At 40.5% G+C, this 218,037-nt stretch overlaps 18 protein-coding genes, 1 long non-coding RNA gene and 1 pseudogene across 40 annotated transcripts; 9 read left to right on the forward strand and 11 right to left on the reverse strand.

Moving 5' to 3' along the window:
* Positions 1-12,674: 12,674 nt before the first annotated feature.
* On the reverse strand, positions 12,675-19,571 carry surf4l (surfeit 4, like). 2 transcript variants are annotated; one of them, XM_067521558.1, is made up of 6 exons: positions 19,388-19,571; positions 17,497-17,683; positions 16,555-16,631; positions 15,506-15,549; positions 14,977-15,166; positions 12,675-14,161 (listed from the first exon to the last, which is right to left on the reverse strand). In XM_067521558.1, the coding sequence occupies exons 1-6, from the start codon at positions 19,433-19,435 to the stop codon at positions 13,895-13,897; spliced, it is 813 nt and encodes a 270-aa protein (XP_067377659.1). In that variant the 5' UTR covers positions 19,436-19,571; the 3' UTR covers positions 12,675-13,894. The 2 variants fall into 2 exon arrangements, with proteins under 2 accessions (XP_067377659.1, XP_067377660.1); XM_067521559.1 differs by lacking the exon at positions 19,388-19,571 and adding an exon at positions 18,226-19,322.
* Positions 19,572-20,027: 456 nt separating this feature from the next.
* On the reverse strand, positions 20,028-26,338 carry ciz1b (cdkn1a interacting zinc finger protein 1b). The gene is made up of 14 exons (XM_067521557.1): positions 26,258-26,338; positions 25,533-25,607; positions 24,205-24,292; positions 23,972-24,126; positions 23,548-23,612; positions 23,400-23,458; positions 23,135-23,275; positions 22,726-22,820; positions 22,265-22,358; positions 22,078-22,182; positions 21,783-21,938; positions 21,366-21,420; positions 20,931-21,052; positions 20,028-20,523 (listed from the first exon to the last, which is right to left on the reverse strand). The coding sequence occupies exons 2-14, from the start codon at positions 25,559-25,561 to the stop codon at positions 20,497-20,499; spliced, it is 1,191 nt and encodes a 396-aa protein (XP_067377658.1). The 5' UTR covers positions 25,562-25,607; positions 26,258-26,338; the 3' UTR covers positions 20,028-20,496.
* A 1,385-nt stretch (positions 26,339-27,723) lies between these two features.
* LOC137136671 (actin, cytoplasmic 2-like) lies at positions 27,724-35,649 on the reverse strand. Of its 2 annotated transcripts, XM_067522281.1 has the most exons (9): positions 35,510-35,649; positions 34,099-34,232; positions 33,899-34,003; positions 30,699-30,809; positions 30,411-30,495; positions 29,801-29,962; positions 29,459-29,650; positions 28,409-28,590; positions 27,726-28,063 (listed from the first exon to the last, which is right to left on the reverse strand). In XM_067522281.1, exons 2-9 carry the CDS (start codon positions 34,228-34,230, stop codon positions 27,920-27,922), a joined length of 1,113 nt encoding a protein of 370 aa, XP_067378382.1. In that variant the 5' UTR covers positions 34,231-34,232; positions 35,510-35,649; the 3' UTR covers positions 27,726-27,919. The 2 variants fall into 2 exon arrangements, with proteins under 2 accessions (XP_067378383.1, XP_067378382.1); XM_067522282.1 differs by lacking the exon at positions 34,099-34,232 and having other exon boundaries at positions 27,724-28,063; positions 35,510-35,609.
* A 4,188-nt stretch (positions 35,650-39,837) lies between these two features.
* On the reverse strand, positions 39,838-42,071 carry LOC137135775 (actin, cytoskeletal 1-like). The gene is made up of 4 exons (XM_067520337.1): positions 41,534-42,071; positions 41,123-41,335; positions 40,672-40,853; positions 39,838-40,484 (listed from the first exon to the last, which is right to left on the reverse strand). The coding sequence occupies exons 1-4, from the start codon at positions 41,685-41,687 to the stop codon at positions 40,341-40,343; spliced, it is 693 nt and encodes a 230-aa protein (XP_067376438.1). The 5' UTR covers positions 41,688-42,071; the 3' UTR covers positions 39,838-40,340.
* A 1,847-nt stretch (positions 42,072-43,918) lies between these two features.
* LOC137135767 (uncharacterized) lies at positions 43,919-56,045 on the reverse strand. Its single transcript, XM_067520329.1, has 6 exons — positions 55,966-56,045; positions 55,120-55,193; positions 52,455-52,569; positions 52,090-52,122; positions 51,588-51,675; positions 43,919-51,373 (listed from the first exon to the last, which is right to left on the reverse strand). The coding sequence occupies exons 2-6, from the start codon at positions 55,187-55,189 to the stop codon at positions 44,687-44,689; spliced, it is 6,993 nt and encodes a 2,330-aa protein (XP_067376430.1). The 5' UTR covers positions 55,190-55,193; positions 55,966-56,045; the 3' UTR covers positions 43,919-44,686.
* Positions 56,046-59,273: 3,228 nt separating this feature from the next.
* LOC137135769 (protein mono-ADP-ribosyltransferase PARP14-like) lies at positions 59,274-119,167 on the reverse strand. 2 transcript variants are annotated; one of them, XM_067520332.1, is made up of 23 exons: positions 118,939-119,167; positions 117,126-117,208; positions 115,079-115,106; positions 114,660-114,731; positions 113,912-114,079; positions 113,241-113,366; positions 112,376-112,477; positions 109,749-111,894; positions 108,796-108,948; positions 108,165-108,240; positions 106,881-107,117; positions 106,165-106,383; positions 103,326-103,431; positions 102,324-102,473; positions 102,030-102,092; positions 101,478-101,660; positions 100,430-100,633; positions 99,024-99,130; positions 98,567-98,802; positions 98,218-98,489; positions 61,923-62,071; positions 61,363-61,540; positions 59,274-61,035 (listed from the first exon to the last, which is right to left on the reverse strand). In XM_067520332.1, exons 1-23 carry the CDS (start codon positions 119,114-119,116, stop codon positions 60,752-60,754), a joined length of 5,520 nt encoding a protein of 1,839 aa, XP_067376433.1. In that variant the 5' UTR covers positions 119,117-119,167; the 3' UTR covers positions 59,274-60,751. The 2 variants fall into 2 exon arrangements, with proteins under 2 accessions (XP_067376433.1, XP_067376432.1); XM_067520331.1 differs by lacking the exons at positions 59,274-61,035; positions 61,363-61,540; positions 61,923-62,071 and adding exons at positions 93,366-96,336; positions 96,664-96,841; positions 97,521-97,672.
* On the reverse strand, positions 63,100-68,156 carry LOC137135777 (uncharacterized). The gene is made up of 5 exons (XM_067520342.1): positions 67,852-68,156; positions 66,441-66,574; positions 66,241-66,345; positions 63,427-63,533; positions 63,100-63,205 (listed from the first exon to the last, which is right to left on the reverse strand). The coding sequence occupies exons 2-5, from the start codon at positions 66,570-66,572 to the stop codon at positions 63,169-63,171; spliced, it is 381 nt and encodes a 126-aa protein (XP_067376443.1). The 5' UTR covers positions 66,573-66,574; positions 67,852-68,156; the 3' UTR covers positions 63,100-63,168.
* Positions 72,161-78,333, reverse strand: LOC137135773 (actin, cytoplasmic 2-like). Its single transcript, XM_067520335.1, has 9 exons — positions 78,046-78,333; positions 76,603-76,735; positions 76,410-76,514; positions 76,062-76,172; positions 75,751-75,835; positions 73,914-74,075; positions 73,503-73,715; positions 73,052-73,233; positions 72,161-72,864 (listed from the first exon to the last, which is right to left on the reverse strand). The coding sequence occupies exons 2-9, from the start codon at positions 76,732-76,734 to the stop codon at positions 72,721-72,723; spliced, it is 1,134 nt and encodes a 377-aa protein (XP_067376436.1). The 5' UTR covers position 76,735; positions 78,046-78,333; the 3' UTR covers positions 72,161-72,720.
* Positions 84,107-92,686, reverse strand: LOC137135772 (uncharacterized). The gene is made up of 6 exons (XM_067520334.1): positions 92,265-92,686; positions 91,419-91,492; positions 88,716-88,830; positions 88,361-88,393; positions 86,999-87,086; positions 84,107-86,784 (listed from the first exon to the last, which is right to left on the reverse strand). The coding sequence occupies exons 1-6, from the start codon at positions 92,393-92,395 to the stop codon at positions 86,041-86,043; spliced, it is 1,185 nt and encodes a 394-aa protein (XP_067376435.1). The 5' UTR covers positions 92,396-92,686; the 3' UTR covers positions 84,107-86,040.
* Positions 94,253-105,798, forward strand: LOC137135778 (uncharacterized). Of its 6 annotated transcripts, none has more exons than XR_010915496.1 (6): positions 94,253-94,393; positions 98,542-99,151; positions 100,381-100,641; positions 100,963-101,643; positions 104,763-104,841; positions 105,660-105,798. It is a non-coding gene; the product is annotated as an uncharacterized lncRNA (long non-coding RNA). The 6 variants fall into 6 exon arrangements; XR_010915492.1 differs by lacking the exons at positions 104,763-104,841; positions 105,660-105,798 and adding exons at positions 101,972-102,113; positions 102,253-102,391; XR_010915494.1 differs by lacking the exon at positions 105,660-105,798 and having other exon boundaries at positions 104,763-105,009.
* A 2,478-nt stretch (positions 119,168-121,645) lies between the features above and the next one.
* LOC137135768 (protein mono-ADP-ribosyltransferase PARP14-like) lies at positions 121,646-141,899 on the reverse strand. Its single transcript, XM_067520330.1, has 23 exons — positions 141,650-141,899; positions 141,136-141,218; positions 140,141-140,162; positions 139,554-139,622; positions 138,350-138,523; positions 137,938-138,063; positions 137,397-137,498; positions 134,632-136,819; positions 133,935-134,105; positions 132,467-132,542; positions 131,592-131,828; positions 130,632-130,853; positions 130,301-130,409; positions 129,469-129,618; positions 129,100-129,162; positions 128,746-128,928; positions 126,504-126,707; positions 126,290-126,405; positions 125,199-125,434; positions 123,598-123,869; positions 122,998-123,137; positions 122,691-122,865; positions 121,646-122,206 (listed from the first exon to the last, which is right to left on the reverse strand). The coding sequence occupies exons 1-23, from the start codon at positions 141,825-141,827 to the stop codon at positions 121,920-121,922; spliced, it is 5,583 nt and encodes a 1,860-aa protein (XP_067376431.1). The 5' UTR covers positions 141,828-141,899; the 3' UTR covers positions 121,646-121,919.
* A 1,622-nt stretch (positions 141,900-143,521) lies between these two features.
* LOC137135776 (L-rhamnose-binding lectin ELEL-1-like) lies at positions 143,522-153,075 on the reverse strand. Of its 4 annotated transcripts, XM_067520340.1 has the most exons (10): positions 152,935-153,075; positions 152,776-152,827; positions 150,812-150,879; positions 148,446-149,399; positions 147,908-148,109; positions 147,654-147,689; positions 147,369-147,419; positions 146,647-146,788; positions 145,527-145,684; positions 143,522-144,268 (listed from the first exon to the last, which is right to left on the reverse strand). In XM_067520340.1, the coding sequence occupies exons 5-10, from the start codon at positions 147,936-147,938 to the stop codon at positions 144,240-144,242; spliced, it is 447 nt and encodes a 148-aa protein (XP_067376441.1). In that variant the 5' UTR covers positions 147,939-148,109; positions 148,446-149,399; positions 150,812-150,879; positions 152,776-152,827; positions 152,935-153,075; the 3' UTR covers positions 143,522-144,239. The 4 variants fall into 4 exon arrangements, with proteins under 4 accessions (XP_067376441.1, XP_067376439.1, XP_067376440.1 ...); XM_067520338.1 differs by lacking the exons at positions 150,812-150,879; positions 152,776-152,827; positions 152,935-153,075 and adding an exon at positions 150,470-150,604; XM_067520339.1 differs by lacking the exons at positions 150,812-150,879; positions 152,776-152,827; positions 152,935-153,075 and having other exon boundaries at positions 149,229-150,253.
* On the forward strand, positions 150,523-155,998 carry LOC137135770 (GTPase IMAP family member 8-like). The gene is made up of 4 exons (XM_067520333.1): positions 150,523-150,624; positions 151,305-151,343; positions 152,039-152,098; positions 152,339-155,998. Exons 2-4 carry the CDS (start codon positions 151,328-151,330, stop codon positions 154,735-154,737), a joined length of 2,475 nt encoding a protein of 824 aa, XP_067376434.1. The 5' UTR covers positions 150,523-150,624; positions 151,305-151,327; the 3' UTR covers positions 154,738-155,998.
* A 4,292-nt stretch (positions 155,999-160,290) lies between these two features.
* Positions 160,291-161,886, forward strand: LOC137135774 (GTPase IMAP family member 4-like; annotated as a pseudogene).
* Positions 161,887-165,570: 3,684 nt separating this feature from the next.
* LOC137135782 (GTPase IMAP family member 8-like) lies at positions 165,571-172,853 on the forward strand. Of its 7 annotated transcripts, none has more exons than XM_067520353.1 (9): positions 165,571-165,700; positions 167,529-167,601; positions 167,912-167,956; positions 168,504-168,563; positions 168,796-169,431; positions 169,515-169,556; positions 169,645-169,692; positions 169,855-171,045; positions 171,136-172,853. In XM_067520353.1, exons 3-9 carry the CDS (start codon positions 167,938-167,940, stop codon positions 171,975-171,977), a joined length of 2,838 nt encoding a protein of 945 aa, XP_067376454.1. In that variant the 5' UTR covers positions 165,571-165,700; positions 167,529-167,601; positions 167,912-167,937; the 3' UTR covers positions 171,978-172,853. The 7 variants fall into 7 exon arrangements, 6 of the variants coding, with proteins under 6 accessions (XP_067376454.1, XP_067376455.1, XP_067376457.1 ...); XM_067520354.1 differs by having other exon boundaries at positions 165,575-165,700; positions 167,556-167,601; XR_010915498.1 differs by lacking the exon at positions 165,571-165,700 and having other exon boundaries at positions 165,710-167,601; positions 171,136-172,114; positions 172,627-172,853.
* Positions 172,854-176,742: 3,889 nt separating this feature from the next.
* Positions 176,743-187,879, forward strand: LOC137135779 (uncharacterized). 3 transcript variants are annotated; one of them, XM_067520344.1, is made up of 10 exons: positions 176,743-176,868; positions 177,925-177,997; positions 178,308-178,352; positions 179,053-179,112; positions 179,350-179,982; positions 180,770-180,829; positions 180,989-181,639; positions 181,825-181,872; positions 182,055-183,263; positions 185,259-187,879. In XM_067520344.1, exons 3-10 carry the CDS (start codon positions 178,334-178,336, stop codon positions 186,908-186,910), a joined length of 4,332 nt encoding a protein of 1,443 aa, XP_067376445.1. In that variant the 5' UTR covers positions 176,743-176,868; positions 177,925-177,997; positions 178,308-178,333; the 3' UTR covers positions 186,911-187,879. The 3 variants fall into 3 exon arrangements, with proteins under 3 accessions (XP_067376445.1, XP_067376447.1, XP_067376446.1); XM_067520345.1 differs by having other exon boundaries at positions 176,746-176,868; positions 177,952-177,997; XM_067520346.1 differs by lacking the exon at positions 180,770-180,829.
* Positions 187,880-193,227: 5,348 nt separating this feature from the next.
* LOC137135781 (uncharacterized) lies at positions 193,228-201,118 on the forward strand. Of its 3 annotated transcripts, none has more exons than XM_067520349.1 (8): positions 193,228-193,358; positions 195,215-195,260; positions 195,571-195,615; positions 196,189-196,248; positions 196,487-197,122; positions 197,308-197,355; positions 197,517-198,698; positions 198,789-201,118. In XM_067520349.1, the coding sequence occupies exons 3-8, from the start codon at positions 195,597-195,599 to the stop codon at positions 200,327-200,329; spliced, it is 3,486 nt and encodes a 1,161-aa protein (XP_067376450.1). In that variant the 5' UTR covers positions 193,228-193,358; positions 195,215-195,260; positions 195,571-195,596; the 3' UTR covers positions 200,330-201,118. The 3 variants fall into 3 exon arrangements, with proteins under 3 accessions (XP_067376450.1, XP_067376449.1, XP_067376451.1); XM_067520348.1 differs by having other exon boundaries at positions 193,231-193,358; positions 195,188-195,260; XM_067520350.1 differs by lacking the exon at positions 193,228-193,358 and adding an exon at positions 193,370-193,890.
* Positions 201,119-202,023: 905 nt separating this feature from the next.
* On the forward strand, positions 202,024-204,698 carry LOC137135785 (GTPase IMAP family member 8-like). Its single transcript, XM_067520361.1, has 2 exons — positions 202,024-202,589; positions 202,712-204,698. The coding sequence occupies exons 1-2, from the start codon at positions 202,136-202,138 to the stop codon at positions 203,026-203,028; spliced, it is 771 nt and encodes a 256-aa protein (XP_067376462.1). The 5' UTR covers positions 202,024-202,135; the 3' UTR covers positions 203,029-204,698.
* A 1,654-nt stretch (positions 204,699-206,352) lies between these two features.
* Positions 206,353-214,595, forward strand: LOC137135780 (uncharacterized). The gene is made up of 7 exons (XM_067520347.1): positions 206,353-206,572; positions 206,975-207,044; positions 207,216-207,275; positions 210,307-210,945; positions 211,032-211,094; positions 211,323-212,495; positions 212,617-214,595. Exons 2-7 carry the CDS (start codon positions 207,026-207,028, stop codon positions 214,278-214,280), a joined length of 3,618 nt encoding a protein of 1,205 aa, XP_067376448.1. The 5' UTR covers positions 206,353-206,572; positions 206,975-207,025; the 3' UTR covers positions 214,281-214,595.
* Positions 214,596-215,849: 1,254 nt separating this feature from the next.
* Positions 215,850-217,808, forward strand: LOC137135784 (tripartite motif-containing protein 16-like). The gene has a single exon (XM_067520359.1). The coding sequence runs from the start codon at positions 215,884-215,886 to the stop codon at positions 217,558-217,560; it is 1,677 nt and encodes a 558-aa protein (XP_067376460.1). The 5' UTR covers positions 215,850-215,883; the 3' UTR covers positions 217,561-217,808.
* The last annotated feature ends 229 nt before the right edge of the window (positions 217,809-218,037 follow it).

Below are 218,037 nucleotides of genomic sequence, written 5' to 3' on the forward strand. Positions count from 1 at the left end.
TTCAAAATAAAAGTGTAAACCTGTTTGTGTTGTGGTTCTATGTAAAGACAGGATAATGGCTGAGGAAATCAGTGACACTGAGCTGTCAGCCTGCTGTCGATATTCTGGGACTTTGTGCTGCTGTTTGTATGAAGTAATTTAATCCTTCACAGTTTAGGGCTGATCGTCTCCATTATTTGTCTGTCAGCATCCGTCTTGTCTTATTTCCTGATTCCTCTCATCCTTTTCTTCTCTCTCCTGTCTCACATTATAAAGCAGTTAGACACAGTGGGTAGAAACCACTGGATAATTGTACACACAGGTATCCAAATAAAAGCTTTTCAACTGGGAAATCAAAAAAAGGAGGAAGGTGGAAGAAAGTACTGAAGAAATGACAAATCTTTCATGTCTTCAGGTTAAACCTGCTTTGGGGCGACGGACACGGTTCCACGTGTGTGCGACCAAAAGTGAGGGCAGCTCTGGACAGATGATAAGTGAAATATTATGTGTCAACGCTTCATAGGAAAGGAATTATATACACTTATGTGTCCTTGAACGGTTTACCTGTCTGGCACATGTGCAGGGACACTTGGTCAAGGACACTGTAGCCGACAGGCGAGAAGTATGAATTGGTTTTTGTAGAGAATGTGAAGTTGTTAACTGCTGGGGGACTAAAAAGTTGTTTGCATCATTACAATTTAATATAGATGAGAAGAAAAGAGACCAACCCAGGAGAAATGAATTCACTGAGCTCTTTGCACAGCTCCCCCGTTGGGTTAAGCTCTGACTTTCTGTTTTAAGTCATTCTGTGGTACATTTACTTTCAGGTTTTTACTTTTTGTGGCAATTGTGTATTTCTGGATGTATCTTTCATGTTTTTTCATCTTAGTTCTGGTTTTGTGTCTGTTTCTTTGTGCTCATTTTTAATTTTTTCAACGGAGCTCTGATTTGCACACGGGAAATATTAACATTTCACACAAAGCCTTTAGGGGCCCCGTGACCTGGCCCCCGGAGTCTGTGCCCAGTCGGCCAACTCAGTAATCCAGCCAGGACGATGGCAGACGCACAACTGGGATGATGTTTTTATGCTGGTGGTTCTGTAGTGCTGAAAACCTCGTGAAAACAAGATGGCTTCCAATAAAGAATATCCCCCTTTTTGAGTCAGAACCCAGACCTCAGCCCAACAGAGAAACTGTGCAATGATACACATCGTCCCCCAAAACCTAGAGAATCGGAGCAACCAGGAAGAGCAGTCCAATATTCACCCTGAACGTTTTCCAGCAGCACTGCAAATGTTTAATGGCTGTGTTTAATAAAGTCATGACAGATTAGACTAGATGGATGCAAAAAGCAGCGCCCTGACTTGTTTTTGGCTTGTATGTAAGGAAGAAAAAAAAAGAGATGGAACATGGTTGTTCAGGTTTTGTTGAAAAGAAGAAATGAATAAAAAGTCAACAGCAGCCATTAAGGAAAAAGACGAGCATTAAGAGTCAGAGAGAGGGGAAGAGTTGTTCTGACATACAGAGGTTTGCTATTAGGAGCCGCTGACAGTTTGCTCTCTATTATAAAGCAAAGTGACTCTGAAGGACAGGACGACCTGAGTGCGTGTGCCTGAACTAAAAGGACCAGTGTGCATCACAAGGTCGACTCGCGTGGCCTTGCACTAATAATGACGTTCTTCTAATTGAGCTCTTCATTTAGGAAGAAACACACGCACATTTTCTGGGAGCTGGCAGAGACATTCAAATGCAGATAGAGTGAATTAAAAGGATCATTGAGAGCTCTCTCTGGCCTTGTGTTGGAGCCTCAGCAGCAGGTGGATAAATGCAGTCGAGCTTTTATCTTCATCACCGCGACGATTCAGAGGCAGGATGAGCTGCAGGGAACCAGATGCATCCATTCACTCAGGGGCAGGAAACACAGTTTAATGAAGATCTGCAGAGACAATAACACTTAGTGAAAATCCAATCAGGCCATTTAGGAGCAGTTATTTCATCTAAATCGCTCAACAACAACACGTTTTCTCGTTTATCCCAGAGTGGTGTCAAGACGTAGGTTTGGTTTAATCTGCACAAAAAATAAGGTTGACGCTCACAAATCAATGAGACATTACCTTTGATTGTCTCATTCTCACAGACATTTCAGCTCGATGCTGTACATTCACAGAGCTGCGGTGGAGGATGTTCTCTGTGTGAAAGCCACAAACTGGGGACTTTACAGGTAAAAGTCCATCCTGTCCGGGGTCACAGGGGGTGTGAGCATCTTCCAGCTGTCACTGGGTGAGAGACACAAGAAAAAGTCCTGCATTTCAAAACTTTTCTAACCTGGTCCAACTATACAGGAAAATTAGGTTTGTATACTATCACATTATTGTTGTGAAGTTGTTTTCTACAGGACTGTAGGTGATAGATGAATTAGTGATTCATATGATATTTAATTTGTAAAAAAACGAACAGTAAAGTTCTCACCATGCTTGTTTTGCCCACTTGTCAAAAGAGGCACACATTTGGAGTTTTACATGTAAATTTACTTTAGTAATTAGGAAATTATCCGATTTATTATTCAGTATACAAACGGCTTTAGGTTGTATTTGTATTAAATTCGTGTTAACAGCTTGGTATTAGGACGCTGAATACTTCTTCCACCTGTGATGACTGAGCTGCTTTCTGCCAGTCAAACCTGGCAACCCACCAGGTGAACCAGGTGATGATGATTACGCACAGTTACAGTGTGAAGGGGACTTTGTCAGATTCGATGAAACAGTGAATGAACTAAGGAAAAAAATATTCTTCCCATTTTAGATAAACTTAGCAATAAGTGAAAAGAAGCGACTGTTCAGAGACAGTTCTCTTAAAAGCGCTGAAGACGAAGGATTTGAGGTGAGTTTCAGGCTGCGTGTGTCTTTGAATTGTTTCTGTTTGACTTCCACGTGTTACGCAGTCACACTCACGCAGACTCTGTACTAGAAAAAAAAAACCTCATCATCTGTGTCTTTAACCTGGAAGCTTCCCACCCATTAGCTTAATTAGCTAACTTTACGTTCGGGCAGCTAACTGTAGCTAACGTGTTTAGCGCACGTTCCGCCATTCTGCGGATGTGTTCAGGATCCTCGGACATTCTTCAAACTAAATTTGAAGGAAACTTTCTTGTCTACTACTGACTACTACATTTCTTTTTACGTTTGATAAGTTGTGCTTCCATCTTATTTGGTATCTTTGTTTCCGTCTTATTAGTCCGTGGGCTGCCATCAGATTTCCTGCTCAGGAAATAAAACCTTTTTATTTTGTCTCAAAGCTGTGTGAGCTGAAGGTCCGTGAATCTGGCAGCACCAGCAGCATTAGCATTAGCATTAGCTCCGGCGCCAAAACTGTCGGCTGTCCACACATTTCCGTCTTGTAGCCGGCTGGTCGCGGGTCACCGGTGGTCGATATTTAATCTCCTCAGTGAGCTGGAAACAGAAGGACTGTGTATAATCTGTAGGTTATGTCGTGGGGCACAGGTCTTGTTTTTAAGTATATCTGCTGTTTACTGGTTGGAAAATGTAATTGCCTGAATTTAATTAATTCAATTCAATTCAACTTTAACTATATGTCGCCAATTTCCAACCAAGTCATCTCAAGACAAAAACCAACAAATCCCCCTTGAGGAAGCTCTAGGCAACAGTGGACTGACAGCTCTCTGAATTCCGCTGATACTAAAAATGTGATGAGACTGAGAATACAGGCAAGCAGCCATGGTGAGTGTAAAATGATTTGAAAGTTATGTATAATCCCCCCCACCACCACCACGCACACACACAGAGTGGCCTGAGGATGAACCTGCTTGTCGACCCCTGACTTAAATGTAATTTGAAATTTAAAGAGTGTACAATAGAAAAATGATGCAGAGTTGCCTTCTAAAATAAATGTAGGTAAGTCCCTAAAGGCACCATCTCCTCTATCACTGGCTGCTTCCCACCACCTTACAATGTCTCCATGTTCCCTTCACCCACATCACTTCAGGAAAAGATGTAACGAGATGGTTTTAGAGAAAGGAGAAAGGAAATGAGTTCCTGATCTCAGCGGAGCCTCCATGTATCATGTACTGTCCAAATGACTAAAATTGCACCATTACTGGCCACACAGCATGTGAATGAGAAGCCTCTCTGCATGTTTCCCTTATTGAACACTCTAACATCTGCACCTTCACTGAAAACCATCCATCAGTCTGTATATTTTCTGCCCAGACACAGAAATGAGCTACACCAACAACGGCCGTTAATATTCATTATTTGGATCTGTATTTATTAATAAAGTGGCTGTAAAATCAACAATTTGTAAATTAGATTATGTAGAGTTAATCCTAATTTGGCAAAATTATTTATCAGATTTTATGTTTTTAAGCTTTTGTGGAAATAGAAGTCATGTTTATATCTGAAGTTAAAATGTCCTAAGGAGATTTTCCACCTGATATTAAATTATTCTAATGAAACAGTTCAAATGAGAAAATGATAAACTGGAAAGCAGAATCTTTCTGATGGACGATGGGAGGAGTTTTATTATGCAGACCTTCATTTACATCCAAACTCAGACTACAAACTTGATGTTGGAATTTCTGTTTTTATGAGAATTTTGTTTCCCATTTTTGATCATCATTCATTTGAGACTCAGCTGTATTAAGATTAAAAAAAGGTTTGTTCACTTTGAGCAAAATTTAAATAATAAACTGTTGAAGACATTAAATAACAGGTCACAGAACTTCACAGCAGCATTAGTAGTTTAATATTTCTGTATGATGTTCATTTATCAATTCCTTTAAATTCTTGAAACATTTTGCTTTTAATTGTTTTCTTAGTTGTAGTTTGGTTAATTGTGTTAGTTTTTGCCTTTCAGTTTCTCTTCCCTGTTCGTGTGTGTGTTTGTGTGAGAAAATCATGTCATGAAAAAGATTTAAACTGTGTTTGATGATGAATATGCTGCAGTGAACTCTGTGTTAAAACATCAGCTTCTGTCAGCAGAAAACCCCTGTTCATCAGGGCATTTAAAGACCATCTCATCCAAACCTGGATAATTACATAATGAATTGAACAGTAAATTCGTCTTTGCAGGTTTCTGGGTTAGTAAAATTGGTTCAATGGCTCCGTTCACAGTATAAATGCCAAACATGTTTTTATTTTTAGGTCAGGGTTTTTTGAAAATTTTCAGTAATTAAATATATTTTCTTCTATCTCTTGACCAGCACAAAACGTTTTTTAGTTTAAAAAAAATAAAAAAAAAGTTGTAAAAGTCACAGTCTAGTGCTGCATCATTAGCATCAAATTGATTTAAAGCCAAAGCTGAACAATAGACGCCACATGTTTACAATCCATCACCGCTTCATTCTCGATTACCGTCTCATGCTCGGTCTGGATTCTGAGTCTGGATTGTGTTTGTTGCTTTCAGTTTACAGAACCGTTGAAAATGAAAAATCGAAATCTTGAATTGTGCTTATTAAATTTGCATTTTGATTTAACTTGTAGTGTATCATCCCGGGATTACACATAGTTCACATTTCTTAAATTAACATAAAATGTTAGTTGCCTACTGCAGTACTGCAAAGAACACCTAGTGGTACTAGTACCCCAGTTACTCCTTTAGATTAAATCTTTATTTCATCAGGAGCTCTAACATGATTAAATGAAGCCATCCACTCACACACAGTCATATAAAAAGTCCTATTAAAGCTGTTGGTACTGATAAACCGTCTCTCCTGTGATCAGGTGTTTACGATGCACTAAAGTTAAAGCTATAATCTGCAGCTGTTTAGCATCATGCCAACTGTGGCATGAGACTCAATCAGTTCATCAGTCAGAGATACTTTGATCAGCTCCAACATTAAAAACAGGTGTGAATAGGTTCTGATGATCTTGTTACGGTGGCACCTGTCAGTGTGGCAGCTATCAGGCAGCGTGAGGATCTGAGTGACCAACTATGATTGTTAGACAAGGTCAGAACAACGTCTCCTGGTCACAGACAGCGTTGTGGACGCCCACAGCTGACTGATATGTTGGGAGGGGGCCTAGACTTTAGGTCTGATTCCACCTGTTCTGGGCAGTGCCAGAACATACAGAGCATCACAGTTTACTGCAGCTTCAGCTCAGGTGGAAAATGACTCCTGTGATGTCATCATTAGCCTACATTAGCTGTTACGCTACATGGTGATAAATAAAGAGCTCACTCTTATCTGATACACACTCAAGTAACTCTCCAGGTGTGTGTGAGTGAGAGAGAGATGTTATCGACTCTCTCTTTCTCTCACACACACACACACACACACACACACACACACACACACACACACACACACACACACACACACACACACACACACACACACCCAAACCCACACACAAACCCCTCCCAGTTTGTGTTCCTGACCTCACTCCTGACCCCTCCCACCTGTGCCATCATCAGGTAACTCACCTGTGCAACAGCAGGGGTCAAAGGTCAGCCCACTACGCTCCCATGACCCCTGACCCCCTCCCCCCACCCCGTACTTTGGAATCATAACAGTTCCTGTGAGTCTGAGAACAGCGCCACCAGCTGCTGTATCCTGTGTTGGAAACAATATTTTTAGTAAATACTTTTTATTAAAGTAGAACCTGTAAAACTGAACATTTTACCACTAAATAAACACTAAGAATAGAATGAGAAATCCAAATTTATGCTTCTGTTTCCTGTTTGGGTTTTGCTGTATTTTCCATTTGATCCAGGTTCCTGTAATTACATTATTACTAATGTGGTGCAGAGGCTGAAGCTCAACATACATCGAATCACCTGCAGTCTTTTGTTTTCTGTATCAGGCTGAACAGCAGTAGAAAGACTTCTCTCCTGTCTGCTCTTTTCTTCTTCATTCTGCCTCTTCACATTCCTCTTTTTCTCTAAGACAGGAGAGGAGGAGGAGGAGGTCAAGAGGAGTCAACGAAGAGAAAGGAGAGTAAAAGAATGAAGTGAAGGAAGCACTGCAGGTCAGAAATGCTCTGTTTGATCGTTGCTGACAGAGGAAGCTCATGATCATAAGCTTGGAAAACAACAAATCTCTTTTAAATGAATGAAGAAGCAAAGATTTAAGAAAAGTCAGATACATTTTTTCTTCTCTTTTTCTGTTAATCAGCTCATCAAATATTCTGGACATTTTAAAAATGTTTAAAGAGTTAAATCTTATTTGTTTTTCAAACTTGTTCCAGCTTGTTAAATTAGATGCTTTAATTGGGTTTGCTGCCTTCATAACTAACTATTGGTTTTAAAATTCAAATACAGATGGGAGAAAGGCTACAGCACATAATTTATTCCAGAAGATGATGTTTCAAAATCAGCAAACCTGGAAGAAATTGATATCAGAAAATAATTTACTATAGAATCTAGTACATTTCAGTATTGAATGCAACTCTCCAGCTTATTAGTCACAATTCAAAGTGCTTTACAAAATATTAAAACATCAAACATTAAATATATGAAACGCTAACACCCTAAAAACTCAGTGAACATGTGCTGAACGTGTGTAAAAGATATGAAAACGGAGGCTGAGAAACTGACCAACAGTCTCGACATGTGCGGCTGAGCGGAGACACTCTACAGAAGCCATGTAGCAGAACAGACCTCAGCAGGATGAAGATGCAGCCGCCCGTCATGACACGAAGACTGATGATGGGTCAGGGTTAGGGATTCTATTTACTATCCAGATTTTCAGTTGTTTAGTTTTTGACTTTTGAATTTCTACTCTAAAATTGCAGAGTAGTAGTTTTAAATTATCAGACACTGTGTTGTGTCTTGTTTGTAATTCATTCTTTTTGTAATTACCTGGTCAACCTCTCAACCTCAGTCTGTGGGAAATTGAGCTGAGATCATATATTTTGCAGATTGATAGCTACAGTCTATCAGATATTACTGCATTTTGGACAAAACCAAACTTCTAATCTCAAGCTCCAAGAATCAGGGAGCTCTTTCCACTTTTTAATCTAATTCCTAATTAAGGAAGTTGTTAATAGCAGCAATTACAGGGACAGGGTCATGTTTGAAAAGCACCATTTATTTCAAAATGTCATCACAAACTGAGATGGTGATGTGATGCTGCTCACGCTTCACTTCACCTCTAAAAAGCTTCAGCATCATTTATGTTGGTCTGTGGGAGGTTTCATTGTGTCTCCTGTTGGAGAGCAGCAGTGAGAAGCATCAATCAGACTCTACAGATCGATGGGGCTGTCGCTGTGTGTTTAGTGTGGATGAGAGCCGCTCGCGTCCAGTAACGGCAGGATTCTGTCACGATACAAACACATGGACACTGCACTGAACCGACAACATTTCACATCAAGAAACCAGGAAAATCTAATCTTATCGTACATAATATGATAAGATCTTGATTTAAAAACCTAAAAATGCTGTAAATGTGTTACTTAAATAAAACACAAGCTATATGTGAAAACTGGTTGAACCTTTGAGTTGGAAAACCAAATTCTATAAAGTTACTATGATATTAACAGTAATGTCAAGTGTTTAAAAAAAAAAAAATTACCCTTTGTGGAAATGTAAATTACTTCGGACTTGATTTGAAAATTTTTACTGGTATTAATTTTTTTAGTAATTGCACAAATCTAAAACCATGGGCACTAGAAGTAGCAGTAATAACACACACTGTATTTAGTATTTACGGGCACAGCAGACCCCCCCTACCCACAAAAAGTTGTACATTTTTATTTAGGTCTATTTAATTTGTATTTTTTTAAGAAAACAATATTCTTTCATGTTATAGTAAAAGCAGATCTCTATGAAGAAAGTAGCTTTTATATTTTCAGCTTCAACTCAAAGATGAGAAGTTTTAACACACTGGACAGAAAAGGAAAATTTCCACATCTGACAAGTTGAAACCAACACATTGGGTTTGTTAGCTTGAAAAGTAAAAATGAAAATGATATAAAATACAATTTGGGTTAAATTCTGTTGCTGTGGAAAATCCCAGTAATAATACAGAAATATGAAATGTTTTAAACATAAATTTAGTTTTTATTTAAGGATGTGTTTGTTGAAAGATGTGTGAAAAATCAGTTGCACAAACAGTATAAAGCAAAAGTTATTGAAATGTCATTTATTTAAACTGACTCCTTCTCATATTACAGGGCTGTAAAATGTCCAGTGGAATTGGTCCAGGAAGGCTGAGAAATTAATGAAGGTAATTACACAACATATTTTTATGAATGTGATGTGGTTTCCATCTTAGCAGCATGAAAACTGACAGTAACGTGTTGGTAGCATGTCAGTCGAAGCAGTTTGGCTCTGGATTAAATTGGCTTTCAGTCTGGATTCACATCAGTACTTTACTGTCTGTACATTTTGGAGGAAGAAGTACTTGGGGAGCAGTGACACAATGGAAATACTTGATTTTATAGTTTATTTATGTAAAAGTCCAAAAGTATTATCAGCAAAATATACTTGAAAACCATAGTGCTCATTATAGAGAATGACTCCGAATAATGTGTTTATATTACAGGATTATAATAGATGTAATAATGTGTAAAGATCAGTTTCATGTTGTTGCTAGTAAAGGTGGAATTTAATGTTACCGACTTTATGTTAAGGTGGAATTAGTTTTAATTTGTAAACATCTGAGTAGTGTGTGAATTTCCAAAAAAGGAGAAAAAAATAACGCAACGCATTTTTTGATTTATGATTTAGTACAGATTCAGGTGTAGTGAAATTAAAGTACAAATACAAGTAACTTTACAAATAATTAAACTGTAATAAAATGTAATTAATTAAACAAATGACTCAAAATAAACTAGGTGCACTGTGATGTTACTAAGGTTAAAAATACTCATTTGAATGATACAAATTGTTTAAATTCATTAATGTTTAAGTTCCATTAATTGTTGTTTTTACAACTAATTTTTTTCTTTAAAGTATGTTTTCACTTTTGTAGATCAAAGATTCTAAAGTGTGTTTTCTGTCGCACAATAAAGATGAAACAAATATAATCACTGAAGTCAAACAACAAGAGCTCCATCTCCTGGACAAGTTAAAAAAAACCTTTTTCAGCAATATATTTGGTTTAAAATAACATTTAACAGACATGATTATATTTTCATCAATTTCTGAGGGCGAACAAAACTCTACAATGGTATAATTATAAACCAACGAAAGACAAACACAAGCATTAAAACACAGTTTCAACATAAATGCAAAGTTTAAATCCTGAACAACACGTTTAGACTGTGACCTTCATTATGATGGAGAACGTGTAGTTTTCTCATTTCTAATCAGAAATCTGTTGACCGAACACCAACTTTGACATGTAATAAAAACATTCCCACGTTTGCTGCGATTTTCAAGTTAAAGTGGTTTGACTGCAACAGGTCTGCAGCTGTAAAGTTGATGATCCGTTCTGAAGTGGACTCGGGTCGGCTGCACTTCGGTCACTCTCGTCACCTGAAAGACGATTCTTGTGGCCCAACATTTGTGACGTTGTGTTGATGGTAATTCTGCGCTAACTGGTTGTGTTCGTTTTGTAATTACTGACAGAGCCGATGGACTAAAGAGCAGCGTGAGAATGAAACAGCAAAGTCTCTCCAGTTTGTTTAAAAGGCCAAACAGCAGAATGGAAACGGTCAATATTCACTTAGAGCAGCAGCTCAGACCTTCTCTCTCACACACACACGTCTACACTGCACAACAGCCAGTGACTGGTAGTTTGGTACAGGGTCTCTAATAACCTACAGCCAAGGGCAGCACCTGAACACCCCACACACACCAATTATGAGTTATTGATTTCTCCATATTCACCAGCTGGAGTTCAGACTCTGTGTGTGTGTGTGTGTGTGTGTGTGTGTGTGTGTGTCTGTGTGTGTTCGACCCATTTTGGTGTCCAGCTGTACCTGAGGGCCGAGGCTAACGCTAACAGGAGCTACAGGCTTTTTTTACCCTCTTGAGTTTAGTTGAAACGTTGCGTTTGATTTCTCATTATATGCAGCCCGCACGGGGGGGCACAGTCTCTCCAGGTGGCCCCGATCATATATAGTTGAAACCAGATGTTTACATACGCTGTATAAAAAGAGGCCTAACCTTTTTTTTTCTTCAGTGTCTGACATTAAATCAGACTGAACTTAATGAGGGAGAGAATTTTCTATTACTTCAGACGTTTGCACACTCTTCTGTAGTATTTGGTGGCGTTGCCTTTTGAACTGTATGATGTGGGTCAAACAATATCGTTCCACAAGCTTCTCACAATAGCTTGCTGGAATTTTTGTCCATTCCTCTTCGTCTTGCTCCCTCACACCTCACCAGGGCTTTGTGATGGCCGCTCCCACACATTGACTTTGTCGTCCTTAAGCCACATGGTAACTATGTTTGCAGTATGTTTGGGGTCATTGTCCATTTGAAAGACACAGTTTCACCCAGGCCTTTATTTCCTGGCTGATGCCTTGAGATGTTGCTTCAGTATTCTGTATTCAGTCCCTCCTGCAGCAGAACACCCGCATACTTCACTTGGAATAATGGTCTCAGGCTTGCAAGCTTCCCTCTTGTATGTATCTATGGTCGTTATGGCCAAACGGTTTCATCAGTTGTTTTGCTTTTGTATCGACCCCAGAACAAATGTTGGGTCTCCCAGAGACGGGTTCATCTCTGGGACACAGAAGCCGTCTCCTTCCTGAGCGGTATGATGGCTGGACATTCCCACAGTGTTTATACTTGCGTGTAATAGTTTGAACAGATGAACGTAGCATCTTCAGGCATCTGGAGTTTGTAGCCAAGGTTGAACCAGACTTGTGGAGGTCCACAATTCTCTTCCTGATTTCTTGGCTGATTTCTTTTGATTTTGCCATGATGCCACAAAAAGCAGCAGTGTGTTTGAGGTGGCCCTAAGATACGTCCACAGATGAGCCTCCAATTAATCAGAAGCTTCCAAAGCCATGACATCATCATCTTGGCTTTTCCAAATTGTTTAAGGGCAAAGTGATCTTAGTGTATGTGAACGTCTGACTTTGAAGAAAGTGATAAATTCTCTAAAACATTCTCTCTCCTTACTCTGGCATTTGGCAAATAGAAATAATTTTGGTCTAACTGAACTAAAACAGGAAATGTTTAGTCTGATTTAATGTCAGAATGCGAGTGTGGAAGAAAAGTTATGAGCCTTTTATTATACAGTGTATGTAAACATCTGGTTTCATCCAGAGTATTCCCAGCACTTACAGCCTTATTCCAAAACGATCACATTCATTATTAACTATTACCATTTTTATTAGTTAAACCTGAAAACTTTGGATTCATTTGTAAATTACAGTATGGAAATGTTGCAGAAAGTGGCAAAAAAAAAAAAAAATAATAAAAAAAAAAAAAGAAACAACTTATTTTATGATATTTTGTAATGCATTAGTACTTAGATAATTTTACTACAACAATGACCTGAAACAATGACAGGAAATGCTTTTAATGCTGAAGGATTTATTAAACAGCTACAAAAAGACGTCATAGAAAAGGATTTTACTTTGTCACAACGCTAAACAGTGAGCAAACAGCTCCACCTGCTGGACACTGTCATTACACACAATGTCCAGTCAAAAATATTATTCCATTATTAAAGAAGCAGAGAAACACTGAGGGAAGGTGAAATAGGAACCTGACGCTGACGCTAATGTCTGGAAATACAAATGTCAGGACAGCAGCATTGATACGGATTCTAAAAATGTCTTGTAAGGGAGAAGAAAATAAAAACGGCAGGTATGTGAAGTTGAATCTCGATTTTATATCCTGTCTCTGTGGGCAACAACTACAGAAACTTAATGTTTTTAGCTTTGTGGAGTGATGCAGAGCAAGAGGAGAAAACGGTTTTTGCTGTGTTTAGTTCCAGAAACCAGCCCTCTAGCTGCAACAGTCCATGCATTGCTTTTTTCCAACATGATTGTCTCAGACAGGCATCAGTTCTGTTGCTGTAATTGTTCCTCCAGTATTACATGAGTAATGCACGCAGACATTTATCTGCAGGTGGCGTTTAATCATCTGAGAAAATATGATCATGTGGAATGTTTAGTAGAAAATGGTCAGTTGAGCTTTGGAATGTCAGAAACTAAAGAACATGTTCCTCTGAGCTCTGGTTTTAGGTGAGACCAGTCTTAGCTTGTTCCTCACCTTCAAGGCACAGAGCTGAGGAACCTTCAGCTCTGAATTACATTCTTCACCTTTGTCTTTAGACTTGTTCAAACTGTTAAGAATTTAAATGTGACCAATCACAGCAAAGAATAAGTCTCCGTAGTAACGTAATCCCTTATTTTGGTTTGTGCAGTACCTCTCTGGTCCTTAAATACCCCTGCCCCACTAATTTTCCAACCCAGTGACGGCTCAAAAGGACGGGGTTTGAGGACCTCTGCTTATTTATCACTTCACATTCGGTTCAGACAATCTGAGAACCGGCCACTGTTCAGATTTCTTTCACCAGCTGTTTGGGCAGGTTACCTGCACACTGTACCGTCCCTGAACACCTCAAAAGCAGGACATCAAAACTAGTCAGACACGATGGTTCAGTCTTTAAAACGTAAGAACATTGCTGCTATGGATTTACTTTCAGAAATACTGAATTGTTTATTTTTTTTATCCGGGTTCTTGAAAATTCCTGCACAGTTGGGAGCATTGTCAGATGTGTGTGTGTTTTCCTGCTAATCAGAGGAGATTTAGTAACCATTTAAAATCACACTGATGAACTCAGAAGATTCTCTAAAGTACACAAATGATTAGTTGTTGCGAGACATTTTCGGCAAGAAGTTGTGGAATAATTTGTGATAAAATGACAAATATTGAAACATTACAGATTAACATCTGATGCCCATTAAAAAAAAAACACAACTAAAATCTTAAATATTTATTGTCCAGGATAAAATGAATGATACAGTGGCCTGTCAGTCGTTACCTCCTCCTCACCACTCCTTCTTCTTCTCATCCATGGAAACCCCCCCAGGTCCCAGAGCCACCACGAGCAGCAGGCCTCCGATCACCGATGTGGTCTGGAAGAAGTCGTACTTGAGGAAGTCGTGCATTGGTTTGTATGAGGGGATGGACCAGAAAGCGTTGAAGGTGAAGTTGATGCAGAGCAGCCAGGCCACCAGAGTCAGAGCAGCCAGCTTTGTCTTGAAGCCCACGGCCACCAGGACTATGAGGGCTGTGCCCACCAGGTCCTGCAGGATCTACACACAAGGTCTGAAGGTTAAGCTGGGTTTCCACAGGACTGAGAGGGTCTGGTTCAGTGTCATGTGTGAACATGTGAAACATTCTTTTGGTGCTTTGTTTTATTACTGAACAACATTTTCTAGCGTTAGAGCAGAGAAGCATAGATGTCTGAGTTTCCCTGTTTTCTTGTACTGGCAACTAGTGTAAGAAAGAAGAAGCTTGAGTATCTTGTGTGCACCAGTTATCCGCTTTCTGTTTCGGGCAAACATTGATTTATTCACGTCGCTCCACCGACATTTGGGCCAGCAGTGACTGGAAGCTCTGCTCTGCTAAAGTGCTACGATCCAGTCACTAACAGTTGTTCCAGATTATTTTAAACATGTTTAGTCATCAGAGACGACTGAGGTACCTCTCCGGCTTCACATTAAGTTCACTTCAAGTTATCGTATCTCCATAGACCTTCGTAGACTTTGTCTTTTCATTTTCTTTTTGGCTAAAGTTGCGGTGTCTAAGGAAACAGTCTTAGTCTTCAGGTGTGTCCCCATCATCTCATCAACTTTACAGTGCAGTGGGTTAATGAGGATTTTAGTCGTGTGCATTATTGAGCTGAGAACTTTAAGTCCTTAAATTAGTGTGAACACAATCATTTGAGGATTATTATGTAACACTAAGAAACGCAGTTGAACTACAGAGACTGTTTTACACTGTAATTTGGTCTCATTTGTTTCCTGTTTTGTCTGTTGGGTCATTTACGTTTTATTACTGTGGAATATCTAGCACCTGCAGCAGCTGTTGTCTGCTGCACAGTAATCTGTGTGTGGTGCAGACTCACGCTGAAGAGGCCGAGGTCCAAGTGCAGCAGCGTCATGAACATGAGGACGAGCAGGACCCGACCCCCCAGCTGCAGGAGGTGCTTTGGAGAACTCTGATGGCCCAGTGAAGGAACTCCTGCAAACACAGAGCGAGCCTCCCCCCTGCACTCAGCCAGGAGGAGGAGGAGGCCCCCTCCCAGCGCCAGGTTCCTACAGCGAGCAGGAGAGAGGAGCGTTGTCATAAAGTACTCGTGTGGAGACTGTTTAGTAAATCTTCATATAGGGAAAGTTTCTGTTCACCTGCTGTAAGAATCGGTTAAATAAAACCGACTTCGCTTCACTACAGAATTCAGTTTACTCGTTTAAAAACTCCATATAATGAGGTGGTGATTGATACATGTAGTAACTGACACTTATTAACTGACTCTGATGGAAAATCTTCCACTGGACTAAATGAGAAATGGTGTTTGTAGGATCTGACCTGGAAAAACTGCGCTGTTGACAGAATTTGATAAGTCTCTGTCCTGCAGTAAAGTTTTTCTGACCTACCTCATTAGGAACTTGAGGTCCCACAGGATGCTGTAGGCCACCGTCTGCCGGAGAACAAACACTCACATTAAAGCGATGCTAAAAGTCGAGTTTCATCCAGATCCAATAGACACTAGTAAACACACCAGAACTAAAAGAAAACAGTGTTGTAGACTTTTAGCAGCTGCAGGTCAATTAATCAATTTGTGTGAACAAATAAACTCACTGTCAGTTTATTAGGTACAACTTGCTAAGTTGGACCCTGTTTTGCCTTCAGGACTGCTTTAATTCTTCACAGCACTAAGTTCAAAAGTGCTTGAAACATTCCTTAGAGATTTGTCCATTTTTGACATGACAGACACACACTTGCTGCACGTGATGTGAATCTCTTGTTCCACCACGTCCCTGGCGACTGGAGGTCAATTGAGCTTTTTGCAAGTAGCCATCAGATGGGTCCAATGTGGCGGTAACAACACTCAGGGAGGCTGTGGCATTTAAATGAGGCTCGGTAGATGCGGAGGGGCCCAAAGTGCCAAGAAACCAGAGAACTGCTGCTCACTGGATACTTTCAGCAGTTTCTGAGCAGCCCATCATCTGTTTGGACTTCATCTTCACCACGTCTGCAGGCTGGTAGGATATTTGGTTAAGAAGCAGCAGGTGTGCCTAATAAAGTGGCTGGTGAGTGTACATGTGAGTTTTTGTGTTGCCAGAGCTGGAAAATGACGCTGAAACACTGGTCCATGGTGTCAAATCCAAATTCAGACATTGAAGTTGGTCAATCTGACAAAAAGCTCACGTTTAAATTATCAAACCTGTTTTTAGTAGTAAATATTAAGTTAATCACTGTTCAGACACAAAAGCAAAAAAATGTGTCATTCAATCATTACATTCCTGCATCTCTGTAGCATATATCTCTGGCTGTACTTAGAGGCTCGACTCACTTTGTGGCACATCCTTTGATACCATGGTGATCTGCCTGGTTAAATGTTGTGTCAGCTTCTTGGTCCCAGAAGGGATTTAATATTAATATTAAAGGTTAAGACTAAGAGGGAAAGTGATGTGTGTGTTACCTGCAGGGTGATGATGCCGAACAGAGTGAAGCAGGCGTACTGAACGAAGTTCCTGCTCAGGACCAACACGCAGCCTCCTGCAGACACACACAGATATTAACAAATCAAATAGCAGGATGCACCTGAATACCTGATCTCACAACTGTTTAATTCTGCCAGGAATAAAAGTAAAAGTAAACTGGTCCAAAGGTGACAACATTTTTCCCAGCACACGGCACCAAAGCTTCAGAGAGAAACTGTGAGGCACCAGCATATCTACAGAGAAATGAGGTTATTGAGAGAGTTCGTAAAAAGAGCACAGTCTGTCAGTGAAGTGGATCAATCAGCACAAAGCACTGAAAGGACTCAGAGGCTCAGTTGATCCTATTGAATTAACTCACTTCCTCTAAGTGCAAAAATGAATAAATTAGTGTTGACAGTGAGAAACAGTGTCCACATCAGTTTGAATTTGAGCGACTGTAGCTCAGGTCGTCGTCCACGGACTACAGGGTCAGTGGTTGGACTCCCAGGCCCTCCTGTGACACTGAACCCCAGCTAGCTCCCAGTGGGTTGTTACTGCAGCACATGTGGACGCTGTCATTCATTTAAGTCAGTGACCAATGATGTTGGAGACTTTAGCTGGAAACGGTTACAAACAGGAAGCTGCTGATTTCTACTTTTAGCTTCATAAAGTGTCAAAGTCAACACAACTAAAACCTCATCACTACTGTTAGTGGGTAAAGAAAGTAGGACCCCTCCCCCCTCCAACCCAAATAATGCACGTTATACACACAGTTTCTGACCCATTAGTGACGTGCTGCTTCGGTGTTTGGCAGCAGTTTGCTCGCAGGCCACGTACCAATACAGTGAACACGTTTGGTGATGAGCATTGATGAAGGTGAATCTGTTTAACCAGACGCTACAGGAGAGAACATTGTGTGTGTGTGTGTGTGTGTGTGTTACCCAGCTGTCCCAGCAGGTTGAGCAGGACGAAGACGTTGGCGAGGAAGTGTCCACAGCTCCAGGTGGAGTTGATGTACTCGCTCTGCTCCCCCCACTGGAACCACATCCTGACCCCGTCCTCCAGGAAGGTGCTGACCAGACAGAGCCGGGCCACATGGGGCAGGTAGTGCTTAGTGACCCGCAGGAACTGCAGCAGAGGAGATGGGGGTTTTAGTTTTCACAGCTCTAGTGACAGGACAAACCTCACACCAACAGTGTTTTCAGTCACATCTTTGATGTTTTCTTCATGTATGAATTCATCTCATCCTTCCTATTTTTGTTACTGAAACCACCCAACAGTCGTTCTAAAAGTAAACTTCTGTTCTGTCCCTTATCAAGCTGCCTATGATCTGAAGCTCTTTGCAGAACTAATTAGTAAAAATCGGTTATGGAAATTGTTACATTTTAATGAGTTTCTTTTTTCCAGGTCATGGTGATGAGGTTACACATGGATCAGGAAATCAAATGTTGTATTCTAAGGCAAACATGTCCATCAAAGAAGTGAGTGGTGAAGAAAATAACAGTATTAAAACTCTGAGGGAAAAGTGGGGGATAAACACTTTAAATAGATTCATGTTAGTAAGAATACTAGTGATAAATCAATGATTAATATTTAGTTTCTGTTAGTACGTGTTCGTGACCTGGTAGAATCGCAGATTCATGTCAGTGTGTGAAAACTACTTTACTGACCATCTCAGCCACATTGCTCACGTCACACACGAGGCTGCATTCGTCACCATTTCAACCCAAACATCTGTTGTTGTTGTTTTCAATAGTCAGAAAGCAGCTTTGTGAAGTGTTTGTTGGTCAGATTTCTGCAGAAGCTTTACATGACAAACAAATCTGCACTGGACGTGTTCATCAACAGCATCAAGTTCAACAGTGTAGAAAAACTTGTCAGAGTGCAGTACTGATACTCCTATAGTTGACGTACATTTGACATCATTATCGTGTATTTGTACGAGCTCAGTGAATGTGGCTCAGCCTCGGGAAGCTCCCTGCATGAAGCTGCATCAGAGGCTTCACACAAACACACGGAGGCAGATTCACTAAACGAAGTCCAGCAGAATCTAAACGTGTTTCCTGAAGCTGTGGAGACGTTGCCACCTGCTGCACCGACGATGTTCGTGGGTTGTAATCGCCTCCGTTCATCGAAGCGTTTTTGTGGGTCAGCAGTCGTCACACCAGACTCAGAAATCTGTCAACTTAATTAGTGTCAGCTACCAGCAGTAAATAGAACCCAATGCAAAAATCCGGTGCATCCCCCTCCCGGAACACGTAACTGACCGAACCCACTTCACCAATTATGAAGGTGGAACTGACTTGTTTTAGTCCCTGAACTCTCGTTTTACTTTTAACAAAACCAAAAACGAAGCAGAAATTAGTTGTTGGTCAAGGACAAATTATTAGTGTTTTCCTGCAGTTTCTCTCTCATCCACGGGGAAAAATCGGATCGTTTCCTTGTTCCTCTTCCGCGCAGAACCAGACTCCGTCCAGAAATCTAACGGTTTTAAAGCCACTTGCTAAATTGGCCGAAGCTGAGACGTTCGGCACGGAACGAACCGGGGGTTTCTGAAGAACCACGTTGCTTCTTCGTGTCTGTAACCTGACTGCGTCCAGATTCCGCTTCCTGAGCTCCGCTCCGCACTAAGACGTCGTTTGCTGTTAAAAGTTAAAAAGTTTGTCTTTACCGGAACAAACTGCGGCCTGGTGAGAAACCGGAGCGGCCGAATTTACCGACGGACCGCGGTGAAAAATTTCGACCCGTGAACCGTGGACGAAAAAACAGCATTTTTGAACGGAACTCGGAAGGAGCGGAAAATCACTGCCCGAGTCCCGGACAGCAGCTCACCTGATCCGCCACGTCCTCGGCCCGGCTCATCAGGTCTCCGTGTCCCATGTCTGCTCCGCTGTTAAGGCACTTTCAAAGCGGAAAAACGACTCCGAGCTCACGTGAAGTCCGGTAGAAAGAGTCCCGGCCAGTGATGCTGCTGCTTCGCCGCTGCCTCCGACCCACAATCCTCTGCGGGGGGCGGGGCGCCCCCTGCGGCCGCGAGCGGAGCAGCATGCCACGTGGACCAAGACACAATTTTTAATGGTTTTCATTCTCAAATAAAAATGGATCATCAGAATTGTGTTTATCTGTGACTGTTTGTCTTTACAGAGTCTTCCGATAAAACAACATCCAGAGTAAAAAAAATATTTTTTTCTATTTTAAACTTTAATTGAGAAAAAAAAAGAGCTCAAACTATATTCAGATAAAATATATCTAACGAGAATCCAAATGAGAAAGAAATAGTTCAAACTGCTCGTCCAGTGTCTGAATTTATACCATTTTCTGTTTCACACCAAATATACGTCAACCTCTGTCAATTACACATAATCATAAGATTAAATAATGTTCTCTTATGAGTTACAACAAATTCAGAAAATCATCTGCACATTAATGAAAGTGAAAATTGTCTTTATATTATAAACTTGTGCCCAGTAACAATAGTAACAGTTAATAAAAGTACAAGCAATAAAAAGTTGGTTTACATTTATTTTCCTTTCTGAAATGTCTTAAAAGTGCTTCATAATCATTATGTGAAACTGATCAAATGAAAATAAAGGTCAACCATTTTTCTAACCAGTCAAAATGTCGGGATTACTGGATGCTGCAGGACACGTGTAGCGCTGGTTTAAGCTCTTCAGGTGTTTTCAGAAAGTGTTTCTGGTATCAGCCCCTAAGAAACTCACTGAATCCGTTTCTAACAGACATGAACAAGTTCAACACTGATTTATTATACTCTAGTTATTTTCAAGCCTTTGGGCTCAAATGTGATGTGACACTTGTGTGAAATTATGGCACAGTTCTTAAACTTTGTCCTTTGTTCAGGGACATCACAGACAGCAGGATGACATCATCATCAGTGCATCACCTGTGTGCTCAGGTGCGTGGTGGGATACGCTGCGGGCAGGTCAGGTCCTCCTCTGAGCTCTGTGCCGCTACAACACAAAACATTAAAAACACAATCATCGTGTGTGTGGGGGTTGACATGCAGTGTGTTTACATGACCAGGTCAGGGTCAGCTGATGTAAGATGGTGTGATTAACGGTGTGATGCCGCCTCATTTTTAAAACGATGTCAGCATCAAGTCTGACAGAAAATGTAACGAACACAAAGTGTCTCGTAGTTTTCTGTCATTCTACAGTTAAATCTGTGAGCCAGAGGTGGAGGAGAAATCAGGTTTATTTAGTGCAGTGCCCACACTGACAGGTGTGTTTTTTTTAAATTGTGCACGTGGTTTAGGGCACGAACTGAGGACCAGGGTTTGGAATCCCTACGTTAGTTAAGTACTGCTTGACTGAAGTCAATGGACAGTCCCCATGAGGTGTGTGAGTGTGTGTGTTACCTGCAGGTTGAGGTAGTGTGTCCGTGTCCTGCAGTGTGTGTGTCGTGCTGTGTTCTCTTTGTAGAAAAACTTATTGCAGAGTTGACACAGGAAGCCAGACACAGGAACCACGAAGCTACTTCCTGTGAAGAACGAATCAGAGACGTGATAAACATCTGTTAGTGATGCTTTTCTAACAGCAGGCAAACAATACAGATTACACCAGTACAGCAACACAACCACAACACTCAATACAAAAACTGATTGTGTAATTAGAGCATAACAACAATTTTAAATAACTCTTCCACCTGCTAAACTTATGGGAGAACGGTTTGTTGTTAACATGGTGAAAATTCCGATCATAAAGATTTTAGAATCCAAAATAAAATCGGAAGTCAGTGTTTTCTGGTGCAGGTCAGACAGCAGACGCCCTGCTCTCGATGTACAGAGACGTACCGTGTGTGCAGTGGGGATCACGTTGTTTCCTGCTGGTGTCCTCTGGGTGCTCTGTCTGTAACACACAGTGTTCAAATCCGTTTCAGTCCTGCAGCTAAGCATCAGACGTTTTACAATCTTTAGAATAATAATATTAAATACAGATTTATGACACTGATACACAGCAGGGAACTTTGTAAAATTTGGACATTTTCCTAAACATCTCAGCTGTATGCAGAACTAGTTTCAGTGAGTTTCATTAAGTTATGCAGTGCTGAGATTGTGGACTTCATCCACCTCTGAAGTTAACAGTGTCCTGAAGGATGGTCCCACTGTCCCCCCAAATCCTACAGGCCAATCAAACACTCACACTAAAGAACCTGAGGACATCATGTTTCATTCAGGTCCCTGAAAGTCAACACCAGTCTGTACATGTACCTCCACTGCTTTAGCCTCTGCCTCCTCTGTTCCCACATCCTCATCTTCCTCGTCAGCAACGTCAACTTCCTCCTCCTCCTCTTCTCCTTCACCTTCGAAGCAGCCGATGGCGTCCACGGTGATAAGCTCCTCCTCCTGAGCCTCCTCCAGCTGCACCTGGGAGAAGAGAGAGAGGAAATCAAACTAGCTGTCTGCTCTAGTCCAGAACATCCTTCACACTCTCTGCCTGGTTTGTGGATGGTGGATTAGATCAGTAGAATGAACAGAATATAAACTGACCTGAGCCTACACTGACCTGCTGTTTGTGCTCCGGAGACTTCATGTGTTCCACAAACTTCCTGGGAGTCCTGAAGTGACGTTTGCACACAGGACAGAAGGGCCGACACAGCTGCTTACACATCTGGAGCAGAGACACATGGCGAGTCACCAACAAACCTGCAGCTGCCGTGTGGCTGTGTTCACAGAGCAGAGCTGCTGTTCACCTTGTGCTGTTTTGTCCGTCGATGTGCGACCACATCCTCGCTGAACTGGGTCTGACAGGTTTCGCACCAGCGCTGAGAGTCGGCACGACGCCCCCTGCAGGACAACAAAAATAAAGTCTAATTCTTTGTGTGGCGTATGAGCGAGATGCTGTTACTGCCTCTAAGTGTGTGGTCGCCACAGAAACTACGCTGTGCTGAAACATGTATTTTCATAAACACTAAGAGGTGAAAGGCAACAGAAAAGGGACAGAACAGGCTGCACGAGCAGCTCTGCTCAGTCTTTATGCAGGACTTTTAGGCTCTTGTGCTGTTTCATTTTGTGCACCTACAGTGTTAGCAGCTCAGTCTCCCACCCCCCTCAACGTTCTAAAACTGGACACGGCCTATGAATAAACTATGGATAAATAATGAATAACAGGGAAAAGAAAGGCAAACGGTAGTGAGTGTTTGTGTGCTCCTACCTGCCCTGCAGTGCGTGTGCATTAATACAGATAGAGTGGGTGATCTCCTGCAGTTTCCTCAGGTGTTCTGCTCCTGACATGTGCTGCTGAAACACCTACACACACACACACACACACACACAAAAAGGTTTCTCGTAAAGAATTCTGTGAAAATATAAAAACATTTTACTGTAATTTTCAATCCTGAGATTTAAAAATTCACAGCAGAAACATCTGCTTTCTGACTGGTTTACACATCTCACATTACAGCACGTGACAAACCACGAGTCGCCCGACGTCACGGGAAATACTTTACATTTAAACCATTTTTTATTTAAAACTGGTTCGAAAAATTATTAATAACTTTTAAACACATATCACAACATCTTCCAAACTCTTCGTCTCCTTATGTTCTGTGGGTGTTTCTCACCTGCAGAGATCGACAGGTGAGGTTACAGACGTGACAGTGGAGTCCACCTGTCTGCCTGTCTGCCGTTCTGTCTGTTGCTCCAAACTCTCGGCTCTCGCTGCTCTGCTGGATGGTGACTTTCAATGACCCCACACTCTGCAGCTACACACACACACACACACACACACACAACATTAGAAGATATTTACTGATGTTCATGAGTAACCTGGGTAACTACTGAAGACCAGGTAAACAGAGTGAGTGTTCAGGATCACTTCATCATCACCTCGCTGAGCTCCGCAGACCCCTCCTGGTCTGGAGGAGGAACCCTGGACGAAACGTCATCTGATCAAACACACACACAGTTAAAGATAAGTCCACAGTCAACTCATGCAGTCCCATCCATCAGCAGAGGACCATCAGTACCCTCTTACCTGCTGGTTGACCACATGACCCCAGGACTTTGTCTGTATTGGTCAGAGCTGCAGCCTCCTCACATCTGAAAGAAACAGATAAAATGTTTTTGTCTTCATTAGTGATCGCAGTTCCCCTTCATCACTTCAGTCCAGACTGAAACTTGAAAAAAAAAAACCAGCTCTTTTTGACCCACGTGTAGCAGTTCTTCTTTAAACACATTCCTGCCTTTCTTTCTTGTCGCCTCCATAGTGATTGGTTTTTCTTTTCTATTAAATCTCTGAGAACCATGAAAATTCTCCACAGTGACTTTAAACTGAATCTGTGCAAATGACTTTAATCCCACATTTTAAATAAGAAAGAGAAGAACTTCTGTCCCAGCAGCACTGCTGTCTCTGGGTTAAACAATGTAAATGTAAGTTGTAAGTTATGTAAGTTACTCACCCGTCCAACTTGGCTCTCTTTGACTCTGTTTCTCCTGACCCTCCATCAGGTCCCAGGTCTTCTCTCTCTTCTTCTGTGGTGATGGAGGTGGTGCTGCTGCACGGCCGGCTGTCAGCACATCCTGTTCCTTGTCCGACCCGTTTCCTGCCTGACACCTGGTGGAGAGAAACAGAAACCAGGGAAGTGGATTTGATACAGCAGTGGGAGCTGTAGGAGGAGGAGTTTGTTTTTACCTGTTGAGAAGGAGGCAGCCTCCTCTGTATGGGGCCGACTGGAAATTGAACCCGTGTCACAGTGCTACCTGCTGCAGGTAGAAAACACCTGGAGGGACAACAGAGAGGTGAAGACAAACAGCTTGGTATCAGAGTCACATCATCCTAAAAACTGATCGCAGGAAAAACTTCATCACTGACATTGGCTTCAGATCAGACACCTGAAGGTGCAGTGTGTAAGATTTTGTGACATACAGTGGTGAGAATGAAGACTGCATCATCTCACCACCACCACCAGAAAGTGGGGTTTGATTAACATTAGCGCTTTGCTATCAGATAATTAAAATATTATTTTATATATATATAATATAATAATAATCAGTTCACTATGCTGTAAGCAGAAGTGACTGGAGCTTTACTGCAGCGTAGAAACTTTTCATTTGGTAATTTATTCAATTCTTCGTTTTCTGAGGTCGGGCTGCAATCAGCTGGCTCAGTAATAAAGCCCAGATGCTCCTGCGAGCCCACTGACTTTTCTGTGACCAGTGGGATGTTACACTGCACAGAACGGGTGAGCCAACACTGTCAGCCCCAACAAAGCTTATCTCAATGCACAACAACTTATATTTTGGAACAGATGGAGTTTGACATCTAGAACAAGGACACAACTGTCACATGGATAATGCGCTGCACTGGATTTAATGGATGTGTTCGTACAGAAGAAAATGTTGCCTGATGTGGTGAGAGAGCCCAGTTTGGGTGTTTGTGTTCATGTATAAAAATTATCTCAGCGCTTCGTAACTGTGGCTTGTTTCAAATCAAAGTTACACTGAGCAAAGCTATTCCTATTCACATAACCGGATAATTACCTATAAGCAAATGTGCACAGAGCCACAGCATAATAGGAAAAACCTAACTACAAGTGATACAGTGGATTCGCTTATCTGTAATGTCAACGCTGTGTTTCTGCCATTTGCCTCGTTTACAGTTTATAGTCTATAGTTTATAGGCTGATTTGAGGTCGTCATCATTCTTTCACTAGCCTACGTTTACATGGCGTTAAGTGTTTTTAACGTAGACTCTACCTGAAATGTGACCTGTCGGAAGTGTCACTAAATTCAAGCTGCTACATGAAATTTCCTCTAGAGCCAGTTTTTGGTTTGTCCTCTGCAACATGGCAGCTTACATAAACCTGCCGTCTACCTAAATAGATGAGAATCGTTCTAAGTTAAAGAAAATGCGCTTCTTAGTTTTCAGGTGATCCCACACTAATGAAAACAATTATGACACTTTAATCCATTTCTGCATCTTTAATGGAAAAATGAAAGAAAACTGAATGGATTTCATACCTGTCTGTCCTCCGCTGCTGTTTGACCATGACAGCTGCACTTGGTGACCTTTGACCTCTCGGGAGTCAAACAGACCTGCAGTAAAGGATGGAAGACACATCAGGGACCAAAGTAAAAGGAACAACAAAGCGGCAACGTTACAGCTGCTGCTACAGTACATTTAAGGGAAGCAAACACACTTTCCTATGACACAATCTCTTCGTTATTGTTTGCTGTGGTTCCTTTTTATACATAAGCAAAATGTCCTAAACACAACTTTGAGCTTTAAAACCCGTCTTTTACTTTTACATGAACAGTATTTCGTTGGCACTGAACTGCATTCAAATGTTCGGGAGCTTTAAACGCAGTGTTCTCGTCATCTCACTGCTGCTATGAGTTCAGGAATTAAAACAAACACAATTATGTAAAGAATATAACACATATTACTATAAAACACCTAATACGAATTAAACCGTGACTCCTGCCGGTTCCTAAAATGTCTCAAATTCTTTTCTGAGCAAAAGCCTTTCTGGCTGGTGGAAAAGCAAAAGCTTAATTCGCAGGTTTTAAACAGCGGTGTCGCAGTCACCGCGGTTACGGTAACGTTAGACGGATAGACTCATTTCTCCTAACAAACTTAGTCTGGCTGCAGTTTTTATCTCTATTATCTCCTCGGCAGATGTTAACTGTGGAACTCTCAGCGGAGTAAACACGGATTATTTCATATAATTTACAGTTTAACTCACCTGGCAGCTCAGCGGAAGCTAAAGCTAAAGCTAGTCCGGCTGTACGCAAACGCAGACGGTCTCAGCGCACGTCGCCCCCTGCAGGCCGGAGGAAGTACTGCGGTGTTAACGCAGGAAGTGCAGCGTCCACACTGTGAGCTCGATTTGACCACACAGGAAGTTTGACACGTTGTCATTTCTGCTCTTCAATAATCAGGCAGAACTTTGCCTCCCGTTGCCCTAAAAGTAATTCTCTGATACTTTTATAATTTCTTCCCGTTTTGTGCTTATTGCAATCACACTTTTCTGTTGCTTATTACATTTAAACAAAAAGTGTTGTTCTGTGTCTGATTTTTCACACCATCCACATTTGGAACCTGGTGCAGCTAATTTCTGCTTCCCTCCTTATTTTTACCCAGATGCTCCTTCCCCACTTTTGCTGTTTCGTATTTACGTCAGGTCTAAATTACACACTTGTCCCAACAAGTGAAGCTTATGTCCTTTCTCACAGTAACTGAATCCTGATGACTTGTGAAAAGAGGGTCCTAAGAAGACACACGTTTAATCCTGAAATTTTAAACAGAGATCCTGACCCTTCTGCAGCTGAGTTATTACAATCTATAATCTACTTAAAATGGATCTATCCAAGCGCACCAAGCTTTACTTCCTGTTTCACGTTTCATTTTCCCACCGTTTGTATTTTAAGTCTCATTTGTTTCATTGTTTTGGAGTCTGATTTAACATCAGCCCAAAGTCTGACACTGACGTCAGTCATTTACAGTAACACTGCAAAAGATTAGATAGTAAAGCTATGAATGACCTTTACCTTTACATGCTGTAACATCACATCTGTAACAAGACGCCTCTGTATGAAATACATAGATTCTACTAATTCCATCCCCTAACGGAGAGCTGTGATTAGCTGACAAGGTCTGGAAAGGTTTTCAAAGGCTTAAATCTCAAGATTATTCTGCTGTCTATGCAATGCTCTACCACTGAGCCACCAGGCCCCATAGATAAAACAGCATCCAGCTTTCATTTATGTCTGTTGCCCCCCCTCCCCAACATAAAGAAGCACTGGTCCACAGAAATGGAACGGGAAACAAAATAGTTAAATATATATATTTTTTACCTCCAATACTTTAAGTAGAATATAACATGTACTTACTTACTTTTACGTAAGTAGAAATGTCAGTGGGTACTTTTACTAGAGTGAAGTTTGAGTACTTCATCCACCAATGGCCCAGATATAATGGCATGTCTCTTCAGAGCACAAAGAGTGGATCAGACTACCTGCTGGAAGGTGCACAGGTCTCACTGAGAACCACTTGTTTGGAATGAATGCCATGTTAAAGTTGGAGCAACAAAATATTACATGCCCTTCATAAATATTTAAAACATAAATGCTATTGAATCAAAAACCAAAGTCAGATTTGTTTTTTTTTTTAATTAAACATGAAACATGTCGTTTTAGTCAGACTGAAGTTTTTTAAAAGAATATTGTTTTATTGTTCGAAGGGCTCCAAGTCATAAACAGAGTCAGATTCATGTTCAGAATTATTTTACAGTTCAGGTTCAGTAGGTTGCTGAGAACATTAAAATGTAAAGTGGTTTGAATTGTCTGTTCATGGCATGTGTTAGTCTGTTCACATCAGACAAGAGGAGGAGGAGAATGTGGAGCTTTTAAGGACACTTGTGGTGGACGATGTTGGGGCCAGACTCATCGTACTCCTTCTTACTGATACACATCTGTTTGAAAGTGGGCAAAGAGGCCAGCATGGAGCCACCGAGCCAGACTGAGAGCTTCCTATTTGGGGAAGCGATGATCTAGAGGTATAGAAAGAGAAAGGGTGAGGCTATGGGTAATATATCAACAAAGTAAAAATGCTTAATATACACTTTTAATTCTGGATTATTTTAATCACTTGACATACTAGTTATGCTATACCGAGGTTTAGAAATTTAAAGTTACAAATATTGTGGCATGAAAGTGCTCCTAAAAGATTTCAGTTTGTCCACTGGGGGCAGTAGAACCTGATTAAACCAAACTGGATATACACAAGTGAGACCTGCAGGCAAAATGAATAGAAAATATATTTTGCTCAACGTTTTTCAGGGCTCTACAGCACCTTTGTGACACATTAGATGAATACCAATTTAATAAGACTGCACCTTGATTTTCATGCTGGTTGGGGCCAGAGCAGTGATCTCCTTCTGCATGCGCTCAGCAATGTCAGGGAACATGGTATTTCCACCAGACAGCACAGTGTTGGCAAAAAGGTCCTTACGGATGTTCACATCACACTTCATGATGCTGTTGAATGTCATCATATTGACACCATCCGAATTAATTCCTATGCACAATAACAAATGTTATTTTAGGGTTTTACTTCATTATCGTTGTGATGAACGAGCTACCAGCTGATTTTCTCCCAATATTAAAAAAACTGCTGAAAACTGAACTCTTCCGCATCTTCCTATGCACTTAAATCTCTTAAAAAAAATCCTTTGCTCTCTTGCACTTGTAACTCGTGAACTGTGAACACTTTTCTGATAGGACTTTGCTTTGATGTTTTCTCCTTGACTTAGATTTTTGCTGCCTTGTACATCACTTGTAAGTCGCTTTGGATAAAATTGTCTGCTAAATGACTAAATGTAAATGTCCAACAGCTGATTCTTGGAATTGTCCTCCCCTGGCACCCTTCGTATTGTCTTTTTTTTCATTGAAATATTTTATCGCAGTTACAACTTCTGTTCTATCAGGCCATTAATGTTGTTAGTTAGATGTTAATTAGTGTCTTCTTGCCTTATAACATCAGATAAATTACTGAGGTCACACAAATTAACAAGGTCTATGTCAGAGGGGTTATATGCAGAGTATATGGGACCTAAGGATGCTTTGCCAAAAGATGTGGAAGGTGAAGGCAAATGGTTGCTGTGGTAACTTGAAAATTGGGGGCTGTGTCCAGAAGAGTGCAACCTAGATTTACAAGATTCAAAAGGAGGATTTTGAGAAATTTGCCTGATAGGGATTATGTGACTATTGATGTTGACAGTACAAACCACAATTTACTACCAAAAGATACAGTACAATAAAGGCATATAGATAAACCATCCTCCTGTACAGCCAACAAAAAATCCAGGAAACAAAATCTGCAAAATAGAGACCTAAACTAGTCACATTCAGACTGAGTCAAGTCTGAGTTGATGCAGGTAACAAACCGAGGTATGAAGGCTGGAAGAGTGCTTCAGGGCAGCGGAACCTCTCCTGGCCGATGGTGATGACCTTTCCATCAGGAAGCTCGTAGCTCTTCTCCAGGGCTGAGGAGGAAGCAGCTTTGTGCATCTCTTGCTCAAAGTCCACAGCCACGTAGCAGAGCTTCTCCTTGATGTCACGCACAATCTCGTGATCAGCTGGAGTTCAGAGTTAAAATATTTGTTAGAAAATAACCACAAACGTTTCTTTTTGCAAATAATTAGTTACATTAGTTATAAACTAGGTAGTTATAAATTAATCCTGAACAATTTGTTTTAGTCTTAACGGTGAGTGTGAATGTTTTTTACCAGCTGTCCTGAAGCTGCAGCCTCTCTCAGACAGGATCTTCATCAGGTAGTCTGTCAAATCTCTGCCAGCCAGGTTCTGATGGATTATGGCGTTAGGCAGAGCCTGACCCTGCCAGATCGGCACAGCATGGCTCACACCATCCCCAGATTCCATCACAATCCCTGCAAGACAAGTCATCAACCAATTACTTAAGTCAACTAACTTAAGTTCCAGACTGTAACTTTAAGAAAGTAGTGTGATCAGCTGTGTATGGGAGGTGTTCAGGGACAATACAGACCACAGGTCTGTTTTCTTAAGTGCTTAGAGCCTTAATCTGCTCAAATACAAGAACAAAGAACTAAATATGGTTTGTATCTCTTTTGACTTTATTTTGTGGTGATAGTGCAGATACTGATATTTAGAATTAAATTGGGACATCTCAAAAATGTGAAAAAAATTCAACTCCCTCAGGCGTACCAACATAACTTCCATAAAAGACCCTAAATAAAAGACCCATCACTCAAATACATTTATCTGCAGTTCCTCCTAGAAATCTGACGTTTAATCCGGAAGTTTAGTCAATGTTTTTGGATCCACAAATTAGAGAAACATTTGGGGTTGTGTTCTCACCTGAGAGACGACCGCAGGAGTACAATGACAGCACGGCTGGGATGGACATCAACATGGCAGCAGTGTGGAAGGTCTCAAACATGATCTGGAATGCGATGATATCAAGGATGTGAAAGATGACATGTCACTGCAGAACCTTGATAACTGCTGGAAACTTACAAAACAAAGTCCAAACCAATGCAAAGCCTGCAGTGATTGTTACAAATGGAAAAAATGTTGCACTGACACTGTGTTTGCCAGGAGGAGCTTTAAAGCCTTGATCAAATGTCAAATTCCCCACAAACTCACCTGTGCCATCTTCTCCCTGTTGGCTTTGGGGTTGTTTGGAGCTACAGTCAGCAGCACTGGGTGCTTCTCAGGGGCTGCATGGAGCTCATTGTAGAAGGTGTGATGCCAGAGCTGCAGGATGGGAGTTTAACAACCCAGTACAAAAAGTTTTTTGCATTGTTAAATCAACAGGTGGAAATATTTTAAAAATCATGCAGACTTTTCAGATGCGGTTATCATTTTTCTGCAATATATAAGTAAACTAAGTGCAATTTTTACATTACTTGAGCCTCTGATTACTACCACAAATATTGTACATTTTATTATTATAAATAAATCGATTAACCCAGTTAACAACGACCACCACCGGTGCTGCTGAGGAAGGTGTGTTCGTAGGCAGAGAGAGAAGAGGAAACGTAAGAATGTAGGACTGACAGTAGGGACTTTGAATGTTGGGACACTGACAGAGAAGGCTAGAGAGCTGGTTGACATGATGCAGAGAAGGAAGGTGGACATACTGTGTGTCCAGGAGACCAGGTGGAAAGGTAGCAAGGCTAGAAGCTTAGAAGCAGGGTTCAAGTTGTTCTACCATGGGTCAGATAGGAAGAGAAATGGAGTAGGAGTTATATTGAAGGAAGAGTTGGTGAGGAATGTTCTAGAGGTGAAAAGAGAATCAGAAAGGTTGATGAGTCTGAAGCTGGAAGTTGAAGAGGTGATGTTCAATGTTGTGACTGGTTTTGCCCCACAGGTAGGATGTGAGTTAGAAGAGAAAGAGAAATTCTGGATTGAGTTAGATGAAGTGATGCAGAGCATAATGTTTGTGAAGGGAACAGAGGTGATGAGACTGTTATGGGCAGGTTTGGTCTTCAGGACAGAAACACAGAAGGTCAGATGGTGGTTGACTTTGCAAAGAGGATGGAAATGGCTGTAGTGAACACTTTCTTCCAGAAGAGGCAGGAACATAGGGTGATGTGTAAGAGAGGAGGTAGAAGCACTCAGGTGGACGACACCTTGTGTAGACGTTGTAATCTGAAATAGATCAGTGACTGTAAAGTATTGGTACGGGAGAGTGTAGCCAGACAACACAGGATGGTGGTGTGTAAAATGACGCTGGTGGTGAGGAAGATGAAGAGGACAAAGGCAGAGCAGAGGACAAAGTGGTGGAAGTTGAAAAAGGAAGAATGTTGTGTAGTTTTCAGGGAGGAGCTGAGACAGATTAGGGTGGTTTGGAGGTGCTTCCAGATGACTGGACTACTACAGCTAATTTGATCAGGGAGACAGGTAGGAGGGTACTCGGTGTGTCATCTGGAAAGAGGAAAGCGGACAAGGAGACTTGGTGGTGGAACGAGGAAGTTCAGGACTGTATACAGAGAAAGAGGTTAGCTAAGAAGAAGTGGGACACTGAGAGGACTGAAGAGAGTAGACAGGAGTACAGGGAGATACAGCGTAAGGTGAAGATAGAGGTGGCAAAGGCCAAACAAAGAGCATATGAGGACTTGTATGCTAGGTTGGACACTAAAGAGGGAGAGGTGGATTTGTACAGGTTGGCCAGACAAAGAGATAGAGATGGAAAGGATGTGCAGCAGGTTAGGGTGATTAAAGATAAGGATGGAAATGTATTGACAGGTGCCAGGAGTGTGATGGGACTTTGAAGAGTTGATGAATGAGGAAAATGAAAGGGAACGAAGAGTAGAAGAGGTGACTGGTGTTGAGCAGGAAGTAGCAAAGATTAGTAAGAGTGAAGTGAGGAGGACGTTGAAGAGGATGAAGAGTGGAAAGGCAGTTGGTCCTGATGACAAACCTGTGGAGGTATGGAAGTGTCTAGGAGAGGTGGCAGTAGAGTTTCTCACTAGTTTGTTTAACAAAATCTTGGAGAGTGAGAGGATGCCAGAGGACTGGAGGAAAAGTGTACTGGTACCAATTTTTAAGAACAAGGGAGATGTGCAGAGCTGTGGTAACTACAGAGGAAAAAAGCTGATGAGTCACACAATGAAGTTGTGGGAAAGAGTAGTGGAAGCTCAGCTAAGGACAGAGGTGAACATTTGTGAGCAGCAATATGGTTTCATGCCTAGAAAGAGTCCAACAGATGCAGTATTTGCTTTGAGGATGCTGATGGAGAAGTACAGAGAAGGTCATAGGAAGTTGCATTGTGTCTTTGTAGATTTAGAGAAAGCGTATGACAGGGTGCAGAGAGAGGAGCTGTGGTATTGTATGAGGACGTCTGGAGTGGCAGAGAAGTATGTTAGAGTGGTGCAGGACATGTATGAGAGCTGTAAGACAGTGGTGAGGTGCTGTAGGTGTGACAGATGAGTTCAAGGTGGAGGTGGTTCTGCATCAAGGATCGGCTTTGAGCCCCTTCTTGTTTGCTCTGGTGATGAACAGGCTGACAGATGAGGTTAGACAGGAATCTCCATGGACTATGATGTTTGCAGATGACATTGTTATTTGTAGTGAGAGCAGGGAGCAGGTGGAGGAAAATCTAGACATGTTCAGAGGAGAAACTGTGAATATATCGGTAGAAGGTTGAAGGTTGGAGCTGCCAGGCAGGAGGTCTAGAGGAAGATCAAAGAGGAGATTTATGGATGTAGTGAGAGAGGACATGAAGTTAGTTGGTGTGAGAGAAGAGGATGCAGAGGACAGAGTTAGATGGAGGCACATGATTCGCTGTGGCGACTCCTGAAAGGAAACAGCCGAAAGGAAAAGACGGAATAAATCTATCCATTACCATATAGTTAAACATCCTGTATCAAGAGACACTTACGTATCTGGGAATTCAACATTATGCTCTAATGGATCAGTCTGCTTGGCGATTAACTTCTAGTTTTAGTGACCTTTGTGCAGAACTTACTTGCAAGTCGGAAATTTCACACTATGCTATTGTTACTGTAGCTTGAATTAATGTTGATAATTTTTTCCACCACCACTAGATATTTTCCAGTTTGACATGATCATATATTTAAATTCCAAGATGGGTGTCAGTTCGTTCTCATGTGCCCCGTGCTGATGTCTAATGACCTAAAGCTGAATGTTGCATGGAAATTTAAGATCTTTGACCCACATTTTAACAGTAAAACTCTTCAACCATGCAGGACTTGTTCCTAAAAAAGACAGTCCACAGTAACATGACTGAACCACTGAGCCTCACTGTGCAGAGCCTTGGAAACTGTTTCACAGAAGCTACAGAGATTTCAGCTAGTTTCAGGTGTATAAACTGTCCTCACCTTCTCCATATCGTCCCAGTTGGTGATGATACCGTGTTCGACGGGGTAGTTCAGGGTCAGTATGTCTCTGTTGCTCTTGGCTTTATCTCCCACATAGCTGTCGCTCTGTTATGTTCCCACCATCACACACAAATACAACTTTGATGTCATGTATGACACTGCATTTATTGATTAGTTATACATCTACACACAACACGCACGTTTTGTTCATGTTGTCTTGGGTGACCAACAATGGACGAAAAGATTGCACGGGGGTCCTCGTCTCCAACAAACCCGGCTTTGGACATGCTGGAGCCGTTGTCAATAACAATGGCAGGGACCTCTTCATCCATTTCTGAAAGGAAACTTTTAAATTAATTAACTAATTAATTAAACTAATTATTCTCTCCCACTCTCTGGACTGTTTCCACTGCAGGGACTCTTTCTGAGCACCTGGAACCTTTTGAGGAACTTGGTTCAACTGTGAGATGTCCCTGGTCAAAGGATGCAGTCTTCAGTGCTGAAGGTCAAATACTGGTGCATCCAAGGGATTTCAGGAGCGTTGGACTCATGCAGAAGTGTGTATGATGATGTAAAAACTCACTTTTGATCAGTCTGCAGGCTATTTTTGCTTAATCGTCCTGTGGTTCTAGGAAGTCTACTGGTTGTCCCACTGGCCACTCATTGATTGTTACTGTCAGGTACTTGGTGCTCTGTACAAAGCAGGTGAGGTGTGTACGTAGGGAGGCCGCTCTTTAACATGGGCCATACATGCATTGCATCTTTACTCCTGTCTTCTTTGGGTGGAATGACTACAGTGAGAACCTGGGAAAGTTCTAGTGTTACTGTATGTTCAATCACAGACTTTAGTTAAACAGCACTCTGAACCCTAACCTCCATGTCAGAGTGAGAGCAGAGTTGTCTAGTTCACCTATATGGATGCCCCAGCCCTGCGGTTGATGTGGTGGAAGCAGAAAATAAGGATTTACTGTGCCAAGGCCTAATTGTGGTGGCTGGACAACTGAGTGAGAGCAACTCTAAACTGAAGCACTTGTCCTGACCATCTGCAGTGGTCGGGACACCAAAAGTGTTCCAAGAAAGGAAAACCATTGAACGTTAGTCCAAGACAATTTTTTTTGTTGCCAGTTTCTTTAGCCTTTAAATCGATAACTAAAATCTCAGTTTTGTTCTGCTTATGCTGCATGAAAGGTCTGTGACATCCAAACACTAATGTCTAAAACAGATTTTAATAAGGGATCAATAGGACAAACAGCCACATAAAGCTGAGTGTCTTTAACAAAGCTTTGGAATGAGATGCCAAGACTTGTGATCACACCACCAAGAGGTAGCAAACACAAGTTAATATTTGTTGTCCTAAAATGGATCCCTGGGGAACGCCATAAGTTATCTCAAAAGTTGAGATATGTTTTCACTAGTTTAAAAAAACAGCCTGCTAGACATGTAAGATAAACAGTTAATGCTGGTTCTGATAGAAAGGTGTCAATAATTGGTGGCTGGTCATAAAGTTATGGCTGATCAGTGTCTATTCAATAACTATTCAATAACAATAATAAAGATATTTTGAATGAAAAACACAAAACAATTCTAAGAAATTGTTGTGCTGCTTCTTACCTGTGCAGGTGAGTCTTCTCTGTAAGTGAAGTGCAGATGTTCCTCTTCCCCAGCTGTGCTCAGTAGATGCATATCAGGAAAATGCTAAACTGGGCTATAATGCAGACTTTGCCCCTGCAGTCCAACAGACCCCGCCTTTCACCAGCTGTTATGAGAACAATCCAGAATGTTATATGCTGTTATCTGGCCCTGCCTCTGGTTTTGTGGTTCACCATGACTCTGGCTCTTGTCTCTTATCACCTCATAAATTGTGTCTAACTCCATCATACTTTAGATTAAAGCTGCAATTTTTCAGTCTACCTCACGACAACACTGGAGTTTCCCTTTGGGTTTAATGAATAACTAACTACCCTTTAAGCGATAATATGTGATGATAATGATGAATCTGCATCAAGACTTTGGAACAACAAGCACTTTATTAGTCATCTTAAACCTAATACAGTCTTCTTCCTCTTTCCAAATAAAGCCACCAACACCACAAGTACCATGGATTAAAATCTCAAAGTCATGCAAAGGAATAAAAGGTTTTGCTTTGACCAGTTGTCTTAAATGTGTAAAGCTGGATTTGACCACTGATCTAATCTGTGCATGAAGTTTGAGATCACTGTCCAGTCTCACACCCAGATCTGTTACTGTATGTTTCAAATTTTGACTTAAAAAACCCAGGTCAACTTGAACTTTGGAGGCATCACTAGTCCCAAAAAGCAAGACCTTAGTCTTTGTCTCGTTAAAGTGAAAAGATTAATCAACATCAATGCCTTCATTTCTTCCACACTCTCCAGGAGTGATGACAGACTGGCAGATGAGGCAAATGCACTTAGAAAATGTCATAGTGAAACAAAGTCCACCTCCCACTCTGTATGGAAGTGGTAAGTTTTTGAGTTCTTACTTTTTCCAGTTCCCACACTCATTTTTAAACCCTTTCTTAAGTTTAAAAGAAATAAATTGGAGGCTCTCGCTAGCTTGCTAGAGTTTTGCAGCACTTGGCGCCGTTGACCCATGTGTCACAAAAGGTCAGATGTCAGACTGGCTGCCCTGTACGTCAATCAAGTGACAAATTTCATAGTGAGGACGGATGATGGGCTCACGTCTACTTTGTTAATTCCATGCGATCTACCCACAGTGCCTTTGCGATCGACCGGTAGATCGTGATCAACGTATCAAAAACAGCAGAGGATGCGACAGAGATAATAGGGTCATAAAAAGAAGGACTAATCAGAGCCCTGGTGCTCGTGACCTTATCAATAAAAAAGCGCATGAAATTCTCACACACTTCAGCAGAGTTCTCATGATAGCTTGATTGAGGGACATTAAGGACAGAGTTTATGGTTTTAAATAAAACACACGTGTTGTGAGAGTTTGAAACAATAACATCAGAAAAAAAACAAGGCCAATTGTCGCTTAACATCTGCAAAGACACCTTTGACTTTCTTCCTTGGACAAGAAAGACGCATATCAAAAACAACAGGCATATGGTCTGAATATGCAGCATCAGACTTCAAGGATAAAAACTGTAAAGCCGTGTGTTTAGACAAGATCAAGAGTGTGCCCACGTTCTTGTAGGGGATCAGACACAAACTGTATAACATTCAAAGTGCTTCTCAGGGCAACACACGTAAATGTTAAAATCCCCAAGTGTTAAAACGCTGTCAGATTTAGGCGTCTACCTGGGGGGCCGATATATAACAGAGCACAACACAGGGGGACAGAACCCTGCTCAAATGAGTTCATCTCAAAGCTGGAATAAGACGCTGTCAGCGTGACCTGTTTACAAGCATAATTTTCCCTGCAAATAGTTGCTGTTCCTCCTCTACGACCACATGTCCTCAGAGAGTTACAATATGTGCAACCAGGTAGCAAAAGTTCATAAAAAGCACTGAACTCACGACTGTCATCCATGTTTCCGTTAGAAAATCCAACCGACAAGACAGAAACAAATCCTTTAGAATAAAGGTTTTGTTAGGTAGCGATCTAGCATTCACTAGTGTTACGGTTGAGGAAGTTAAGTGCAAGGACCCAAGTAAGGAGACGGCAAGAGGAGGTACAAAGAAAGGGCTATTTATTAGGAGGAATTTGGAGGAGTGAACAAAACTAAAGATCAATCCACAAGGAGGGTAAAGAACTTACAGACAGACTAAGAGAACAAAAGGAAACAAAACTACATAAATCCTAATGTAACAGGAGTCTCCACAGCGAATCATGTGCCTCCATCTAACTCTGTCCTCTGCATCCTCTTCACTCACACCAACTAACTTCATGTCCTCTCTCACTACATCCATAAATCTCCTCTTTGCTCTTCCTCTAGACCTCCTGCCCGGCAGCTCCAACCTCAGCATCCTTCTACTGATATATTCACAGTTTCTCCTCTGAACATGTCCAAACCACCTCAATCTGGCTTCTCTGACTTTATCTCCAAAACATCTAACATGAGCTGTCCCTCTGATGTCCTCATTCCTGATCCTGTCCATCCTCGTCACTCCCAAAGAGAACCTCAACATCTTAAGCTCTGCTACCTCCAGCTCTGCCTCCTGTCTTTTCTTCAGTGCCACTGTCTCTAAGCCGAACAACATCTCTGGTCTCACCACCGTCTTGAACATCTTTCCTTTCATTCTTGCTGATACTCTTTTATCACACAACACACCTGACACTCAGACGGGCTCAGAGCTGATCCTTGATGCAGACCCACCTCCACCTTGAACTCCTCTGTGACACCTACAGCACCTCACCACTGTCTTATAGCTCTCATACATGTCCTGCACCACTCTAACATACTTCTCTGCCACTCCAGACGTCCTCATACAATACCACAGCTCCTCTCTCTGCACCCTGTCATACGCTTTCTCTAAATCTACAAAGACACGATGCAACTCCCTTTGACCTTCTCTGTACTTCTCCATCAGCATCCTCAAAGCAAATACTGCATCTGTTGCTCTCTTTCTAGGCATGAAACCATATTGCTGCTCACAAATGTTCACCTCTGCCCTTAGCCGAGCTTCCACTACTCTTTCCCACAACTTCATTGTTTGGCTCATCAGCTTTATTCCTCTGTAGTTGTCACAGCTCTGCACATCTCCCTTGTTCCCACCAGGAATCCTTGAGAAAAGGAGGAAAGGGTTGTTAAAATAACAGGAAAGATTAAAAGAAAGAGAAATTAAAACATTAATACCATAAATGCTCGACCTGGGAGCGATTGGACACTATGTTTGAGTTGATGGTTGGTTGTAATTTATGGTGGAAATTGTAATGTCAAAACCTGTGAAAACCTGTAATAAAAGCACACAGAACAGAGCTCTGCTTAAGAAAATAAATTCACTATTGAAGGAAATTGGCATTACAGGTGTGTGGAAGGTTATTTTACGCAGCGAGTGAACATTTTGACCCTGAAGTTGATGTGTTGGGAGCAGAAAACATGAACAACATAAGGATTTGATCAACTTTGACAAGGGCCAAATTTTGATGGCTGGATGATGATGGCTGCAAAACTCCTCCTGTTATGGGATGTTCTTGATCTACAGTGGTCAGCAACTACCAAAAGTTGTCTGAGGAAGGAAAAGGCTCATTGATGGATGTGGGGAGAGAAAGCTGGTCCATGTAGTCTCATTCAGTAGAAGAGCTACTGTAGCTCAAATTAGTCAAAAAGGTAATGCTGGTTCTGATAGAAAGATCTCAATATTAGGTGGGTGGTCATAACGTTATGGCGGATCGGTGTAAGTCTAATCAACAATTTTGTGCCACAACTCTCAACTGCAGTGGATTTGTTAAGATATTTTAGATGAAAAACACAAAACATTATCAGAAATTGTAGTGCTGCTTCCGGTTTCCCTGACACAAGCTTTGCCTGGTCCAAACACAGCAATAGATTGGATAAAGTTTAGGCTAAAACAGAGTTTAGGTGGAGATAAAAAAGATCATTGTTCAGGTCACAGTGATGAATTAGTTATTGTCAGGGAACCTGTTGCTCTACAAGATGTTTAAGCTAATTTTGCAAAAGCCAGCTAAGTATTTGTGGGTTCAGTCTGAAATCAGTTGGTGATTAAAAAGTTTGTTTAATTAAAGTGTGTCTGTTGCTGCCAACTTGAGTTGGATAAGGTCCAGGATTAGAAGATTAAGAAAAAACTGGACATTTTGGTGAATTTAAAAAACAAATGCTTATGTAGTAACAGGCTACTAGTTATTGGAGCAGAAAACTTTCATTTTCATACATAACATAGAACATAATAATACAAAATAATAATAATATAACATTTTAAAGTGTTTATTAAATTCTCAGTAATACAATCAGATGTACTAGAACTTGTGTTATACAGTGACATGAAGTCAGTGTGGTAAATAAAATGAAACATCAGTGTGAGGTACATCCACGCTCCATCTACAGGAGTCTGAAAACCACCACCAGGAGGAGACTGACAGCCAGAGGACAGGACCATCTGACTGGAACAGGGTTGGGAGCAGAGACTGCTGTCCATGGTGCTGAACAGCACAGCAACAGCACGGACACACCATGTTTTCATATTTAGCATTTAGCAATTTTATTTTTTAAATATGTTTTTAATTAATGTTTCAGTTCTGTGGTTTTTGTGAATACTGGGCTGAGGGGGCTTGGCCATGATGCCATGATGCTTAGGGGGCTCCTTAAATATGCCCCAAAAAAGGGTGTATGAGTTCATAAAAAGTAAAGTTAAATACTTATTCTGATGTAATTATAATAATAATTGTACACACCAAAAAGCTACAGCATTAACAAAAAGAAAAAGGGAGGGGGTTCACCACGAAGCATGTGCACTTAGGGCACCCACATGGACAGCAGTGGCTCTGTGAGGTAGCCAAGCTTTTAAAAGCACTTGACGTGGACGATGGCGGGGCCGGACTCGTAGTACTCTTGTTTGCTGATCCACGTTTGCTTGAAAGTGGAGAGGGAGGCCAGCATGGAGCCACCAATCCAGACTGAGTTTCTTCTGTCTAAAGGATCAACGATCTGGAGGTGATGAGAGAAAACGGATAAGCCATGAAGGGATGATGCAGGGTTTTAATTATCACGATGAAAGGAAGTTAATTCCATATTGAGGTTTGAGAAAAGGTCAAGTAAGTAATATTGTGGTAAATGAGGAAATGCTCTAAAAGGTTTTAAGATTAGATGCAAAACAAAACAAAAAAGACTGTACATTGGTTTTCAAGGTGGGTGGAGCCAGTGCTTTGATCTCCTTCTGCATGCGGTCAGCCATGCTGGGAAACATGGTGCTGCCTCCAGTCAGAACAGTGTGAGCAAACAGATCTTCACGGATGTCCACGTCGCACATCATGATGCTGTCAAACAGTGTCTTGTGGAGACCAGGCGACTCCATTCCTGAACACAGAAGTGAGACATTTTAGCATCAAATTCATGTTTAATGCAGATTTGCAGCACATATAAGACCAGAAACGCCTCACAACTACAATGATGCTCTAAATGGAGAAGAAGGAGAAAAAGCAATATCTGAGAATTGAGGAAGATCTGCGGGAGCAAAGTTCAGACTGGCTTCTGATATCCCATAAGATTCAAGTTTCCTCAGCACTGGTTACACAGTTTGCTTTGAATTATTTCCTGAAGTGAGACCATCAGCGTTGATAACAAACCAAGAAATGAAGGCTGGAAGAGGGCCTCTGGGCAGCGGAACCTCTCGTCTCCAATGATGACGATCTGTCCATCGGGAAGCTCGTAACTCTTTGATGTGGGAGGAGGCAAGGAAGGAAGGGTGGAGGAGGAGGCTGCCGTGCGCATCTCCTGATCCAAGTCCAGAGCCACGTAGCAGAGCTGCTCCTTGATGTCACGCACGATCTCACGCTCGGCTGGAGGTCATGGTTTAAAGATTTGTTTAACAAAAAGAGCCGAAACACAACTCACAAATCTGAACATAGAAAATCAAAGAGTTAAACAGGCTGCAGACATTCGCAAGCTTCATCTATTGCTCAGATGTTACTTGTTATTAAAAACTATAATATGGGTTCAAATCTTTTCTTCAGTTGTTCAGGAAGGAAGCGTTGTACCAGTGGTGCTGAATAAGTAGCCTCTCTCATTGAGGATCTTCATCAGGTAGTCGGTCAGGTCTCTACCAGCCAGGTCCAGACGGAGGATGGCGTGATGCACGGCGCAGCCCTCATAGACGGGCACAGCGGTGCTCACACCATCACCAGAGTCCATGACAATACCTGCAACATCGCTCAGTCACAGAAGAAACTTGTCTGAATTCCACTGATCCTGTTCTAGGTACATGAATACTACCTCTCCCTGATCTAGACACGTTGCCCTGCTTAGTTTAAAGAGGTCTACTCCCTGGTTCACAAAGAATACGTGAGCCCTTAAACAAAACTGCAAGAGACTTGAACAAATGATCGGCAGCTTTCGGCTTGTCCCCTCGGGGGTCACCACAGCGGAACGTGTTCTGCACGTTGATTTATCTTGACCTGGGGACCAGAATCAACAAAACTGTTTGCAAATGAAACTGGACTCTTCTTACAAGAGTTGTTTTCTGCTAAAACTTTGTTTTATTCCAGCTGGACTTGATTCTTCTGTAATAAATTAAGGATTCCAGATTAACTTTTGGCATTTTTACTCTCCCCATTCCAATAAACTCAGCTGTCCACTGTGTTCTCAGATAGGACCAGCTTGAACTACATTTGACACTACGTCCCCCAATTTTCTTTCAACCTAGTGCTGTCCTCTAAACCCACTACCTGCATTTTTGACCCGCAACCAGTTAATCTTTGGCAAGTTTTAGAACCCACTGTCCCAAATCATTAATCTATTTGCTATATCTGCTACTGTACTATCCACCTTCAAGACTGCTGAAGTAAAAGCTTTATTTTGGATCCAAAGTCTATTACAAAGAAATTGCCAAAATCAAAAATTCCCTTCTTATCTAAAAATTAACACAAACAATCATAATATACTTTTAGATCGACTAAAGCAGAAACTGTGTCTCTGGTTTGGCTCTTCGGTAGGTTGAGTAGTTATATCCTGTTTATCTGTAAGATTTTGATAGATTTTGTTTTCCTTTCAGCTAATCCCATGAGTTCAGGGTCGTCACAGTGGATCATTTGTCCGCATGTTGATTTGACACAGTTTTTAAATCAGTTTTTACACTGGATGCCCTTCCTGACTCGACCCCCTCCAAATTCTACCGGGCTTGGGACTGCACGGCTGGGGATGGGTCAACACTAGTAGTCGGGAAGAGCGGCGGCGAATGGTCGGTAGGCAGCCACTCTACCAACTGAGCCACTGCCTGCTTCTGTCTATCTGTACGAATACGCGCTTCAAATACCAGCAGCTGTCCTGGAGCCAATCATACTCATCTGTCCACAGAACACTACTCCAGTTTCTCTTTCACTTCAGCTGTCATCACAAATATGAGGAATGCTTGTTTGTTTAGCGTGACAACTTAAGCCATCCAATCACATCCACTTCTCATGGTAGCTTCTTGTTCTTTTAGAGCTACGTTGGGGCAATGAAGCTGGATCAGTGGTTGTTTTTTTCATTCCTTGGACCAGGATTAGGTTTTATGGCTGTATCATGGCATAGTAATATAAATCACATAATAAAACCCTTAAAAAGGGAAGTAGTGAAGGAAGAGGATGGAGAAACCGATTCACTGCTCTCACCATCATTCACCTGTAGTTACAGATAGTGATGGAGCAATGAAGGAGCATCAAAACCAGCTAGTGCTCATAATAACTGATAACAGGAAATAGTTTGGTGTATGAGTATAAATAGACTGAAGCAATGCCGTCCATTGTTATGTTTGTACAGGTGGGTGTTGGCTGTGTAGTTTCAAAATGCTGTTTGTTTCCTCATCCTGCTGTGTGTTATGGAACAAATGGATCGAAGCAACTTTGCCCTGAGTTTAGGGCCTAGCGTTAGGGCCTTAAATCTTCTGCTTATCCTGAGTCGGCTCGCGGTGGCAGCAGGTTTAGCAGGGCCTCTGCCTCTGTGGCTCTGGTTGGTCCATGCTTTTATGTTTGAACACAGTCTGAGCCCAAAGAGGATTTTCAGATTTTCACTAGACAATTTATTTCAGGTTTTACCAGTTTTACCTTACCAGTTTTTGCAAGGCCAAGTCAGGTCTGAAGTGTTTGGGGGGGTCAAGCCAAAGTCAAGTCCCAAGTCTCCTTTGTTGTTATGAGCGTTCTTATATTTGTTGCCATCCAAATTGCATCAGAGCAGATACCGCATTATCATGCATTACTTTAAAGGTAATAACTGTATTTAATAAAATACTCAGATACATAGGAAAGTGCTCATTTGCTAGCCTATGTAAAAAAAAAAAAAAAAAAAAAAAAAAGTGGGGCTGAGGTGCTACAAAATAAAGGCTGTGAACAGGAAGTAAAGCTGGTGAAACAAAGAAAAAAAGACTCAATAATAAAGTCAGTCAGATGTTTTTTTTTTTTTATTTAGATTATTTAATAAATGTTATATGATCACTTTTAGAGACTCTACAAATTCTGTGGCACAGTGAGAAGAATGATTCATAACCACTGCAACAGCTTTCTGTCACACTACTTCAACTATGAGGTCAATATCTTGTTGAATGATCTGTTTTGAGTGTAACATTATTACACTTAAAGTCATATCACGTTCTATCATAGTTTCAACAAGCTCATGTCTCTGATCATGTTCAACCTGTCCAGTGTGACAGTGATCTTTGAAGATTGTCTTCACCTTTTTGGGGTCCAAAGATTTCATAATTGACCACAAGGTTAAATTGACTCAAATATTCAACATCTTCCAAATTACTCCAAATTCAGTTTTAAGAAATTAGACACAGAACTGTGCCTGCACAATAGTCTTTGGTGAGAAACTTGCCAGATGGTCGACAAGGTTTGGTGGTTTTGAGGTTGTCAGATGAACTTCTTTTGCCATCTTAGCCTGATCATTCTTTGGTCCATACTTAAATTACTATAAATTGAAATAGTGACACAGTGACTGTGTTGTGACGCTATGGCACTAAATCTAGGACACGAGCAAATTCAGATACAAACTGGAAACTAGGTTTATTCTTTGAGTGACTAAATAGTTTGACCTCTCGTGAACTTTAGCTGTTCCTCTACAACATGCAAAATATGAGTGAAAGTAAAATCAACAACAACTAAAACTGCAAATGATTAAGGACGAATATGATATTTGGAGATAGTGAATGTATTGTTTTACAGAGCATTTCCATCCATGGTACCGTCCATTACATCGACTGACATGGAGAATGACTCTGCATCAACATTAGTTTCAGTTTGTTTCTGTATCTTTTGTTGTCGTGGTTTTCTGTCTAATTTAACACAAAATGGTAAAACGACAGCACAGTGGAAGAAAACAAGACTGATGCAGACAATCCAGTTTATGACAAGTGACCAAACTCTTTCCTTCTGTCTAAACTGAAACTCCTGTAGCAGCCTGTCCACTGACACCACTTTATCTGTGAAAACCAACATCAGGTGGCCACATTCATTATGATCACTGACCCAGTCCTGCAGTGTGATTTTAACAGTAGTTTGATTAATTCCATAGAAAGTCAGGAGAACTGTGTCAGATAAACGTTGGCCATCGAACATTGGTGTTGACTGTGAGTGCAAGTACAAAACATCTGTTGCATTGTCCTTGGCACAGTTGTTGATGGTGACTGAGCCGTGATGGAAGGCCAACATGTAAATGTCACTTCCATCGCCCCCAACCAGGTAATCTCCACCAGTGGACACCAAGATGTCGTTTCCATCTGAGCCTGTGAGAAGGGCACTTTCATAACCCGACACTAAGATATCAGAGTAGATGGTGCCGATAACAGTCTCCACATCCTTCAACACGTCTCCCTCAGCATCAGCATAGCGTCCTTGTCCAGTCAGCAGGTTTACATAAACCCCTTCACCTTTTTCATGATCACCCCGGTACAGAACAGCATCTTTGCCAGGACCTCCATTCACTAGATCGGCCCCTGGTCCAGGAATGAAGACGTCCCTGCCAGAGTTCCCCATCATTGTGTCATTTCCATCCTCACCATAGAGAGTGTCGTCTCCGAAGCCACCAATCAGGAGGTCATCTCCATTTCCTCCGATCAGCGTGTCATCTCCTTCACCTCCTTCCAATGCATCATCCTTCCATCCACCAATGAGAGCGTTGTCTTCATCATTACCTAGTATGGTATTGGACTGGGAGGGACAACCTTGCACAGTATGGACCTTTGACAGATTTCTCACAGAGTTGAGGTCTAGATGACAGTCAACCTGTGACTGTTTCAGAGTCACTTTGAAAGCTTCAATCACAAATACTGGAACTTCTCCAGTTGAATTTAGTGGTACCAGTTTAAAATGCACCCCATCCGAGCTCTGAAACTCTAGGTGCTGGTGTTGGTAACCATTATTGTAGTTGAGCAGACTGAGATGTAATTTTTCCCCTTTTGTTGTGATGATCAGTTTCTGATCTCTTTCTAATGATGAGTCCAGTTCCATCCTCTGCAGCTGGATTTGGCTGCCATCAAGGAAGTCCATATCAACTAACACAGTATCAATCTTCTGATCTTCTGCAAAGTTGTCGATCATTATGTTGTCTCCATATCCGTGTTTAATTATGTAAGTGTCTTTTCCGTTACGTCCACTCATCAGTGCACCCCCTGTGTAGGGATCAAGTAAATTGTCATTGCTGTTTCCAACCATGATGTCAAAACCTGAAGAGCCGTACATTTCTTTGACTGAATCTGTATCATCCATCATCATCACTTTGCCTTGGAGGCCACAAAGGTTTCTGTGCTCTGAATTTTTGTTTGTATATCTGAAACACACGTCACGTCTTGTTAACTGAAATTTAAGAAAGTCTTGTAAAATGGGTGAAACAAGCGGTTCAGGTTCCTGGTTTCTGTAATCTACAGTTAAGGGCAACATTAAAGGCCCCCCACAGCTTCTGAGGTTGGACTTCAGTCCAGCTGTTATTCCATCACTGGTCTTGATCTGCAGGTGCCGATAATTCTCTGAAACAAACCACTTCTCTAAAATAACATTTTTATTACCATTTACCAAGACAATGATGTTCTGTCCTTCACATGTACATGTCAGTTGTTGATATGGTTGTTGGAGAAAAAGAACATCTAAGGCTCCATCTGGTGATTGATTGTTGATGGTCTTTACCCCTTGTCCGGGGGTGATAATGTACCAGTCCACTCCTCCTCTGCCTTGAATAAAATCGTCTCCACTTCCTGAAAAAAAAACATTGTGTTCGTTGTTTCCTCTAATGACATCGTCAAAGTTTGACCCACGGACTTCTGTCACGCTGTTAAGAGCTTCGTCCTCCTGAAGGTCCACAATCAGAGGGGATTGGGACTTGCTGTAGTCAATCCTGTAACTTTTTATGCACTTGTTGAAAGGGTCACTCTGCAGGCAGTCAGTCTTTTTATCTGAGATTGTGAATGTGATCAGATCCTTAGTGACAACAAGCAAGTGTCTGTCTGCTGGTGACCTGAACCAGTTCACTAAAGTCACACTGAAGTCTGGGTTGCTTAGAGTAACATTATCACCTTGTACCCAAACTGTAAACGTGTGAAGATTTGCTTCTATCATGACCAGGTCTGTTTCATTGTCTCTGGAGTAATTTTCAATCCACACTGACGACTGTTTTCTATCATTGACTATGTAAAGGTCTTCTCCTTCACCACCAATCAAAAGATCTCGACCTCCTCCTCCATCTATCAGATTCTTCTCTGTGTTTCCAATGAGCACATCATCGTACGGAGACCCTAAGATGTTTGTAACTGTACGTAAAAGTGGCTGTGATGTGTTCACAGTTTGACCTTGTGTCATAAACATCTTATTAATCCCTCTGGTCACCAGCTGAACAGAAGAAACCACGGTGGAGGAAATCTCAAACAGGACTCCGTCTCCTGACATCATGCTCATATGACGATATGATTCTCCTAAAAACCAGTTTTGCATGATCACAGTATGGCTGCCCTCATAAATGAGCACAACATCATCCCCAGATTTAGACACAGAAATGTGACTGTAATCAACACTGAAATGAAGAGTGTCCATTGATTTTGAAGGGTCGTAGTTGTTAATGATGGTTTTCCCTCCATTTTCAGGAATCATGTATGTGTCTTTCCCACCAGATCCTTCAACATAACTTTGCTGCCGCCCGAGGAAAAATATATCATCACCTGGTTCACCATAAAGCCGATAATAGTAACTTAACATGACTTCAATCATATCTTTGTTCTCTGATTTCTGAACAGCAAAAAAACGATTAGACTCTCTGTTGCCCTTGTAATTCCCATATCTTGAATATGACACAGCTTTATAACCTGAAACCACTTTCACAGAGCCGGCTGGTATGAACATGAGTACTTTTTTCTGTAGAGTCTTATACTCTAATTGATGAGATTCTCCCAGGCCAAGAATTATATCTTTACTTCCTTGTGTGTCAATGTACCAACACTTCTTCCCAAAACTCTCATCACTAGATACAAAATAATCCATGCAGAACTCAGACTGACCCTGATCAGCGAGGCAGAAGTTAATGCCTCCTCCGTTCCAAGATGAATCACTACCACTAAAATCAATGGCACTTGTTCCGTCCTCTTCCTTTGTAACTCTGTAATATTTGTGATAGTCTGATATTTGTTCAACAAGTCTGCGACCCTCCTCAATTTCATCATAACGCCAATCATAAAAGAAACTTGCAACATGAATTCCAAAATGCTGAATCCCTTTCCCAAACCCAACAAAAACAGCTTTCACTTTATCCAGGATACTAGCGTCTTTTGGGAGCCTGTTAAGTTCATCATAGATGCCCATATAAACATCATCAACGCCCATACGGACTGTTGATAGAACCAGGTTTATAGGCATTATAAATGGTGCCAGTTCAGGCTGAGCAATTTCAAAAGAATCCAAACCTACCATAATACTATCTAAGGTAGCATCAATGTATCCCAGTGTGTCACCTCTTTCTAAGTCTTGTACTAAGTTGTAAAACCCAAATCCAATCCCCACTATAGGTATAGCTGTCATAGCACCTTTCATTGCAGGACTTCTCATGATTGTTGCTGCAGCTCTTGCGACCCTGGCCTCTGAGGACAGAGCTTGTTTTGCGATAACAGACGTCGTCATAGCTGTTACTCCATGAGCTGTTTGCAAACTCCCCATCACACCATCTTTAATGTCTCCCTGTTCAAAAGCACGAACAGCTCCTTTCATCCCAAGCATGAGTCCCAGAGTCCCAACAGCCGTTCCAGCATGCTCTGCAAACTTACTGACTGGATGGGAGGATTGTGAAACATAAGTCTCCATGTCATTAACTGCTGTCTCTATGCTCTTCAACATCTTTTCATTGTATTGTTGACTCTCTGGAGATAAGTCGATCCTGAACTCAGCAGGTTCAGAATCAGACACAAGCTGACAAATGAACTGTCCATTTTCTATTCTGGCACTGTCCCCCTGAAGCTGCAGATTTCCACCGTATTTTGACTTCAGCTCATTATGGATTTGTTCATCATATGATGCTCTCACTCTGGAAAAATATGATTCATGTTTGAAGGAATCTTCCCACTTTGAGGCAGATTTTACATCTTGGGATGTTATGTGACCATCATCGTAGCCTCCTAGTGTTCCAGATGCAGGAAGTCCATTGCTATCTCCAGATTCTTTTGAATAACGTTGTAATGTTTCTTTAAAAGCTTTGTATTTGTCAGTAATACTTTTTTGTTGAATTGAATTGCTTTCAGCTATTTTGTACTTATCTGCAGCCTCTAATATCCGAGGCAAAATATTTTCTCTGTCTATTTGAATCCATGACTCAAACTGTTGTACTTCATTTCTTAGGACAATTTCAAGGTGCTCCATTAATTCTTTAGTAGTCCGTTTTATTACATTTTGTAATTTGCTAGAGTCTTTAGGCGTTGCTGAACCACTGAATCCACGCCTGCTTGGGTCAATCCAACTATTTCCTCTTGCCATTGGATGGTCTTCGAAAAAGAAATTGAGTCCTTTTTCTCGAATATTGTTGTCTTGGCTTTCGACCATATCCAGAGCCATAAGAATCAGAGGGAAGGTGCGAAAATTTCTAGCAGACTCAGAAATAACTGATGCAGTGAAATATGTGGTGAACCAGGCCTCAGTAGAAAGTGATGGGCTTCTGGTGGGTTCTCCAAGAAAAATGTCTTTCACATATTGAGGATATTTGTCTTTGTGGTTCCTAATGTGATTTTTCATATCACTGTATTTTTCTCTATTTATCTGATCAGTAATAAACTTCTTAACCTCTTTAATTCTGACCTCATTTCCTCTTTGATTGTTGCCAAGCTTTTTCCCAACTAGATACACATACAAACTTTTAGGATTAACCTCATATATCCAGTCATTGACCATCAGGTATGTGAGTTTATTTTCTCCAGTCTTTGCATAGTGACGAATTATACTTCTAATATCTTTCCCAGATTTAATCTCATAACACTTGGAAAGAATGTCCTTTATGTCCTCCCTATTCTCTGTAAATTCTATGTGATTGCTTGTTTTCCTTCCTATCAAATAATGCCCTTCTATTTCTTGCAAATTTTGAAAGTCAGTTTTTCCTGGAAGAGGCAGGTCTCCATGAAAGAATCCCCAGGTGAGAGCTTCAAGCTCTATAAGCTTGTTATCTTCATTAAATATCTTATAAGCTTCTGAGTCAATAAATCTCTGTGGTTCATCTGGCCAGCTGTCCCTGTAGGTCAGGAAACGATTTCTTGGACGACCGTCCATTAGAAAGTTTCTTTCATTGGTAAAAACAGCTTCTCCTTTACTTCCAGGCTCATCTCTAACAATCACATCTCCGTTCCTATCAAGCATTGCCACCACTTTCTTGCTGTCATCTTTATGTCTCCACCTCAGCCCGTCTGAAAAGATTTCTTGTGTGATTTTCTCTCCTGTGTGTCTGACTTGAAGCAGACTGTTCCTCAGGTGAAGCTCTGTCTCGATGTGGGCAGTGTCATGGAGTTGTCTCACCAGAGTTTCAACAAACACTTTATCTGATCCAACCTCACAGGCCACCACACTTGTTGTTTTGATTTTATTGCTGCTCCTATAGGTATTTTGTACAATTTCAGCAACATCTTGTGCTTTGTGCCCTCCCAGCCTCATTTCTCTTGAGTTGTCTTTTCTCCCATGACCTACCAGCACTAGTCTGCTGTATTCTGACAGAGGGACAGGGTCCCCATGGATCAGTTTGGGTTTTTGGTTTTGATCAAGAACATAGATAGAGCTAACTGATGGGTGTTTTTCGTAAAGATAAGTAGCAGCTTTTCTGACCACAGGGTCATCTTCCATAATGAGGATCTGCTGGTGGTCGTACTGTGTGCTGGGATCAACTGGTCTCTGTGGAATTCGGTAGCTGGAAACTGAGTCAGGTTGATCCATGACCTGATAAATCTGGTGATTCTTCAGGTTGGTTTCTAAGACTGCTTTTATACCACGGACCACAAAAACCCTCATGAAGTTATGTTGGAAGTCTGTGGTTGTGTTTCCATCAAAGGAGAACACTGGTACTGCTTCCAGAGAAGGTTTCATCATCAGCTCTGCAATTGATGAACCAGAGAGGCCAGACACAGTTTGTCCATCTGCTGAAACTCTCCCAAATATTTTCACCACAGTGTAGACGTCTGCGTCAGGGAGACAGGACTCATTATACAGACATTGATCGCTGATTATCACTGAGTAACGAGGATCCATGCTGTATTCATGTTGGACTCGGTCATTTGTTGTTGTCTCGCTGTCTGTCATGATGAGAAGTTTTTGACTGTAGCTGTGAGAGATTTCTGAAGCACTTATCAGCCAATCGTGTGTCTTCTGTTCATCAATAGCTGCTAAGAAGCTGTCAAAATCCTGAAAAAAAGGAAAAATAACTTATAATGACAATAAAATCTGGTCAATCAGGTCTAATGTAGTTTACACATTATATTATGTGTACGCATATTTTTGTAATGTGGTATCTCATGTAATCTGATATACAGACTCTGGAAATCTAGTTCTATTAATTAAACATCAGCTGATATAAGTTTCACTATGTTTGAGTTCAGGTCTCTTAAAATCCACCAACCTTTTCCTTCTGAATGACACAAGTTGTGAAATTCTCACACCCCTGTAAGTCATCCTGCAAGCTCATTGGGTTTTGGTCAATATCCAACCTAAAACAAGATTAATATGCTCATATCACAGAAGGGTTCACAAGAATAAAGACAAAGTTAACCTGCAGTTTCAAAGTAGCATTGATTCAATATTTTGCCAAGCTGTGATGTGTTACTGGACGGGCAATTTTTAAACAGGAGGAGAGTGCAGAAGGACATTTACAATAAGTTTATTTTAATAATGATCATATGAAGTGCTTATGTACTGTCACTAAAATGTTCCTGTTGATCAGGTTACAGAGGAATAAACCGCCCATCACTGGACAAAATTTTCAATTGGATTCAAATGCTTCTGATAATTACAGCTCCAATATCATGCAGATATCAGCTTTTTATTTCACTAGTTTTAGGTGTTTGAATGAAAGTTCACACACAAAAATCTCAATTGTGAAAACAGAATAAATCTCTTCTTACCTGCTACTGGATCTTCCAATTCTGGCTCCATGTCTGGATGTGTTTCAAAAACAAAATATAAGTAATAGAAAGAATTTTCCCCTTAATTAAGAAATACAAAAACAAGTAAATGAAATTATTTAATTATAATTTATCTCTAATAATACAGTATTGAAAATAATATGATAATAATCATCGTCAAGGTGAGAACAGATGAAGCCTGGAAGTAAAATATTTTTCACATAAACGATACAGTACATCGCCCCCTTTAATAGAAAACCTGTAATCATGTGGACAAAACAAGTAGCATCTAGAATCTAAATGAGCTATTTCCTAAAACACATGCATATTATATATGTGCTAATGCCAAACATTTATCCAGATACCTTTGGTCTGAAGGCTCCTTGATGCTTTGATGAAACATGTGTTCAGACAGACCTCGGAGACGGTGCAGGGCTGCGATATCTGGACTGAGCTCCTCCCACTCATCATCTCTCACCTCTGTAAATTCACATCAAACTTTATATTTAACATCCAAAGGATCAGTTAGGTTCCCTACCCTCATGCTGACCTTCTCATTTAAACAGGTTTCTTTGTTTGTCCTCCAAACAGATTCACCAGCTGCTTTTCTGATTTATTTCTGAGAAACACGTGTTTTAAGGAGTGTTTGCAGTATTCATACATCACAATTACTGAGATGCTTCATTGTTGGAGTTCTAAGGTTTCCTTCCTGTTTTGGTCTTTTGGTCTCTGGGAAAATTCACTATTCAGATCATTAAAATTAGTTGTGGTACTGTGAATAGCCTGTAGGGGGATGGTTTGGCCTGTGCCTCAGTCAAGCTAAAGATAGAGGAGCACTTTTCCAACTCTGACCCTCGACGCATGTGGCAGGGCATCCAGGCCATCAGTGACTACAAAACCACCCACTTAACCCCCGCAGCCACTGATGTCCTCTTCTTAAACAAGCTTAATGACTTTTATGCGCGCTTTGAGAGAGACAACACAGTAACTACTATTAAGCTCAAACCCTCATCTGACCACCCTCCAATCACACTCTCCACCACAGACGTCTGCAACACCCTGAGCCAGATCAGTGCGCACAAAGCCGCAGGACCAGACAACATCCCAGGTGGTGTACTCAAGGCATGTGCTGAGCAGCTCGCTGGGGTTTTCACAGACATTTTCAACCTGTCTCTTGCCCAAGCAGCTGTGCCGACATGCTTCAAAAGCACCTCCATCGTGCCTGTGCCAAAACACTCCACCCCAAAGTGTCTGGACGACTACCGCCCTGTAGCTCTGACACCTATTGTCATGAAGTACTTTGAGCGGCTGGTCCTGGCCCACCTGAAGGACTCTCTGCCATCCGCACTGGACTCTCACCAGTTTACCTACCGCAACAATAGGAGCACAGAGGATGCCGTTTCCATGGCACTGCACTCTGTGCTAACACATCTGGACAATAAGAACACTTATGCACGTATGCTGTTTGTTGATTTCAGCTCAGCTTTCAACACCGTCATCCCATCCAAGCTAATAGCTAAACTTGTTGACCTGGGCATCAACACCTCCCTCTGCAACTGGATTATGGACTTCCTGACCAACAGACCACAGCAAGTCCGATCCGACTCCATCTGCTCCAACACCACCACAATCAACTGGTGTACCACAGGGCTGTGTACTGAGCCCCTTCCTCTACTCCCTCTTCACCTCTGACTGCAAGCCTAACACCATCATCAAGTTTGCAGATGACACTACGGTGATTGGTCTCATCAGCAACAATGATGAGACTGCCTACAGGGAGGAGATTCAGCACCTGGCCACATGGTGCAATGACAATAACCTGCTCCTTAACACCTCCAAGACAAAGGAGCTCATTGTGGACTTCAGGAAAGAGTCAGGAAATACACATGACACCATCCACATTAATGGAACGGCTGTTGAGCGTGTCTCCAGTTACAAGTTCCTAGGGATCCACATATCTGAGGACCTTACCTGGACTATAAACACCTCCAGTCTAGTTAAGAAGGCCCACCAGCGCCTCGTCTTCGTGAGAACACTAAAGAAGTATCGGCTGTCTTTGGATATACAGGTGAACTTCTATCGCTGTGCAATAGAAAGTATCCTGACCAACTGTGTCAAAGTCTGGTATGGGAGCTGCACTGTTGCAGAGCGCAAGGCACTGCAGCAGGTGGTGAAAACTGCCCAGCGCATCACAGGGACTACTCTTCCAGCCATGGAGGACGTCCAGAGGAAACGCTGCCTGCGTCGAGCTCGCAGCATCTATAAGGATCCTCTCATCCCGCCCATAGACTGATCACTCTCTTGCCCTCCGGCAGGCGCTTCAGGTGTCTCAAAACCAGGACTAGCAGACTGAAGAACAGCTTTTTCCCTAGAGCTGTCTCTTTACTTAACTCTGCACCCCGCTGATCCCTCTGCCCCTCATGTACTGGCCCCCCCATTATAACCCCCCCCCTTCCCAATGTCATTTGCACTACTGGACTATTTACACATAACCTTTATGTTATGTTAACACAAAACTGCTTATTTGCACTGCAAACTGTTCATTTACAGTCACTACTGCTCCTTACAAAACATGCAATAACTTACACTGCACTACTATCACTTTAAAGCCTCTGTTCATAATTTACTTGCACTATATCCGTTGCACTACTGCCCCCCACAGCCTTATTTATTTATTATTGTTATATTCTTACTTCTGTTTATAGCTCACCACAGTATATATCCATTTTCCTTAAATTTCTACTTATGTACATATCCACTTACAATACTAACTTATTTATTTATGCAATAACTGGATATCCTGCTTTTGCTGCTATTGCACTTCTGTTTAGACCTAAACTGCATTTCGTTGCATTGTACTTGTACATGTGTAATGACAATACAGTTGAATCTAATCTAATCTAATCTAATACATTACTGCACTGAGTTCACAAAAGTCTCCTGCACACATTCAGATTTGTGATATTAATGCAGAAATCACAGGTCACAGAAGTCACAACTAAAGCAGTTAAAATGCAAAGTATTTCTTACCAAATGGCTCAGTGAGGCTGAGGAGACCAACAAGGAGCAGGAGCCTCCAGCTCTGCAGCAAACCTCCCATCACGCTGCAAAATACGATGGTGCCAAATCAGGACTGATGGTGGAAGCATTAAAATAACTGCATGGTGATTGTGATATACAGCACTGTTCAAAAGGTTTAGCTGCTTTAGATTTTCCCCATTGTCTGATTGGTCCTTTGCAGAGTCATCGCAGTTTCAAAGTTTGTTTCACAAAACTTAGTAACGTAGTACCTGAGATTGGTCTTTGTCTCGAGACCGGTCTTAAGACCACTTTTTTAAGGTCTCGTCTCGCTCTTGGCCGCATTTTTACTCGGTCTTGTCTCGCTCTCAGACAGCGTGGACTAGTTTGCGTTTTATAAATATTCTGTTGAACCACAATTCAAAAGCAATGTCTGATTTTCAATAGTTAATTTTTTAAAAATGTCTGATTACGTTTTCAAGTTTCAAGTTATTTCAGTGATCACTGTGGGTTTTTCCTTCTTTAACAGAAGGGAAGCAACACTTTTATCCACGTCTGTACTAAGGACTTGGTCTCGGTTACGTGGTCTTGACTACAACACTGGCTTACAGTCACTAACACTAAACCAATGGCATAGTCACTGTTGTACCTGGATCACTCAGACGCAGCTGGAACAGCCAAAGTTTTCAGATGTAAAAAGATTTTTTAGTTACAGCTCAACTGTTGTTCAACAACGTTTTGTTCACAGCTGGTTTAGGTAGAATACATGAAACTAATCTGGTTTGAATGTTAACAGCGGTTCTGCTGCCTGCTCTGTATAAACACAAATACATTTTAGTTTGCTCTTATTCAACTCACCCAGTTGGGATCCGGGTCCTGCGAATAACTGGAAACTTATTGCAAGAGTGAAAGTAAAGTGCAGAACTGGTGGGAGTTTCCTTCCCCTCAGCATCAGCAGATTCCTGCTGAAACTTCCTTTGACAACAGAAACAGAAACAATACGGGAAGCTTGTGAGAAAAAAGTGTTTTTAGTTGCGGATGAGATCTGTCTTCAGCTGGTGTTTGAATATTGGGAGAAAGACTGTTTACAGTCTAACAAAACTACTTTACTGTACTAATCCACTGTGATAAATCTTCACTTTAAGACTGTTATAATATTGAGTCTTTAACTTTTTCAGACTTTGGTGTTTGAAGCTGTTCAGTTTTGTGATGTTCTGAAAGGATTGAGTTATTTAACTACATATGTATCAATGAAGTTGTTTCAGAAACAGCTCACTGAGTGACACAGCTCTACAGCAGCATTTCCTCAATGATCTTTTCAAACCAAACTGAACATAATCACTGCTGTAAAGGAGGATTTCTTGTTGGATTAGACTGACTTTTACAGTCCCCGTTTTTGGACTTCAGTTTTGTTCAGTTTTACTTCTTGCTGCTGGCTTTTATTTTGTTATCCCTCAGCACTAGTTTCTTTAGCTTCTTGTTTCCCATTAACCCAGATTGTTTTCACTTGTGGACCCTTGTATTAAACCCAGCTCTCCCCACTGCAAGATTGTCTCTCCTCGTCCCTAAACCCTTCCACGGACTGTCAACCCCTGTGGACACTGCGCTCCTGTTTCCCCAGTTTTCCTCTCCCTAGTTTCTTAATTAGTTCCCTTTCTTTCCCAGTGTGTTTGTAATTTAGTCATAACCCATTACTTCATTACTCATAACCCCTTCCCTTGCCGTCTCCTCCTTTTGGGTCCTACCAAAATTAAAGATACACTGGAAAGTGTGACAGAACGATCTGGCCAATCAAGGACCCAGAGACATGCAAGTGGATTTTCTCTTTTGCTTTTCCCCCCATGGATGCCACAGAGGCATTTATGTCCTTCTTTGGATACAGACCCCAGGCTCATAACTGGACTCGGGGGCCCCGGCGCAAGAGAAACCTCAAGCCTCAGACCAAACCTCAGCCCCTATCTACACCTCCGCCCTTCTCCCTTTTTATTTGTAAGTCCTCACCCCATTGTCCTCTACCAGTCCATGTTTCCCCGCCAGTCCAACCAGCAGCTGCCTCCGAGGGGGTCGCCGCCTCCCTTCCAGTTCCTGTTTCCTCCTTTTGGATCCAGATACGCTACAAAGTGTGACCCCTTTTGCCTTTTTCCTAATTTGTTACCTTAGAACCTGGAATTGAAATGGATTTTAATTTATAGTTGATAAAGTAAAATGAAATCAAAAATGTATTTTAAAAAACAAAAAAACATTTAAAATTGTATTTTCCCCTTTTGCCGTGATACTGCCCAAGTATGTTCTGGTTACCTTTTACCTTAAGAAGTCACATAATTAGTTGAATGAAGTCCACCTGTCTCCAGTCTAAGGGTCACATCATCTGAGCTCACACATGTACCTGCTCTGAAAAGCAGGTCTGCAACAGCACTGAGCAAAAGGCAGCAGACAGGCTTTAATTAGAGAAGCATCCAAAAGACCAACAATGAACCTGAAGGAGCCGGAAAGAAGAAAAAAGGAGAGAACGTCTTGAGTTTGCCAATAGGTACGTGGGAGATTCCCCAAACATCTGCAGGAAGGTACAGCGGTCAGATGAGACTAAGATGTATCTTTTTGTCCATCAAAGAAAACAGCCACAAACCCAACACCTCTCACAAACCCCCAGAGCATCATCCCCACCATGAAGCATGATGGTGGCAGGATTATGCTATGGGGATGTTATTCTTCAGCAGGTGCTGGGAAACTGGCCAGAAGTGAAGGAGTCACCGTTAATTGGTTTGGGGAGAAACAAGTAAATGTGTTGCGAGGGCCCAGTCAAAGCCTGAGAAGCTGTGGTTGGACAGTTGTACAGCACATAGATGTGCTAAGCCCATAGGGACCCAAAGAGACTTGCAGCTGTAATTGCTGCAAAAATGGGGTGAAGAGTTATACACACAAGTTCTGTTTTAATTTCTTATTTTTGATTCACAACAAAAAATGTTTTGCATCTCAAAAGTTGTAAATCAAATAGAAATCATTTGTAAATAAATCCATTTGTTATGTTGTGCAACTGGAAAGTTATTTCAAAAGTGAAAGTAAAGCGCAGAACTGGTGGGAGTTTCCTTCCCATCAGCAAGAGCAGATTTCTGCAATGTACTTTAACACAAACAGAAACATGACGGGACACTGGAGAAAAAAAGTCTGGCAGGAAGGAGAAGGAAGAGGAAAGGAGGGAGAAAAAGCTAATTAGCTAAAGTTTCTCTTCACTCTGGTGGCATTTCAAAGTCAGAACACACTGTAGTCTTTCATAACGAATTTTGTTATTCTTTGGTGCATTTCAGGACAAGGACGACATGTTACCTGGAGAATCCTGTCTGATCCCATTTCTTCCTCTCGCTGTTTTTACGTCGCATAACAAACAATTTAAAATTAACAAGTAAAGCGACAAATGTGCTCAACTGAGATGAACATCTGATTAATATTGAAAGTATCTGAAACGTTTTAAGTTATTTAAAATAAACAATTAGCACTGAGCAACTGAATTCAGAATAAATGTATATTTTAAAATGTATTAATTGTCAAGCAGCAACAGAAAGTTGCACATTTACATTTAGTCATTTGGTGCTTTTTTCCAAAGTGACATATACACAAAGCTGCAACAAAATGTGGTCAAGGAGAAAACATTAAAGCAAAGTGTTATGAGAGGAAATGTTTCAGTTTGGTGAGATGTAGGATGGGACAGATAGGAAAAGTTTCTTTAGTTGCGGATGAGTTCTGTCTTCAGCTGATGTTTGAATATTGGGAGAAAGACTGTTTATAATCTAACAAAACTACTTTACTGTACTTTTAAATAAAAAACTACACACACAGCTGAAACTGTTACAATATTGAGTTTTTCACTTTTTCAGACTAAATCCATTTCTAATCCAGACTGTAAGGCAACAAAATAGGAACAAGCTTTTTTAAGACTCTGTAACTGTGAAGAATGAGTGAAAATAATTCATTTCTGTGACACAAAGTAATAGAACAACAGAGACTAAATAGTTCCTTAAATTCCACACGCTTTACATAAATAATGTCGGCCACTGTCAGAACTTCCTCAGCTTTAAGATTTGTAGTAAACGGGGCTGAACGGTTGGTGAACACTATCCTACACACAGTCAGCTTTTCCTTAAACCTGTTCATAGTAATTAACAACGAAATATCATAAAGCAGTTTTATTTTATTTATTACAATACTTATGGTAAAGTTTTACAAAAACACGCTCTAATTTTTATATGTGAGTAAAATGTTGGTGTGTGGGCTGCAGATGTGTCTGTGTTAAATGGGCAGACCACTACACTTAGCCCACTGGTTGTTAGCACGTGGTACAGACTGATACTTCTTACCTCAGACACACAATCTTTGGCACAGACAGTCGTGTTGAAGCCTGTTTCTCCACAAATGTGCAGAGAAGAAACACAGACATGTTTCATGTGTCCTGTCATTAATTACAGTCGTGGGTTTAACCTCCTGACAGGTGATCTGAGCTGCTGTTTGACATTATTAAGTTACAAATTAGTAGTTCACAGGTGTGTTAGAGCGAGAGAAACAGTCCTTTAGATGGACAGATGAAAAAAACGGGTGGACTAATATCCTTCACCATGTGTGGAAAACATTTAAGTCATAATCCTTCTTTAAACTGATTATTGATCTGGGATCAGATTCCACAAATCCTGCTTGTATGTGCACGTACCTGTGTACGGTGCCGACCACTCGTTCAATTACTGAGCTTGTTGTTCTGTTTTTGTATTAAACCACATGGTGACATGATGTTCATTCCAAAGGTTACACTTTAATACACCCAGCTAGGCTGCATGTGAGCGGACATCCTGTGATCTTAAAGCCTGGAATCAGAACAATGTAGTTTATAACATTTGACTGACAGAGAACCTGATGCAGCTGCTGCATGGATTTGCATGATTTTATTATTAGTATCAGCTTTTCTGGTTCTTCTTTCTTCTAGTTCACTAGTTGCTGACTTTTTATATCTAAGCCTGGTTAACAGGACATAGTGCGTTCAGCATTGTTACACAGGAGCCATGTGCTGGACATTGTGCTCATGCACAGTGCAGAAAAGATATCGGAGCAACGTTGATTCTGTAAAGACTAAAACGGGCTGTAGCAGCATTTACTGCTGACAGCAGTAACTACATACAGGAGCAAAGGAGCACGTGATGTTTGTTCGGTAATGTGATCATTTATATCATACTGTTTGTATTATGTTTAGCTGTAAGTCTGTTTACTGTCATTTGCATTTGTCTTGTGTACTGTGGACTTTCTGTTGTAACCTGCTTACTTAAGTCCATGTAAACACACTTTCAATGCATCTGATAAGTCACCAAAAACTAAAATGGCAGCTCAAAAGGTAAAAGAAGCGGATCACGAATGGGATTCGTCCTCTGAGAGACGCAAATGTCTTTACAAAAATGAATGTGAAAAGCTAGCTAACATCGTAAGTTTCAAAACAATGTAGCATAATGTAAAAGACGTCAAAAGGAGCTTATTGGCAGTAAAATATTCATACTCATGGTTTTTATGCTGTTTCTTCATTAGAACGTGAATCTTTAAGGCATTATTAAAGGTATTATAGTTTCTAAGTTAGTTTTTGGATGTTGAATCTATACTGGAACACAGCAGTTCATTTAAACGTGATCAGGTATTCTGGGTACGCCTGGATGTCGTTGAAGATGATGAACATGCTTGGCCTGGCAGTGTTATCAACGACGCTGTCAAAGAGGTCTGCAGCTTTCCCAGTGTTTTTTTGGGGTGGGGTGATAATGCCACCACTGCCGTTGGTGAAGTCCCCAACCAGGACCCTGGCCAGATACATGCGCTTGTGGCCATTGATGTCAGGCTTGGAGTAGCCCTGTGCTGAATACGCCGGGTCCACAGCAAAGTAAGAGCCTTTACCGAACGCTGCACCTACAGAAAAAATAAATCCAGACTTAGCAATGATGCTACTGAACTACTGCAACGGAAACTGGATTAGCTGAACACATGAGTACAGCGGTTAACAGAGCCTGATAACTAAGTCTCCTGTCCCTGCTTTACCTCCAGTTTCTTTGTTTGTAAGTCCACTGACACAGCCAGGAACAGCTGAGGCTGATGGGAATGTTGTTAGTTTTGCAGATATTTGGTCCCTGACTAAAGTAAATGGTAAAAATGTGACCTATTCATATTGGTGAACTATCAACAATGATCGATGATGTAGTTTGTGAAAAACCTTCCAGTGATGGAGGTTCAGTTTACCATGTGCTCCTCCTGCGTAGCTGCGGTTGAAGCCCTTATCATTGATGAGGTCGATGGCGTTTGGGCCGGTGCCGTGAAAGAGCAGCCTTTCATTGTTTGTGTGGTTGTTCTTCTTCTCCAGCTCTTTCTTCTTGATCTGGTAGTTCTGCCACAGTGTCTGATTTTGGACCCTTTCAATCTGCCAACAGTCACAACACAACACGTTTAATTTGCAGTTTTTTTCTTTCCTGAATGTGACTTCTTTCTTTTATAATGTGATTTTTGTTTTGTTTTTTTTCACCTTATCATCACAAGATGACCAGGGCCCAAAAATAAACATAATAATATTAATCATAACTTTTGGAGGATTTGTGGTCGAATCGCCAAACTTGCAGTTGATGTAAATTTCAGCATATAATTTGAAAAATATTGTACATTTATATATAATTATATTTTTGTTATTACTGCGTTTCGACGTCCTCTTCTGGGTTTACACTGATGTAATAGTTCTGAAGAGTGAGGAAGTACAGTGGCAGTAATGATTTGAAAGCTTATAATTTGGATGGATTAAAAACACATACACTGATGATCTGAATACCAAGCCCGTTCTTTTTAACTTCCTTCTCCACATCTTGGTATTCCCGCGATCCTGAAGCCACAGGAAACAGCTTCACGAGGCTGCCTTTCATGTCATCCCAGTGTGCAGGCAGAGCGGGGGCGGCAGCGGCGTCTGCAAAACGAAGTTCAGACAGACATGTGTACGTCTACTTTAATGGTTCAGTCCAAAGTAGCCGGATGGTCTTTAATAGTAATGATTTATCTTTAGTTACTGAACCAAAAGCTGAAATTATTGAAGATGCAGATTGTTGTGTTCAGCTTCATCAACAGTCTGATCTTTTATGTGACTCTTGCCAAAATTCCCCTTCAAACTTCTCTCAGGTTTTTCTGTTTCCATATTTTCAAATACGGAGAATTAGAATTTCATCTAATAAATGTCACAGAACATTTTCTGACAGTCACCAACGTTGAACAATCCTTGTGTAATAGAACACGAACAGGACTTCTGCTTTCAGAATGAGTAAAGCTCTTTGTAACTGGAAATAAGTACATCTGTTACTGCAGCTGGTTTTCCAAGAATCCTATCAAGAAATGTAAGTGCTGCTAAATGTGCCTACACCAGAGAGTTTGGTGACTCCGTTAATCAGATTGGAGAAGGTCTGCCAGCAGAAATAAGCCTGTAGGTGTCGTTTGGAAATGTGCACAAAAACCACTCACCCTTCAGGTCCTTTCTCAGAAGCTCCACCTCTTTACGCCCATTTTCTGAAACAGCTTTTCTCTGCATGACGTCGGCCATGTAGGTTTCATTGTTGATCTCAATCTTCACATTCTTTTTTTTCGTCAGCGCCTCCTCGAGGTGGAGGTTGGTGATCATGTCAAAGGGCACCAGTGACCCGTTGCTGTCTTGAAACTGCCACTCTACCAGCCCCATCACCATTAAAGCCTGGTTCTTCTTGTTGTCTCTCCTCTCCACCTTCCGGATGATGTCCCTGATGGTCAGCACAAAGCAATGTTAATGTACATGTTTTTTTTTTTTTTGCTATAGATTAATTTGGTGGCTGTTTGCTGACCTGACTACACTCTCAGCGGTGAAGACGTCCCTGGTCAGGCCCTCCAGGTAGATGGTGGGCTCCTGGTTCCCCAGCTCTTTCTCCAGATGGATGCTAACCGTCAGTTCCCTCTGCAGGGACCTCAGCTGCTCCATGTCTTCCTGTGACAGCTCACTGATGTACTGGTCTTTGATGATCCTCTTCGCCTGCTCGGCCACGATCAGGTCTGTAATCCTTTTCTTAGCCTGACGTATATCCTGCAGTGGAGGGGGAATGATTTTCAGTTTAGTTACTAACAAGCCCTGCAGCTCTGTACAACACGGGGCCTCGTGAAAGGACATGGAAGGACTGTGTCTTTTCTCCATGGTAGTTCAGCATTTGTGTGCTCAATCAGCAGACGTGTGTCCAGAAAGCAGATTTACTTTTGTTTAGTAAAAATCTAAATCCAAATAAATAAAATCAGGAAATGCATGTTGACCTTGTTGTTGTCAGCACACAGCTGAAACTCTGTGGACTCAAACTCCTCTTTCTCCAGAACCAAGTCCCTGGTGTTGGACCGATCCTCCCAGTTTCCTGTAAAAAAGTCTGAAACAACAAATTAATAATGTTTGTTCATATTACTGTAGGATGTACTATTTTGTGTAAGTGCAGTAGTTTTTCACTGAAAGTTTTGCTGTATTAGGACATTTGAAAGAGAAACAACATATTCTATAGTGTCCTTATAGTTGGCAGGTTTTTAGTTTGAGTCTGAGTTTGAAAGGGGAGAGTGTAGCCAGACAACACAGGATGGTGGTGTGTAAAATGACGCTGGTGGTGAGGAAGATGAAGAGGACAAAGGCAGAGCAGAGGACGAAGTGGGGGAAGTTAAAAAAGGAAGAATGTCGTGTAGTTTTCAGGGAGGAGCTGAGACAGATTAGGGTGGTTTGGAGGTGCTTCCAGATGACTGGACCACTACAGCTAATGTGATCAGGGAGACAGGTAGGAGGGTACTCGGTGTGTCATCTGGAAAGAGGAAAGTGGACAAGGAGATTTGGTGGTGGAACGAGGAAGTTCAGGAGTGTATACAGGGAAAGAGGTTAGCTAAGAAGAAGTGGGACACTGAGAGGACTGAAGAGAGTAGACAGGAGCACAGGGAGATACAGCGTAAGGTAAAGGTAGAGGTGGCAAAGGCCAAACAAAGAGCATATGAGGACTTGTATGTTAGGTTGGACACTAAAGAGGGAGAGGTGGATTTGTACAGGTTGGCCAGACAAAGAGATAGAGATGGGAAGGATGTGCAGCAGGTTAGTGTGATTAAAGATAAGGATGGAAATGTATTGACAGGTGCCAGGAGTGTGATGGGACTTTGAAGAGTTGATGAACGAGGAAAATGAAAGAGAACAAAGAGTAGAAGAGGTGACTGGTGTGGAGCAGGAAGTAGCAAAGATTAGTAAGAGTGAAGTGAGGAGGAGGATGAAGAGTGGAAAGGCAGTTGGTCCTGATGACATACCTGTGGAGGTATGGAAGTGTCTAGGAGAGGTGGCAGTAGAGTTTCTGACTAGTTTGTTTAACAAGATCTTGGAGAGTGAGCGGATGCTGAGGACTGGAGGAGAAGTGTACTGGTGCCAATTTTTAAGAACAAGGGAGATGAGCAGAGCTGTGGCAACTACAGAGGAATAAAGCTGATGAGTCACACAATGAAGTTGTGGGAAAGAGTAGTGGAAGCTCGGCTAAGGGCAGAGGTGAACATTTGTGAGCAGCAATATGGTTTCATGCCTAGAAAGAGAACAACAGATGCAGTATTTGCTTTGAGGATGCTGATGGAGAAGTACAGAGAAGGTCAGAGGGAGTTGCATTGTGTCTTCTTAGATTTAGAGAAAGTGTATGACAGGGTGCCGAGAGAGGAGCTGTGGTATTGTATGAGGACGTCTGGAGCGGCAGAGAAGTTTGTTAGAGTGGTGCAGGACATGTATGAGAGCTGTAAGACAGTGGTGAGGTGCTGTAGGTGTGACAGAGGAGTTCAAGGTGGAGGTGGGTCTGCATCAAAGATCAGCTCTGAGCCCCTTCTTGTTTGCTCTGGTGATGGACAGACTGACAGATGAGGTTAGACAAGAATCTCCATGGACTATGATGTTTGCAGATGACATTGTGATTTGTAGTGAGAGCAGGGAGCAGGTGGAGGAAAATCTAGAGAGGTGGAGGTCTGCTCTGGAAAACAGAGGAATGAAGCTTAGCCGCAGTAAGACAGAATACATGTGTGTGAATGAGAGGGACCCAGGTGGAACAGTGAGGTTACAGGGAGCAGAGGTGAAGAAGGTGCAGGACTTTAAGTACTTAGGGTCAACGATTCAGAGCAATGGAGAGTGTGGAAAAGAGGTGAAGAGACGAGTGCAGGCAGGTTGGAACGGGTGGAGAAAAGTGTCAGGTGTGTTGTGTGATAAAAGAGTATCAGCGAGAATGAAAGGAAAGATTTTCAAGACGGTGGTGAGACCAGAGATGTTGTTCAGCTTAGAGACAGTGGCACTGAAGAAAAGACAGGAGGCAGAGCTGGAGGTAGCAGAGCTTAAGATGTTGAGGTTCTCTTTGGGAGTGACGAGGATGGACAGGATCAGGAATGAGGACATGAATATATCGGTAGAAGGATGCTGAGGTTGGAGCTGCCAGGCAGGAGGTCTAGAGGAAGACCAAAGAGGAGATTTATGGATGTAGCGAGAGAGGACATGAAGTTAGTTGGTGTGAGAGAAGAGGATGCAGAGGACAGAGTTAGATGGAGGCACATGATTCGCTGTGGCGACTCCTGAAAGGAAACAGCCCAAAGGAAAAGACGGAATAAATCTATCCATTACCATATAGTTAAACATCCTGTATCAAGAGACACTTACGTATCTGGGAATTCAACATTATGCTCTAATGGATCAGTCTGCTTGGCGATTAACTTCTAGTTTTAGTGACCTTTGTGCAGAACTTACTTGCAAGTCAGAAATTTCACACTATGCTATTGTTACTGTAGCTTGAATTAATGTTGATAATTTTTTCCACCACCACTAGATATTTTCCAGTTTGACATGATCATATATTTAAATTTCAAGATGGGTGTCAGTTCGTTCTCATGTGCCCCGTGCTGATGTCTAATGACCTAAAGCTGAATGTTGCATGGAAATTTACTCTTCAACCATGCAGGACTTGTTCCTAAAAAAGACAGTCCACAGTAACATGACTGAACCACTGAAGCCTCACTGTGCAGAGCCTTGGAAACTGTTTCACAGAAGCTACAGAGATTTCAGCTTGTTTCAGGTGTATAAACTGTCCTCACCTTCTCCATATCGTCCCAGTTGGTGATGATACCGTGTTCGACGGGGTAGTTCAGGGTCAGTATGTCTCTGTTGCTCTTGGCTTTATCTCCCACGTAGCTGTCGCTCTGTTATGTTCCCACCATCACACACAAATACAACTTTGATGTCACGTATGACACTGCATTTATTGATTAGTTATACATCTACACACAACACGCACGTTTTGTTCATGTTGTCTTGGGTGACCAACAATGGACGAAAAGATGGCACGGGGGTCCTCGTCTCCAACAAACCCGGCTTTGGACATGCTGGAGCCGTTGTCAATAACAATGGCAGGGACCTCTTCATCCATTTCTGAAAGGAAACTTTTAAATTAATTAACTAATTAATTAAACTAATTATTCTCTTCCACTCTCTGGACTGTTTCCACTGCAGGGACTCTTTCTGAGCACCTGGAACCTTTTGAGGAACTTGGTTCAACTGTGAGATGTCCCTGGTCAAAGGATGCAGTCTTCAGTGCTGAAGGTCAAATACTGGTGCATCCAAGGGATTTCAGGAGCGTTGGACTCACGCAGAAGTGTGTATGATGATGTAAAAACTCACTTTTGATCAGTCTGCAGGCTATTTTTGCTTAATCGTCCTGTGGTTCTAGGAAGTCTACTGGTTGTCCCACTGGCCACTCATTGATTGTTACTGTCAGGTACTTGGTGCTCTGTACAAAGCAGGTGAGGTGTGTACGTAGGGAGGCCGCTCTTTAACATGGGCCATACATGCATTGCATCTTTACTCCTGTCTTCTTTGGGTGGAATGACTACAGTGAGAACCTGGGAAAGTTCTAGTGTTACTGTATGTTCAATCACAGACTTTAGTCAAACAGCACTCTGAACCCTAACCTCCATGTCAGAGTGAGAGCAGAGTTGTCTAGTTCACCTATGTGGATGCCCCAGCCCTGAGGTTGATGTGCTGGAAGCAGAAAATAAGGATTTACTGTGCCAAGGCCTAATTGTGGTGGCTGGACAACTGAGTGAGAGCAACTCTAAACTGAAGCACTTGTCCTGACCATCTGCAGTGGTCGGGACACCAAAAGTGTTCCAAGAAAGGAAAACCATTGAACGTTAGTCCAAGACAATTTGTTTTGTTGCCAGTTTCTTTAGCCTTTGAATCAATAACTAAAATGTCAGTTTTGTTCTGCTTATGCTGCATGAAAGGTCTGTGACATCCAAACACTAATGTCTAAAATAGATTTTAATAAGGGATCAATAGGACAAACAGCCACATAAAGCTGAGTGTCTTTAACAAAGCTTTGGAATGAGATGCCAAGTCTTGTGATCACACCACCTAGAGGTAACAAACACAAGTTAATATTTGTCGTCCTAAAATGGATCCCTGGGGAACGCCATAAGTTATCTCAAAAGTTGAGATATGTTTTCACTAGTTTAAAAAAACAGCCTGCTAGACATGTAAGATAAACAGTTAATGCTGGTTCTGATAGAAAGGTGTCAATAATTGGTGGCTGGTCATAAAGTTATGGCTGATCAGTGTCTATTCAATAACTATTCAATAACAATAATAAAGATATTTTGAATGAAAAACACAAAACAATTCTAAGAAATTGTAGTGCTGCTTCTTACCTGTGCAGGTGAGTCTTGTCTGTAAGTGCAGTGCAGATGTTCCTCTTCCCCAGCTGTGCTCAGTAGATGCATATCAGGAAGCTGCTAAACTGGGCTATAATGCAGACTTTGCCCCTGCAGTCCAACAGGCCCCGCCTTTCACCAGCTGTTATGAGAACAATCCAGAATGTTATATGCTGTTATCTGGCCCTGCGTCTGGTTTTGTGGTTCACCATGACTCTGGCTCTTGTCTCTTATCACCTCATAAATTGTTTCTAACTCCATCATACTTTAGATTAAAGCTGCAATTTTTCAGTCTACCTCACGACAACACTGGAGTTTCCCTTTGGGTTTAATGAATAACTAACTACCCTTTAAGCGATAATATGTGATGATAATGATGAATCTGGATCAAGACTTTGGAACAACAAGCATTTTATTAGTCATCTTAAACCTAATGCAGGAAACCGTCTTCTTCCTCTTTCCAAATAAAGCCACAGGAATTATGACTCTTGGTGTTGGACTGCCCCAACACCACAAGTACCATGGATTAAAATCTCAAAGTCATGCAAAGGAATAAAAGGTTTTGCTTTGACCAGTTGTCTTAAATGTATAAAGCTGGATTTGACCACTGATCTAATCTGTGCATGAAGTTTGAGATCACTGTCCAGTCTCACACCCAGATCTGTTACTGTAGGTTTCAAATTTTGACTTAAAAAACCCAGGTCAACTTGAACTTTGGAGGCATCACTAGTCCCAAAAAGCAAGACCTTAGTCTTTTTCTCGTTAAAGTGAAAAGATTAATCAACATCAATGCCTTCATTTCTTCCACACTCTCCAGGAGTGATGACAGACTGGCAGATGAGGCAAATGCACTTAGAAAATGTCATAGTGAAACAAAGTCCACCTCCCACTCTGTATGGAAGTGGTAAGTTTTTGAGTTCTTACTTTTTCCAGTTCCCACACTCATTTTTAAACCCTTTCTTAAGTTTAAAAGAAATAAATTGGAGGCTCTCGCTAGCTTGCTAGAGTTTTGCAGCACTTGGCGCCGTTGACCCATGTGTCACAAAAGGTCAGATGTCAGACTGGCTGCACTGTACGTCAATCAAGTGACAAATTTCATAGTGAGGACGGATGATGGGCTCACGTCTACTTTGTTAATTCCATGCGATCTACCCACAGTGCCTTTGCGATCGACCGGTAGATCGTGATCAACGTATCAAAAACAGCAGAGGATGCGACAGAGATAATAGGGTCATAAAAACAAGGACTAATCAGAGCCCTGGTGCTCGTGACCTTATCAATAAAAAAGCGCATGAAATTCTCACACACTTCAGCAGAGTTCTCATGATAGCTTGATTGAGGGACATTAAGGACAGAGTTTATGGTTTTAAATAAAACACACGTGTTGTGAGAGTTTGAAACAATAACATCAGAAAAAAAACAAGGCCAATTGTCGCTTAACATCTGCAAAGACACCTTTAACTTTCTTCCTTGGACAAGAAAGACGCATATCAAAAACAACAGGCATATGGTCTGAATATGCAGCATCAGACTTCAAGGATAAAAACTGTAAAGCCGTGTGTTTAGACAAGATCAAGAGTGTGCCCACGTTCTTGTAGGGGATCAGACACAAACTGTATAACATTCAAAGTGCTTCTCAGGGCAACACACGTAAATGTTAAAATCCCCAAGTGTTAAAACGCTGTCAGATTTAGGCGTCTACCTGGGGGGCCGATATATAACAGAGCACAACACAGGGGGACAGAACCCTGCTCAAATGAGTTCATCTCAAAGCTGGAATAAGACGCTGTCAGCGTGACCTGTTTACAAGCATAATTTTCCCTGCAAATAGTTGCTGTTCCTCCTCTACGACCACATGTCCTCAGAGAGTTACAATATGTGCAACCAGGTGGCAAAAGTTCATAAAAAGCACTGAGCTCACGACTGTCATCCATGTTTCCGTTAGAAAATCCAACCGACAAGACAGAAACAAATCCTTTAGAATAAAGGTTTTGTTAGGTAGCGATCTAGCATTCACTAGTGTTACGGTTGAGGAAGTTAAGTGCAAGGACCCAAGTAAGGAGACGGCAAGAGGAGGTACAAAGAAAGGGCTATTTATTAGGAGGAATTTGGAGGAGTGAACAAAACTAAAGATCAATCCACAAGGAGGGTAAAGAACTTACAGACAGACTAAGAGAACAAAAGGAAACAAAACTACATAAATCCTAATGTAACAGGAGTCTCCACAGCGAATCATGTGCCTCCATCTAACTCTGTCCTCTGCATCGTCTTCTCTCACACTAACTAACTTCATGTCCTCCCTCACTACATCCATAAATCTCCTCTTTGCTCTTCCTCTAGACCTCCTACCTGGCAGCTCCAACCTCAGCATCCTTCTACCGATATATTCACAGTTTCTCCTCTGAACATGTCCAAACCACCTCAATCTGTCCTCTCTGACTTTATCTCCGAAACATCTAACATGAGCTGTCCCTCTGATGTCCTCATTCCTGATCCTGTCCATCCTCCTCACTCCCAAAGAGAACTTCAACATCTTAAGCTCTGCTACCACCAGCTCTGCCTCCTGTCTTTTCTTCAGTGCCACTGTCTCTAAGCTGAACAACATCTCTGGTCTCACCCCCGTCTTAAACATCTTTCATTTCATTCTCGCTGATACTCTTTTATCACACAACACACCTGACACTCAGACGGGCTCAGAGCTGATCCTTGATGCAGACCCACCTGCACCTTGAACTCCTCTGTCTCACCTACAGCACCTCACCACTGTCTTACAGCTCTCATACATGTCCTGCACCACTCTAACAAACTTCTCTGCCGCTTCAGACGTCCTCATACAATACCACAGCTCCTCTCTCTGCACCCTGTCATACACTTTCTCTAAATCTACAAAGACACAATGCAACTCCCTCTGACCTTCTCTGTACTTCTCCATCAGCATCCTCAAAGCAAATACTGCATCTGTTGTTCTCTTTCTAGCCTTGAAACCATATTGCTGCTCACAAATGTTCACCTCTGCCCTTAGCCGAGCTTCCACTACTCTTTCCCACAACTTCATTGTGTGACTCATCAGCTTTATTCCTCTGTAGTTGCCACAGCTCTGCACATCTCCCTTGTTCCCACCAGGAATCCTTGAGAAAAGGAGGAAAGGGTTGTTAAAATAACAGGAAAGATTAAAAGAAAGAGAAATTAAAACATTAATACCATAAATGCTCGACCTGGGAGCGATTGGACACTATGTTTGAGTTGATGGTTGGTTGTAATTTATGGTGGAAATTGTAATGTCAAAACCTATGAAAACCTGTAATAAAAGCACACAGAACAGAGCTCTGCTTAACAAAATAAATTCACTATTGAAGGAAATTGGCATTACAGGTGTGTGGAAGGTTATTTTACGCAGCAAGTGAACATTTTGACCCTGAAGTTGATGTGTTGGCAGCAGAAAACATGAACAACATAAGGATTTGATCAACTTTGACAAGGGCCAAATTTTGATGGCTGGATGATGATGGCTGCAAAACTCCTCCTGTTATGGGATGTTCTTGATCTACAGTGGTCAGCAACTACCAAAAGTTGTCTGAGGAAGGAAAAGGCTCATTGATGGATGTGGGGAGAGAAAGCTGGTCCATGTAGTCTCATTCAGTAGAAGAGCTACTGTAGCTCAAATTAGTCAAAAAGGTAATGCTGGTTCTGATAGAAAGATCTCAATATTAGGTGGGTGGTCATAACGTTATGACGGATCGGTGTAAGTCTAATCAACAATTTTGTGCCACAACTCTCAACTGCAGTGGATGTGTTAAGATATTTTAGATGAAAAACACAAAACATTATCAGAAATTGTAGTGCTGCTTCCGGTTTCCCTGACACAAGCTTTGCCTGGTCCAAACACAGCAATAGATTGGATAAAGTTTAGGCTAAAACAGAGTTTAGGTGGAGATAAAAAAGATCATTGTTCAGGTCACAGTGATGAATTAGTTATTGTCAGGGAACCTGTTGCTCTACAAGATGTTTAAGCTAATTTTGCAAAAGCCAGCTAAGTATTTGTGGGTTCAGTCTGAAATCAGTTGGTGATTAAAAAGTTTGTTTAATTAAAGTGTGTCTGTTGCTGCCAACTTGAGTTGGATAAGGTCCAGGATTAGAAGATTAAGAAAAAACTGGACATTTTGGTGAATTTAAAAAACAAATGCTTATGTAGTAACAGGCTACTGGTTATTGGAGCAGAAAACTTTCATTTTCATACATAACATAGAACATAATAATACAAAATAATAATAAGATAACATTTTAAAGTGTTTAATAAATTCTCAGTAATACAATCAGATGTACTAGAAGTTGTGTTATACAGTGACATGAAGTCAGTGTGGTAAATAAAATGAAACATCCGTGTGAGGTACATCCACGCTCCATCTACAGGAGTCTGAAAACCACCACCAGGAGGAGACTGACAGCCAGAAGACAGGACCATCTGACTGGAACAGGGTTGGGAGCAGAGACTGCTGTCCATGGTGCTGAACAGCACAGCAACAGCACGGACACACCATGTTTTCATATTTAGCATTTAGCAATTTTATTTTTTAAATATGTTTTTAATTAATGTTTCAGTTCTGTGGTTTTTGTGAATACTGGGCTGAGGGGGCTTGGCCATGATGCCATGATGCTTAGGGGGCTCCTTAAATATGCCCCAAAAAAGGGTGTATGAGTTCATAAAAAGTAAAGTTAAATACTTATTCTGATGTAATTATAATAATAATTGTACACACCAAAAAGCTACAGCATTAACAAAAAGAAAAAGGGAGGGGGTTCACCACGAAGCACGTGCACTTAGGGCACCCACATGGACAGCAGTGGCTCTGTGAGGTAGCCAAGCTTTTAAGAGCACTTGACGTGGACGATGGCGGGGCCGGACTCGTAGTACTCTTGTTTGCTGATCCACGTTTGCTTGAAAGTGGAGAGGGAGGCCAGCATGGAGCCACCAATCCAGACTGAGTTTCTTCTGTCTAAAGGATCAACGATCTGGAGGTGATGAGAGAAAACGGATAAGCCATGAAGGGATGATGCAGGGTTTTAATTATCACGATGAAAGGAAGTTAATTCCATATTGAGGTTTGAGAAAAGGTCAAGTAAGTAATATTGTGGTAAATGAGGAAATGCTCTAAAAGGTTTTAAGATTAGATGCAAAACAAAACAAAAAAGACTGTACATTGGTTTTCAAGGTGGGTGGAGCCAGTGCTTTGATCTCCTTCTGCATGCGGTCAGCCATGCTGGGAAACATGGTGCTGCCTCCAGTCAGAACAGTGTGAGCAAACAGATCTTCACGGATGTCCACGTCGCACATCATGATGCTGTCAAACAGTGTCTTGTGGAGACCAGGCGACTCCATTCCTGAACACAGAAGTGAGACATTTTAGCATCAAATTCATGTTTAATGCAGATTTGCAGCACATATAAGACCAGAAACGCCTCACAACTACAATGATGCTCTAAATGGAGAAGAAGGAGAAAAAGCACTATCTGAGAATTGAGGAAGATCTGCGGGAGCAAAGTTCAGACTGGCTTCTGATATCCCATAAGATTCAAGTTTCCTCAGCACTGGTTACACAGTTTGCTTTGAATTATTTCCTGAAGTGAGACCATCAGCGTTGATAACAAACCAAGAAATGAAGGCTGGAAGAGGGCCTCTGGGCAGCGGAACCTCTCGTCTCCAATGATGACGATCTGTCCATCGGGAAGCTCGTAACTCTTTGATGTGGGAGGAGGCAAGGAAGGAAGGGTGGAGGAGGAGGCTGCCGTGCGCATCTCCTGATCCAAGTCCAGAGCCACGTAGCAGAGCTGCTCCTTGATGTCACGCACGATCTCACGCTCGGCTGGAGGTCATGGTTTAAAGATTTGTTTAACAAAAAGAGCCGAAACACAACTCACAAATCTGAACATAGAAAATCAAACAGTTAAACAGGCTGCAGACATTCGCAAGCTTCATCTATTGCTCAGATGTTACTTGTTATTAAAAACTATAATATGGGTTCAAATCTTTTCTTCAGTTGTTCAGGAAGGAAGCGTTGTACCAGTGGTGCTGAATAAGTAGCCTCTCTCATTGAGGATCTTCATCAGGTAGTCGGTCAGGTCTCTACCAGCCAGGTCCAGACGGAGGATGGCGTGATGCACGGCGCAGCCCTCATAGACGGGCACAGCGGTGCTCACACCATCACCAGAGTCCATGACAATACCTGCAACATCGCTCAGTCACAGAAGAAACTTGTCTGAATTCCACTGATCCTGTTCTAGGTACATGAATACTACCTCTCCCTGATCTAGACACGTTGCCCTGCTTAGTTTAAAGAGGTCTACTCCCTGGTTCACAAAGAATACGTGAGCCCTTAAACAAAACTGCAAGAGACTTGAACAAATGATCGGCAGCTTTCGGCTTGTCCCCTCGGGGGTCACCACAGCGGAACGTGTTCTGCACGTTGATTTATCTTGACCTGGGGACCAGAATCAACAAAACTGTTTGCAAATGAAACTGGACTCTTCTTACAAGAGTTGTTTTCTGCTAAAACTTTGTTTTATTCCAGCTGGACTTGATTCTTCTGTAATAAATTAAGGATTCCAGATTAACTTTTGGCATTTTTACTCTCCCCATTCCAATAAACTCAGCTGTCCACTGTGTTCTCAGATAGGACCAGCTTGAACTATATTTGACACTACGTCCCCCAATTTTCTTTCAACCTAGTGCTGTCCTCTAAACCCACTACCTGCATTTTTGACCCGCAACCAGTTAATCTTTGGCAAGTTTTAGAACCCACTGTCCCAAATCATTAATCTATTTGCTATATCTGCTACTGTACTATCCACCTTCAAGACTGCTGAAGTAAAAGCTTTATTTTGGATCCAAAGTCTATTACAAAGAAATTGCCAAAATCAAAAATTCCCTTCTTATCTAAAAATTAACACAAACAATCATAATATACTTTTAGATCGACTAAAGCAGAAACTGTGTCTCTGGTTTGGCTCTTCGGTAGGTTGAGTAGTTATATCCTATTTATCTGTAAGATTTTGATAGATTTTGTTTTCCTTTCAGCTAATCCCATGAGTTCAGGGTCGTCACAGTGGATCATTTGTCCGCATGTTGATTTGACACAGTTTTTAAATCAGTTTTTACACTGGATGCCCTTCCTGACTCGACCCCCTCCAAATTCTACCGGGCTTGAGACTGCACGGCTGGGGATGGGTCAACACTAGTAGTCGGGAAGAGCGGCGGCGAATGGTCGGTAGGCAGCCACTCTACCAACTGAGCCACTGCCTGCTTCTGTCTATCTGTACGAATACGCGCTTCAAATACCAGCAGCTGTCCTGGAGCCAATCATACTCATCTGTCCACAGAACACTACTCCATTCAGGTATGTTGACATGGTCCTGAACAAGCTACAGACGAAACGCAATGTTCTTCGTCCTGCAGCCCAGCCATGTTCACTATTGTTGTTAGTGGTTCTGATGTTGGACTCATGAATTCTGGTATCAGCGAGTTACCCTAGGGTTCCTGTGACTTTCTGCACGTTTATGCACCTTGCTCCTGCTGTAATCTTGGATGCCTCTCTCTGTTTATCTCTATGTAAGCCAGTCTATAAGCCCTGTTATAGACTGGCAACGTTTTCGGTGTGTGGCCAGCCTTTTTTTGGGCCCTTTAACAGCATGAGCGATGAATGGATATTGGGAAACAATGAGCTCAACAGAAGGCTCTTTGGAGGACACATTTTTTTGCAGGTAATGAAGCCTATTGAGATTAGAGGGGTATGTGTTAGCCCACTCAGTATTATCATGATTCAATCAGGGATAAATCACATGCACATAAAGAGAATAACCAAACTTAGACAAAGATGTTTGTGGTTGTGTTTGTGCTCTGACCTGTGGTACAACCGGTGGTGTGCAGGGACAGGACGGCTGGGATGGCCACATACATGGCCGGGACACCGAAGGTCTCAAACATGGTCTGGAGCACAATTGTAATTATAGAAGAAACTGCAAGAAACTTTAACTCACCAGAAGAAGTGTGAACAAAAAGCTGCAGTGATTTTCGTGTGAATTAAAAATTGTCAGGCTAGAGGAGCTTTACATTTGATCAAATGTTAGCATCAAAGCTGCACCTTTGACTGATTTTTCCACAGCAGTTGGCTTGTGAAAAATCAACAGGTCTTGAGGATTCACCACAAACCCACCTCTGCCAAATGCTCCCTGTTGGGTTTGGGGTTGAGTGGAGCCTCAGTCAGCAGCACTGGGTGCTGTGCAGGGTCCACATTGAGCTCATCGTAGAAGGTGTGATGCCAGATCTGCAGGACGGGAGAGATGTTGGTTTAATGAATTATAAAAGCTGAAGGCATTAATGGACATATAGAATTCTACAAAAATTGGTATTTTCTGGTCACGTGGAAAACGTAAAGCTGAGTTAGAAAGTTTCTGCATGTTGTTATTGAAATAATTAAGATGACTGAACCATGTAGACGTTACTATGCAGAGGACAGAACACTGCATCTTACAGAAGTTACAGAGACTTAAACCGTCCTCACCTTCTCCATATCGTCCCAGCTGGTGACGATACCGTGCTCCATGGGGTACTTCAGGGTCAGGATGCCTCTTCTCCTCTGGGCTTCGTCTCCCACATAGCTGCCCGTCTGTCCCATTCCCACCATCACACACAAACACATCTTTACGGTTACATATTACTCTGCATGTCTTATACATCTGTTGTACGATACCCACATGAGGTCCATGGTGTCTCGGGTGGCCCATGATGGATGGGAAGACAGCACGGGGCTTCTCGTCTCCGGCAAAGCCAACCTTGCTGATGCCAGAGCCGTTGTCAATAATGAGGGTAGCAGCTTCTTTGTCCATGCTTGAAAGGAGACGTTTAGATCGATGAGACGGGTTTAAATATTATTTTTTCCACAGCACCTTAAACCACATCACCTTCCTTCATTTTCTTGACCTGTTTCCTCTGTTATGATTATTTTTAAGAAAAATAATTATCGTTGATGTTATTACCAAAGTCACAATTATGAGCCATTGTCCACATTGTTCTGTGTTTGTGTACTTTATCTGTTAACGGTGACTGAACAAAATCCAGAACTTCCAGAAATGTAAATTTCAGTGTGAATTTCTGTACACATTTAAAACCTCTCTTTGCTTTTAATGTCCAATCAGGATCTCTGACATTTTAAAAGTGTTGCCTGGCTCCACCTGAGCTCATGTCAAAGTAACACCATCTATGTGCAGCTGTCCAGTAACAACTTCCCCATGGGATCAGTTCTAGCAATGATTTATAACTTGCCTAATGACATCGATGTAACACATCATATACTTTTTCTTTAAGATCCCTGTGAGATGAAACAGAAACTAGTTGTGCTTCTTTGAATAGCAGTTATTTGTTGGGTGGGACATTTTAAGTTGTTTGACAAGTTAAAGCTGTTGTGTGCGTCTGTGTTTTTTAAGCTTTAGTGCTTTGGGCTTTTTCTATAAAGGTCGGCCTAAATAAAAGAAAGCACCAGCTGCTCCCTCCAAACATCCTCGACTGACACATCTACTGATTCACACACACAGTGACTCTGCTCCAAACAAAGATATAAAGACAAATAACGGATTGAAGAGAAAGTGAAAATCTATATTTACATTATTGTACTTTTAAAAGGCCTCAATCCTAAATTTTACTGTACTTTTTGATAGTTTTATTCATAAATTAAACAATTTCACCAGAATTCGGATAGAATTAAATGTACAGTAACAAACCCTGCCAGGTGGGTTTTCTGAAGTCTATGCTTGTTTATTTGGTGAGAAAAAGTTTTGGAGCAAAGACATTTCTACATTTGAATCTGCATAAAACACCAACAACACCTTCCCAGAGCACTATGGTTGGAGCATGAAGTTAGAATATTTGTGTACTGACGAGCAGACAGCCTGATATTTCCAGTGTTTTACAGGATAAGTGCAAATATGACAAGTAATTTTCATTAAATAAATAAATCTATTTGTTAATAAAACTTGATTGTAGAAGTTTTGTTTTATAAAACAACACAAAACTGTCAGAAAACAAACCATAGAGCTGCTTCCTACCTGTACAGGTAAGTCCTGAGTGTGTGTGTGTGTATATGTTCCCCACCACACACTAATTTCCTGTTAAACCCATTAATGTACATCATTCTGTCCTACCTGTTTTCCTGTGGTATCTAGCAGTGTGAATAGAACCAACCTGGTTCTGATCTCCCTCTGTCTCAAGACTCTGGACGCTGGATTGTGTTATTTGAGCTGCGACTGTAAATGTGTTCTCTGTAAATTAAAGTAAAGCAATGTACACAACATCCCTGCCTGTCTGTCAGTCTGTCCACATCTGGGAACCAGGTATTTGAAGACTAAGTTCTAAGTAATGTGTGGAATTCACTCCACACATTACAGTTTCTCTTTCACTTCAGCTGTCATCACAAAAATGAGGAATGCTTGTTTGTTTAGCGTGACAACTTAAGCCGTCCAATCACATCCACTTCTCATGGTAGCTTCTCGTTCTTTTAGAGCTATGTTGGGGCAATGAAGCTGGATCAGTGGTTGTTTTTTTCATTCCTTGGACCAGGATTAGGTTTTATGGCTGTATCATGGCAAAGTGATAAAAATCACATAATAAAACCCTTAAAAAGGGAAGTAGTGAAGGAAGAGGATGGAGAAACCGATTCACTGCTCTCACCATCATTCACCTGTAGTTACAGATAGTGATGGAGCAATGAAGGAGCATCAAAACCAGCTAGTGCTCATAATAACTGATAACAGGAAATAGTTTGGTGTATGAGTATAAATAGACTGAAGCAATGCCGTCCATTGTTATGTTTGTACAGGTGGGTGTTGGCTGCGTAGTTTCAAAATGCTGTTTGTTTCTTCATCCTGCTGTGTGTTATGGAACAAATGGATCGAAGCAACTTTGCCCTGAGTTTAGGGCCTAGCGTTAGGGCCTTAAATCTTCTGCTTATCCTGAGTCGGCTCGCGGTGGCAGCAGGTTTAGCAGGGCCTCTGCCTCTGTGGCTCTGGTTGGTCCATGCTTTTATGTTTGAACACAGTCTGAGCCCAAAGAGGATTTTCAGATTTTCACTAGACAATTTATTTCAGGTTTTACCAGTTTTACCTTACCAGTTTTTGCAAGGCCAAGTCAGGTCTGAAGTGTTTGGGGGGTCAAGCCAAAGTCAAGTCCCAAGTCTCCTTTGTTGTTATGAGCGTTCTTATATTTGTTGCCATCCAAACTCCATCAGAGCAGATACCGCATTATCATGCATTACTTTAAAGGTAATAACTGTATTTAATAAAATACTCAGATACATAGGAAAGTGCTCATTTGCTAGCCCATGTAAAAAAAAAACGGAAGTGGGGCTGAGGTGCTACAAAATAAAGGCTGTGAACAGGAAGTAAAGCTGGTGAAACAAAGAAACAAAAGACTCAATAATAAAGTCAGTCAGATGTTTTTTTTTTCTTTATTAGATTATTTAATAAATGTTATATGATCACTTTTAGAGACTCTACAAATTCTGTGGCACAGTGAGAAGAATGATTCATAACCACTGCAACAGCTTTCTGTCACACTACTTCAACTATGAGGTCAATATCTTGTTGAATGATCTGTTTTGAGTGTAACATTATTACACTTAAAGTCATATCACGTTCTATCATAGTTTCAACAAGCTCATGTCTCTGATCATGTTCAACCTGTCCAGTGTGACAGTGATCTTTGAAGATTGTCTTCACCTTTTTGGGGTCCAAAGATTTCATAATTGACCACAAGGTTAAATTGACTCAAATATTCAACATCTTCCAAATTACTCCAAATTCAGTTTTAAGAAATTAGACACAGAACTGTGCCTGCACAATAGTCTTTGGTGAGAAACTTGCCAGATGGTCGACAAGGTTTGGTGGTTTTGAGGTTGTCAGATGAACTTCTTTTGCCATCTTAGCCTGATCATTCTTTGGTCCATACTTAAATTACTATAAATTGAAATAGTGACACAGTGACTGTGTTGTGACGCTATGGCACTAAATCTAGGACACGAGCAAATTCAGATACAAACTGGAAACTAGGTTTATTCTTTGAGTGACTAAATAGTTTGACCTCTCGTGAACTTTAGCTGTTCCTCTACAACATGCAAAATATGAGTGAAAGTAAAATCAACAACAACTAAAACTGCAAATGATTAAGGATGAATATGATATTTGGAGATAGTGAATGTATTGTTTTACAGAGCATTTCCATCCATGGTACCGTCCATTACATCGACTGACATGGAGACTGACTCTGCATCAATATTAGTTTCAGTTTGTTTCTGTATCTTTTGTTGTCATGGTTTTCTGAAAAAAAATGGTAAAACAACAGCACAGTGGAAGAAAACAAAACTGATGCAGACAATCCAGTTTATGACAAGTGATCATAAGAAACTCTTTCCTTCTGTCTAAACTGAAACTCCTGTAGCAGCCTGTCCACTGACACCACTTTATCTTTGAAAACCAACATCAGGTGGCCACATTCATTATGATCACTGACCCAGTCCTGCAGTGTGATTTTAACAGTAGTTTGATTAATTCCATAGAAAGTCAGGAGAACTGTGTCAGATAAACGTTGGCCATCGAACATTGGTGTTGACTGTGAGTGCAAGTACAAAACATCTGTTGCATTGTCCTTGGCACAGTTGTTGATGGTGACTGAGCCGTGATGGAAGGCCAACATGTAAATGTCACTTCCATCGCCCCCAACCAGGTAATCTCCACCAGTGGACACCAAGATGTCGTTTCCATCTGAGCCTGTGAGAAGGGCACTTTCATAACCCGACACTAAGATATCAGAGTAGATGGTGCCGATAACAGTCTCCACATCCTTCAACACGTCTCCCTCAGCATCAGCATAGCGTCCTTGTCCAGTCAGCAGGTTTACATAAACCCCTTCACCTTTTTCATGATCACCCCGGTACAGAACAGCATCTTTGCCAGGACCTCCATTCACTAGATCGGCCCCTGGTCCAGGAATGAAGACGTCCCTGCCAGAGTTCCCCATCATTGTGTCATTTCCATCCTCACCATAGAGAGTGTCGTCTCCGAAGCCACCAATCAGGAGGTCATCTCCATTTCCTCCGATCAGCGTGTCATCTCCTTCACCTCCTTCCAATGCATCATCCTTCCATCCACCAATGAGAGCGTTGTCTTCATCATTACCTAGTATGGTATTGGACTGGGAGGGACAACCTTGCACAGTATGGACCTTTGACAGATTTCTCACAGAGTTGAGGTCTAGATGACAGTCAACCTGTGACTGTTTCAGAGTCACTTTGAAAGCTTCAATCACAAATACTGGAACTTCTCCAGTTGAATTTAGTGGTACCAGTTTAAAATGCACCCCATCCGAGCTCTGAAACTCTAGGTGCTGGTGTTGGTAACCATTATTGTAGTTGAGCAGACTGAGATGTAATTTTTCCCCTTTTGTTGTGATGATCAGTTTCTGATCTCTTTCTAATGATGAGTCCAGTTCCATCCTCTGCAGCTGGATTTGGCTGCCATCAAGGAAGTCCATATCAACTAACACAGTATCAATCTTCTGATCTTCTGCAAAGTTGTCGATCATTATGTTGTCTCCATATCCGTGTTTAATTATGTAAGTGTCTTTTCCGTTACGTCCACTCATCAGTGCACCCCCTGTGTAGGGATCAAGTAAATTGTCATTGCTGTTTCCAACCATGATGTCAAAACCTGAAGAGCCGTACATTTCTTTGACTGAATCTGTATCATCCATCATCATCACTTTGCCTTGGAGGCCACAAAGGTTTCTGTGCTCTGAATTTTTGTTTGTATATCTGAAACACACGTCACGTCTTGTTAACTGAAATTTAAGAAAGTCTTGTAAAATGGGTGAAACAAGCGGTTCAGGTTCCTGGTTTCTGTAATCTACAGTTAAGGGCAACATTAAAGGCCCCCCACAGCTTCTGAGGTTGGACTTCAGTCCAGCTGTTATTCCATCACTGGTCTTGATCTGCAGGTGCCGATAATTCTCTGAAACAAACCACTTCTCTAAAATAACATTTTTATTACCATTTACCAAGACAATGATGTTCTGTCCTTCACATGTACATGTCAGTTGTTGATATGGTTGTTGGAGAAAAAGAACATCTAAGGCTCCATCTGGTGATTGATTGTTGATGGTCTTTACCCCTTGTCCGGGGGTGATAATGTACCAGTCCACTCCTCCTCTGCCTTGAATAAAATCGTCTCCACTTCCTGAAAAAAAAACATTGTGTTCGTTGTTTCCTCTAATGACATCGTCAAAGTTTGACCCACGGACTTCTGTCACGCTGTTAAGAGCTTCGTCCTCCTGAAGGTCCACAATCAGAGGGGATTGGGACTTGCTGTAGTCAATCCTGTAACTTTTTATGCACTTGTTGAAAGGGTCACTCTGCAGGCAGTCAGTCTTTTTATCTGAGATTGTGAATGTGATCAGATCCTTAGTGACAACAAGCAAGTGTCTGTCTGCTGGTGACCTGAACCAGTTCACTAAAGTCACACTGAAGTCTGGGTTGCTTAGAGTAACATTATCACCTTGTACCCAAACTGTAAACGTGTGAAGATTTGCTTCTATCATGACCAGGTCTGTTTCATTGTCTCTGGAGTAATTTTCAATCCACACTGACGACTGTTTTCTATCATTGACTATGTAAAGGTCTTCTCCTTCACCACCAATCAAAAGATCTCGACCTCCTCCTCCATCTATCAGATTCTTCTCTGTGTTTCCAATGAGCACATCATCGTACGGAGACCCTAAGATGTTTGTAACTGTACGTAAAAGTGGCTGTGATGTGTTCACAGTTTGACCTTGTGTCATAAACATCTTATTAATCCCTCTGGTCACCAGCTGAACAGAAGAAACCACGGTGGAGGAAATCTCAAACAGGACTCCGTCTCCTGACATCATGCTCATATGACGATATGATTCTCCTAAAAACCAGTTTTGCATGATCACAGTATGGCTGCCCTCATAAATGAGCACAACATCATCCCCAGATTTAGACACAGAAATGTGACTGTAATCAACACTGAAATGAAGAGTGTCCATTGATTTTGAAGGGTCGTAGTTGTTAATGATGGTTTTCCCTCCATTTTCAGGAATCATGTATGTGTCTTTCCCACCAGATCCTTCAACATAACTTTGCTGCCGCCCGAGGAAAAATATATCATCACCTGGTTCACCATAAAGCCGATAATAGTAACTTAACATGACTTCAATCATATCTTTGTTCTCTGATTTCTGAACAGCAAAAAAACGATTAGACTCTCTGTTGCCCTTGTAATTCCCATATCTTGAATATGACACAGCTTTATAACCTGAAACCACTTTCACAGAGCCGGCTGGTATGAACATGAGTACTTTTTTCTGTAGAGTCTTATACTCTAATTGATGAGATTCTCCCAGGCCAAGAATTATATCTTTACTTCCTTGTGTGTCAATGTACCAACACTTCTTCCCAAAACTCTCATCACTAGATACAAAATAATCCATGCAGAACTCAGACTGACCCTGATCAGCGAGGCAGAAGTTAATGCCTCCTCCGTTCCAAGATGAGTCACTACCACTAAAATCAATGGCACTTGTTCCGTCCTCTTCCTTTGTAACTCTGTAATATTTGTGATAGTCTGATATTTGTTCAACAAGTCTGCGACCCTCCTCAATTTCATCATAACGCCAATCATAAAAGAAACTTGCAACATGAATTCCAAAATGCTGAATCCCTTTCCCAAACCCAACAAAAACAGCTTTCACTTTATCCAGGACACTAGTGTCTTTTGGGAGCCTGTTAAGTTCATCATAGATGCCCATATAAACATCATCAACGCCCATACGGACTGTTGATAGAACCAGGTTTATAGACATTATAACTGGTGCCACTTCAGGCTGAGCAATTTCAAAAGAATCCAAACCTACCATAATACTATCTAAGGTAGCATCAATGTATCCCAGTGTGTCACCTCTTTCTAAGTCTTGTCTTATGTTCCAAAGCCCAAATCCAATCCCCACTATAGGTATAGCTGTCATAGCACCTTTCATTGCAGGACTTCTCATGATTGTTGCTGCAGCTCTTGCGACCCTGGCCTCTGAGGACAGAGCTTGTTTTGCGATAACAGACGTCGTCATAGCTGTTACTCCATGAGCTGTTTGCAAACTCCCCATCACACCATCTTTAATGTCTCCCTGTTCAAAAGCACGAACAGCTCCTTTCATCCCAAGCATGAGTCCCAGAGTCCCAACAGCCGTTCCAGCATGCTCTGCAAACTTACTGACTGGATGGGAGGATTGTGAAACATAAGTCTCCATGTCATTAACTGCTGTCTCTATGCTCTTCAACATCTTTTCATTGTATTGTTGACTCTCTGGAGATAAGTCGATCCTGAACTCAGCAGGTTCAGAATCAGACACAAGCTGACAAATGAACTGTCCATTTTCTATTCTGGCACTGTCCCCCTGAAGCTGCAGATTTCCACCGTATTTTGACTTCAGCTCATTATGGATTTGTTCATCATATGATGCTCTCACTCTGGAAAAATATGATTCATGTTTGAAGGAATCTTCCCACTTTGAGGCAGATTTTACATCTTGGGATGTTATGTGACCATCATCGTAGCCTCCTATTGTTCCAGATGCAGGAAGTTCATTGCTATCTCCAGATTCTTTTGAATAAATTTCTAATGTTTCTTTAAAAGCTTTGTATTTGTCAGTAATACTTTTTTGTTGAATTGAATTGCTTTCAGCTATTTTGTACTTATCTGCAGCCTCTAATATCCGAGGCAAAATATTTTCTCTGTCTATTTGAATCCATGACTCAAACTGTTGTACTTCATTTCTTAGGACAATTTCAAGGTGCTCCATTAATTCTTTAGTAGTCCGTTTTATTACATTTTGTAATTTGCTAGAGTCTTTAGGCGTTGCTGAACCACTGAATCCACGCCTGCTTGGGTCAATCCAACTATTTCCTCTTGCCATTGGATGGTCTTCGAAAAAGAAATTGAGTCCTTTTTCTCGAATATTGTTGTCTTGGCTTTCGACCATATCCAGAGCCATAAGAATCAGAGGGAAGGTGCGAAAATTTCTAGCAGACTCAGAAATAACTGATGCAGTGAAATATGTGGTGAACCAGGCCTCAGTAGAAAGTGATGGGCTTCTGGTGGGTTCTCCAAGAAAAATGTCTTTCACATATTGAGGATATTTGTCTTTGTGGTTCCTAATGTGATTTTTCATATCACTGTATTTTTCTCTATTTATCTGATCAGTAATACACTTCTTAACCTCTTTAATTCTGACCTCATTTCCTCTTTGATTGTTGCCAAGCTTTTTCCCAACTAGATACACATACAAACTTTTAGGATTAACCTCATATATCCAGTCATTGACCATCAGGTATGTGAGTTTATTTTCTCCAGTCTTTGCATAGTGACGAATTATACTTCTAATATCTTTCCCAGATTTAATCTCATAACACTTGGAAAGAATGTCCTTTATGTCCTTCCTATTCTCTGTAAATTCTATGTGATTGCTTGTTTTCCTTCCTATCAAATAATGCCCTTCTATTTCTTGCAAGTTTTGAAAGTCAGTTTTTCCTGGAAGAGGCAGGTCTCCATGAAAGAATCCCCAGGTGAGAGCTTCAAGCTCTATAAGCTTGTTATCTTTATTAAATATCTTATAAGCTTCTGAGTCAATAAATCTCTGTGGTTCATCTGGCCAGCTGTCCCTGTAGGTCAGGAAACGATTTCTTGGACGACCGTCCATTAGAAAGTTTCTTTCATTGGTAAAAACAGCTTCTCCTTTACTTCCAGGCTCATCTCTAACAATCACATCTCCGTTCCTATCAAGCATTGCCACCACTTTCTTGCTGTCATCTTTATGTCTCCACCTCAGCCCGTCTGAAAAGATTTCTTGTGTGATTTTCTCTCTTGTGTGTCTGACCTGAACCAGACTGTTCCTCAGGTGAAGCTCTGTCTCGATGTGGGCAGTGTCATGGAGTTGTCTCACCAGAGTTTCAACAAACACTTTATCTGATCCAACCTCACAGGCCACCACACTTGTTGTTTTGATTTTATTGCTGCTCCTATAGGTCTTTTGAATAATTTCAGCAACATCTTGTGCTTTGTGCCCTCCCAGCCTCATTTCTCCTGAGTTGTCTTTCTCCCATGACCTACCAGCACTAGTCTGCTGTACTCTGACAGAGGGACAGGGTCCCCATGGATCAGTTTGGGTTTTTGGTTTTGATCAAGAACATAGACAGAGCTAACTGATGGGTGTTTTTCGTAAAGATAAGTAGCAGCTTTTCTGACCACAGGGTCATCTTCCATAATGAGGATCTGCTGGTGGTCGTACTGTGTGCTGGGATCAACTGGTCTCTGTGGAATTCGGTAGCTGGAAACTGAGTCAGGTTGATCCATGACCTGATAAATCTGGTGATTCTTCAGGTTGGTTTCTAAGACTGCTTTTATACCACGGACCACAAAAACCCTCATGAAGTTATGTTGGAAGTCTGTGGTTGTGTTTCCATCAAAGGAGAACACTGGTACTGCTTCCAGAGAAGGTTTCATCATCAGCTCTGCAATTGATGAACCAGAGAGGCCAGACACAGTTTGTCCATCTGCTGAAACTCTCCCAAATATTTTCACCACAGTGTAGACGTCTGCGTCAGGGAGACAGGACTCATTATACAGACATTGATCGCTGATTATCACTGAGTAACGAGGATCCATGCTGTATTCATGTTGGACTCGGTCATTTGTTGTTGTCTCGCTGTCTGTCATGATGAGAAGTTTTTGACTGTAGCTGTGAGAGATTTCTGAAGCACTTATCAGCCAATCGTGTGTCTTCTGTTCATCAATAGCTGCTAAGAAGCTGTCAAAATCCTGAAAAAAAGGAAAAATAACTTATAATGACAATAAAATCTGGTCAATCAGGTCTAATGTAGTTTACACATTATATTATGTGTACGCATATTTTTGTAATGTGGTATCTCATGTAATCTGATATACAGACTCTGGAAATCTAGTTCTACTAATTAAACATCAGCTGATATAAATTTCACTATGTTTGAGTTCAGGTCTCTTAAAATCCACCAACCTTTTCCTTCTGAATGACACAAGTTGTGAAATTCTCACACCCCTGTAAGTCATCCTGCAAGCTCATTGGGTTTTGGTCAATATCCAACCTAAAACAAGATTAATATGCTCATATCACAGAAGGGTTCACAAGAATAAAGACAAAGTTAACCTGCAGTTTCAAAGTAGCATTGATTAAATATTTTGCCAAGCTGTGATGTGTTACTGGACGGGCAATTTTTAAACAGGAGGAAAGTGCAGAAGGACATTTACAATAAGTTTATTTTAATAATGATCATATGAAGTGCTTATGTACTGTCACTAAAATGTTCCTGTTGATCAGGTTACAGAGGAATAAACCGCCCATCACTGGACAATTGGATTCAAATGCTTCTGATAATTACAGCTCCAATATCATGCAGAGTTATTGGTGGCTACAGTAATACAAACCTGATTCCAAAAATGTTGGCACACTGTACAAATTGTGAATAAAAAAGGAATTCAATAATTTACAAATCGTCTAAACTTATATTTTATAGATATAGATAACATATGAAATGTTGAAAGTGAGAAATTTTGAAATGTCTTGACAAATATTGGCTCATTTTGGATTTCATGAGAGCTACACATTCCAAAAACGTTGGGACAGGTAGCAGTAAGAAGCCTGCATCTCTGATGGTGTGGGGTTGCATGAGTGCGTGTGCCATGGGCAGCTTACACATCTGGAAATGCACCGTCAATGCTGAAAGGTACATCCAAGTTCTAGAACAACATATGCTCCCATCCAGACATCTTCGCTTTTAGGGAAGACCTTGCATTTTCCAGTCCAGATCTTTCACCCATAGAAAACATTTGGCGCATCATAAAGAGGAAGATGCGTCAAACGACCTAAAGGACCTAAGACAGTGGATCAATTAGAAGCCTGTATTAGACAAGAATGGGGCAACATTCCTATTCCTAAACTTGACGATCTTGTCTCCTCAGTCCCCAGACGTTTGCAGACTGTTATAAAAAGAAGAGGAGATGCCACACAGTGGTAAACATGGACTTGTCCCAACTTTTTTGAGATATGTTGATGCCATGAATTTTAAAATCAACTTATTTTTCTCTTAAAATGATACATTTTCTCAGTTTAAACATTTGATATGTCATCTATGTTGTATTCTGAATAAAATATAAGTTTGTGAGATTTGTAAATTATTGCATTTCTTTTTTATTCACAATTTGTACAGTGTGCCAACTTATTTGGAATCGGGTTTGTAGTTCACTGAAGCACTGTAGGTGATGTCACCCTTCAGCTTTTTATTTCACTAGTTTTAGGTGTTTGAATGAAAGTTCACACACAAAAATCTCAATTGTGAAAACAGAATAAATCTCTTCTTACCTGCTACTGGATCTTTCAATTCTGGCTCCATGTCTGGATGTGTTTCAAAAACAAAATATAAGTAATTTTCCCCTTAATTAAGAAATACAAAAACAAGTAAATGAAATTATTTAATTATAATTTATCTCTAATATTACAGTATTGAAAATAATATGATAATAATCATCGTCAAGGTGAGAACAGATGAAGCCTGGAAGTAAAATATTTTTCACATAAACGATACAGTACATCGCCCCCTTTAATAGAAAACCGCAATCATTTGAATAAAACAAGTAGCATCTAGAATCTAAATGAGCTATTTCCTAAAACACATGCATATTATATATGTGCTAATGCCAAACATTTATCCAGATACCTTTGGTCTGAAGGCTCCTTGATGCTTTGATGAAACATGTGTTCAGACAGACCTCGGAGACGGTGCAGGGCTGCGATATCTGGACTGAGCTCCTCCCACTCATCATCTCTCACCTCTGTAAATTCACATCAAACTTTATATTTAACATCCAAAGGATCAGTTAGGTTCCCTACCCTCATGCTGACCTTCTCATTTAAACAGGTTTCTTTGTTTGTCCTCCAAACAGATTCACCAGCTGCTTTTCTGATTTATTTCTGAGAAACACGTGTTTTAAGGAGTGTTTGCAGTATTCATACATCACAGTTACTGAGATGCTTCATTGTTGGAGTTCTAAGGTTTCCTTCCTGTTTTGGTCTTTTGGTCTCTGGGAAAATTCACTATTCAGATCATTAAAATTAGTTGTGGTACTGTGAATAGCCTGTAGGGGGATGGTTTGTCCTGTGCCTCAGTCAATAACACATACATTACATACATGCACTGCTACAAGCTAAAGATAGAGGAGCACTTTTCCAACTCCGACCCTCGACGCATGTGGCAGGGCATCCAGGCCATCACTGACTACAAAACCACCCACTTAACCCCCGCAGCCACTGATGTCCTCTTCTTAAACAAGCTTAATGACTTTTATGTGCGCTTTGAGAGAGACAACACAGTAACTACTATTAAGCTCAAACCCTCATCTGACCACCCTCCAATCACACTCTCCACCACAGACGTCTGCAACACCCTGAGCCAGATCAGTGCGCACAAAGCCGCAGGACCAGACAACATCCCAGGTGGTGTACTCAAGGCATGTGCTGAGCAGCTCGCTGGGGTTTTCACAGACATTTTCAACCTGTCTCTTGCCCAAGCAGCTGTGCCGACATGCTTCAAAAGCACCTCCATCGTGCCTGTGCCAAAACACTCCACCCCAAAGTGTCTGGACGACTACCGCCCTGTAGCTCTGACACCTATTGTCATGAAGTACTTTGAGCGGCTGGTCCTGGCCCACTTGAAGGACTCTCTGCCATCCGCACTGGACTCTCACCAGTTTACCTACTGCAACAATAGGAGCACAGAGGATGCCGTTTCCATGGCACTGCACTCTGTGCTAACACATCTGGACAATAAGAACACTTATGCACGTATGCTGTTTGTTGATTTCAGCTCAGCTTTCAACACCGTCATCCCATCCAAGCTAATAGCTAATAACGTGTTGACCTGGGCATCAACACCTCCCTCTGCAACTGGATTATGGACTTCCTGACCAACAGACCACAGCAAGTCTGATCAGATTCCATCTGCTCCAACACCACCACAATCAACACTGGTGTACCACAGGGCTGTGTACTGAGCCCCTTCCTCTACTCCCTCTTCACCTCTGACTGCAAGCCTAACACCATCATCAAGTTTGCAGATGACACTACGGTGATTGGTCTCATCAGCAACAATGATGAGACTGCCTACAGGGAGGAGATTCAGCACCTGGCCACATGGTGCAATGACAATAACCTGCTCCTTAACACCTCCAAGACAAAGGAGCTCATTGTGGACTTCAGGAAAGAGTCAGGAAATACACATGACACCATCCACTTTAATGGAACGGCTGTTGAGCGTGTCTCCAGTTACAAGTTCCTAGGGATCCACATATCTGAGGACCTTACCTGGACTATAAACACCTCCAGTCTAGTTAAGAAGGCCCACCAGCGCCTCTTCTTCTTGAGGACACTAAAGAAGTATCGGCTGTCCTTGGATATAAAGGTGAACTTCTATCGCTGTGCAATAGAAAGTATCCTGACCAACTGTGTCAAAGTCTGGTATGGGAGCTGCACTGTTGCAGAGCGCAAGGCACTGCAGCAGGTGGTGAAAACTGCCCAGCGCATCACAGGGACTAGTCTTCCAGCCATGGAGGACGTCCAGAGGAAACGCTGCCTGCGTTGAGCTCGCAACATCTATAAGGATCCTCTCATCCCGCCCATAGACTGATCACTCTCTTGCCCTCTGGCAGGCGCTTCAGGTGCCTCAAAACCAGTACTAGCAGACTGAAGAACAGCTTTTTCCCTAGAGCTGTCTCTTTACTTAACTCTGCACCCCGCTGATCCCTCTGCCCCTCATGTACTGGCCCCCCCATTATAACCCCCCCCCCTTCCCAATGTCATTTGCACTACTGGACTATTTACACATAACCTTTATGTTATGTTAACACAAAACTGCTTATTTGCACTGCAAACTGTTCATTTACAGTCACTACTGCTCCTTACAAAACATGCAATAACTTACACTGCACTACTATCACTTTAAAGCCTCTGTTCATAATTTACTTGCACTATATCCGTTGCACTACTGCCCCCCACAGCCTTATTTATTTATTATTGTTATATTCTTACTTCTGTTTATAGCTCACCACAGTATATATCCATTTTCCTTAAATTTCTACTTATGTACATATCCACTTACAATACTAACTTATTTATTTATGCAATAACTGGATATCCTGCTTTTGCTGCTATTGCACTTCTGGTTAGACCTAAACTGCATTTCGTTGCATTGTACTTGTACATGTGTAATGACAATACAGTTGAATCTAATCTAATCTGATCTAATACATTACTGTACTAAGTTCACAAAAGTCTCCTGCACACATTCAGATTTGTGATATTAATGCAGAAATCACAGGTCACAGAAGTCACAACTAAAGCAGTTAAAATGCAAAGTATTTCTTACCAAATGGCTCAGTGAGGCTGAGGAGACCAACAAGGAGCAGGAGCCTCCAGCTCTGCAGCAAACCTCCCATCACGCTGCAAAATACGATGGTGCCAAATCAGGACTGATGGTGGAAGCATTAAAATAACTGCATGGTGATTGTGATATACAGCACTGTTCAAAAGGTTTAGCTGCTTTAGATTTTTCCCATTGTCTGATTGGTCCTTTGCAGAGTCATCGCAGTTTCAAAGTTTGTTTCACAAAACTTAGTAACGTAGTACCTGAGATTGGTCTTTGTCTCGAGACCGGTCTTAAGACCACTTTTTTAAGGTCTCGTCTCGCTCTTGGCCGCATTTTTACTCGGTCTTGTCTCGCTCTCAGACAGCGTGGACTAGTTTGCGTTTTATAAATATTCTGTTGAACCACAATTCAAAAGCAATGTCTGATTTTCAATAGTTAATTTTTTTAAAATATCTGATTACGTTTTCCAGTTTCAAGTTATTTCAGTGATCACTGTGGGTTTTTCCTTCTTTAACAGAAGGGAAGCAACACTTTTATCCACGTCTGTACTAAGGACTTGGTCTCGGTTACGTGGTCTTGACTACAACACTGGCTTACAGTCACTAACACTAAACCAATGGCATAGTCACTGTTGTACCTGGATCACTCAGACGCAGCTGGAACAGCCAAAGTTTTCAGATGTAAAAAGATTTTTTAGTTACAGCTCAACTGTTGTTCAACAACGTTTTGTTCACAGCTGGTTTAGGTAGAATACATGAAACTAATCTGGTTTGAATGTTAACAGCGGTTCTGCTGCCTGCTCTGTATAAACACAAATACATTTTAGTTTGCTCTTATTCAACTCACCCAGTTGGGATCCGGGTCCTGCGAATAACTGGAAAGTTATTGCAAGAGTGAAGGTAAAGCGCAGAACTGGTGGGAGTTTCCTTCTCATCAGCATCATTCTCAGAAATGTACTTTAATACAAACACAAACATTACGGGAAGCTTGAGAGGAAAACAGCTGGGGGGAAAAGTCTGGCAGGAAGAAGAAGGAGGAGGAATATTTTGTGAAAAAAGAATTTTGTTATTCTTTGGTGCATTTCAGGACAAGGACGACATGTTACCTGGAGAATCCTGTCTGATCCCATTTCTTCCTCTCGCTGTTTTTACGTCGCATAACAAACAATTTAATATTAACAAGTAAAGCGACAAATGTGCTCAACTGAGATGAACATCTGATTAATATTGAAAGTATCTGAAACGTTTTAAGTTATTTAAAATAAACAATTAGCACTGAGCAACTGAATTCAGAATAAATGTATATTTTAAAATGTATTAATTGTCAAGCAGCAACAGAAAGTTGCACATTTACATTTAGTCATTTGGTGCTTTTTTCCAAAGTGACATATACACAAAGCTGCAACAAAATGTGGTCAAGGAGAAAACATTAAAGCAAAGTGTTATGAGAGGAAATGTTTCAATTTGGTGAGATGTAGGATGGGACAGATAGAAAAAGTTTCTTTAGTTGCGGATGAGTTCTGTCTTCAGCTGATGTTTGAATATTGGGAGAAAGACTGTTTATAATCTAACAAAACTACTTTACTGTACTTTTAAATAAAAAACTACACACACAGCTGAAACTGTTACAATATTGAGTTTTTCACTTTTTCAGACTAAATCCATTTCTAATCCAGACTGTAAGGCAACAAAATAGAAACAAGCTTTTTTAAGACTCTGTAACTGTGAAGAATGAGCCAAAATAATTCATTTCTGTGACACAAAGTAATAGAACAACAGAGACTAAATAGTTCCTTAAATTCCACACGCTTTACATAAATAATGTCGGCCACTGTCAGAACTTCCTCAGCTTTAAGATTTGTAGTAAACGGGGCTGAATGGTTGGTGAACACTATCCTACACACAGTCAGCTTTTCCTTAAACCTGTTCATAGTAATTAACAACGAAATATCATAAAGCAGTTTTATTTTATTTATTACAATACTTATGGTAAAGTTTTACAAAAACACGCTCTAATTTTTATATGTGAGTAAAATGTTGGTGTGTGGGCTGCAGATGTGTCTGTGTTAAATGGGCAGACCACTACACTTAGCCCACTGGTTGTTAGCACGTGGTACAGACTGATACTTCTTACCTCAGACACACAATCTTTGGCACAGACAGTCGTGTTGAAGCCTGTTTCTCCACAAATGTGCAGAGAAGAAACACAGACATGTTTCATGTGTCCTGTCATTAATTACAGTCGTGGGTTTAACCTCCTGACAGGTGATCTGAGCTGCTGTTTGACATTATTAAGTTACAAATTAGTAGTTCACAGGTGTGTTAGAGCGAGAGAAACAGTCCTTTAGATGGACAGATGAAAAAAACGGGTGGACTAATATCCTTCACCATGTGTGGAAAACATTTAAGTCATAATCCTTCTTTAAACTGATTATTGATCTGGGATCAGATTCCACAAATCCTGCTTGTATGTGCACGTACCTGTGTACGGTGCCGACCACTCGTTCAATTACTGAGCTTGTTGTTCTGTTTTTGTATTAAACCACATGGTGACATGATGTTCATTCCAAAGGTTACACTTTAATACACCCAGCTAGGCTGCATGTGAGCGGACATCCTGTGATCTTAAAGCCTGGAATCAGAACAATGTAGTTTATAACATTTGACTGACAGAGAACCTGATGCAGCTGCTGCATGGATTTGCATGATTTTATTATTAGTATCAGCTTTTCTGGTTCTTCTTTCTTCTAGTTCACTAGTTGCTGACTTTTTATATCTAAGCCTGGTTAACAGGACATAGTGCGTTCAGCATTGTTACACAGGAGCCATGTGCTGGAGATTATTGTGCTCATGCACAGTGCAGAAAAGATATCGGAGCAACGTTGATTCTGTAAAGACTAAAACGGGCTGTAGCAGCATTTACTGCTGACAGCAGTAACTACATACAGGAGCAAAGGAGCACGTGATGTTTGTTCGGTAATGTGATCATTTATATCATACTGTTTGTATTATGTTTAGCTGTAAGTCTGTTTACTGTCATTTGCATTTGTCTTGTGTACTGTGGACTTTCTGTTGGGCAACACTGATGGTCAAACTTTGAGTCAACTCTGTGTCACTGACCCAACACAGATGTCAGTGAACTTGATTGTATTTAAGCTGTGTCTGGCACAGGAGGTGCTTGTTTTCAATCCACCTCTGACGGATGATGTTGTGAAAGGCAGAGCTGAAGTCTCTGTTCACGTGTTTGCCGTGATGTGCTGGAGGCTGCATCCTCTGTGGATTGATTGGGACAGTGTGTGAATTTGAAGGGTTCCTGTGAGCTGTATTAGTGCTACTGGCTGGTTAGCATCCACACAGACAGACTGATGGTTTCTTTGGAGTCGGGATAATGGTAGCAGACTTGAACACAGATGGGATGGTGGCCTGGCTCAGGGAAATGTTAAAGAGGTCTAGTAGCACATCAGCCGACTGCTTAGTCCAGTCACTGAGCCTAGAAACCTGCTTAGTTTTAAGGAATCCCAAGCTCACAGGAGGCACAAATGTAGTTTTGTTGCATGTTTAGAACACAGTAGTTACAGTATCTCCACTTGCTGTGCAGTTTACTGTAGGTGACTTCAGATGTTTGTGTCCTGTTGCTATATTTTTAAGTGTTGGACCTGATGATGGTGCTACATGTAGATAAAAAAGCAAATCACTTCTATTGATATGAGCCAATATCACAAGCAGCCTTTATAATCTGTAAAGCATAAAACAACCTGTTACTGCCTGTGTTTACATGCACGTAAGCCTACTCAGAGAAATCAGCTTTCTCAGGTAATTTGGGGACAGTGTTTACATGCACGTCAGAAACCTGGTTACTGGAAACCACGTACACATGCAGCAGCAGAGTGACCTGATTTCTCCACCTCGGCCTCACAGACTTTAACTGTGCAGTGACAGAACAAGCTGCTTTTCTGACTTCACAGCACAGTGACAGCCCTGCACACACAGCTGATCCACAACAGGAATTGTCTGAATTTCAACAATTCACAGGGGAAAATGTGACATATTTAGATTTCTATAGGATTTCAGGCAGAGTTGGTGGCATCGCTCCATTAATGATCTCTGCTTTCATTCAGTCTTTTACTCAGCTGTGTGTTCCTGTCTGTAGCCTTTTGTTATGCACACGTTCAGTCGGAGAAAGCCGATTATAAACCTGGTTGCATGTTTACATGGCAAAGAAATGTGCGTTCCCTGACAGAAATCTACGTTTACGTGACACTTTGCCGGGGAAGAAGACTGTAACCTGCTTACTTAAGTCCATGTAAACACACTTTCAATGCATCTGATAAGTCACCAAAAACTAAAATGGCAGCTCAAAAGGTAAAAGAAGCGGATCACGAATGGGATTCGTCCTCTGAGAGACGCAAATGTCTTTACAAAAATGAATGTGAAAAGCTAGCTAACATCGTAAGTTTCAAAACAATGTAGCATAATGTAAAAGACGTCAAAAGGAGCTTATTGGCAGTAAAATATTCATACTCATGGTTTTTATGCTGTTTCTTCATTAGAACGTGAATCTTTAAGGCATTATTAAAGGTATTATAGTTTCTAAGTTAGTTTTTGGATGTTGAATCTATACTGGAACACAGCAGTTCATTTAAACGTGATCAGGTATTCTGGGTACGCCTGGATGTCGTTGAAGATGATGAACATGCTTGGCCTGGCAGTGTTATCAACGACGCTGTCAAAGAGGTCTGCAGCTTTCCCAGTGTTTTTTTGGGGTGGGGTGATAATGCCACCACTGCCGTTGGTGAAGTCCCCAACCAGGACCCTGGCCAGATACATGCGCTTGTGGCCATTGATGTCAGGCTTGGAGTAGCCCTGTGCTGAATACGCCGGGTCCACAGCAAAGTAAGAGCCTTTACCGAACGCTGCACCTACAGAAAAAATAAATCCAGACTTAGCAATGATGCTACTGAACTACTGCAACGGAAACTGGATTAGCTGAACACATCAGTGCAGCGGTTAACAGAACCTGATAACTAAGTCTCCTGTCCCTGCTTTACCTCCAGTTTCTTTGTTTGTAAGTCCACTGACACAGCCAGGAACAGCTGAGGCTGATGGGAATGTTGTTAGTTTTGCAGATATGTGGTCCCTGACTAAAGTAAATGGTAAAAATGTGACCTATTCATATTGGTGAACTATCAACAATGATCGATGATGTAGTTTGTGAAAAACCTTCCTGTGATGGAGGTTCAGTTTACCATGTGCTCCTCCTGCGTAGCTGCGGTTGAAGCCCTTATCATTGATGAGGTCGATGGCGTTTGGGCCAGTGCCGTGAAAGAGCAGCCTTTCATTGTTTGTGTGGTTGTTCTTCTTCTCCAGCTCTTTCTTCTTGATCTGGTAGTTCTGCCACAGTGTCTGATTTTGGACCCTTTCAATCTGCCAACAGTCACAACACAACACGTTTAATTTGCAGTTTTTTTCTTTCCTGAATGTGACTTCTTTCTTTTATAATGTGATTTTTGTTTTGTTTTTTTTCACCTTATCATCACAAGATGACCAGGGCCCAAAAATAAACATAATAATATTAATCATAACTTTTGGAGGATTTGTGGTCGAATCGCCAAACTTGCAGTTGATGTAAATTTCAGCATATAATTTGAAAAATATCGTACATACTGTGGCAAACCGCACAATATTTTAATGTGTGAATAGAGGTGAAACTGTTCCAGTAAAAAAAATCCCACCATTCCGTTCGTTCGTTACAGTTCAGTCCATTTAAGCTGAAACCCGCACAGAATTAAATCTACATTTGCTCCACTGCAGCTCTGCTTTGCCCTCTCTGCTCCACCATGAGCTGCACAGTTCTTCAGGTCTGTGTCGTTCATCACATTAACTTTAATAAGAACATATAACCAAATATATTTCTATGCACATAGCCATGATGGCTATTTAAACAGCCTCTCCGTGCAGGTAAAATTAAAATATATTTTTGTTATTACTGCGTTTCGACGTCCTCTTCTGGGTTTACACTGATGTAATAGTTCTGAAGAGTGAGGAAGTACAGTGGCAGTAATGATTTGAAAGCTTATTATTTGGATGGATTAAAAACACATACACTGATGATCTGAATACCAAGCCCGTTCTTTTTAACTTCCTTCTCCACATCTTGGTATTCCCGCGATCCTGAAGCCACAGGAAACAGCTTCACGAGGCTGCCTTTCATGTCATCCCAGTGTGCAGGCAGAGCGGGGGCCCCGGCAGCGGCGTCTGCAAAACAAAGTTCAGACAGACATGTGTACGTCTACTTTAATGGTTCAGTCCAAAGTAGCCGGATGGTCTTTAATAGTAATGATTTATCTTTAGTTACTGAACCAAAAGCTGAAATTATTGAAGATGCAGATTGTTGTGTTCAGCATCATCAACAGTCTGATCTTTTATGTGACTCTTGCCAAAATTCCCCTTCAAACTTCTCTCAGGTTTTTCTGTTTCCATATTTTCAAATACGGAGAATTAGAATTTCATCTAATAAATGTCACAGAACATTTTCTGACAGTCACCAACGTTGAACAATCCTTGTGTAATAGAACATGAACAGGACTTCTGCTTTCAGAATGAGTAAAGCTCTTTGTAACTGGAAATAAGTACATCTGTTACTGCAGCTGGTTTTCCAAGAATCCTATCAAGAAATGTAAGTGCTGCTAAATGTGCCTACACCAGAGAGTTTGGTGACTCCGTTAATCAGATTGGAGAAGGTCTGCCAGCAGAAATAAGCCTGTAGGTGTCGTTTGGAAATGTGCACAAAAACCACTCACCCTTCAGGTCCTTTCTCAGAAGCTCCACCTTTTTACGCCCATTTTCTGAAACAGCTTTTCTCTGCATGACGTCGGCCATGTAGGTTTCGTTGTTGATCTCAATCTTCACATTCATTTTTTTCGTCAGCGCCTCCTCGAGGTGGAGGTTGGTGATCATGTCAAAGGGCACCAGTGACCCGTTGCTGTCTTGAAACTGCCACTCTACCAGCCCCATCACCATTAAAGCCTGGTTCTTCTTGTTGTCTCTCCTCTCCACCTTCCGGATGATGTCCCTGATGGTCAGCACAAAGCAATGTTAATGTACATGTTTTTTTTTTGCTATAGATTAATTTGGTGGCTGTTTGCTGACCTGACTACGCTCTCAGCGGTGAAGACGTCCCTGGTCAGGCCCTCCAGGTAGATGGTGGGCTCCTGGTTCCCCAGCTCTTTCTCCAGATGGATGCTAACCGTCAGTTCCCTCTGCAGGGACCTCAGCTGCTCCATGTCTTCCTGTGACAGCTCACTGATGTACTGGTCTTTGATGATCCTCTTCGCCTGCTCGGCCACGATCAGGTCTGTAATCCTTTTCTTAGCCTGACGTATATCCTGCAGTGGAGGGGGAATGATTTTCAGTTTAGTTACTAACAAGCCCTGCAGCTCTGTACAACACGGGGCCTCGTGAAAGGACATGGAAGGACTGTGTCTTTTCTCCATGGTAGTTCAGCATTTGTGTGCTCAATCAGCAGACGTGTGTCCAGAAAGCAGATTTACTTTTGTTTAGTAAAAATCTAAATCCAAATAAATAAAATCAGGAAATGCATGTTGACCTTGTTGTTGTCAGCACACAGCTGAAACTCTGTTGACTCAAACTCCTCTTTCTCCAGAACCAAGTCCCTGGTGTTGGACCGATCCTCCCAGTTTCCTGTAAAAAAGTCTGAAACAACAAATTAATAAAGTTTGTTCATATTACTGTAGGATGTACTATTTTGTGTAAGTGCAGTAGTTTTTCACTGAAAGTTTTGCTTTATTAGGACATTTGAAAGAGAAACAACATATTCTATAGTGTCCTTATAGTTGACAGGAGATACAGCGTAAGGTTAGGTTGGACACTAAAGAGGGAGAGGTGGATTTGTACAGGTTGGCCAGACAAAGAGATAGAGATGGGAAGGATGTGCAGCAGGTTAGTGTGATTAAAGATAAGGATGGAATTGTATTGACAGGTGCCAGGAGTGTGATGGGAAGATGGAAGGAGAGTTGATGAATGAGGGAAATGAAAGGGAACGAAGAGTAGAAGAGGTGAAGTAGCAGGGAAGTAGCAAAGATTAGTAAGAGTGAAGTGAGGAGGACGTCGAAGAGGATGAAGAGTGGAAAGGCAGTTGGTCCTGATGACAAACCTGTGGAGGTATGGAAGTGTCTAGGAGAGGTGGCAGTAGAGTTTCTCACTAGTTTGTTTAACAAGATCTTGGAGAGTGAGAGGATGCCAGAGGACTGGAGGAGAAGTGTACTGGTGCCCATTTTTAAGAACAAGGGAGATGTGCAGAGCTGTGGCAACTACAGAGGAATAAAGCAATGGAAGCTCGGCTAAGGGCAGAGGTGAACATTTGTGAGCAGCAATATGGTTTCATGCCTAGAAAGAGAACAACAGATGCAGTATTTGCTTTGAAGATGCTGATGGAGAAGTACAGAGAAGGTCAGAGGGTCCCAGGGACCCAGGTGTAACGGTGAGGTTACAGGGAGCAGAGGTGAAGAAGGTGCAGGACTTTAAGTACTTAGGGTCAACAGTTCAGAGCAACGGAGAGAGTGTGGAAAAGAGGTGAAGAGGCGAGTGCAGGCAGGTTGGAACGGGTGGAGAAAAGTGTCAGGTGTGTTGTGTGATAAAAGATTATGAAACGATGAAAGGAAAGATGTTCAAGACGGTGGTGAGACCAGAGATGTTGTTCAGCTTAGTAGTTGGTGTGAGTGAACAGGATACGGAGGACAGAGTTAGATGGAGGCACATGATTTGCTGTGGTGACTCTTGAAAGGTAACAGATGAAAGCGAAAGAAGAAGATCCACAGAAAGAGCTGTAAAGACAGTCTGTTCATTTATTACAAGAAAATGTGAAACTAGACGCAGGCATTATTGTTTAATCTCTAAGGAATTAGAGATTCATTCGTCTGAGCATTTCTGATTAAATTTAACAGGAAAAAAGATATAAAATAATGATACATCTGGAGCTGGTGGAGTTCATACCTTTGATCTTGGTTAAGAGGGTCTTCTCCTCCACCCCTTGTCCCTCTCTACTCTTCATGCTCTTGTGGAACTCTGTCATCATGACCGTCTGGAAGATCAGGATCTTCACAAAGCGAACAAACTTTGGGTGCTTCTTCCTCACAAAGTCCACAATTGCTCCAACCATGGCATCCGCTACTGCTGAAGGGTTGGCCCCTCCCTGACCTGGACAGGTAGACAGAGGGTGGGTTGGGTGGGTGTCAGATATGTGATGTTTGGAGCTGCAACACTTAGTCCCGCCTTCTTCTCTGACTAATTAAATGTTAAGATTTGCTTTGATCATGATGAACAGAGCGTTTTTTAGTGTTTGTTGGATAAAATGAGGCTTTTGAAGATGTCATCTTAAATCTCTTTTATACAGTAGGGGTTTAATTCAGCTAATTCAGGTTAGGTTAATTTCTGATTTGTTTCGTTTTTCTGACAAAATCTGCTTTTAAACAAAATGAGGTAAATGAATAATACATAAGAAATCATTTTTTGTAAATCCAAACAAGGATACACAGCAGCAAACCAGTGAAGTGATGATAATGACAACAAAAGTGAAACAAAGACAGATCGGACAAGAAGATGAAAAAGGAAGTATTTAAGAGAAACATTTAGAATTTTCTCTAGTTCTGTACTATATGACCTAATGTGATCAGATTTTCATGCGAGTCCTAAAACTGGATAAAGGAAACCATATTAAACAAATGAGACGGTTAAGGTGTTGTAAAAAAATATTAAATCTTAAATATGTTTGTGTCTTCAGTAACTTGTGTGAACCCCACTTTTGCATCGATAAGTTCAATGAAACTGTCACAATCTCCAGTTTTTTGCTACACACAGATATTTAATATGTTATTATTTCTTACAATAAATTAATTTATTTTGTCTCAATTCCTTAGTTTTCTTTTATTTAGGTTTAAGACTCTGATGAAAAACTGATTTCATTTTCAAGCCGAAACACAGAAAATTCTATGGATTCATAAAATTCCATGTGCCGCTGTACACATTTTTGTTTTGGACAGACCTGTTCCCAGAGCAGGGAAAGAGACGGAGTTGAACGTGTGTTCCTCGCAGATGTTCAGCACCGCGGAAACAATCTCCTTAATCTTTGCAGGATCCTTCTGTCCGGCAATGTGGACGATGTTTTTGCTGGGCAGATTCCCGCCTGATGTCACGATTAGTGCAGGCTGGTAAGCCACAGAACTCACTACAGAGAGAAACCATGCAACTGTCACAACAACATATTCTTGTAGAATATTCAGTTTAAAGAAATGACATTACAATAAATATTTTTTTGGGTCAAGGTTTGAAGTCAAAAATCTGATTTTGCGTGGCACAAACTTAATATAATGTGGAAAGACTATTTCCGAAAAGTGGCAAAAAGTTCTTAGTGAATTAACTCTGTGAAAATCTTTGGAGGGATAGTTTATAACTTTCACTCTCTTAATGACCACAAATATATAAATATTCCATAAATGTTCCTTTGTGCAAGGTGTTGAACCCTCGATTGTTTCATAGGATGAGGGCAGATGTTGTGAATTAGATAAGAGCAGACATCGTGTGGATGAATACTTACAGATCTGCGCACACTCCAGCTCAACTGCTGGTCCAGCACTGTCTAAGATCGCTTTGGACACTCCTGAGACAGAGCAAGCAACAGGTTGAAGAAATTATGCTGCAACATTGCAGCAATATTTTGATTGTGAAGGTGTTATAAAACCCTCTACAATTCCACAGCTTTAAAAACTTGTTTTACAGTATGTTAGAGGCAACATTTCTAATTCATCTCAACTTTCAAGCCTAGACCAACAAAAAGAAAAGTGGGCGAAAACCTTGGAAAAAAGATTTTTCCAAGTCACAAGACGATCACCTGATTTAAGGGTAAAGTCTGGATTGGATGAGTTGATGATGGCATCACTGGTCTCCTTGGTGATGTCTCCTGATGAGATCTCAAGGGTGAGCTGACCCATTGGCATCCGGTAAACACCGAGGGCGGGGGACGATACCGGACCAAATGATGCTGCCACACACACACACACACTTTTATAATCAAACCTAAAGATAAACACTGAACTGTCAAAAATACACTATATTGCCAAAAGTATTTGCTCACCTGCCTTTAGACCCATATGAACGTTAGTGACATCCCATTCTTAATCCATAGGGGTTAATATGACCCTTTGCAGCTTTAACAGCTTCAACTCTTCTGGGAAGTGTGTTTATGAAATACATAATACACAGTGCTCACAGTCTTTGCTCTAATTCATCCCAAAGGTTTCTATCGGGTTGAGGTCAGGACTCTGTGCAGGCCAGTCAAGTTCTTCCACACCAAACTCACTCATCCATGTCTGTATGGACGTTGCTTTGTGCACCTGAATTCATTTATTTGGATGGGTGAGCGAATCCTTTTGGCAATATAGACTTTAAAGCTGTAGTCTAAAAATCTAGCCATGTGCCACGAAAGCTAGAAATGCTTCATTATTTCCCAAACACAATCACTTCACAGGTTACCATAAGAGCGATCAATTGTCTTTTGAAATGTTTGCTTGGACCTAAAACCGGAGGGTTTTTTGTTCTCTTTTGCAGTTTCAGTTTAGTCTCTAAAACCACTGGAAGTTAAGGTTAAAATCACTAATGTCTCCAAAGTTATTGAAAGCCACACTCCTTTTTCAGTATCTTTGGCTACTTTCATTTTTTTTTCTTATTGCCACCAATGGTCCTATATTCTGTAAGACACACCATTCAGTCTTCAAAAAGAAACAGTAATCAGTGTACTAGTCTTATGTCCCAGCTGACCTTTAACTCAATAACTACTGAGTTTACTAATCTGATTTCCCATTTTCAGGTAAGGTACAAATGAAAGGCTTCTTACCTGAGGACTGCTGTGATTTGCCCGGAGATTGCAGAACTGGTGGATTGTTAAATTTCTGTGCCTCATGTTGGACGTTTTTCTGACCTTTAAACCCCCTAGTAAAACACTGAAAAACAACACGTTGGCATGTGAAAGTTAATGCAGGTGCTTTCAACAGAAACTACAGTAAATTTCTCCTTGAATTTGTTCAAATGATCAACATCTGTGTTGCAAAACCACGGATTCCAGAGGGGACAGTTTGAGTTAAAGGACCCCAGAAGCACAGAGACTTCAAACTGACTGAACTCAGTGATTGGGCAATTCATAATCACTGTTATACAGGGAGATATGGTTTCTGTTATTATCTTATTACATGTTAGAGTTTCTATTGAAAGACGTATGTTAGGACCCTCTCTTAATGTGAGGCTTTACCCGAGATCTTCCAGTGCAGTCACTTCCTGTTTGGACGTCGATTTTGCTAAGATTTTTGTAGGTTGTTGTTACAGTTCAATTTTTGATTAGGGGTGCTACTGTTTGATTGTCACCTGCAACATTTGCTTGAAAAAATGCTTTAAATCTTTATGAGACAGTAGCCTCTGAAAGCTCAGGAGTCCTAGTGTGCGCTGGGGACTGGAACACAATTCCAAATTATTCTATGGACACAACAAGCAAAAGAAAAGGGAAATCTAAAAGGTCAAACATTCTAAAGAGGCAGGTATGTTTGATGTCTGCAGAAACCTTCACCCATTAGAAAAATACTTTACTGAAACCAGAAAACATTATGGAGATTGAACATGAGTATTGTGAATAACAACTCCATAGTAAAAGAGTTCAAAAAAGAAATTCAGGTAAGACAATGGTCAAGTAGATCCTACTATAGTTTGGGATACAATCAAAGCTATAATTAGAGGGAATCTAATTTCAAGAACATCACACATAGACAAATTAAAGAAGTTCAAACTTGAAGAACTACAGAAAACTCTAAAATCTTGAAAGACAACAACAAAAAAAAGGTGAAGACTAAAAGATAAAGTAAGAAATGAAGTAAGAAAACAAATATTATCTGAAGAACTGGGAAAAGACTTGAGATACTTAAAACAGATCTTTTACAATCAGGACCCAAAGCAACAAAAATACTAGCAAGGTGCCTCAGAACACAACAACTAGTGACCCTTTAACTAAAAAAATAGTTTACAAACCAGAGGAAATAGAAAAAAATCTTTATAGAACATTGCAAAACAATGTACTCTCAAACAATTATTCATGATGATAAGAATATCTAAAGTTACTTGGTAGCATTAGCTCTTCCTTCTATTGGAGAAATACAAAATGATAACTATCCCTAAAAAAGAATTAGATACAGCTATAAGCTAATTGAAAACAAAAGCCCAGGCAGTGATGGTTTTCCAAATGAATGCTATAAAACCTTCAAAGAAGATCTCTCTCCTGTGCTACTAGAATCCTTCAACTGGACACTTAGGAACGCATGGCCCACCATCATGGAAAGAGGCAGTGATAACAGCCATTCCAAAAGAAGGTAAAAAGAAACTGTGAATCATACCGACCGATCTCCATACCTAACACCACAGTCCCTCTCTCCCTCGCCAAGAACTGAAAGAAGTTAAAATAGCAAAAGAGGAACATAAAATGGATCTTTTTGCTGATGATTTTAATATATGTAATATATTAATATGTCCAAAACCAAAGCTCAACATTTCCAAGGCCAAGGTTAAAACTCAGGACACTCCAAATGAACAAGGAAAAGCGAGGCCTTATACTTCCAAAATAGGAACAACAGCCATATGTTCACTCATTAAAGATAATACTTTTAAAGTCTTTGGACAAGTGAAAGACATTTTCAATTAGAAAACACAGGTCTGTGTAGATACTTTCAACTAAGACATTTTTATGACAAACAGGGTCCTCAAGGCCTGATTCAAAACTTTACGCAAGCCTACAAGAAAACGAAGGGAGAAACTCACTATATATTAAATTAAAATGGGAATCAAAACTAAGTGTTAAACTCTGGAAACATGACTGGCATACAGTGCGAAGAACCCAACAAACCTCCACTAGCTCCAGAAGATGGAGACAGTTTGGCTGGAAGAACGCTCTGTTGACACAAGAATGCCAATCAATCACACATTTTGTGGTCATGCAAGAAATTAGAATGATTTTGGGACAAAACTATTCAAACTATGGAGAAAATACTCCAGAGACATCCAGACTGTGTATTTAGGACTTATAATGAAAGATATGTACCTATTCAAAATGTTAATAATTGCAAGTAAAGCCATCACAATTGGTTGAAGTAGAGGAAATACATCTCATGGAAAAACGAACCAATTTTTTCAGAGCTAATGGCGAGATCTGCAAACACAGATGGGAAGAAGAACGACCAAGTCACACCCTCACCCGATTTAACTGAAATGAGCCAGGGAGAATGTTATTCCCTTCCAGGTTCATTGAAAAGTGTGTGGATACCATCTCAAGCCACAGATTTTGTTTCTATTGCAAAGAATGTACACAGCATACTATTGTTGTAGTGTGCCGTATGAAATACGAATAAATAAAAAGTAATTCATAAAAAGCAGTTGGGGGTCTGGGGTGGTATGGTGATAAAAGCTTTCATAACCTTTCATTACCTCATAAAGCCAAGTTAACATTCCAATTTCCTATTTTGTCTGACCACCTGTCAAAAATACAACAATGTTGCATTTAGTGTAATAGAAAAGTGAGGGAAACATTATTATTCACCTCTGATTCATTAGTTTCTGAGACTAGTCACTAAGGACCCCGCAACAAATGTTGCAGGTACATCAAATCAAGCCACTGTCTTCAGTATAAACCATAAACTTACATCCACAGTTTGACTGTCACTGGGGTGGACGACAATGACCACCTCTCTCAGGTGACGAGGACTTCTGCCACTGTAGGAGTGGATCTCCTTCAGAAGGACTCTGCACACCAGGTCTCTGGGGAAGCTTAGGTTTCCAGTGCCAATGGCCGGGAAAGACAATGACTTCATGTTCAGCTTCTCAGCCTCCTCCAGACAACATCTGATGATTTTTATTAAAGCCTGAGACGAGAAGTACAGGAAAAGAGAGCAGGTGTGAATGTAGACAAGCTGCTGTACAGGTATTTAGACATTTGATTTGAAGGTTTCTGGATGAAAACCCCAACATGAAGCCCTGCAGCAGTAAAGAAAAGTAAAATGTATTTACTTCTATTTTACGCCATTTCAGACGAAAGCACCACAAGATTTTTTTGATTAATGGAGTCACTAGTTATTTTCCAGATTAAGACAAATTGAACATGAACATATTTACATTGGCTGTTGATGAGCTCCGAAGTGCTAAATAGTATTGTTTATACTATATATATATATATATATATATATATATATATATATATATATATATATATATATACATACATACAATTATATAGTGTATATACTATATATACACTACTATTTATTTACATATACTACTACAGTGCAGTATTAGTAACTAATACTGCACTAAGTGGAGCTGAAACTAAAAAAGTGAAAAATCACTGAGGAAAACCTCTCACCTTCTCTGCCTGTCCTGCTCCATTGTCCCAGTTTGGACAAACAGCGTGAAAAACTTTCTGACACGAGAGCCCGAAGCCTGTGGTGATGATGACATCACCAGACTGCAGCATGGTGGCTTTGGCCTCAAAGCGAACAGCTGACTGCAGGCGGGGCCCCGCCTTCTCCAGCAGGGCTTTGGAAACAGCTCCCTGGTTCAGGTTCATGTCGTCTGCGATGGTGTTGACAATGACATCAGTCTGTGGAGCAAAATCACAGCAAGGCTAAGACTACAACTGAGTATGAATGTATCACAACAGATTTTAATTCAGATTATTCTTCTCAAGTAAAAACACAAAATGTTGGTCAGAGGAGTTTATGCTGTTCACCAAAATTCCAATGTCCCCAATGTCGAAACATACATGACACATTCCACTATATTTGCTGCGAATATTCTTTGCGTGTCAAAAACGCACCATGTCTGGGCTTGTTAAGTGTACGACTCCTCTTTGGTTGTAAGATTGGTGAGAAGGACAAGGAATGTGATCTATTGATTTATTGATTTATTGATGTCACTGAAGATCCTTTTTCTGCAGCCCCTCTGGACTTATTTCCACAAAACACGTGCCACAATAGAAAAAAACGATACCAGGGCAACTGGAATCTTTGAGCGCTGCCGTACTGCTGTTGGACACTGCACCAGACACTGAGTGCAAATGCAAATCAGCAGCAAAAGACTTTTAATGCTCTTGAACTCTTATGGATTTAAGTTGTGCATCATTCATAACATTATGGATTAAACAAGTTAATGTCATAGTTTCCAACATTTCTACATTAAATGTGTCGATCTGTGTTAACCAATGGGGGCTTGTTTGCTCCAAAACCCGAACAATGTCTGCAGGACACAACTCAGACAGCAAGTCATAAAAAAAGTGAGAAACTACTGAGCTGTATTAAGGATAAAAAAAAATGTAAATGCACACACTGCGGACATTTCATCACGTTTCTGTGATTCAAACTTTTTTTTTGTTGTTGTTGTTTTACAATGTGGGTCTTTTTTTGTAGGACTGTCCTGATCTGTAGTGACAGTTGGTTGCTGAAACAGTACAAAAAAGAATTCAGATGTGTTGAGACAAAAAGAGAAACCATGTGATCAACGTCAGTCGAGGATGGATTCTCCGTTTTGCCTTCACCGACGAGCTCTGGACTAAGACGCACACATAATCCTCTTATGTCTAGTGGTTGCATATCACATGTCAGCAATGTAAAACTCCATAATTGGGGCGATGATGCTTTGAAATACTCACATTCTGGCCCTGAATGTTTCCCTTTTGGAGAACAATCTTCAGTCCCTCAGCTGTGGTTTGCTCCATCCTCTCTGGGCTACAACCGTTTAAAAGTGGTTCATAGATAAAAGAATAACAATGAAAATGAGTCGGCTGTTGCTCAGTTCGACCAATCAATAACAACAAAATAAGCTGGGAAAAGAAGAAAGACGAAATCTTAGGAGTTGGGACACCAGTTGTGTAACTACTGCCTTTGCTGTGACGAGGGAATGGCAAAGAATTCATCACTGATTTAAAGCTGATCTGGTTCTAGATTAGGAGCAAAGAATTTAGAGAAATTATCAAATAACAAGACCACAAAGGATAAATTTCAGGATTTGGAAATTATCTGTGACTTTAATGTTGTTTCTGCAAACTCAAATTCATCACCAAAGGGAGAAGCATCTGGTATATATATATATATATATATATATATATATATATATATATATATATATATATATATATATATATATATATATATTTTTTTTTATTACTCTCTTTTGACTTACTACCCTTCCTAGTTAGTTTTGTGATAATAATGTTGCCTTTTTAACATTTGAGACAAGACAAGTTAAGGTTAAAAAAAAGAAAAGGGAAGGAAAAACCTTACCCTCCTGCTCCTCCAGGTGTGGTGTGGCCTCCTCTGTTGCCCTGCTGGCCTCCCTGAACTCCAGCTCCTCTTCTTCCTCCTCTTCCTCGTCCTCTAAACTGACGACCCACAGGAGACTCGCTCTTTCTACGATCTTGGTCCCACTGGTTTCCGCTGCCAAAGTTAGAGTTGGATGACAGTGTTGACGCCGCTCAGTCTAATCAATCGGACAAATCTAATGCTACAGCTACAGCTAGGAGCCAGTTGCTTATAACAAAAACAGCAAACGGAAGCAGCTGCCCAGGTTCATCTACCTGCTCTGCTAAAGTTCAGGAAAAGTCTCAACAGTTTTACATTACACTTGATGTTTTAGCTGAGAACTGCAAGTCTGTTAAAATAGTCCGACACCTCTTAAAACAGATTAGTAGTTGAACTTAAGAACTAAACATCGACGCAGACCTATGCAGAGAAGGGAATTCTGGGTAACCGTAGATCACAGAGGCCCAGATGTTGGGTTTGATGGAATAATATACTTCACATTGGACACAAACTATTTGGTTGATGAACTCATGAATTGATTGATTGTTTCTTCATTTTTAGCTAATTGAGCTTTGGTTAACGCGATACTGCTCTCTTGTAGACACGAACGTCTGCTGTTCAAGTGTAACAGAAAAACACGTGCCAACGTTTCTAAGTGTAGGTCCACGTTGATGTTTACGTGTATCGTTGAATAAGTATAATTCGGGATTCACTCTCCTTTTCACAGGACGCTCCTCTTTTTTTCCTAATGCGAAGTTAAAGAAACCAGCTGGTGTCTATAGCTTTGTTTCTAGTGTACAGTCATGAAAGTAACTTAAACCTTCACACCTTACTCTGCTAATTTCACACAATGTTACTGTCACTGTTCAAATTTTTACCCATCTCTAATTCCTCAGTATCCTGAACAACAGTAAAGGTATAACAACAAATATTACCCTGACATGGTAGGTCCAAGGTCAAAGAACACTCTATTCACAGCTGCAGCCAGGACGCTGATGGTGTTATCATTGTTGTCCACCAGGTGAATCTCAGTCAACGATCCTGGACCTTGTGGACTGTCACAGTATTCCCGCACTGCTTCAGCTATGGTTCCAGCACAGAGGTGAACAGGAAAACCAAACACACCTGAACTGATCGCTGGCAGGGCGATGGTGGAGCAGTTGTTCACGTCTGCTTGTCTCAGACTTTGATTAACTGCCATTTTCAGACGTGATACAGCTGTTCTTCTATCAGAGTCAGAGAACCGTGGTCCAACTGCATGTACAATGCACTTGCAAGACAGGTTACACGCATCTGTTGTGATGGCGTCGCCAGGACGTAGACGTCCATTTTTGGCAACATAGTCATTGCTGACTTTCTGCAGCTGTGGTCCTGCAGCCTTGAGCAGCGCTAAAGCCAGGCCACCAATGTGCTGCAAATCCTCATTAGCTGCATTAACCACCGCATCAACACGGAACCTACAGATGTCTGCCTTGCTGACTGAAACCAGAACTCCACTTGTAGTCTTTACTTTGCAATAACACAGGCCATTTTCTTCCTCACAGTTCTCTTCTTCCTCCTCGTCTTCTTGATTCTCTGGACGAAGCACAACCACACAGTTTAACTCCGTCATTACTGAAGTCAGGAACAGACTTCCCTGAGACATGAAATACTTCTTAGCTCCAGGCTTGTCCACAGTGAAGGCGTCAGTACAGAAAGTACTAATCAGTTCCTGAAAGCAGGATTTAGCTTTCTGGACATGAAGACGAGCCCCACTGATGCTGATTCTTGGCCTCTGTGAATCAAGATGAACTGTCACATCGTAGGTTTTAGCAATACTGGTGTAATCTTTCAGTTTTTTCTTGTCGATGAACTGAACAACAGCACAGGACTCAACACGAAGGGTTTCTTGAAAGTGTGAATATTTCACAATGAACTCTTTCAGACCGCGGCTGACTTCATTCACTGGATTTACAAAACCAGCCACCGATACTTTGTCTCTTGTCTCTGGGTAGATCTGAACGATCACTGTTCTCTTCTTTGAGGAGTTGTAGGTGTCTAACAGCTGTTGGTTCAGGTCAGCCCAGCTGGGTAGTTTAAGGACATTCTGGTCTTCCACATCCAGAGTCTGCGAAGACAAAACTGTGTTCAGCTTACTCTCTGCATCAGCGAGGACACGATCATAACTCCCTATCAGGAAAACTCCTTTAGGCTCAATGCTGTAGAAGGCACTGATCCCCTGGGAGGAGAACAGGTCTTGTGACATGTCCATGGGATCCACTTTCTTGAGAAAGTCTAGAAGAGACGAGGACAAGTTCAGCTGTTTTTTACTCATATGCATATTCCTCTCCAAGATCCATGATTTAAGTTGGAAAACCTCTCCAGGGAGTCCAGTAATGGTTAACTTCTGGGTGTCTTCACTATAGGAGATGTTCATCTCAGGGGAAATGTCTGATGCTGCTTTCTTCAACCCTTCCTGCTTCAGGATGTAGAACAGTGCAGGGGACAAATCCACTAGCTCAGAGATACCATTTGTCTGTCGTTCAATCTGATTTATGGCTTTAAGAACAATGTTCTCTACAGGAGCCCTGATTCGTTTTATATCGTCAGCTCGGCCGGCCACTGTCAGAGCCCCCCTGGAAGCATCTAGTGCTAGGAAAGCATCTTCCTTGACAACTGAACGGACGTCTGTCTCTGCTGCTTTCCAAGCAGATGCATTAGTTGAACATTCAAAGGCTGAATATTGAGACATTTTCAGGCAAAAGGCATTTTGGGCAGTGCTCTTCCAGCTCTCTACATTTTCAGCAGTCAGATCTTTCTGCCTCAAAAAGCTCGGGAGAGGGCTGAGTTTCACATCAGCGTTATCCATGTTCACACTGCAGAAGTATGGACGCATCTGATCATTGATGGTTTCTAATAGTTTCTTCATCAGGAGGAATTTCCAGACAGCGTGGCTAATGTGCTCAGTGAACGGCTCCGGCATCTTCCATGTTGGTCGATCTTTGCCATACAAGGCTGTTCCCAAGGACTCATAGTACGGATACACTTTGACAGGGATGGACCGCATCACAACGACTTCTTTCCTGCTGATTCTTTCCACAACTGCAACAACAACAACGAAAAAGAAAGCTCAGGTGAGTGGTTCTTATTCTTTTAGCCACAAGTCCTAGTAGTCTTTTCTATTAAAGTTCTCAGTCCTATAGATCTGAAGACACACCTTACACACATCTCACATATTTTAGGCAAGTGTTCTGTCTTTGTTTCACAACTTTGTTTGTCCCTTTCCTGTGACAATAGTATTGTACAGGCAATGTTGCTGTGGAAGTTTCCTGCACGGAGCCGTGACTTTAACCATATCCATCATTTTGAGGATAAAATCAAGTATGAGGCAGATCTTATCATCAACATGAGCTTTGGAGCTCACTGATCACCTGTCCCCGTGTTAGGATGTTCACATTCTTTTGGCCAAAACCTGCATTTCTTGTTTGGTCACAGTATCTCATAAAGTTTAGCTTCATTAGACCAGGTACTCAGATATGTTAGAACATTTTAGAGCAAATAACATCAAGCTAAAATGAAAAACCTGTAGGGCTGCTGAAAGTGACAATGGCAGCCTGTTCCTCTGGTATCATGATGATATTGTCTGGCTGACCCCAGCTCTTCTCAAAATACAGCTCCAAAAAATCTGGAAAGGAACCAGAAACAGGTTCTTATTAACCACGATAGTATCAACGCCGCAAATACGAAAGTTAAAGGACATTTTCAAACTAGGACTATCAAAAGCTGCAATAAGGAATAATGTGACAAATGTAATAAAAAGCACAGGTTGATCATCACCTTGTTGCCCCATAATATTATCACTGCAGACTAACAATAGGTTTTAATGTGAAGACGGCGTTAGATTTCATCAAAATGCTCCAATTGTACATTATGTCTTTAAGATAATGTTCCACTAACCACTGTGGATAATCTACAGACCTCGACTTTAATGACACTGCTCTTTTCATTTATATAAATTCATAGGCTTAGGAGGCGAACCGGTAATCAAACACCATCCACGGCTCTACTGTGGAGGGAGTTCTTCTGAGTGCACAATGAGGACAAACCTCCCACCGTCACCAAATTCTCCAGGGGAGCTACTGAAAGTATTAGAACAAACTGCATCACTGTCTTGTACAGACAACATCTCTGAGCATGTGGCCCCACAGAGCAGGAGAAAACACACAAACTAGGTGGTAAAAGGATAATAATGGAAAAAGGGAAAGTGTCAACACATTAACTATGATTTGATGATTGATAAACAACTAAAACTCTGGGGTGTGAAAAATGAAACAAGAAAACTCAACAAATATGAAACAAAACTCGGAAAAATGCGTTTGTTAAAGATTGAAATAACGAGTGTTTTCCTGTGTTTTATAAGCAGCTCAGTGTTTAAACAGTTCACGTACCTTCACCCGCACTTGGAGGAAGATTCTCTACTCTGATGCTCTTTGTTGCCTCCAGAGGCCGAGCGCCGAGTCCACGTTTCTGGATCTTAGTGCTGGTTTGACTCTTAGTGAGGAATGTCTCCACATCTGCAAAACACTCCAGATTACTTCTTTAAAACCGAAACAGGCTCGTCAGTCGAGGGGAGAGAGGAATTTTACGACACAGAATTACACACATCAGTCAAGCTGAATGGAGGCCAAAGACCAGTGTTTTTTCTACTGGACTGTGAAGACAGAGGACTGGTAACAAGTTAGGTTACTAAAATGCAGCCGGGCATCTTTTGAGCTTCTTTAGTTATATGTAGTTGCAATAAGCAGTTCTGTCGCACAAACACGTTGCTCACTGGAATCAATGACCATAATCAAAAATATGTTGCTTGCATAACTTTGAATCATGTTGGAAACGTACAGACACAAGCTGCTGGTCATTGCTCTTTTAACCTGAGGCAGCAACAGTGGGCGTCACCTTAAACATCCCACTTGTACTGTTGAGGCAGCTGTGTGAGAAGAACACGGCTCTGTTTAGTTGCTTTACTTTAAATGAGCAAAGCTGCCATAGTTTGGCGTCAGTTTCACCGTAATACACTGGGATCTGTGTCTGAAAAGGGACATGGACTCATGTTGTTTCCTACCTGCAGAGTTGTTGAAGGTGATCACAGCTACTTTAGATTCTGGGATCATCTCCAGAGTGTAATCGCTCTCGTCCAACCCTGACATGTTCTCCACCAGCATGCACAGAACATCTCCGGACATGTTGTCCGGCACGTGTTCCAACACTGCTGCGAGTCTTTGAACGGACTCTGAGAGGAGAAATATTAAAAAACGCATTTTAATTCCACGCTGGATGAATCTATTTCTATTTTAAATGACCAATTGTTTAAGAATTGGACCCAAACAACTTGAACATTTGCTAGGAAAATACGGTAACTATATTTTAACTATATTTTATCTGGAAACATCCCTGTAAAGACCAATATTAATTCATAATAAAGAAAGTTCTATTAAAGGCAGCCACATATGTACATATGTGTTCAACATTCATTTATTAACAAACCTTCATTCTGATCTGGTGAACTGCAACTAATAGACAGTGCACGTGGTTCTAGCTGAGATATTAACTTAAATAATAAGAATGTAGCAGCTGAACACTTGATTGTGTAGCAGTTCTCATTCATAAATATGGTCAATAATTCATATCAGTAAATACAGGACTGTGATACCTAAACAGTACAACTGAACTCCATCTGCTGGTGGAAAGTGGAATTTATAATAAGAATGTTTTGATTTTAGAGATTAAAGGATATTAACAAAACCACTTCTGCAGTACAAACTCCCTGTAGTTGTGCTTTGTCTGTACATTTAAAGTTTACTGCTTTTTACCCCCTTTCTGTTCTGCAGCAGCTCCATTTCCAGCTTTAACTTCTGACTCCTTAGTCTCATTTTCCTTTGAATCTAGGAATCAGGAGAATCAGGTTTATCCATTTGAGACTTTTTATCTTCGGATGTGAAACATGTAAAATCTGACGTAACTAAATCATCAACATGCTCATAAAATATTTACCTGCGAAGAAAAACCACACTGTGACGTTCATTGTTTGATAAATGACACAAACCAAACTATGGAACTATTTAAAAAAACTGTTTGCTACACATTCAGAAAACCTATGACAACACACGTTAAGCTCAGTATTAATATAACTATGAGTATTGTGACTCAATCCAACATTCCCCAGTTTAAAGTAGTCCCTAACAAATAAACTACGTCCTCCTTTTGTAAAAAGTACAGAGTGTATTTTTACCTGAGAGGTCGTCATCATTTATTGGTCTCTGAGGAGGAAATACAAAGATTATACTTTAATCCCAGAATAAAATGATGATAGAAGAAAGCTTATGTGTAAAATATGCTTAACATACAGACTGTAAACTGCTCAAGATCAGAAATGAGAGATTTCAGTTCAGCAGTGGTGAAAGAAACATTCAGATTATTTCATATTATATAAGAGAAAAAAAAGAGAACTATTACCCACAAAAAACATCAACAGTAAAAGTACTCGTTCAACAGTATTTTACTGTCACAGCTGAAGTGAAACTGACATGAGTGTATTCATTTCACTAGTTTAGTCTATTGCTTCCCAACCCACAGGAGGGGTCAAGTCCCTCAGAAGGGCCCCCAGACGAGGGTGAAGGTCATCAGACCATAAATGAGAATCTGATGCATAAATCTGTGTCCAGATTTTGTAGTTGGTTTTGTCTACAAACATGAATCTGATCTTTAACATGACATAATATTTCATAAGCTTTTATAAGTCCCATTAAAGGTTGAATTCAGAGGAATCTGTTTGCAGAAATGGAAGATAATATTCAGAATTACGTTTTCATTAGCGAGTAATCAGCTGAAATTAATAAGTTGAAGTTTTGAATTTAGAGCAGCAGCTGCAATAAACATGCTGCAATATGCAAACTCACCACTAAATGTTAAACAATGCACCTTGAAATACTCTGCAGGCGCCTCTGAATTGTTGGTGAGTGAATAAAGTCACTTTCCACTGGTGCAGCTCAGTCAGAAAGACAGATTCATGAAGATGAGGGAAAACTCCAGTGACATGAAGACGAAAAAGAAGAACAGCACTGTGACGTGTTGGTGACACACGACACATTACCAACAACACGTCTGCACAGATCTACAAAGGACACATGAAGAACGACCAAGCATGTTGGAGATTCCCAGCAGCTGGCTGGGATTCAAACCGGGACCTTCTAACTGTGGGGCAGCAGCGATAACCACTGTACCACCGTGCCCATGTCCAGGTTTCTGCAGTTAACATGTAATAAGTATTACACATCAAAATGTTAACTCCTCTGTGTTTTGCAAACCTCGGAATCAAACACTGTCCTCGTTGTTAGATTGTCCTACTGTACATGTGTTCGCAGTCAGTCCGGATGTCAGTGATCCCACTGAGAATCACACCTTGTCTGAATGCAGCCTTCAAAACGACAGACGGAGCTGAGTGTTAAAGTCCAACTTCCTTCTGCCGTCACACAGGAAGGAATTTATCAATGTATGAAGGTCAGAGTGTTTGGCTTTATGGACTTTAAAGCTCTGGAATGGAGACGACTTTTCCATGACAAAATAAAAGATTGTCCACAACTTTAACATTGTACCACAAAGAACATTTAATTCAAATGCTTTCTAAACTTGAAGTACTGGACATTTTTATTAGTCATCAGCAGTAAAAGTACTTGTACTTCATGACAGTGGGAGGGGGGGGGGGGGGGGGGGGGGGGGGGGTCACGTCAACATTATCACATTGTAAATGCGACATTAGGCATTAAATATTTTGATTAGGCTTCTATTTTTGCTGAGACAGAGAAAATAAAACCTCAAAGAGTTTGGACCAGACCCAAACTATCTAATTTAGCTGAGAGGACATTGGTTTGGATGGTCGGGAACAACCCAAGAACCATCATGGCACAGATCAGTCATGAACTAGGAAGCTACAGTCATCACCGTGGACTGAAGGGCTGCTGTCCAAAAAACGAAGCTCCTGCTCCGAAATCAACTAGCTGATCACATGGATCAAGAAAAAGCTTAGTCTGATGAGACAAAGATTGAGTGGCTTCCCCACAGTGAACAGAGACATATGTGCTGTTTATGGATCGCTCACATCTATGATGAGTGTGTGTAAAGTTACAGTACTGCAGTACTAAAAAAACACAGGAAATACTAAATAAATCAGTTTGATTTGAGAGCAGGAGTGAGACCAGTGTGTCGATGAGTTTTTACCTGGACCAGAACCTAAAAAATCAATGTTTACATATTAAAAGCTCATTAGAAACTTCACTTACTGCTGCAGAAGTCAGACGTAACCGGATGGTTTGACCGTCCACGATGATTTCATGGTTTCCACAGGCCAGGACTCGCTCTCTCACTGCAATCACAAACGCCACCACACAGTCAGTTTTGGGCAGTGAACGTTTCACCTGGTGACTGTTTGGCTGCCGGCTGAACCAAACAGGACGCGTTCAGGTTTTGATGTTGGACTGTCTCCGATACAAAGCTTCATCCAACACCTGACAAACTGTTTCTGAAGAACGTCTCCAGATCAGTGACAGAATTCTGCTGAATTAATCTAAAACAGGGAGGTTAAAACTAAAGCAGATCATAGCAGGTAAACATTTCTTCCCTTTGGCTGAAACAGGAGCTCAGTTTATTTAACATCCTTTTATTTTTCCCTTTAAACTAAATGTTCCACCTTCTGGTAAGTTCTGTGGTTGTAGCTTGTAGCCTGAAGCTGTAAACAGTCTGCGTCAGCATGATGTGTTAATAATCATGCTGTAAAAACCTGCACTGACACCTGACACACACCCTGTTTCCTGTAAATGACTCACACACATCATCACTACAAATGCAGGTTTATAATGACCCTCTGTTTTAGGGAGGGAGGGGCCTCACTGAACTTTGATGTAGCTTCTACAATGACAATAAATGATCATCATGAATCGAACGTTTCAGACCTCACATATTCACGTACGCTTCATATAATTTTCACCTCTTTAGTTTTCTCCATTTTTCTGATCATAAGTGCAGAAATATTCCGTAAACCATCTTCACTTGGGAATTATCTTGATATGTTGTTCAGTGTTCATAGAACTAAAAAAAGCTTAATGGCTGCTGACAGAACTTTTCTACAATGTACAATATGTCCACACTGAGCAAGAGGCAGCTTTTCACCCTCCCAGTCCACTTGTCCCACAGCAGGAAACCGTTTGACAGCTGAAAAGACAAAACTATGAAGCATAAACACAACACTGAAGATACTGCAGTGCTGCTTTGCAGCCAACCCAGAATAAAACAGTTTGAGAAGACGTCAGCGGAAACGGCAACATGGAGCATTAAGAGGATAAAGACCTAATGTTAAAAAGAAAACTGGTGAAACCTGTAAGTGTCTGAATTCATTAGCTGCACAAACCTGACTGAGTAAATTGAGACTGTGTTTGTCACGTGTCACTAGGTTTAAATGATGGAAAGAGGATTCTGATCTTTCATTTGAGTGAAAGCAGCAAGAACGTGATTTAAAAATAACTGACACAAAAGTAAAAGTACAGCACTTATTTTCTTAATCAACAACCTAAAGGGGGATTAGTGAACGGGCCTGAGAGGTCAAAATTCTCCTGGACCACAAAGTCCCGGAGCTCAGTGTGGATCCAACATGGTCACAAAGAGACAAAGAAACGACAGTAACTGTACGTCGTTACTTTTAAATGAAGTAATCAGAGGCTAAACTGTCCTCTGTGCCTGTGAATCTCAGCCCAGAACAGGAAGATGGAGACGCGCAGTGCATGCTGGGACATCAGTAAACAGATCAGCTGTTAAACACGCTCACAGTTACAGTAACTGTAGAAACATTTCTAACGTGACACACACAAGCTACAACTTCCCATTTCCTGCAGTTTTTGGAACAAAAACCTGCGGAGACCTGCTCCGTTTCACGTCCGTTTCATCGCGATGGTTTCACTTTGTGGAAACTCTGAAAAAACTCGCTGTTCCTCTGTTTGTTGGACTGTGTGAAACTCTATAATCCACTAAATCAATCTGGTCCAGCAGAAACCTGCCCGGTGGTTCGGCGGTTTGTGGTAAAACCGGCAGACCAAGACTCACCCTCCTCTGATCTGAAGTGAACCGCGGCTCTCGGGGCTCCGTCCTCCACCTCCACCCTGCAGTCTCCTCCGTTTGACTTCTTTCTGCTCTGGAAGTGAAGCTGCAGTTTGTTCTTCACGGTTTTGGTCTGAGCCGGACTCCAGTCCCCCTCCACGGTCAGCGGGGAGCAGTTCTCCATCCTGCAGTTCGGGACAAACTGAGGCTCCGACGAGCGGCGATGACTTCAGCGTTCGGCTGCTTTTACTTTCACTTTACTGAAAAACGGAGAAATGAAACCGAGCTCATCAGAGCAACAAGGAAACAACCCGAGGGTCCTGGTGTGAGTAGAGCAAAACCCGTGTCCTGTAAACCTGCTCCATGTGAGTTCAGCAACATGATCACGAAGGTTCAGAAACATTCTGCAGCCAGTACACTGGTACATTACTACTACTACTACTACTACTACTACACCAGCAATGTTACAGAAATATTTGTATTTATCATTAAATGAACGAGTTATTGTTTAGCTGTTCTTTCTTTTTCCATCACTTTAATCTCACTTATAAGCACCTTAGTTTCACAAACGTTTTATTTGCAATACAACAAATAAAAGTAAAAAAACCGAAATGAACCAGCAGGGGGCGTCTTACTGCTGCTCTATTTTACGCCTCTGACCTCCCAGGTGTGTTAGTGTCGTTCTCTGTTTGTGTGTTTAAACAAAGAGACATTGGATCCATTTTACCTTTAAAACCTCATGTTGTGCAACAGACACTAACATGGTGAATGTTGAGACACAGGTGATGCAGAAACATCAGGGCTGCAGATAATCAACTCAACCCAGCATTTACCTTAACGTGTATTTCTGTTTAGTGAGACTTTACACTTTATCCAAACCAGTATTGATGAAGTAGTTTATTATGGGGCGAAATTAAACGGGAATGGATCAATTCAACAGCAAAATGTGCAGGTCTTGTCTTTAGCACACAGCAGTCTGAACCCTTTATTCACTTTACTGTGAAACTGAAAATCAACACACGGAAAAGCTGCAGCTATGAGCAGCTCAGATCTGTTGATCTGTTGGACTTAAACTCACACTGCAGCTGATAGATCAGGAGCTCGTGTTGTTCGAGTTATTCTGCAGGGAAATCTTTGAAAAAGTCTTTAGTTCTTTAGGTCATTGACTCTGCAGCACATTTCTACATCTGATCAAACATGATGAGCTCCTTTCCTCCTCTTGACCCTCTCTCCTCTCCTCTCACCCCGCAATTGTCACCACTGTATGTCATTAACTCTGTGTGTTCTCTCCCGTAGTTGTCTTTGTCCTTCTCTGTCCCCCTCTCTCTGTCCCTTTCTGCAGGTGTCCCCCGGCTTTGAAGCTGTGTGTCTTCCAGTGTGCAGCTACTGGTCCTACCAACCTGCCCGATGTTTTGTTCTTGCTTTTTGTTGCTCTGTTCTTTTCTCTCTCCCCTTTCCACTCACCCCAACCGGTCGAGGCAGATGGTCGTCCACCCTGAGCCTGGTTCTGCTGGAGGTTTCTTCCGTTAAAGGGAGTTTTTCCTCTCCACTGTTGTCTATGGCTTGTTCCAGGGGGAATTGTTGGGTTCTCTTTATACATCTTTATAATCTTGACTTTATTCTGTAAAGTGCCCTGAGATGACTTTGTTATGAATTGGCGCAATATAAATAAAGTTGAATTGAATTGAATTGAATTGAATTGAATGATGTCATTTTACCTCCTGATTAATAAAGAAAACCAGTACCTTCAAACATGAGGATTTCCACTTTCTGTTACTTTATACTTTGTCAAACTAGAACTCTACATCTCAGATGCAAATGTTGTACTGCATTACATTTACAAGATCTTCTGCATCATCAGCAGCAGAATTGAGAAAGCACCACAGACCCCATGAGGCGGGTTCATGTTGGTGTAAACCCATGAGAGATGAGCAGAACCACCAGGGGGCGCAGTCACACAAAGCAGGACTTTTACTGGATCTAACAACAACACAACAGCAGTGAATTTGTAGAGGACCTGTGGTTTGGACAGGTGCTTAAGGAAAAAAAGGAAAATTCAAAGAGTTATTAAAGGGAAGTGTGCATGAACATGCACTTTGTTTATTAAAAACACTCAAGAACCTGGTTGTGGACAAAGATGGAGGACGGCTGGAAGGTGCTGATGTTTGTCAGAAGTTGTAGACCTGCAGAAGATAGACCTTAAGACAGAGGGGGCGATAAGACCACTTGCAGCAGTCCACCACATTGTCTGAGCTACATGTCTCTCAAAACACTGCAGAGTGCAGCTGTAACACACACTTTCCTGTGGATGTGACTCCTTCTTGACTCTGATTGTAACTTAGAAAAAAGAGGCTCACTTTTCAGTGATTGAGTAAAATTTCTCGATGACCATTAGATGGATTGAACTCAGACTATTTATTTTGTATGTTAAATGTGATTTAAATGTTTTGTTTAAATCCTCAGTCCTCTACTAAATCGTGACACCATGAGGTCCTGATTTTATGACTATATCTCTAAAAATACTTTAAAAAAAGCGAATGTTTCAGTGAAAGAGGTCAGATGGTATAAAAAGGTGTTGATGGTATAAATTAATACAGATTTTAATGAAATCAAACTCATCCATCTGCCAAACACTTGATCTTATTTGGTGAAAACTCTAACAATGTCAACACATCACGCAGAGCTGAAAGATTAAACTGATACACATGAAATGTGTGCTCTAATTAAAATTGTTGCCATATTCCTTTTAATAATCAGTATTTCAAACTAGTGTATATGCATATTGTGTAAGTATATTCCAAATGAATACAATGTAAAACCAGCCAGAAGAAGCATGATAAGGGTTGTTAGAACATTTTCCACCCGACTTGAATCTTAAATTCAGAAACTTCCATTGGTATTATATAATCATTAGTTTCTGTTTTAGGCTGAATTTATACTACAACAAATAAAGGGAATAAACCGAATTACAATGAGATCACAGCAGTTTATGTAAATATGATCAGGTATTCTGGGTACGCCTGGATGTCATTGAAGACAACGAACATGTTTGGGTTGGCAGGGTCATCGGTGACGCTGTCGTACAGATCGGCAGCATTTCCAGTGTTTTTGGAGGGCGGGGTGATCATTTCAGGTTTTCCCTGGATGAAGTCTCCAACCAGGACCCTGGCCTGGTACATTCGTTTGTGCCCTTGGACGTCAGCTGCGGCGAAGCCGTTTGCTGAGTAGACAGGGTCCACAGCAAAGTAAGAGCCTTTGCCAAATTTCGCACCCACTGGGGGAAAAAAAAAAAAAGTTGTCAGTACAGTTTTGTTACTTACTAAACACATAAATACGGTGTTTGCAAGACCTAAACAAGTAAAACATATGAGCAGGGAAATCAGGGGTGTGATAACATCATTTAGGTATTTTATTGATTATCTGCTTGAAAGAACAAAGTAAACACTTAAAGCCTTAAATAAAAGTACCAATCTAGCAAAAAGTGTTATTTTAGTGTGTGGTTAATGGACATCTACTGTGGATTAATATCTTATCTTTATATATTAATAAAGTACACAGATCAGGGCCAAAAAACTTCAGAATATCCCTCTTCAGTAAATGCGTATGAGAAAGTTTACTTGAGAACGTGTTTCCCTCCTCTTTTTGTTGGAATGTTACTTTTTATCATTCAGTATGTAAAAATATATCGTGCTAACATTTTGGCTCTTCATCTGTATTTATAATATTTCTGCCTGACAAACGTGTTGGGCTTTGGTTACCTTCTGTTCCTGCGTAGCTGCGGTTGAAGCCTTGTTTGTTAATGAAGTCAATGGCTTTTGAGGTGGTGCCGTGGAAAAGCAGCTTTTCGTTGTTTGTGTGTTGGTTCTTCTTCTCCAGCTCTTTCTTCATGAGCTGGTAGCTTTTCCACAGTGTCAGATTTTGGACCCGTTCAATCTGCCAACAAAGCCACAAAACAACAGTTATTTCTTTTCTGCTCTCAATTAATCTCATTCTGTTGGCTGAATGTGGACTTTATGACTTTGAGAGAAAAAAGCCCCTGAAATGATCAGTAAAATTACTACATACACTGATGATGTTTGGAGAAAGGCTGGTCTTTGTCATTTCTGTCTCCACAGCTTTATATTCTTCAGATCCTGGAGTCAGAGGAAACAGCTTCAAGAGGTCGCTTTTCATGTCATCCCAGTTTTCAGGCAGAGCAGGATCCTCTGCAAAAATCAGAGGGGACTTGGAAAATGAAATACACTCTGTGCAATGTATATTTTACATTTTCATAGTCCTGGTCATTAATCACATCACTTTTTTGATTAGGGCGATGCTACATACACATCAGACACACTGTGGGGGTTTCAGTGTCTTGTCTAAGGACAAGTCGACATGTGGCCACGTGGAAGCCAGAATCAAACAAACAACCCTGGGGTTTAGTGACAACTGAGCCACGGCCAAAAGTACAGAAACAAACTTTCAAACAAACAAGAAGTTAGGATTTTGTCACACAGTTATTTATTAACAGGTTAAAGGATTATTTTGCTCATTTTCTAAGTGCATCCCCACAGATATCAAAGCCAACATTGACTTTACTTAAAGAGACAAACATTGTTGGTTTCTGTGGGGGGATTGTTACAAAAATGATCCTTTAAATAAGTCTATGTATAAAAATCCACTCACCTTTCAGCTCTTTCCTATACAGCTCCAGCTCCTTATGCCCATTTTCCCGAACAGCTTTTTTAAGCATTACGTTGGCGATGTAAGTCTTGTTGTTGATCTTGATATTCACATCTCGTTTTTTCTCCAGAGCCTCCTCGAGTTGGAGGTTGGTGTATAAATCAAAGGGCACCATTTCCCCTTTGCTGCGCAGATACTGCCATTCTACCAGACCCTTCACATACAAGGCCTTGTTCTTCAAGTTCTCGGACATCATAACCTTCTGGATGATGTCCCTGATGAAAATTAAATTCAAAATTGTAATTAACACCTCACAGTTTAATGCCTCTGCCAAACAGTGAAGTCAAGTGAGATAATATAGATAATATATATCTGAGATAATATAGCATTGACAAGAATGTTACTCACATGAGATCATAGCAAAGGGTACGTTAACCCCCCCCCCCCACACACACTTTTATTTACAGTCATTAGTGAAATTTTAAAATGATGATGAAAAACTGGCCATCATTTGACAAATTAGAACAATAAGGGCGTTTAATTAAAACCTGTGGAGTTGGTGGTGTGTGTATATATATATATATATATATATATATATATATATATATATATATATATATATATATATATATATATATATAGTAATAAAGTAATAATAAGCAGGGGACGCAGAGGGACAGAATAGTGGCTCCAACACAAGAAAACACAAGTGAATATGGTTTTACCCTCATTAATGTTGCAGTAAGGGATGTGGACTGTTGGGATGTAAGTTAAATAACCTAAACTCCTGTCAATCCACAAGCCTGAAAATACAGCATTAAGAATAAAAAAATCTGGGAGTGTTTTATTGGCAATTAATTGGACTGGGGTAAGAACACTGAAGCCCCCCTACAGGAAGGGCCAGAGCAGCCTCTGTTTTCCTTTAACAAACGTCAAACCATGCTGAGGATGTTGGTTGTCAGTGCAGTTCTGTTTGCTTTTATGTGCTGGTGCGGTGGACTGAGACTTGCGGACACCCATAGACTCAGTAACCCGATCAGAAAGGCCAGTGACATTGTGGGGATGGAGGTGGACACTTTAACAGCAGTGTCCAAGATGTAAGGGAAAATGGAGAATGGTTCCTATCCTCTGCATGACATGCTGGTGATGCATAGGATGCTACTGAGTGTCACAGGTAGTTATTCCTTCCTGTGGCCATCAATCTTTATAACTCAGATACTCTGATTACATTTTTAACTTTATATTTAAATTTGATCTTATTCTCTTTCTATGTTTATATGTTATGTTCTTATGTACATTTTCATACTCTGGCATGGAGACACTGGGGCGAAAGCGATTTCCCCTCAGGAATTAATAAAGTGAGTTTGATCCTGATAGCTGGCTAATGGTTCAGCCTGCAAGATGCAGTCATGAAAGTCTATACCACAGTCTGTTGGTCACATTGATTTTTACCTTCAATCCCCATTTAATCTGTTCATCCTTGAGTCCTGGCTGAAGCTTGTGCCAAAGTTAAAGATATGCCTTCAAGGGATCCATGTGATATTGCGTTAACAGGAATGGGAGGGACATTAGGTCATAAATAAATCTGTCCACTGTTTGCTGACCTGATAGAAGACTCCGCGGTGAAGACGTCCCTCGTCAGGCCCTCTAGGTGGATTTTGGGCTCCTGGCCCTCCAGCCCTTTGTCCAGATGGATGCTAACAGTCAGTTCCCTTTGCAGGGACTTCAGCTGCTCCATGTCAACCATTGACAGCTCACTGATGTATGGATCTTTGATGATTCTTGTCACCTGCTCGGCCACAATGAGCTCATCAATCCTTTTTTTTGCCTGACTCAAAGCCTGTAGTGACGAGGAAATGGTTATAAAGTTTGGTTATGAACAAGCCCTGCTACATTTTAATAGTTTCATTAAAAGTCTGTGGGCCTATTGCAGGAACACTTTCATTTTCTTAATGTCACCTGTTTATCTGTAGTATCAGTTTATCTGAGTACAGTAAATCCATCATTAAGAAATGAAAGCAAATAGCACAAATCTGCCCAGAACAGGCCATCCACAAAAACCAAGGGACTGTTCAAGGAGTCTAGTGAGGGAGGGCGCTTGAGGCAGCTGAGATTAGAGGGACTGTACATAGGCCACATGTTTCCTGATTCTGAGCTGTCAAAGCTTTGTTGGAGATTAACAAAGAGAAAAAAAGGTCAAAATAATTCTCAGCTACAATATGTCAATTAAGGCATGTGGGGGAAGGTTCTTTGGTGAAATGGGAACAAAATTGAGCCAAGTGAGAATTTGTGGCTGGACTGTTCACTAATGATCCCCATGGATCTTGACAGTTTTTGAGCAGTTTTAAGAAGATTGATTGGGAAAAATTTGCAGTGTTTAATGTTCAAACCTCATTATGACCTTTTCACACTGTTTCATTTCTGTAACTTTCTGTACTTAATACCTATGCAATTTTCTGTTTATAGTAATTCATTTAAATTACTGAGTAGACACCTGCTTCCTTTGACATGAATAATGTTGATCAGTGTAAGAAAATACATACTAAATTGTAAATGTTTAGAAAGAAATACTTTCCCGTCAGTCACATAAAATAACTCTAACAACTCTAAAGTAGTTGAGTTTCGATTCGTTTTCAGAAAGTAACTTTTGATTCAAAGACGTGATTTACAATGAAGTGAATAAATGTGTGTTAACCTCGTCATTGTCAGCACACAGCTGAAAAACTGCAGGTTCAAACTCCTCCTTCTCCAGAACTAAGACATCAATGTTGGACCGCTCCTCCCCGAGTCCCAAAAAGGAGGTGATTGAGTCTGAAATGACATACAATTCTTGTCAATATTAAAATAGTTTGAAAAATATCTGTATGGCAGTAAATGTGTCTTTTATTGCTCATTTCAAAGACCAATACCTTTGATCTTGGTTAAGAGGGTCTTCTGCTGCACCCCTTGTCCCTCTCTACTCTTCATGCTCTTGTGGAACTCTGTCATCATGGACGTCTGGAAGATCAGGATCTTCACACTGTGAACAAACTTTGGGTGCTTCTTCCTCACAAAGTCCACCACTGCCCCGACCATGGCACCCGCAACCTCTGATGGGTCGACCCCTCCCCGACCTAACAAGCAGAGAAAAACTAGTGACGATGAAGAGGATTAAAGAGGCAGCATAATCTGTAAAACTTGACAACATAAATGAGAGACTCTGAAATGTTGGCTCTTACATCCTGCCATTTTCATTACAACCATGATGAGATGATGACTTCAGGCCGAATTATGCTTCTCTGTTAATACACGTAAAGGTCGATGTAGTGGACCTACACTCGGATATGTTCGCACATTTCTTTTATACTTGCACGGTAGACATACGTGTCCATGAGAGGACAGAGTAACGTGTTCAACAAACCTGATTTGGCTGAAAAAGAAGAAACAATCTGGAAACAGAAAATAAATGTGCGTGTTCTACAAGTCACAGCCTGTGATAGTTAAAAATGATTTCAGCGATAAAATGGACCTGATGAACCTTTTTAATAGACCACAGTAGACCAGTAGACCTTTTTGAGTAGTCTGGTGTGGTCTGCTGAACTGAATTTCACACGAGTAGAGATCACAAAATATCAATGACAAGAGAAACTACAGGTACCGTGTCGTGTCCTATGTTGTTGTTGAATAAAACTGTGAATATTGTGAGAGATAACAGGAGTCTTTGATCATTTCAAAGACCAAATGGTAAATTGTGAAACTAAATAATTTGTGTCCCATGTGAAGTATCAAAGCTTTATTTTCCTTTGTTTTTTAAAATTCCTTTTTGGTAACAAAGTCATAAGTTGAAATACACATCTTGAAACACTCCAGTGACCATGTTGCATCCTAATAAAAGCGCAGCTGAATAAAGCAGCTGTACAACAAATGAATATAATAATAAACCTGTCTTTAGTAATAAATATATAATAAACCACATAAATAAAATGATATATAAAATCAGAACATCTAGACAGTATGAACACTTTCTTCTTCTACTTCTCTTTCTTCCCCGGTTCTGTGCCAACTCCCAACATTATCTAATCAGCTAGTTCAATGCACATCTCCGCACAATGCTCTGTTGAGATTTAGGAGACGTGCATGTTGGGGCCTTCTGGAGTCTCTGCAGCCTACGTTTACCCATAATTCCCTTCTCTGTGATGGTCTTGATCAATGCTTATGTGTATTGATGAAATATAATTCCGCCTTTAGCTTTTATTTTACTTAGTCTTTGTAAATAACCAAATGAAGTTATATTCACTCACTGCAAATACAAAAGATGTTTGATGGTCTCTGATGTATTTTTTTAAATCACTTATTTCTCCAAATTATTAATTAGAATTTTTTACACTAGTAAAAAGTTATACAATATTTAGAGCTGGGTTTTAGCTTTATACTGTAAATATTTGCTGATTGTCTTAATCTGTTATTGTGGTGTTATTGAAGGTTTTAGGACAGCTGCTTAGATAAAACATGGGAAGACTGGACTGTAATGGGTGTTTTTAATTATTTTCTGAAGTTTTAAAGACCAACCAATGGGTCATTAATAATAATATTTATTATCATCAGTTGTGGCCACAGCAATACAGCTTAATTATGTAATATTATGAATCTAGGAATTAAGTTCAAGTTTAAGCAGGAAGACAACTGTCAGCTCTTCTTGTCACCACACCAGGCTGAACATATTCTAGTTACAGTTACAGATTCTCTGTTGTTGTTTTCTGTCACTATAACTGACTTTCTTTTAGTTTTTGGACTGACGGACAAAACAAGACATCTGAATTCTGTGAGGGGCTGGTTCTGGATATTTTCTGGATGAAATTATTGATTTTAAAACTAATTGATATAAAGATTGGTAGAGGCAAAGGGCATCTACCTGTTCTAGCTGATGAATTTTTATGGATAATATATTTTTCTGGATGTGACATTCTAACGTTTGCAGCTTTCTGAGAATTTCTTACTGACAGACAGAAATCAACCATAGAAATCTGTTTGGCTGCAATTACAAACAACGTGGCTAAAGTGAATCCATGAAATTATGAAAATTAAAAAAAAAAAAAACAGAGGATTCAAGGATAAGACTTTATGAGTCATCTGACATGTACAGTATATATAGTTATTTTACTTCTGACAGACCTGTTCCCAGAGCAGGGAAGGAGACAGAGTTGAACTTGTTTTCCTCGCAGATGTTCAGCACTGAGTAGACAACCTCCTTAATCTTTGCAGGGTCGTGACCTCCGATGTGGACGATGTTTTTGCTGGGCAGCTGGCCAGCTGTTGTCACGATCATTGGACGCTGCTGGTAACCTGGAGCACTCACTACAGAAGGAGCCAAACAACACCCAGTACACATTACCACAATGTGGTAAAGCACATCAGTCCTCATTTTCTCTGTAATCTTACGGTTTTTAAAATCATTATTAAAACAAAGTCTGGTTTGGTGGTGCAAACTTTGTCTGGACTAATGAAGGTTGAGTTCCAGCTCCATACCAATCTCTCTACACTCCTGCAGAACTGCCGGTCCAGCGCTGTCTAAGATGGCTTTGGACACTCCTAAAATATGACAGAGAGACAACAGGTTCCAGAAATTATGATACTTATGGTCCATCAGCAAAACGTATTTTCTTCATTAAGTTAAATATAAAGTACAATTGAATGTTTCTATATTTCTAACTCCCAGTCCTCTGTGTATTAACAATGTAAGTCAAGTTTGATACTCAAAAAGTCAGGATGATTTTTTAAAAATATGGTTTGTTTTAAGGGATTTGTAATTTAAAAAACATTTGTAATTTAAAGTAGTTTGTTTACCACTAGACAGAGATGAAAACAAGCAGAAAAACCCAGTTTGAAGATAATAACCTGCTTTAAGGTTAAAGTCCGTATTGGAGGAGTTGACAATGGCATCACTGGTCTCTTTGGTGATGTCTCCTGAGGAGACGTGGAGGATGAGCTGACCCATCTGCATCTGGTACACACCAAGGGAGGGGGACGTTACTGGACCGAAGAAGGCTGACAAAGAAAAACATACTGAGGTTATTTTAAGGTTTAATTCACATTTTTGATCAAACCTAAACTGAATTGCAACAAAAGACGCCCAGATGCTTACGAAAATCTCGTGCTATGTGCCATGAAGAGGGCGCATTCTGCAGGTTTTCAGAAGAGCTAAACCTAAAGCTATAGAATGAATCTTTTTTGTAAAGATCCTTTTGTGACACAGACAGAACAGTTCTGGCAGCAATGCAGAGACCTTCTAAAGGTTTTTGAATGAGGCTCCGCCCTTCTAACCAACTAGAGAAGGCCAAATCGGTAAAGTGCTGATGTGAAAACCTTGCACGTATCTATGAAACACCACAGACTTAGACACACCAGTGACACAGTGGTTGGACTGATTTAGCGCCTCATGCTACAGTGTGGTTCTCATAAGCCTTTGCAGCTTTAAGAGTGATCTATCATTTTTTATAGTTTTTTGGATTGAAATCCTGAATGTTCAGGTCTTGTGGAGCATGCAAAATTTTTGACTTGCCCTACGTTCATGCTCACAAAAGTTGAGTTCTCCATCAGATCTGATCAAACAGCCAAAGGGTTTGTATCAGTCCTGCAGATAAAAGGCTTCACTACCAAGAAAGGCCAAAGTTATACCCTGGATATTGTTCATTACTGAAGGGATTAATGAAAGTTGGAAGCTTCGTACCTGAGGTCTGCTGTGTCTTCCTCGGTTGAACTGGTGATTCGTTGGAATCCTGTTCTTCATAATGGATGTTTTTCTGACCAGTCTGACCTTTAAACTCATTGGTGAAACACTGAAAAACATGTTGTCATATTATATTAATTGAGGTGAAGAGAAAAGATTTACTTCTTATACCATAAACCTTATTTCTCTTTAGATTTGAAGTTAAAACTGAGCCAGATAACTAAAGCAGTCTGATCTCGGACTTAATGATGAATTATCATACTTCACTAAAACCAGTCATGTCTGCTCTGGAGTGCTGGTCGGTTTCAAGAAGATAATCACATAAACTTACGTCCACAGTTTGACCGTCACTGGGGTGGACGACGATGGCCACCTCTCTCAGGTGACGAGGAGTCCTGCTGCGGCTGTAGGAGTGGATCTCCTTCAGAAGGACTCTGCACACCAGGTCTCTGGGGAAGCTTAAGTTTCTAGTGCCGATGGCCGGGAATGACAATGACTTCATCTTCAGCTTCTCAGCCTCCTCCAGACAACATTTGATGATTTTTATTAAAGCCTGAGACAAAGAGTAGAAACAGAAAGATTAATTAGGGCTGCAGGCACAGTCGGTAATATAAACAGTCTCCTGTCCAGGGAGTAAATGTACATTGATTAGGATTAAAAAACACATCAAGATGACATGAGCTCAATTAAGTATTGTGATGAACACATTAAGCATATTTCCGGTCAAAATATTTTAAATAGTTACACACTGTGGCTTTAGGTAAAGGATGTGAATACTTTGTGCTGCCACCAGGTGCAATTAAATAATTCAAATAAATGATTGTTTTGGGCATCTGGGGTTTCTGGTTATTTTCTGTAATTCATCACCAATATGTTTATAAAGTATGAAAATGTTAGTGTCTGCTGCTGCCTGGATGTGCTGCTTTCAGTTCTCTGGTTGCTGTCTGGATCTTTTCCCTTTGATTGAAACTCAAGGTAAACTTTAGGTTTACTTTTAAGATTTGGTGGTTTTGACCTACAATACGTCGCAGACATGTGCTTGTAGCTGTTTCACAGTAAAACTGGAAATTCAGCACAGGTCTTCCACATTTCCGCCCAACATACTGATCTGACTTCCCTAGAAAAACCCTTTTTCATTAGCACAGAATTGCGGGTCACTCTGCTGTTTTGAATGGAATAATATACAGAATACGCAAAATGTCTTTTTGTATTATTTTATTTTAGTTGGATTTTCACCAAAATGAAAAGTCACAATTGTCAAAATTGTTTTAATCTGTGAAGAAAACCTCACCTCCTCTGCCTGTCCTGCGCCATTGTCCCATTTAGGACAAACGGTGTGAAAGACGTTCTGACACCAGAGCTCGAAGCCTTTGGTGATGACGACGTCACCGAACTGCAGCCTGGTCGCTTTGGCTTCAGAGTGAACAGCTGTCTGCAGCCGGGGCCCCGCCGCCTCCAGCAGCGCTTTGGAAACAGCTCCCTGGTCCAGGTTCATGTCGTCTCCGATTGTGTTGACGATGACATCAGTCTGCGGAGCAAATCATAGCATTGCACACAAGGGATCTGTTGTTTAGTCGATTAACTGCGTGTGATAAAGCCTTGGTGCCTGAACTGGCCAAAAAACAGACACACACACGCACAAACCAAGCAAATCATGTGAAATAATACCATATCTCCTAAACTCAGCTGAGATGATCATGTTTGCGATATGTTCTACCTTCATACAAAACCAACAACAATGCAGAGTAGATTGAGAGGTTGATTAAAATATCCACTCAGCAGTAATATTAGCTGTCTTCTGATTTACAGTGACATTATAGAAATGAAGGCAGATGTGTCAAGACAAACACAATTTAAACTCAAAATACAGATTTAGAAAAACTTGGGAAAGTTTGTTTCCAACCTGTCTTTTCTGTTTTTGGTCAATGTTTAGTGACGTCTTTGTGCTCACGGATACGTCAACATATACTTTGATTATATGATGGATCATGACCAGTATTATGGAATTAGGACCTTAATTTATGTAAAGACTTGGCACCAACTGGACAGTAAGCATTTTGGTTATGCCACCACATACACACACACACACACACACACACACACACACATTTCTTGTAAACTATGCTGTATAAATGATTCACAGGACACAGGATGCTCAGTTCTCACAGTCTGGTGCTGAATGTTTCCCTTGCAGAGAAGAATCTTCAGACCCTCGGTAGTGGTCTGCTCCATCCTCCCTGACCTACAACCAATCAAAGAACAGGAGTGGTGTCATTTAATCAGGCAAGGAGCTGGTGTTGGGTTGCTTTCCATTGTGTAACTCAAAATTAAAGGTGGGTGATGTCTCGAACACATGTCTCAATGTATTGCGACTTGTTCTCTGTGGGATGTATTAAATGACTATATCGCAAACATTAAGTATAAACTGTAACTTCATAGTTTTTTAAGCTGCCAGTCTGAGACATGCTTTGTTTCACTTTCGAGAGTGTGTGAAGCAGATGAGATGTGTGTTTGGGATGGAACAGAAAAAACACCCTGTATCACCACTGAAATTTCCCGTGGTTCATCAACATTTACAACAAAATGTGACGTTACACTGATCATAACTCATTTTCTACACGGGTCGTTTCACACAGCTCTGTTTGAACTGTTAAGTATATCGTCCTGTGTCTTTATAGCATCACTTGGCTTCACAGTGAGTCCACAGCTGCTAATCGGGGCCTCACTGCACGTTGGACTGCAGCTTTCACTTTTTCATGTGTATTCCAGAGGGTGAATGAAGGGAGGATGAAACTAAAGGAGGGACAAATTCAGGCTGCTAAATTAGGGGTTTTAAGTAGTCTGAGCTCCTCTGGTGGTCAGTGAAGGCACTGCAGGTGGTCCCCGGCCAGGTCTTCAATAATGCAGTTTAACTGTGGGAAACACTATATTTTTATTTTGATTTTGGAAAACACATTTCCAGGTAATAATTGCTGCTTGTGAATAATCAACTGTATCTAAAGATACAACATTCTAAAAAGCTAAGGTGACAGGAAGTATTGTCCATCTACTGTATCCTTGGTAACATGAGCCTCACACCCAACAACAGTGGTCCTGGGGACTATATAGACTAAATGGTCAAAATGGACAAATAGTATTGTTTTTATTAAGCTGGGTTTCTAATAAATCCAATTCGAGATTGGAACCTGCCATATAATAACTGACACTAAAAACTATGTATCTTTTTCTTTTATTGTACAGCTGATTTGCCTATTTCGAATAAATATCACTTTGTTAATCTCAACTTTGTTGTGATTTCCCCTTTTTACGTGCACGTTTAAAAATGTAGAAACCATTAATGAATATAGTCAGTGTTTTAGGGTTTAATGCAAACTTATGTTGCAGTCATTACTAGAATCATCATACTGGTGAGACTGTACATGAAACGATTTCAGAATGTTGAGCCATATACTGTGTATTGATTTTCCTATTATTTAAAGGCCATATCGCCCTGCTCTACTCAAAATAAAATCCCTTTGACGTTCTGGGAACTTAAGACGACCCCCACTCACTCCAGTAATTTGGTCTGAAACATCCAAAACAAGACAGAACAAATTGAAAATAGAAAAGAGCGATAAAAAGAAAAAGAACTTACCCTCTGGCCTCTTCAGCCACAGTGTGTCCTCTGATACTCTGCAGGTTTCCCTCAAATCCAGCTCTTCTCTCCTCTTCTGCTCTTCCTCTTCCTTCTTTTCCTTCTTCTTTTCCTCCTTGTGCTCCTCGTCCCCAGCCTTTGGGAGTCTTTCTCTGACCCAACTTATGTCCACTATTAGGTGAACAACAAAGTCATTCGAACAAAAAAACCTTCCAACATGATATACAACGTGTACATTGCTGACTGAACAATAGTAATTCAACTGTAGACCTGAGACCAGAGACTATCCAAAAATGGTCTGACAGTTTGATACTTATTCACTTCTTGGGGGAGATAGATGAGAAAGTGGCACCATTACTGTGTCTGTAGTTAGGCCTAATGTAAGGCCAGATCTAGCAGCCAGTCACTTGTAGCTTTAAACAAAGACAGCATCTTGAAAGCTCAGGACGTCAAATCTCATTAGTTTAACCCGTACATAGACAAATATTTAACATTTTACTGGTGTTGAGGTATCAGACATGTTTTTAGCTGAAAGCAGTGAATTCCTATGGTCTCTCTTAGGTGTGGGACAAAAAAACATATAACCCCCAGTTAAACAGCTATGTGGCAGAATGTGTTTTAATCAGACCAAACCAGACAAGGCTACCTGCCAAGTTATTATTTTTAAAAATATAATTCCAAATGTTCCATAACTGACCTTGAATCCCGGGCGCCTTTTAGGCCTTTCTGGGGTGGTTCTGTCATGGTAGGTGAAAGGTCATTGAACTCCTCCTTGACAGCTGTGGCCATGACTCTAATGGTGTTATCATTGTTGTCCACCAGGTGAATCTCAGTCAACGATCCTGTACCTTGTGGACCGTCACAGTATTCCCGCACTGCTTCAGCTATGGTTCCAGCACAGAGGTCGACAGGAAAACCAAACTCTCCTGAACTGATCGCTGGCAGGGCGATGGTGGAGCAGTTTTTCATCTCTGCTTGTTTCAGACTTTCCTTAACAGCAAGTTTCAGACGTGATACAGCTGTTGTTCTATCAGAGTCAGAGAACTGTGGTCCAACTGCATGTACAATGCACTTGCAAGGCAGGTCAAATGCATCGGTTGTGATGGCGTCACCAGGACGTAGACGTCCATTTTTGGCAACATAGTCATCGCTGACTTTCTGCAGCTGTGGTCCTGCAGCCTTGAGCAGCGCTAAAGCCAGGCCACCAATGTGCTGCAAATCCTCATTAGCTGCATTAACCACCGCATCAACACGGAACCTACAGATGTCTGCCTTGCTGACTGAAACCAGAACTCCACTTGTAGTCTTTACTTTGCAATAACACAGGCCATTTTCTTCCTCACAGTTCTCTTCTTCCTCCTCGTCCTCTTGATTCTCTGGACGAAGCACAACCACACAGTTTAACTCCGTCATTACTGAAGTCAGGAACAGACTTCCCTGAGACATGAAATACTTCTTAGCTCCAGGCTTGTCCACAGTGAAGGCGTCAGTACAGAAAGTACTAATCAGTTCCTGAAAGCAGGATTTAGCTTTCTGGACATGAAGACGAGCCCCACTGATGCTGATTCTTGGCCTCTGTGAATCAAGATGAACTGTCACATCGTAGGTTTTAGCAATACTGGTGTAATCTTTCAGTTTTTTCTTGTCGATGAACTGAACAACAGCACAGGACTCAACACGAAGGGTTTCTTGAAAGTGTGAATAGTTCACAATGAACTCTTTCAGACCGCGGCTGACTTCATTCACTGGATTTACAAAACCAGCCACCGATACTTTGTCTCTTGTCTCTGGGTAGATCTGAACGATCACTGTTCTCTTCTTTGAGGAGTTGTAGGTGTCTAACAGCTGTTGTTTCAGGTCAGCCCAGCTGGGTAGTTTAAGGACATTCTGGTCTTCTACATCCAGAGTCTGCGAGGACAAAACTGTCTTCAGCTTACTCTCTGCATCAGCGAGGACACGATCATAACTCCCTATCAGGAAAACTCCTTTAGTCTCAATGCTGTAGAAGGCACTGATCCCCTGGGAGGAGAACAGGTCTTGTGACATGTCCATGGGATCCACTGTCTTGAGAAAGTCTAGAAGAGACGAGGACAAGTTCAGCTGTTTTTTACTCATATGCATATTCCTCTCCAAGATCCATGATTTAAGTTGGAAAACCTCTCCAGGGAGTCCAGTAATGGTCAACTTCTGGGTGTCTTCACTATAGGAGATGTTCATCTCAGGGGAAATGTCTGATGCTGCTTTCTTCAACCCTTCCTGCTTCAGGATGTAGAACAGTGCAGGGGACAAATCCACTAGCTCAGAGATACCATTTGTCTGTCGTTCAATCTGATTTATGGCTTTAAGAACAATGTTCTCTACAGGAGCCCTGATTCGTTTTATATCGTCAGCTCGGCCGGCCACTGTCAGAGCCCCCCTGGAAGCATCTAGTGCTAGGAAAGCATCTTCCTTGACAACTGAACGGACGTCTGTCTCTGCTGCTTTCAATGCGTATTCGTTAGCATTACATTCAAATGTTGAGTACTGAGACATTTGCTGATGAAAGACCTCTTGAGCACTGCTCCTCCAGTTATCTACATGTTCAGCAGTCAGATTTTTCTGCCTCAAAAAGCTCGGGAGAGGATTGACCTTCATCTCAGGGTTATCCACAGATAACTCCACCCTGCAGAAGTGCGAGCTCATCTTATCATTGATGCTTTTCAGTGATTTCTTCATCAGGATGAATTTCCAGACAGCAGGGTGAACTTTTTCTGTGAAGGACTTAGGCATCTTCCACGTTGGACGTTCATTGCCATATAAGGCCGTTCCCAGAGACTCACAGTATGGATACACCTTGATAGCAGTCGAGCTCAACATGTGGTCTTTTATACAAATGTTTTCTACAACTGTGCACATAGGGGAAAAAAAAGAAAGCCCAGGTAAGTGGTCCTTCTACTTGAGGCTGCAGGGAATTTAAATAAAATAGATTTTTTTTGTAGTATATCAATCAACTAGGTCAGATAATCAAGCTTTATTCGCAATACAACACCAGGCAGTATTTAGACCATTTTGTGTTGTTTTTCAACTTGGTGTCAACAGATTGCATTGGCCCCTTTGCTGTGACAATACTCCAATGCTCCATAAACAAATGGTTAGGTTGTCTGGCCTGCAGACCATTGAACTCAACCCAATTTAAGCTGTGCTAAGCTATGATTCACTAATGCTCATTCAAGATCTGGTGGAAAAAATAAAACCAGAAGCTTTAGACCAGTGGATCAAATATGTAATCACATTACAGTGTCACATATGAGTGCAATGTCTGAATGCCCATGTGGCCAATTCTCATTTGATCAAGAAGATCTACCTGAGTTTGTCAGTATGGTAAACTATAGTTTAATTAAGTAATTCTAGACATCTTGTTTTTAGGTCAAAACACAATTTAACAAATACCATGGGGTCAAACATCAGTAATAAAACTAAAACCTTTAGGGTCACTGAAAGTGACAATGGCAGCCTGTTCATCCGGTATCATGATGATATTGTCTGGAAGAGACCAGCTTTTCTCAAAATACAGCTCCAACAAGTCTGGAACGAATTCAGAAACACAGAATTTTAATCATGATAACATAAATGCCAAAAACAGGAAATACTTATTATTATTTTCATAACTTGGACTATTTGAATCAGAGGCTGCACTAAGGAAATAATGTGACAAACATCTTGCTCTTGAAGCAGAATGGGAGCAAATCCCTGGAGCTGGTAACCCGATGTTACCATCTGATGGACATTTTTACTATGGAACAACAAGGTGAGACGACTTTAGAGTGTGATTGTCAAGGCAGTGTCAGATTAGAGCACACTCTTCTCATAAATACCTCAGTTGTACTTTATATGTCTTTTGATTTCATCTGCCCTTTGGAGAAAATCCATAAAAGTCCCACCCAAAGTTAGATACAGAGAGTTTGGTAGATAGATGTTCCTGTTTAAATACTTATTTTAAACAGCATTCAAGCAGTTTCTGTACCTTTAACCGCAGTTGGAGGAAGACTCTCTACTCGGACACTCTTTGGTGCCTCCAGAGCTCGAGCGGTGAGTCCATATTTCTGTATGTTTTTGTTGGTCTGACTCACAGTGAGAAACCTCTCCACATCTGCAAAATATTCCGTAATAAAGACCGTTACATGGACTCAAAATATAATAATTAATACAAGTAACTTGTGGTGAGATTATTTTGTCAGCTGTAGACAAACTATTGGAGTGATTTACACACACGTACCAATATCTATTTGTCTAAAGTAACATATCTAAATGAGTAATGCAAAACATAATGGGATAGGATTAATAATGTTTTACTGAAAATATGACGATTGGCTTGTTTTGTTTTAAACTGCTTAAATGAACTGTTTTAGAGCTTTAACATGGTTTTTTTTTTCTACCTGCAGGGCTGTTGAAAGTGACCACAACTGAGTTGGATTCCAGGATCATCTCCAGAGAGTAGCTGCTCGAGTCCAAACCTGAGATGTTCTCCACCAGCATGGACAGCAGATCGCCAGACATGTCTTCTGGCACGTTCTCCAGCAGGACTGTGGTGCTCTGAACGAACTGTGAGTCTGAGAGGGGAAATATAAAAACCTGCATCACCTGCATAACTGTCTCTATCTTTTTATTTTCATTTGGAATGTAAATGCATTGTTTTGAAAATTACTGAGACGATGCAAAACATCAGGCTCAAAGCTCGACTTTTATTTGATTCTTGCTGCCTTGCACCTCACTTGTAAGTCGCTTTGGATAAAAGCATCTGTTAAATGACTAAATGTAAATGTAAACAATTCAAATATTAACGAGGACAAACTTACAAAACCCGAAACCCCTGAATGTTTCTTAAACTCACCTTAGATCTGTGTGCGAGCTGGCAGACCAGGAGAGAAACACTATTCTGACTGAGGACATGTCTCCATCTATAGCTCCACACTTACATTCAGGTTGTTTTGTGTGTGTTGTGTCTCGACCACTGACAGGTGAGATCAGCTCCAGCTCAACCCAAAAAGTAACTGGACTGATGTGTTTCATTCAGTTTCTGAACAGTATTGCTAGCTAGCAGCTACAAGTAGCTATGAACATAAGGGTTTTCTTTAGCACTGACCTCAGCAGCCCCCCCAAAGTCAGCAGCAGCATTTACCAGTGAACAATGGAAAGTTTTAGATTTGTGTATTAAAAATGACTAATGAGTTGCTGAGATGACTGACATGACAGATTGCTGCTGGCTAGCTGTTAGCCATGGTTGGCCGCCAGCTTGCTAACCTTAGCCGGGGTTAGCTGCTAGCTAGCATTAGCTGGTCTCGCTATGTCAGCAGAGATAAATACAGTAGATGCCTCATAATGGACTGTGAGATGAGACTGGATGTTCTAATGAATGAAATGAAAGCAATGAAATAATATTTCATAGGTATGGAGTTATTACAGAATGTTTTACATATAAAGCGGTAAGTAAATCTTATATTAAGCTAACAAATGCTATAGTCCTGACACTAATTTAGGCTAAATTACATTGTGTCAGGTAATTGAAATGGACATTTATTATGGTTATGTATTAGTAAGATAGAGAAACATTGTCAGTGTTTTGTGTACGTGTGATTTTACCATCATTCTTTGCTGCAGAAGCTCCATTTTCTGGTTTAATGTCTGACTTAGTCTGACTTTCCTTTGAATCTGTCACATATAAGAGAATCCAGGTGAGATTTCAGTTGGAGATTGACAATGAATGACTGTTTGATTCATTATAAACTTAATAAGAGCTCAGTATGTGCAGAGCACATTGTCTTTCATTGTCTCATAACTGACAAAAACTTAAATAAATTAAAAAGATTTAAATAAATTAAAGATATTTAAGCCTTTGTAGAACAATGTAAAATCTAATAATTTGTAAAACCATGATCATCAATTCCTGACTCAAGTGTACTTATTTCCTTCTCTTAGTTAAAAACTGCAGCATCCAAGCTGCAGTAAAAAAAATATATATATACTGTATTTTGAGCTGTTTTCAGTAAGAACCAGTGGCAAAAACAGAGCAGGAAAGTCAAAAAGTGTTAGGAGACATAATATTGGTTTGGGTTTTGAGCAGAAAACTACAGAAAACTACTAGACTGCCCAAGATTAAGACTTTGTTAAAAAAAACAAAAAACTGTGACTATAAAAACCTCAACAAGGGGGCAGAGTTTTAGTTTTACCTGAGATGTTGTTCGTTGAGCTCTGAGGAGAAAATACAAAATGACTCTTTAATCACACAATAAAATGATGGTAAATGAAAATATGTCTCACAAGTTTTACATGCAAACTGTAAAATACAGTGGAGAAAGAAACATTCACATTATTAGTTACAATTTACATCTTTTGGAAATTACCACAGTGGTTAAAGCATGAGACTCAAAATCAATATACAAATGTACAGTCAGCTAGTGTAATCAGGTCAGGAGATGTCAGAAATGTGACCACATATGTAATAAAGGAGGATTTTACAGCAGTTAAATGTGTAAAAGTTTAACCTTTCTTTCAGAAAAGAAAGAAAGCTGAGAAAAATATACAAACATGCCCGAAGAAGGCACAGGGGTTAATCTTCACATAATAATAATGCAAAATCAGTTAGTACAAATTTGATTTTATTATCAGAAGTAACAAAAATGGAAGGAAGGTTATAGTGAATAATGAAATTTATATTAGTGCAAAAGTTTGGATAGATGAATTAGAAATTAACTGATTAATGTCTGATTAAATTAAACCAGCTGAAAGTGCATTAATTATGATTAAGTACATAAACAAAAGAATATTTTATTATGAGTAAATGTCCTTCATTAAAACCTTCTATAAGTCAAAGCACAGAGGTACAGTATTATCAGCAAAAGAAAGTAAAAGTATCAGAAATAGAAGTAATTTTGGCCAAATGTAGCCTCTTGTTTGGGGGTAAAGTCACTTTCATTTTTGTCTTTATGATTTTATTTGTTAAATTTAGATTCATCTGCAGTGACAAATTAATTTGAAGTGCTTTAACATGTCATCAGGTGTGAATGTGAACATAAAGTCATAAAGGTCATAAAGGTCATGGGGGCATTAGGAAGAACGACTGTAACTGTGCAGTGGAATGAGACAAACACATTGTTTGGAGTCACTGTAATGAAGCTACGACGTGTTGATGGTTAAAATGATGCACGTTTAAAACTTTACTTACTGGTTCAGAAATCAGACGTAACTTGACAGTTTGACCGTCCACAACGATTTCATGGTTTTCTTTCTGAAGGACTCGAGCTCTCACTGCAACACAAAACACATCACAATTTGCCCACAGGAAACAGCATTTTGCACAGCAGAAAACCCCCGTCGGGGAATCGAACTACAGATACTGGAGATACTGTTCACTATCGTAACGAGGACTGATCCTAACGAGTTGATGTTAAACAGGCTGAGAGTTACAGTAACGTGACACACAGAAGCCACAACTTCACATTTTGGCCTAACGAACCCGTCAGAAACCTGAAGCGGCTTGTAAGGGTGCAGTAAATCTCTGAGATGGTTTCACTTTTGTTTCATCGCGATGGTTCACTTTGTAGAAAATCTGAAAAAACTCGCTGTTCCTCTGTTGTTGGACTGTGTGAAACTATATAATCCACTAAATCAATCTGGTCCCGCAGAAACCTGCCCGGTGGTTCGGCGGTTTGTGGTAAAACCCGCAGATCGAGACTCACCCTCCTCCGATGTGAAGTGAACCGCGGCTCTCGGGGCTCCGTCCTCCACCTCCACCCTGCAGTCTCCTCCGTTTGACTTCTTTCTGCTCAGGAAGTGAAGCTGCAGTTTGTTCTTCACGGTTTTGGTCTGAGCCGGACTCCAGTCCCCCTCCACGGTCAGCGGGGAGCAGTTCTCCATCCTGCAGTGCGGGACAAACTGAGGCTCCGACGAGCGGCGGTGACTTCAGCGTTCGGCTTTTACTTTCAGTTTACTGAATAACGCAAAAAACGTGGGAGAAGGGGGCAGAACCGTGCAGTTTGCCTGTTCTCCCGGTTCTTGTGTGAGTTTCCTCCCTTTCATGAACCAGAACATGAAAATGACCCGAGGATTTTATACACTACAGTATCAGTATCATGTATTATGATATGTGATATGAAAATAGATTTTTATACAGCTGTAACATTAAGGCCACAGACAGTTGAAGTGAGAAACTGCTATCAGAAAACTGTTTGCAGTTTTTTTTAAATAGATTTATTGCATAGGAAGGTGTGTTACAGCGGCACCTGTGAGTGGGAGCAAGATTTTAGGCAGCACATGAACATTTTGTCTCTGAAGTTGATGTGTGGAAAACAAACCAACAAAAAAGAGCAAAACTGCGACTCTTGTGGGACGTCCTCGGTCTGCAGTGGTTAGGACCCACCAAAACCAGTGAACTTCAAACAGGGTCAGTGATGACCAAGACTCTGATGCACATAGGGAGCAAAGGCCAGTAGAAAAGCAACCGTAGCTCAAATAGCTAAAAGTAATGTTGGTTCCAATAAAAAACACAGTGCACGGCACTTTGTTGCGTGTGTTCTGTGAAGCCACAGACTGGACAGTGTGTCCATTTTGACCCATGTTTGACACGAGAGCCTACGATGCGCAACTGAGCATCAGAACTGGACTGTGGAGCAGTGAAAGACCATGTCCTGGTCTGATGAATGTGGATGGCCAGGTTCATCTGCATCAGTTCCCCGGGTCAGACGTGGCACCAAGATGCACTATGGGAAGGAAGTATGTGTGCAGAGGCCGTGTGTCCTCACATTCATGTGGATGATACTTTGACATGTCTCACCCACCTGAACATTGTTGCTGACCATGTAAACCCCTTCATGGAAACAGGATTCTCTGAGGGCAGACGACTCTCTCAGCAGGAAAATCCACACTGCAAAATAGTTCAAAGATGGTTTGAGGAACGCAACAAACTCCAGACATCTGTGGGTTGTGCTGGAGAAACAAGTCCCATCCATAAAGACCCCCATGTCCCAGCTGACAGCTTGGTGTCACATACCACAGCGACCTTTACAGGTCAAGTGGAGTCCAGCGGGTCAGAGAATGAGTCTCCCTCTACATTTACCCCAAAACACTGTGTGTTTATCCATCCATTCACCGCTTATCCTGTTGAGCCTGTCCAAGCTGTTACAGGGTGAGAGACAGGTGTCCAGTCTGTCTCAGGGCCAACACAGAGAGACATACACAGACAGACAACGTTTCACACTCTCATTCACACCATTAGGCAACTGAGAGTCACTAGTTAACCAACATGCATGTTAGAAAACACACAAGTGTAATTTTTCATGGGGCAATATGACAAAGAATGGAGCCATTCATCTGCAAAATGACCAACTTCATTTACAAGGGTATCAGGTCATAGTGGGTTGTGATGCTTAAAGCAGATCAGCTCTGTGCATTTAAACTCATGCTGCAGCTGAATGTGAATAAATATCATAAACATGTGTTGTTCTGGATTTATTCTTCATGTGAGTTTTACTTTGACTCTGCAGCACATTTCTCCATCTCATCAAACATGTTGTCATTTTACCTCCTGATTAATAAAGAAAACCAGTCTCTCATAAACAGCAGTTTCCAATTTATTCTCTTATATGTGTGTTTCGCTGTGTCTCAGACGGCTGGAGTTACTGTACAGACAAACAACCGGTCACAGATTAAACAGCCAGTTTTATGATGGCAGCAAGGATTAACATATTATTATATTGGTCACGTTGGTAAAGCTGCTCAGTTGAATTTGACGAAAGCTTTTTATGCAGAACAAATACTGTAACTTTAATACATGAAGTACAGTCGTTTGTTAATACCTGTACTTTTAAACTTTGTACTTATCATCTGAGAATTTCAGTGAAACCTGCTCTGTACTTGATGCTTTATGTAACAGAACCCGTCAGGTTTATGTTCAAACTCATTGTGAAATGGTTTTACCCCAAAACTTTTATTTGTAGCTCACACAGAATGTGGCACAACATAGTGTAAGCTGCAATCAGCTGTGACACCTGGACAGGTACATCGTCTTAAATCGCAGTAGGAACTTTAAGAATCCTGATAATTTTTATAAAATCCACTAAACATTTTCTTTTGAGAAAACTAAAAATAAGAAAAGGAAAAACTGAAATCAAACTTGTGTCTGAACTCAATTATACTAAACAACAAGTTGATTCTAAAATCTAAAATCTAATCTAAGGTCTTTGTGTTGGAGACATGTGACACTGTTGATGATGAGGATTTTTATTGTTCACAGTGACCAACAATAAAGTTTGAAGAGCTGAATGTTGAAGATCAGGCTTCACCAGCTGATTTGTCTTTACCTGCAGACAAACATGAAAAGAGACGAGCGTCAGGACCTTCGTCATCAGCAGGAAAGAGAAACCACAGAAACCATTGGACAGATTCAAACTAATGACAGAGCTGAGCTGAGCCACCAGGGGGAGCAGTCGGACAAAGCAGGACTTTTACTGGACAACAACAGCAGCAGCAGAGATCTCTGGTCAAAGCCATGGACATTTATGTGGACTTTAGACGAGGAAAAAGGGAAATTTAAAGAGTTAATGAATGGACCTGTGTGTGAACATACACTTGTTTATTATGTGGTTGTGGACAAAGATGGAGGAGCTGGAAGAAACTGATGTTTGTCAGAAGCTGTTAGAAGATGGACATTAGGACACAGGATATGAGGGTTAGGGAAAGACCTAGGTCTGGGCAATAAGACTTAAAAGCTAGCTTTCCAAAAACTGCTCCCAGTAGTCCACCATTACGTCCAAGTCCATCTCAAACCAGTGCAGAGTTCAGATGTAACACACACATTCCTGCTGACAGCTGCTGATGTTTGACTGAAAAAAAAGTCTAACAGTTATTTGGAGAACAGGTGTGAGGACGTCTGAGAGTTTGACGAGGTGTGAACACTGATTTTTACTGCAGTGGGACAAGTTTATAACATGTCGGGACAGTCTGTTGGTCTAAGCTGCAGCCTGTCCTGTTCGTGGCCTGAGATACATGGTAACATCAGTGGTCATCTTCCAAACAGTGGTTCTGGATCCCACTGATGGATGATCTGGGTCTTTAGACCACAAACCAATCAGAAAACCACAGGTTTGACACAGGTCACTAGAAACGGGGGACATTATGTGCTATTCCGCCATATTTTCCCTAACCATGAAAAGGTCCACACTGTCCTCAAGAGTCAGCTCATTTTAGTGACTTAACCAATCTTCAGAAATTTAAAGTCAGACAGACAATGTTGGACATAGGTTTTCTGATTTCACTCTATTGCTACAATCACTGCACAAAGCAATGGTCTCAAATCTCAATTAAACAGTTTGACACAGACTCTAACCCTGAGACCTGCACAGTGGGACACACTAACTTATACACTTGATGTAGGACAGTCTGAAGACGCCTGTAATGGAGTCAGAGAGAAGAGAGTGAATCCCCATAATACGACACAAACACATCTGTGCTACTTTTACTGTTTGGGGATGAGGTTCGACGTAGAGGATTAGGGGACGAAATGCTTTGTGCAGGATACAGGAGAAAAAGTGTGTGTGTGTGTGTTTACACTGTACGTACAGTCAGGTTTGATTGAAGCTGCTGGAGCTGGTGGAGGTGCAGTAGGTGGTTTGGCACAGGTGTAGGACACCTCCAGGTATCTGGTCTGCTCCTTACAGGGATATTCACCAAACACATGCTCAGTGACTGGGACCTTACAGGACCTTCTGTTAGCACAGCTGGAGACACACACACACAGAAAATACACACAGTGTTAACATGCTGCTGCTGATGATGATGATGATGATGATGATGGGCGTCTACAGAAAAACACTACTTCAGCAAAAAACAGAATTTCCTCCTAATTTAGCTGTAAATTACCAGCAAAGACCCACAGAGTTTGGACACGATTAGAGGAGAAACAGAGAAAGTGACATGTACAGGTTTTTAAAGTTTAGTTTAACTCTATGACATATTCATAATTTCATAACAGGTCACTTTATTTTACAGGCACAGTTTTAAAGCATGTGAGTGTTTTTTCTTCATCATCGGCAGTTTGAAGAGAAAAGTCAAATTATTCCAAATTTTAGTGGTTGAATATTCCCGATTCAACCACTATGAAGCAGAAACATCCATCACATTAACGTTTACAGATTAAAAATGAGCAGTTCAAAGTCAGAAGAATCTCTAGGAAACTCTCTAGAAATGGATATTGACACATTTACGAGCTGTTTTCACTCACAGACTTTACAGTTTGCGTTTTTTCCCTCTAAGCGTTTGAGAATAACGAGCACATACGTCGTGTATAACTAGCATCAAGCTGTGAGGCCTCCTGAAACGTTTCCCAGCGATTTAGAAATAAATTATGAAAACAGTTTCTAGCTGCCAGTCTTGTTAGAAAATACTGGATCTGAAAACGAAAGAAAAACTTACTTTTAATCTTCAATACATCTACTACAATAACCATGAGCCTCAGCTGCTGTTGCTAAGAAGCCGGTGACTCGGGCTCAAACACTTGAACTGATCCATAATCAGAAAACGAGATAAACTGTGACCCTCTGTGACTGGAAGGGTTTGACCAGAGTGCATCATGGGAGCTGTAGTTGCCTTTTCTCTTTCACTTTTCATGTGCACAGACCTGGATTATGTGTCGAAGAATCAGATCTTTTCAAACACAAAAAGTGAACATGAGTTTTCTTACAGATCCTCCACCACCATCTCGGCCCAGGGGAAGCTGCAGTACTGGTTGTGTCCGTCATCCGGGTGGGGTTTTCCCTCCCCACACCTCGTCCCCATGCCGACCTTATACAGGATGTGACCCAGCTTTATCTTAGTGCCCACGTCTGCAGGAGAACAAGAAGTTTCAGGCTTATTCTCACAGAGGAGACGTTCTGATCCCTGATTTATAATTTCCTGATTGTGGTGACGATGACACACACAGCAGATTTACTGAGACAAAGTCTCAGCAGCTCTAATTAAACCTGTGATGTTAAGAGAGATTTTACAGGAAAATAACAAGAACAAGTACTTAAGTACATTTTTTACTTATCTGTACTTTACTGAAGTAGATTTGATTATGGCTACTTTGACGTTTACTCCACTACATCTAAGATCAGATGCAGTAATGTTTCTCTGAAACTGTCTCCACAGATCTGCATTCACTGCTCAGGAGTGAAAACCTGTGGACTAATGATCTGTGTTCAGACATGAAGTTGCTGAATTCATGTTAAACCGTGTCTTTAAATGGGATCAGTGAATGCTGTGTCACAGTCACTCTGTCATGTCAGAGTCCATCAAACGACGTCCCTCTGCTTCAGCAAACTGCACTGAGAGCTGGGACAGAGCTGGTCCCTGCTGATTGTCGTCCTCCTTCTGTGGGACGCAGCCACATTCAGTAGTGCTCAGTGGAATGAAGCTACTTACCACAGGAGATCTCAGCGGTAGCGTTGTGACAGGCGTACACCACTTTACCCTCTGTGAAAACACACACAGGTCAGGCTGCCATCATCTTCCTCCATTTCCCATCAGCCCTCACTCCGTTTGTAGTCAAACATCTTTAGTACCGTCTCCGTGTTTCCTGACTTTTACAACATCCAACTGCAAATTTACACTTTTGTGCAATTCCACAAAACTCTGTTGGTGCATTTACTTCAAACATTAACGCATTAAAATGTTAATTGTAAGTACAAAGTATCCTCAGAAACTCACCACAAGCACAGGGGAAGCACCAAACTGCAGCCAGAACTGGAAACACCAAACACATTTCATCAGTTTAATACTTTAACACATGCAGATGAGTATTTGTATTTCTATTGAAACTATTTATTAGGGTTTTTTTCCCCCCAAGTTAAACAACAGTTTAAACCAGTGTTTGTCTTCTCGTGCATCACTGGGACAACAGTTAAAACTCCGACAAAAAAAAACAACATTTGAATGTTTGAATCAGCAGAGACAATACTCACAGCCGAAGACGAGCAGCCTCAGTGGGACCATGTTGGCGTCTCTCAGCTTCTGTCGTCCACCTGCAGAGGGTCTGACAGTGAAAGCAGCATCTGGACGTCCTGGTATTTATACGTCTGTCCTGACAGGAGACGCGCAGACGCCAGCTGCAGGCATGTGGGGGCCCCTGACCCAGATGTGAGGGACATGTAAAACCCTGCAGAGCTGCAGGAGGGAAAAGATAAAACCACAGGTTTCAGGTCCAGGTGCTCCTCATTCTGCTCCACATTTCTCATTAAGAGGCTGAAAACATCTGGATGTGTTAACTGAAGGGAAACCGTGTTCACTAAGATGCTCAAATGTACTAAATGAGATGTTGTGAAGAAGCCAAAGCTCTGAGTACACTGCACTACACACTGTACATATTAAGTGTGTGAGTTTAAAGTCAGACACTGAATCCATGACCCAGAATTCCCAGCAGACAGGTGATGATTAAAGCTCTCACAGTAACCTGGCTACAGACTTTTGGCAACAATTCAAATAATCTGGTTTTGTTCTCACTGATGCTCATTTGCCAGGTTGGAAAATGACTGATCCAATCGCAGCTTCATGGGCAGGAATAAGAAGGACGGCGTCGTCTCCGTGCACCACAGGGACAAAAAAGACACAATGAGAAGTTTGCAGCTGCTCAGGTTGTTCATCAGGAGAAACAGTAACTCTCACATCAGCATATTTTAACATAGACTGTGTTACCCAGGTACTGTGTAATGCTGCTGCACACATTTGTGCATCAGTAGAAAAATCCCCAAATCCATCAACCCATATTTTATTCACAATAGAACATGAACAACATATCAGATGATTATTTTCTATGTAATTGGCCATTTTCTACACTATGCATTTCCACTTTCAATACTCAATACATTTTCTTTACTTGTTACTGAAATTACCTTGGAAGTCTTTGCTTGTAATGGAGTATTTCTTCACTATAGTACTAATACATTTACTTCAGTAAAGGCTCCACAGGAGCAACAGCCACAAAGTATTGAATTAAAAACAATTGAATAAACTTTTCTCTGGACAAACACAACGTAGTATAAATTACAGGACTTTTTTTATTTGCTGAAAAGTTGGTAAAAGGTTGGTATTTTTGCTCAGTGACAGTATTAGATATTAAATGATAAAGACGGCTTATTTAATTTCATATAATATGGGTTGTTGAATTTCTGAACAGTTCAGAGCAGAGTGACTTTGACACTAACAGAGGACTTAGTGTCAAAGTTTGGTTCTTTTGTTGAAGGAGTAAAAGGCAAAATGAAAACTGATATAAACTGAACAGCTCACAGTGTTTTACTGTAACAGAGAGCTCAGCTTCACAAACAACAAGACTCAGGAAATGTCCCAACATGCATCAGCCGTGTTTTCCAGGTGGCCCCCAGGCTCATAAATCCCTCAGAGCCTGCAGCAGGTTGTAATTCAGACACATCTGATGTAAGGACAGTATGGAGCTGATGTCTGAGGGAAAATGTTAATGACACACAGTTAGTTTCATTAGAAAATCATCAGTTCAAAATATTTAGCTGTCAAATAAAAAAAGTATTTAAGCCAAATTGTGCTCTGTGTGAGTAGTTATTGTATCAGTGTTAATTACAATTAGAATCTTACAATATTCTAAATTAATATTAAGTAATAAAAGCAAACTCATGTAAACTTTGATCCTGAGCTAGTTAAAGTTTTACTAACCCTGGAAATGATGCAGGTGAAAACTTTTACTTTCACCTGCACTTTGAGTTTTTAAGAGGTGAAGTTCCGTTAAATGGAGTTTTTCCTCTCCACTGTTGCCTAGAACTTGCTCCAGGGGGAATTGTTGGGTTCTCTCTATACATCTTTATAATCTAGACTTTATTCTGTAAAGTGCCTTGAGATGACTTTGTTGTGAAATTGCGCTATATAAATAAAGTTGAATTGAATTGAATGTTTCTCTGTAAAAACACATGATCAAACAAATGCACTGAACACTGGTCAAAGCCAAAACTGTTTCTGAAAGGTCCTGTAGTGATGTGGATTTTTTTCATCAAAGTACCACATGATGAGGTTCTGGGTGTGAAAAGCCTCAGATACACTTGATAAAATGTATCTTTAGGTTAGAAGGAGAAAACGTTTAATTCACAGCTGCAAGAAGTTTTTTTTTTTTACAGTTGAAATTCTTATGACAGTGTTATAAAATCCAGGAACAAGGCTGATTATTCATTTTCCTTTTCAGGACCAACTGCAAATCCAGTCATATTCCATATTAATTCCTCTCTGAAAGACAAAGTGGAAGTAAAAATCCCATCATAAAACCACTTCACAGTCATGAATCCTGTAACTTCACTCATAGTGGATTTGAAACCAGTGTTGTCCTGCAAGTTTTACATTCAATCATTCAAAAGTGACTTTTAACTGAGAAACACACACTCAGGGACATTTTGGGGTTTAGTGTCAGTGCTCAAGTCCACGTGACCAGAAGGAACAGGAACGTGTACCTGACCTACAGATATCAGCACGTCCATGTGACGGCCATAATGAAATGAAGGTGAACCCACCCTGATTAGATCTGGGGTCAAAGTCACAGTTATTCCGTCCAATCAGCTTCCTGCTTCTGCTGACACACATTTACCTGCTTCAGCTCTCAGTCATCTCTTACAGTGGAGTGTGTACTTTCCTTTATGAAGGTGAAATGACGCAGAAACTATTTCAGGTGAGTCTTTGAGTCTTTTATCAAAGAAATATGGCAATAAATAGAAATCTGCATTTGTTGTCCAGTATATTAGGAACAGTTCAGCAGTTTGATGCGGTACGATACAAATTGAAGAACCTCAAGGTTCAGTGTTTGATGAGATGGAAAATGTCCTTGTTTATGGGTTGAGATAATTTCATAACTTAACTCTTGGTCCAGTCTGGGTTCTCCGAACACCTGACGTTACAGTGACGTCTCTTAGCCAAACACCACAACCTGCAGCAGGAGAAATGACAAATGAATCTTTACTTAAGGTTTTACACTCTGGGCTGTTCAACTGTTTCTAGTTCTTCATTTCAGTGTATTTAATTTCTAACATGGTACAAATGTTTTCAGCTTGAATATTGTTTTAATGTAATGATATTTATTGCTGCGTAGCATTGAGTAATTCAGGCCTCTATCAGTTTACACATCAGAACCTCTCCCTGTTATTCAGGCCAAAGTCCAACACAATCTTTATCATCAGTGTGTGCAGAAGACTTTACGTGGCATTTAAAGAGCAGCCACTGTCAGTGAGACTCATTAAATGTTAACTTCATCATGTTACATATTATTACAATCATCAGGTCTATTTGAATGTATCTGCATTCACACAGACACGAGCTCTGTTCTGATTTTGTAACGTGTGTTTGTTCCTGCAGTGAAACTCTCACACAGTGACAATATGGCTGCAGCATCTGGTGAGTCCACTCACACTATTACAGACTAACTGTTAATGTGTTTCAAATGATTAGACTTCATTTCACTTCATCCACATGCAGCTGTTTCACAGACGAACACAGCAGGGAAATTAGTTTCTGGTAGGTGGTTAAACTTGTGTTATCTGTGGTTTAAATTACAGTCTCCTGCTCATAAGCCACCTATGTCCACTCATTCCTTAGTCATCCAGCTTTGTTTCTATGGACATTTGGCTTCATTTAAAGAAGCTGTAACATCTAATTAAAATCTAACCACTGACTTTTTTCTGATTGAGATTCACTCAAACTGTCAGTAGATCTCTGCTCTGCTGCCACTGCTTTTCAGTAAGTCCATGTCAAGTCTCCTTTTCTTTTCTGAGTGTAGGAGCCCAATTCTTCATTTTTTTAAATTCTTAAAAATTCTAAAAAAACTTCCATAGAATTTCTCCACAGATTATTTATTTAATTTCCCTCTGCCTTTATTAAGTGGAAATGTACAAAAATATTTTAAGGACTTATGGTCAAAAGTTAAAGCATGTGACAGCTATTCAACTAATCACTTATACTGCAGCAAAAAGTAGGAAAAAAGACAATAATAGAACATTAAACAGCTGTTGACTGTCATCAGCAGGTGTATGACAGAATACACTGTTATAAAAAACTGTGATTGAATAAATAAACTTTCTGTTTCCCTACAGCTACAGATGACGTGCAACCGCTGAAGCGCGAAGGCAGCTTTAGAATCCTGCCACCTAACAGTGAGTTACACTGATCTGTGTCTAAATTATTCTGGTATTTTATTTTTTATTATGATCTAAACTGATGTTAGCAGACAAAAAATATCCCTTTGAAAGAAATACACAAAACTAACCGAGGTCTTGAAAGTTAGTAACACCTGACAGATTTTCTCTAATTTTGACTTTAACCAGCTCTGATTCCCTTCCTGCTGACATTGAGAGTTTTTTACACATGTCTGTCCTTTATATTTTATATTCCAGTGTCTGAGCTGAGGGTTGTTCTGCTGGGGAACAGCTGGTCTAAGAGAAGCTCAGTGGGGAACTTCATACTGGGAGAAGCTAAGTTCAACACTGGGGAAGAACCAGACAACTGTCTGAGAGTCAGAGGACGGTGGAAGGAGAATGAAATTGTTGTCATCAACACCCCGGAACTGCTGCTTCTCAACGTCTCCCAACACAAACTGACAGAGTTTCTAGAAACCTGTGTGAGTCTCTCTGCTCCTGGACCTCATGTGTTCCTGCTGGTTCTACAGCCTGAAGACTTCACTGAGGAACAAAAACTGAGACTCTGCAGAGTCCTTGAACTGTTCAATGATCAATCATTTGATCGTTCACTGGTTCTGATTTCAACACCCAGAGAGGATGAGGAGCAACATCCACCCTTACAAGACCTGATTAGAAGGTGCAGATACAGATACCTGAGACAGAAGAATCTTGAACGTGCAGAGCTGTTAACACGATTGGGTCAAACTGCAAAAGAGAACAATGGAGAACATCTGATCTGTGATGTACTTGAAGAAGAGGATCCAGGTTTAACAATAAGAACAAAGTCTAAACACAACGTCAAGACCACAAACCTGGTTCTGTGTGGGAGAGATGAAGAAATGAAGACCTCAGCAGCCAAGGCCATTTTAGGTCAGACAGAGCTTCATTCAGCCTCCAACTCATCAGAGTGTGTTAAAAATCAGGGAGAGGTGTGTGGACGTTGGGTTTCCCTGGTGGAGCTGCCTGCCTTGTATGGAAAACCTCAGGAGACAGTGATGGAGGAATCATTCAGGTGTATCTCCCTCTGTGATCCTGAGGGGGTCCATGCCTTCATCCTGGTCCTACCTGTGGGTCCCCTTACTGATGAAGACAAGGGAGAGTTACAGACCATCCAGAACACATTCAGCTCTCGAGTCAATGATTTCACCATGATTCTGTTCACTGTGGACTCAGATCCTACAGCTCCAGGTGTTGTTAACTTTCTACAGGGAAACAAGGAGATCCAGGAGCTCTGTCAGAGCTGTGGAGGAAGATCTGTTGTTCTCAACATCTGGGACAAGAAGCAGGTCTCTGAGGTGTTGGATTATGTGGAAAAATCCAGATGTTTCACTAAGGACATGTTCACCAAGGCCCAGATGGAGAAGATTTTAGAGCATGAAAACAGTAATGCAGGACTTAAAGCTGAGCTGCAGGATCTGAAACAGCAAAGTAAGATGGGAGGTGATGAAGATCTGAGCAGAGAACCTCTCAGGATGGTGTTGATTGGTAAGACTGGCAGTGGGAAGAGTTCAACAGGAAACACGATTTTAGGTGCAAAGCATTTCAATCCCAGAATCTCCCCAAAGCCTCCAGTCAAGTTTTGTGAGAGAGCAACAGGACAGATCGATGGACGACCTGTTGTTGTGGTCAACACTCCTTCGTTGTTTGATTCAACTCTGTCTGAGGATGAATTTGAGCACGAGATTAAAAATTGCATCAGCTTGTCGTCTCCTGGACCTCATGTCTTCTTACTGGTGCTGCAGATCAGAAACTTTACACAAGAGGATAAAGACGCTGTGGAACTGATCAAAAAACACTTTGGCAAGAAATCTCAAGATTTCATCATCATTATCTTCACCAGAGGAGATGAACTGGAAGATCAGACGTTTGAGAGTTACATCGAAGACTGTGGTGGCTTCGTCAAACAGCTGATAAAGGACTGTGGAGGAAGATATCAGGTCTTCAATAACAGAGACAAGTCCACACAAGTCCATGAGCTGCTGACAAAGATTGAGAGCATGGTGAAGGACAATGGAGGCTACTATGACATGTTTGCTAACACAGAGGAGTCAGTACGAATACGAGCAGAGAGGATTGTGAAAGAAAAGGAAGAAGAGATGAAGAGAAAAGAGGACGACCTGAGGAGAAAATATGAGAAAGATTTGAAAACACTGGAAGCAGAAACTGAACGAGAGAGAAAACAGAGAGAAAAACAGCTGAAGGAAAAAGATGAAACCATCAACAAGGAGCGAGAGGAGAGAAAGAAAGAACGAGAGGAAGCGGAAAAGAGACGGAAAAAAGTAGAAGAAACTCTGCGACAGGATTGGAGAAGGAAACTAGAAGCTTCTGAGAAAATAGTTCAGTCAGAAAGAGAGCAAAGACAAAATGCTGAGAAGAAGCTGGAGATGTACAGAAAAGAGATGAAGAGAGATCGAGAGGCCTGGGATAAAGAAAAGAAGGACATGTGGGAACAAAAAAATCAGGAGCTAAAACTCAACCTGGAGGAGGAGAAGAGCAGTAAGCAAAAGATTCAGGAGGATTACAACAGGAAGAGGAGGAGGTGGATGTATTCTTTGATTGCATTGTTAATATTTCCTTTAACGTCAGCTTTATTATATATATACATATACAGGTAGTATATCCTCCTCAAGCAGCCACATCACTCAGAATCTCAGTTTGACTGTTTATGGCAGCCATTTTAAAATGTTTTAATTTAATCTTTTCAGTTTTTTACAGTTATAGTTTATATCTGACTGTTTAAATAGCATTGGCCTTCGTAACTTGGTTCTAAATGTACTATAGTTTGTGCAGCTCTGCATTTCCATGGACACAGTACTGTAAAGTGACCATTTCAGGTAATGCACAGAAAAATACACGGAGTTGAGTTTTACTGTGTTTCTGTTGTGTTTAGTCTTAAAACAATTAATTAATTCTATAAATTCTGGGCCAAATAAATTGGTGAAATTGTTTTTTATTTACAATTAGTATGAATATTATTTTGCTTCTATGTGTATTGGATGTGTGCATTTCATAAGTTGTATATTGTTCTTTTGTTTTTTTACAAATAAAAATTGTTACAATAACATTAATATGAGTGGTAGAGCATTGGGTTGAGATGCAGAAGGCTGCAGGTTCGAATCCCACCCCAACAGGTGTGGCCCAGCCCAGCCACCAAGGACGATCTCAGTACGTTGTCCCGAGCCCGGATAAAATGGGAGGGTGGTGGCAGGAAGTGAATCCAGCGAACAAACCGACGCTAAACCAACGTGAAGAACATGTTCCTGTGTGGCAACTCTTGAAGGGACAAACTGAAAGTTGTTGACACAATTACTATGAATAGTAATATTTTGTTTGTTTGTTTTCAGCAAATGGCTGAAAGTTATTTTCTGTGATGAATAACTTTTTACAGATTTTCTCATTGTGAACAATAGCTGAAAGATTACAAAAATTATGTTCTAAAATATAAAATCTGACATCTTCACTTTGCGCCTACTATGTAAGTAATTCTTGATGGGCCTCTTTGCTCCTCATATCTGTTTCATAACCTGTTTTTGCTGGTTTTGTGCAGAGTGCGCATGGAAGAACAAGTAATTGTACATTAAGCTAAAGGAAGTGTGTTTGTAAAACTGTATTTGTACTTAAGGTTTGATCATCCATAAAGATTGTACAAAGAGTTATACACACTAGCATTGTTATGCTAATACTACACGTGTACTACTGTGTGTATAGTTATGTGTGACCGGGCCTCAGCTGACAGCTCTTCTTGTAATGGAAAGACCTGCGTTGTGTTGTGAGTAATGTGGAATGAAGTGAGGACAACCGCTGTCTTGCCAACCAGAAGAGAGTTTATTCTCTCATCAAAGTTCTTTGTAAAATGAAATTAAAAATATATGAGTACAGCATCTTCATTTGACCAGGCTCCTACATGCTTATGAAAAACAGGAGCGGATCCCATGAGAAACCGACTGTTTGCTTTGCTAGACAAACTTTTCTGTCGTATTAATTTGCACAGTCCAGCAAATACACCCATAAATCTGAATGAACGCTAAAACAGCGATCTATTACATTTGAACGATTTTTTCCAAACATTGTTTGAAAAAACTTTTTTTCCCCGTTTAAAACATTCTTTAACATTATAAAAATAAGAGCACTTACACTGAATCACCCTTAATCAGAAAGACCACTGGCCGACTGAGAAAAGCTGCGCGAATCGACAGGAAGTGATGTCATGACTGGTGAAAGGTCACATATAGAAAATAAAATGAATGAAATAAAATGCAGAAAGTATGTATAATGCACAGAGACAATAATGCACATGCTACATATGCATATTAATATCTTGCAACTATAAATCCCTCATATCATAGCAGATATACAGTAGATTGCTTTTTCATTAATATGATTTTAGGATGTTTCTGTTACCAAATGGTCCAAACCGTACCAAACAGTCTCCACTGGATTGTATTTGACAATTTATTAGTAGTATTTATTTGAAGAAGTTATTGGTTATACAGTGCATCCAGAAAGTTTTCCCAGTTCTGAACTTTTTCCACATTTTGTTAGGCTACAGGCTTCCAAAATTAAATTCATTATTTTCATCAAAATTCTATAAACAATACCCATAATGACAATGTGAAGGATGTTTGTTTGAAAGCATATTTATTTGCGAAAAATAATCGCATGAACATAAGTATTCACAGCCTTTGCCATGACACTCAAGCTAGAGCTCTGGTGCATCTTGTTTCCACTGATCAGTGGAAAAACTATCATCACTATCATATATAAGTGGATCACTACAACTTGATTGGAGTCCACCTGGTGGAAATTCAGTTGATTGAACACGATTTGAAAAGCATACACCTGTCTGGATAAGGTCCCACAGTTAACAGTACATGTCAGAGCACAAACCAAGACATGAAGTCCAAGGAATTGTCTGTAGACCTCAGAGACAGGATTGTATCAAGGCACAGATCTGGGGAAGGGTACAGATAAGACTAGTCAGGATCAAGCGAAAGATTAATGCAGCATGTCCTTGATGAAAACCTGTTCCAGAGAACTCTGGAGCTCAGACTGGGGCAAGGATTTATCTTTCAGGACAACAGCCCTAAGCACACAGCCAAGATAACAAAGGAGTGGCTACAACTCTGAATGTCCTTGAGTGGCCCAGCCAGAGCCCAGACTGGAACCCGATTGAACATCTCTGGAGAGATCTGAAAATGGCTGTGCATCGATGCTCCCCATCCAACCTGATGGAGCTTGAGAGGTACTGAAAGAAGAATGGAAGAAACTGCCCATAAATCAGTGTTCCAAGCTTGTAGCATCATACTCCAAAAGACTTGAGGCTGTTATTGGTGCTAAAGGTGCTTCAACAAAGTATTAAGCAAAGGCCACAAATACTTTTTTTTAAAATGTCTAATAAATTTGCAAAGATTTCAAACAAACTTCTTTTTCTGTTGGTTAACATGGAAATCTGCACAAATAATTGATGCATACAGTAAGTTTATTGTATGCAAAATGGTCATAAGTTATTGTATTTACTGTTTTATTTCTTTATTGTAGAGTCTCTATTGTACAATCTACTACCAAATAAAGTGCCTTCTTTCATCTTTAATGAATACCCGTGTTGGCTGTGCAATATTTGAACCAAATTTAGAATTTTCAAAAACTTTATAGCACCAGTGAATTATGTTAATTTAATGTTATCAAGTCTGTATTGTAATTTATACGTAAACCCAATATCAATCTTAATCATCAAGAGATCAATGAACTGGCTGAATACAAATTATACACTGTCCATGTAAACCTAAATATTAGAAGGTTAAACTAAGTGAGTGTACATATTTTATAGAACATAGGTAGTTATATCATGATACATACCGATATAAATTAGGAATGACTCAATTTATTCTAGTAACAATATGGCAAAAGCTTAAACATTCATTACACGGAGACATCGACTTGCACTGCAAGAAATCTTCCTTAGATATGAATTTTCAAAAGCTGTAATATTTTACAAGCAGCTTTTAGGTGTTCTTGGTATGTGGAGTTGGGAAAACCCAACTAATGTATAAATAAAAATACCATAAATAATTTCTGACATAAATAATATTAGAAGTTCAGATAATTTTATTTAAGTCCAAGTTAGCAATACGACAGTTTAGATCTAAAGAATTAAAACCAAACACAGGTAAAAAGTCAGGTCAACAACAGCCATGTTGAACTGTGTATGCCAGAGTAACGTGTTCGTTTGAGTCCTTCTAGATTTTTTAAACTGCTGAGACTAAGGATGTACATCAGGCTGAGTCAAATGTAGTGTAACTATGCCCCTGCTGCCACACAGTCTACTTATATGTCAGTATATGTCAGTTGCTTTCTAAATTTACATTTGGTAATTTAGTACATAAAACAGATTTTATTGTACAGATTATCAAATAAGGAGTCATTTCATTTTTAGAAATAGAAAATAGAAATAGTAAATTAGATTCTATTTGTGGTTAACTTCTGTACAATCACACTTTCTTTTTTTTTGCTTGAGTTAATTATGTCTTAAGTTACCATTGCAGGTGGAGCTGCTGTGGGCTTCAGCTGTTAGAGGGTCTTCTTGTTCAGCTAAACAAAAGGATGCACCCCAGGAAGCAGCACTGCATTAAAAACAGACATGATTCTCTACCGGACATCACTGCGTAGGCTCAGGGACACTTCTAGAAATTAAGTTCACTGTGCAATCCACAAATGTAAGTTAAAGCTGTATCATCCTAAGAAGAAGCTGGAACTGGCCTGTCTGCAGTCCAGACCTTTCACCAATAGAAAACATTTGCTGTATCATAAAACTAAAAATCTGGCAGATAAGGCCCAGAACTGTGGAGCAGCTAGAATCCTGCGTCAGACAAAAATGGGACAACATTCCTCTGTAAAACTCCACGAATTGGTCTCCTCACTTCCCAGACGTTTGTTAAAAGAAGACAGGACGCTACACAATGGTAAAAATCACCCTGTTCCAACTTTTGTGAGATGTGTTGCTGCCATCAAATTAAAAATGAGCTAATATTTTCCATGAAATGGTAAAAATGTTCAGTTTGAACATCTGATATGTTGTTTGTGTTCTGTTGTGAATATGAATGTGGGTCGATGAGATCTTCAAATCGTTACATTTTGGTTTTATTCATGTTTTACACATCTTAACAAGTTCTTTGGAATAGGGGTTGTATTTAAAATTTATAATTGGGAACATGAAAATTCCAGCTTCTGGTCACAAATGGAGTGCACCCTTATTTATACAATTTACTGCTTGCTCCTGTTCATAGCTTTTAAAATGTTATAATGAATAATAAAAGCTGGTGCCAGAGTTGAAAATGACACACGTTACTGCCGTTTACCTGAAGGGAAAGTTGAAATCAAGTTGAATATAAGTGTTTTAACAGATATTACAAAAGTCTGCAGACTCATGATAGTTGATTAAAGACACTGTCAGCCTGTGTACTTGTGGTGTAACTGCAAACAGAGGAAAAGCCCTTGAAAGTAAATACTTCTAGGGGAAAGTTCCCCGGGTGGTGGTCCTGAGAACTAAGTCTCTAGAACTACTTCACTCACTACAGAAATACAGCCCCTGCATCGGCCTGTCAAACTGGTGTCAGTAAGATGAGTTTAGGGGCACTGCAAAGTTTAGGCCATCTGCGTTTCATTGGGAAAAGATGTGTGAGACCTTCAGGGACAGTGCAAATCACTTATTGCCACTGTTTGTCCCTTAAAACTCCAATAAAAAATAAACACATATGTTAATATGTAAACGCATAAATATATATGGCAAAAATAAATGTGTGATAAACCTCTACAATAAAAGGTTTTCATATTAGAAGTAGATTTAAATAAAGATTTAAGTAAAGTAAGTCGACATATAATCTAATTTTTTAAAATCTTGCTACTTTGAGTTGAAAAATACACATTTAAAAATTAGCAAGCCCATAATAATTTGTGGTACCGTAAATCACAATATTGTCCACACTAATCAAAATATGACTTGATGAAATGATGCAGCCCTGGACAGTTTTCCCATGATGTGTTGACCCATTGGTGAATTTCCCTCACCTGTTACCAATTTACCTGCTCATTTTGGAATCAGCCAGAATGGTGTTAATTCAAAATATTATAAATTGGTATTCTGTCCAATCAGTTTGCTTGTTTTTAGGGTTCAGATGGAGACAGTAACAAAACTTATAAATGGTCACTTTCTCCAGTCCAGCAGTAAGTACATGTTTTAATGTCCTTCTCTGTTTTTGTTCCGTTAGTCACTGAAGTAATGATGAAGTAACTTTATTTTCTTTTATGTTTCAGGTGAAGAAGAGAAGCAGAGCTCAGAGTGCCTCAAGATTGTGCTGATAGGGAAAACTGGCTGTGGAAAGAGTTCTTCAGGAAACACCATTCTAGGAAGAAAAGAGTTTACAGCTGAATCAAGTCAAACATCAGTCACCAAATTTTGTCAGAAAGCAAAGAGTGAAGTTGACGGTCGTCCTGTTGTTGTGGTCGATACTCCTGGTCTTTTCGACTCAACCTTGAGCCATGAAGAAGTTAATGAGGAGATGGTGAAATGTATCAGTCTTCTGGCTCCAGGACCACATGTCTTCCTGTTGGTGTTACAGATTGGAAGATTCACACCAGAGGAGAAGGAGACGTTAAAACTCATCAAACAAGTCTTTGGGAAAAATGTGATGATTCCTTTAAGAAGCTGATCTCTGACTGTGGCGACAGATACCATGTGTTTAATAACTATGATAAACACAATCACACACAAGTGACTGAGCTTATAACAAAGATCGACACCATGGTGACAGAAAACAAAGCAAGTTACTACACAACAGAGATGTTTCAAGAGGCTGAGGAAGCGATACAGAAAGAAGTACAGAGGATCCTGAATGAGAAAGAAGAAGAGATGCAGAAAGAGAGAGAACAGATTAAAAGAAAACACGAGGAAGAAATGCAGGAGATGAGAAGAAAAATGGAAGAACAAAGGGCAGATCCAGGTGACAGCAGACCCAGTCCTCTGGGTTTGGCTCTTCTGTATTCTGCCAAATCTATGACTCACCTGTAGTCCTGGACCTCTGAGATGCTCCACCTGTTCACGTCCCTGTTTTATCTGGTCCTCCACCTTCCCTGGCATCCATCTCCTGTTACCAGTTCTCTCCAGTAGAGGGCAGCACTTGCCTGTCTGGTTCTGCACTCTTCCCTGTAAGTCTGCTCACAACATTATCCACAGTGTCTTTCTGCTGCAGAGTCCCAGAATCCCTTTCTGTCACTTCATAGTACTCACATGGAACTGCACCTGGAACTGCAGAGGCAACAGCTAAGGTGGATGTATGGGAAAAGGACAAAGAAATGAAAGGAGGGGGTCAGTATAAATGAAAGCTCCACATAAAATGAACAGAATTTGACCCAATAGGTCGCATGACTTGAAATATGGTTTTCTCATGCTTAAGCCCCAAATGTGTTTCAGTAGTAGTGTTGCCCAAATGTTATGCAGTTCTCAAGTTCTCAGCTTTTTAACAGCAGCCCCTTGTCCTGTTGCCTGCTAGGGGGGTGTATACACTTTAAAGTAACTGCCCCCATTTAAGCCCCTTTCATTCAAATTCAAGGTACCAACAAAAGTTGGGGCTTTGCTCACGTAGACCAGTGCTTGGCCTGTAGATGTCACGACTGTAGACACAGAACATTTGACATTTACATTTAGTCATTTGGCAGATGCTTTCATCAAAGTCAAAGAGAAAACATCTTAGCACAGTCCAATCAGAAGATGTGTTTTCGTTTCATGAGATGCAAGTGCACGAAAGAGCAGAAAGGAACTTAGGTTTTTTTTTTTTCAAGATTTAGGTGCAAAGGAAGATGTTGGAAATGTAAAAAAAAATGTAAAAAAAATGTATTTTGAATTTTCACCTTAAGTAATTTATTTCTTAGTTACAAAAAAGTTGCACTACCTTAAATAGTGAGGCAGCAGTGCAGACTGCTGATGACTTAACACAGGAAGTAAATGCTTCAGTTGTGCATCTAGCAGAAGTAGCTCAGCAGGTAACAGAACATTCAGGTCTACAGCTCTTACTGTACGACTTTAGTCAAGTTTTACAGCAAGAAGAGAGTCTCAGTTTAAATAGCAGCATAATGTTAAAGCTTTGTTTTCTGCTCGTAGTTGCTAAAACTTTATTGTCACATATTAAGTAAACTCTGATTTTCCCCTGAACATGCAGTTCAGATATTTCAGTCAGATGTGTCTCACATTACTGTTTGCTTTTAGGGCTTCACAGGATGAAACTTAGTGGCTGTCTGCACCAGAGTGAACTGTTTGGTGGTGGTCTCTCTCCATTTTTACAGTGAAAGTATTTATACCCCTTAACATTTTCCACATTGTGTCAAGTTACAACCACAAATGTAAATGTATTTTATTGGGATTTTATGTTATAGACCAACACAAAGTGAAAGGAAAATGATCAATGGTTGGGATGTGTGAGGAAGGGGAGGAAGGGGAGGGAGGGGAGGAGGGGGAGGAAGGGGAGGGAGGGGAGGGAGGGGAGGAAGGGGAGGAAGGGGAGGGAGGGGAGGGAGGGGAGGAAGGGGAGGAAGGGGAGGAAGGGGAGGGGAGACTGAAATGGCGGTGAGCTGCTGTCCATCCCATTTATAATAGGGATGGGGAAGTGGGGGAGGGATGTGTCAGGAAGTAAAAACTGTGCCAAATCAACATGTGAACAAAATTATCCACTGTGGCAGCCCTGAACTTATAGGATAAGCTGATCGTAAATTCTTCATTTCATACATGAGATGGTGCCTTTCAAACTGCATTAGTACATCAACACTGCAGTTCACCCTTCTTAAACATGTGGAGCTGTGGTCACATCACAGAGCAGTTACATACATGACCAAGATCATAGATGTGTGGATTCTGCAGATCAGTTTCTCCAGTTTGTGTCTCATGTATTATTTATACTCCAGTAACAAGACTGATATCAGTACATGGTGATGGTCTCAAGATCTGGTTTAACAACACCAACTTAAATTCTTTAATAATTCCAGATTCCTCAAAGACTTTTTTAGTCATCTGCATTAATGAATAACCAGGTTTCTCAGGTTGTAAAACTTCTGAAATTGTTTAAAAAGATCAACAGCTTTCGTCTTGTCCCTTCATGGGTCACTACAGCAGAACATGTTCCTCACCTTGATTTAGCTTGAGTGTAACCCTTCCTGCCACAGCTCTTCCTTGGTGGCTGGGCGGGGCCACACCTGGTGGGTGGTAGGGTGGGACTTGATCCCGCGGCTGTCTGCATCGCATCCTGATGCTATATCCATTGAGCCACCATTGGTTTATTTTCAACATCACTGGCATCACTGTTTTTGTTTATGTGTTTCAACTTAATAGTTTATGGAAACACAAACTTTACCTGAGTGTTTTGTGTTATTGGCATCATTGCGTCCTAGCTGAACCTTTATCTTCTGAATGGGAGTTAGTTTCTATAGTCCACATGTTTTGTCCCATATGCTACATATTGTACATATCGATATACAAACCACTTTAAACATAGTGGTTTATTTCATCAAGATGGATCCAGTCAAAGTAGAGGTGAGAGACTGGTCCATTCATAAGAAACAGGCCTAGAGAGAGAGGCCTGATGGGCCTTGTCTGTTTACCTCTTTTACGTCTTCCTGTCCTACTGTTCCCACTCCAACAATGGCAAGTCTGATGCTTTGGTGCATAATTTTCATCTCCCTGAAGAAGAGGAGACTCCAGAAATGATCTTGCCTCCTACATGTGATAGGAATCGACATTGAGGAGGAAGTTCTCCAGGCTGTCAGTAAAACCCCAGCAGACACTGGTGAGTTTGTGTTTGCTTACCCTACCTGTTCTCAAGCAACCTCCCCCTCCAGAAACCTCTGCGTAAGACATCTGTGTGTGATACAGGGTGGATGAGTTTTTAGCAAGTTTCTTGTTTGTCCTGCTGCTAGCTCAGCTAGGATCAGATACATGTGAGTTAGCAGCTTTAGAGTTTGCTTCATTAACGTTGGCTAAAATAAATCAGTGCTGTCCTGCCATGGGACTAATGTGGCAGTGGATTATTGTAACTCAGCTGAGTTAGTTTCAGTCTCCCTCCCACTGACATTCACCATTTCCTCAGGGGGATTAAACCAAAAGAGGAGAAGTGAAGGGGTCTCCAGAACTTATAAGGGGCACAATAGAAGAAGAATTACAAACACTTGGAGGTCGTGACCTTCAGAAATGACTCATAAGACTCTTTGTGTAATTACAACAAAAATAATAAGAGACCTGGTTACATAGAGATGGAGGATTTATTTTGTTTGAAGGAAAATATTTTTGTAACGTGAGTTAAAATGTTTTTCCTGCAACTGGTAAATCAGAAATATCTTAATATGTAAGACTTTTGTCATAGCTCTTTGCTTTGATGTTTTCTCCTTGACTTAGAGTTTTGCTGCCTTGTATCTCACTTGTAAGTCGCTTTGGAAAAAAGCCTCTAAATGCTAAATGACTAAATGTAAATGTGTGTATTTTCAGAGTTTTCCTGTTCTATCCAGCAGGTGGATTCTAACATTATCTAATTAACTGAAGTCTGATTTAGAGCTTGTCTACTTTTTAAACATTAAAACAATTTAGTAAAAAAAAGAACTAAATACACTGAGGGATCAGTTGGGTTGTAGAGAGATCAAGTTAACATTTTGTTAAATATCTCTTCAAAGAAATCAATTGTTTGAGGTTTGTGATTTTTTGTTTTGCATCAGTTTAATGGATTTAATATGTTATCAATTTCAATAAATGATTCAAAGAATGTGACGGCTTTTGAAAACTTTGACTTGTGGATATGAAAATAAGTTAACCATTTGTTGTAATTTAGTTATTGTTGTTATAGAATAAAATAACTGACTTTTTCAGGTGATGCCTTCGATTTTTTACAAAATTGATTAAGGTCTTATTTATTTCTTTACAAGTATTCTGCTGTACAACGAAAGAGAAAGTAGAATATATAAATGTAGAAATACAATCTGCTCTACTTTTAGGACTTTGGCTATTATCAATTAAAATATGTTTTGTTTTCTGTAGCTTTGAATACTTGTTTCATTTGATACGTTATGTAAATTTAATGTTTCATAATGAGGCGTCAATTTTACCTGAGATCACGTCTAAAGTTAGCTTTATTAATTCATTCATTCATTTGGTCGTGTGGTTCTCTTCAGTGTTTCAGCTGTAAAGTTGTATGTGTACTTCAATTTTTGAGGAAGAATTAAGGTAAAAATGTGAAATATTTAATAATTGTTTTTATTTAATTTTTTGGTAACACAATTACTGTAACAAGTACACAACCTAAACACACAATAATAATATCTACCTTCAGTTTTCCGTTTTTATAGTATGAGAGTTATGAGACTTTGTTCTGTTCTGATCGCTGCGGGCTTCCGCATCTACAAGTTTCTTCTTAAACACTTTCACTTTGATCGTTGCTCTGTGACGCAGCTAGAAATTGAGCTGGAGATTTAACGCGAACAAAACTAGTTAAAGATAAAAAAAAAAAAAAAAAAAAAGCGGATTAAACTATCGGTTCATCGGTGGCTTTGGTAAGTTAACTGTTTAACTGCACAGTAAATGAAAACTCATCGCGATCAGCCTCAGTTTATTCAGTGATTTCAGTAGTGAGTTCACCGATTTGTCTGTGACAGTGTAACGTTACGTTTGGTGGTTTCCGGTGACAAAAGTCAGAGAAATACAGTATTTGCTTTAAGTAGGAATCTGATCCTGTAACAATTTGTTAAGAAACGACTTTGTGTTTTTTCCAACACTTCTGCGTTTTGTACTCAGTAACTTATGTTCATTGCTAAAATAAAACCAGAAGTGTGGTGGGATCCGGAATTGCAGTCAGTCAATGTTAAGGCCTAATTCTCTGAAAGTAGGTGTTGGCAGGTAACACAGGGGGGGGGATTATTATTTTTTTATTATTTTGTCCTTTCGGCTTAGGGTTGGCACAGCGGATCATTGTCCGCATGTTGATTTGGCACAGTTTTTAAGCTGGATGCCCAAACGATTTGAATTTGTGGAATAAAAAGAAATTGTGCTGATTCAACAAAACAACACTTGGAGTCTGAGACAATGGTAAGAAGTGTGTGAGGAACAGCCTGTGTGTTTAGGATTTGAATATTAACGTGAAACATGACGTAACATTCACATTCATTCATTTGCTAGATGCTTATAGCTGAGGAACAAAGCATTAAATCAAAGTGCTGTGAGAGGAAATGTTTCAGTTTCATGACACACAAGTGTAACATGAGGCAGGAACAGACAGGAAAAGTTTTTTAGTTATTTAAGTTCATAGGAACTTTGAGTTAAAGAAGAGTTGAGTTTTTCTTGGAATCTTTTGCTGTGTGGTGAAGGGACCATCAGACAGTCAGAGGGAGACAGGGACTGTGGACCTGGATGAGAAAGTCCAGGTAGGAAGGTGCTGTTGAGTCAACTACTCTGTAGGTGACAGTCAGAGATTTGAATCTGATGAAGCCAGTTTCAAGTCAGCAGGACAAAATACAGAGCAGTGGGTTGTAGTGGTGAATGAAAGGAGAAGTCATTAGAACAGGAGTGATGCTGCCTCGTTTTTAAATCCCCCCAAGGTCTGACTGACACTAACACGTGTGGTCTGCAGAAGCCTACATAACCAAGAACTGTATTATTTATACAATTCTCATTGTGTAGCTCTGCTGTCTCTCTCTGCACTGACACACACAGCACCTGTTGTGCTTCCAACATCAGTCCGAGGTGGAGGAGAAATCCATAACAGTTCATTACCTGCATGTAAAATGATCTGAGAAAGCTGGTTTCTCTGAGTAACCTGGTGACTTATGTCCATGTAAAGAGTCAGTGTGATCTTATCTCAGTATCTGGTTCAGTAAATCCTAATAACTGTTTCTTATACTGCCAATGTGAACAAATCTGTCCTCAGGACAAGTGACAGGAGCCGTTAGTGTTCACCCTGATGATAAAGGGCTTGTTACTCCAACGATGGATATGAGCGGATTAGGTTCATCTTCTCAAATCTTTGGAGAAACAATAATATGCTTTTCCAATATTAGTATAACGCATTGTGAGTCAATACGGGACAGAAGGACAATTCCCTAGAATAAGAGTCTGTGTAAAGTTTTTAACTATGTGAGACATTGTCCAAGGCAGCAGTGTGGTGAAGTGCTTAGCTCTGCAGTCTCACAGCTAGAAGGTCCCTGGTTCAAATCCCAGGCCAGTTACAGCTTTTCTGTGTGCAGTTTGCATGTTGCATGTTTTTTACTAACCAACATTCTCATCTGTTAAAAAAAGGCTGCGTTATGTCAAAATGTGCATTTAGCAAAACAAAAAAACTGACTACACTAAAATAAAGCTTTTATCAGGTAGTTCTTTTTTCTGCAGTGATGACTTGATGACTTTGTCTCTCAGACCCTGGGATCCTCAGATGTGAGAACTGTTGGAACCTTTTTGCCAGGTGAACAGTTTTTATTGAAGTGACCCAGTTACTTGCCACCTAAGTTCTGTATTGGGACTTTAAGTAAGGTTTTCATTGGCTCTAAATAAAAATGTACAGCAAGTTACAGAAGACGTACAGGTCAAACAAGGACTAAACAAATTGTAATTGTTGTAAAAATAAATCAAAGTGCTGCTATGTTATGTTTATGATGATGATCATGATGTAAAACAAATTGCATTTACTACACTGGTTCTGTCTCTGTGTTAAGAATCATCCTGGTGTCACATTAAGGTAATAAATAATATTTTGCACTTTTCTCTTGGACCAGCTGTTGGTCTCCAGTAGAGACACATTATGGCGACTGCAGAACCAGGTGAGTGAAATCTGAGTTTAATAGTCTGGCTCCTGTAACACAGCGTCTCCTTGTACCATTCGAATGATCACAAATTAGCATGTTCTGATAGTGTATGTTAATGTTGGTGGTAAACACCAGAATCAGTGGTTTATTAAAGCCGTCAGGTCCGTCTCTCTACACATTCAAATTATTTTTTGAGGTTAAATAATCAACGCAATAACAGTTGATTACCTGAATACTCATGATGTTAATGGAAAAGTAGATTTTCCCAGTAGTGTTGTCGACTGTCATGGTGGTGTTTGGTCTTTGGCAAACTTCCTTCATGGTGTCCTGCCATCATCACCCCTCTATGAAGAGCAGCAAACACTCCACTGTTTTATAAATCAGGGTAGTTCTAAACCACACGTCCATCCTCATTTGATCCCATTTGATGTTAAATGATGTCAGAAATCTAGAGTTTTCATTACATCACTTTTTCTTGACACTTTATCTTCCAGAAACAGTGTTTTTTAATTACAGATTTCATATGAATATTTGAATGAATCACTGTTCTTTATCGTCACAGAGACAGTTGATACACAACCACTGAAGCACAGCAGCAGCTTTCCCCATCTGCCACCTGATTGTGAGTTAAACCAGATGAAGTCTCTGTATTTTAACATCTAGAATCTCAGTGTTTATATGTGGATGGTATGAAGTCAATCTGTGGAAACTAACTGGTTTCAGGTTTCAAGATGATAACAGCTGATAAACTGACCCTAAAAACTGTGACTTCCTCATTGGCTTTATACACACAAATATTCTGTTTACTTCTAAACATTAAAATGTTTTTATTTAATTCATGGTTTTGATTTTAGTTTCTGAGCTGAGGGTTGTTCTGCTGGGGAACAGCTGGTCTGAGAGGAGCTCAGTGGGGAACTTCATACTGGGAGAGACTGTGTTTGACACTGAGAAAGAACCAGACGACTGTCTGAGAGTCAGTGGACAGCTGAAGGACAAACACATAGTTCTCATCAACACTCCAGATCTGCTGCATCCTGACATTGTTGAACACCAGCAGTCAAAACATATAGAAAAGTGTGTGAGACTCTCTGATCCTGGACCTCATGTGTTCCTGCTGGTTCTACAGCCTGAAGACTTTACTGATGAACACGCTAAGAGGCTACAATCAGTTCTTGAACTCTTTGGTGATGCATCATTTAATCGTTCACTGTTACTGATAACAGCATCCAGAGAGGAAGAGGAGAGTTCAGCTTTTATAGACAAATCTAATGAGAATCCACAGTTCGGAAACTTCATGATAAAATGTAAACACAAGTTGTTGTGGCACAAAAACCTTAAGCATCAGAAACTGTTAACATTCATGGGTCTAATTGCGAAGGAGAATGATGGAGATCATGTGGACTGTGAAGTATCTGATTTACCCAGTGGTGATGGAAGCCTGAAACAAGAGGGAGCAGTTAATGTCAACTTGGATCCAGTCAGAGATGTTGGTAGGTTTAAAACTATGTTTGTGACAACAAGGATGTTTAATGAAGAGTATAAAATTACTTAGGTTCATTCTTATGTTTTACAGGACTGAAATTTCTCATGGATTCTACAAGAACTGGTTTTAACTGTGAGAAAACTTACACATTATTATCTGATGCAGTAAAACACCATGACAGATGTGCAGCTCTGTAATTAATGTTTTTGTCTTCTAATAGGGTTCAGGTCTCAGTTTAGATCAGCAGAGAAGAATACAAATACTCATTGTAAGTAAATTATAGCTGCAACTTTTTATAAAAAAATAAACTATTTGAACAATGGAAAATGATCTTTACCATATGTTTAAATTCTGTGTGTTTTACTCTGTCACATGATCAGTGACATAAATAACCTGTAGTCACCTTCCACATCCTCTTTTTGTGTTGTAGTCTCTAAACTCAGGATTGTGCTGTTGGGGAAAAGTGAAGACAAAAAGACAAAACTTGGTAACATCATCATCGGAGATGAAGTTTTTCATTCATCAAAAAACAGCAGTCAGTTTATGAAACCAGTCAAACACTGTGTTGCTGCCTGTTCAGAGTGGAGAGGGAAACGTCTAACAGTGGTAAAAACCCCAGACATGTTCAGTCTGTCTGAGTTGACCCTGAGACAAGAGGTGGAAACATGCATGAATCTTTGTCCACCAGGACCAAATGTCCTGCTGCTGTTAGTGAAACCATCTGAGTTTAATAAAGAGGACAAAGAAAAACTGCAGTTTATCCTGAGTTTGTTTGGTCAAGATGCCTTTAAATACTCAATGATCATAATAACAGACAAGAAGAAAGGAGCAGATTCCACTGTGAATCAGCTGCTTGAAGAATGTGGAGGAAGAAACTACAACATGTCTGACAGTCACCATGAGCAGTTAATGGAGAAGATTGAGTACATTGTACATGGAAACAAAGGAAAGTTCCTCACCTTTACTGAAGAGACCTTAAATACAAATCCTGAACCCATCAAACCAGCTTTAAACCTGGTTCTGTACGGGAAAACAGAAGCCGTGAAGACCTCAGCAGCCAAGGCCATTTTAGGTCAGACAGAGCTTCATTCAGCCTCCAACTCATCAGAGTGTGTTAAAAATCAGGGAGAGGTGTGTGGACGTTGGGTTTCCCTGGTGGAGCTGCCTGCCTTGTATGGAAAACCTCAGGAGACAGTGATGGAGGAATCATTCAGGTGTATCTCCCTCTGTGATCCTGAGGGGGTCCATGCCTTCATCCTGGTCCTACCTGTGGGTCCCCTCACTGATGAAGACAAGGGAGAGTTACAGACCTTCCAGAACACATTCAGCTCTCGAGTCAATGACTTCACCACAATTCTGTTCACTGTGGACTCAGATCCTACAGCTCCAGCTGTTGTTAACTTTCTACAGGGAAACAAGGAGATCCAGGAGCTCTGTCAGAGCTGTGGAGGAAGATCTGTTGTTCTCAGCATCAGGGACAAACAGCAGGTCTCTAAGGTGTTGGACACTGTGGAAAAGATCAGACTGAAAGGATCCAGATGCTTCACTAAGGACATGTTCACCAGGGTTCAGATGGAGACAGTAACAAAACTTATAAATGGTCACTTTCTCCAGTCCAGCAGTAAGTACATGTTTTAATGTCCTTCTCTGTTTTTGTTCCGTTAGTCACTGAAGTAATGATGAAGTAACTTTATTTTCTTTTATGTTTCAGGTGAAGAAGAGAAGCAGAGCTCAGAGTGCCTCAAGATTGTGCTGATAGGGAAAACTGGCTGTGGAAAGAGTTCTTCAGGAAACACCATTCTAGGAAGAAAAGAGTTTACAGCTGAATCAAGTCAAACATCAGTCACCAAATTTTGTCAGAAAGCAAAGAGTGAAGTTGACGGTCGTCCTGTTGTTGTGGTCAACACTCCTGGTCTTTTCGACTCAACTTTGAGCCATGAAGAGATTAGTGAGGAGATGGTGAAATGTATCAGTCTTCTGGCTCCAGGACCACATGTCTTCCTGTTGGTGTTACAGATTGGAAGATTCACACCAGAGGAGAAGGAGACGTTAAAACTCATCAAACAAGTCTTTGGGAAAAATTCTGAAAAGTTCACCATCATTCTTTTTACAAGAGGAGATTCACTAGAACATGAAGAACTGTCAATCAAGGATTACATCAAAAACAAATGTGATGATTCCTTTAAGAAGCTGATCTCTGACTGTGGAGACAGATACCATGTGTTTAATAACTATGATAAACACAATCACACACAAGTGACTGAGCTGATAACAAAGATCGACACCATGGTGACAGAAAACAAAGCAAGTTACTACACAACAGAGATGTTTCAAGAGGCTGAGAAAGCGATACAGAAAGAAGTACAGAGGATCCTGAATGAGAAAGAAGAAGAGATGCAGAAAGAGAGAGAACAGATTAAAAGAAAACACGAGGAAGAAATGCAGGAGATGAGAAGAAAAATGGAAGAACAAAGGGCAGATCCAGGTGACAGCAGACCCAGTCCTCTGGGTTTGGCTCTTCTGTATTCTGCCAAATCTATGACTCACCTGTAGTCCTGGACCTCTGAGATGCTCCACCTGTTCACCTCCCTGTTTTATCTGGTCCTCCACCTTCCCTGGCATCCATCTCCTGTTACCAGTTCTCTCCAGTAGAGGGCAGCACTTGCCTGTCTGGTTCTGCACTCTTCCCTGTAAGTCTGCTCACAACATTATCCACAGTGTCTTTCTGCTGCAGAGTCCCAGAATCCCTTTCTGTCACTTCATAGTACTCACATGGAACTGGATTCTTCCTCTGGCTTTTTTCACATAATTTAACAACAGAAACCCTTGAAATAAATTGTATTTTGAATTTTCACCTTAAGTAATTTATTTCTTAGTTACAAAGTTACCTTAAATAGTGAGGCAGCAGTGCAGACTGCTGATGACTTAACACAGGAAGTAAATGCTTCAGTTGTGCATCTAGCAGAAGTAGCTCAGCAGGTAACAGAACATTCAGGTCTACAGCTCTTACTGTACGACTTTAGTCAAGTTTTACAGCAAGAAGAGAGTCTCAGTTTAAATAGCAGCATAATGTTAAAGCTTTGTTTTCTGCTCGTAGTTGCTAAAACTTTATTGTCACATATTAAGTAAACTCTGATTTTCCCCTGAACATGCAGTTCAGATATTTCAGTCAGATGTGTCTCACATTACTGTTTGCTTTTAGGGCTTCACAGGATGAAACTTAGTGGCTGTCTGCACCAGAGTGAACTGTTTGGTGGTGGTCTCTCTCCATTTTTACAGTGAAAGTATTTATACCCCTTAACATTTTCCACATTGTGTCAAGTTACAACCACAAATGTAAATGTATTTTATTGGGATTTTATGTTATAGACCAACACAAAGTGAAAGGAAAATTATCAATGGTTTTATCAAATAAATATCTGAAAAGTGTGTTGTGTATTTGTATTCAGCCCCCTTTACTCTGATACCACTAACTAAAATCCAGTGGAAGATTGAGGCCCAACCACTAACCTACCAAAACATGGTCATCCACCTAAACTGACAGGATTTATTGGCTGCAACTGCATGTTATGAAACAGTTTTTTCTATTAGTTTGTCCACCACATTAAGTACATGAGTGAGTACTGGCTACATAACAACATCTCCTGTCTGCACTACAGTTCAACAGCAGAACAAACAGCCTTTAAAACTGAATCAACTCCTCTGAGTCTGATTACAACCTATTTCCTTCATGAAAGAGGATTAACTGCAGGACAGTTGGATTAGACGGACTCATCATATCTACAACAGCAAAGTCCCAACATAGATTCAGTGATGTCTCTTTATTCCTATGGAAACTGGGTGAAGTTTAGGAAGAATGAACGTGAAATCAGTCCCCATCACTGATCCCTGTCCTCCTCTGTCTGCTGATGAAGGAGACTCTCTGCCAGAGTGTGCCTATTGAGGCACATGACAGAGCAAACATATTCCAGGTTTCTGTGATCCATCCAGACCAGAAAAGGCCAATAGTCAGGATGGGGGCAGTGGTAAAGAGTTTCTTGAGATGACCAAATACTCTCTCTGCCTCCTCTGCCCAGATAAATGTCTGTTGGGAGAGGTGAGAGCATGCAAAGGGGCTGCCACCTTGCTATAGTTCTGAATGAATCAGAAGTCAAAGTTAGCAAACCCCAGGAATCGTTGTAATTGTTGAAGGCATCCTGGTAGGCCAGTCCGCAACTGCCCTAACCTTAACGCCATCCCACAAGATCTTAGCTGGGCCAAGCACAAACCCAAGAAATGTAGTTTGAGTGGTGTGGAACTTTGACATAGAGCTGATTCTAACAACTGTAACAGCACAGCCCTGACATGCTGCTGGTCCTCCTCCAAGTTCCTAGAATATATTAAGGGGAGGAAGAGGAGGAAGGGGAGGAAGGGGAGGGAGGGAGGGGAGGAAGGGGAGGGAGGGAGGGGAGGAAGGGGAGGAAGGGGAGGGAGGGGAGGGGAGACTGAAATGGCGGTGAGCTGCTGTCCATCCCATTTATAATAGGGATGGGGAAGTGGGGGAGGGATGTGTCAGGAAGTAAAAACTGTGCCAAATCAACATGTGAACAAAATTATCCACTGTGGCAGCCCTGAACTTATAGGATAAGCTGATCGTAAATTCTTCATTTCATACATGAGATGGTGCCTTTCAAACTGCATTAGTACATCAACACTGCAGTTCACCCTTCTTAAACATGTGGAGCTGTGGTCACATCACAGAGCAGTTACATACATGACCAAGATCATAGATGTGTGGATTCTGCAGATCAGTTTCTCCAGTTTGTGTCTCATGTATTATTTATACTCCGGTAACAAGACTGATATCAGTACATGGTGATGGTCTCAAGATCTGGTTTAACAACACCAACTTAAATTCTTTAATAATTCCAGATTCCTCAAAGACTTTTTTAGTCATCTGCATTAATGAATAACCAGGTTTCTCAGGTTGTAAAACTTCTGAAATTGTTTAAAAAGATCAACAGCTTTCGTCTTGTCCCTTCATGGGTCACTACAGCAGAACATGTTCCTCACCTTGATTTAGCTTGAGTGTAACCCTTCCTGCCACAGCTCTTCCTTGGTGGCTGGGCGGGGCCACACCTGGTGGGTGGTAGGGTGGGACTTGATCCCGCGGCTGTCTGCATCGCATCCTGATGCTATATCCATTGAGCCACCATTGGTTTATTTTCAACATCACTGGCATCACTGTTTTTGTTTATGTGTTTCAACTTAATAGTTTATGGAAACACAAACTTTACCTGAGTGTTTTGTGTTATTGGCATCATTGCGTCCTAGCTGAACCTTTATCTTCTGAATGGGAGTTAGTTTCTATAGTCCACATGTTTTGTCCCATATGCTACATATTGTACATATCGATATACAAACCACTTTAAACATAGTGGTTTATTTCATCAAGATGGATCCAGTCAAAGTAGAGGTGAGAGACTGGTCCATTCATAAGAAACAGGCCTAGAGAGAGAGGCCTGATGGGCCTTGTCTGTTTACCTCTTTTACGTCTTCCTGTCCTACTGTTCCCACTCCAACAATGGCAAGTCTGATGCTTTGGTGCATAATTTTCATCTCCCTGAAGAAGAGGAGACTCCAGAAATGATCTTGCCTCCTACATGTGATAGGAATCGACATTGAGGAGGAAGTTCTCCAGGCTGTCAGTAAAACCCCAGCAGACACTGGTGAGTTTGTGTTTGCTTACCCTACCTGTTCTCAAGCAACCTCCCCCTCCAGAAACCTCTGCGTAAGACATCTGTGTGTGATACAGGGTGGATGAGTTTTTAGCAAGTTTCTTGTTTGTCCTGCTGCTAGCTCAGCTAGGATCAGATACATGTGAGTTAGCAGCTTTAGAGTTTGCTTCATTAACGTTGGCTAAAATAAATCAGTGCTGTCCTGCCATGGGACTAATGTGGCAGTGGATTATTGTAACTCAGCTGAGTTAGTTTCAGTCTCCCTCCCACTGACATTCACCATTTCCTCAGGGGGATTAAACCAAAAGAGGAGAAGTGAAGGGGTCTCCAGAACTTATAAGGGGCACAATAGAAGAAGAATTACAAACACTTGGAGGTCGTGACCTTCAGAAATGACTCATAAGACTCTTTGTGTAATTACAACAAAAATAATAAGAGACCTGGTTACATAGAGATGGAGGATTTATTTTGTTTGAAGGAAAATATTTTTGTAACGTGAGTTAAAATGTTTTTCCTGCAACTGGTAAATCAGAAATATCTTAATATGTAAGACTTTTGTCATAGCTCTTTGCTTTGATGTTTTCTCCTTGACTTAGAGTTTTGCTGTCTTGTATCTCACTTGTGTGTCGCTTTGGAAAAAAGCCTCTAAATGCTAAATGACTAAATGTAAATGTGTGTATTTTCAGAGTTTTCCTGTTCTATCCAGCAGGTGGATTCTAACATTATCTAATTAACTGAAGTCTGATTTAGAGCTTGTCTACTTTTTAAACATTAAAACAATTTAGTAAAAAAAAGAACTAAATACACTGAGGGATCAGTTGGGTTGTAGAGAGATCAAGTTAACATTTTGTTAAATATCTCTTCAAAGAAATCAATTGTTTGAGGTTTGCGATTTTTTGTTTTGCATCAGTTTAATGGATTTAATATGTTATCAATTTCAATAAATGATTCAAAGAATGTGACGGCTTTTGAAAACTTTGACTTGTGGATATGAAAATAAGTTAAGCATTTGTTGTAATTTAGTTATTGTTGTTATAGAATAAAATAACTGACTTTTTCAGGTGATGCCTTGGATTTTTTACAAAATTGATTAAGGTCTTATTTATTTCTTTACAAGTATTCTGCTGTACAAAGAAAGAGAAAGTAGAATATATAAATGTAGAAATACAATCTGCTCTACTTTTAGGACTTTGGCTATTATCGATTAAAATATGTTTTGTTTTCTGTAGCTTTGAATACTTGTTTCATTTGATACGTTATGTAAATTTAATGTTTCATAATGAGGCGTCAATTTTACCTGAGATCACGTCTAAAGTTAGCTTTATTAATTCATTCATTCATTTGGTCGTGTGGTTCTCTTCAGTGTTTCAGCTGTAAAGTTGTATGTGTACTTCAATTTTTGAGGAAGAACTAAGGTAAAAATGTGAAATATTTAATAATTGTTTTTATTTAATTTTTTGGTAAAACAATTACTGTAACAAGTACACAACCTAAACACACAATAATAATATCTACCTTCAGTTTTCCGTTTTTATAGTATGAGAGTTATGAGACTTTGTTCTGTTCTGATCGCTGCGGGCTTCCGCATCTAGAAGTTTCTTCTTAAACACTTTCACTTTGATCGTTGCCATGTGAAGCAGCAAGAAATTCAGCCGGTGATTTAACGCGAACAAAACTAGTTAAAGACGAAAAAAACTGATTAAACTATCAGTTCATCGGTGGCTTTGGTAAGTTTTTCTTGGAATCTTTTGCTGTGTGGTGAAGGGACCATCAGACAGTCAGAGGGAGACAGGGACTGTGGACCTGGATGAGAAAGTCCAGGTAGGAAGGTGCTGTTGAGTCAACTACTCTGTAGGTGACAGTCAGAGATTTGAATCTGATGAAGCCAGTTTCAAGTCAGCAGGACAAAATACAGAGCAGTGGGTTGTAGTGGTGAATGAAAGGAGAAGTCATTAGAACAGGAGTGATGCTGCCTCGTTTTTAAATCCCCCCAAGGTCTGACTGACACTAACACGTGTGGTCTGCAGAAGCCTACATAACTAAGAACTGTAATATTTATACAATTCTCATTGTGTAGCTCTGCTGTCTCTCTCTGCACTGACACACACAGCACCTGTTGTGCTTCCAACATCAGTCCGAGGTGGAGGAGAAATCCATAACAGTTCATTACCTGCATGTAAAATGATCTGAGAAAGCTGGTTTCTCTGAGTAACCTGGTGACTTATGTCCATGTAAAGAGTCAGTGTGATCTTATCTCAGTATCTGGTTCAGTAAATCCTAATAACTGTTTCTCATACTGCCAATGTGAACAAATCTGTCCTCAGGACAAGTGACAGGAGCCGTTAGTGTTCACCCTGATGATAAAGGGCTTGTTACTCCAACGATGGATATGAGCGGATTAGGTTCATCTTCTCAAATCTTTGGAGAAACAATAATATGCTTTTCCAATATTAGTATAACGCATTGTGAGTCAATACGGGACAGAAGGACAATTCCCTAGAATAAGAGTCTGTGTAAAGTTTTTAACTATGTGAGACATTGTCCAAGGCAGCAGTGTGGTGAAGTGCTTAGCTCTGCCGTCTCACAGCTAGAAAGTCACTGGTTCAAATCCCAGGCCAGTTACAGCTTTTCTGTGTGGAGTTTGCATGTTGCATGTTTTTTACTAACCAACATTCTCATCTGTTAAAAAAAGGCTCCGTTATGTCAAAATGTGCATTTAGCAAAACAAAAAAACTGACTACACTAAAATAAAGCTTTTATCAGGTAGTTCTTTTTTTCTGCAGTGATGACTTGATGACTTTGTCTCTCAGACCCTGGGATCCTCAGATGTGAGAACTGTTGGAACCTTTTTGCCAGGTGAACAGTTTTTATTGAAGTGACCCAGTTACTTGCCACCTAAGTTCTGTATTGGGACTTTAAGTAAGGTTTTCATTGGCTCTAAATAAAAATGTACAGCAAGTTACAGAAGACGTACAGGTCAAACAAGGACTAAACAAATTGTAATTGTTGTAAAAATAAATCAAAGTGCTGCTATGTTATGTTTATGATGTTGATCATGATGTAAAACAAATTGCATTTACTACACTGGTTCTGTCTCTGTGTTAAGAATCATCCTGGTGTCACATTAAGGTAATAAATAATATTTTGCACTTTTCTCTTGGACCAGCTGTTGGTCTCCAGTAGAGACACATTATGGCGACTGCAGAACCAGGTGAGTGAAATCTGAGTTTAATAGTCTGGCTCCTGTAACACAGCGTCTCCTTGTACCATTCGAATGATCACAAATTAGCATGTTCTGATAGTGTATGTTAATGTTGGTGGTAAACACCAGAATCAGTGGTTTATTAAAGCCGTCAGGTCCGTCTCTCTACACATTCAAATTATTTTTTGAGGTTAAATAATCAACGCAATAACAGTTGATTACCTGAATACTCATGATGTTAATGGAAAAGTAGATTTTCCCAGTAGTGTTGTCGACTGTCATGGTGGTGTTTGGTCTTTGGCAAACTTCCTTCATGGTGTCCTGCCATCATCACCCCTCTATGAAGAGCAGCCTCTGTACCAGTCATGTCCATTTCTAGATGATATGTCAAACTGTGGACGGATGAATATTTAAATATTTAATCTCTAACCCTCTGAGATCTTTTTTGTGGTGCATTTCTCACATCAGCTGATGCTGCTTGTGAACAACTGACACTGTTGGAGTGTTTTTATAAATCAGGGTAGTTCTAAACCACACGTCCATCCTCATTTGACCTCATTTGATGTTTAATGATGTCAGAAACCTAAAGTTTTCATTACACACTTTAAAAATACTGAATAGTCAACAGCAACATTATCTTCCAGAAACTGTTTTTTTTATATTAAAGATTTCATATGAATGAATGAATCACTGTTCTTTATCGTCACAGAGACAGTTGATACACAACCACTGAAGCACAGCAGCAGCTTTCCCTATCTGCCACCTGATTGTGAGTTAAACCAGATGAAGTCTCTGTATTTTAACATCTAGAATCTCAGTGTTTATATGTGGATGGTATGAAGTCAATCTGTGGAAACTAACTGGTTTCAGGTTTCAAGATGATAACAGCTGATAAACTGACCCTAAAAACTGTGACTTCCTCATTGGCTTTATACACACAAATATCAATCTGTTCACTTCTAAACATTAAAAAATAATTTTTTTTAATTAATTGTTTTCATTTCAGTTTCTGAGCTGAGGGTTGTTCTGCTGGGGAACAGCTGGTCTGAGAGGAGCTCAGTGGGGAACTTCATACTGGGAGAAGCTAAGTTCAACACTGAGGAAGAACCAGAGGACTGTGTGAGAGTCAGTGGACAGCTGAAGGACAAACACATTGTTCTCATCAACACCCCAGATCTGCTGCATCCTGACATGGTTGAACACCAGCAGTCAAAACATGTGGACAACTGTGTGGGACTCTCTGATCCTGGACCTCATGTGTTCCTGCTGGTTCTACAGCCTGAAGACTTCACTGATGAACACAAACTGAGACTCTGCAGACTCCTTCAACTCTTTAGTGATCGATCATTTGATCATTCACTGGTTCTGGTATCAGCACTCAGAGAGGAGAGTTCAGTCGTTAAGAAAAGAGATGAACCCGTCCAACCCTTAAAACACATGATCACAATGTGTGGATACAGACGCCTGAAAAGGAAAAACCTTGAATATCGAGAGCTGTTAACGCGCTTGGGTCAAATTGCGAAAGAGAACAATGGACATGTGATCTGTGATGTGTTTGAAGATGCAGCAGCTGGTGATGAGGAAAGTCTGAAAAAAGTGGAAGGAGTCAGTTTTCAACTGGATCCTACAGAAGCTGTTGGTAGGTGCAGATCAGTAAGATGAGATTCATATTACAGGGTTTTAATGCTCAGTTCTAATTTTAAAACAAATGAATTCTAATATGACTAATTATTATAAATTGAATGCAGGACCATGAATAACAGTGGTCCACATGAAAACATTTTCTACCCTACACTCTTTTTTTTGTTGTTCTTTATTCTTTCCCAGAATAATAACTCCTCTTCATTTTCATCAGCTGGTTTTCATTGCTTCATTAAACCTGCACTATATTCAACGAGTGACAGTCTGAGTCTTAGAGAGGTCTGTGACTAGAAGTGTCATTGCAAACTTTGTACACAATCAGTAACTTTTGTCAGACATCAAGGACCCCTACTGGCCTCGGGTCCCAAGCAGCTGGCTGCATTGCCTGCTGGCACAGCTCTTCTGGGTGGAATTCTTGATGCAGACTGACACAGTATCTCCGTGCAGTAGAAGGAAGCATTAAAAAACAAATTCAGATTTTAGGTGAAATCCCCTCTGAGGAAGAATAAAGTTCAAAGTTCATTTTGAAAACACAATGTTTCATTTTGGGCAGTGAGCTTCTGTTGCAGCCTGTGTGTTAAAAATGTGACTGTAATACATTTGTTAATATAATTTGAGTTCTAGTCATTTCAGATCTTTTTAAATGTGTCAGTTCTTTAATATTTCTTTTTATTTAATACAGCATCATCTTCAGCAAATTATTATTATAGTTCATCAAATCATAGTTGTTTGTGAAGACATTTTTGCACAGAAACCACTGTAATTCTGTGTGTGTGTCCTTACAGTCACAGAACAACAACAACCCAAGAAACACAGAAGCAGCACTGAAATATTTCCACCTGACAGTGAGTCAAACTGAACACTCAGAATTATTTAGATGATCTGAAATTATTTCTCATAAAGTAGAAGGACCTCACAAAATATAATATTTAGGTTAAAACTATTTTTAAAAATCATATCTTGTATATGTATTTAGCATTAAGCGTATCAATATTATTTTTCAGTGTCTGAGCTGAGGGTTGTTCTGCTGGGAAACAGCTGGTCTGAGAGGAGCTCAGTGGGGAACTTCATCCTGGGAGAAGCTAAGTTCAGCACTGAGGAAGCAGCAGACCACTGTTTGAGTTTTAATGGACAGATTGAGGGGAAAGAACTGTTTCTCATCAACACTCCAGATCTTCTGCATCCTAAAATCTCTGAAGACAAACTGACAGAACTTGTAGAAAACTGTGTAAAACTCTCTGCTCCTGGACCTCATGTGTTCCTGCTGGTTCTACAGCCTGAAGACTTCACTGATGAACACGCAAAGAGGCTACAATCAGTTCTTGTACTTTTTGGTGATCCATCATTTAATCATTCATTGTTACTGATAACAGCTTCCAGAGAGGAAGAGGAGAGTTCAGCTTTTATAGACAAATCTAATGTGCATCCACAGTTAGAAAACTTCATGAGAAAATGTAAACACAAGTTGTTGTGGCACAAAAACCTTAAGCATCAGAAACTGTTAACATTCATGGGTCTAATTGTGAAGGAGAATGATGGAGATCATGTGGACTGTGAAGTATTTAGGGACCCAAAGTCTGATTTACCCAGTGGTGATGGAAGCCTGAAACACGAGGCAGCAGTTAATGTCAACTTGGATCCAGTCAGAGATGTTGGTAGGTTTAAAACTATGTTTGTGACAACAAGGATGTTTAATGAAGAGTTAAAATGTACTTTAATTTCTCATGGATTCTGCAAGAACTGTTGTTAACTGTGAGAAAACGTACACATCATTATCTCATGCAGTAAAACACCATGACAGATGTGCAGCTCTGCAATTAATGTTTTTGTCTTCTAATAGGGTTAAAGTCTCAGTTTACATCAGCAGAGAAGAATACAAATACTCATTGTAAGTAAATTATAGCTGTAAGTTTTTATTAAAAAATTAAACTATTTGAACAATGGAAAATGATCTTTACCATATGTTTAAATTCTGTGTGTTTTACTCTGTCACATGATCAGTAACATAAATAACCTGTAGTCACATCCACAAATAGCAATAATGGGTTTTTCTCTCTTTTTGTGTTGTAGTCTCTGCACTCAGGATTGTGCTGTTGGGGAAAAGTGAAGACAAAAAGACAAAACTTGGTAACTTCATCATTGAAGATCAAGTTTTTCATTCATCAATAATAGGTCAGTTTACGAAACCAGTCAAACACTGTGTTGCTGCCTGTTCAGAGTGGAGAGGGAAACGTCTAACAGTGGTAAAAACCCCAGACATGTTCAGTCTGTCTGAGTTGACCCTGAGACAAGAGGTGGAAACATGCATGAATCTTTGTCCACCAGGACCAAATGTCCTGCTGCTGTTAGTGAAACCATCTGAGTTTAATAAAGAGGACAAAGAAAAACTGCAGTTTATCCTGAGTTTGTTTGGTCAAGATGCCTTTAAATACTCAATGATCATAATAACAGACAAGAAGAAAGGAGCAGATTCCACTGTGAATCAGCTGCTTGAAGAATGTGGAGGAAGAAACTACAACATGTCTGACAGTCACCATGAGCAGTTAATGGAGAAGATTGAGTACATTGTACATGGAAACAAAGGAAAGTTCCTCACCTTTACTGAAGAGACCTTAAATACAAATCCTGAACCCATCAAACCAGCTTTAAACCTGGTTCTGTACGGGAAAACAGAAGCCGTGAAGACCTCAGCAGCCAAGGCCATTTTAGGTCAGACAGAGCTTCATTCAGCCTCCAACTCATCAGAGTGTGTTAAAAATCAGGGAGAGGTGTGTGGACGTTGGGTTTCCCTGGTGGAGCTGCCTGCCTTGTATGGAAAACCTCAGGAGACAGTGATGGAGGAATCATTCAGGTGTATCTCCCTCTGTGATCCTGAGGGGGTCCATGCCTTCATCCTGGTCCTACCTGTGGGTCCCCTCACTGATGAAGACAAGGGAGAGTTACAGACCTTCCAGAACACATTCAGCTCTCGAGTCAATGACTTCACCATGATTCTGTTCACTGTGGACTCAGATCCTACAGCTCCAGCTGTTGTTAACTTTCCACAGGGAAACAAGGAGATCCAGGATCTCTGTCAGAGCTGTGGAGGAAGATCTGTTGTTCTCAACATCAGGGACAAGAAGCAGGTCTCTGAGGTGTTGGATAAAGTAGCTGAAATGAGACTTCAGAAAGACAAACCCTGCAGCTACACAACAGAAACATTTGCATATGGCAAACAGGACAAGATCTTAGAACAACAGGCTGAACTGGAAGGTCTGAAAAAGAAAAGCATGATCACTTGTAAGTATTTAATTTTTCTTTCAATAGTTGCAGTGGGTTTTAGAGGTGGGACAAAAATTGAGATGTTGATGTCATGATTTGTCTGTGAGATGTGCTGCCGCTAAGCATCTGTCTTTTCCTCATACAACAAATCCAAGTGAAACAGTCTTTTCAGTATTTCGGCTTCCTGAAGTGGCACCAACTTTCTTAACTGATTAGAGACAAATCTATCTAATCTAATCTATCGAATGGCAGAAGCAACTAGCAGCAAAGAAAAACTACAAACATGGCACAAAAAACTAATCAGAGATGCAGCAGCTGTTCTACCATCTTTGAACATCTAGACTGAACAATGTTTGCACACTTTTCCTCAAAGAACTGTTCAAGCTCAGTAAAGTAAAAGTAAAAGGCTGCAGCCAGTTTGCAGATTTCAACACGGCATCTTGTAGCTGTGAGGTGGCAGCATTAACCATTGCAACCATCATGCTGTACATGTCTATTATATAAATCAATGTACAACATACAAGTGAAAGTGGGGGAAAAAGCAAGAACTTTGAAAGTTAATGAAGAATAAAAAACAGGAGTAACTTGATTTAGAAAAGGATCTTCCCACTGTCAATACCTTGTGGAACTACTTTTTGCTTTAATTACAGTCTTGAGTCTTTTTGCGTACTGTTCTACCATCTTTGAACATCTAGACTGAACAATGTTTGCACACTTTTCCTCAAAGAACTGTTCAAGCTCAGTAATACTGGATGGTGAGCACTGGTGGACTGCAGTTTTCACATCTCTCCAACAATTTTTAATAGGACAGTGTCTAGAGAAATCAGATCTGGACTTTGGCTGGTGCTGTCATTGTCCATGTCAGAAGCATAGAAAAATGAGGCTGTGGGAAACAGTGTTTTGTTTACAACATCTAAAAAAGAAAGATGCAGTGGCAGTCAACTGAGACACAAGTTGTCAACGTTCCCATTTGCTCTACTTTAAATCGTCCTGATAATTTGGGACAGAGCAGATGCTCCACGCACATAATCTGGACTTTGTACTGGAGGCTCGCAGGATAAACTCTGGGAATCTCTGGAGTGTTTCACTAAGACATTTGTGTTCTTGTGTGTGAATATTTGATACTGTCCCATCTTCAGCTTTCTGACAGAGGGCAGCAGGTTTTCCTGCTACCACCTCAATGCATTACTGTAGGTATGGAGTTCTTTGGATGGTAACTTCTGTTCACACGTACCATTCGACATTGAGGCCAAAGAGATACATTTTCTCATATGACCATAGCACTGTTTTCCATTTAGCCTCAGAATCTTCCAGGTGCCCTTTGGCAATGTTGAATCAAGTCTTAATCTGTCCTGCTGCCTGGCAGCTCCAACCTCAGCATCCTTCTACCGATATATTCACAGTTTCTCCTCTGAACATGTCCAAACCACCTCAATCTGGCCTCTCTGACTTTATCTCCAAAACATCTAACATGATCTGTCCCTCTGATGTCCTCATTCCTGATCCTGTCCATCCTCGTCTCTCCCAAAGAGAACCTCAACATCTTAAGCTCTGCTACCTCCAGCTCTGCCTCTTCAGTGCCACTGTCTCTAAGCCGAACAACATCTCTGGTCTTTTCTTTCATTCTCACATATGACACTTTACTGGGAATAGCTTCTTTTTTCTGAACTAAATCATCACACCTGATCACAGGTGATCCAGAAGAGTTGAATGAATTACTGTTCACCTGCTTGAGATTAGCTGTGCTCCTCTGGGAGTGGGGATGTGGGGTTGATCCTTAACCAAATCAAGTAATTCCAGTTTTTTTTTCTATCAATTTTTAGTACTATTTTTTTGTTTTTCACTTGTTTGTTGTAACCTAAATTGAGGGAATAAATCTGGATTTTTTTTTTTTTCATTTCAGGCCATGAAACAACAAAATTAATGATTATTTTATATACTCACTGTATGTCCCACTGTACATTCTACTGTTAAGGCTACACAGCAACAACAATCTTTCTCTTGATGTTTCAGGTGATGAACAGAAGCAGAGTCCAGAGTGTCTGAGGATTGTCCTGATAGGGAAAACTGGCTGTGGAAAGAGTTCTTCAGGAAACACCATTCTAGGAAGAGATGAGTTTAAAGCCAAATCAAGTCAAACATCAGTCACCAAATTTTGTCAAAAAGCACAGAGTGAAGTTGAAGGTCGTCCTGTTGCTGTGGTCGATACTCCTGGTTTATTCGATACAACTTTGTCCCATGAAGAAGTTAATGAAGAGATGGTGAAATGTATCAGTGTCCTGGCTCCAGGACCACATGTCTTCCTGTTGGTGTTACAGATTGGAAGATTCACACAAGAGGAGAAGGAGACGTTTAAACTCATTAAAGATGGTTTTGGGAAGAATTCAGAAAAATTCACCATCATTCTTTTAACTGGAGGAGATAAACTTAAACGTGATAAACGGTCAATTGAGGATTATATCAAAGAGGACTGTGATGATTCCTTTAAGAAGCTGATCTCTGACTGTGGAGACAGATACCATGTGTTTAATAACTATGATGAAGACAATCACACACAAGTGACTGAGCTGATAACAAAGATCGACACCATGGTGAAGGAAAATGGAGGCAACTGTTACACGAATGAGATGCTGCAAGAGGCTGAAGCAGCAATAAAGAAAGAAGTGGACAGAATCCTGAAGGAGAAAGAAGAAGAGATGAAGAAAGAGAAGGAGGAACTTGAGAAAAAACATGAGGAAGAAAAGGAAGCGATGAAAAGAAGAATGGAAGAACAGACAAGAGAAATTGAAGCAGAGAGAAAACTGAGAGAACAACAACTTGAGGAAAAGGAGGAAAAGATAAAGAAGGAGCGTGAACAGAGAAAGAGAGAACAGGAAGAGAGAGAAGAAGAAGACAAAGTCAGGAAAAAGCAGGAAGAAAATCAGCGACAGGAGTGGGAAAATAAACTTGCAGCTTTGGAGGAAAAGATCAAATCAGAATCAGAGGAAAAGGAAACGATTGATAAAAAGCTGGTGCAGAGTAGAGAAGATATGAGAAAAGACCGAGAGAACTGGGAGAAAACACAAAAAGAGTGGTGGAAAAAACGAGATCAAGAAGATGAAGAGAGACGAGAGGAGGAGAAAACAAAACTGAAAAGACTCCAAGAAGAATATGAGAAGGAGAGAGAACGTTATGAAAAGAAAAGAAAAGTAGAAGATCGTATCAGACGAGAACAAGAGGAAAAAGAGAGAAAAGACATGAAGGAAAAATATGAGAAAGAACTGGAGAAACTGAAGACGACACATGAAGAGGAGGCCAGAAAACAAGCAGAAGAGTTTAATGAATTCAGAGAGAAACACACCAAGGAATTAGCTGCTCAGAAAACAGAGCACGAGAAACTAATGAAAGACAAAGATGAGCAGTACGACATCTTAAAGGCGATGAAAGAAAGCAGAGAAAGATGTATAATAAGCTGCTATAAATCTGTGTCCACAAAGAGTCAAAATCTGAAAGAAATCTGTGATTTATTGGAAGAACAGGAAAAGGAAATGAAGAAGATGAAAAATGAGGAGGAGATAAAAAAACTGGAGGAAAAACATAAAAATCAAATAAGGGGATTGATGAAAAACCTTCCAAACGAATACAGAAGTGTTTGGGAAACTTTGAAGCGTTGGATTTTTGGATGATTCCAAAAGTGAATCTTGTTGGCACATAATTCCATTGACTGACAGGTGTATGTGTAATTTGTTGATGTGGTGGTTTGGATTCTTAGGGAGTTCATATTAATCATAGTCATATTAATCTGAAATAAACTGGGCAGAAAATGTTCATGTAGCTTTAAACTTGTTCTTTTCATTTCAGATCAGTTTTCAGACATTTTTAAATCTCTTTCATCTCTTGTAGTGTTTTTAACATGAGCTCTGTTTCACACTGATTAGACTGAGTCCTGATTCAATAGAGACTGTTTCTGTGGAAAGTAGATCACAGACCATCTTTGAGTCTGTGATCATCCTCTTTTTGCTGTTTTTAATCAGAGTGAACAGTTTTGTTCTTCTTCATTTTACATATATGGTTGATTTGGAAAGTCCACTCTCTTCCTGAAATGTTGCTTATTATTTACATGTTTTTATGTTTTTTGTGACTGTGTGTTTTTATTGTAATGTGCAGTAACCAAGTAAGTTTCCTTCTTGGTATCAATGAAATAAGTCCAGAGGAGTAGATGATATCTGCCTCCACATGGTCCCAAAATATCTTCAGCTTTCAGATAAATGGAAATGTTTCCCTTAACAGAAAATCACTCAGTGAACTGTTGGACTGTAACTGGACTTTTGTGGAGGATTTGATTGAGCCAGTGGATTCACAGCTCCAACCTGCTGTGTTTACTGCCATTACAGTCATCTTGGCTTTGACTTTGGACATGAATTCCACTTTTCTCCACAGGAAATAATTTAACTCTTGAACCTTATGGCCTACAAACATGCAGGTGTAGCATTGAGTGTTATGGGATGTGAACAAACTGTCGGATGTGAGATGTTAACTTCACATGTGGCTTAAAAATCCTGTTTGATGCTAAGTGATGATCATCACATGTTTTGTAATGTAAAAGATGCATTTTATCTGTGGTGAGAGTTGAAATAAAACCCAATAAGAGATCAGTGTTTTTTGTAGTTTATTTCTTAGCAGAGAAACCTGCAGACCAACAGTCACACAGAGCATCAGTGCAGTCTGAAGACTGAAGCACAGATGTTTGTTGTAACAAGAGTCTTTATTCAGTTTTATCCTGAAAAGAAATAAGTGAACTAGTCATAGATTCCTGGCAAACAGGCATCTTCCTGTGATCACTGTCATCAGTATCGTACTGTGAAGGGAATTAATACAGTTCTGGAACCAAGTCAGGACCTTTGTTGCTCCCAGCAGATTTTACTCCGTTTTCTTCTTTGTGTGTCCCACAGTCTGCAAAACAGAAGAAGCAGCATTTGCACCCGATGGCTCGAAATGTCTATGTAGCTAAACCACTGCAGACCAGCCAGAGTCTCTGATTCCTTAAAATGAGCAGTAGTAGTTTGTGAGATGTTTAAAAGTTTGGTGATGACATCAGGAGGATCTGGTGCTAAACAACAACAAGCATCTTTCATTTACCTCCTTCAGCCCTACGCCCAATTTTCCTTTAGTCAGCAGTGTGATTCCCTCTGAATGATGGATGAGTGGAGTTAATCAAACTCTACAGGAGTAAATGTAAGTGGTGCTGTGATTTTTGCTCTTCACTAAATTTGGTAAATTATTTCTTTGTCTATTTATATTTGTAATAGATTTTCTTGTCTTTTGTTTGTATCTCTGACACTGTCACTCTGAATCCAGTCTCTGTGTCCTAATTGGACCTTTGTGGACTCACCTTACACAGCTTTGGACATTACCTGGAGCTAAGCCTCTGTGTTCTACCTAATTATTGCCACTCTGGACTAATTTAATGCTCTTAATGTGACAAATGTCTTAGATAGAAACAGACAAGTACACATCAGATATTAAAGTTCAAGTGGTCTGGACAACGCACAGATCCAGGTGACAGCAGACCCAGTCCTCTGGGTTTGGCTCTTCTGTATTCTGCCAAATCTATGACTCACCTGTAGTCCTGGACCTCTGAGATGCTCCACCTGTTCACCTCCCTGTTTTATCTGGTCCTCCACCTTCCCTGGCATCCATCTCCTGTTACCAGTTCTCTCCAGTAGAGGGCAGCACTTGCCTGTCTGGTTCTGCACTCTTCCCTGTAAGTCTGCTCACAACATTATCCACAGTGTCTTTCTGCTGCAGAGTCCCAGAATCCCTTTCTGTCACTTCATAGTACTCACATGGAACTGCACCTGGAACTGCAGAGGCAACAGCTAAGGTGGATGTATGGGAAAAGGACAAAGAAATGAAAGGAGGGGGTCAGTATAAATGAAAGCTCCACATAAAATGAACAGAATTTGACCCAATAGGTCGCATGACTTGAAATATGGTTTTCTCATGCTTAAGCCCCAAATGTGTTTCAGTAGTAGTGTTGCCCAAATGTTATGCAGTTCTCAAGTTCTCAGCTTTTTAACAGCAGCCCCTTGTCCTGTTGCCTGCTAGGGGGGTGTATACACTTTAAAGTAACTGCCCCCATTTAAGCCCCTTTCATTCAAATTCAAGGTACCAACAAAAGTTGGGGCTTTGCTCACGTAGACCAGTGCTTGGCCTGTAGATGTCACGACTGTAGACACAGAACATTTGACATTTACATTTAGTCATTTGGCAGATGCTTTCATCAAAGTCAAAGAGAAAACATCTTAGCACAGTCCAATCAGAAGATGTGTTTTCGTTTCATGAGATGCAAGTGCACGAAAGAGCAGAAAGGAACTTAGTTTTTTTTTTTTTTTCAAGATTTAGGTGCAAAGGAAGATGTTGGAAATGTAAAAAAAAATGTAAAAAAAATGTATTTTGAATTTTCACCTTAAGTAATTTATTTCTTAGTTACAAAGTTACCTTAAATAGTGAGGCAGCAGTGCAGACTGCTGATGACTTAACACAGGAAGTAAATGCTTCAGTTGTGCATCTAGCAGAAGTAGCTCAGCAGGTAACAGAACATTCAGGTCTACAGCTCTTACTGTACGACTTTAGTCAAGTTTTACAGCAAGAAGAGAGTCTCAGTTTAAATAGCAGCATAATGTTAAAGCTTTGTTTTCTGCTCGTAGTTGCTAAAACTTTATTGTCACATATTAAGTAAACTCTGATTTTCCCCTGAACATGCAGTTCAGATATTTCAGTCAGATGTGTCTCACATTACTGTTTGCTTTTAGGGCTTCACAGGATGAAACTTAGTGGCTGTCTGCACCAGAGTGAACTGTTTGGTGGTGGTCTCTCTCCATTTTTACAGTGAAAGTATTTATACCCCTTAACATTTTCCACATTGTGTCAAGTTACAACCACAAATGTAAATGTATTTTATTGGGATTTTATGTTATAGACCAACACAAAGTGAAAGGAAAATGATCAATGGTTGGGATGTGTGAGGAAGGGGAGGAAGGGGAGGGAGGGGAGGAGGGGGAGGAAGGGGAGGGAGGGGAGGAGGGGGAGGAAGGGGAGGGAGGGGAGGGAGGGGAGGAAGGGGAGGGAGGGGAGGGAGGGGAGGAAGGGGAGGGGAGACTGAAATGGCGGTGAGCTGCTGTCCATCCCATTTATAATAGGGATGGGGAAGTGGGGGAGGGATGTGTCAGGAAGTAAAAACTGTGCCAAATCAACATGTGAACAAAATTATCCACTGTGGCAGCCCTGAACTTATAGGATAAGCTGATCGTAAATTCTTCATTTCATACATGAGATGGTGCCTTTCAAACTGCATTAGTACATCAACACTGCAGTTCACCCTTCTTAAACATGTGGAGCTGTGGTCACATCACAGAGCAGTTACATACATGACCAAGATCATAGATGTGTGGATTCTGCAGATCAGTTTCTCCAGTTTGTGTCTCATGTATTATTTATACTCCGGTAACAAGACTGATATCAGTACATGGTGATGGTCTCAAGATCTGGTTTAACAACACCAACTTAAATTCTTTAATAATTCCAGATTCCTCAAAGACTTTTTTAGTCATCTGCATTAATGAATAACCAGGTTTCTCAGGTTGTAAAACTTCTGAAATTGTTTAAAAAGATCAACAGCTTTCGTCTTGTCCCTTCATGGGTCACTACAGCAGAACATGTTCCTCACCTTGATTTAGCTTGAGTGTAACCCTTCCTGCCACAGCTCTTCCTTGGTGGCTGGGCGGGGCCACACCTGGTGGGTGGTAGGGTGGGACTTGATCCCGCGGCTGTCTGCATCGCATCCTGATGCTATATCCATTGAGCCACCATTGGTTTATTTTCAACATCACTGGCATCACTGTTTTTGTTTATGTGTTTCAACTTAATAGTTTATGGAAACACAAACTTTACCTGAGTGTTTTGTGTTATTGGCATCATTGCGTCCTAGCTGAACCTTTATCTTCTGAATGGGAGTTAGTTTCTATAGTCCACATGTTTTGTCCCATATGCTACATATTGTACATATCGATATACAAACCACTTTAAACATAGTGGTTTATTTCATCAAGATGGATCCAGTCAAAGTAGAGGTGAGAGACTGGTCCATTCATAAGAAACAGGCCTAGAGAGAGAGGCCTGATGGGCCTTGTCTGTTTACCTCTTTTACGTCTTCCTGTCCTACTGTTCCCACTCCAACAATGGCAAGTCTGATGCTTTGGTGCATAATTTTCATCTCCCTGAAGAAGAGGAGACTCCAGAAATGATCTTGCCTCCTACATGTGATAGGAATCGACATTGAGGAGGAAGTTCTCCAGGCTGTCAGTAAAACCCCAGCAGACACTGGTGAGTTTGTGTTTGCTTACCCTACCTGTTCTCAAGCAACCTCCCCCTCCAGAAACCTCTGCGTAAGACATCTGTGTGTGATACAGGGTGGATGAGTTTTTAGCAAGTTTCTTGTTTGTCCTGCTGCTAGCTCAGCTAGGATCAGATACATGTGAGTTAGCAGCTTTAGAGTTTGCTTCATTAACGTTGGCTAAAATAAATCAGTGCTGTCCTGCCATGGGACTAATGTGGCAGTGGATTATTGTAACTCAGCTGAGTTAGTTTCAGTCTCCCTCCCACTGACATTCACCATTTCCTCAGGGGGATTAAACCAAAAGAGGAGAAGTGAAGGGGTCTCCAGAACTTATAAGGGGCACAATAGAAGAAGAATTACAAACACTTGGAGGTCGTGACCTTCAGAAATGACTCATAAGACTCTTTGTGTAATTACAACAAAAATAATAAGAGACCTGGTTACATAGAGATGGAGGATTTATTTTGTTTGAAGGAAAATATTTTTGTAACGTGAGTTAAAATGTTTTTCCTGCAACTGGTAAATCAGAAATATCTTAATATGTAAGACTTTTGTCATAGCTCTTTGCTTTGATGTTTTCTCCTTGACTTAGAGTTTTGCTGTCTTGTATCTCACTTGTGTGTCGCTTTGGAAAAAAGCCTCTAAATGCTAAATGACTAAATGTAAATGTGTGTATTTTCAGAGTTTTCCTGTTCTATCCAGCAGGTGGATTCTAACATTATCTAATTAACTGAAGTCTGATTTAGAGCTTGTCTACTTTTTAAACATTAAAACAATTTAGTAAAAAAAAGAACTAAATACACTGAGGGATCAGTTGGGTTGTAGAGAGATCAAGTTAACATTTTGTTAAATATCTCTTCAAAGAAATCAATTGTTTGAGGTTTGTGATTTTTTGTTTTGCATCAGTTTAATGGATTTAATATGTTATCAATTTCAATAAATGATTCAAAGAATGTGACGGCTTTTGAAAACTTTGACTTGTGGATATGAAAATAAGTTAACCATTTGTTGTAATTTAGTTATTGTTGTTATAGAATAAAATAACTGACTTTTTCAGGTGATGCCTTCGATTTTTTACAAAATTGATTAAGGTCTTATTTATTTCTTTACAAGTATTCTGCTGTACAACGAAAGAGAAAGTAGAATATATAAATGTAGAAATACAATCTGCTCTACTTTTAGGACTTTGGCTATTATCAATTAAAATATGTTTTGTTTTCTGTAGCTTTGAATACTTGTTTCATTTGATACGTTATGTAAATTTAATGTTTCATAATGAGGCGTCAATTTTACCTGAGATCACGTCTAAAGTTAGCTTTATTAATTCATTCATTCATTTGGTCGTGTGGTTCTCTTCAGTGTTTCAGCTGTAAAGTTGTATGTGTACTTCAATTTTTGAGGAAGAATTAAGGTAAAAATGTGAAATATTTAATAATTGTTTTTATTTAATTTTTTGGTAACACAATTACTGTAACAAGTACACAACCTAAACACACAATAATAATATCTACCTTCAGTTTTCCGTGTTTCTAGTATGAGAGTTATGAGACTTTGTTCTGTTCTGATCGCTGCGGGCTTCCGCATCTACAAGTTTCTTCTTAAACACTTTCACTTTGATCGTTGCTCTGTGACGCAGCTAGAAATTGAGCTGGAGATTTAACGCGAACAAAACTAGTTAAAGATAAAAAAAAAAAAAAAAAAAAGCGGATTAAACTATCGGTTCATCGGTGGCTTTGGTAAGTTAACTGTTTAACTGCACAGTAAATGAAAACTCATCGCGATCAGCCTCAGTTTATTCAGTGATTTCAGTAGTGAGTTCACCGATTTGTCTGTGACAGTGTAACGTTACGTTTGGTGGTTTCCGGTGACAAAAGTCAGAGAAATACAGTATTTGCTTTAAGTAGGAATCTGATCCTGTAACAATTTGTTAAGAAACGACTTTGTGTTTTTTCCAACACTTCTGCGTTTTGTACTCAGTAACTTATGTTCATTGCTAAAATAAAACCAGAAGTGTGGTGGGATCCGGAATTGCAGTCAGTCAATGTTAAGGCCTAATTCTCTGAAAGTAGGTGTTGGCAGGTAACACAGGGGGGGGGATTATTATTTTTTTATTATTTTGTCCTTTCGGCTTAGGGTTGGCACAGCGGATCATTGTCCGCATGTTGATTTGGCACAGTTTTTAAGCTGGATGCCCAAACGATTTGAATTTGTGGAATAAAAAGAAATTGTGCTGATTCAACAAAACAACACTTGGAGTCTGAGACAATGGTAAGAAGTGTGTGAGGAACAGCCTGTGTGTTTAGGATTTGAATATTAACGTGAAACATGACGTAACATTCACATTCATTCATTTGCTAGATGCTTATAGCTGAGGAACAAAGCATTAAATCAAAGTGCTGTGAGAGGAAATGTTTCAGTTTCATGACACACAAGTGTAACATGAGGCAGGAACAGATAGGAAAAGTTTTTTAGTTATTTAAGTTCATAGGAACTTTGAGTTAAAGAGGAGTTGAGTTTTTCTTGGAATCTTTTGCTGTGTGGTGAAGGGACCATCAGACAGTCAGAGGGAGACAGGGACTGTGGACCTGGATGAGAAAGTCCAGGTAGGAAGGTGCTGTTGAGTCAACTACTCTGTAGGTGACAGTCAGAGATTTGAATCTGATGAAACCAGTTTCAAGTCAGCAGGACAAAATACAGAGCAGTGGGTTGTAGTGGTGAATGAAAGGAGAAGTCATTAGAACAGGAGTGATGCTGCCTCGTTTTTAAATCCCCCCAAGGTCTGACTGACACTAACACGTGTGGTCTGCAGAAGCCTACATAACCAAGAACTGTATTATTTATACAATTCTCATTGTGTAGCTCTGCTGTCTCTCTCTGCACTGACACACACAGCACCTGTTGTGCTTCCAACATCAGTCCGAGGTGGAGGAGAAATCCATAACAGTTCATTACCTGCATGTAAAATGATCTGAGAAAGCTGGTTTCTCTGAGTAACCTGGTGACTTATGTCCATGTAAAGAGTCAGTGTGATCTTATCTCAGTATCTGGTTCAGTAAATCCTAATAACTGTTTCTCATACTGCCAATGTGAACAAATCTGTCCTCAGGACAAGTGACAGGAGCCGTTAGTGTTCACCCTGATGATAAAGGGCTTGTTACTCCAACGATGGATATGAGCGGATTAGGTTCATCTTCTCAAATCTTTGGAGAAACAATAATATGCTTTTCCAATATTAGTATAACGCATTGTGAGTCAATACGGGACAGAAGGACAATTCCCTAGAATAAGAGTCTGTGTAAAGTTTTTAACTATGTGAGACATTGTCCAAGGCAGCAGTGTGGTGAAGTGCTTAGCTCTGCAGTCTCACAGCTAGAAGGTCCCTGGTTCAAATCCCAGGCCAGCTACAGCTTTTCTGTGTGGAGTTTGCATGTTGCATGTTTTTTACTAACCAACATTCTCATCTGTTAAAAAAAGGCTCCGTTATGTCAAAATGTGCATTTAGCAAAACAAAAAAACTGACTACACTAAAATAAAGCTTTTATCAGGTAGTTCTTTTTTTCTGCAGTGATGACTTGATGACTTTGTCTCTCAGACCCTGGGATCCTCAGATGTGAGAACTGTTGGAACCTTTTTGCCAGGTGAACAGTTTTTATTGAAGTGACCCAGTTACTTGCCACCTAAGTTCTGTATTGGGACTTTAAGTAAGGTTTTCATTGGCTCTAAATAAAAATGTACAGCAAGTTACAGAAGACGTACAGGTCAAACAAGGACTAAACAAATTGTAATTGTTGTAAAAATAAATCAAAGTGCTGCTATGTTATGTTTATGATGATGATCATGATGTAAAACAAATTGCATTTACTACACTGGTTCTGTCTCTGTGTTAAGAATCATCCTGGTGTCACATTAAGGTAATAAATAATATTTTGCACTTTTCTCTTGGACCAGCTGTTGGTCTCCAGTAGAGACACATTATGGCGACTGCAGAACCAGGTGAGTGAAATCTGAGTTTAATAGTCTGGCTCCTGTAACACAGCGTCTCCTTGTACCATTCAAATGATCACAAATTAGCATGTTCTGATAGTGTATGTTAATGTTGGTGGTAAACACCAGAATCAGTGGTTTATTAAAGCAGCCAGGTCCGTCTCTCTACACATTCAAATTATTTTTTGAGGTTAAATAATCAACGCAATAACAGTTGATTACCTGAATACTCATGATGTTAATGGAAAAGTAGATTTTCCCAGTAGTGTTGTCGACTGTCATGGTGGTGTTTGGTCTTTGGCAAACTTCCTTCATGGTGTCCTGCCATCATCACCCCTCTATGAAGAGCAGCAAACACTCCACTGTTTTATAAATCAGGGTAGTTCTAAACCACACGTCCATCCTCATTTGATCCCATTTGATGTTAAATGATGTCAGAAATCTAGAGTTTTCATTACATCACTTTTTCTTGATACTTTAAAAATACAGAATACTCAACAGCATCATTATCTTCCAGAAACTGTTTTTTTTATATTAAAGATTTCATATGAATGAATGAATCACTGTTCTTTATCGTCACAGAGACAGTTGATACACAACCACTGAAGCACAGCAGCAGCTTTCCCCATCTGCCACCTGATTGTGAGTTAAACCAGATGAAGTTTTCTGTATTTTAACATCTAGAATCTCAGTGTTTATATGTGGATGGTATGAAGTCAATCTGTGGAAACTAACTGGTGAAATTTCAGGTTTCAAGATGATAACAGCTGATAAACTGACCCTAAAAACTGTGACTTCCTCATTGGCTTTATACACACAAATATTCTGTTTACTTCTAAACATTAAAATGTTTTTATTTAATTCATGGTTTTGATTTTAGTTTCTGAGCTGAGGGTTGTTCTGCTGGGGAACAGCTGGTCTGAGAGGAGCTCAGTGGGGAACTTCATACTGGGAGAAACTGTGTTTGACACTGAGAAAGAACCAGACGACTGTCTGAGAGTCGGTGGACAGCTGAAGGACAAACACATAGTTCTCATCAACACTCCAGATCTGCTGCATCGTAAAATCCCTGGAAACAAACAAACACAACTTGTAGAAAATTGTGTGAAACTCTCTTCTCCTGGACCTCATGTGTTCCTGCTGGTTCTACAGCCTGAAGACTTTACTGATGAACACGCTAAGAGGCTACAATCAGTTGTTGAACTCTTTGGTGATGCATCATTTAATCGTTCACTGTTACTGATAACAGCATCCAGAGAGGAAGAGGAGAGTTCAGCTTTTACAGACAAATCTAATGAGCATCCACAGTTAGGAGACTTTATAAAAAAATGTAAACACAAGTTGTTGTGGCAGAAGAACCTTGAGCCTCAACAACTGTTAGCAGCCATGGGTCTAATTGTGAAGGAGAATGATGGAGATCATGTGGACTGTGAAGTATCTGATTTACCCAGTGGTGATGGAAGCCTGAAACAAGAGGGAGCAGTTAATGTCAACTTGGATCCAGTCAGAGATGTTGGTAGGTTTAAAACTATGTTTGTGACAACAAGGATGTTTAATGAGTAGTTAAAATGTACTTTAATTTCTCATGGATTCTACAAGAACTGTTGTTAACTGTGAGAAAACGTACACATCATTATCTCATGCAGTAAAACACCATGACAGATGTGCAGGGCTGCAATTAATGTTTTTGTCTTCTAATAGGGGTCAAGTCTCAGTTTACATCAGCAGAGAAGAATACAAATACTCATTGTAAGTAAATTATAGCTGCAACTTTTTATAAAAAAATAAACAATTTGAACAATGGAAAATGATCTTTACCATATGTTTAAATTCTGTGTGTTTTACTCTGTCACATGATCAGTGACATAAATAACCTGTAGTCACATCCACATCCTCTTTTTGTGTTGTAGTCTCTAAACTCAGGATTGTGCTGTTGGGGAAAAGTGAAGACAAAAAGACAAAACTTGGTAACTTCATCATCGGAGATGAAGTTTTTCATTCATCAAAAAAAAGCAGTCAGTTTATGAAACACTGTGTTGCTGCCTGTTCAGAGTGGAGAGGGAAACGTCTAACAGTAGTAAAAACCCCAGACATGTTCCGTCTGTCTGAGTTGACCCTGAGACAAGAGGTGGAAACATGCATGAATCTTTGTCCACCAGGACCAAATGTCCTGATGCTGTTAGTGAAACCATCTGAGTTTAATAAAGAGGACAAAGAAAAACTGCAGTTTATCCTGAGTTTGTTTGGTCAAGATGCCTTTAAATACTCAATGATCATAATAACAGACAAGAAGAAAGGAGCAGATTCCACTGTGAATCAGCTGCTTGAAAAATGTGGAGGAAGAAACTACAACATGTCTGACAGTCACCATGAGCAGTTAATGGAGAAGATTGAGTACATTGTACATGGAAACAAAGGAAAGTTCCTCACCTTTACTGAAGAGACCTTAAATACAAATCCTGAACCCATCAAACCAGCTTTAAACCTGGTTCTGTACGGGAAAACAGAAGCTGTGAAGACCTCAGCAGCCAAGGCCATTTTAGGTCTGACAGAGCTTCATTCAGCCTCCAACTCATCAGAGTGTGTTAAAAATCAGGGAGAGGTGTGTGGACGTTGGGTTTCCCTGGTGGAGCTGCCTGCCTTGTATGGAAAACCTCAGGAGACAGTGATGGAGGAATCATTCAGGTGTATCTCCCTCTGTGATCCTGAGGGGGTCCATGCCTTCATCCTGGTCCTACCTGTGGGTCCCCTCACTGATGAAGACAAGGGAGAGTTAGAGACCATCCAGAACACATTCAGCTCTCGAGTCAATGACTTCACCATGATTCTGTTCACTGTGGACTCAGATCCTACAGCTCCAGCTGTTGTTAACTTTCTACAGGGAAACAAGGAGATCCAGGAGCTCTGTCAGAGCTGTGGAGGAAGATCTGTTGTTCTCAGCATCAGGGACAATAAGCAGGTCTTTAAGGTGTTGGACACTGTGGAAAAGATCAGACTGAAAGGATCCAGATGCTTCACTAAGGACATGTTCACCAGGGTTCAGATGGAGACAGTAACAAAACTTATAAATGGTCACTTTCTCCAGTCCAGCAGTAAGTACATGTTTTAATGCCCTTCTCTTTTTTTGTTCCGTTAGTCACTGAAGTAATGATGAAGTAACTTTATTTTCTTTTATGTTTCAGGTGAAGAAGAGAAGCAGAGCTCAGAGTGCCTCAAGATTGTGCTGATAGGGAAAACTGGCTGTGGAAAGAGTTCTTCAGGAAACACCATTCTAGGAAGAAAAGAGTTTACAGCTGAATCAAGTCAAACATCAGTCACCAAATTTTGTCAGAAAGCAAAGAGTGAAGTTGACGGTCGTCCTGTTGTTGTGGTCGATACTCCTGGTCTTTTCGACTCAACCTTGAGCCATGAAGAAGTTAATGAGGAGATGGTGAAATGTATCAGTCTTCTGGCTCCAGGACCACATGTCTTCCTGTTGGTGTTACAGATTGGAAGATTCACACCAGAGGAGAAGGAGACGTTAAAACTCATCAAACAAGTCTTTGGGAAAAATTCTGAAAAGTTCACCATCATTCTTTTTACAAGAGGAGATTCACTAGAACATGAAGAACAGTCAATCCAAGATTACATCAAAAACAAATGTGATGATTCCTTTAAGAAGCTGATCTCTGACTGTGGAGACAGATACCATGTGTTTAATAACTATGATAAACACAATCACACACAAGTGACTGAGCTGATAACAAAGATCGACATCATGGTGAAGGAAAACAAAGCAGGTTACTACACAACAGAGATGTTTCAAGAGGCTGAGGAAGCGATACAGAAAGAAGTACAGAGGATCCTGAATGAGAAAGAAGAAGAGATGCAGAAAGAGAGAGAACAGATTAAAAGAAAACACGAGGAAGAAATGCAGGACATGAGAAGAAAAATTGAAGAACAAAGGGCAGAAACTGAAGAGGAGAGAAAACACAGAGCCAAAGAACTCATGGAGAAGGAGGAACACATCAACAAGGTACGTGAGGAGAAGAAGAAAGAACAAGAAAAGAGAGAAGAAGAAGAAAGAAAAAGGAAAAAGCAAGAGGAAGTTAAGCAAAAAGAGTGGGAACAAAAACTAGAGAGTCTAGAGGAACAAGTAAAATTGCAATCACAAGAAAAAGAAACAGTTGAAGAAAAGCTAGAGCTGAGTAGAAAACGCATGAGGAAAAAACGAGATGTTTGGGAAAGTGAACGGAAAGAATGGTGGGAAAATCGAAAACAGGAGGATGAACAACGACAACAGGAACTTAGAAAACTCCAAGAAGAATACGAGCAGGAAAAAATGAAATATGAAAACCAAATACAGGAGGAACGAATCAGGAGAGAACAGGAGGAACAAGAATTAGAGGAAATCTACAAGAAAAACCTTGAGAATATGCAGAAAAAGTATGAAGAGGAAGCTAGAAAACACGCTGAAGAATTCAACAATTTCAAAGACGAATACACCAGGAATTTTGAAGGGCTGTTAGAAAAGTATGATGAAGAACTGAAGGATCTGAGGCAGAAGTATAAGAAGGTTTTACTGGAGAAGGAGGAACATCAAACTGACTATGCACTTTTACAGGATCTGTCCAGTCACAAAGAACAACATCTCAAAGACGAAGTCAAAGGACTGAAAGCAAAATATGAACAAGAAATTAAAGACTTACAAAAGAAAAGCAAAACAAAGTGCAACATGCAGTGATATACGTACTGTAAAAATCAAATTATATTCATACGAACCTGAAGTAACATTTAGATGCACCAACATTTGTGGAGGGAACCTTAGAGTGCAGAATGTCAGAGGTTAGGTCTTCTGTGTTTCATTGGAAAAAGACTGTGTGAGACCTTCAAGGACATAAAGGTGCATAAAGAAGGTTTGCGGCTACTGTTAGTCCGTGTAAACTACTTGTCCTTTGTTTCTGGTAAGTTTAAGTTTAACATGGCTGTTTAGTTTTCACTTTATGTTCTTAAGACACACAGAGTTTAGTAGCATGAGATAATTCCTATGTATGGATTCACTCAATTAAAGATATTTCAGTCTGTAAGATTTTGACATTAGAGGTAGATTTAGATCATCTAAATGTTATTAAATAGTGGATAGACATTTATTTAATTATGTAAAAATATTAATTGTAATGAATTGTTTTTGTAGGTTTTTTGCTAGTTTGATTTCAAATCTGTAAGTAATTGGTGCATTTATCTTGACCCATGATATTATGATGCAGCCAGTTCTCTCATGGAGTTTCTGCCTTTGGTAAATGATTCCCTCACCTGTTGCAAATTAACCTGCAAATTTTGGAATCATCGACAATAGTGTTAATTTCATATTTTTTAAACTTTTCTTTTTTTCTTTTTTTTTATCTGAGTCATCTTGTTGGGTCAAAGTCACTGTTACTCTGTGTAATGGCAAAAGATACAATGTCTGGTCTTAGATACCTCCAGTGTAATCAGTAAAGAAGCTTCAACATTAAAGAAGAGAGAAAAACATCAACAGAGTTTCAAGCCTCCATCCTATGCAGATTTAAAATTCACACATCACACATTAGTTTTAGAACTTTCTGTTGATGGGCAGAACATTCTCCACCCTCAGGCTACTGCTTCCAGCCCTTTTCTCCTTTTCTGGAAACCTTTTCCCTTTTCAGCACTTTGATAAGCACCTGTGAGGATGGAGTGACTCTGGGTCACTACAGTGTGGGATGGTCTGCTTTTAGACAATAACTGACCTTGGAGCAGTTCTGCAAACACTATAAGACAAAACATGGATATGAGACAAAGTCTGAACAACATTTCAAAAGTACACAGAGTATAAGTTGCTATTATAACTATGTAAAATGCTAAGAGTAAAATGTAATTATTTAATCAGACTTAATTTTCCATAACACACTGTCCAATCAGGTTCCTTGTTTTTACTGACACACCTTCTCTCTCCTCTCCAAGGTTTAATCATTAGAAGTCACAGCACACAGTGCTGGCAGCAACTAGAAACAATTTGTCTCAACCAGAGTTGGAACAGTCAAACAAATCAAGCAATTAAACTCAGACAACAAAGAATATGCTTTTCGTATAACTAGGGTCTAAGGTCGGAACAGAATAAAAACTAGGTACAAATACAGTATTTAGCTAAATAGGAAGAGAGAATAAAACTTCAAATATACATTCAAGTTTCTTTGACGGAAGTCTGCTGTGAACATGTTTGATATGTAAAGCAGTAGATGTGAAAATGTATTAAGCTAAAGTATAAAAATGTCATATTTATGTTAAATGTTCTGCACTTACACAGCAGTTTTCTACCTATTGGCGCTTTACACTGCTTCTTATTCACCCACTCATACACCGATGGGGGAGCTGCTATGCAGCTGGCCAACACTCACCAGGAGCAACTAAGTTGGGGTTCAGTGTCTTGCTCAAGGACACTTCAACATGTGACTGGAGGAGCCAGGGATTGAGCCAAAAACTGGTTTCCCTGGTGGAGCTGCCTGCCTTGTATGGAAAACCTCAGGAGACAGTGATGGAGGAATCATTCAGGTGTATCTCCCTCTGTGATCCTGAGGGGGTCCATGCCTTCATCCTGGTCCTACCTGTGGGTCCCCTCACTGATGAAGACAAGGGAGAGTTAGAGACCATCCAGAACACATTCAGCTCTCGAGTCAATGACTTCACCACGATTCTGTTCACTGTGGACTCAGATCCTACAGCTCCAGCTGTTGTTAACTTTCTACAGGGAAACAAGGAGATCCAGGAGCTCTGTCAGAGCTGTGGAGGAAGATCTGTTGTTCTCAACATCAGGGACAAGAAGCAGGTCTCTGAGGTGTTGGACATTCTGGGAAAGACAAGAGACAAACCATGTTACACAAGTGAAACCTTTGTGCATGTCCAAATAAAGAAGCTCATGCAACAAGAGAAATGTATCAACACGCTACAGGCTGAATGTAGAGACCTGCAAACAAAGACCATGATCAATGGTAGATACTTAATTGATTATAGTTAAACTAAATTATTTTTTCTATCGTGTCAACTGTTTGTTTTCACAAATAGTTTTTCAACTATTGTCACTAAAGAACTCTTTTCTTTTTTTATTTCACAGGTGATGCAAACGTACAAAGCTCAGAGTGTCTGAGGATTGTCCTGATAGGGAAAACTGGCAGTGGAAAGAGTTCTTCAGGAAACACCATTCTAGGAAGAAGAGAGTTTAAAGCCAAATCAACTCAAACGTCAGTCACCAGACACTGTCATAAAGCAAAGAGTGAAGTCAACGGTCGTCCTGTTGCTGTGGTCGATACTCCTGGTTTGTTTGACTCAACTTTGTCCCATGAAGAGGTTAATGAGGAGATGGTGAAATGTATCAGTCTTCTGGCTCCAGGACAACATTCAATTCAATTCAATTCAACTTTATTTATATAGCGCCAATTCACAACAAAGTCATCTCAGGGCACTTTACAGAATACAGTCAAGATTGTAAAGATATATAAAGAGAACCCAACAGTTCCCACTGGAGCAAGCCATAGGCAACAGTGGAGAGGAAAAACTCCCTTTAACAGAAGAAACCTCCAGCAGAACCAGGCTCAGGGTGGACGACCATCTGCCTCGACCAGTTGGGGTGAGTGGAAAGTGAAGAGAGAAAAGAACAGAGCAACAAAAAGCAACAACAAAACATCGGGCAGATTGGTAGGACCAGTAGCTGCACACTGGAAGACACACAGCTTCAAAGCTGGGGACACCTGCAGAAAGGGACAGAGAGAGGGGGACAGAGAAGACAAAGACAACTACGGGAGAGAACACACAGAGTTAATGACATACAGTGGTGACAATTGCGGGGTGAGAGGAGAGGAGAGATGGTCAATAGGAGGAAAGGAGCTCAGTGCATTGGGGGGTGGGTCCCCCAGCAGTCTAAGCCTATAGCAGCATTACTATAACTAACTATAAGCTTTATTAAAGAGGAAGGTTTTAAGCCGAGACTTAAAAGTAGAGAGGGTGTCTGCTTCCAGAATCTGAACTGGGAGCTTGTTCCACAAGAGAGGAGCTTGATAGCTAAAGGCTTTACCTCCCATTCTACCTTTGGAAATTCTGGGAACCACAAGTAGGCCTGCATTCTGAGAGCGAAGTGGTCTACTGGGATGATATGGTGCTATGAGGTCTTCTATATATGATGGAGCCTGAACATTCAGAGCTTTATAGCAGGGTTTTAAATTCTATTCTAGATTTAATGGGAAGCCAATGGAGAGAAGCTAGTGAAGGTGAAATATGATCTCTCTTGCTAGTTCCAGTCAGCGCTCTTGCTGCAGCATTTTGGATTAATTGCAGGCTCTTTAGTTACTGGGGCATCCTGAAAGTAGGGAATTACAGTAGTCCAACCTAGAGGTAACAAATGCATGGACCAGTTTTTCAGCATCACTTTGAGACAGGATGCTCCTAATTTTGGCAATGTTCCGTAGGTGGAAGAAGGCTGTTATAGAGATTTGTTTTATATTTGAGGTAAAGGGACAAATCCTGGTCCAAAATAACTCCAAGGTTCCTTGCACTAGTACTGGAGGCCAGACTTATGCCATCTAGAGTAACAATATAGTTGGACATCATATCTCTGATATTTTTGGGCCCAAATACTATGACTTCAGTTTTGTCCGAGTTTAGAAGTAAAAAATTGAGGGACATCCAGGCCTTTATGTCTTGTAGGCTTGAAGCCTGATTAACTGATTATTTTCATCTGGTTCCATAGATAAATATAGCTGGGTATCATCAGCATAACAGTGTAAATTTATGGAGTGTTTTCTAATAATGTTGCCTAAAGGAGACATATATAAAGTAAAAAGTATTGGTCCTAACACAGAGCCTTGTGGAACTCCATAGCTAACCTTTGTGTGCATGGAGGATTCATCATTAACATGAACAAATTGAAATCTATCAGACAGATAAGATTTAAACCAACCTAGTGCAAGTACATGTCTTCCTGTTGGTGTTACAGATTGGAAGATTCACACAGGAGGAGAAGGAAACGTTAAAGTTAATCAAGAAAGTCTTTGGAAAGAATTCTGGAATTGAATCCAAACTGCATAATTATTTCTAAGGTTTTAAAAAGAAAATCATTAAAAGTTTTAGTTGTACTGTTTCCAAGGCTTATGAAATAAACCAGTGTTAAGCCATTATCAGTGACCAGTGTAATGTTATCCCCCTGGGGTGTCTCGCACAGGGACACACCTTGTGGGTAGGGTGGGGTTTGAGCTACCAGGCCGATATTCAGAAATCATCAGAAAGTGTGACCCTATATTGGGCCTTTAAATTCAACCAAAATGTCTTAATGCAAAAATACAAACATTTCAATTTCCAGGTGGATTTCTGTGAGTTATAACTGATTGTTCATCAGCAACTAAAAGATCTTACGCAATATCTGTGTTCCACATAATTAATACATTACAATTCATTTTGAATCTGCACAATGGTTTTCAAAGAGATGGACAAAAAAAAGTTTTCTCTTCCTTTCATTTGACAGGTGATTTGGTTCTTCCACATCAAGTCTAGTAACATCAAGTGTCATGTAAATGGGAAAGCTGGTTTCTGAATTTGGGGTGGGGGATTAGGGAAAGCTGGTTTCCCCAGTTAGATTTCTGTCAGCGAACACAGACCACTCTGCCATGTAAACGTGTAACCAGGTTTCTAAACCTCTTTCTACAACTGCACATGTGTGTAACAAGACTGCAGACAGGAACAACTGGGCTTTTAACTCTGTTCAGCAAAACCTTCATCATTTAAAACAAAAGTTATGCTTTTCTCAAACACAAAATCAAAATCAGAGGATCTGCCTTCTATTATCACTTTACAGGGAGCAAAGACTGAATGTGTTTCTAACTATAAATACCTTGAAATTTTAATTGATGAAACTCATTTTCCTTACACAATTAAGAGCTGGTGAAAAGGTTCAAACTCAAAGTGGGTTTTTATTTTAGAATTAAGTGGTGATGTTTTGTACATGCCTGCTTCATCTCAGAGCCTACATGTGATGGATACTGTTACCATGGTGCTCTGAGATCCATCACTAATTTAAAAGCTCTCACACATCATTGAGACACATCACGGTCTCTGCACAGATTGACGCACTGGCATTTTTTGATCTATCATCATTCTAAGTCTGCTCCCTCAGTATCTTTTAGCCTGTTTGGGAGTCTCAGTGCATTTTTGTTGAGTTCGCAAACAAAGCTGAAACTTAAACTGGTTTCATTGGACATGTTTAAAAGATCGTTAACCCTCTTTGTTAACGATCTAGACGCTTTTACAGTTTTATGATTTGAGTCTAATTATCAGCTGCTGGTTCACTTGTTTTTGGATGTTTGTTTTATTGTATGTCGGGAACTAGTTGATTGTGTTGCTGCGCGTCTTGGTCCGGACACTCTTGAAAAAAGAGACTTTAATCTCAACGAGGCTTTTCCTGCTAAAATAAAGGTAAAAAACAGCTGAGCGAAAGAAAGAATGAAAGTACAGATCATTAACGGAGGATGCCGTGTTTTATTCAGCTGCAAGTGTATTTTTTTCTCTCTCCCTGTGCTGTCAGACACACACACACACACACACACACACAGAAAGGTCCGAGAACAGTGTTTGTGTCACTATACACTTCAGTTCGGTGAGCCAGGCTTCAAAATCAGTCAGAGGTGGCGCCTACAAAAACCTAATTCTGATCCGTGTTTTCTTGCTTTGGTTTCGCAGACTACAGGAAACCCTACATAAAGGGGGGGGGGGGGGGGGGGGGGTCTTTTGTACCACTTTCATTTCTTGGACGTCGACACGAAGAAAAAGGTGCAGCCCGTGAGTAAAGTCTGATGAAGAACACAAAGCGACGGATCAGATCATTGAACCGCACAAAGTTACAGGTCTGATTGATTATTAACTGAAGTTCCCTGAGCTCAAACTGATTTCCGGTCACTCACACCATCAGCTCGGGAAATACGCAGTTCAGGTATTTCAAAGCGGAAACTGATCAGTCTGCAAGAAAAAAAAAAGACAATTTTAATGTGAATTTTGATGTTTTAATGTGAATTTTGATGTTTTACTGTGAATCTCAGACTGTTTTTGAGTTTCTGTGAAACCGTAACGGTTCCTGTAGACTAATTGTCTGCGTTTATATTGATTGTAAATCTGCTACTTCTGATTTTTAGGAACTGGACAACGTACAGGCTTTAACAAAGTTACATTAAAAAACTTCTTTAACTTTATTATTCATAAATGTACAGTAATAATTCAGAGATCATTGCAGTTTAACTTGACCACACCCAGTGCACATACATCCTCTGACTACAGTGATAACAGTTGTGTGTACTGTGATTTCTTTTCCTCTGGTTGTTTGTCACACTTCTTGTAGGTTGTTGAACTGAGCAGTTGGTCTCCTGTTAAATTAGTCAAGGAGAGTAACATGGACACAGCAGCATATGGTGAGTCAGAGTTTATCACTGCATTCAACCAGGCAACACACTATATAGTTCATATACATACTAGTGTTTCCAGTGATTTATTTAAAATGTTAGGCTATAATATTTGGCTTGGTTACAGAGTGATTGATGTTACTAATGGTTTTGTATATTTGTCTGACGTTACACACACAGACATGCACCTTCTGAAGTGCAGCAGCAGCAGGAGGAGATGTGAATATCTACCACCTGACAGTGAGTTGAACTGTAGTTAAAGTGTCTGTATTGGTCTGGCTTCCATGTAAGATCACTGTATGTTTATACAAGAGTTAGTTCTGACCAAGCAATTTGAGATCAGATTCAAACAGTACAAAGTCATGAGGAAAATTATTTAGAACATCATAACAATGTACATATTTGTGATGGGGGTGACTGACAAAAAGGAGTTTAAACCTATTGGATAGTGAATGGTGTGTGTGTTTGTGTGTGTGTGTGTGTGTGTGTGTGTGTGTGTGTGTGTGGTGGGTTAACCTTAAGCCAATGTCTGAGACGTACTGCACAAGAAGAATACATCATAAGCAAAACACAAACTTTATGAATAAATCTAATAAAAACACACAATCGATCACCGGTCACTAACAGGCGGACCCGCAGTTCGGGTCCGGACCCAGAAGCCATCCTATACGGACTCGGAACTACAGCCAAAACACTTATGATTTAAAACCAGACGGGGCGCTTGTATTTTCACTGGCGCAGCTTTTGTAGTCTTTACGGTAGTGATTCTTTTTGGCTGAGTGGTATCATGCGGATTCATTCCGCATGATACCACTCAGCCAATCAGGTATGTGCAGTCCAGGCGGTTAACATTGAGATTCTACAGTGCAGACAGATAAGAGTTAGAGGCAGGTTACACATGAAAAGACGGGAGAAAGAAAAAGATAGCGATATATGTAGAAAAGAAAGGGAGAGAAAAATAAGGAACAAATGGGGCTCTCCAAAAAAAGAAAAGTGGACAGCGAAAACAGAAATTTCTGTTCATACTTCCTACTGGGAGCACTAAACCAGTGTGTCATATGTTCAGAAACCGTGGCTCTTATGTGAAACGCCATTATGAGACAAAACATCAAGCTATGAACAAACATACCCACTCAAATCTAAAGTGAGACCACAGAAAATAATTAGTCTCAGAGCCCAGTATCACCAGTCCACCAGGATCCTGAGCCACACATTCACTGCCCAACAACGTGCTCATGAGTTTTCTCTCAGAGCTGCTTGGATTTTGGGTCAACACAAAAAGCCATTTACTGATGGAGGAGTTGGCAAAGAAAGCACGAGTGCAGTAGCTGAAACACTACTTGAGGGAAAACAAAAACGAGCTTTGTGATAAGATAAAGCAAATACACGTCAGCATCATCTGCCACAAAGAAAGGTGAAATATTAACTCATTTTTGATACATTATACATATCTACAGTCATATATACTGTATGTGTCCAGTTCTATGTTACGTGACCATAAATATTGTCAAAATATTTATTTTAATGGAAGGAATTCATTTGATTTGACAGTCAGGTATTGATTACATGCAGACGTGTGTCTCACACTAAACAGTTAAGACATTATGACCTTCCGGACCTTTGCTTCAAGAAATTTTCCTTAACTGGACCTCTTTAAATTTTAGTTGGATACCCATGCAATAGATTATTATAGCTTATAAAACAAGTGTTGCCCCAGTTTGAACATTTTTCTATCATCTAAAACATTAGTGTCAACAGCTGATACGATGGACTTAAAGTGAGGTTCAATTTGCAGGAAATAGTACAACACTGTATGTTTGTTCTGAGGCAGGAATTTGAAGGCTAAACTTCAGGACTTACACGTTTTTACATTTTTTCATTGATACTGAATTATCTGTACGTCCAATGGTACAAAGCAATGATGAACTAACTCAGCTAATTAATAGCTAATTCAGAATATGTAAAGAATAGTCAGGACACAGTAGTCAGCTATTTTTTCTGACCAGTTTATTCAGGATTCAGGAGTTGCCAGACTCTGCATGGGCGGTGGGTGTGTTTGTGTGTGTGTGTTTGGTTAAGTAGCAGTTAAGCCATTGATTAACTGCACACATGAACGGAACAGCAGATTTAAACAACAATGAAAAAATTCTAAACACATTGAAACAAAATACTTACTACTCAGTAAAGATGCAGACAAAGGTGTTGAAACAGGAGGAACTTGGCTCTAAAACTACACTTAACTTGACTGGGCTCATCTTAACTGCTTTACCAGCAGCGTAGGAGTGTTACCTCTTTCGCCCAGCAGGGGGCGGTAATGCCTAATTAACCAATACTTAAAGGGCAACTTCATTACTTTTCAACTTGCTTTCTATGGCTTTAGTTTAGTGTGTAAATGTATGTTAATGTTTTTAAACTTCTCATTGACTTCCCTGTATTATAATATTTCTCTGTTTCTAGCTGAAAGACTCCTCCAGATGACATCACACAGAGTTTATAATCATTAGGAGTTCAGATGATATCAATCTGGAGGAGCTGTGGAAAAGCAGGTTGACATAATTTGAACTGAAGGTTCCTCCAAGTGATGTCATCTGGAGGAGTTTTAGATGTAGAGAGATATTTTAATGTGGGAAATTCAGAGGTAAGTTTAATGGGATTTATGTACATGTACTACTCAGACTAGAACCAAAAGAGCAAGTTCAGTATCAGTAAAGGCTGCGACATAACGATGTGAATGTGGACCATTTTACTGATCACACCTTTGTACCTTTGTGCACTCTATAAATGGGAGTTAAAGACCTACTGAATATGATCTTGAATACGAATTTTTGAAGGTTCCCCCCCTTTTTTTGTGAACAGACCAACTTTTACAACACACACACACAGTGAAAAATGTGATTTTAAACTAGTTTTATCAGGTATTCTTGTTGCTGCTGTACAAATAATATTTTTGAAATAGAAATTTATTCTAATTTGGTTCTGAATTAACTTTTTGTTCACACGTACCTTGAAATAATTGAGATGCTTTCAATATTTATCAAATCTTAATTAAAATGTAGAATAATTTTCTTATTTGCCTAATGAAACTATGTTTTATATGATGCAAAAATGAAATCCATATCAGTCAACTACTAATAATAATTAAACGTGCTGTGTGCCACACTTAATCAGTCCCTGCAGTTCCTAAGAACTAGAAGAACTAATTTCCTGCTGCATATTTTCAACCCATTTTGGGTTGTACACTTTGCTCACATTTTAATTTTTTTTGTTTCAGTGTCTGAGCTGAGGGTTGTTCTGCTGGGCAACAGCTGGTCCCAGAAGTATTTAGTAGGGAACCTCATACTGGGACAGACTGTGTTTTACACCGAGTCCAACTGCTGTATGAGAGTTGGTGGACCACTGGAAGAGAAAAGGATAGTTCTAATCCAGACCCCAGATGTGCTTCATCCAAACATGTCTGACAACAAAGTGACAGAGTTTATAAAAGAATGTGCGAAACAATCAGCTCCAGGACCTCATGTGTTCGTGTTGGCTCTACAGCCTGAAGACTTCACTGAGAAACAACACCTGAGACTCTGCAGAGTCCTTCAGCGCTTCAGTGATCAATCATTCGATCATTCACTGGTTCTGATATCAACACCCAGAGAGGAACCTCCAGGTCTGATGGAAAAACACATGGAAAATCCACCACTGAAAGACATGATCAGGAAATGTAGATACAGATCCTTGAAGCTGAAGAACCTTGAACGTGAAGAGCTGTTAAGACGCTTGGGCCAAATTGTAAAGGAGAACAATGGAGAACATGTTTGCTATGAAGCGTTTGAGGATCCAACAGCTACTTTACCAGATGATCATCAGAACCCCAAACAACAGGAAACACAGACTCCCATCACAGATGCTGTTAAAGCTGCTGGTAAGTAAAGAACAAATTCTGACAAAGTAATTACAGCTTCCAGTTACCACAATAATCTGTGAATCAATGATGTCATGTTTTTACAGGACTGTATGCTACGAAAAAAGTCCCTTCACTCCCACTTCCTAAAGCAAAGCCTTTGGCTCACAGTAAGTTCATTTTTCATAAGCACAATGATCAAATCAGGATTATTTATAAAGTCTAATTCTACCTTTTCAACTATTTACACTAGATAATTAAATTACACCAGAATCCAAATATGATCGAAGAGATTTGCTGTTGTAATGATTTTAATCTCATTTCCATTAATATTTCTGTTTAACATACTGGCCATATGTTAATACTGCAACTATCATAATTATTTTGTATCATTTCAGCATCAGCCTTCAGAATTGTGCTGTTGGGAAAAAGTGAGGATAAAAAGACAAAACTTGGTAACTTAATTATCAACAACCAAGTTTTTCATTATCAGAAATCAATCAGACACTGTGTGGCCACCTGTGGAGTCTGGAAAGGAAAAACATTAACTGTAGTGAAAACAGCAGACATGTTCATCCTGTCTGAGGAGAACCAGAGAAAAGAGGTGATGAGATGTGTCTCTCTTTGTCCTCCTAGACCAAATGTTCTGCTGCTGTTAGTGAAACCATCTGATTTTCATGAAGAGAACAGAAAAACACTGGAGTTCGTCCTGAGTTTGTTTGATCAAGATGCTTTTAAATACTCAATGGTCGTCATCACACATGACCATGAAATGAACGTCTCGGTTAATGAACTCCTTAAAGGCTGTGGAGGAAGACACTACGGCATGCATGAAGATAATTATAACTCATTAATGAAGAAGATTGAAGAAACAGCAAATGAAAACTATAAATTCCCACAGTCTGTGTGTGAACAAACCAAACCGGCATTAAACCTGGTTCTGTGTGGGAGGAGAGGATCAGTGAAGACCTCAGCAGCCAAGGCCATTTTAGGTCAGACAGAGCTTCATTCAGCCTCCAACTCATCAGAGTGTGTTAAAAATCAGGGAGAGGTGTGTGGACGCTGGGTTTCCCTGGTGGAGCTGCCTGCCTTGTATGGAAAACCTCAGGAGACAGTGATGGAGGAATCATTCAGGTGTATCTCCCTCTGTGATCCTGAGGGGGTCCATGCCTTCATCCTGGTCCTACCTGTGGGTCCCCTCACTGATGAAGACAAGGGAGAGTTAGAGACCATCCAGAACACATTCAGCTCTCGAGTCAATGACTTCACCACGATTCTGTTCACTGTGGACTCAGATCCTACAGCTCCAGCTGTTGTTAACTTTCTACAGGGAAACAAGGAGATCCAGGATCTCTGTCAGAGCTGTGGAGGAAGATCTGTTGTTCTCAACATCAGGGACAAGAAGCAGGTCTCTGAGGTGTTGGACATTCTAGGAAATACAGGAGACAAACCATGTTACACAAGTGAAACCTTTGTGCATGTCCAAATAAAGAAGCTCATGCAACAAGAGAAATGTATCAACATGCTACAGGCTGAATGTAGAGACCTGCAAACAAAGACCATGATCAATGGTAGATACTTAATTGATTATAGTTAAACTAAATAATTTTTTCTATCCTGTCAACTGTTTGTTTGCACAAGTAGTTTTTCAACTATTGTCACTAAAGAACTCTTCTCTTTTTTATTTCACAGGTGATGCAAACGTACAAAGCTCAGAGTGTCTGAGGATTGTGCTGATAGGGAAAACTGGCTGTGGAAAGAGTTCTTCAGGAAACACCATTCTAGGAAGAAGAGAGTTTACAGCCAAATTATGTCAAACATCAGTCACCAGACACTGTCATAAAGCAAAGAGTGAAGTTAACGGTCGTCCTGTTGTTGTGGTCGATACTCCTGGTTTGTTTGATACAACTTTGCCCAATGAACAGGTTCAAGAGGAGCTGGTGAAATGTATCAGTCTCCTGGCTCCAGGACCACATGTCTTCCTGTTGGTGTTACAGATTGGAAGATTCACACAAGAGGAGAAGGAGACGTTAAACTTAATCAAGAAAGTCTTTGGAAAGAATTCTGAAAAGTTCACCATCATTCTTTTCACCAGAGGAGACGACCTCGATAAAGAGGAGCTGACCATTGAAGAATACATAGAAAACTCATGTGACAATTCTTTCAAGAAGCTGATCGCTGACTGTGGAGGAAGATACCATGTGTTCAGTAACTATGATAAACAAAAAGATTTGCAGGTCAGTGAGCTGATAAACAAGATCTACGCCATGGTGAAGGAAAATGGAGGCAACAATTACACAAATGAGATGCTGCAAGAGGCTGAAGCAGCAATAAAGAAGGAAGTGGAGAGAATCCTAAAAGAGAAGGAAGAAGAGATGCAGATACAGAAGGAAGAACTTGAAAGAAAACATGAGAAAGAAAAGGAGGCCATGACAAAAAGAATGGAAGAACAGAAAGCTGCAATTGAAGAGGAGAGAAAACTGAGACAGAAACAACTTAAACAAATGGAAGAAAACATCAATCAGGAGCGTGAGCAGAGAAAGAGAGAACAGGATCTGAGAGAAGAAGAAGACAGGAGAAGGAAAGAGCAGGAAGAACATCAACAAAAAGAGTGGGAACAAAAAATGGAAGCTTTGGAGAAACAAATCAAGTCAGAATCAGATGAAAAAGAAACTATTGATAAAGAGTTGGTGCGGAGCAGAGAGGAATTGACAAAAGAACGAGGGGATTGGGTAAAGAAACAGAAAGAGTGGTGGGAGAAACGGAGACAGGAAGATGGACAGAGACGACAGGAAGAGCAAGCAAAACATAAAAATCTACAAGAAGAATATGAGCAGGAAATAGAAAAATATGAAAACAAAAGAAAAGAAGAAGATCGAGTCAGACGAGAGCAGGAAGAGAAGGAAAGAAAAGAGTTAGAGGAGAATTATAAGAAAAACCTGGAAGAAATGAAGAATAAATATGAAGATGAGGCTAGAAAACATGCAGAGCAATTCAATGAGTTCAGAGAGAAATACACCAAAGACTTTGAGGCTTTGATGGACAGACATGATGAGGAGCTCAGTGCTTTGAAACAGCAGCACGTGATAGAAATGCAGCGGACCCAGGAGACACACAGCACACAGTACAGTCTGCTAGAGAACCTGTCAACTCATAAAGAGAAGGAACTAAGAGAAGAACTACAAAGAAAAGAAGAAGAACTACAGGACAACATCCATGAAAAAAACAAACTAAAAGATAAAATGGGGGACAAGAGAACAAAACAACTCGGAGAATTGGAGGACTTAAAGAAAAAGCATCAAAAAGAAATGAATGAGTTGAAAGAAAAATCTAAAACGAAATGCGCCATCTGCTGATGATCCTTTGTAATGTTCATCCTGATTTTAATCACTGAACCTACAGTAGCTTTAGTCATGACATGAGCAAAGGAGACAGTTGGGGTTTTATCCATGAACATTCAACCTTGATTTAATGTTTAGTACTGAAACCATAAGAAAGAGGTTTATTTTATCCCAAACCCTGTAGTTACTTCAAACTAACCATCGTGTTACCAGTGCTCGGATGCTCTTGTGGGTTGTTTTCAAAGACTAACAAAGATTATTGTCATTTACATTTAAAGGACCTGTTAACCTGAATTTTAAGTTGAATTAAAATTGTTTTCAGAAAATGAACCAGCTGTTCTACTGTACATGTTCTTAGCTACATAGAAATACAGTTTATAGTTTATAGTTTATTTTGTTATTGTCCTCATAAAACACTGTCTGCACTTTTACATACACTGACTACAAATGTCCTGAACAGGACAAAACATGAAGCTTGGTAACCTCATCTAGCAGTGGTGCAAGACTCTGAAAGTTCAGTGGTAAAAGGTGACATTTAATTAAGTCCATCCACAGAAGAATGTGCATATTTCACGAGCTGTTGTTGTAGTGACGTGGTGATCAAGAATTGAAGCCCAGCTTCTAAACGAGGTCTGTGATTTTAATACACACAGGTTTTAATGCGGACTAAATAGAATGTGTTAGACTGAGGACACCATTCCTCCCAATACACGGGCATAAATCACAGCAACATGCAGGACGGTTTAAATCTTTTTTCACACTGGAGCCAAATGTCACAAACATGAATGTGAACCATTAACACACAATGACTGAATCGGCCTTTCTGACTTTCCAAACTCCAAAGAAGTATTTCCAAACCTCTCCAGATATTCTAGTTGTAATAAACAGCCACACGACAGTCAGGAACAGCATTCTTTACATATGCGGATTTTAATGGAAAACATCAATTTAACACAGTAAATGCAGCAGGTCACATGTTGCTCAAAGTGTCCTTGAGCAAGACACTACACCCGGGTGAGTGTTGGCCTCAGCCAGCTGACTGTGTTCACCCGGTCATAGCCAGTAACTGAACCTTAACGTGCCCCCATGTCCACTCTCCAAACACGAAACCATCTCACTTCTGACTCTTCTGTTTAATCTTCACTGCCTGCTCTAAATCCACTCCCCCTTTAGGTGAACACAGAGAAACAGAGAGCAACAAGAAGCAGACAAGTCAGCTTCCTTAAAGGCAGGATAAGCACGATTTGACCGTTGCTGTCAGTACCACTCAAAGTTGGCCTGTCCTCCCAAAATGTCTTCAACTGGGAAATCACCTCTTTTGTAAATGAAAAAACTACTTAAACAGTATCTGTAGGAAACTGCTCCTCTTCCTGGAGTGAGTCAAAGCCTGATGACCCTCCCTCTTCTTCCTGCTCTCAAACACAGTGAGCTCCACCCTGTCTACATATTTCCTTGTTCCCTTCAGATCTACAGTTTGAAGATGGGTGTAACCAACATGTGGTGAAGTGTCAGAGCTGACAGGCTCCATTCACTGCACAAACACATGATGTTTCGATCAGAGCTCAAACAACTTTCAGAGAAAGTGAAAGTCAAACAGTCGTTGCTGCTGAGAGGTGAAATGGCGCAGAAAGGAGTTCAGTTGGACAGAGAAACCTTCTCTTGTTCGATCTGTCTGGATCTACTGAAGGATCCGGTGACTATTCCCTGTGGACACAGCTACTGCATGAAGTGTATTAAAAGGCACTGGGATGAAGAGGATGGTAAGAAACTCCACAGCTGCCCTCAGTGTAGACAGACCTTCACACCGAGACCTGTCCTGGTGAAAAACACCATGTTAGCAGTTTTAGTGGAGGAGCTGAAGAAGACTGGACTCCAAGCTGCTCTTGCTGATCACTGCTATGCTGGACCTGAAGATGTGTCCTGTGATGTCTGCACTGGGAGAAAACTGAAAGCTCTCAAGTCCTGTCTGGTGTGTTTCGTGTCTTATTGTCAGAATCACCTTCAGCCTCATTATGAATCCCCAACTTTTCAAAAGCACAAGCTTGTGGAGCCCTGCAAGACGCTGCAGGAGAACATCTGCTCTCGTCATGATAAAATGAGGGAGATTTTCTGCCGCACTGATCAGCAGTGTATCTGTTATCTCTGCTCCATGGATGAACATAAAGGCCACGACACAGTCTCAGCTGCAGCAGAGAGGACTGAGAGGCAGAGAGAGCTCGAGGGGAGTCGACAAAAACTCCAGCAGAAAATTCAGGACAGGGAGAAAGACGTGAAGCTGCTTCAACAGGAGGTGGAGGCCATCAGTCTCTCTGCTGATAAAGCAGTGGAGGACAGTGAGAAGATCTTCACTGAGCTGATCCGTCTCGTGGACAAAAGAAGGTCTGATGTGAAGCAGCAGATCAGATCCCAGCAGGAAACTGAAGTGAGTCGAGTCAAAGAGCTTCAGGAGAAGCTGGAGCAGGAGATCACTGAGCTGAAGAGGAAAGACGCTTCACTGGAGCAGCTCTCACTCACAGAGGATCACATCCAGTTTGTCCACAGCTACCCCTCACTGTCAGCACTCAGTGAACCTACAGACTCATCCAGCATCAACATCCGTCCTCTGAGATACTTTGAGGATGTGACAGCAGCTGTGTCAGAGCTCAGAGATCAACTACAGGACGTCCTGAGAGAGACATGGACAAACGTCTCACTGAGACTGACTGAAGTCCATGTTTCACTGTCACCACCAGAACCCAAGACCAGAGCTGAGTTCTTAAAATATTCATGTGAAATCTCACTGGATCCAAACACAGCAAACACACGTCTGGTATTGTCTGAAGGAAACAGAAAAGTAACAGTAATGTTGGAAAAACAGTCTTATTCTCCTCATCCAGACAGATTCACTAAATGTGTTCAGGTCCTGAGCAGAGAGAGTCTGACTGGACGTTGTTACTGGGAGGTGGAGTGGACAGGGACAGGAGTTTATGTAGCAGTCACATACATGAATATCAGCAGAGCAGGGAACTGGGAGGAAAGTGGATTTGGACGCCATAACAAATCTTGGGCATTACATTGTTTCCAAAGCAAATATGATTTTTATCACAACAACATCCAAACTCCCGTCTCAGGTCCTCAGTCCTCCAGAGTAGGACTGTACCTGGATCACAGAGCAGGTATTCTGTCCTTCTACAGCGTCTCTGAAACCATGACTCTCATCCACAGAGTCCAGACCACATTCACTCAGCCTCTACATGCTGGACTTTGGTTTCATGGGTTACCTGGAGACACTGCTGAGCTGTGTGAACTCGAATAGAAAAAAGTCCTTTAAGGTGCAGTGGATCAAAACCTGATGTATTTTCCTGTTGCTTGTTAAGAGTTAGTGCTGCTGCCTCACAGGTAAAAGCTGTGGCATTTGTGGACTTTTCTCAGTAACCAGTAATCTGGTCACTTCAATGCATATAAACACCCGAGAACATGAAACAATACTGTCAATAAAAACTGGATGTTCAATGGTTAATGTGCATAAAAATGTATGAAATAAAGTCAGAATTCTTAAACCCCCACTGTGTTAATCATTACTGTCATATACCTACAAGGATCCTGTTTGTCAGAACGGGGTGTTGTTTCCTTCCTCTAAAGCGTTTAGCACTGATCCAACCTGTGTTCACACAGTACGAAGCAGCTGTTACCATCTGACCTCTGACTCTGTAGTTCTGTGTCATGTCGAGTATTAATTTCCATCCTCTGCTCCAACTGGACACCTGCTTTCTGGTGGATCAGCAGCAAGTGT

Source organism: Channa argus, chromosome 11, assembly GCF_033026475.1.
Source record: "Channa argus isolate prfri chromosome 11, Channa argus male v1.0, whole genome shotgun sequence".
NCBI classification, from domain to species: Eukaryota; Metazoa; Chordata; class Actinopteri; order Anabantiformes; family Channidae; genus Channa; species Channa argus.

Excerpts from the sequence above, each read along its gene's own strand:
- surf4l (XM_067521558.1), bottom strand. The coding sequence starts at position 19,435 with ATGGGACACGGAGACCTGATGAGCCGGGCCGAGGACGTGGCGGATCAG. Across the intron at positions 17,684-19,387 it reads CCGAGGACGTGGCGGATCAG|TTCCTGCGGGTCACTAAGCA; the intron begins GTGAGCTGCTGT and ends CCTCTGCTGCAG. Across the intron at positions 15,167-15,505 it reads GACCTCAAGTTCCTAATGAG|GAACCTGGCGCTGGGAGGGG; the intron begins GTAGGTCAGAAA and ends TGCTCGCTGTAG.
- ciz1b (XM_067521557.1), bottom strand. The coding sequence starts at position 25,561 with ATGGTCAAACAGCAGCGGAGGACAGACAG. Across the intron at positions 21,421-21,782 it reads CAGAGGCTAAAGCAGTGGAG|ACAGAGCACCCAGAGGACAC; the intron begins GTACATGTACAG and ends TGTGTGTTACAG. Across the intron at positions 20,524-20,930 it reads CACACTACCTCAACCTGCAG|CGGCACAGAGCTCAGAGGAG; the intron begins GTAACACACACA and ends TTTGTGTTGTAG.
- LOC137136671 (XM_067522281.1), bottom strand. The coding sequence starts at position 34,230 with ATGGATGAAGAGGTCCCTGCCATTGTTATTGACAACGGCTCCAGCATG. Across the intron at positions 30,496-30,698 it reads ACAGGGAGAAGATGGCACAG|ATCATGTTTGAGACCTTCCA; the intron begins GTGAGTTTGTGG and ends ATCGCATTCCAG. Across the intron at positions 28,064-28,408 it reads CAACCAGCATGAAAATCAAG|ATCATCGCTTCCCCAAATAG; the intron begins GTGCAGTCTTAT and ends CTATACCTCTAG.
- LOC137135775 (XM_067520337.1), bottom strand. The coding sequence starts at position 41,687 with ATGGACTCTGGTGATGGTGTGAGCACCGCTGTGCCCGTCTATGAGGGC. Across the intron at positions 41,336-41,533 it reads CTACTTATTCAGCACCACTG|CCGAGCGTGAGATCGTGCGT; the intron begins GTACAACGCTTC and ends CATGACCTCCAG. Across the intron at positions 40,854-41,122 it reads CTTCCAGCCTTCATTTCTTG|GAATGGAGTCGCCTGGTCTC; the intron begins GTTTGTTATCAA and ends TTCTGTGTTCAG.
- LOC137135767 (XM_067520329.1), bottom strand. The coding sequence starts at position 55,189 with ATGGGAGGTTTGCTGCAGAGCTGGAGGCTCCTGCTCCTTGTTGGTCTC. Across the intron at positions 52,570-55,119 it reads CAGCCTCACTGAGCCATTTG|AGGTGAGAGATGATGAGTGG; the intron begins GTAAGAAATACT and ends GTGAATTTACAG. Across the intron at positions 51,374-51,587 it reads GTGTCATTCAGAAGGAAAAG|GATTTTGACAGCTTCTTAGC; the intron begins GTTGGTGGATTT and ends CCTTTTTTTCAG.
- LOC137135777 (XM_067520342.1), bottom strand. The coding sequence starts at position 66,572 with ATGGATGAAGAGGTCCCTGCCATTGTTATTGACAACGGCTCCAGCATG. Across the intron at positions 63,534-66,240 it reads ACTGGGACGATATGGAGAAG|ACTTTTTTACAGGAAACTGG; the intron begins GTGAGGACAGTT and ends TTGTTGTTTCAG. Across the intron at positions 63,206-63,426 it reads TGTGTGCTGACAACAACAAG|GATATACGTCAGGCTAAGAA; the intron begins GTCAACATGCAT and ends CCTCCACTGCAG.
- LOC137135773 (XM_067520335.1), bottom strand. The coding sequence starts at position 76,734 with ATGGACAAAGAAGCTGCTACCCTCATTATTGACAACGGCTCTGGCATC. Across the intron at positions 76,515-76,602 it reads CGAGACACCATGGACCTCAT|ACGGGCAGCTATGTGGGAGA; the intron begins GTGGGTATCGTA and ends GGAATGGGACAG. Across the intron at positions 73,234-73,502 it reads CTTCCAGCCTTCATTTCTTG|GAATGGAGTCGCCTGGTCTC; the intron begins GTTTGTTATCAA and ends TTCTGTGTTCAG.
- LOC137135772 (XM_067520334.1), bottom strand. The coding sequence starts at position 92,395 with ATGTTTGTGTTTGTATTAAAGTACATTTCTGAGAATGATGCTGATGAG. Across the intron at positions 88,831-91,418 it reads CAGCCTCACTGAGCCATTTG|AGGTGAGAGATGATGAGTGG; the intron begins GTAAGAAATACT and ends GTGAATTTACAG. Across the intron at positions 88,394-88,715 it reads AAGGAGCCTTCAGACCAAAG|ACATGGAGCCAGAATTGAAA; the intron begins GTATCTGGATAA and ends AAACACATCCAG.
- LOC137135769 (XM_067520331.1), bottom strand. The coding sequence starts at position 119,116 with ATGGAGAACTGCTCCCCGCTGACCGTGGAGGGGGACTGGAGTCCGGCT. Across the intron at positions 107,118-108,164 it reads GAAACATTCAGGGCCAGAAT|ACTGATGTCATTGTCAACAC; the intron begins GTGAGTATTTCA and ends TTTGCTCCACAG. Across the intron at positions 102,474-103,325 it reads CAAATCACAGCAGTCCTCAG|CATCATTTGGTCCGGTATCG; the intron begins GTAAGAAGCCTT and ends TGTGTGTGGCAG.
- LOC137135768 (XM_067520330.1), bottom strand. The coding sequence starts at position 141,827 with ATGGAGAACTGCTCCCCGCTGACCGTGGAGGGGGACTGGAGTCCGGCT. Across the intron at positions 131,829-132,466 it reads GAAACATTCAGCACCAGACT|ACTGATGTCATCGTCAACAC; the intron begins GTGAGAACTGAG and ends TTTGCTCCGCAG. Across the intron at positions 122,866-122,997 it reads TTTCTCCAAACATCATCAGT|ATTGAACGGGTCCAAAATCT; the intron begins GTATGTAGTAAT and ends CTTTGTTGGCAG.
- LOC137135776 (XM_067520340.1), bottom strand. The coding sequence starts at position 147,938 with ATGGTCCCACTGAGGCTGCTCGTCTTCGGCT. Across the intron at positions 145,685-146,646 it reads GAGATGGTGGTGGAGGATCT|CTGTGCTAACAGAAGGTCCT; the intron begins GTAAGAAAACTC and ends GTGTGTCTCCAG. Across the intron at positions 144,269-145,526 it reads AGCTTCAATCAAACCTGACT|GTAAAGACAAATCAGCTGGT; the intron begins GTACGTACAGTG and ends GTTTGTCTGCAG.
- LOC137135770 (XM_067520333.1), top strand. Across the intron at positions 152,099-152,338 it reads TAGAATCCTGCCACCTAACA|TGTCTGAGCTGAGGGTTGTT; the intron begins GTGAGTTACACT and ends TTTATATTCCAG.
- LOC137135782 (XM_067520353.1), top strand. Across the intron at positions 169,432-169,514 it reads GGATCCAGTCAGAGATGTTG|GACTGAAATTTCTCATGGAT; the intron begins GTAGGTTTAAAA and ends TATGTTTTACAG. Across the intron at positions 169,693-169,854 it reads GAAGAATACAAATACTCATT|TCTCTAAACTCAGGATTGTG; the intron begins GTAAGTAAATTA and ends TTTGTGTTGTAG.
- LOC137135779 (XM_067520344.1), top strand. Across the intron at positions 179,113-179,349 it reads TCCCTATCTGCCACCTGATT|TTTCTGAGCTGAGGGTTGTT; the intron begins GTGAGTTAAACC and ends TTTTCATTTCAG. Across the intron at positions 181,640-181,824 it reads GGATCCAGTCAGAGATGTTG|GGTTAAAGTCTCAGTTTACA; the intron begins GTAGGTTTAAAA and ends GTCTTCTAATAG.
- LOC137135781 (XM_067520349.1), top strand. Across the intron at positions 197,123-197,307 it reads GGATCCAGTCAGAGATGTTG|GGGTCAAGTCTCAGTTTACA; the intron begins GTAGGTTTAAAA and ends GTCTTCTAATAG. Across the intron at positions 197,356-197,516 it reads GAAGAATACAAATACTCATT|TCTCTAAACTCAGGATTGTG; the intron begins GTAAGTAAATTA and ends TTTGTGTTGTAG.
- LOC137135785 (XM_067520361.1), top strand. The coding sequence starts at position 202,136 with ATGGAGGAATCATTCAGGTGTATCTCCCTCTGTGATCCTGAGGGGGTC. Across the intron at positions 202,590-202,711 it reads AACAAAGACCATGATCAATG|GTGATGCAAACGTACAAAGC; the intron begins GTAGATACTTAA and ends TTTATTTCACAG.
- LOC137135780 (XM_067520347.1), top strand. Across the intron at positions 207,276-210,306 it reads TGAATATCTACCACCTGACA|TGTCTGAGCTGAGGGTTGTT; the intron begins GTGAGTTGAACT and ends TTTTTGTTTCAG. Across the intron at positions 210,946-211,031 it reads AGATGCTGTTAAAGCTGCTG|GACTGTATGCTACGAAAAAA; the intron begins GTAAGTAAAGAA and ends ATGTTTTTACAG.
- LOC137135784 (XM_067520359.1), top strand. The coding sequence starts at position 215,884 with ATGGCGCAGAAAGGAGTTCAGTTGGACAGAGAAACCTTCTCTTGTTCG.